At 42.1% G+C, this 270,333-nt stretch overlaps 12 protein-coding genes across 15 annotated transcripts in view; 5 read left to right on the forward strand and 7 right to left on the reverse strand.

The window, feature by feature from the left end:
• kiaa0586 (KIAA0586 ortholog) overlaps positions 1-11,071 on the reverse strand; it is a 129,402-nt gene extending 118,331 nt beyond the window's left edge. The window contains 8 exon segments of the mRNA XM_029687723.2: positions 4,408-4,590; positions 6,052-6,238; positions 6,546-6,755; positions 6,928-7,090; positions 7,243-7,312; positions 8,117-8,180; positions 9,906-9,964; positions 10,087-11,071. Of these exon segments, the coding sequence (XP_029543583.2) occupies positions 4,408-4,590; positions 6,052-6,238; positions 6,546-6,755; positions 6,928-7,090; positions 7,243-7,312; positions 8,117-8,180; positions 9,906-9,964; positions 10,087-10,417 (1,267 nt within the window). The 5' untranslated portion in view covers positions 10,418-11,071.
• Positions 11,072-11,262: 191 nt separating this feature from the next.
• On the forward strand, positions 11,263-17,514 carry timm9 (translocase of inner mitochondrial membrane 9 homolog). Its single transcript, XM_029687727.2, has 4 exons — positions 11,263-11,357; positions 11,784-11,845; positions 15,729-15,824; positions 17,025-17,514. The coding sequence occupies exons 2-4, from the start codon at positions 11,807-11,809 to the stop codon at positions 17,154-17,156; spliced, it is 267 nt and encodes an 88-aa protein (XP_029543587.1). The 5' UTR covers positions 11,263-11,357; positions 11,784-11,806; the 3' UTR covers positions 17,157-17,514.
• Positions 17,515-19,955: 2,441 nt separating this feature from the next.
• Positions 19,956-40,988, reverse strand: arid4a (AT-rich interactive domain 4A). 2 transcript variants are annotated; one of them, XM_029687729.2, is made up of 24 exons: positions 40,895-40,988; positions 39,882-39,929; positions 39,415-39,525; positions 38,138-38,203; positions 37,503-37,593; positions 37,203-37,282; positions 36,983-37,080; positions 36,525-36,675; positions 36,076-36,155; positions 35,801-35,877; positions 34,845-35,035; positions 31,883-31,955; positions 31,258-31,352; positions 30,767-30,864; positions 30,258-30,507; positions 29,727-29,974; positions 25,673-25,837; positions 24,492-24,760; positions 24,138-24,206; positions 22,477-23,817; positions 21,381-21,485; positions 21,053-21,244; positions 20,583-20,729; positions 19,956-20,326 (listed from the first exon to the last, which is right to left on the reverse strand). In XM_029687729.2, exons 2-24 carry the CDS (start codon positions 39,885-39,887, stop codon positions 20,223-20,225), a joined length of 4,107 nt encoding a protein of 1,368 aa, XP_029543589.2. In that variant the 5' UTR covers positions 39,888-39,929; positions 40,895-40,988; the 3' UTR covers positions 19,956-20,222. The 2 variants fall into 2 exon arrangements, with proteins under 2 accessions (XP_029543589.2, XP_029543590.2); XM_029687730.2 differs by having other exon boundaries at positions 36,525-36,657; positions 40,895-40,986.
• Positions 40,989-43,133: 2,145 nt separating this feature from the next.
• psma3 (proteasome 20S subunit alpha 3) lies at positions 43,134-60,878 on the reverse strand. Its single transcript, XM_029687731.2, has 10 exons — positions 60,771-60,878; positions 58,910-58,992; positions 58,683-58,806; positions 52,955-53,056; positions 52,373-52,519; positions 51,531-51,596; positions 51,394-51,440; positions 51,209-51,276; positions 49,739-49,803; positions 43,134-43,391 (listed from the first exon to the last, which is right to left on the reverse strand). Exons 1-10 carry the CDS (start codon positions 60,789-60,791, stop codon positions 43,347-43,349), a joined length of 768 nt encoding a protein of 255 aa, XP_029543591.1. The 5' UTR covers positions 60,792-60,878; the 3' UTR covers positions 43,134-43,346.
• Positions 60,879-61,324: 446 nt separating this feature from the next.
• On the forward strand, positions 61,325-134,608 carry mipol1 (mirror-image polydactyly 1). 3 transcript variants are annotated; one of them, XM_029687732.2, is made up of 14 exons: positions 61,325-61,545; positions 73,178-73,269; positions 84,412-84,499; positions 85,471-85,550; positions 93,741-94,041; positions 96,497-96,635; positions 97,610-97,715; positions 100,826-100,955; positions 107,054-107,087; positions 107,495-107,665; positions 112,503-112,610; positions 117,516-117,619; positions 126,493-126,747; positions 133,646-134,608. In XM_029687732.2, the coding sequence occupies exons 1-14, from the start codon at positions 61,334-61,336 to the stop codon at positions 133,710-133,712; spliced, it is 1,887 nt and encodes a 628-aa protein (XP_029543592.2). In that variant the 5' UTR covers positions 61,325-61,333; the 3' UTR covers positions 133,713-134,608. The 3 variants fall into 3 exon arrangements, with proteins under 3 accessions (XP_029543592.2, XP_029543593.2, XP_029543594.2); XM_029687733.2 differs by having other exon boundaries at positions 85,474-85,550; XM_029687734.2 differs by lacking the exons at positions 84,412-84,499; positions 85,471-85,550.
• Positions 134,609-141,168: 6,560 nt separating this feature from the next.
• LOC115146602 (forkhead box protein A1-A) lies at positions 141,169-144,206 on the reverse strand. The gene is made up of 2 exons (XM_029688675.1): positions 144,009-144,206; positions 141,169-143,081 (listed from the first exon to the last, which is right to left on the reverse strand). Exons 1-2 carry the CDS (start codon positions 144,078-144,080, stop codon positions 141,846-141,848), a joined length of 1,308 nt encoding a protein of 435 aa, XP_029544535.1. The 5' UTR covers positions 144,081-144,206; the 3' UTR covers positions 141,169-141,845.
• Positions 144,207-146,332: 2,126 nt separating this feature from the next.
• ttc6 (tetratricopeptide repeat domain 6) lies at positions 146,333-175,092 on the forward strand. The gene is made up of 29 exons (XM_065003349.1): positions 146,333-147,493; positions 149,831-149,835; positions 150,035-150,214; positions 150,499-150,658; positions 151,038-151,142; positions 151,548-151,649; positions 151,722-151,808; positions 151,918-152,327; positions 152,513-153,047; positions 153,301-153,430; positions 153,920-154,095; positions 154,335-154,471; positions 155,446-155,615; positions 155,934-156,054; positions 156,354-156,504; positions 156,599-156,681; positions 157,528-157,604; positions 157,820-157,977; positions 158,576-158,710; positions 159,102-159,251; positions 159,515-159,655; positions 160,887-161,000; positions 165,891-166,010; positions 166,543-166,616; positions 167,747-167,957; positions 169,727-169,879; positions 172,065-172,238; positions 172,460-172,685; positions 174,765-175,092. Exons 1-29 carry the CDS (start codon positions 146,537-146,539, stop codon positions 174,896-174,898), a joined length of 5,376 nt encoding a protein of 1,791 aa, XP_064859421.1. The 5' UTR covers positions 146,333-146,536; the 3' UTR covers positions 174,899-175,092.
• Positions 175,093-180,226: 5,134 nt separating this feature from the next.
• sstr1a (somatostatin receptor 1a) lies at positions 180,227-181,578 on the forward strand. Its single transcript, XM_029687736.2, has one exon. The coding sequence runs from the start codon at positions 180,337-180,339 to the stop codon at positions 181,441-181,443; it is 1,107 nt and encodes a 368-aa protein (XP_029543596.1). The 5' UTR covers positions 180,227-180,336; the 3' UTR covers positions 181,444-181,578.
• Positions 181,579-182,354: 776 nt separating this feature from the next.
• LOC115146000 (complement component C1q receptor-like) lies at positions 182,355-184,374 on the reverse strand. Its single transcript, XM_029687735.2, has one exon. It carries the CDS (start codon positions 184,093-184,095, stop codon positions 182,836-182,838), a length of 1,260 nt encoding a protein of 419 aa, XP_029543595.1. The 5' UTR covers positions 184,096-184,374; the 3' UTR covers positions 182,355-182,835.
• Positions 184,375-224,114: 39,740 nt separating this feature from the next.
• LOC115146003 (protein transport protein Sec23A-like) lies at positions 224,115-252,246 on the reverse strand. The gene is made up of 18 exons (XM_029687737.2): positions 252,137-252,246; positions 250,627-250,862; positions 250,187-250,331; positions 249,597-249,913; positions 249,335-249,479; positions 248,064-248,222; positions 247,715-247,830; positions 247,311-247,434; positions 242,429-242,509; positions 239,468-239,557; positions 235,188-235,294; positions 234,251-234,404; positions 234,026-234,103; positions 232,203-232,364; positions 226,459-226,545; positions 225,728-225,883; positions 225,574-225,639; positions 224,115-225,080 (listed from the first exon to the last, which is right to left on the reverse strand). The coding sequence occupies exons 2-18, from the start codon at positions 250,845-250,847 to the stop codon at positions 224,991-224,993; spliced, it is 2,298 nt and encodes a 765-aa protein (XP_029543597.1). The 5' UTR covers positions 250,848-250,862; positions 252,137-252,246; the 3' UTR covers positions 224,115-224,990.
• LOC135561889 (adenosine receptor A3-like) lies at positions 236,023-239,064 on the forward strand. Its single transcript, XM_065004155.1, has 3 exons — positions 236,023-236,879; positions 237,449-237,602; positions 238,219-239,064. Exons 1-3 carry the CDS (start codon positions 236,186-236,188, stop codon positions 238,496-238,498), a joined length of 1,128 nt encoding a protein of 375 aa, XP_064860227.1. The 5' UTR covers positions 236,023-236,185; the 3' UTR covers positions 238,499-239,064.
• A 1,054-nt stretch (positions 252,247-253,300) lies between the features above and the next one.
• Positions 253,301-264,394, reverse strand: srp54 (signal recognition particle 54). The gene is given in 18 exon segments (XM_029687738.2): positions 253,301-253,848; positions 254,114-254,209; positions 254,496-254,666; positions 259,124-259,232; positions 260,888-260,961; positions 261,119-261,205; positions 261,316-261,416; positions 261,543-261,691; positions 261,887-262,037; positions 262,167-262,224; positions 262,327-262,393; positions 262,506-262,576; positions 262,579-262,609; positions 263,237-263,321; positions 263,435-263,526; positions 263,658-263,755; positions 263,849-263,955; positions 264,331-264,394. Coding segments are annotated over 16 exon segments (1,512 nt in total). The 5' UTR covers positions 263,736-263,755; positions 263,849-263,955; positions 264,331-264,394; the 3' UTR covers positions 253,301-253,756.
• Positions 264,395-270,333: the final 5,939 nt, after the last annotated feature.

The following is a 270,333-nucleotide window of genomic DNA, read 5'->3' on the forward strand; positions in this document are numbered from 1 at the left end:
TGTGCATTTCAGGTAAAATAACAACCCAATGTTTATATACCAGCAACAGCAAGCTAGCTAGCTAAATAGCCATAAATGTTTAATGATTTTTGACCTGTCCCCAAATGAATAATTGGTTCAGAGGTTGTTTTGATATTTCAACCTGCGTGTCCTGATCCCTTCTGGTGCGAGTGAACAAAATCAACGTGCGCGCGTCCGGTTTGGTCACCATGGAAGTATGGTCATATGTATTATGCAGTTATAAGAAAGGTGAAATCTTATAGTAAGTCGTTTATAATTTAAATGTTACTATATTTCGAAAGAATTTCAGTAATTTCAGGCCCCATTGCCCAACTTTTGTTGAATAGGGGGGAAAAAATTGTATTGTACTATATACTTGAGTTTGTGTCTTCAAAAGTGAGTACACCTCAGCCATTTATAACTATTTTTACCAGAAAGGTGAGTTCCAGACCTTTCTGAAACTATGCAACGTGTTCATTTAGGTGGAAATCTAAATTTTGCCCTATCATTCAACTGGTTAAAAAGCCAACTATTTGTTCACAAAGTATTTCAAGAGTGATGGCTATCAATTGTCAGTTAAGACAGTTAAGAACAAATTCTTATTTACAATGACAGCCTACTCCGGCAAAACCCGGACGAAGCAGGGCCAATTGTGCGCCAACCTATGGGACTCCCAATCACGGCCAGATGTGATACAGCCTGGATTCGAACAAAGGACTGTAGTAATGCCTCTTGCACTGAGATGCAGTGCCTTAGACCGCTGCGCCACTCGGGAGCCCTAAAATTAAATCAATAAACTGAAGCACTGAAGGGCGCAGTCTGCCTTTCTGTCTGTTTGTCTATACTTACACAGCCGTGCACCAGCCATTGTTTTCACCTGAATGGTTTCACCCTTAAATGAGTTTTACACCAAGAGAGAGGAGCAGGACCTAATCTTCCCATGCAACTGAATGGATATTGGCAGCCAGTACAATATAACAGCAGTACAGAGTTAATATACTGTACAAAAATATAAATGCAACAATTTCAGAGATTCATATAAGGACATCAGTCAATAGAAATACATGAATTAGGCCCTAATCTATGGATTTCACATCAAAGGGCATACAGATATACATCTGTTGGTCACAGACACCTTCAAAAAAAACATTTGCCTCACAATGGACTTCAGGATCTCGTCACGGTATCTCTGTGTATTCAAATTGCCATTGATAAAATGCAATTGTGTTCGTTGTCCATAGCTTATGCCTGCCCATACCATAACCCCATCCCACCATAGGGCACTCTGTTCAGAACGTTGACATGAACAAACCGCTCGCCCAAACGACACCATAAACGTACGTGGGCTACCGTTGTGAGCCCAGTTGAACATACTGTCAAATTATCTTAAATGATGTTGGAGGTGGCTTATGGTAGAGAAATTAACATTCAAGTCTCTGGCAACAGCTCTGGTGGACATTCCCGTAGTCAGCATGCCAATTGGAAGCTCCAACAGACATCTATGGCGTTGTGAGTGGCCTGTTATTGTCCCCAGCACAAGGTGCACCTGTGGAATGATCATGCTGTATAATCAGCTTCTGGATATGTCACACCTGTCAGGTGGATGGACTATCTTGGCAAAGGAGAAATGTTCACTAACAGGGATGTAAACAAATTTGTGTAAAACATTAGAAAAATATGCTTTTTGTGCGTATGGAACATTTCTGGGATCTTTTGTTTCAGCTCATGAAACATGGGATCAACACTTTACATGAGTTTATATTTTTGTTCAGTATATATTTATGCGGTGCGACCCTTTCCCCTCAATAATACCACCATGTTCCGCCTACACTGTTAAAATGTGGCCTTAGTCAATGGTGCTTTGTATGGATGTAATTCACATCTCCAGTGATCAGGAGGAGGCTGCATGCCAAGACTTGTGGCTGGGGAGACCAAGCAGGGCCCAGCGGCCATTGTAATAATTCAAAGTAGTCTTGGTGCTCGGCCAACAGAGACAAACACAGGGAGATTAAGTACGATTATCACAAAACCAAGACGGAGACGCGACGGACCGCCAAAACATGAGCTGCATGTATGGTATGTATTTATCATTGTATCACACAACCTGTCCAAACAATATGTTCATAAGTCAGCCGTAGGTCTACTTGTAATGAATGCTTAACATTGACAGACAATAATTCCAAAACACACAGTGCAGTCTGGCTCGTTGTACAAAGCGCAGGTTTTCAATTCAGTGGGTAACATTTGAGATATATTCTGGAATGCAGATACTGACATTACAACAAGTGTTGACCTAACTGCAGTATTGTGTAGAAAATGACCAAATGGAAATGTGTTGAGTTGGCATCGACATAAAATTATTAATGACATTCTTGTAAATAACGAGACCTTGTCAAACAGAGGAGTACAGAAGGCATCTGGTTATTTGTTGAATGAACCGAGGTTGAAAGTAACAGTTGTTTTCCTATTCCATCTAGGCCTGTCCCAGAGGGAAAAAAATATTGCTCGACCAAGAGTCGTCTGTTCTTTCTACCAATCGATTGGTTTAAAACGTTCAAACATGTATTTTTTCCATATATAGACACATCCTATGTGTTTTAATCAAATCAACTACATGCACTGAGCTTGTCTGATGCTTTAAGCAAACTGTTTGATGACATTAAGACACACAAACGGACTAAAGCGTCCGACCAGCAATTGATTTGATTGTGCCGGTCCAGAGCCTGACCTATAGCCTATCATAATCACATCAATAAAGTGGTTATAACAAACGCTGAACACCATAGTGCGTGACAGCAAAATGGAAAGACAAAAAAAACAACAACACCGCATCGATTTGTGAATGCATTTTCAGAAGTATTTTTTGTTTACGCCTACTATTCAATGGCCGCATTGTTATTTTTAAACTAAAATGCTCGATTGCATTTGAAATCATGAATAACTCGTATGCTGTTTTTTTATTACAGCATTTTTGATACAGCAGCCTAGATAAGTATTAAAATATAGGCTTACGTAAACAGGATGTGCTCTTAGGCCTACAGCTCTATTGTGGATATACAAGGCTGCTTTACTAAGCCTATTCATGATAATGACATGACTTATTATTATAATGACGATCATAATAACAATAAGGAGACCAAGGAAAGAAATTGGGTTATCATCATTATTATAAACATAATTTTTCGGACAAGTTGGAACAGTGTAAACACTAAATAAATGATAAATAATGCCAGAGGCTGGTCTAACAAAAAACCTAAAGCCTTTATTACAGCATAGGAAAGATTAAAAACAGACAATTTTGTGAAATTATTTATCTGACACGTGGGTTTCTTGAGGCTTGCCGTTTACGGAATCAGTAGGCTATTAAACAAACACTCAAACAGGCAACAGAAGCAGGATCTGTTTTATTTCTGTATATATTTATATATATATATGGATGATTTATAAAGCCAGGCACATTTATCAGTTAGGCTGTTGATTATTAACTAAGTTTTGGTTTCCTCTCTACTCACTTTTCTTAGACAATAAGGCACGGGTTTTTTTCTAGTCTCCTCATTCTGCTGCTGCCTCCGCCGCATTGTTCTCAACACCAATATGCTGGTTAACTTTGCTATTATGCACATAGCAACATGGTCTAGGAAAAGGCGCCAATTCAACAGCGCACTGATGCGTTTCAGAACCGCGGACAGCGACCACTATCCAACGCGGGAGAAAGCGCATTTGTTATAAAATAATATTATTTTTATTAGTGTTGCAACAATGTTCTTATGTAATATAACCATATACAATTTCAGTAGCACATGTCTTAGGGTGATGGACTGTGCCATCCCCACATCTTCCACAATGGATCAGTCCACTCAGACAGGCGCCAATCAGACAGTTGTCTTGTACACCATGATTTTAAAAGTTATAAAATGTGCTGCTGCTCGACTAAAGAAACTTTGGTCGACCATCAGCCGAAATATCATACAAACAATCGGCAAATGGGGTGAGCCCTAATTCCATCTCATCAAGGGGTGACAAAGATAAATAGCCATCACAGAAATCAACAAAGACAGGAAAAAACACAGTGACATTAAAGCCTATGATCAAACCCTGTTTTCAGAGTTTTGGAATACACTGCCTTTTTCAAATCTCCTGCAGAAAGAAGCCTGTTCTTCCTAAAGAGCCAGAAGGTTGGAGTGACGCTACTGCCACCAAGAGGTGGAAATATAAAGGACTTGCATCTGACAAGAAATCCATAGAAACCCATGGGTACATCCAAAATGGCATCATATTCCCTATATAGCGCACTACTTTTGACCTGGACCCATAAGGCTCAGCTCAAAAGAAGTGCACTATATGGGGAATTGGATGCCATTCCAGACAGCCCATGACTTAACAGGTGCAGAGACACTGATGACTAACCTTGCTGTGCTGTGCGAGGTGTTTTCTGTGTCCTGTAGCTGTGCTGCTGTGTAGCGCTCTGTGTGTTCCGGACGTTGGTGGTGTTCCAGCGCGTAGGCTTTGGGATGACCCTGCGAGGAGCTGGGGTCTCCAGAGGGCTCTTACCCTCTCCTCCCCTCTGCTGGCTAGATGGGTCTGGAGATGCTTCAGAAGAAGAGGAGATACAAAGCAGATGACATACAGTACCAGTCAAAAGTTTGGACACACCTACCTCATTCAAGGGTTTTTCTTTATTTTTACTAGTTACTACATTGTAGAATAATAGTGAAGACATCAAAACTATGAAATAGCATATATGGAATCATGTACTAACCACAAAAAAAGTGTTAAACAGATCAAAATATATGTTAGATTCTTCAAAGTAGCCACCCTTTGCCTTGATGACAGTTTTGCACACTCATGGCATTCTCTCAACCAGCTTCATGAGGTAGTCACCTGGAATGCATTTCAATTAACAGGTTTGCCTTCTTAAAAGTACATTTGAGCCAATCGGTTCTGTTGTGATAAGGTAAGGAAGGTATACAGAAGATAGCCCTATTTGGTAAAAGACCAAGTCCATATTATAGCAAGCTCAAATAAGCAAAGAGAAACACAAGTCCATCATTACTTTAAGACACGAAGGCCAGTCAAAGCAAAAATTTCAAGAACTTTGAAAGTTTCTTCAAGTGCAGTCACAAAAACCATCAAGCGCGATGATGAAACTGTCTCTCATGAGGACCACCACAGGAAAGACCCAGAGTTACCTCTGCTGCAGAGGATAAGCTCATTAGAGTTACCAGCCTAGGAAGTTGCAGCCCAAATAAATGCTTGAGTAACACACATCTCAACATCAACTGTTCAGAGAAAACTGCGTGAATCAGGCCTTCGTGGTCAAATTGGTGCAAAGAAATCACTACTAAGGGACATCAAAAGAAAAAGAAACATGCTTGGGCCAAGAAACACAAGCAATGGACATTAGACCGGTGGAAATCTGTCCTTTGGACTGATGAGTACAAATTTGAGGTTTTTGTTTCCAACTGCCGGATCTTTGTGAGATGCAGAGTAGGTAAAAGCATGTGTGGTTCCCACCGTGAGGCATGGAGGAGGTGGTGTGATGGTGTGGGGATGCTTTGGTGATGACACTGTCAGTGATTTATTTTGATTTGCTTAACACTGTTTTGGTTATGACATGCTTCCATTTTTGCAAAAGAAAATTAAATTCACTGCTCAACTGAGAGACCAAACAGATAATTAGTCACACTATTATTGCACACAGAGTGAGTCCATGCAACGTATGAAGAAAATGTTTACTCCTAAATGTATTTAGGCTTGCCATAAAAAAGGGGTAGAACATTTATTGAACTCAAGACATTTAAAACTTTTAATTTGCCATTAATTTGTTACAATTTCAAAAAACATACATCCACTTTTATATAATGGGGTATTGTGTGTAGGGCAGTGACAAAAAAATAATCTACATTTAATACATTTTCAATTCAGGCTACAACACAACAAAATGTGGGGAAAAAAGTAAAGGGGTGTGAATACTTTCTGATGACAGATCTCAATGCCATTCTCATCATTTGTTTCAATGAGGCAACTGACTCAGGAAACGAAGCACCCTACCTGTGGCTGGAACAGCAGGGGAAGAGTCTGCAGCATCAAGGTGGGTAATATGAACGTGACCGGGAAGGTCCTGAAGAAGCCGAGGGTCTGGATGTACAGAGGCAGCCGGGTCAGTGTTCAGCATGGAGGGTGAGGGCACAGGGGCGTGGCCAGTCACTACACTCAGAGCAGAGCCCAGGAGACGGTTCTGAGAGGATGAGAGGGCATGGATGAAGTGGTCAGAACTATTATTGAATGACTAAAAGTAAAAAGAGTTGAGTATAGCGGTGATGAAACATGCAATAGAAAAAGAAGTACACCGAACACCACACTGCTTGAAACACTACAGACATACTCAGACTCTGGGACTGTATAAAGATGTGTACAACTTTAGGGGTCCACATAAATATACTCTTACGTAACTTCATGCAACGATTAGAATGACAGCAACTTATTACTACCTGGAGCACTCAAGTGAAGGCTCAGTGCTCAGTGCTCCTCCTTCCCTACAGTACCTGCAGCTCCATCTGTTGGCTCTGGATACACTCCAGGTGCTGTAGTCTCTGCTGGGTCACGGTATTGAGCTGCTCCTCCAGCTGGGTCACCCTCTCTGATGCTCTGTCCTCTCTGGCCTCCTGAGCCCTGCCCGGGTACCTGTCTGACTCCAGCAGCCTCTGTAGCCCCTCCCACACCTGGGAAACACATGCCTCCATGTCACTCTGAGCCTGGAAAAAGAGAGAAGGACAGAAACAAACCATTAGGCACCCACATTCAGTCCACTAAGCATTTTAGGTAGACTTTGGGGGGTTTGGACTTACAAAAGCTTTCTCAGATGGCATCATAATCTCAGAAGGACATAGAAAAAAATAACACATAACTGCTCTGCTACAACAATACCTTGATGAGTGGTGCTGTGGCAGCAGCTGTGACCACGGCTGCAGTGGAGGCAGCTCCCGTATCCCCTGAGATGCCAGAAACAGGCTGGGGCTCCTGGCTCGATGGTGGCCGCTGTTCCAGTAACTGCACCTTCACCTCTCGCCTCAAGGGGGCAGTCTGGGACCTGAGGAAAACAGTATCAAATGGAGTCCTCATGACTAACGCCTAAAGATTTGGGATGTACAACTGTGTTGCAATGTAGACAAACATTACAAACACAAATACATCTGGCATGTAAAAAGTGAAAATCATCCCACAGCTTTGTGCAATGCTTACCTCTGTCTTAGAGCTGCCAAGATTGCCCCTTTGCCACCAGCAGCATATCGGGATATTAGCAGATCATGGTCTAAGGGACAATCCAAGAGTGGGGTTAGGATACAAAATGGCATAGGGTGAACTCGCAAAGTATTGGGACAGTGACAATATTGTTCGTGTTTACCTCTGTAGTCCAGCACTTTGAATTTGAAATGATACAATTACTATGAGGTGCAGACTGTCAGCTTTAATTTGAGGGTATTTTCATCCCAGTCCCATTCAGTCCCATATTCCTAGCACACAATTATTACATCAAGCTTGTGAATCTACAAACTTGTTGGATGCATTTGCTTTTATTTTGTGCCCAATAGAAAATAATGGTATTTGGAGTTATTTTTTATTGTAAACAAGAATATAACATAATAGAATGTGGATGCTACCATGATTACAGATAATCCTGAATAATGATGAGTGTGAAAGTTAGAAGCACATATCATAGCCCCAAGACAAGCTAACCTCTCACTATTACAATAACAGGGGAGGTTAGCATTTATGATATTAATATCTCTAACTTTCGCACTCATCACTATTCATGATTCATTCCGGGTTATTGGTAATCATAGTAGCATCCACATTAATGTAGAATTGGTTAGAAACATATTCTATTCTTATTTTAAATAAAAGTATCTCCAAATACTCTCAAATTAAAGATCACAGTCTGCACTTTAACCACAGTCATTGTATCATTTCAAATCCAAAGTGCTGGAGTACAGAGCCAAAACAACAAAATCACTGACCCAATACTTTTGGAGCTCATTGTATATTAAGTAGCCAGTAGATAATCAATGACAGCATGCTGTCCAGTACATCACAGGTTTAGCCCAAGGACACTTACCTTTGTCCTCACTGCCCTTAGGTTGAACAGAGGTCGGTGTTTCTTTTCCATCTATACTAGGAACCTGAAATTGGAAATGACACCAGTTTAAAATGTATTATATTAGAATGGGTGACATACTTGTGAGGCACACACTTCTCAGAAAAGAACAAGCTAGAAGACATCTTCTCCTATAGGGCTTTCTCCTATAGAGCTCAATTTTTATGGAACGGTCTGCCTACCCATGTCAGAGACGCAAACTCGGTCTCAACCTTTAAGTCTTTACTGAAGACTCATCTCTTCAGTGGGTCATACGATTGAGTGTAGTCTGGCCCAGGAGTGGGAAGGTGAACGGAAAGGCTCTGGAGCAACGAACCGCCCTAGCTGTCTCTGCCTGGCCGGTTCCCCTCTTTCCACTGGGATTCTCTGTCTCTAACACTATTACAGGGGCTGAGTCACTGGCTTGCTGGGGCTCTCTCATGCCGTCCCTGGAAGGGGTGCGTCACCTGAGTGGGTTGATTCACTGATGTGGTCATCCTGTCTGGGTTGGCGCCCCCCCCTTGGGTTGTGCCATGGCGGAGATCTTTGTGTGCTATACTCAGCCTTGTCTCAGGATGGTAAGTTGGTGGTTGAAGATATCCCTCTAGTGGTGTGGGGCTGTGCTTTGGCAAAGTGGGTGGGGTTATATCCTTCCTGTTTGGCCCTGTCCGGGGGTGTCCTCGGATGGGGCCACAGTGTCTCCTGACCCCTCCTGTCTCAGCCTCCAGTATTTATGCTGCAGTAGTTTATGTGTCGGGGGGCTAGGGTTAGTTTGTTATATCTGGAGTACTTCTCCTGTCCTATTCAGTGTCCTGTGTGAATCTAAGTGTGCGTTCTCTAATTCTCTCCTTCTCTCTTTCTCTCTCTCGGAGGAGCTGAGCCCTAGGACCGTGCCCCAGGACTACCTGACATGATGACTCCTTGCTGTCCCCAGTCCACCTGGCTGTGCTGCTGCTCCAGTTTCAACTGTTCTGCCTTATTATTATTATTTGACCATGCTGGTCATTTATGAACATTTGAACATCTTGGCCATGTTCTGTTATAATCTCCACCCGGCACAGCCAGAAGAGGACTGGCCACCCCACATATGGTCTCTCTAATTCTCTCTTTCTTTCTCTCTCTCGGAGGACCTGAGCCCTAGGACCATGCCCCAGGACTACCTGACATGATGACTCCTTGCTGTCCCCAGTCCACCTGGCTGTGCTGCTGCTCCAGTTTCAACTGTTCTGCCTTATTATTATTATTTGACCATGCTGGTCATTTATGAACATTTGAACATCTTGGCCATGTTCTGTTATAATCTCCACCCGGCACAGCCAGAAGAGGACTGGCCACCCCACATATGGTCTCTCTAATTCTCTCTTTCTTTCTCTCTCTCGGAGGACCTGAGCCCTAGGACCATGCCCCAGGACTACCTGACATGATGACTCCTTGCTGTCCCCAGTCCACCTGACCGTGCTGCTGCTCCAGTTTCAACTGTTCTGCCTTATTATTATTCGACCATCCTGGTCATTTATGAACATTTGAACATCTTGGCCATGTTCTGTTATAATCTCCACCCGGCACAGCCAGAAGAGGACTGGCCACCCCACATAGCCTGGTTCCTCTCTAGGTTTCTTCCTAGGTTTTGGCCTTTCTAGGGAGTTTTTCCTAGCCACCGTGCTTCTACACCTGCATTGCTTGCTGTTTGGGGTTTTAGGTTGGGTTTCTGTACAGCACTTTGAGATATTAGCTGATGTACGAAGGGCTATATAAATAAATTTGATCTTACTTGGGACTCGTTTTGCGGGACTCTTTTTATCGGACTCTTTTTGCGTGCTTTCGTTCCCTCTGGAAAAGACAACATGGGAAGAGCAAAATGTTGGTCAGACTGAAATCAATGGCATATACAACTGCAATACAATATAACAGTTTCACTGGCCTTATAACAGGTGTGGGTTTACTAAGCCTACCAGAGGGTGAAACTGATGGCAGGTTTGCTTGCAGGGCAGGAGGCACATGCCTGTGCTCTTGTTTCCTTGCTTGTCTTTGCTTTTCGATCTTTGGTGGCTCGTCAAGAAGAGAGGACTTCTTCACTGTTATCTTTACATTGTCTGTTTTATTAGATACGGTGGACAACGACCCCAAATCCCTCTGCCCGTCATAGCTCCGCTCAGGAAAGTGAATCTTTGTTGCACGAATCAAGACGTCTCCAGCATCAGAACTTGAAGTGGATTCATCAAGGTTTATATTCCTTGCAAAGTTCAGAAGTTCATTTGATCGGCTCAGAAGAGTATGAGCCATATCTAATCGACTCTGACGCTCAGTTGATTATCTAGTAGCGAGCACTGCAGCAGAGTAGAGTATGATAGCTAGTATGCTCAACACCAGACCCGATCAGGCGTTACACATAACATAGGTGTTATTAACCGTGGGAGTTGATATAGATAAATAAACAACCACTGTCGTCATTTTCCTTAGGAAGTCGAACATTCAAATATCCCGCTTCACGCTTGTTTAATGACGACTTTATGCTAACAGTAGCTAGCTACTAACGTTAGCTGGCTAACACATCTAAACAGTTGAAAGCACAACGCGACAAAACTCAATAGGAAGTAGCTAGCTAGACCTATGTAATTTTGAACAAACTGAATTCGTTGCAACCCGAGGTCAGAATCGAACGATACATAATAGCTTCACCATTGCTAGCTAACGATGGAAAATATGAAAACACAGCAACTGTTGCTGACAACAATAACTTCCGGTCAACGACCAATCCTCTCTCCGCGAGAAATATCGCCATCATCTGCTGGGCATGATAGGGACTCCATGGATGAGGAAACATTAATCAAAAGAGAACATATATTAATCAAATATTAAATAATTAAAAGTATTTGGTTGACCATTAGTTATATTAGATAAAAGGTGGGCTAGCGAACAACAGGATAATGAGGTACAGAATATTTTAATTACCTCGTGTTACACCGGAGTGTTTATGTAGTGACACAAAATTCATCTTAATTTGACATTTCGGTTATTATTTTCGACAATTTACTTTTCGATTTTGAGTTCCATACATATCCCCACGAACGTATACAATATTTAATATTATCCTAGAATTATTTGTTTGTTTTAAAAACGGTTTTTAATTTCCAATATCTGGCCTTTCAAGCCTCTCAAAACTGTTGGTGCCGCAGCCACTGCAGTCCCCTTTTCACAACGTCACATGTCCTTCGGAATCTGGGTGGGTGAATTACTTTTTTTTGCTGTGTTAAAGAAAATGTGATTTATTATGCATTTTGTGCACACAACTTGATATCAAAATATATGTAATGTCTTCAAATGCTTCACTTGACCTTCAGAACTGCGCTATATAGTTAGCCTGTTAGGGACCTTTTAACGTTAGCTGTCCACTAAGCTAGCTAGCTAGCTAACTAACACAAGGCTTAAACTATGTAGTAGCTAGCTATGGAATGATCAGTTATGAATTCATGGTCAGGTGTCATATATAGCTAATCAACTAATACTCTGTAGCTATCTTGGTAATTCAGTACTCCCTTTTCCTAGCTAGTTATAACTAGTGAACGGACATCATAGCTACATAACAATGGATAGGGCTAGGGCTGTCATTCAATCGATTACATTCATGGGTGTAACTTTAATCCAACAGAAATATCGTCCATTTGAACCACAATGTCTATCCAGGTGACAGAAGCGGACCAGGTTAAACAGGTATGTAAATTGAGGATACTCGCACCCCAGTGGAGACTGGTGACTTGAAAAATTGAGGAGGATGGGAGACTCACGGTATTTTTCAAATTCATCAAAGACGAATTATTTTAACCTAAAGCATTTAATAAACACATTTATAGTACAGTATTATGGGGAAGGGGGATGAGAGGGCTACTTAAACAGTGTTGGAAAGGGATCACAGCAGTGATTGAATGAGGGTATGAGGCATGAGTTGAGGTGTTCAGAGGCTTGACCAGTGCAGGACACGATTTTACTGGGAAGACAAAAAACAATAACAAGACACTACACAGTTAGACAAGAGCTAAGAATGAGTTAGTCCAAGCAAGGAGTAAAATTGTTGATGTGTAATAATGTGATTGTGTAAGTGATTGACTACATACAGTAATGAGAGAAAAGTGATAGGGGTACTCGCAGTGCTTGGAAGGGAAACATTCAACGTGCCAGTGGATGAGAGGGCACATGAGACGCTGTGGCTTCTGTTCATGTCAGGAGAAAGTTGACAATGGTAGTGGAGTGGAGTAGTCATCACCTCTTAATCAGAGAACAGGAGGGGAGTTGGCTGTAAATACAAATAGCAGATACATTCCGTTACAGCTGCGCCATTGTAGGTTTGGATGACGAGTTTCTCTATGAAGTTAAACTCCGACATCTCAAAATTCACAAAGTCAAACACAGACTGTGCATACTGCCCACTTGACACATCAAAGTATCCCCAGAAATGTTCCTGAATAAAGCCCTGATCATCCACATACCTGACGATAACTGACAACTGCAAGCAGACTGGTGGCACCATAGGTTCCAGAGAGGTGGGGCAATTTTACCCCCTGGGGCCTGGAGTTTTTCCTTATATAGTAACCTAACTAGGAAAACTCTGGACCCTATAAGGTGTGATCCGTTGTTAAAAGGTTGTATATGGGCTATAAAGGGACCCGTTTTTCATATTCAAATCACATCGCTTTAACTCCTGAAAAAAAACTCCTGGCCCTTGGGGGGGATGAAAACCCTCTCAAACTGCAGCTACCTTGTATTTGTTCATATAAATTATATTTCGACTAGATTTGGAGGGGGATTTCCTCTACCCAGACACATAGACAATAGAACTCACAGGGCTGAGCTTTCTTTATGCATGTTTGCATCATGCAGGCCTATGCAACTGTAGGCCTTGTACATTTTTTTTAATGACTCACATCTGCTATCACTATTATGTTGATTGATTCATTCCAGGTAATAATTTTGGATTAAAAACGTATAGGCAGCCTAGCCAGCCAAATTTGGAATATAATCCAAATTTGATCACATTCACATTTTCTCCTGACACAAATGGACTATAAATACATAACGTTACCAATTAGTTTACCTTGACCAGATGGACAGGGCGCATAGGCTGTATGTAGCAGCTCTTATTAGGAGCCTACAGTTGATCAGATGGAAAAATAGTCTTGTTTTCATCCCATACAACATGTCAGATTGGGTGTAGCCTAGGCTGCTGCAACATTTGTCATTTGTTTTTTTTTAGATTGTGTTATCATCTTTGCTAAATAAATACCGGAGGAAAGTGCACAGCCTATTTGAGCGCGCATGAAAAAATGTGCTGCGTCAACCTCTCTAATCTAACTTTTAATGGATTATGTGATGGAAGCTATCAAATCATTCGGAATTGTTTTCGACATCCCAGAAAAGCATGTAAACCATCGTAACGTGCAATTACAGGCGGCTTGATGATAGGCTCCCTGTTAACCAGCTATACATTTGATACCAGTTGGTATTGAGTGCCCTCACCTTTTCATCAGTCATGAAACTGATCTCAGGCAGAGGTCGACCCTCGCTTTTAATTTGCACCTTATCCATGTACCCCAGATAATGAAACGGGTTCTTCAACAAAAAGTCCACAACGTTTTCGGCAGCATTGACCATTCTACCGTTCGGGCGGAGAAAACTGCACACTCGCGCTGGTAGCTAGCTAGCTACTGAAGTTAGTGCAATTTATTTACATTTACCTTGCTAACTGGACACACAAAATTAAGTTCTAAACCCAAGAAGAAAATTATAATATACCTCCTCCATCTCCTGTAATTTAAAAAAATTCGAATTGAATAATGTCCGAAAAATGCTCAACTGTCACTCTTCACTCTTAATCTCTATTCAACAATGTCACCAAACTTCTCAACACAGAACCCCTATAATGCTCTGTGGCACAATCCCAATTCAACACACAAGGTTCATTCTCTGACCATACATCTATTATTGGATGTACAACATGTCAGTTCATACTGCAAAAGCTTTGATTGGTTGGAGGACGTCCTCCGGAAGTGGTCAAAAGTAACAGTCAGTATCTGGTGTGGCCACCAGCTGCATTAAGTACTGCCGTGCATCTCCTCCTCATGGACTGCACCAGATTTGCCCGTTCTTGCTGTGAGATGTTACCCCACTCTTCCACCAAGTGTACCTATGATGCACCTGCAAGTTCCTGGACATTTCTGGGGGGAATGGGCCCTAGCCCTCACCCTCCGTTCCAACAGGTCCCAGACGTGCTCAATGGGATTGAGATCCGGGCTCTTCGCTGGCCATGGCAGAACACTGACATTCCTATCTTGCAGGAAACCACGCACAGAACGAGCAGTATGGCTGGTGGCATTGTCATGCTGGAGGGTCATGTCAGGATGAGCCTGCAGGAAGGGTACCACATGATGGAGGAGGATGTCTCCCCTTTAACGCACAGTGTTGAGATTGCCTGCAATGCTCAGCTCAGTCCGATGATGCTGTGACACACTGCCCCAGACCATGACGGACCCTCCACCTCCAAATCGATCCTGCTCCAGAGTACAGGTCTCGGTGTAACGCTCATTCCTTCGACGATAAACGCAAATCCGTGAAGTGAAGAGCAGTCCTGTCTGGTCTAGCGACAGTGGGTTTGTGACTATAGCGACGTTGTTTCCTGTGACGTCTGGTGAGGACCTGCCTTACAACAGGCCTACAAGCCCTCAGTCCAGCCTCTCTCAGCCTATTGCGGACAGTCTGAGCACTGATGGAGGGGTTGCGCGTTCCTGGTGTAACTCGGTCAGTTGTTGTTACCATCCTGTACCTGTCCCACAGGTGAGATGTTCGGATGTACCGATCCTGTGCAGGTGTTGTTACACGTGGTCTGCCACTGCAAGGACGATCAGCTGTCCGTCCTGTCTCCCTGTAGCGCTGTCTTAGGAGTTTCACAGTACGGACATCTCAATTTATTGCCCTGGCCACATCTGCAGTCTTAATGCCTCCTTGCAGCATGCCTAAGGCACGTTCACGTAGATGAGCAGATACCCTGGGTATTTTTCTTTTGGTGTTTTTCAGAGTCAGTAGAAAGGCCTCTTTTAGTGTCCTAAGTTTCATAACTGTGACCTTAATAAAGCTGTTAGTATCTTAACGGCCGTTCCACAGGTGCATGGTCATTAATTGTTTATGGCTCATTGAACAAGCTTGGGGAACCGTGTTTAAACCCTTTACAATGAAGATCTGTGAAATTATTTGGATTGTTACGAATTATCTTTGAAAGAGAGGGTCCTGAAAGGGGACGTTTATGTCTATGGAAGGGGGTGAGGCCGACCGGCCTCCTAGGTTTTGTAACAAGGACGGCACATAATAATGGCTGGAACAGAGCGGATGGCATTAAACACATGAAAACCATGTGTTTGATGTATTTGATACCATTCCACTAATTCCGCTCCAGTCATTAACACGAGCCCATTCTCCCCAATTAAGGTGCCACCAACCTCCTGTGGTGTGCGTGTATAATGATTGTTATCGTGTGTGTCTCTCTTTTCACAGTCCCCTCTGTTCCATAAGGTGTGTTTTTATCGGTTTAATATGTATGTGTTCACAGTTTAAAGAATTTCTTGGCACCTACAACAAACTCACCGAGAACTGCTTCATGGACTGTGTGAAGGATTTTACCACAAGAGAAGTCAAGTCAGAGGAGGTAGGTTGATTTCCTGCATGTCTTCAAGACTCAGGTGATGTTCCTCTCACACGTTGCTGATGCATGTCAGATCTTATAACGCCTGGATAGGTATTTTATGTATGAGCTAACCGCATTAGTCGCGTTCCCCTGCTCAGACGTTGCATGCATCAACCAATGGTTGCTGTCGGACACCATATTGCTATAACAATATGGTTTGGTTAGCTGATACGCCTGGATAGGTATTTTACATAAGGTCTAGCTCGCATGTTTCAGCAACATCCATATGTATAGGGCAATTCCACGGTAGCAGAATGTATGTCAAACAAAACCAATGATTGCAAAGTTAAACAAACCATAGAACTCTATGCACAATGACTACTTTTTAAAACAATTTCCAAAGAAAATTGTACAAAAACACATTTACTATAAAATAGAATGGTAACAGAATGATGTTTGTGCTGTTACCAAACTTTCTGGATCATGTCCCAAGCTGATTTTGAATGGCATTCAAAATTATATCCTAAATTATATCAGCTTTTCATGATTGTCTTCTTTTTGTAAACCATCATAGAAGGCATTGGGTAGAAGTAAATTAATCCACAAAAAAATTATGTTTTACATGTCTTAAATTATCACGATATCTTGAAGGCCATTCAAACATGATCCAGGAAGTAGGCAGGGCTTTCATACTGTATCTGGTGCCTCATTTGAATGTCCTGGATCTACATTTACTATGTTACTTCTAGTCTATGAGACCAGGCTGCAATGTCATTCAACTTTGTAGCAGATGTCTCTTTCCATTCATCAAATTGCACTGTATGTAGTATTGTGGAATTATTTTGGAGTGGACGAACATGTGCAGGTAGCAGACTGCACAGTCGATGACTTGGCACACAACAATTGGTTGATGCATGCAAGATCTGAGCAGGGGAACACGACCTCATACTTATTACTGAGTAGTAGGCCATATTTCCAAATACTGTCCCGTCATTCGAGGCTCTGTAGTAGGTAATCTCATCCATCAGAAGGTTCTCTCTAGCAATCGAGCTTGGGGACAATGTTAAGTAATGGGTCAAATAGGACATCATTGCTTATCAACAAAATGTTGTCACTGAATGTTGTTCACATTGTACCAGGTTAGCTTCATTAGAGTAGAAGCCTTTGCGGTGGTACAGCAATATTTGGAGAGGTGTGATTGTGTCATTGTTTCCACCTCAGTCCACCTGCTCGGAGAGCTGCCTTCAGAAGTACCTAAAGATGACCCAACGCATCTCCATGCGCTTCCAGGAGTACCACATCCAGCAGAACGAAGCCCTGGCTCAGAAAGCAGGCTTAATAGGACCACGGTAGACAAATTCTGCCCTTTACACGCCAGGAGTCGCCCATCCAGTCTGGTCCCAACTCAATGTGAATCAGTGGATGGCTAACACCAGCCACAAACTTGTCCACCTCCTCTACTTCTTAGGCTGGGGCTGATGACTGCTTGGACACTTTTATCCAGAAAAGCCTGATCATGATGTATGAGATCATGTTGAGTTGCGATCCAGAACATGAGATAAAAATAAAATAGCTACTTTTGTTTTTATTAAAGTCTGATTGTTGAATAAGGTAATGACAATCCTGGGTATTAGTTTGTCTCCTTTATCCTATGATAATGTTTCTGCACCATTCATTAAACTAAATTGTACATTGGCATACTGCTAAATTACCCATTGTATAATGTCCTGTTTGACCTTGAAATCACTGCTTTCTGTTGGTAATGGATTGTCACTGCAGCCAAGATGGTAATAATGACAACTGTCCTCACTTGAAGGTCATTGGCCTAGAGATGCATAACCAGAGGTTGAAGATTATAAACCCGGGTAGTTTGGGTTCTGGATGCTGATTGGTTTACACAGCATTTGTGTATCAGACAATATACCATAGGTTTGAATGACTCAACCTTACTGTTCGATTTGTGTTGGTAACCAGTTTAAAAGAATTAAGGCACCTCGGGTTTGTGGTATATGGCCAATATACCACAGTTGAGGGCTACTTCCAGGCACTCTGCTCTGATCATTTTCACTAATTGATATTTTGACCAATAGGATTAGATGTGATTGGTCAACAGTGACTGTAAATGCATCTCAGGTAAAACAAGATGAGTACTGCTCATCTATGTTTACCTACAGATATTTCTCCAGAAAATGTAAAAAAGTAAGAGTTTAGCAGAGGTGGCTGCAGGACAATCCCTGGAGACAGATTTGTCTCTCGTCAATGACCAGTATTGCACAAGGGAAATATTTAAAACTTTTATTAGAAATGGAGAGCTCTTATTTTACAAAGATACAATGGCTTTGCTCAGGGAATCGTAATACCTTCATCTAGGAATCCCTAGATCAACTTCGATTTTAAGAAGTACATTTTTTCACAATGAAATCAAGTCAAACAAACATTTTAAAATGTTCTGAATGCTTCCATTCTCTTCTACGGGGTTCAATATATATACACTGTGTGCTAACGTTTCTACCAACTTGACAGAAAAATAAAGGTTTTAATATACTGGTACAAAGATAAGGTTAAAAATAATAAATCATCCTTTACAGTTTGTAAAATGTATTTTTCAAATACATGGTTTTGGACAATATGTACAAAAGAAACAAATCATAGGAAACCCCCGGGCTTAACATACATGCTTCTTATGCAACTTTTAATTGGTCAGAACTCATGTTGAAAATAAGATGTTTTAAATAAAATACAAGTACCAAGAAACAAAGTGAAAAAGTGAAGGCCATCAAATGATGGTGTTCCCAAAAAAACATCTAGGGAAAGTAGTGGGCTCTATTGGAAATGGGGGGAAAACAAACTCGGTGTACAAAACATTAGGAACACCTGCTCTTTCCATGATAGACTGACCAGATGAACGCTATGATCCCTTATTGATATCACTTCAATTGAGAGGTTTTTAAATAAGGATTTTTAAGCCTTAAAAGAGACATGGATTGTGTATGTGTGCCATTGAGGGTGAATGGGCAAGACAAAAAGAGTTAAGTGCCTTTGAACGGGGTATGGTAGTGTGTGACAAGAACTGCAATGCTGCTGGGTTTTTCACACTCAACAGTTTCCCGGGCAAAAGGGGGTGCAACTCAACATTAGGAAGGTGTTCCTAATGTTTTGTACACAGTGTATCTACTGCATAGTAGCTCCCCAATTGAAACGCAAAGTCTGCTTTTAGATGAGCACATTACATTATTTCAATATACTTTCCCATTGTCCAAACTGTGGAAGGTTCATGTCTCTATATTGTAAAAAATACAAAAGTCTCCACTAACAGAATAAATATATTTAACAAAGCAAACCATGACTATTTTACACAATTTCAGTTCGAGAAATCTTTCATTAAATAACTTCACTGCTGTGATATATAGTTTTGAAATTTTCCATACTAAAATAAAAACTCTGCAATTACATATAAAACGGCAAAATACACTCGCAAAGGAAATTAGTCCACTGAAATCATTCTCTTGTTCCACTGTAAACCTTTCTTTTTTAAATTCCTTTTCTTAAAAAGAACTAAAAAATAGTTTGCATAATTCATCTGTGCTGACACTCCAATAGTGGAAGACAACAGCTGCAGTTTTCAGTAAACTACATTCCCTTTCACAATTGAATTTCACATTTTTCCAAAATAGGGCACTCTGCTGTAACACTAGTACTTTGGCAGTTCTGATGGTGCAAGCGAACATAATTTACCTTCTTGCAAACCATGTCCAGCTGGTTAAGTGACCATTATTAACATAGGTAGGAACCCTTTACATTGTAGGTTACATACATTGCATTTGTCTGGTTCTGTCTGGGACATCATTGATTCATTACTGCATCCGATTGGTCCCGTTTGGGGAACCAGAGGAGGTTATATGTTTCTGTGGTTCTGACAGAGCGGGAGAAGAAAAGTGCCATGGTCTGTTCAAGGATGGAGAGTCTGACGGGGTTTGGCTAGGAGTATCTTGGGTTTGTAGATTCCTTTACATTCAACTCACATGGAATCCATTTCCTGACGACTGCGATAGGTGGACTAAAATGACTACGAGGCAGGACGTGAGAGTGGTGGACGGGATACGGTAGAAAGGATAAAGGGGTGAAAGGAGACTGAGGGGGGCAGTCGAGTGCTTCCTCCTATGTGTCAGTACGTGAGCGCTTCCTCCTATGTGTCAGTACGTGAGTGCGTCCCAAATGCCACCCCTATGCCATATATAGTAGACTACTTTTGATCAGGGTCTCTGGTCATTTGACATGGGCTTCTGGCCAAAAGATATTCCCTATATAGGGAATAGGGTGCCATTTCAGATGTACCCTGTGTCTCCAGGGAGGCAGCGGGATGCTGGGCTGGCAGGCAGAGATGGGCAAGGTGGTCGTCATGGGGGAGGAGGCGTGTCATCACCTACACTCGACAGCCACAGTGTTCTGAGTGGGAGAGGCAGAGGAGGGGCTCATCCCAGTGTCTGACGAGCCGGACGACGTTGACGCTGTGGTGTGGGACACTGGGAGGGAGAAGAGACCAGGTTAGACAGCTGTATCCGTCTTTCATACTCTACAAAGTATTGTAAGCAAAGAGACCATGGAAACAAAGCAAAACATTACAATGAAAGCTATAGACAATAGTAGGAGAGGGAGACTACGTTCGACAGCTGTATGTGTGTCAAAAACAGACTAAGGAAATATTCCAAGTAAAGCATTACAATACAAAGCTATTCAAGCAGTTTGCTCTGGAACATGACGGAGGAAAAGCCATCCTACCTTCTCTTTCCTTCTTCTTTAACCTCTTCCGCCTCCTGTCTATGGAGGCTACTTCAGACTTGAGTGACATGTAATACTTCCTTATATCCTGTAGTTTGTCTTGTAAGAAGGATATCCTCTCAGCACTTGTCATGCTGTCCAGTTCATCTGCTCAGAGACGCACAAAAGTTCTTATTGTAAAAGGTCAGAACAAATAAAAACACACACTTTGACCATTCAGCTTTCAAAACCATTTAATTTAGAACACTGAATACAATATTACATTATGAATATTCACAAAATTAAGGCTAAAATCCAAACTCCTAGGGCCAGTTTCCCAGACACAGATTAAGCCTAGCCATAATTGTTTTTTTTAGTCCACCACTAGGCTTAGTCTGTCTGGGAAACCGGCCCCTGTTGTTAGTCCTCATCCTCAACACCTGAGATCAGTGTGATAAGCTGATTAGGGATAAGTGGTTAGTTCAACTTACTGAGCTGGAAGGTCCACTTGTACGTGCGAGGAGAGGGGAAGGAGGACTGCTTGTCTTTGTGCTTATATTTCTCTAGCTCCTTACTGTTGGGAGAGACCAGCTTCTGGGTTCCTTTAGACATGGAGTGTTTCACTGGAGTCAGCTTACTAGAGGTGTCCATGACAGCCAGGTCCTCACTGTCACTGCTGTGCCCTGTGGTCACACACATTTTAAATACTTTATTTGAATCCACAAATCATATTACTGCCAAGAAGGATTCAAACATTGACACGTTTTTTGGGGGTGAGTTGACAACCTGCCATTAATGGAATTGAACAATGAAACTTACCTGCTCCGTTCTTATCAATTTTGGATGTTGTGCTTGGCCGTTTCTGGTTTCGCTTCTGCTTCTTTGCAGAAGAACTCATATGGCAGTCCATCAACCTTTTCTGACCTGATCGTGAAAGGGAGAATATTGAGAATTTTTATTTCAGAGGACCAAATCACTGTCCATTTCTCACAAAATGACAATTAACAGGTCTATCTTAAATGTTTTTTTTATTTTACAAATACCTAAACACAACAATGTTGTAACGTTAGGAGATATGCATACATCAAATTATTTGCCACAGATATAAAGGACGCCGCAAGTCTTCGTCTCCATGTTGGAAAAATGGCAGAGAAATGCAAGCGAGTTGTGACAGCAGCGAAACAGCCTGCTCTGCCCCAAGTCAGTACCGTACCAAGGCTACTGCGGCCTGGCTGTGCTTTGGAAGCATGCTGAAGTATGGACTGACTGCTGGGAGCATGTCTACAACTTCATCAGCAAGCTGTCAAACTATCATAACTACACGCCGTTTGTCAGTGCAGTGCCCAACAGCCATAGTTATCTAGCTAAAATTCCATCCCAGTGTCAGTGAAGCTAGCAAGCAGAAGACAAGTTATAACCTAAAATCAGCTGATTAAATCACTGGCGACCGATATAAATTGCACATTTCGTGCAGGAATAGATGTAATTATTATTATTTTTTACAACTTTCTCACTGTCTATCAGTATATGCGTCTGTCTGCCCCAGTTTCACAGCAAGTGAGTCATGGACAAGACAGGTCGAAGGACAACGCTCGCAAATTGATTTTTTGATATTGGTAAGAGGCAGTTTGGACGTTGAGTGCGCATTGTCTCAATGCTCATTGCAGACTTGAGTGGTCGCTATCAAACAACTGTAAGTGGCCACTCGATAAAAGGGCTTAGGAGTCAAGTGTTGGGTTTGAGATTCAGCCTATGACTGAGGTAGATAGAACTTCATTGTGACCATACGCAAAAGGACAATATTCTGCAATTATGAAAAAGATAAAAAATTAAGGCAATTTCAATGTTAAGAAAAATGTGCCCTTTGTCACATCCCTAAGATAGCCTATTATATGCCATTCTTTGTGTGACCCACCTCTGTCCTTGGTGTCCCTCTCCTGTAGTGACATGCTGGAGTTGCTTGAGCTGGTGCTAGCTTCAAAACAGTTTGAGTTGGCCGACTCGTTATCACCAAGCCCCTCCTGAGACTCCCCGGCTACACTGTCCACCTCGATGGGGACGTCGCTCTCACTCTTGGTGCTGTGAGACTCATCAGGGCTGGGGGCAGAGGTGGGGGAGAAGACCCGTGGAGGAGCAGCGCCCCCCGAGGACAGAGGAGGGTTGTTGTGGGTCTGGTGGGAGGAGGCATTGGACGGAGGGGGAGCATGGACCTTCCCTTGACTCATCATCATTAGGAGGTCTTCTGCTAAGGTCTTGTCCTTCTCATCCAGGTCGTCCAGATCCACCTCGTGACAGACCAGGGCCTCAGGGCCGATCTGGGGCATCACCTCCTCCTCGACCCCCGAGGCTAGCTGCTCCGACCTGGGTCGACCTCCTGCTCCACCTCCCTCTCCTAGCCCTTGACACTGCACCTCCGGAGTGAGGGCAGGCATCTCTGTTTTACCCTTTGCTGGCGTCAGGCGCTCCTCGCCTCTCTGTCCCCCCGCCTCCAGCCTCCACTCTGGCGAGTCAGCGGGCCGCCTGGCTGGCGAGTCAGCGGGCCGCCTGGCTGGCGACGCCATCTTGGTCGTCTCTTCCCTCCTGTCCAGACGCACCTTCTTGTCCGGCGTCCTCTGCTCAGTGGCTTTACGCTTGGCCACACCTCGCTCCTCCCTGCAGATCTCCTCCTCCGTGGCTGAGTCTGTGTCAGAGTCCATGGTGGGAAGGTCAGGGATGCTGGGAATGTGCTCAGCTGGAAGACAATGAAGGACCACCATGGGCTCATCCTGCCTGTTCAGGGTGCGCGGGCAGGGAGACGACTCGGTCTCAGTGTTGTTGGGAGTGGTGATGGTGGTTTTGGTGGGCGTTTCAGAGCCAGTGTCGTTGTTGGGGTTCCTCTCTGGCTCGCGAACGTTACTTCTACGTGCTGCTTTAGACCTGGGGGATTTCGGGGTAGGGGGGTCCTCCTCCTTAGTTCTGTCGGGTTCAGGAGTCATGGGGGGCACCTGGGGCTGCTCCTCAGCCTTCTCCGGCTCCCTCCTCTCAGGGAGCGTGTCCTCCTGCTGCTCCTTCTCCTGAGGGCTGCTGGGGGGCTGGTCCTGGGCTGCGACCTGGGCTGCAGCGGCGGCTGCTGCCTCTGCTCTTCCTCTCTCCACCCTCCGGTCCTCCTCCTCCTCCTGCTTACGGGCCGTGGCGGGGTCCGTCCTCTCCGCCCACGCAGGCTTCTTCTCAGGAGAATCCTCTGACTCACTGTCCTCTGACGAGTTCCCCGATTCTTCTACCAGAAGTAGAGAGGGGAGTCATCAAGGGTTAGCTTGCATCCATCAAAAGTCCAGGCTTCAACCCTTAAAATAACAATTACTTCCCAAACACCAAGGGTGTTCTGCAGTTTCCCCAGACAGATTAATTGTAGTCCTGGACTCAAAATTAATCTCCACTGAAAAGGGCTTCATAGTCCAGGACTAAGTTTAATCGGGTGTCTGGTAAAACCAGCCTCACATGGCCAGAAACGCCCTCTAATCATTCTTAGATGTGGACTATCATAGTTATCCTAATTAAACTAGTGACTATACTGCATCTAGAGGCATGTTGACCTACCATTGGAGGTAGAATCCCTGTCCGAGTCATACATCCCAGAGGTTGTTCTTGTGCGTCGGCGAGGGGTACCTGCTTACACAGACCGACAGACAAATCAAATCAATAGAGCTGTCATGATTCACTATTCTACATGACAGACAACGATATCAGTTCTATATAATAATACATTTCGGTCTGAACATTGTATAAGATTGCAGCCTGCTGAACGAGCCCCACGGTCTTACCCTCTCCATAATACTGATGATCGGTGCAGATTAAAGTGAGGAGGAGAAAAGGAAGCCAAGGTTCAAGATGCACCCATGCATGGTGTCATGTTACATGCTGGTACCTAAGTACAGGTGTCGGGTCTCTTACCCTCTCCGTTGGGCAGGGCTGATACATCAGATTTACTCTTGCTGCTGGAGCGCCCCTCACTGCTGGGGGTCTTGGAGACGCTGCGGTTGGCGCTGGCGGAGGTGGTTCTAAGAAGAGGGCGACCTCGCTTCAAGCCACACAGCTTCCCCTGCTTGTCATCCTCCTTCTCGCCTTCCTCTTTATTCTTCACTTTCTTTTTCTGTTTCTTTTTTGTTCCGCCCTTGTCGACAGGCCAGATTATCCGGTCTGCTTTGACCCACTCATCATACCTATAGAGGGGAACTTAAGCCATTAACCCTATAGCTAGACCCACTCATCATACCTAGAGGGGAAATTAAGCCATTAACCCTATAGCTAGACCCACTCATCATACCTAGAGGGGAAATTAAGCCATTAACCCTATAGCTAGACCCACTCATCATACCTAGAGGGGAAATTAAGCCATTAACCCTATAGCTAGACCCACTCATCATACCTAGAGGGGAAATTAAGCCATTAACCCTATAGCTAGACCCACTCATCATACCTAGAGGGGAAATTAAGCCATTAACCCTATAGCTAGACCCACTCATCATACCTAGAGGGGAAATTAAGCCATTAACCCTATAGCTAGACCCACTCATCATACCTAGAGGGAAATTAAGCCATTAACCCTATAGCTAGACCCACTCATCATACCTAGAGGGGAAATTAAGCCATTAACCCTATAGCTAGACCCACTCATCATTCCTAGAGGGGAAATTAAGCCATTAACCCTATAGCTAGACCCACTCATCATTCCTAGAGGGGAAATTAAGCCATTAACCCTATAGCTCTCAGATTATACACATATTTTTTTATTTTACCTTTATTTTACTAGGCAAGTCAGTTAAGAACAAATTCTTATTTTCAATGACGGCCTAGGAACAGTGGGTTAACTGCCTGTTCAGGGGCAGAACGACAGATTTGTACCTTGTCAGCTCGGAGGTTTGAACTTGCAACCTTCCGGTTACTAGTCCAACGCTCTAACCACATACAATAAACATACTAGCAAAATATTACATTGAAAGTCAGTCACTTCAAAAACAGATGAAGGTGGAAAAGTAATACTGAAAATACTGCCGTGATCAAGACAGTGAATCATAAAATCCCTATCAACTCTTTCAGGTGGGTGAAAATGGAGGTACGTGTCCGTGGGTTACCTGACGTTCCAGCCGTAGTAGTGAACTAGGTAGAGGACATCTCCTCCATCATCGTTCTCTGCCTTCTTGATGTTGGCCTCGTAGATCTTTTGGGTCTTCCCTCGACCGTACTTTACCTTCACCTTAGTCCCTGTTACGGAGTCTTCAGAGTCTTCGTCCTCACCCCTGTCCCCCCCCACACACACACACACACACACGGTTAAAGGCTGTCCCTGAGAGCCTTCAAATCTTACGGTGCACAGTCAAAAATAAAGCGATCTAACATCCAAAAGCAGGTTATTAAAACACTGCCAATACTGTGGTGTATTAACTAGGAACCAAACTGGGAGGGATTAAACTGAACTTTTGAAACTTTGTTGCAAAAGGTTTTCAGCTGCATAACATTCTGCTACAGTGTTCTACAACGTGCACTAATGAATGCACACCTACTTCAAAGTTTGTTCAACATAAATGGAGCAGCTGAGCTGACCTCTGTTCACAAAGATGCAAAAGCCCAGGGTTCTGATGGAAAGGAGTAGAACACATTGCTTTACCCTGATAGTGCAACTAAGTAGCTTGGCGTATGCAGAAATTGCGCCGCCATTTCCTGGTTGCTAAAACTTTTAGTTCACCTAATTTCAGTTTGTGACAAAATAAGCTAGTATAGTGTAGAGCAGGTATTCCCAAACTGGGGTATGTACACGCAATGCCATCGGGGGTACGCAAAATAAATATGTGATTCACATTTTAATTAAAATAAAATAAAAAAAAATTCCCCTTCACCTTTTCAAACAGTCAATTTATATTTTCCAATGGGGCTATACATTTGGGTGAGTTTTTTTCTCTCCCCCCCTTGCCTGTGTAGCCTCATTTCAATGCCAAAATCAAATTAAACCATCTAGTGTTAAACTAAACAACACAATATTAAATAAAGGTAGCCTAGTGAAATAATTAACATCCAATCACATTAACCTTTACTCTCTCATGGAAATTCCACTAATGTTCCGTATGTAGCTGCTGCTCATGTTGGTATCTGTACATATGGCGCAAAAGCCATGACAGGGGAGTGGTAACGCACGTGCAAGCAGCTGCTCCCGATGCCACTTGGGTACACTGCAGCATCCACCGAGAGGCTCTTGCTGCCAAGGGAATGCCTGACAGCTTGAAAGACGTTTTGGACGCTACAGTGAAAATGGTTAACTTTGTTAAAGCAAGGCCCCTGAACTCTCGTGTATTTTCTACACTATGCAATGATATGGGAAGCGACCATGTAACGCTTTTACAACATACAGAAGAAGTGTGCTGGTTATCAAGGGGCAAAGTATTGACACGTTTTTTATTTTTAAATTGAGAAACGAGCTTAAAGTTCTTTACTGACCATGATCTTCACTTGTCTGACCGCTTGCATGATGACGAGTTTCTCACACGACTGGCGTATCTGAGTGATGTTTATTCCCCTCACCCTGAATGATCTGAATCTAGGATTACAGGGACTCTCCAACTATAGTCAATGTGCGGAACAAAATTGAGGCTATGCTTTAAGAAGTTGGAGCTCTTCTCTGTCTGCATTAACAAGGACAACACACAGGTCTTTCCATCATTGTATGATTTGTGTGCAAATTAACTCAAGCTTACAGACAATGTCAAATGTGATATAGCGATGCACCCGAGTGATTTGGGGGCGCAATTACACAGTTACTTTCCCGAAACGGATGACACAAACTGGATTCGTTATCTCTTTCATGCCCTGCCTCCAGCCCACTTACTGATATCTGAACAAGAGAGCCTCATCAAAATTGCAACAAGCGGTTCTGTGAAAATTGTATTTAATCTGAAGCTACTGCCAGATTTCTGGATTGGGCTGCGCTCAGAGTACCCTGCCTTGGCAAATCGCACTGTGAAGACACTGATACCCTTGAAAACACGTACCTATGTGAGAGTGGATTCTCGGCCCTCGCGAGCATGAAAACTAAATACAGGCAGACTGTGTGGGAAATTATTTAAAAGACCCTCTCCAATACAACCAAACATTGCAGAGTTTGGTGTGCTTGAAAGGATGCACATTTCTCATTAACCTGTGGTGAGTTATTCACAATTTGATGAACAAATAAGGTTTAATATGTAAGATGGTTAAATAAATAGCAAAATGATTGATTATTATTATTTGTGCCCTGGTCCTATAAGAGCTATATGTCACTTCCCACGAGCCGGTTTGTGACACAAATTCCCTCATTCTTATGTTTAAATAATGTATTGTATAGTGTGTGTGGCAGGCTTTCAATGATGGCAAAAAAACAACATTTGGACTATAAAAAGTTTTGGAAACCACTGGTGTAGCGAATCATTGTACCATCTAAAACTGCTGTGAAATATATTTTGCATAACAGAAAAAATATTTTTTTTAGCTGTGATGCTGGTGTACAATACTGAAGACTTAAGTTGGCGCCCCCCTTGGGTTCGTGCCTGGGGGAGATCTTCATGGGCTATACTCTGCCTTGTCTCAGGATAGTAGGTTGATGGTTGAAGATATCCCTCTAGTGGTGTGGGGGCTGTGTATTTGGCAAAGTGGGTGGTGTTATATCCTGCCTGTTTGGCCCTGTCTGGGGTATTGTCGGACAGGGCCACAGTGTCTCCCGACCCCTCCTGTCTCAGCCTCCAGTATTTATGTTGCAACAGTTTGTGTCTCGGGGGGCTAGGGTCAGTCTGTTATATCTGGAGTATTTCTCCTGTCTTATCCGGTGTCCTGTGTCAATTTAAGTATGCTCACTCTCTCTCTCCCTGAGCCCTAGGACTATGCCTCAGGACTACCTGGCCTGATGATTCCTTGCGGTCCCCAGTCCACCTGGTCATGCTGCTGCTCCAGTTTCAACTGTTCTGCCTGGGGTTATGGAACCCTGATCTTGTCCCAGACCTGCTGTTTTGGACTCTCTCTCTACTGTACCTGCTGTCTCCAACTCTGAATGATTGGCTATGAAAAGCCACCTGACATTTGGTGCTGACCAGTTGCACCCTCTACAACCACTGTGATTATTATTATTTGACCCTGCTGGTCATCTATGAACATTTGAACATCTTGGCCATGTTCTGATATAATCTCCACCCGGCAGTCAGAAGACGACTGGCCACCCCTCAGAGCCTGGATCCTCTCTAGGTTTCCTCCTTGGTTCTGGCCTTTCTAGGGAGTTTTTCCTAGCCACCATGCTTCTACATCTGCATTGCTTGCAGTTTGGGATTTTAGGCTGGGTTTCTGTACAGCACTTTGAGATATCAGCTGATGTAAGAAGGGCATTATAAAAAAAAAAGAAAGATTGATGAACATGAAGCATAGAAATAACACACATAGAACAGGTCTACCGCTTCTTAGACTTGCTTTCAAGTAGAATGATAGAAATGTGAGTTATAGATCTGTGAAATTGGTCAGGTCCCCCAGAAAGTTACACATTGCCACTTTAAGGGTTTTCTACAGACCCCCTTTCCGTGATCTAACAATAGTCCTAAAAAAATACCCTTGAGCTCACTGTTGAGCCACCCAAACAAGGCCCTCAAACTCAGTGAAGAAGCTCTTCAGTCAGTACTACAAGCACTACTCCAATTTCACGATAGAAATGGGTCATATTCATTAGTTCACACAGTAGCAAACCGTTTTACAACAAAGATGTGAGTTTCTTATTGGAAAAGTTCAGATAATCCCTCCACATTTCGGTCAGTTTGCTTCCTAGTAAATATGACCATTAGCTCTGCACGTTACAGCAACAACAAAAAATCTGCAGCACTGCCATCCAATAGGAAACCAACCCTGAAACATGACATCACAAGACTTCAGCAAGTATGTGAAACCACACTGATTGTAATCACATTCCTCCTGTTTGTGTGTTACACAATTCATGACATTCTAGGTCAGTTCAATGGCCACATCCTGACAAGTACAAAATAGAGGAACATGAGAAGATGAACATTTGGCATCTAATAGACTTGATGCCCTGAGGTGACGTTTAATTATTACATCATCTTAAACATTCCATGAATTCTATCACCATTTATTTTACACTGATAGTTCATTAACATTCAACTGTACCTTTCTCCGACTCTCCTCTCGCTGTCTTCCTCATCCTCCAACTCGTCCTCAGACTCCTCCAGGCGTCGGCTGCGTCTGTTCCCCGGGGTGTCCCCTCCATCTGACCTGCTGCCGTCTCTCGGACCTCCAGTCTCCTCTCCGCTGGTCTCCCCCACACCACTCTGCTCCTCCTTCTCTTTGATCTTCTCCAGCTTTGAGGGCTCCTTCACCTCAGCTTTGACCGGGGTCACAGTGCACCGTCTCCTCCCCTGAGATAAAGAAGAAAGTAAAGTGATTAGTGTCTGTAGAGGAGGAACCCTAGGCTGTATTTCCTCTATTCCTCGCATCCTCCCTCCGGGGCTCCTTCTCAAAACGCATTGAAAGAAGATCCGAGGGAAGGAACAGTAGAAAGCCATCTCAATGAAAGAGAACCTACCCTGGTCACACTGACTGACCATGAAACTGAACAGGATTTCAATCTAACAGAGTCCAAAATTGAATTGTCTTCAGTGTCATGTTTTTTTTGTCGTAATTTGTACAACTCTTACTAACCCTGGGAGAAGAGACATCTTTGTCACTCTCGCTCCCCGACTCTGCCTCCTCCTGGGCAGGCTTGTCCTCCATGGCCGCAGCAGACTCAGTTTTGACGGATGGTGTTGGACCCTGGCACTCCTTCACCTCAGGGATTTGGGCGGCCTTCTCTTCTGTCTGGGACTGGGAAGCTAGCGGATCCTCGCTGTGGTGGATGGTCCTGAAGACTATGCAGGCTGAGCGACAGTACTCCTCGAAGCCATACAGGTACCTACACACAATGTATTAGCACTCCCTCAAGCACAGTAGACATCACACACAACACTTAGAAACAATCTTGGTGCATAAAAACAGAAATCAATCAAATCTATTTATAAAGACTTTTTTACAGCAACATATTTCACAAGTGCTTTACAGTAATCTGGCCTAAAATACCGTTTGAAGCACAGAAAATGACTCAACAGCTTCAAAAGAAAGAACCATCTGGTAAAGAGAATTTGTAAGTCTGAGTGAAGTGATCAAACACCTACTTTCTATAGGCAGTCTTCACATTGTAGGAGGCAGCAGAGTTTAGGACGGGAATGCCAAGGTCTATGTAGATTTGTTTCCACACAGATCCACTTTCAATCTGCATAAAAACACCATCACAATAACCATTCATGTAGGCTACTCTATTTCAAAAATATATTCAACAAATGAAAGAGGTACTGAGACAAAACGCTACCAACATCACTTGATCGAGCGAGTCCAAATTGTTAAGTCGTTTTTGCAGGTCTGTTTTCTTTGCCCTCATAGCGGCCGACGTGCAAAACACCAGCCAGACAGACACCCCTTGACCTTGACAGTCAACTAAAGAGCTACACGCTGCAATTTTGCTTACAGAGGTGCAGGAGAGGCAAGGCAAAGCTGGAGAGAACAGGTTGTTCACATTAGACGACGAGACCAGGCAGTCTGCCTGCCGCTGCAGTGAAGAGGACTCAGAAGAGGGAGGGAGAGCAAGCTGTAGAGATGATGCACTCACTTTGTCACAGCCCCCCTGGTGGTAGACTAGCCTGAAGAGCTTGAAGAGGTTCAGATCCTTGTAGCCGAGCACAGGAGGCTTGTTAATTGGCGTCCCTGAGGAAAGGATGAGAAGAGCAGAGTGACGTTACACAGAAGAAAAGTAGCCCATTTTAGGGCATTGAAAAAATCACAGGAGGATCCTTTTTATTTCATGGGTTGTCGTTGAATGAGTGATTAGAATGTATTGGGTTACAAAGACCTACAGAGAAATCAAATGAAAGTTGGGGAATTCAGAGCCAGGCCAGGTAGTGTGTGCGTGCAGTAAATTTGTGTGTGCAGTAAGTCATATGAAAGTTTGCCAATTATTTCCCATTCTCCCTGACGTGTGCACTTATTCACTCTCTCAAGGATGTAAAAGCACTGGATTGGTGTGGAGAGTGTCCACCATATTTCTTACATCAATCTAATGGTTTCAAACTCTTGTGGGTTAGTGAGTGAGAATGCACAATTCAGGGTTGCATCCCAAAATGGTACCCTATTCCCTATATAGTCCCTGGTCAAAAGTAGGGCACTATATAGGGAATAGGATGCAATTTGGGACGTAGACAGGCTGGAAGATAAATGGGACAGGGCTGAAGGCTCACCTCGATCCTCCATGAACTTATACAGCTGCTGCAGGAAGTGATCCCTCTCCTCTGGGTCCGCCTCATCCTCAGGCTGCAGGAAACATACACCTTGGTTATATAGGCAAATTAGACATGAACTGACAATTACTTATAATAGCCATTATCCTTCATTGAGTGTGCTGCTAATTTGACATGGTCTCGACAAAAACACACTTGAGTCAAAATATCAACGAAACTAACCTGGTAAAAAGGTTAAAAATATATATTTTTATGATAAAGACAAAAACCATTGTCAGAATCTCTACTGACTAGTCTAGCAGAGTACACAAGGTGACATGCAAGCAGCCAGTCTTGACATAACTAATACATTCCCGTAGCAGTAGCAATGCTACTAGAGCAGAGGAAGATTTCATGTATGCCAAGGCCAGTAGTCAGTCAGGTGCTGAGATTATTTTGAGCTCATTCTTCGCCTCTGAAGTCGTTGCACATTCTGTTATTTGTCAAGCAAAGTCACTTGGGCAAAACAACTTAGTGTGGGTTAAATTCAAGGACAGATTTAATGGTTAAATATATTTAACACTCACTCACTTAAATGGGTAATCCGATAGCCAAGAGAAACATGTCATCATAACTTCCGATGAATCATATTGTACGGTGTGTTACCTATTCACAGCATCCAGGACCATAGATATGGCTCCCTATGTACAGTCCCTTCATAAAGTATTCAGACCCCTGGACTCTCTCCACATTTTGTTACGTTACAGACTTCATCTTAAATGAAAAAAATATATATTCAAAAGTCCTAAGAAATCTACACACAATACCCCATAATTACAAAGCGAAAACAGGTTTTCTAAATTTTTGCAAAATCCAAGCCATGAGATCGAAGGAATTGTCCGTAGAGCACCAAGACAGGATTGTGTCAAGGCTCAGATCTAGGGAAGGGTACCAAAATATTTCTGCAGCATTGAAGGTTCCCGAAAACAGTGGCTTCCATCATTCATAAATGGAAGACGTTTAGAACCACCAAGACTCTTCCTATAGCTGGCCGCCCCTCCAAACTGAGCAATTGTGGGAGAAGAGCCTTGGTCGGGTATGTGACCAAGAACCCGATGGTCAATGACAGAGCTCCAGAGTTCCTCTGTGGAGATGGGAGAACCTTCCAGAAGGACAACCATCTCTGCAGCACTCCACCAATCAGGCCTTTATGTTAGAGTGGCCAGACAGAATCCACTCCTCAGCATAAGGCACATGGACAGTCCACTTGGAGTTTGCCAAAAGGCACCTAAGGAATCTGACCATGAGAAACAAGATTCTCTGGTCTGATGAAACCAACATTGAACTCTTTGGCCTGAATGCCAAGCGTCACATCTGGAGGTAACCTGGCACCGGTGAAGCATGGGGGTGGCAGCATGCTGTGGGGATGGTTTTCAGCGGCAGGATCTAGGAGACTTGTCAGGATAGAGGCAAAGATGAACGGAGCAAAGTACAAAGAGATCCTTGATGAAGTCCTGAGCACTCTGGAGCAGGTTATCAGACTGGGCCAAATGTTCACCTTCCAACAGGACAACGACCCTAATCACACAGCCAAGACAACGCAGGAGTGGTTTCAGGACAAGTCTCTGAATGTCCTAGAGTGGCCCAGCCAGAGCCCGGACTTGAACCCGATCAAACATCTCTGGAGAGACCTGAAAATAGCTGTGCAGCGACGCTCCCCATCCAACCTGACAGAGCTTAAGAGGATCTGCAGAGAATAATAGGAGAAACTGCCCAAATGCTACAAGCTTGGCACATCTGTGTCATACCCAAGAAGACTCGAGGCTGTAATCGCTGCCAAAGGTGTTTCAACAGAGTACTGAGTAAAGGGTCTGAATACTTATGTAAATGTGATATTTTAGTTTTTTTCATTTCTAAAAAACAGTTTTTGCTTTGTCCTTATGGGGTATCGTGTGTAGATTGATGAGGGGAAAAAAGTATAATCCATACAAAATGTGGAAAAAGTCGAGGTCTGAATACTTTCCTGAATGCACTGTACATATATTACTAAACAGATAGTCACAGTACACTGAAGTCTAAAATGGAGGAACTAGAAAGGAAAATCAACATGCCATTGTAATCTATATAGGCTGTGATATGTAATGTGTGAATTATACCTTGACTGACAAAGTGCCCCAGACACAAGCAAATACACAGTGAAGTGAACCAATTTCACTCATGAGAAGCAAAGCCTTTATGACAAGCAGCAGAGGTAGAAAGAACTCGAGTCAGGAGCCTCCACTGGCCCTCAGCCAATCCCCACAGTCCCTCTCTAAAACGATAGGAAGTAGCTGCCAGTTGCTATGGGAACAGTGTCTGAAACCACACGAATGGCCATTTGTCCCGAACTCTGGGAGCAGAAAGAACCATTGTTGTTCCGGAGGAAGGGGCTTTCCCACACACTGGGATTAAGTCCCAAATGGCACCCTATTCCCTATGGGCCCTGGTCAAAAGTAGTACACTAAGAGGGAATAGGGTGCCATTTGGGACACACCCAGGGTCTATTGGGAGTCTGGCTCAATCAAGGTGGCTCAGTAGCCACAAGATGTCAGAAAGGGAATGCAATGAATGCATGGTGCCAAGCCAACTTCATTCTCAGAGCAGGTGAGGTCACTACAATACACAGCTGGGTTTACATTACTGAGAGCCGGCCCTCAGATAAAGCTTATCACAACAAAATAACAATGCAGCAAAGAGAGGGATAAATTCCTTTCCCTCTCCATAAATTTGTAGCTATTCAAGCAGGTTGTAGTGGTCATTGTTAGTAGAGTATAACACAGATCAGTAAACAGTCAACACTGGATAAGCTACTGCCTTGTCAAAACGGATAGAAAAACTTCATTTATGAATATATAAAGGCTCTGGCCTAATCTGCATCTAAAAGGAAAGTGACTTACGTGTAGTCTTAAAATATCCCTCCAGACTAAAACAGAGTTCTTCTTACCTCATCATTGGCATCTTCCTTGTCCTCCTCCTCCTTCTCCTCCTCCTCCTCCTCCTCATCGTCGTCGTCACTCTCCTTTCCTTCTGTGTCCTCCTCGTCACTGCCGGAGGATTCTAAAATCTCACTCATGTCCATCTTCCAACTGTCAGGAACTACCTTGGTCTTGAGGAAATGCACTGCCCCATCCAACCCTGAGAGTAGCCAGAAAAAGGGTACTTTCACACATAGTTCAAATCAGACTTAGATTATGTTACATTGTTGTTGTTGTCGTCTGTCTCCCCCCCATCTGGTCCAGTCGGTTTCACATTGCTAAATGTCCAAACAAAACCACGAGTTCATGCAAGTCATTTGTTTCTTGAAGAAAATCAAGTTCAATCCGTCTACGATTACCAAGAAGCATAACTTGTCGCAAACTTCATATTACTTTCGCTTTGGTCTTCCAACAACATTCGGGAGGGAACAGCCACAATAGCCACTCTAACTGGGATGTGAATAGCCTATATCCCCGGTATAGCCTGGATGCGATCACAAAATGCACTGCTACTCACAGAATGTTTCAGAGATAAAGTAATGGTACTACATGCATTTTATCAAATGCACGCAGTCAAACAACCAATAATACTCCTTGGTTATTTTCCTGTTTGGTTCGGACTGCGTTCTCACCTGCAGCTTAACCACACCACGGTAAGAATGGAATCGGACTGAGACCACCTTTTTTGAGCAAACCACTGTGAGTTGTTTAGTGCGCATAGTGTTCACACCAGTCCAAACTAACTGAACTACGGGTGGGAAATGCGCCAGAGTTTGGAAAAACCACTCCGAACCAATTTGGTGAAAGACCCCTAAGTAAAGAGTTAGGCCTACAGATCAATTACATCTCAATTCAGTTGAACATAATACCATTCATTTTTTGAACTTACTGGAAGTGTTGAGCTCCCTAGGTGAGCCAGCCTTACCTTTCCTCGGTGAGAACTCAGCTTTAGAGATGCTGTCCATGTTCACTTCATGGATCTCCTTTCTTGCCACAGTGTGACTGAAAAACAACAAACATCTAAATGTGCATTCAGATTTAATTTTTTAAGTACCAATTCTGAGAAGACTTCAACAGCAATTTACATTATACATGTGTATTTACATTGCATGGCAGGGCAAACATATACCAAGACATGTTTGTAAATTAACTGGGAATTCTTAAACTGTATGATGTAAAAGTAGGATGCACAACGCTTACAATTTGGAGTCTGCAAATGATCTGACTAAACATTGGTCCTTCTTGACTGTCAAGTCATCATTGCAGCTGGGTGATATCACCTAGACAGAAACGATAAAGAACAGCTAGGAACAATCATACAACAAGGGCCAAAGGTCTAGGAGGGTTTTTGACCATTTTGCTTTCAGTTTCACAAGGAGTTGTTTTTCAGGTTGTTGTATGAACAGAACTAACATCTCCATGACACTTCTCAATTAGCAGGTAGGACAAGTGTAGCTGAATGTGAAAGATTGAAACTTCCCTGATCTGCATAACTCTAACTTGTCAATGGCTGCTAAGGTCAAGGGCCATTTAATTATACCATACATATTGAGAGCAAGAGAGAAAGTGAAAGAGAGCAGGACAAAAAGTGAACGAGAGCAGAGAAAGAAACAGCATGTGTAACTGGGGCTGTGCAGGTTGTGACTCACCAGGGCCAGGTACCAGGATGTCCGCTCTGTCCCAGTCTGAACACTGGCCACTTTACCCATCAGGTCATCGTTTAGCCTCCTCCTGTCCTCATTGTCATCTTCACTGGAAGACGACTCCTTGTCATCGTCCGCACTGAGGAGTTGAACAGGACTCCCCATCAGAACAGAATCGTTACAGGTCAGAAGCTATAATCCGTCTCCGTCAAAAGCTTCTACAGAGCTCTATAGAAGCTCAACGCTGTATCAATCACAAAGGCCTATATATCGTACTATGTTGTTGTATATAAATGACCATGTCTGAATGTATGCAGGCAGAGCATTTAAAGCAGCATGCTTGCTATAGATTAAAATCATACTGGTGAATGTAAGAGTTAGTGCTTGTTAAGTCATAAAACTGTATCTAAAGCAAAGAACGGTGTGGTTCCCTATAGCCAAAAGTAAAAGAATGGTCAACTTACTGAGCCTGAGATGACCTCCTCCCTCCGCGGTTTCCCTTCTTCCCGATGACGGGGGTGCCAAAGTGCTCTGGGTTGGTTAGGGGCAGTTGGTCCAATGTCTAGATGTGAAAGAGAGGTGAAAGGAGGGGGCTTAATCAATGTGTTAATGTGTAACATAACAGAGAGGCCAGCAAATCAAATGGCTAAGAAAAGAGTCAGGTCAGAATACTAGTCCCTTTACCTCGCTCTCAGCAAAATGTCTTTCTCCCTTCAGACACAGTGACGTCCTGCGGAGTGTCTTCTCATCCCCATCGTCAAACACTGGAACACATGAAAAACAGCGCCCCTTGCAAAAGTTAAAACTGCACCCCTTGCAAAAGTCACACCAAAATATGAGACTTCATAAAGACAAATAGTTATTAACCATTAGGCAAGTTGAGAGAAAAAGGGGGAAATGCAACCAACAAAGACATACAGCCACCCATTAATTAACTGAAGAGCAGGCATTGTATATTAGTTTGGGTGTTGTTGCTGTACTTGCCCACTGTGTACCAACTGGCGTCTGTGAGTTTGTTGATGGTTGCCTCACTGCAGATCCCCTCTGCACTCTTCACCTCCACTGTGGAGCCCACCTGCAAAAGGAAACAAAGGGATGAGACTGAGACACCTCATACATTCTGCTCTTTTACTCCCATTTCAACAAGAACTCAAAACGGCAAAAGTTAAGAGACTTCCCCTAAATAAAGAACAACGTGCCTGAGCAGAGTGAAAGCCTATCACATATGTTCAAACAATGAAAAGGGAACCACAGGGCTTCGAAAACATCAGAAAATAAAAACTGAGGCCATTTTGAACCGTCGGGGAACCATTGATGCTTACAATTGTTGAAAAACGGGTGATCAGTGTGCTTGGCCAGAGCATTAGTCACATGACCATTACAATTAGGCAATATACATAAGCTTTACGTCAACAATACCCAATATGTACCCAACTGTCCCTGTTCTATATACTACCGTCACAAGCACAGCACCATTGTTGTATCCGACAGATCAGATCTTAGAATTATATGATTAACAGATTATGTATTCTGAGAACCAAAAGGACACTGAGGGCCTAACTAATATTTTCCTTATCTTCTTGTGACAAGTTTGGTGGTGCCAGTTAGTTCCAACTTACCCTTAATGGTCCTTTCACTTGATCATCTTGAACAACTTGCGAGGTGGTGTCTCCTTTGACCATCACCTAGGTAGAGACAAAGAAATAGAATGAATGAGATAAGAAGTTCAGTCAAGGTGAAATAATTCAGTTGTGTAACAGACAAAACTCTTCCCTTCCTGACCTGTCCCCAAAGGACTTTAGATTAACTCATGTATTCAGGGGCTACACATGGCAGTGCTGGAGGACTACGATACAGTAGTAGGTTTGTGCTTATAACCAGGGAATGGTGCATTCACTTGCAAACTCACTGTTTCCTCACTGTTCACATCAGTTATTTATTTAACTAAGCAAGTCAGTTAAGAACAAATTCTTATTTCAAATGACGGCCTACGTTTAATGTGGAGAAAGTTCAATGGGGCTACCTACCATGCCCCATGAAACAATCAGTCAAGGGAACTCTGACCTCGTGACAATCATAAAGGAAGTGACAAAGGCGAATAATGGAGAAGAGGAGGTCAGGTCACAATGTTGCTACCTGGTGATTGGTGGGGATCATCTGGTCTTGAAACAATAACCATCATCAACTAGAAGCAGGTTCACCAGTTCACTAACTCCACATTTTCACAATGTGTTTTGAATACAAAACTTAAATTCCTAGTCCTATCCATAGCTCAAAAACATACAAAACAAGAGTTGGCTAATCGAATGTCCAAGCATGATCAATCCCCATTTAATGTACATTCATGTGTATTACCAAACGTTAAAGCCAACAGATTAGGTTAGTAATTGAATACAAACTACCTGCTGATTAACAGCAGAATATCCAAACATTCCAGTATTGCCTGTGTTTATTGTTGTGTTATGATTATGTCATGACTAAATTCACTTTTGAGTGTGTACCTGGTACTATGTAGGCTGTTACAGACTGCCTAATGCTTTATAAAACAAACTGAGGAAAACTGTTCATAGAACAAGTCTCTACTTGAAAGATGCCACTGGCAGACACGAGAGAAGGGGGGGTTCTTTTGCAGCAAAACTGTCACCCGAAACTGGACAATCAGTTTGTCTATATAAACAACATATTGTTATAATATGTGGACATCAACATTTGCTGACATAATGGACCATTCCACATACTACCTTGTTTGATTACAGTGTCATTGTCCCAAATGACACACTACCTATATAATGCACTACTTTCGACCACAACCCTATGGGTCCTGGTCAGAAGTAGTGCACTACAAAAGGTAATAGGCTGCCATTGGGGTGGAGCCATTGTTGTGTGGTGCTCTTACCTTAACCTTCACCATCCGTTTAACAGTCTTGATTTTTGCCTCACAGAAGGCACCTCTGTATTTGGCACTGACCTCCGTCCCCACGGTCAGATAGGCAGGCTCGTTTGCTGCCTGTGAGAAAAACAGATGCGCCATAACATGCATCATTGTACTTACTTCGGAACAAAACAGTTCGGCCACTATTAAATTAAATGTCCATGAAGCATGAACTTGTAACACCCATCATATGCCACATAAACATGAAGTTGCATTTTTCATCTAAATATCTTGTTCAGGAAGAGGTGGTGGTGATGCCTAGATTAAAACGTGGGAACATTTAAATGAATTGTGAAACATTATATGCCTGACATATTCAAGTTGACATGTTGTTGCCAACCATATACAGTTGACCCTGTATCTTTGCAAGCTAAGTGAAAGAGGCGTCGGCTTCACTCCTGTTTTCAACTGAGGTTAGCAAAGTGACTTACCTTCATCGTAGACTATTTGAGGGAGTCCAGCTCGATTGGTTTTGATTGCTGTAAAACAATATAGTAATAGCAGATTATCAAAGACTTGTCAGAATAGCTATAAACTGGAACAAATTAATAAATATACTAGCTAACAAACTAGCTAGCTACTTAACGCATTCTTTTCATGCTCGATGCAGCCGCCCCCTCCCTCCAGATGTACAAAATGTGTAGCTAGCTAGTTTTCACTGTATGCTGATAGTTAAAGTAGACCTCAAATAATTAGTCGAAATCTTTTTTTAAAAAGAGGACGTTGCACATAGACAAGAAGAATAATGCGTGTTTCTTCCCGCTTGCCTCGCAATCTGACTGTGTGTCACGTCGCCATCATAGCTCGCCGTGCTGCACCATGTCAGGCTGGTGGTTCATTCCAAACTGCTTGAAATAACGTTACAAAAAACATCTGTCTCTAAAATGTGTGCCACACAGTCATCTTAAACAAGGTTGTTTCAGTAAAACAGAATATATAAAACATATCAGCAGTCTTTGTGAAAATAAGGAAAGACAGAATATTTCCCTCAACTCGAGAGCTAAATTTAGCTACCTAGCTAACTTCACCATACTAAGGTTAGCTAGCTAAGAACAGTTTATCGATATGGCGATTTAAACCGCCTTGCTAGTCATTGAGTTTGTCAGCTAGGTAGTTCCGGCATAACATTTCAAACGGTGGTTCTCTTTCGGATAAACGAGAAGCAGGTAGTTCGCGACGATAAAACAAAAAGTATCAGGACAACAATTATTTATTTATTATACAGTTTCACAAAAGGCGCATACATTTCTTCACTGCAAAAACAAGCCGACTGGTCACTGCCATTCAATTCCTTACGGTCTAATCTTGCAAGACAAAAATAAAGAGACATTGAGCTAAGTGTCGTCCGTATTTAACAAAACGGGTGTCACCTTGATCTAAATAGCTTGAACTGTTTGTAATTCATTTGAGAGGAATATTAGCTAATATTTTTTTTTATACTTACTGCAACGACCCGACTGCTCACCACTTGCTAGAGTTGCAAAGCAATTACACGAAGAATAAACTTGATCCGAAGATGTGTTTCTCGAAATCAGATTGGCTGCCATGACAGTCGTGGTCAAATCGCAGAAATGTGATTGGTCAACACATGCTTCAAATGCTATAGGACATAACTAATCTGTATTGATGGTTGGTAGAGAGGAAATCGGCTCTTTGAGGGAAAAGTTGCCATTGGTCCTCATATACTTGGCTTTTTAATCCTCCAGAACACCCCACGATGGAAATATGATTGGCTTTTACCTATCTCTACCCAAGCCTTTCACTGGTTAGACATATTTTACAATGGACCGCCTATTTTCGACACTGGCTGGAAGCTTCCTTGTCACTCCTAAGGATGGAAATGGACTGTATGTGAAAACACGTGCCATTTCTACACACTCGTTGGATGGTGCTGGCCGTGACTCGTATTTGAACTAAGGAGTTAATAGCTATGTAGTAGTATGCTGGGGATAGAATGCGATACGAGTTAAATACACAAGATCGATTTGTTTGTGGTCGAGGACAATGGCGCCGTGTACATGTTTGTAGGACGTCAGCGGGCAAGTTGGTTTACGTAACCGGAAACATGTGCAGGTAAAAGCGGTCCTCGTTATCCGGCTTTTTTGGGAAGTCCCTAACCCCATTGAAGTTGACATTTTAAATGGTTAAGCTTATGGTAGAGTTTCTAAACATACTGTATTGTCTTTCGTTATGGATAAGGTTAGGGTATGGACGTCCCAACGATCCCGGATAGCACTGACCAGAAAAGCTAGTGAAGTGATTGCTGTCAAATCACTTCACTAACTTGACTAAGGCCATAGCATGAATTTATCCGAGACAGCATGGCATGTGTTCTTCATCAAATGTACAGATGAGATGAGCTAAATCAGATTCAAGACACTGTATTATCGTCAGGTCTTCTGTATTTAGTCTCAAGTGTATCCAAGCAGGGACGAAACAACAAGGATGGAATGGAGGCATGGTAGCCAGAGGTGGCGGTCTATGGTAAGGTCAATGTGGAGACTACTGCCCTTCTGGAGTCATTGAACTCATGTCATAGTTGAAACATCACACTGCACTGAAATTGTCTTTGTTCTAACACAACTGGCACCGCCAGTAGAAGGATCAAGTAGTAGTAGTCTTGTAAATAATACATCAAGGACTAAATACATATTAGAGGTCGACCAATCAATCGGAATGGCCGATTAATTAGGGCCGATTTCAAGTTTATTTTCAATGAAGGCCTAGGAACGGTGGGTTAACTGCCTTGTTCAGAGGCAGAACGACAGATTTCCATCTTGTCAGCTCGGGGAAATCAATCTTGCAACCTTACAGTTAACTAGCCCAACGCAATAACGACCTGCCTCTCTCTCTTAATGCTAGCTAGCATTAAACTTATCTTATAAAAAACAATCATTATCACTAGTTAACTGCACATGGTTGATTATATTACTAGATATTATCTAGCGTGTCCTGCGTTGCATATAATCTGACTAAGCATACAAGTATCTAAGTTGACTGAGCGGTGGTAGGCAGAAGCATACGCCTAAACATTCATTCAAACAGCACTTTCGTGTGTTTTGCCAGCAGCTTTTCATTGTGCGTCAAGCATTTGCGCTAATAGAGTTTCAAACTTCACTCGCTCTGAGCCTTCTAGTAGTTCTTCCCCTTGCTCTGCAAGGGTAACGCTGCTTCGATGGTGGCTGTTGTTGTGTTGCTGGTTCGAGCCCAGGGAAGAGCGAGGAGAGGGACGGAAGCTATAGTGTTACACTGGCAATAAAGTGCCAATAAGAACATCCAATAGTCAAAGGTTAATGAAATATAAATGGTATAGAGGGAAATAGTCCTATAATTCCTATAGTAACTACAACCTAAAACGTCTTACCTGGGAATATTGAAGACTCCGGTTAAAAGGAACCACCAGCTTTCATATGTTCATGTTCTGAGCAAGGAACTGAAACGCTAGCTTTCTTACATAGCACATATTGCACTTTCTTCTCCAACACTGTTTTTGCATGATTTACGTGAGGCTAAATTGATGTATTATATTAAGTGTTCATTCAGTATTGTTGTAATTGATTATTACAAATCAATTTAAAAAAAATATTAAATCGTCCGATTAATCGGTATCTGCTTTTCTGGTCCTCCAATAGTCGGTCGACCTCTAATACATTGGCAAAAAATAACATGACTAAGGCAGACCCTTGACTTGACAGACCCTTTCTTTTAATGGTCAAAGATGCTTTTAGTATAAACAGTGCACATCCACTTATTTCAAAGCTGTGTAATCCATCAAACCAAATGGGAAAGAAATGACATTAATGGTCCAACACATACAAAATAATTTCCGTCCGTTTCTTGTAGAGCTGTCCTGTCAGTAGGTGTGTGTGACAAGTGAAGAAACCGCAGAATTAAGTTTACATGTTGTCTTCTTCAGAGTCATCCTCCTCCTCCAAAGAATCCTATGGTGGAAGCAAGAAGCATTGTGAATCAGACACCAGAAAGACAGACTAATGTTACCACGATAGCAGAAATGACTTCAATACCAGATTTAATATCACGATAGTCAAACCCAGACCCCTTTACTTTTTCCACATTTTGTTACGTTATGGTCTTATTCTAAAATTGATTAATTTATGTTCCCCCTCAATGCACACACAGTATGCCATAATGACAAAGTGAAAACAGGTTTAGCATTTTTGCACAAAAAAATTTTTTTTTACATATGTATTCAGACCCCATGACAGCCCGCTTGGAATTTGCCAATAAGCACCTAAAAGACTCCGACCATGAGAAACAAGATTGTCTGGTCTAATGACACCAAGATTGAACTCTTTGGCCTGAATGCCAAGCATCACATTTTTAGGAAACCTGGCACCAAACCTACAGTGACGCATGGTGCTGGCAGCATCATGCTGTGGGATGTTTTTTAGGGGAAGGGACTGGGAGACTAGTCAGGATTGAGGGAAAGATGAACATCGCAAAATACAGAGAGATCCTTGATAAAAACCTGCTCCAGAGCGCTCAAGCCAGCAGACTGGGGGGGGGTTCACCTTCCAGCAGGACAACGACCCTGGACACACAGCCAAGAGAAAGCAGGAGTGGCTTCGGGACAAGTCTCTTAATGTCCTTGAGGGGCACAGCCAGAGCCTGGCCTTGAACCCGATTGAACATCTCTGGAGAGACCTGAAAATAGCTGTGCAGCGACTCTCATCCAACCTGACAGAGCTTGAGAGGATCTGTAGAGAAGAATGGGAGAAACTCCCCAAATACAGATGTGCCAAGCTTGTAGCGTCATACCCAAGAAGACTCGAAGCTGTACTCGCTGTCAATGGTGCTTCAACAAATTACTGAGTAGGGTGTCTGAATACTTATGTAAATGTCAGTTTATTTTTATTAACATTTTTAAAAGAATGTCAAACTATTTTTGCTTTGTCATTATGGGGTATTGTGTGTCGATTGAGGGGGGAAAACAATGTAATCAATTTTAGAATAAGGCTGTAACGTAACAAAATGTGGAAAAAGTCCAGGGGTCTGAATATTTTCTGAATGCACTATAATTGAGAAGATTTTTGCGAAAGCCTTTCCATCTGCCTGAAGACTTATTACTATCATCATGCGAACGTAACATATGCGAACGTAACATTAAATGTAACTAGCTAGGTTTCCATCCAATTGGCGATCGATTTAGATGCAAATATTCTAAAATCCAAAGAAAAATGTGCACGTTTCCACCACATGGACATGTTGCGGATAAAATCAGTGTGTGGTTGAGGTAGTGCACACATTGTACTTCTTGTAAAAGATTATTTCACTAAATAAATATCGAAAAGTGAAATGCGTTTCCATCGCATTTTCAACTCTACCGATAGTTGTCACAAACTTGGGTTAAATTGCAAATCTGGTTTTAGGACGTGCGCTGTAGCCAACAGCTCGTAGATCCAGACGGGTAACGTTAGGCTAGTCTACAGTCGTGGCCAAAAGATTTCAGAATGACAAATTCATTTCCACAAAGCTTGCTGCTTCGGTGTCTTTAGATATTTGTCAGATGTTACTATGGAATAGAATAATTACAAGCATTTCATAAGTGTCAAAGATTTTATTGAAAATTACATGCAAAGAGTCAATATTTGCAGTGTTGACCCTTCTTTTTCAAGACCTCTGCAATCCGCCCTGGCATGCTGTCAATTAACTACTGGGCCACATCCTGACTGATGGCAGCCCATTCTTGCATATTCAATGCTTGGAGTTGTCAGAATTTGTGAGTTTCTGTTTGTCTAACCGCCTCTTGAGGATTGACCACAAGTTCTCAATGGGATTAAGGTCTGCGGAGTTTCCTGGCCATGGACCCAAAATGTCAATGTTTTGTTCCCCGAGCCACTTAGTTATCACCTTTGCCTTATGGCAAGGTGCTCCATCATGCTGGAAAAGGCATTGTTCGTCACCAAACTGTTCCTGGATGGTTGTGAGAAGTTGCTCTCGGAGGATATCTTGGTACCATTCTTTATTCATGGCTGTGTTAGGCAAAATTGTGAGTGAGCCCACTCCATTGGCTGAGAAGCAACCCCACAAATGAATGGTCTCAGGATGCTTTACTGTTGGCATGACACAGGGCAGATGGTAGCGCTCACCTTGTCTTCTCTGGGGGGGGAAAGCTTGTCCGGATGCCCCAAACAATCGGAAAGTGGATTCATCAGAGAAAATTACTTTACCCCAGTCCTCAACAGTCCAATCCCTGTACCTTTTGCAGAATATCAGTCTGTCCCTGATGTTTTTCCTGGAGAGAAATGGCCTCTTTGCTGCCCTTCTTGACACCAGGCCATCCTCCAAAAGTCTTCGCCTCACTGTGCGTGCAGATGCGCTCACACCTGCCTGCTGCCATTCCTGAGCATGCTCTGTACTGGTGGTGCCCCGATCCCGCAGCTGAATCAACTTTAGGAGACGGTCCTGGCGCTTGCTGGACTTTCTTTACTCTGAAGCCGTCTTCACAACAATTGAACCACTCTCCTTGAAGTTCTTGATGATCTGATAAATGGTTGATTTAGGTGCAATCTTACTGGCAGCAATATCCTTGCCTGTGAAGCCCTTTGTGCAAAGCAATGATGACGGTACGCGTTTCCTTGCAGGTAACTGTGGTTGACAGAGGAAGAACAATGATTCCAAGCACCACCCTCCTTTTGAAGCATCCAGTCTGTTATTCGAACTCAATCATCATGACAGAGTGATTTCCAGCCTTGTCCTCGTCAACACTCACACCTGTGTTAACGAGAAAATCACTGACATGTCAGCTGGTCCTTTTGTGGCAGGGCTGAAATGCTGTGGAAATGTTTTTTGGGGGATGCATGGCAAAGAGGGACTTTGCAATTAATTGCAATTCATCTGATCACTCTTCATAACATTCTGTAATATATGCAAATTGCCAACTGAGGCAGCAGACTTTGGGAAAATTTATATTTGTCATTCTCAAAACTTTTGGCCACGACTGTACACGAGATTAAGAGCGAGAATTAAAAGAGCGAGAATACTTGCATTTGTAAAACAGCAGTTAAGCGTCTGTCACCAGAATCAGACCCACGATGTTTATTGGAAAGGAGCATCCAGATCACTATGCACTTACCACCCTGTGATGTTCATAGTTTTTCATCTGTAGCCTAATAAATTGCATGGTTTCCCTAGTTGTAGTGGGAGGACCACACCCCATAACATCGCGTGACTCCATGCTTACTTCGATATGATGGTTATTCTATCAATATTTGCACATAAAGGAATTCCCACTGCCATCACAATTTTACCGACAAAAACATCCCACAATGTCGCATGAAAACATGGTTAATAATGACCAAAAAAAATAACCCGTTACCAGATTTTTTTTGTAATCAGATACTTTTGAAAAACTAGATTAAAGGATGTTTGTGAAAAAGTTGACACCTTTGTTTTCTCAATGACATTCAAATCAGCATTGAAAAAAAGGTGTACGTTTTCCCCCCACCTGAGCGAGCCTGACCACAAGTCAGAGACCACTATGATGACACACAAAATGTATTTGATGGCTCATGGGAAATGAGCAGGAATAGACTTTCGTAGGCTACAGTCCAAGCCATGTCTTCAAATGTTACGGCTACTGTCGGCATCAAAATATTATTCAACTTGAATAAACGCTATGAGGTATGGACAACAGCAGTGGTGTAGAATTCGGGCGATATGGATAACTTATTATTGGCATCTACATATTGCATTGATGTGAATCATACTGCTGCTCTCTCTTTAAGCTATTTGCGCCTTACGGATTGTGGATGGCTGTTCAACCCAATAATGGTTGAATTGAAGTTTAAATTGCCTATCAATCACTTTTTTGTGACCAGTGGATAACCAGGGGGAAATGCACTCTTGCAACAGCTGCAGATCCCAGCCTATGGAATGCAAGTGAGGGAGTTCACTTCTAAACTCCTCTGTGGTATTGTGCTCCATACCGTAAGAAAAAATGTTCAATTTTAAAAGACCCAGAGTGGGGCTTTTATTGAGCAATTGAATTCATGCTGATAAACTAATAATAATCCATAGGATGTGTTTGAATTTCGCCAGACACAACAGGAACCACGTCATATACAAGAAGTTGACTCAAGTTAGCCAAAAAGCACCTGGATGATCATTAAGACTCTTGGAAGAATGTTCTATGGACAGATGAGTCAAAAGTATAACTTTGACAACATGGGTCCCAGTATGCCTGGCGAAAACCAAACTACATTCCACAGTAAGAACCTTATACCAAAGGTCAAGCATGGTGGTGGTCTGTATCAGAATTTTACAGGAGAATGACAGGCCATCCGTCTGTGAGCTGAAGCGCAGCAGTGTCATGCAGCAAGACAATGATCCAACACACACAATCAAGTCTACATGAAAATGTCTAAAAAGCAACACATTTAAAGTTTTGGAATGGCCTAGTCAAAGTCCAAACCTAATCCCAATTGAGATGTGGCAGGACTTGAAAGGGGCAGTTCATGCTTGAAACCCCACAAATGTCACTAAGTTAAAGCAGTTCTGCATGGAAGAGTGGGCCAAAATACCTCTACTGCGATGTGAGACACTGATCAACAACTACTACAGGACGCATTTGGTTGGAGTCATTTCAGCTAAAGGTGACAACCAGTTAAGTGTAAGGGGGAAATCAATTTTCCACACGGGCATTGGATGTTGCTTAACTTTGTTTATGAAATAAGTATGTCATTGTTCTTACTTGTTCACTCAGGTTCCCTTTATCTAATATTAGGTTTTGGTTGAAGATCTGATAACATCCAGTATCAAAAATGTGGAGAAAATTAGAAAGGGGTCAAATACAGTGCTGTGAAAATGTAAACTAACATTTATTTATCCTGCAATATTGGTCATTCATTTTTGTCTTCGTCTAATGCCTCTTAAGGGGAAAGTAAGCAGATTACATTCTGCATTAAGTTATGTTACTGATTACAATTTTGTACAGGTAACTTGTAACTAACTGACTACATCTAGAAAGTAACGTACCCAACCCTTCTAACGGCTACACAAAGTGGTCAACATATGCACACCCAGACAGGCATTCCTGTGCCGATGCTTCTTCAGAAAGCTGCAGGGAATACAAACACTGATGCATTCTGTTATAGTCTTGTAATCGTTTGTCCAAATGTATCATATTTTCTAATTAGTTTAACACATTTAGCTCATTTTCAAACACGAGACATTTGATAGAATTTGTTCCTTTCACTTCTAATACCCAACCGTTTTTCTTATTATAGTTTCGGTACGCCGTGCAACACTAACAGATCCTGTATAATGGTGGTTTAGTGAACCACGCTCGTGTGATGAGTAACCTTGCCTGGGACCTGAAGACTAGTTAGCTCCCTGGGCTAAAACCTAGGATTTAGCTCAGAAGGCTAACAGTCTTGTGGCGCACAGGAAACCCGAGTACGATCCATAGACATACAGTGCCTTCAGAAAGTGATTCTTTCTGGATAAGTCTCTAAGAGCTTTACACACCTGGTTTGTACAATATTGGCAGATTATTCCTTTTTAAATTCAAACTCTTAAGTTAGTTGTTGATCACTGCTGGATTTTCCCCAAACATAACGCATTCTATTCAGGACATGAAGTTAATTTCTTTGCTCTGTTAATTAGCATAGTATTGTGGAGTAATTACAATGTTGTGTATCCATCCTCAGTTCTTCCATCACAGCCAATAAACTAACTGTTTTAAAGTCACCATTGGCCTCATGTTGAAATCCCTGAGCAGTTTCCTTCCTCTCCGGCTACTGAGTTAACGGAAGGACGCCAGTATCATTCTAGTGACTGGGTGTATTGATACACCATCCAAAGTATAATCAACTACTTCACCATGCTCAAAAGGGATATATTCAATGTCTGCTTTTTTTTTTACCCATCTACCCTTGTTTGCAAGGCATTGGAAAACCTCCCTGGTCTTTGTGGTTGAATCTGTTTGAAATTCAGTGCTCAACCTTACAGATAATTGTATGTGTACGGTATAGAGATGAGGAAGTCATTCAAAAAATATATGTTAAACACCATTATTGCACACAGAGTGCGTCCATGCAACTTATCATGTGAGTTAAACACATTTTTACTTAACTTATTTAGGCTCGTCATAAAAGGTGTTGAATACTTAGACTGATTATGGGGTATTGGGTGTAGGCCAATGACACACTCAATTTATTCCATTTTACATTGTAACCATAAAATGTGGAAAGAATACTTTGAAGGTACTGTTTTGAACCCAGGTCACAGAAATGCCATGCAACAAGCTGGTGGTCATGGTACATACCTTAGCATACTTCTCTGCCTCCACCCTGATGTCTTTAGGAACCAGCTCGTGCTTTCCATTTGTCACTGGTGAAGGGAAATGAAGGTCATAAGTTATGCACAACATTGACTTGACTGGATCGGGCGATGGCCCGTCACGTAGCTGGCCATGACTGCACATGCATGCAATACATCACTTTGTTATGAGCTGGGTTAACTTTCAGATTTGAGTGGAACACTGCTTACGCCAGGGTTTCCGTTAGAAAAATGAGGCGCCGGACATTTGACCGGCATAATTTTTAATTTAGCGGACATTTAAGAAATTTACCAGACCCTTTTGGATTGGGTGCATAACCTGATTAGGGCATCCACCCACGGTGCCCAGAATGACATTTCGATTATGGTCATTCATATTAACAGAACATGCAAGTCAAGATGCAACAATTCCATCTTACCAAATTCTGACGCGCACTTTGATGTTAGAATACCTGTCCACATGTACTTTTCCTCAGCCAACAAGACCAGTAACAAACAGCAAAATCACTAGCCTATCTCAATCTGCTATCCCCCATAGTAGAAAAGTTGACCTATTCTATTGGTCAGCTTTTTGAGAAAGAAATAGCCTATTCCAAAACAGACTCTGGGACAGTTGTGGGACGATAGGTCCCAAATTCACACAACCAATAGGCATAGGCTACATAAAAGAAAATAGAGGGGGAAAAGGAATGAGTGACTCAACAGATCAGAACGTTTAGCTTAATGTTGATGAACCATTATTTCTTCACACAAGTGCAGCAAATTTAGAAAGAGGGGTGGTTGAATATGCAACTACTAGCATGGGTTGCTAATATGACTAGAAGTGTGCCTTTGGTTACTGGACAACGAAAGGAAGTTTATATAAAATAATTGCTTTCACAGATATGGTCTGATTTTGGCTAGGCTACTTTGAAGCCAGGTAAGACATGCCTCATGTAGTAAAATGTTCAGGTTTCAAACAATTAAGTATATGTTTTGAAAATATACTTAATTGCCATCAGGACATGGACTCTACAGGGTCTCGAAACATTCCACAGGGATGCTGGCACATGTTGACTCCAATGCTTCACACAGTTGTGTCAAGTTGGCTGAATTGTCCTTTGTGTGGTGGACCATTCTTGTTACAAACGGGAACCTGTTGAGCGTTAAATCCAGCAGCGTTGCAGTTCTTGGCAGAAACTGGTGCACCTGGCACCTACCATAACCCGTTCAAAGGCACTTAAATCATCCGTCTTTCCCATTTACCATCTGAATGGCACACAATCCTGGTCTCAATTGTCTCAAGGCTTTAAAAAAAATCCTTCTTTAACCTGTCTCCTCCCCTTCATCTACACTGATTGAAGTGGATTTAACAAGTGACATCAATAAGGGATCATAGCTTTTACCTGGACAGTCTGTCATGGAAAGAGCAGGTGTCTGTTTTGTACACAGTGTATATAAGAGAAAGCTGCATTACCTTCTCCAACCCAGCTGAGTTCCAACTCGAACGCTTTGTCTTTCACTTCATCGTGTACAATGTAGATTCTACAAAACCAAAAATACAACAGTACATATGAGTAATACACAGTGCCTTGATTGAAGGCTATTTATGAGAATGAGCAACAGTAGGTGTATTCCTTTAATAAAATAAAAAACACTTACATTTTGGCCACCTCTTTTACCAACTCCCTGCAGGTCATGTCTTTCATCTGTTGATGTCAATGACATACAAAGATAAACAATGAAGATATTCCCATGTTTTTTTAAATTGGACAACTTGGCTAAATTAATATTCTTACCTGAAGCTTTTCAATTTCGGTCTTGGCGGCTTGCTTGGCTTTTCCAATAGCACATCCCCAGTAACCCTTAATAAAACAAACATTTCAGTGGCCATCTTGAACATTTTCACAACAATGTTACACATTTCACATCACTTTGAGGCTGCATGGCGACATATAGAGATGGTAAAACAAACATTCCCTTCTGAGAATACATTGCAAATTTCCAAACACCTTAAAAGGTCAATCTTTTTAATCTTACTATTTAAATAATTTCTGGGTAACAATGAAGTACTTTCAATTATAATGGTAAAAAATTAAATTTCTCAAGCAAGAATTTTGCTAGGCCTGTCTGGGGAGGGAAAAACGGAATACTAACTTATTGGTAGAAAGGTTTTGAACCCTTTCTTATTGGTCTATTCACTAATTTAATGCATGGTGAAGTCACCATGGTAGGCCAAAACTCAATAACACCAAAACGTGCTGAAAGCTCATGCAGTCTTTTCAATCAGCTCTTACACTAAAAGGGCATTATAATTTTCACAATATTATTCTAACCTGTGTGGAAATGTGATTTTCCGGTGTTTTATATATACACATTTTTGATTTTCCAGTGTTTTATATATACACATTTTTGACTGCACTGGGGCCTTTAAATGGCAATTTTCCCAGACCCAGATTAAACCTAGTCAAGGAGTAAACCACATGCTCATTGTAAAATCTCCATTGAGAATGCCCCTTACTCCTAGACTAGTCTTAATCGTGATTCGGGAAACCAGCCCTAAGAGTGTAGTGTGACAACAGTAAGTTAATGACATTAGACAACAGTTAGTTTAGTGATAAACACCCAAAACCTAACTCACAAATGAGATTCCAGAGGGATCAACCATGTACAGCTGAGGACCATCATCTTGATCGTAAGAGCCCAAGATGAAGCTGCATCCAAACGGCCGCACGGCACTGTATAGTGTGTAGGCATGAACGTACATGGCCACTCTCTCTGAGAGATACTGTAAAGAGAGATTATATGCAATTCAAAGAATATGACTGTCCATAGGATTTAGGGACAAAGCAATTCAGAATGTCACCAAAATAGGTTAGCATAGTCACAGTTAACCAGTTGAATCAGGCGTGGTAGTCCTGTAATGGAATATATGGGGCGGCAGGGTAGCCTAGTGGTTAGAGCGTTAGACTAGTAACCGGAAGGTTGAAAGTTCAAACCCCCGAGCTGACAAGGTACAAATCGGTTGTTCTGCCCCTGAACAGGTAGTTAACCCACAGTTCCTAGGCCGTCATTGAAAATAAGAATTTGTTCTTAACTGACTTGCCTAGTTAAATAAAGGTAAAATAAATATCAAATATGTGGAACTGACAGGGTAACCGAGGAAGAGTTTGAGGGAAACACTGATGAATAGCAACATAATTTTTATTTTTTATTTTTTTACCTTCAGTGGGATGTTGTGTCCATAGTTGGATCTGAAGTTGGAGGCCTCCTCTCTGGCCACCTCAGAAAGGGATCGAGCATCAGCCAGTAGTCCAGCCACTGCCTATGGGTAAGAAAGTTAAAGGGAGATTCAGCAATGCACAAAGTAAACAGCAGAATCGGGACGACTTCCACAACAGCTAAGAGTGTGGCAGCAGAATGAAACATTCTTGGCCATACCAGATAGAGTGCATTGCGCTTATCTGCAATATCTGTGGTGCTCGTGGCAACGTTGTATAATCAAGTCTCATTTTAATGAGTTAAAGGCAGGTTCAAATGTTATTCGCCCTTTCTATGAGATGAACTGCTTTAAAAACGGATGAACCCAAAAAAACTCTGGTTGAAAACTGTCTGTTGCATTGATATTCGATATTAGTCAAACATTGACACAACTGTAGAAATTGACTACAAAGTGTTAACAGCATAATTTGTCACAAAGTCAGTACCTTCCAAAACAAGAGATTTGCGAGATTTATGGAAGCTGTTCCATTCCTAGATCCATTTCGATCATCCTATGTAACCGGTGTGAAATTGCTAGCGGTGCACGCTCGGAGACTTTGAATTAGTCCTTTTCCTTGCTCTGCAACTCTATTCAATCGTACGGCAGAAACTAGACAGACCTGCCCACATTACACAGCGCCTCATACTTGTTTAGATAAGACAATGTTGTGTTGAAAGTAAGGTTGAGTGCTATTACAATAGCATCGCCTATTTACGATGATTGACAGCATTCGTAGATTGTGACGACGTTGTGATGTGACACACAATGGTTTAGCCTATTTGAACTTGACTGGCGCCCCACAGTAAAGAACAGTCTCGCAGCACACAAGTGACATTAAGAGTAATTAGTCTATTTCAATAAAAATGTTATACAGAACGCAAGAGAGGAATGTAGGCTAGACAAAGCGAGAAATTATACCAAAGCACCCCAAAATGTCCAGTCAGAAAATCTATCTCCCTCTGTTGGATGCATGGGCTATAGCCTAAACCTATTCGTGGTTTTATTTTATTTTTATAATGGATACTCCTTAACCATCTTGTGTTTCTATTCGATAGGCTCCAACAGACATGGCGCCAACAGATATGGTCACCCTGTTCCTAGGTAACTTCGCAGTATTTTGTGTGTGTTATTTCGTATTATTTGCTCAGAACATTTCTAGCATTATTACCTATAGCCGAAAATAACTTTTGGATATTAGATCAGCAGTCACTCACCAGCATTTTGACCACAAATGAGACATTCCTGAATTGGATCCTATGTTCGTACCACCGCCCCTAAAACCAAATACGAGGAAAATGTAACATCGCCTGCGCAACTCGCTCATCAAGAAATCTTGACCACTGCTACTCCCCTGCCCCCCCTATGGCAAATCCAATCACGCCTCCATTCTGCTACTTCCTTCGCTCCTGCGAGCTCTCGTTCTCCGCGGCCGACGTGAAGAGATTTAACCGTGTTAAGCCTCGCAAGGCTGCCGGCCCAAACGGCATCCATAGCCACATCCTTAGATTATGTGCAGACCAGCTGTCTGGAGTGTTCACGGACATATTCAATCTCTCCCTATCCCAGTCTGTAGTCCCCATTTTTGTCATCATGAAGTGCTTTGAGAGGCTAGTTAAGGATCAAACATCCACCTTACCCGACACCCTAGACCCACTACAATTTGCATACCACCCCAACAGATCCATTGGGAAGTGGTGTGGGCGGAGTGGTGCCAGGAAAAAATGAAGGAGATGATTGTGGACTTCAGGAGACAGCACACCCCCATCCACGTGGGTAGCAGTGGAGGGTGAAAAGCATCAAGTTTATCTGCATGCCCATCACTGACAAACTGAAATAACCCATCCACACAGACAGTGTAGTGAAGCGCAACAGCGCCTCTTCAACCTCAGAATGCTGAACAATTCAGCTTGGTAGGACCAAAGACCCTCGCAAACATCTACAGGTGCGCCATTGAGAGCATCCTGTTGGACTGCATCGCTGCCTGGTACGGCTACAGCACCGGACACAACCGCCTCTCCAGAGGGTGGTGCGTGTGGTCAGCCCAACGCATCACCGGGGGCACACTGCCTGCCCTCCAGGACATCTACAGCGTTATTTCCCAAATATTCTAGCCTACGTAGATTTTCTCCTAAAGTTGTTGCTTTCAAAAATAACAACAATGAAAGTCTCAATCACAGCTTTATTATATAAATAATATTGTTCTATTATTTTGCAGGGCAAATAAGCAATTATTACCAGTTCTAAAGACAGACTGATTCTATCCAGCCCATGTCACTACAGTACGATAGCCCGTTCCTCAGACAGTCACTGCTCCATCACAGAGCGCCACACAGACACACGCAAACCTCCAGACTCACACCTCGGTAATAGTGAGAAAGTTGTAAAAATGGCACCGAAGCACTTATGCCACTCGCCAGTGACTTGATAAGTGGATTTAGTTAACGTGGCCTGCCTGCTCAATGTGCTACTAGCTAGCTTCATTGACAAACAGATTAAAATAGTTTGCGATTTTGGGCAATGATAAACCGCGTGTAGCTAGTTTGACAGCTTTCTGAAGTTGTAGAAATGTTGTCAGAAATAAGGGAAGCAGCGGCCGCGTCGATAGTGTCAGGATTGCAGTACTAGGTAGTTTTCATGCACATTTAACTAGAGATACTGCACCAAATACTTTTAGCTAGATGTAAAATTGCACAACTAAGACCATTGACAAAAACTTCAATTTATTACAGATTTCTTGATTTCTTAGATTCATTCTGACTATTTTGAGTGAAATTTTTCTACCATGAGTCAAGAGGGCCAAACATATCACACCCAACCACATCCCCAATACCCAAATCCAGTTTTTCTTAATGATCAGCAGAATTCAGTCCCCCTCTTAAGATCTTTCGAGATTAATATATGGGGTTGACAACGTCAATGCAAATGCCCAGAGGTAAAGGTCTGTGTATTATTGTCACTCTGATCAGTCAGATAGCTAGCAACATTGACTAGAAGCTGGTGTGTGGTTAATTGTAGAAGGCTTGTTTCAGCTAGCTGTATTTTGTTCTTGATACCATCTCCTGTTTTGAAGTGTTTAGTCGCTTGTCGTTCAAAAAATGCAGAACTAAGAACAGATACAGCCCTTGGTTCACTCCAGACCTGACTGCCCTCGACCAGCACAAAAACATCCTGTGGCGGACTGCAATAGCATCGAACAGTCCCCGCGATATGCAACTGTTCAGGGAAGTCAGGAACCAATACACGTTTGCAGAAGTTTGCATCCTGTAGCTCCAACTCCAAAAAGTTCTGGGACACTGTGAAGTCCATGGAGAACAAGAGCACCTCCTCCCAGCTGCCCACTGCACTGAGGCTAGGGAACACGGTCACCACCGACAAATCCATGATTATCGAAAACTTCAACAAGCATTTCTCAACGGCTGGCCATGCCTTCCGCCTGGCTACTCCTACCTCGGCCAACAGCTCCGGCCCCCCCGCAGCTCCTCGCCCAAGCCTCTCCAGGTTCTCCTTTACCCAAATCCAGATAGCAGATGTTCTGAAAGAGCTGCAAAACCTGGACCCGTATAAATCAGCTGGGCTTGACAATCTGGACCCTCTATTTCTGAAACTATCAGCCGCCATTGTCGCAACCCCTATTACCAGCCTGTTCAACCTCTCTCTCATATCGTCTGAGATCCCCAAGGATTGGAATGCTGCCGCAGTCATCCCCCTCTTCAAAGGGGGAGACACCCTGGACCCAAACTGTTACAGACCTATATCCATTCTGCCCTGCCTATCTAAGGTCTTCGAAAGCCAAGTCAACAAACAGGTCATTGACCATCTCGAATCCCACCGTACCTTCTCCGCTATGCAATCTGGTTTCCGAGCCGGTCACGGGTGCACCTCAGCCACACTCAAGGTACTAAACGACATCATAACCGCCATCGATAAAAGACAGTACTGTGCAGCCGTCGTCATCGACCTCGCCAAGGCTTTCGACTCTGTCAATCACCATATTCTTATCGGCAGACTCAGTAGCCTCGGCTTTTCGGATGACTGCCTTGCCTGGTTCACCAATTACTTTGCAGACAGAGTTCAGTGTGTCAAATCGGAGGGCATGTTGTCCGGTCCTCTGGCAGTCTCTATGGGGGTGCCACAGGGTTCAATTCTCGGGCCGACTCTTTTCTCTGTGTATATCAATGATGTTGCTCTTGCTGCGGGCGATTCCCTGATCCACCTCTATGCAGACGACACCATTCTATACACTTTTGGCCCGTCACTGGACACTGTGCTATCTAACCTCCAATCGAGCTTCAATGCCATACAACACTCCTTCCGTGGCCTCCAACTGCTCTTAAATGCTAGTAAAACCAAATGCATGCTTTTCAACCGATCGCTGCCTGCACCCGCTTGCCCGACTAGCATCACCACACTGGATGGTTCCGACCTTGAATATGTGGACACCTATAAGTACCTAGGTGTCTGGCTAGACTGCAAACTCTCCTTCCAGACCCATATCAAACATCTCCAATCGAAAATCAAATCAAGAGTCGGCTTTCTATTCCGCAACAAAGCCTCCTTCACTCACGCTGCCAAGCTTACCCTAGTAAAACTGACTATCCTACCGATCCTCGACTTCGGCGATGTCATCTACAAAATGGCTTCCAACACTCTTCTCAGCAAACTGGATGCAGTTTATCACAGTGCCATCCGTTTTGTCACTAAAGCACCTTATACTACCCACCACTGCGACTTGTATGCTCTAGTCGGCTGGCCCTCGCTACATATTCGTCGCCAGACCCACTGGCTCCAGGTCATCTACAAGGCCATGCTAGGCAAAGCTCCGCCTTATCTCAGCTCACTGGTCACGATGGCAACACCCATCCGTAGCACGCGCTCCAGCAGGTGTATCTCATTGAGCATCCCCAAAGCCAACACCTCATTCGGCCGCCTTTCGTTCCAGTACTCTGCTGCCTGTGACTGGAACAATTGCAAAAATCGCTGAAGTTGGAGACTTATCTCCCTCACCAACTTCAAACATCAGCTATCTGAGCAGCTAACCGATCGCTGCAGCTGTACATAATCTATTGGTAAATAGCCCACCCATTTTCACCTACCTCATCCCCACAGTTTTTATTTATTTACTTTTCTGCTCTTTTGCACACAAATATCTCTACCTGTACATGATCATCTGATCATTTATCACTCCAGTGTTAATCTGCAATATTGTAATTATTCGCCTACCTCCTCATGCCTTTTGCACACATTGTATATAGACCCCCCCCCTTTTTTTTTTTTCTCTACTGTGTTATTGACTTGTTAATTGTTTACTCCATGTGTAACTCTGTGTTGTCTGTTCACTCTGCTATGCTTTATCTTGGCCAGGTCGCAGTTGCAAATGAGAACCTGTTCTCAACTAGCCTACCTGGTTAAATAAAGGTGAAATAAAAAAATATATAAAAAAAATATGCTAATGTAGCTAGGGTTAGCCAGCTAGCCAACCAATAACTGTAACAAAACAAGTGCATTAAGTAAATGTTTATATGTTTTCAATAAAGATTTGCAGACAAGCTCAGAAATATAGCTTACATGTTGTCAAATAATCCTTTGTTTATAAGACAACCCATCTGTTTTTTTGGTTATGTGCGCATCAGTTGTTGGTCAACATTCTACCTGTAATTACACTATGGATGTGGTCTGGATGAATACATACCATTCCTACGTGACGGTCAACATTGAAGATGCGCTTGTTTGAGCCTTGTTCATAAAGTTTGGAGAGAATCAATTTCTCAACACCGAACACAACCCCATCCTTGCATCGGATCCCAATTGCTGTGCTGTAAGGAGAAAGAACAAGAACCAACAAATTGAGACACTTGGGTTATTTTCCATCATGTGGGTACTGCATTGAAAACACTCAAACAGGGAAGGATAATATACCTGCTGTTTTCTACTGCCTTCATGGCATATTCCACCTGGAATACCCTTCCATCAGGTGAAAAGGTGGAGGCAGACAAGTCATACTAGAAAAGGAAAGAGTTTTAGATGTTATATTTTGAAGGCCACCGCTGTTGAGATAACATAGTGATTGACAGGAACTGCCAGGCTTCATACCTTTACATCAATCTAACCAAACTCAAGGGTGTCAATTTTCAAAATATTAGCTAGCAAAAACCATGGAAGTAGCTTCATGATAGGCCTGAATGTTAACCCACGACTGTGTGGCCACGCACGACTCCAACACCATCATCAAGTTTGCTGCCGACATGGTGGTAGGCCTGATCACCGGCGACGATGAGTCAGCCTACAGGGAGGAGGTCAGTGGGGTGCCGAAGCAACAACCTCTCCCTCAATGTCAGCAAGACCAAGGAGCTGATCATGGACTACAGGAAACAAGGGAGGGAGGGAGGGGGGCACGCCCCCATCGACAGTGCGGTAGTGGAGCAGGTAGTAAACTTCCAAGTACCTCTGTGTCCAAATCACTAAAGACTTAAAAATGGTCCAAACACAGTCATGAAGGCGGCGCGACAGTGCCACTTCCCCCTCAGGAGGTTGAATAAGTTTGGTATGGGCCCTCCTGGAAATGTTTTACAGCTGTACTAGGGAGATCATATTGACTGGCTGCATCCCTACTTGGTATGGCGCTAGAGGATTATGCGGACAGCCCAGTACATCACTGGTGCTGAGCTCCCTACCACCGGGGACCTCTATATCAGGGAGTGTGAAAAGAAGGCCTGGAAAATCCTCAAAGACCCCAACCACCCAAGCCATAGTCTATTTTCTTTGCTGCCTCACTGCAAGAGGTACCGGTGCATCAAATCTGACACCAACAGGCTCTTGAACAGCTTCTATCCACAAGCAAGACAACTGATAAAATAGCTACACTGACCGTGTTAACCTTGTATCTTGATTTACCTTTTATTTCAATATTTTGCACCGTCTATGCACACTCACAGGGCCCTACACACTCATTCACACACCTGCAATATGCTGCTACTCTCTTATATCCTGTTGCCTTGTCCCTATACATATATACCTCCATCACTCCAGTATCCCGGCACATGGTACTGGAACTGACTTAAATATTTCCTGTATATAGTATGCTTAATTACTTACTTCATTGCGTATCTCATATTTAATATTCCTCGTGTGCCTTTTTTCTAGTAATATATTGTTATTGAGTATTGCACTGTTGGGTTTTGAGTTTGTAATTAAGACATTTTACTGTACTTGTGACATTACAATTTGAGTAATCCCATTTTTACATTACAGGTGCCAGCGCGTCTTTCTAGCTTTTTAAAAGATTAAAGAACTTGTAAATATCATGTTGTGAAATTCCATTTACCCAGTGGTGAAATAAAACATTTGTTTAGTGATAGGAGAGCAACCAATACCCAACACCATTTGGTTGAATTTGTTTCAATTTCGATTTAGTTCAACCAGCATTGCTAATTTAGCTAGCAAGCTGCCGTACAAGTGAGTCAGCAGGCATGACAACTAGTTAGCTTGCTAGTTCTGTAGTGAAATAACTAACGTTACTTGGGTAGGTAGCAGTAACCAATGTAAAATGCGTTTCACTCTACATATGATTATAGATCTTAAACGAATGACGTAATTGAATGTGTTATTGGTTATCTACTACTGTAAAACCTAAAACTACCACAGAGCAGCCACAGTTAGCAAGTTGGCTAACTTTGTTGCTAACTTGTCCAAGAATGAGCCGGTGCTAAAAAGTTAACCAAACCTTTCGTTTGGTAGCATACAAATGTATAACGAGCAGTATCTTAGCTATCAAACTTACCCCAGTTCCTATTGAACTCATTGTGTTAAAAACTCCTTTATAACAACCCGTCTGATGTGTTTCAGCACATCCCAGTCATTCACCAACCAACAAGAAAATGCCTTTACGTACAACAGCAGCCGCACTGAACATGCAAAAATACTGCCACCTCCTGTGGTGGAGTGTAATCGCAGCGGGAGGAGTGGAAGTGCACAACTCATCATAAACATCTACATGAAGATTTTATACACTTAGTCATACTCATTTTAAAATACTATAGTCTTCAATGTTTAACCTGATTTCAAAATGAAGAGATTTAATCGGTAATACGTTGGTAAACAAACTATGTCGTTCCTAGGCTGGCCTAGAATTGGTTCTTAACTGATTTGCCTAGTTAAATAAAGGTTAAATATATATATATTTTTTTTAAAGTTCAGCAGTTAACTTGCCATCAATTCTGGCTACATTTCCACCTGCAAACGGCCCTAATCTATAACAGAAGGGTGTGTTTCCGTGTGTTTCTTTACATTCCTACATTCAATTCAGTTCCTTCTCTTTTCTCAACATTCGTGGGATGTGTATTGATGTTTATGAATGATTTAGTTGAGCTAATAATCGACTGCTCCCTGGTGGACAAAAGTTATACAATAACAAAATTCCACTTGGATTGTAAACTTCCTCAATCCACAGAAACCAATGTAAGCACTGTAGCGGTGTGCTATCAGTTGCGTAAATACTTAAATAGGTTTTTATTGGCACAGATAAACTGGTCTCTGGTCACATTGCTGATTTTGTGGTAAGTGATTCAACAATGTAACGCTGTACTGTCTTGTGAAAAGAAAAGTTACATGGATTACCTATTTTTCAATGAAGTTAGCTAGCTAGCTTTGCTTGTTAACTTTAGCTTGATAGCTACCTAGCTTAACCTAGGGGGTGGATCTTTGCTTGACACTCGCGGCTGAGAAAGCCGATAATTCATTTATGATATTTGTACACGTGGCGAATGTTTTTAGATTCGAAATGTGTGCAAAACTTTGATTACGAACAAGATAGCCACACTAACTCAAAGTTAGGGTTTGGCTATAGCTTCCATGTCAACTATTTGACATATTTCAGGCATGCCACAGCAAATATAGGTATAGGGGTATAATATGCTTGTTATAATACTGCATCGCATAACGTTATTTGGCTGTCAAGAAAGTGTACAATACAAATGGTATCTGATTTCTATAATGTAGCCTAGTCAACTTGAGTTTGGGCAGCAAAACAATGTTGTGCTATGCATTTAGGACTGTACAAAATAAGATATGTTATGGTGTGAATCCCTACTTCAGTAGGTGAACCCCTCAAACACAGACCAGACTGTTATTTTAGTGGAAAAAAAGTAGGGTGCATAATAGCGATGTACTAGGACATCATTGTTTACACAGCGAGATTGTTCAATATTGACTTCGAAATTGGACGTCTATGCATTAGGAGTTCAGCAAATGCCTTCAAAACCGGCCACTAAGGGAAACAGTTGGCCCTATTACCATCAAGTAGACTTGGGTTTTGCTAGGGTGTTGTGGGCAGGGATGGTGGATGGGTGTAATCCCATGACTCTGGATCATGCATGGTGGACACAGTTTTTTGTTATAGCCCTATCCAATAACTCTGGATCAGAAGGTTGTGTGTTTGATCCCAGTGGTGGACACTGTTTATTTTATTTTATGTTTTAACCCTATCCCAAACGTTCACCCATACCTTAGCTTCTCTAGGGTATGTGTCCCACCTGGCCAACATCCAGTGAGATTGCAGAGCACCAAATTCAAATACAGAAATACTCGTTATAATAATTCAGAAAAGATACAACTATTTTACATAGCTTTAAAGATTAACTTCTTGTGAATCCAACCACGGTGTCAGATTTAAAAAATGCTTTATGGCGAAAGCATACCTTACGATTATTTGAGAACATAGCCCAGCAGACAAATCATTACAAACAGTAACCAGCCAAGTATAAGAGTTACACAAGTCAGAAATAGAGATAAAATTAATCACTTACATTTGATGATCTTCATATGGTTGCACTCAGAAGACATTCATTTATTCAATAAATGTTCCTTTTGTTCGAAAACCTCAGTTTTGTTCGCGTGTCTTCTTCAGTAATCCACAGGCTCAAATGCAGTCACAACAGGCAGACACAAAATCCAAATAGTATCCGTAAAGTTCGAAGAAACATTTCAAACGATGTTCATAATCAATCTTCAGGTTGTTTTTAGCCTAAATAATCGATAATATTTCAATCGGACAATAACGTCGTCAATATAAAAGGTAAACAAGAAAGGCACTCTCTCGGTCGCGCGCATGACAAAGCTCTGTGACACAGCAGGGTCCACTCATTCAGACTGCTCTTACTCCCTCATTTTTCAGAATACAAGCCTGAAACAATTTCTAAAGACTGTTGACATCTAGTGGAAAGCATATGAACTGCAATTTGAGTCCTAAGTCAATGGATACTGTAATGGCATTGAATAGAAAACTACAACAACAAAGAAATCCTACTTCCTGAATGGATTTTTCTCAGGTTTTCACCTGCCAAATCAGTTATGTTATACTCACAGACACTATTTTAACAGTTTTGGAAACATTCAAGTGTTTTCTATCCAAATATACCAATTTTATGCATATCCTATCTTCTGGTCCTGAGTAGAAGACAGTTTAATTTGGGCACGCTTTTCATCCAAAATTCCAAATGCTGCCCCCTACCCTGGAGAAGTTAACCATTCGGAAGGAGTGCCTACACTTAACCCTTAAATAGGAAGTTTACCTAAAATCCAACATTTCCCAAGTGATTCCATACATTGAAACCAGTTAGGTGGAGTTTACCTTCTCCCTCTCCGTGCAGTCTAGAACTGGAAAAATGAGGAGAAAAAAACGGGTCATGTGACGTGTCATTGTGCACTGCTAGCTCTGTTCCGTTGTCAGTCGAAGAGCAATTGAGAAATCTACGAATTGTTGAACAATTATTTGTTTTATTGAAAGCCATATGCTTTCAATAAATCAAAACAATTCTTAGTTTTTTTGAAAGCCGTATGCTTTCAATCAAACAAAGAATTTGTCCACAATTCGTGGATTTCTCAATTGCTCTAGCGATTCCTTGTGGCAGTCTGGGTGCCTGAGAGCTGATGACTGTAGTCAGTTGAATGGTGTTTCCTCTGACACATTGGTGCGACTGATTTCCGGGTTAAGCAAGCAGTGTGTTAAGAAGTAGGCAGCTAGTCGTGTCATGTTTCGGAGGATGCGTGTCTCGACCTTCGCCTCTCCCGAGCCCATTGAGGAGTTGCAGCGATGAGACAAGGTCTAGAAATTAGTGAGACAATTGGGTAAAACCTAAATCAGCTTCTTGATATGCCATACCTGTCAGGCAAAGGATAAATGTTCACTAACAGGGATGTGCACAGAATTTGAGAGAAAGAAGCTTTTTGTGCGTATGGAACATTTCAGGGATCTTTTATTTCAGCCTATGAAACATGGGACCAACCTTTTACATGTGCGTTTACATTTTTGTTCAGTATAAATTGGCCTGTGTGTATTTTCATTAGTCATCATGTATCTTATTTATCCAACACAACTATCACACGCGCACAGGATACAGAGCCTATTTTGAGAGAGATTTCTCCTGAAGCTCCTCAGCTGGTTGCTGCTGGAGTAAAACAGGTGCTTTTATAAGCCCATTCATTGTGCAAAAATTCTAAATGCAATTGTGGGTTAAAAACAGTTTTGGTGCACAATTAAAAATATCTACTATTTTTATTTATCAACTTGTAATTGAAGCGCACCTCCCATCCCCCAATCAAGTGCAGGCAACAGGCTATCAGCACGTCACTCACCACTTTACAATGTGAGCTGGAGGCAGTATGCATTTTGAAAACATAATTGTTTGAAACCTGAATGTTTTATTTCATATTATTATCATATTATGAGGCATGTCTTACCTTGCTTCAAAGTAGCCAATAGGCAAAATCCCACCATGGAAACATGGAGGCAATTCTTTTTATAAAGACTTCATCGGCGGAGTGTGAGTTTCAAGTTTGGGGAAACGTACAATTTATCCTTCCGTTTCTCTAGTTTTGCGTGCCAGTTTAGAATTTTCATATGCACATTTTCACGGAACAGTTTAATTTCAATAATAACGTTTTTGATTATCAAAATCATTGTCATGTGTTTAATTATAAAAATAGAAATGAAAATGATAAAAAGGTAAAAGTCAACTAATGCGAGATCACCAGCCTCTGCCATATGGACACATTGATACAGCGTGATCCATTGGTGGCTAAAGAAATGAGCGCATGGAACTCATAGCCTACAGGCCAATGCAGCAGTAGGCCTATAACTTCCATTGCTCTTTCACACCAAGGATTGATGATTATCGAGGGGTGTATTGGGTGGAAAGATTTTTCAAATAGCTTACTGTGATGAACAATAGTTTTAATATATTATCATTCGTAATGGATGTTAAACACTTAAATACATTTCAGTGCAGCAGGCCAGGTACTTCTATGCTTGCTCAGGCGTGTGCATTCTCTCAATGTTATCAGGACAGAGAAACCAGACACGTGCTCATTGCTCACATGGAGCACTCCAAACAAAAGACAACGAAAAAATGTATGATGGTTAGGGATGCACGATATATCGGTGAACATATCGGAATCAGACTATATTAGCTAAAAATGACAACATCGCCACCAGTAGCAGTCAAAGTTGTACAAAAAAGTCTGCAAACAACCAAACACCGGCCACGAATGATGTGTTTACAATACCGAGTTGGTGGGAAAGGATTATTTTCGACCGCAACTTCTGGGGTAGCTAGCTTTAGCTTGGCACCTAGCTAGCACCAATACAACCAGCCTTAAAACAATGACCAGTAGAAACTGCAGTCATTTTCATTATTCTTAGCAATGATTTAGGAATCCTTGTGAATAAGTATTAGCTAGGTAGCCACTTGTTGTTTGCCTATTGAAATTGAACTTCAGTTCATGAAATTAAATAGATAGCCAGCTACTTAACCCTGTTGCCCAAAGCTAAAGTTATAAGCAGCCAGCTAGCTTCATCTGGCTAGTGAGGTCCTACCAGTCCGGGTTATGTGTTGTGAAGTTAGCCATAATAAGGATTAGGCACAATAGTGGAATTTGTGGTTTGCCTTCAAAATAAAAGTACCTATTTGAAAGTGATGCAGAAGGTTACAATTGGTGGAATCATGACATTTTTAGACTAGATAATGTTACACAAGGTTGGAATGTGAAGCAATGAAATGGGGTATCGGTCTACTTGGTGACACCCACAGAACACAACTGTGAAGAGTTTACACAAATATTAGCATTGTAGCTCTTATTGGCGGGACTGTGACTTTGTGAAATCACTATTGTGTGTATTGACATTGATATTGCACTGTACAGCTTTACCTAAGGATTGGGGATCAATGAAATGGGGTATCAGTCTACTCAATACCCAATATATTTTTTCCCAATGTCCTCCTCAGAGTTATCATACTCTAAAACATCCTGCAGTATTGTTTTTCTTCGGGAATAGTGTTCAATACACATAAGTTGACAATAAATGTGGCTCAATTCACAGTTGCTTCAGTTGCATAATAGCTACTATGCTAATGTACTCTGGGTGTCACTGAGTAGACTGATACCCCATGTCATTGAGCCACAATCCATAGGTAAGGCTGTACAGTGAAATAAGTATGTCCCCAATGCAATTCTAAAGTCTAATACATCCAGTGTGATTTGTCAAATTAACAAATTATTATCTTTTGTTGATTTTATATAACAACATTCCAACCTTGTTTAGCATGATCTATTCAATTCTGGCATAATTCTACTATTTGTTTTAATTTGCATCACTGTCAATGATATGCTTTTATTTTGAAGGCGAACCACAAAGTCCACTATTGTGGCTAATCCTTCTTGTGGCTAACTTCACATAGATGGGTCCGACCACCATTAATCAAATACGAACTGTCTTATAAATTAGGGTTATTTTAGATGATGACACCTATCTATATAGTAGGCTAGCTAACTATAGCTACTGAAACAGATGATGTCGTTTTGCTATGTTTTTGGGGAAGAACATTATTTGCATCCATGAGCGAGCTAGCTTTTTTTTATGACCAGCACTGTAGGTGCGCGATAAAACTTTACCAGCATCATAGCATACGTATCGATGAATCGTTGTGACATATGAAATACGAGTGATAGTGTAATCAATGTGTAATAACTACGTAAAAAATGAATGAACGCATTCAATTATTATTTGACGTGCAGTCATATTCAGGTCCTGATTGGTCAACAAGCTTATTTGACACGTCAAATAGTGTTATTTGACACGCAAAGACTCAAACAGCTTTCCATAGTATGAAAGATCCCGGTTGAGAATGAAACAACTGAAGAAATTAACAACGAAACAGCACATCAAGTATGTGAAAGAAATAGGTTTTGATTATGTTTTACTGGTAATGGGGACATACGTAAATGCCAACAAAATAACTTTTTGGTGTGTGTGTGTAACCTTTATTTAACGAGGCAAGTCAATTAAGAGCAAATTTGTATTTACAATAGCGGCCTACCGCGGCCAAACCCGAACGACGCTGGGCCAATTGTGCACCGCCCAATGGGACTCCCAATCACGGCCGGATGTGATACAGCCTGGATTCAAACCAGGGACTGTAGTGAAGCTTCTTGCACTGAGATGCAGTGCTTTAGACCGCTGCGTCCATGTGTGTGTTTAACTATTTAACTGTACTAGAATGATTAAAAGGCCTACAAAATGTTAAATATCGGTATCAGGTTTTTTGGCAAGGAAAATATTGGATATCGGTATCGGGAAAAAAATTCATATCGGTGCATCACTAATGATGATGGTTATGAAATAAACCAAAACTTGTTTCTCGAAAGTGTAGAAGGTTGTGAACTCTGCAAACAACGTTTCCACTCTGAGAATGAAAACTGTAAATGACTAATTAATCGATGCATTAACAGAAATGAATGTAACCAAATGATGGGGATTAATGTTACATTTACTACTGGAGACGTGATGGGGAACTGATCAAAATCAAAAGGCACAATTCACACAATGAAACAATGAATAAGAAGGAGACAGTTAAGCCATTCTGGAGAGAGACTCCCCCATATCTTCGCCACACACCCCTCCCCTTCTTCTTGTCTCAACATTTTAAATTATACTCTGACACATCATCTTCACACATATTTTAGATGCTGTTCACTGACAGCCACAACTCAATAATCAGCTAGGCCTATTGCCACGCGCGATGCCCAAATTACAGGCTTCACAAATAGGCATACGATCTTGTGATTTGAAATAATCAACAGCTATTTTTTTTCAATGAGCTAATGGTCCTTGATTCCTCTGTGGTTAAGTCATGCTTTCTGGTAAAGTATTTTCAATTATTTTAATTGTTTCTGTATATACGAGTAATGATTATTTTGGCAAATGTATTTCAATTTAGTTCCCTCTTGGACCCACAACTATGCCATTAGACTCTCCCTCTTTCTACGTTTTTCATCTCTGTCACATATGGAACTGCTATCAGGTGCGCAGTTTAGAATGGTGTTTTCCCGCGAATTGCATTTTGGCAAATGTTTGAAAATTAAATTTTATTGGCTGCTTTGTTACATGAGTTGCATGTTCTGTTAAAATGTATTACCATAATGTAATTTGTAATAATGTGATTTCTGAGCAGTAATGTGACACTGAGCAGTGTCATTCTAAGCTCCATGGATGAATGCCCTAATGGGTTATGCACCCAATGCATATGGTTCCGGTAAATATCTCAAATGGCTTGTAAATTTAAATCTTCCCGGTTACGTTGTCAGGCGTCACATTTTCCTAATGGAAACCCTGCCAGGGTGTCAAAAACACTTTGAAATTTGACGTTTGGAGCAGCTTAGAAATTTGGCATTTGGATAAGCGTGGATAAACGTCTAATACTGCAGTGAGACTGTGAGAGCTTGTTGTGTTTACAAACTAGTACCTCAGAGAGAGAGAGAGAGAGCCCAGAGAGCTGTAAGTGAGGTTGTAGTACACATACAGTTGAAGTCGGAAGTTTACATATGCCTTCGCCAAATACATTTAAACTCAGTTTTTCACAATTCCTGACATTTAATCCTAGTACAAATTCCCTGTCTTAGTTAGGTCAGTTAGGATCACCACATTATTTTAAGAATGTGAAGTGTCAGAATAATAGTAGAGAGAGAATGATTTATTTCAGCTTTTATTTATTTCATCACATTCCCAGTGGGTTAGAAGTTTACATACACTCAATTAGTATTTGTTAGCAATGCCTTTAAATGTATTAACTTGGGTCAAATGTTTCGGGTAGCCTTCCACAAGCTTCCCACAATAAGCTGGGTGAATTTTTGCCCATTCCTCCTGACAGAGCACACGCTTTTTCAGTTCTGCCCACAAGTTTTCTATGGGATTTCTATTTATTTTATTTTTAATTTTTTTTTACCTTTATTTAACTAAGCAAGTCAGTTAAGAACAAATTCTTATTTTCAATGACGGCCTAGGAACAGTGGAGGTCTACAATTGTTTTTCTGAGGTCTTGGCTAGTTTCTTTTTCTTTTACCCCCTTTTTTCTCCCCAATTTCGTAGTGTCCAATCGTTAGTGGTTACTGTCTTGTCTCATCGCTACAACTCCCGTACGAGCTCGAGAGAGAGACCAATGTCGAGAGTCAAGCGTCCTCCGAAACACAACCCAACCAAGCCGCACTGCTTCTTAACACAGAGCGCATCCAACCCGGAAGCCAGCCGCACCAATGTGTCGGAGGAAACACTGTGCACCTAGCGACCTGGTCAGCGTGCCCTGCGCCCTGCCCACCACAGGAGTCGCTAGTGCATGATGAGACAAGGATATCCCTACCTACCAAACCCTCCCTAACCCGGACGACGCTAGGCCAATTGCCCCATGGACCTCCCGGTCGCGGCCGGCTGCGACAGAGCCTGGGCTCGAATCCAGAGTCTCTGATGGCCTTAGACCACTGCGCCACCCGGGAGGCCCCGGCTGATTTCTTTTGATTTTCCCATGATGTCAAGCAAAGAGGCAGTGAGTTTGAAGGTAGGCCTTGAAATACATCCACAGGTACACCTCCAATTGACTCAAATGATGTCAATTAGCCTATCAGAAGCTTCTAAAGCTATGACATCATTTTTTGGAATTTTCCAAGCTGTTTAAAGGTACAGTCAACTTAGTGAATGTAAACTTCTGACCCACTGGAATTGTGATACAGTGAATTTTAAGTGAAATAATCTGTCTGTAAACAATTGTTGAAAAATGACTTGTCATGCACAAAGTATATGTCCTAACCGACTTGCCAAAACTATAGTTTGTTAACAAGAAATGTGTGGAGTGGTTGAAAAACGAGTTTCAATGACTCCAACCTAAGTGTATGGAAACTTCTGACTTCAACTGAACAGGGTGCATGCGTCTTTCTCATTGGCTGTTCATGACAGTTGAGTTGAGTTGATAAAACATTTTGACCAGGATGTTCTTTTAAGATGCTGTGAGACGTGTAGTCGTGGATATGTATCAAATTGCAACTGAGGTGCCCAGAACAGTAGCTATTCAGTGTCACTACAGCACCCAGGTGGAATTCCAGTTGGCTGATGGCTACAAAAACAAGAGCTTACGATGTTAGAAATGCATTGCAAAGAGCTAAGCACCAGATATCAAGCTTAAAAAAGGAGCTCTCGGTGAAGTAAGTACCACAGCTCACATGTTGCAATAGCCTACTTTTGTTACAGCTAGGCAGCCTACTTGTCTTCTGAGTTGATATCATGCATGCCGTTGGTTCAGCAAATGTAGAAATGATAGCCTAAAATTGACTGTCAGATTGATTAAAGGTTGTTTTAATGTTTGATTGTAGTTTTGAATACTTTGTGAAGTGCCATCAAGGATTTAAGTAGTTGCAGTTAACTTCAAATCCATAAAGATACTTATTCTTGTCATACAAGTAGGCTTATCCAAAGTGTTGGGAAATTGGCAATGATCTATAATTCCTAACTGTTAGCCTATATTGAATGATAAGAGTTTTAGGATTAACTTGAAGTATAAAGGCTAATGATAATTTGTTATGTTTGAAATGTGATACCTCGGTTTCTTGAAATGTGACACCTCTATTCTCAGATAACACAGGCCAGACAATGCTCAAAGAAAGAGGGAAGCTAATAATACAAGATAAACTTGTGGTTGTTGATAAAGCCTGATCGATATACAGTACTTTCAGAATGTGTTCAGACCTCTTTACTTTTTCATCAATCTAAACACAATACCCCATCATTTCAAAGCGAAAAGAGTTTTTCAGAAATGTTTTCTAATAAATCATTTTAAAAATGATCACATTTACATAAGTATTCAGACCCTTTACTCAGTACTTTGTTGAAGCACGTTTGGCAGCGATTACAGCCTCGAGTCTTCTTGGGTATGATGCTTACAAGCTTGGCACATCTGTATTTGGGGAGTTTCTCCTATTCTTCTCTGCAGATCTTCTTAAGGTCTGTCAGGTTGGATGGGGAGCGTCGCTGCACAGCTATTTTCAGGGCTCTCCAGAGATGTTCGATTGGGTTCAAGTCCGGGCTCTGGCTGGGCCACTCAAGGACGTTCAGAGACTTGTCCCGAAGCCACTCATGCTTTGTCTTGGCTGTGTGCTTAGGGTCGTTAACCTGTTGGAAGGTGAACCTTTCCCAGTCTGAGGTCCTGAGCAGGTTTTCATCAAGGATCTCTCTGTACTTTGCTCCTTTCATCTTTGCCTCGATCCTGACTAGTCTCCCAGTCCCTGCTGCTGAAAAACATCCTCCACCAACATGCTTCACCGTAGGGATGGTGCCAGGTTTCCTCCAGATGTGACGCTTGGCATTCAGGCCAAAGAGTTCCATCTTGGTTTAATCTGACCAGAGAATCTTGTTTCTCATGGTCTGAGAGTCTTTTGGTGCCTTTTGGCAAACTTCAAGCAGGCTGTCATGTGCCTTTTACTGAGGAGAGAGACGAAAGGCCTAATTGGTGGAGTGCTGCAGAGATGGTTGTCCTTCTGGATTCTAGAGCTCTGTCAGAGTGACCATCGTGTTTTTGGTCACCTCCCTGACCAAGGCCATTCTCCCCCGATTGCTCAGTTTGGCCGTGCAGGCCAGCTCTACTATCAGTCTTGGTGGTTCCAAACTTCTTTTTTTTTATGTAACCTTTACAGTGAGGGAATAAAGTATTTGATCCCCTGCTGATTTTGTACGTTTGCCTACTGACAAAGAAATTATCCGTCTATAATTTTAATGGTAGGTTTATTTGAACAGTGAGAGACAGAATAACAACAAAAAAATCCAGAAAAATGCATGTCAAAAATGTTATAAATTGATTTGCATTTTAATGAGGGAAATAAGTATTTGACCCCACAGAGGTCAGACGATCACAGAGGTCAGACGTTTCTTGTAGTTGGCCACCAGGTTTGCACACATCTCAGGAGGGATTTTGTCCCACTCCTCTTTGCAGATCTTCTCCTAGTCATTAAGGTTCTCCTTTGTTGCATTGGCCGTGTGTTTTGGGTCATTGGCATGCTGGAATACCCATCCATGACCCATTTTCAATGCCTAAGCCTCATGGCTTGGTTTTTGCTCTGATGCACTGTCAACTGTGAGACCCTATATAGACAGGTTTGTGCCTTTCCCAATCATGTCCAATCAATTGAATTTACCACAGGTGGACTCCAATCAAGTTGTAGAAACATCTCAAGGATGATCAATGGAAACAGGATGCACCTGAGCTCAATTTCGAGTCTCATAGCAAAGGGTCTGAATACTAATGTAAATAAGGTGTTTTTATTGTTTTATTTTTTTGTGTGTAGATTGAGAAGGAATTGTTTTTATTTAATCCATTTTAGAATAAGGCTGTAACGTAACAAAATGCGGGAAAAGTCAGGGGGTCTGAATACTTTCCGAATGCACTGTATATCGGTATCAGTAAGTTTTGTCCCCCATAAAATCGGTATCGGACCCCAAAAAAACATATCGGTCCGGCTGTTGACATGAGAATTCGTCATAATGGTTATGTATGTCTTATTAATGTGTTATCAAGTCCTTCAAATAAAGTGCTGCTAGTATTTCCTTATGTCATCTGAAATTATAAGAGCAGCATGGTTGTAAATCTGAGGCCCCCCACCTCAGTCAGGGCACATTGTGAGGGAGATTAGTCAGATGCCGTAATCTGAAAAGCATATGACCTGCTTGATTTGCCACATAAAATCCCCTGAGAGGAAGTTAGTGAAGTCTCAAAACAGTTGAACTGAACTAGTCTGGGATTCTTCTCTTCGAACAGAATGCATGAAACCCAGAGGAGATTCTAACATTCAAACAAGTTAACTCTCATTCATTCCCAGGGAGAGCTGCTTCTCTGAGAGTGAAGAGGAACGCAGTCTGTCATGGACACACAGCTTGGAACTCAAAGACTCCCTCGTTGATATGTACAAAGGTAAATACAAATGTTCAACTATGTATTCTAGTTATTAAGCCAATGTTACACATGTCAGATACTGATTTCCCTGTTGTTATTGTCGACTTTTTGTGAGAGTAGATGTGTAGCAGAATGTTCAAGTGGGATAAACCAGTCTGGAAACGTTGCAGTATGTTGTTCTATAAAGATTGAATTGTTCTGTTAAGATAAGGTGTAAGACAACCAGAGTGTTTATAGTGAGTCCACTTCATAAGGGAGTCAAGAACACATTCTGAAGTGTAGCCTAATAACAGCAGTTCTAAGTCCTCAACTCAACCACTGTGCATTTTTCTATTTTACCACTGAGTTTCTAAGGCTTCTGAGAAACCGTCCTTTCCTTTTGACAGTAGAGACCAACGTGTGTAAGAATTGAATCTTGTGTGGGTGAATTTGGCATTAAATGTAATGTATTCAGAAGAGAGTGTGATGGTTTGGAAGGAATTACCAAAAAGCGCTCTTGGAGAAATGTTCGACCCAAGTCTCTCCTCAAGAGGGCACACTTGCCATTTCAAATCGTTGTTTGAGAACTTTGGCAGGAAGGAAAACTGAGCTGGAGTTGGACCATCCTTTCTAAAATGTAATAAGTGAAGTTAGACCTAGTGCTCTAAACTGTGGGTGTGACTGACATATGTGTTTTCTGAACTAACCTATTGAAGTGCTCTAAACTGTGGGTGTGACTGACATATGTGTTTTCTGAACTAACCTATTGAAGTGCTCTAAACTGTGGGTGTGACTGACATATATGTTTTCTGAACTAGCCTATTCCATTTATTGACAAATATATCAAGTCTCTCTTCAAATGCAAAAAGTTGCATTGTCCTTGGTTAGCTGCTAATCTTCAAAATAAATAGAATGGAAACAGGGAGCCATAGGCATAGACAGTCTGAACACCATAAGAAATACGTTTGCCAAAAACCTTTTATTACAATTGATTTGACTTAAATGAATATTTTCATCCATATTTTCCAAAACCTTTAGGCCTGTTACTCATTATTGTAGATCCTATTAATCCACAGATGTTGTGCTGGTAGTCCTCATTTAACAGTGTTCATCTTCATGACAGTGTGAAGTGTTTAAAAAAAGTAGTTTGAATGATAAATGTTGTCCATTCAAAGAGAAACCACCAGTGGTTATCAAGCATAGGGGATTGCTGCAGGACTGGTGGGGGACAAAAACAGGTAGTAGCTACTGCAGCAATCAAGAACTGCACCAAGACTGGTAGCCTATGCTTTTTCCTGTTACAGTAGAGGCTAGTACAGCGGAATAGGATAATTCCCAACGGTAAGCGCTCTTATGTTAATTGAAGCTGTTTTGACCTAGCGGCAGGTTCGTTGCGTTACTGATATGCAGATGTATCCTGCTCCAGCTCTGCTTGTCCTACAACATCCTAGTGCAGGAGGGTAGAGCCCAACGACTGGAGCAAGATGTAGCCCAACACAAATCCTGATATGAATATATAAAGAGCCTTAGAGGAAGGCGTGTCAGCTTGTCTGTGACCGGTACCTTGTCAAAAACTACACCTGGAGGCATTGTGGCTCACATTAATGTCAGCCCTAAGCCCCTGCAGGTACCCCATCAGACACTGGTGGACATACACAGATAAAGAAAGCATACAAGGATGACAGGCAGATTCGCTCCTAGGTCCCAGCCTCTTGTGTTTCAACCTCTGTGAGACATGAAACCGTCACAGTGTCTCAATCAAGTCTAATCTGTCTTTAGGGGTTCATTTAATCTCTAGTTATTAACCTTTTCCTACAGAGCCTGTGTCTGCGAGCAGCGCTGAGCTCTCAGTTCTCAGATCCTACTCGCAGCCGTTCGTCATCACGAAGCAAATCCCTGATTCTCTTTAAAACAAGAAGCACTTTGCTGCGTGGGTCTGTCTGACTCACTTTAATGAGACTGACTCAGGCAGGTGGAACCATGGGTGTCAAATATCCTAACTTGTCTGAATCTTGGACATGAATATGCTCTGAGGATTATCACGCGGTTCTTTCAGATGATTATGTGTCCATCCATAGTTAAGCAACAGTCAGAAATAATCAGAGTTGTTCCTACTTCAAAAAAAAGGTTAACTTAACATGTTCTGCAGATGGAGAGAATTTGCTGTCTAATAAATATGGGTTATCAGAAATCAAAATAATTGTGCCTTTTTTCTAAGGGTAGTTAGGAAATGCTGCTTAGGCCTGCCCTATTTATTATGTATTATTATTAGTGTAAATTGAATAATTATGTGTTTTCCTTGACCACCGATAAGTGGATGTTCAATATGAAATCATAGCTCTGTATGAATTTGAAAGTCTTAACATTTCCCAGCGACGTAGCTAGCTCTGTTCCAAGTCAAGTGGCCGGGCTACCATTACACTGGACTGAAACACATAGCAGAAGACAGCTTTTTGAACTCACGTCTGGTATGTCTAATTCCTGTGTATCCATCTGTCTGCTGACTGCTTTTTCTCCCACCGGAGGATTCAAAGTGCAGCCTGCCTTCAAGCCCGGGCCAAATAACAAACCATGTGAAGTTTCCTAGGGAGTTGAATTGGCTCTCTGAACAGGGAGAGAAGAGCTACAGTCCCAGAGACCTTTGTTCTTAGCAGGTGGATCGACCTCTGCCCTAACCCTTACTCCCTCCTACTTCCCCCGCTCTTAGCATCAGTCTCCCAGGCAGGAAATGTAGTGTTTAAACCCATTGGGTCAGTGATACTAACAGCAGCTGGTAGCGGTGTGGAAGAAACCGTTTGGTCTCTAGTCTTCCCCCATCATTCACGACCCTCTGCGATGTTCCTCCAACACCCACCCACCCAGCCTCTCACTGACTCCCCCCTCCACCGGGGCAAGAGGCGCGCTATCGGCACGTTTGGGCTACCATGTGGGTCTGATTGAAGTCCTGAAATCCTTGGAATTGAGTGTGGTGTGGCCTAACAGGCCGCCCCGCTTCCTAAGTGGGTGGTCTCACTCTGAGGGGTAGGCAGGCACAGGGATTCTCAGCCTCTGTCCCTCTTTGTCTCCCTGTGTTGGTTTAGGGAATAGACACAGGGTGGGCACTGTTAAAACGGTGCCTGGGGTGATTATTCTGATCTGGGAGAGACCACAGCACATACATAGACTCACACACACATTGTTGTTGTACAGGTTTTGGATATTTTTGTGGTTCACTAAACGAAACATCTTAATTATTGAGTTATGTGTAATATAGCCTTAACCTTCCTTGTTGAAGGTAGCTTCTAAAATGAAGCATCTCTGGTGATGATGGATACTCTGTTGTAACTTTAGCCAGCTACCAGGAAAGGAATGGTGTCCAGTCCAATGCCTTGTTAAGGAATTTAAAATAATTCACCAGGAAATCAGCCTATTGTTTAGTCTCTGCTCGGTCTCAATAACATTGCAGCAATGTTGTGCAAATGCTGCATTGCAAGTCCCCCTCAATTGTGATCACACACCTGATGACCGCCTATGAACCATAGAGCAAAACAAACAGGGCTGGCTTTGCACAAACGGTCACTGCTGTGACCCGTGCTCAAACATCAAGTGCTAATGAGGACCTCTTGGTTGTGCTGCTGCTGTCAGACCTGGGTTCAAATAGTATTGTTTGTCTATCACATGTTTTAAGCTGTAGTTGATTGAGCTTGCCTATAATACCAGGGGTGTTTGGACTCTTTGGGACTATCCCATTGGTTCCATTGTGCCAGGCTAGCTCAGTCAAGCAATTTGAAATGAAACCAATACTATTTGAACCCAGGTGTGATTGGTTGGTTGTGCTGATGTGATACAGCCACATTCACCCCCCAGAGGAGCTCTGCAACGCACAATGGTGCTGTACGGCAGTTTTGACAGCTAGGAAAACATGTATTTAAATCCAACTTTGAATATTTTTGTAACCTAAACCCCACCTCCCGTCTTCCCCTTATCATTATTATTAGCTACTACAACTTATAGCAAGGCATCTTAGACACTGAAACCTTTTCCCTTTTCCTTTGGAAAGAATCCTGGAATGTTTGAGGCTGTTTCCCAAATGGCATCCTATTCCCTACACAGGGAATAGGGTGCCATTTTGGCTATGGTAGGGCTCTGGTCAAAAGTAGTGCACTATGTAGAGTGTAGGGTGGCGTTTAGGACGCGGACTGAGTGTTGATTCTAGAGCTGGGCCACTTGTCTCCTGCTGGTTGTTCTGAAGGACAGGTCGAAGCCAGAGCATCACTCATCCTTTACAAAAGCGCTTCATTTGGATTCCGTCCTAGCGCATAGCAAAGGTTCCTGTTTATAAGCATGTTAGTAGAGGGATTGTCTTAACAAAAGAAAACACCTCAGTATAAAGTCCTCCTTAACACTAAAATAATCATTGTGTGTGTACTTGTGTGTATTGTGAATCCTCACATTGAAATGTAGTGACTAATGGATTGTGGGGCTAAAAGCAGATGAAATAATAGTTGGACAAATTATGTTCATTGAGGGTACTACTAACTTAGTCCTGTAGTAGTGAGTAATTTAGTGCCGCCTAACAGTTGCATAAAGAACTCAATTTACCCTAACCTGTGGATGTCACAATATTGCACCATGCAGGTATAGAGGGAAAGGTGAAAAGAAGGTAAGGATGTGAAACTGCCTGTCAATGCCCGGCCACGTCATGTGACCCTGAGTTGACTCCTGAATGCAGGCGGACCCACCCACCTATCCCTCCTCAGTAGTTTCTGTAGAGTGACTAATAACATGTTTGTTCTTGTGACACACCACTCTTTACAAGTTTCACAAGCCTGTCGGTTACAATGAGGCTTTGTTTGATGTTGTTACTATGACACAACATAACACTTTTGCACTTACAACCATATAATTACATATTAGAAGTATTTTGAGTCTCCTGGCCCATCCTGAGTTTATTCCCATTGTTTGGCATCATTTATTCATTATCTTCATGAAAATATCAGGATTTTGATGGCCAATTTATCAATTATGTGAAACAAGCGTTCCAATAGAGAATGTGAAGGAAAAATGACGTTTTCATTTCCCAACAAGAACTAATGTAGCCAAATATGCCGGAACGTATTATCGACTTATGGATAAGCCGAGGTTGTCTGACACAGATTTAGTCTGTTCTGAAGTGCTAGTGTTAAGGTAAGGTAAGCAAGGAAAGACCAGGGATGAGTCCTAAATGCCACACTATCCCCTCTAAAGTCCACTACTTTTGACTTGAGCCTAATACTCCCTAGTCACAAGTGAATATGGTGCCATATGTAAAGCTAGTTTGTTGTTTTCTGGAATACAAACGGTTTAGAAATCCTGGCTAACTAGATCTAGACATTTTAAGTAGGGATCCAATGGAGTATGTCTGTCTTGCTGAGTGCTGATGAGTAGTTAGCCCTCTGGTTGATGCTTGATAGATCGTCATTATTCAGGCTTTACATTCCCAATAGAGCCTCTGCTAAACCCAAAGCATTGAATATATAATCACATGTGATCGCTGTAATTCAAATAAGCACATTGGATGATGTGAGTGACAATAATTAGAAATCTGATTATCTGCACTGTATTTGCACTCTTGTTAGCTTAGCTGATAAGATTTGTCTTCCTCATTCGTCCAACAGTATTAAGAATTTAAACAAGTCCTTTATAGTGACTAAGGCCATACACACTATGATGGGTTTGTGTTATCATGTACTTTTAGCCAAGCTCGATTCACTGTGTAAATGGTGTGTTTGGATAAATGCTATCAGACAGCGTTCACATTGATTCAAATGCAACCGCTTTTGAATTTTACCTCAGACATTAATCTTGGCTTTTTCGTCACTGGTTGTCAGTGCTCCCGAGTGGCGCAGCGGTCTAACGCACTGCATCTCAGTGCTAGAGGCGTCACTACAGACCCTGGTTCGATTCCAGGCTGTATCACAACCGGCCTGTGATTGGGAGTCCCATAGGGTGGCGCACAATTGGCCCAACGTCGTCCAGGTTAGGGTTTTGCCGGGGTAGGCCGTCACTGTAAATATGAATTTGTTCTCAGCTTGCCTAGTTAAATAAAGGTTAAATAAAAACAAATCTTCTGAAGAGCTTACAGTAGATTTGTAGAGTACTGGTAAGCAATGACTTTTCACTTCCACAAATAGACTTGATATGAAATTGTAACTATACGTATAGCTAGTCATAGTTTACTTTTCAAGTTACCATCACAAAAAAATCCCGTATCCTTTTCCTAGGCCTACATACTGAGGCTATGCATCATTTTTCATAAAGCCCTTGTGAAAACAGGTTCACTATTTCTCATAGTCACTTTATGTGCAGAGGCTTCAGGATCACCTTCACGTTTTCAACCAGGGATACAATGCAGTAAGTACAATCAGACAGAGCGATGCCTTTTTCTCTCCTGAGTGTGAGATAAGATATTCAGGGGCTGATCTAGCAGTCTGCAGCAGGGTTTCGTGCTCTAAGCTATTCACTCTACACAGCTGTCACACCTACAAGGGATTGGGAAGGGTGGGCTTGCTTCCTTGGCTCCCCCCAAGCCTCCCGGCTCCCGGATTATTCTCGCCAAAAATTAGCTGGATCTTTGTGAAAATGAGGCACTCATCCTGGCTGATTCTGCAGGTCATTCCCCCCCTAATGCTGGAGGATCAGCGCTTCCTGTCCTGTTTACAGACTGCCACCCAGACTGGATCCATCCTGCGGAGGATCTGCAGTGGTGCGGCTTTCACCATACATTCCCCAGGGCTCAATTCAATTATCACTATCACTGAGGCTGAGCCTCCGATAGATAGAGATCTCGTGGTCCAATATCCTTCCTCTCAGGGCTCCCAGTCTACCATCAGAGAGGCACTAAGCCCAGGTATAGTCCTAATCAGGGTGTAGGCACACATTCACACACCTTGATTAGTGAGGTGGTTTAATAGGGCAGCTCTACTGGGTGGATGCAAACTATTTGACCAAAAGTTTTACTTTCCAATAGTCTTTCACTTTGACGTAGCAGTATAAGTTTGAGGGGGGAAAAGTTCTGTAAGAGTGATGAGACGCAGGTTCATCATCAATACTTATTTGAGGTGACCTCTCTCTGCCTGCACCGTGGTAGTGGTGTTGTCTGAGGTTGACCTTTGTCCACTTAGCACATTGTTTTGGCAACAAATATGCATTGTCTCCTGAAAGGTGGCGTCACTTGTACACAGCAATAGTACCTCAAACAAAGTTATGCTGTCTGACGTAAGACAATGACGAAAATGTCATTCGCTCGGCAATCACGAGTTCTCTTAGAAGTTGTAGCCACACATCTATCTAGCTTTAGAACGTAGTTATGTTATGATGTATATCACTTGAAAGTGAACAAATGTAACTAGCTATGTCACCGTTTCAGGCAGGCCACTGGCGGCTGTGAAACGACCTCAACAGAAAGCTCTGCATCACTCGTCGTGGTCGGCCATTGTGTGTTCCCTCTTTGTTCGCCTCTCACACACCTCCTGCTCTCTCTTTGCCCTCCATTTATCTTGTGGGAATGGTTAATATTACACACAGATCAATATTTGTCCCTTCAGAGGTCCTCAAGTTGAGTGTTTTTTTTTTTTTACCAGTCTATTCAGCATTTTGTCAGTTTTGACGGTGGATGAACTATGAAATGGAAAGGTGCTAAGGTCAGTTACTGCATAAAGGCTGAAATGTGCCCTGGCTGGCACGGTGCTTCATTGTCCATACCTATTAATGTCATGGAATTCCACCCTGTACTCACCTCTCTTTAAAAGACCCTTTACAAATGACCTGTTCGCTTTCTTTTAAGAATAGCCCCATGTCCAAATATGTATCACTGGCATGTAGACCTATGTAAGAACCCTTTGTGGAAGTTTTGAGTGAAATGTTGTTGAACGTTTGAGAAAAGATCATTTGGATTAATGACTTAAACCCCCCAATAATTGTCTAACTTTGTTGTTCTAAAAAGGTTCTTATTTTATCGGCACATTAGGCTTATGTCTCCTGATAGTTTCAGAAAGAATCGGTTAGCTTTCACTTATTTCTTTATGGTAAACATAAAACTTGTACAGTATTTGAAAAACTAGTGATTCCATACCAGTTGATTCAAATGAGAAATTGGTTGCATTTCTTGTATTTTTTAGCATGAATAATACATGTAAACTATATAACCACACTGTTATTGCAATAGTCAAATCAATAAACTACATAAATTAAAGTGTAATACATTTAATAAAACAATTCCACGTGCCATAGATGGGCCTTTTGTGGAGCAAAATAGGAAGAATGTATCCAAATCTTTTCATCCCAGGGAAGTCAAGTCCATCACCTGCCTTGGAACAGGCAGCCCATGACAATCAACTGTCTCAGCAGGTGCCTTCTCTGGGTGTTAGTGTTCCATGCCATATAAGATGTATGTTTACCTAACCACCTACTACATTCTCCATCCATCTGCATTTTACTGGACCAAAAACCATAAGCACGCCGCTGCACAATTAAACCTGCTTTAAGTTCCTCTCCAGATTAATGTCTGTATCAAAATTCATAAAGAATAGTGGGAAGATTTGAAGCCTGAGCTAGAGGATTCACAGGGATTTTGTATGAAGCCCATTTAATCAGGATAACACTGTTATTAATATTCATCAAGTCAGCTGGAATACAAATGACTGTGGAATCTGGAAACTTTTGCCGCGGAAAATGTATTAAATGCAGCTTAAAAAATTAATGGAATTTTGTTTATATTAGGGGGTGAGTGGGGGGAATGCAAAACCCAGTATTGGTTGACTGAGATTGGGCTTAGATATTTCTTTTTGAAGAATTCCATCTTTGACAGACTTCAAAGGCTTTTTCAATGAATGCGATGCATGAATGGTCATTTAAAAGGATTTAAAGACATTACGCTGCAATAATTGTACATGAATAATAAGTAGCCCACAGAGGCAATTAGCTCAAAGTCTACAAGGCAAGAATATGAAGATCACAGAAAGACAGGAAAGGACAAAGAAAATGAGAAAAGTTTGAAATGCCGGATAAAGCTGGTTTCATCATTTAAAGGCTATTGTCATGGATTTTAAACCAGCACTCTTTCACCATTGTTTCAATTGCAGGCATCTGTTTGTCTCTTAAACGTCACTGAATTGAAACACTAGTATATGAATTCTAATCCAATTCATGAATCGGGATAGCTTACAATTTGAGTTAGGGTTCTCTTTAAGCACCCAATTATGTTCTGTTGACCATACCAGGCACTTGTAACATGATTGATCAACATGCATACTATTTCTGAAATACATTTTTAAAAAGTGCCCAACCTTGCTTGTGGGAAATAATGACCTTGACAAAGAATGACCATAATATAACTGCGAATCATGATTGGATTGATTGGTTCACATTTATTCATTGATAGGCAGGTCTTTGTATCTCCCACATAACCTCCTCCAAGTGCAACATTAAGCTTTAAAAGAGCAACTCCCAGACTCTCATCTCGTGGTGCAAAACTTCTATGAAAGGATAGAAATAAAGTCTCTTTTTCGGGGCGGAATGGATTATTGGATCATATTTCATTAAGGCTTTGTTTGGTGATTCACTGTGTGGAAACACACGTCAATCAATGATTCAAGTTCGTATTTTGTCGAGCTGCGCCCTTTGCCGTTCCAATCCCATCTCGGTTCCTTCATCCCCCCCATCCAAAATGATGAGAACATCAAAAGGTCAGGTTTGTATGCTCTGTTTTTCTGCTTCTCCTTTATCAAAGCTACTTTCTCATGTTCATGTTAAAGGATTACCAATCTCCTGAGCCATACCTACCACTGCTACCAGCCGTACCGGCTCAAAAGTCCCTCTCCTTCTACCAAATCCTCCCCCAAAAGACTAGCTTTTGCCCAGAGTCTATCACTGGGATTAATGGAGCCCTGTTGTTTCTCCCACAAAAAGCCAGTTGTCCGTTCACGCCTCACCGTGTCAGAGCTGAATAGCGTGTGAGCAGTGTGTGAGCAGTGTGTGCTGGCTTACAACACAGGGATAACGTTCCACTGGCATCTGCCCTAGAGGTCACCCACCCGCCATGCACCCAACCTCCCAAGAGCTTTCTCTTTTTCCCACTTCTTTTTTGTTCACTCAATCACTCTTTCTCCCTCCTCTCCTGGATCTGTCTCTAGGTCTCCTTCTTCACCTAAACGCTCAGTGGTTGTGGACCCACAAACTCATATGCCTTGTTATATCTGTCTTTCCTTAGCTCTCTTCTAGAAACAATGTTTGGGCCATCCGTATACCCTAAAGAGCAGGATAGAGACACTTTCTGGAGATTCTAAAGTGATTTGTATATCTATCAATATCTATATGGTTCATACAATAGAAACCACTTTGTGCCTCTGAGGTTGCCCCAGCTTCAGAATGCTAGCCCAGCTCCCATGCTGCATCTGGAAGGATTCTGTTGAAGTCTCTTACTGCAGTGGGTGTATTCTAATTGTCTTTTGTCTTAGCCCTGTCACCACTAGATGGTAGCCCTCTCCTACAGTACACACACACACACACACACACACACACACACACACACTGTCTAAGAGCAACAGGCTCCCTTCCTGCTCCCTCCCCCAAACAGTGAATGTCAATGGTTCCCTTAATTGCTTCCAGTCAGTGTATTTGTTGCTTGCTTATGAATTAACTTGCAGTTATCGGAACCAATTTAACAGCCATCCTTTAATTACACCTGAGTAGAGGCTGAACTTTAATTGGTGGGGCTTCCTAACGAGCAAGGAGGATCTGATACGGGGCTTGAGCAGTATTAAATGACTGTTTACTTTCCTGATAACTAAAAGCATTAAATGATATCTGCGTGACAGGATTATGATTTGTTAATTGCCGGCATACATTAGTGCCTTGATAAACTGTTATTTAGAGCAATGGTACGCAGTGGAGAGACAGGGGCTAGATGATGAGATAACTTAAATAAAGCACCATTTCACTCTGCAAATGAAAGATGTCGGTCTTGTTTTGCTATACTCAGGGAGGTTATTAAAGATCCTCTCTCTGCAGCAGAGGTACCCCTGAGATCATATTGACAGGCTATAATTAATACTAACCTTTCCTCTAGGCTAATGTACTGTAAAGTGTATGCTTCGGTGCCTCCAACGAAATGCATTTTTCCTGATTTTAAATGAATCATATCCATTTCTATATTATTTTCAGCTAATCCTAAAGTCAATGAGGAGCTGAAACAAAGACTGCCCTCCCCAGTAAGGCACCAACGCTCAGAGACCACGCTGCCACAACTTGGGTAAAGATGCCCTCGTATTATTCTCCTCCGCTCGTATGTACTGACATTGTTTGGGTATGGCTTTTCACCCACGTGACAAAAAAACGTTTGTTATAATATTACGGGATGTTTATCAGTGTTACTGTGACGACTCGCTGCAATAATGACTTCTTCTTTGTCGACTTGTGTGTTCTAAATCCTGAGCGAATGTTGGCTACAAAGGCTAAAAATACAAGCTCGTAGTCTTCTAGTTTGTTCATCCTCAGTTGAATGCGAAAACTAAATTGGATACGAATACAATTAGCTACTGTACGGGGAGTGTGTACACTGTACACTATGTCAATGTGTTAGGTACCTTTGTTCCCGCATTGTCGATTGTGTTAACATTGATTTTCATTGCACCCTTGTCTTCAAAGAGCATTTTATTTCTCTCAACAACACCCTCTTTCAGACTCAATGCTGTTTGTAAATGTCCACAAAAAGATTAGAAATAGCTACCACATCCTGTAAAAAGGATGCTATGAGACTTTTTCCAGTTTAAAGATGGTTAAGACTTGCTTGCCGTAGCTTACAGGCTTAGCACTGGGAAGGTCATGCTGCTGTGACAGTGTTGACAGTGATGAGCTCTCTTTTCCCTGACCCCACGACTCACCTGTCAAGTCCCTGCTTGCGTCTCAAAGGGCACCCTATTCCCTATATAGTGCACTACTTTTGACCGGAGCCCTATGTAGGTAGGGCGCCGTTTGGGACGCGCCCCTGTTAGCTACAGCAGTGGCCCACTTGAACATCTGAGCTCAGGCCATGCTCAGCTATAAATTCTACCATGCCCATCCATGCACTGCAATATTAATGGATATTAGCAGTAGATTTGAAATAATTTTGAATTCATTTGAGTACATTTTGAATTGTTTCATTTGAATTCTTCATCTAAGTTTCTTCAGAATTTCACCTTTCGTTCCATCAATTTAAGTTTTTATTTTGCTTTATTTCAGAAGTACTGACTTGGGAGCCATTTTGGGCACAACATCAAATCAACTTGTACTAGAGGTACCTGACAAAGACTGGCCACAAGGTATCTGACCTTTTTTAAAATTCTTCTTCCTATCGTTCAAGACACAAAATATAGCATTTTGTAAATGGATGTCTTTCTTCAGTGCTTGAGCGCTACGCTGGCTGTATGTACAGTGGGGCAAAAAAGTATTTAGTCAGCCACCAATTGTGCAAGTTCTCCCACTTAAAAAGATGAGAGAGGCCTGTAATTTTCATCATAGGTACACTTCAACTATGACAGACAAAATGAGGGGGAAAAATCCAGAAAATCACATTGTAGGATTTTTAATGAATTTATTTGCAAATTATGGTGGAAAATAAGTATTTGGTCAATAACAAAAGTTTATCTCAATACTTTGTTATATACCCTTTGTTGGCAATGACAGAGGTCAAACGTTTTCTGTAAGTCTTCACAAGGCTTTCACACACTGTTGCTGGTATTTTGGCACATTCCTCCATGCAGATCTCCTCTAGAGCAGTCATGTTTTGGGGCTGGTGCTGGGCAACACAGACTTTCAACTCCCTCCAAAGACTTTCTATGGGGTTGAGATCTGGAGACTGGCTAGGCCACTCCAGGACCTTGAAATGCTTCTTACGAAGCCACTCCTTCGTTGCCCGGGCGGTGTGTTTGGGATCATTGTCATGCTGAAAGACCCAGCCACGTTTCATCTTCAATGCCCTTGCTGATGGAAGGAGGTTTTCACTCAAAATCTCACGATACATGGCCCCATTCTTTCCTTTACACGGATCAGTTGTCCTGGTCCCTTTGCAGAAAAACAGCCCCAAAGCATGATGTTTCCACCCCCATGCTTCACAGTAGGTATGGTGTTCTTTGGATGCAACTCAGCATTCTTTGTCCTCCAAACACGACGAGTTGAGAGTTTTTACCAAAAAGTTATATTTTGGTTTCATCTGACCATATGACATTCTCCCAATCTTCTTCTGGATCATCCAAATGCTCTCTAGCAAACTTCAGACGGGCCTGGACATGTACTGGCTTAAGCAGGGGGACACGTCTGGCACTGCAGGATTTTAGTCCCTGGCGGCGTAGTGTTACTGATCGAGGGAGATTATCAGTGGTCTTGTATGTCTTCCATTTCCTAATAATTGCTCCCACAGTTGATTTCTTCAAACCAAGCTGCTTACCTATTGCAGATTCAGTCTTCCCAGCCGGGTGCAGGTCTACAATTTTGTTTCTGGTGTCCTTTGACAGCTCTTTGGTCTTGGCCATAGTGGAGTTTGGAGTGTGACTGTTTGAGGTTGTGGACAGGTGTCTTTTATACGGATAACAAGTTCAAACAGGTGCCATTAATACAGGTAACGAGTGGAGGACAGAGGAGCCTCTTAAAGAAGAAGTTACAGGTCTGTGAGAGCCAGAAATCTTGCTTGTTTGTAGGTGACCAAATACTTATTTTCCACCATAATTTGCAAATAAATTCATTAAAAATCCTACAATGTGATTTTCTGGATTTTTTTTCTCTTTTCTCATTTTGTCTATCATAGTTGAAGTGTACCTATGATGAAAATTACAGGCCTCTCTCATCTTTTTAAGTGGGAGAACTTGCACAATTGGTGGCTGACTAAATATATTTTTGCCCCACTGTATCTGTGTTTGTAATTGCACATTATATGAATATTTTGTTCACTTCAGTATTTGGAAACCTGTGTAAATGACTGCAGATTTCAGAGCCTGGGTGTTCCTGCCTGTTTACCCACTTGCTTTAGTTTCAATGCTGTTCCATGCGATACATAAACATTTATTTACAAGTGTAAATCACTTCCAGCTAGGGTGTCACTTTGCCATCTAATAACCATTACCTAGACCGTCAGAAGTCATATGGCACTGCCACTATTTAGATAAACTGGTTGGAATGACAATGAGCGATAAACAGAGTATTTACCCATTGATTTATATGTACACTAGATGACTGACAAGGGGGTGCTGTTTTGAAGCCACCGCGCCTCCATCTTGGCACTCCCCCACCGTTGTAAATAAAATATTTTGGAAGCTGTAGAAATGCATTTACTAATGTCTACATTTGTTATGCCACATGTATTTTATTACATACACCTTAATGCATACTTTAAATTATATTATGTAAGCTAAAGATAAAATTCCTTAAAGTTAAACATTTGTAAGTGCTAATGTAAACAATGGTTAAATAAATGTAAATTTGTCCTTGAAACATTTCATTGAAAGACTGTAGAATTCCATTCATTCCTATGGAGGGCTGATACTTCTGGGGAGTGCCAATATGGCCGACCGATGGCTTCAAAGCCTCTCATTGGCCAATACATAGCATCAGCATTCCAGGGTTTATATACGTCATTGGTATTTACCCACCCTTCACCAAACACTCCTGATATGTAAATGTATTCAGCTCCTCTGCTCAAATATACATTTGGGCTGTAGCTAAAACACTTAGTCTTGCTAGCCAAACAGCTATTAATGACATGGCCTGTACGATTATTAAAAGATGGCATGCAGAGTGGTGTTTCCTGTTGTATCAGGAGCGAGCCGGAAAGGAACTCCAAAAGGAGACGTTTTTGCAAGCAAAGGCTGTTGGCCCTACTCATCATGGGTACATATACTTCTTCCTAAATGTCCTCCCATACTTGTTGGTGTGCTATCGGCCTCCTAAGCATAATCATTTATATGATTTACTTGAGTCGAATTGCTGTGATCACAATGTATTTGCTGATAGGGGATGTATTCTGCTTGGTGATTTTAATACCAATGTGCACTTATCACCCAAGAAAAGTTTAATGACCTGTACAACTTTGATCAGTTATTTGGACTAAAACAACTGATTGTTGAGCCAAACCCAGGTGTGAATTGACAGTAAATCAACTTTGCATTTGATTATTGTATCAGATCAAGAGAAAGTCTGTCAGTCAGGTATCTTAAATATTGGTTTTAGTGATCATATGGTAAACTACTGTACCCGTAAGAAATCAAAAATCCTACTTGAGCCAGGTAATAACTACATGAAGGTACGGTCTATGAAAGGAACGTTTTGTAGAAGTACTTGGAATTTTGGATTGGTCTCATGTACTAAACTGTGATGATGTTGATCAAACTTGGTATCTTTTTAAAGATCTTTTTCTGTCTGCACTCGACTCTCTGGCTCCGGTGAAACAAATTCCAATCAAACAGCGGTCAGGGAAATGGATCACTTCTGAGATCTTAGACCTCATAAGGGAACGGGATCGCTACCTGGCCAAATTCAGAAGGACAAATCTACAACACAATTATTATGGTTATATTAACTGTAGAAACCAGCAAAATGGATAAGGACAAATCCCAACAATACAAATCAAATTATATTGGTCATATACACATGGTTAACAGATGTTATTGCGAGTGTAGCAAAGTGCTTGTGCTTCTAGTTCTGACAGTGCAGCAATATCTAAGTAATACCTAACAATTCCACAACAAATACCTAATACACACAAATCTAAGTAAAGGAATGGAATAAGAATATATAAATATATGGATGAGCCATGTCAGAGCGGCATAGGCTAAGATGCAATAGATAGTATAGAATACAGTATAAACATATCAGATGAGTAATGCAAGATATGTACACATTATTAAAGTGGCATTATTAAAGTACATAGACACTGTTAATGAGAACTTACACCAGCCTCGTAAACTGTGGAACATGTTAAAGGACATTGGCTCATAAACTCCATAAGGTAAAATCTTGTAGCATTGGCCTGGATATTGATGATGTTTTCCATGACCAGGAAAAGGTTGCAAATCATTTTAACACATTGTTTACCACTATAGCCTCATTAAGAAGTTGATTAAGAAGTTGTTCTGGACACTATGGCCAGTCTTTCATTTAACAACTTTTACCATAGCAAAGGTATCACAAATGATTTGTTGGAGCTGTGCATGGTAACAGAGGACTACTATGCTTATTGAGCGTAAACAAAGCAACTGGGCTGGATAACCTTTCTGCAAGATTCATAAAGGAGAGCCTTCCTGCAAGATTCATAAAGGATGGTGCTTGTGTCACTGCTAAAATGATAACGCATATTGTGACCCTATATTGGAAACTACAGGCCTGTGTCGATGCTCAGCACCTTATCCAAAGTTGTTGAGAGATGAGTTTTTAATCAACTTGAAGGATACCTTCTCGAGCACAAACTTCTTTATGAACTCCAATCTGGCTTTAGAACCGCTCATTCCACGGATACTTGCCTTATCCACCTTTTTGACCACATCAAGCAGGAAAGTGAGATGTGGAAATATACAGGTTGCAGAAAGCTTTTGACACTGTGGACCATGATATTCCCCTGATGAAACTGAAATGCATGGGTCTAAATGATGTAACAGTGAATTGGTTTGGGTCTTATCTGACCAACAGAACACAAGTATGCAATGTTAGTGATGTTCTGTCAGAGGCCAAAGAAATATCCTCTGGAGTTCCACAGGGATCAATTTTAGAGCCTCTCTTGTTTCTTATATACGTTAATGATATGCCAGATACAGTAAAGCGCAAACTCCTGCTTTATGCTGATGATACAGTTTACATAGAGGAGACCCTGAGTAAGGAATTGCATTTTGTTAGAGATTGGTTAACTGACAACAAATTGTCGCTACATTTGGGAGAAAAACTGAAATGTAGATTGCTTTAGGGCTGACAAGATAAAGGAAAACTGTGCAGGCAAAGAGATTGAATCTAAAACAAGTGTAACTTATCTTTGTGTGTCCCTAGATCAATCCCTTTCTGGAAACCTGATTGCTGCTAAAATTCTTTCTAAAATGGCGAACAAATAGAGATGTTTATATCTATATCTACACTAGATATTTTAAGTTGTGTAAAGTACTTAAGTAAAAATACTTGAAAGTACTACTTAATTAGTTTGTACTTTAATATTTGTATTTTTGACATCTTTTACTTTTCACTCGATACATTTTCCTTGACACCCAAAAGTAGTCGTTACATTTTAAATGCTTAGCAAGACAGGGAAATGGTCTAATTCACACACTTATCAACATCCCTGGTCATCCCTATTGCCTCTGATCTGGCGGACTAACTAAACACAAATGCTTCGTTTGTAAATTATGTCTGAGTGTTGGAGTTTGCCCCTGGCTATCCATTAAAAAGAAAATGGTACCATATGATTTGCTTAATATAAGGAATTTGAAATTATTTATACCTTTACTTTTGATATTTAAGTATTGTTTAGCAATTACATTTACTTTTAATACATAAGAATATTTAAAACCAAACACTTTTGGACTTTTACTCAAGTAAATTGTACTGGGCGACTTTTACTTGAGTCATTTTCTATTAAGGTATCTTTACTTTTACTCAAGTATGACAATTGGGTACTTTTTCCACCACTGTATTTTAACATCAAAGTTAAGAAACTGCTTGTCTCAACCTTGATTCAGTGTCATTTTGATTATGCCTGCTCTGCTTGGTATAGCGGGCTATCAGAAAAGCTGATGCAGGTCATGCAAAATAATGTTATCAGGTATATGCTGAATGTCTCCCCTAGGACCCACATAGGGGTACAGGAGTTCCGGGAGGTGGGCGTGTTGCCTTTGGAGTCCAGAGTGGACCAACTTAAACTTAATCATATGTTTGACATCTTAAATGATTGTGCCCCAGGTTATATGTAAAACCACATTGTTATGTTCTATAACCAACACAGTTACAATACCAGAGCTAGTGTTAGGTCTTGTAAAATCCCAAGAGTAAACAGTACTGCGAGGAACACGTTTTTCTATACAGGGATTTGTCTATGGAGTAGCTTCCCCCTGGAGATCAAGCAAAGAAAAAGTAGAAATGGTTTTAATTTGGACACGGTTGTCTAAGTAAGAGAAACCGTTCCACTGCCCCTTGTGCCCCCTACTGCCAGTCAGGTGTATTCATTTGAAGGATCAGTATGATGTGAAATGAATAGATTGTTTTAATGTGAAATGAATATGGTTGATTTTTAAGGTTAGGGAGAAGTGCTGTGAATAGGGCCACTTTTTAAGATGTCAATGTAATTCAATGTATTTATGGTTGTTTGTCATTTTCTCTTGTCTTTTAATCATTTATATGTGCTATTGTTTTTACCATCGAGGACCAATTTGGAAACGAGCGTTTTCATGAATATCCTCTGGGTCCACATTGTACATTTTGTTACACAAAATAAATGCAATTCAATGTGTCTTCTTGACTTTTACACTATTTCCCACATAAAACGTCACATCTATCCTTGCAGCCCCAGTCTTTGAGTAGATTTTTCTCATCCTTGAAAGGAGAATCTCCCTCAGTTTTTCCCCATAGGAAACAGCCAACAGCCCATCCACTGTCAGATTAAAAAACATCAGCTCTCACCATTGGGAAATGCCATACTTTGTGGAGGCAGTTGTCTTTGTGGGGACCCGTCACGACCAGAATGTTTGTTTTTTTAAAGTGGTAACCCAGGTTTAGGAACAATGTGTCCCATATTTTCAGTGTGACAAAGGGGGCTATATAAGGGCGTTTGGTGTTATTCATGTTTGAATGTACTGTTTGCATTGGTGAGTCTTAAAGAGAATACTAATAATTGTCTGCAACAATCCAGAGAGGAAGACCCTGGCAACAACGATACGAGGAGGCGGCAGACCTCCCTGATCTCCACTTCAAAACCTGACCTTTTGGAAAATAATTGTCACCGCTAAGCTGGAGCTTCTTTTGGACATAGTGGGGCAATGCTGCTCATGGGCTTCTCCATCACAACGCATTTATTAACACAACAGACTGCTGCTTTAAAAAAGCAAAACGCTTGATGCAATGTTTGATGCTCTTTAAACCAGCTCATGTTTGAATTCTACCATATTTCAATTACATTGATGTTTTATTCCTTAAAATATATTTCGTAATCATAAAGAGGAGTCATTTTTCATGTGAGGCTTGAACGAGGAGGTCAAGTTGGAACTTGGAAGGCAATCATACTTTAAAGTACTGCTGGGAAGTTCGGCTCTTACTATCTCGGATCTTTTCTACTCTTTCAGTCAAAAGAACACGACTCTTTCGACTTATTTCGTTCATTTGATTCAGTCATGCCCATTACTCGGGACCCCCTACCGGTGAACGATGAACTCAGAACTCGAAAGAGTCATGATTCTACAAAGTCTCTGACAAGTTGTTCACCATAGGTGGCTTATTTGAGCTGTCCTTTGTGACTGAGACTTGTAAACGTGTGCTTTAAACAAGGTACCTTTGTTGATTTCTAAGCATACCAATAAGATTATGTCTCGATACATTTGAAACCAGGCCTAGCTGAGGCCGCAACCGGATTAGATTGTGAACGACTCTTGGCGGAATGCATTGCTTGACTGCAGTGAGGGGTGATAAGCAGCGCAATGTCATTTGCGAACTGCAGGCCCCCAACGATTCAATCTCAAGTTGGAGTTTGTTGAGCAGAGGCTGTGTATGTAATGGTTCTACAAAGCTGTGTCCATCATCACATTCAATAATCAATGAATTGCATTCGCTCTTCCACCATGCCAGATTAATTATCAGTTCTAAACATGTATTTTTCTTTTCTATGTTCATAACAATCATAACTTGACCTTTTTGAATACGACTTTCTCGAAAGCATTTTGGCTTATCTTCTATCAGGATTGAGCATTAGAATTTGACTAATTAAGGTTAAGTTCCTTGCTCAAGGGCACCTCGGCAGATTTGTCACATAGTCGGCTCGGGGATAGGGAATGCTCTAACTGCTAGGCTAGCTGCCGCCCTTTCTCTCGCTCTCGTCTCTTCTCTTCTCTCTTTCTCTCTGGCTCAGCTCTCAACAGAAACATTTACAGAGCACCATGTAGTTCCCTGCCAGCACCAGTCACCAAGCCTCTTTGTATTCCCTTGTTTCCTCAAGAAGCCCTTCCATCCCTCCCCAAAATGACTGGAAATAGCCCATTCCACCAGCTCATAATTCACTGGGTCTTTAAGTGGAACAATATTGTCATGGTCGGTGTTGAAGATGCTCTTAGATGTTTTATTTCTATTCACACGCCACTAATGTCCGTTTATTTTCTTACCACATGTTCATTTAAGCATTTTACTGTATTTTGCACAGTGATTGATGTGTAACCATTTTCCCACAACTTCCGAAGGATATGGAACAAAACATTTACCAGATGTTGCCTGTTTTTTTGTTTTTTTTAGCATTTGTACCCTATTAACCTTAATTCATTCTGTCATCTCGGTAACTTTAGTCCCCCAGTATTTTAGACCCATAGAGGAAGAGAGTCGGACATCCAGATCTCCATCACCTCAGGCCCACCACAGGAGATCTCCCTCACCCCAGGCCCACCGCAGGAGATCTCCATCACCTCAGGCCCACCACAGGGCTCCAGACACAGGCAGGAGGATGGAGGAGGAGAGGACCTCCAGCCGGAGCCCATTCACCCAGGACGGCTACAGGTCAGAGGGTCACAGCCAGGGGTCGAACGGCAGTCCTCCAGTCTACAGAAGACACCTCGTCCCTCCAGACTCCAGCCAAGCTCTCCAATCAAGGTGAGCTCTCTTAGAGCCCAATCGTAACTAACGCTGTAGTCAGAAATACGTAAATCGTATTTTGGTCAATAGGTGATTTTCGCAAAAAACAAGTTACGTGCACGGCTCCCAGAAACACTTTCATGAGAAACACATACTGTGCATTCGGAAAGTATTCAGACCCCTTGACTTTTTCCATATTTTGTTACGTTACAGCCTTATTCTAAAATTGATTCAATAATTTTTTTCACTCATCAATCTACCCATAATGACAAAGCAAAAACAGTTTTTTTATACATTTTTTCTAATTTATAAAAAATAAACACCACATTTACATAAGTATTCAGATTCTTTACTCAGTACTTTGTTGAAGCACCATTGACAGCGATTACAGGCTCCAGACTTCTTGGGTATGAGCCTACAAGTTTGGCACACCCGTATTTTGGGGAGTTTCTCCCATTCTTCTCGTCTTCTTCGTCTTAAGTACTTATGTAAATAAGCTATTTCTGTTTGTTTGTTTTTTTAATACAAACCTGTTTTCGCTTTGTCATTATGAGGTATTGTGTGTAGATTGCTGAGGAAAATGTTTTATTTAATAAATGTTTGAATAAGGCTGTAATGTAGCAAAATTTGGGAAAAGTCAAAAGGGTCTGAATATTTTCCCAAGGCACTGTACCTGTGAAGGAGTATCTGTACCCACTATAACACTTGGCAATATTGGCGCATGAAGATGATGTAATAAAGCGTCACTCCAGTCATTTTTTTTAATTTTTTTTATTTTTTATTTTACTAGGCAGGTCAGTTAAGAACAAATTCTTATTTTCAATGACGGCCTAGGAACAGTGGGTTAACTGCCTGTTCAGGGGCAGAACGACAGATTTGTACCTCAGCTCGGGGATTTGAACTTGCAACCTTTCGGTTACTAGTCCAACGCTCTAACCACTAGGCTACCCTGCCGTGGTCTGTCTGGTAACAAGAGCTGTTTCTACAACATAAAGATGTGCTGCTGTGTTTTTGTCCTCTTGTAAAGATATTCAATCAAATGGTCACATGATTTGGCATCTGATATGAAGGTCTAGATAGATAGATAGATACAGTGGGGAGAACAAGTATTTGATACACTGCCGATTTTGCAGGTTTTCCTACTTACAAAGCATGTAGAGGTCTGTAATTTTTATCATAGGTACACTTCAACTGTGAGAGACGGAATCTAAAACAAAAATCCAGAAAATCACATTATATGATTTTTAAGTAATTAATTTGCATTTTATTGCATGACATAAGTATTTGATCACCTACCAACCAGTAAGAATTCCGGCTCTCACAGACCTGTTAGTTTTTCTTTAAGAAGCTCTCCTGTTCTCCACTCATTACCTGTATTTACTGCACCTGTTTGAACTCGTATTTGTAAGTCGCTCTGGATAAGAGCGTCTGCTAAATGACTTAAATGTAAATGTAAATGTTACCTGTATAAAAACACCTGTCCACACACTCAATCAAACAGACTCCAACCTCTCCATAATGGCCAAGACCAGAGAGGGTGTAAGGACATCAGGGATAAAATTGTAGACCTGCACAAGGCTGGGATGGGCTACAGGACAATAGGCAAGCAGCTTGGTGAGAAGGCAACAACTGTTGGCGCAATTATTAGAAAATGGAAGAAGTTCAAGATGACGGTCAATCGCCCTCGGTCTAGGGCTCCATGCAAGATCTCACCTCGTGGGGCATCAATGATCACGAGGAAGGTGAGGGATCAGCCCAGAACTACACGGCAGGACCTGGTCAATGACCTGAAGAGAGCTGGGACCACAGTCTCAAAGAAAACCATTAGTAATACACTACGCCGTCGTGGATTAAAATCCTGAAACAAAGGTTTCTGTACCAAATATTAAGTTCTGCTTTTCTGATGTATCAAATACTTATGTTATGCAATAAAATGCTAATTAATTACTTAAAAATCATACAATGTGATTTTCTGGATTTTTGTTTTAGATTCCGTCTCTCACAGTTGAAGTGTACCTATGATAAAAATTACAGACCTCTACATGCTTTGTAAGTAGGAAAACCTGCAAAATTGGCAGTGTATCAAATACTCATTCTCCCCACTGTAGGTAGGTAGGTAGGTAGGTAGATGGATAGATAGATAGATAGATAGATAGATAGACAATAATATGAGGCATTGCTGCGTGGAATCATATTCCTGGCTACAAGAGGGAAGTAATCTACATGGCAATACACTGCCGTAATACCTTAATATTACCTTAAAGGTCAACTGTATGATTTGCCTAATATAACAGAGTAAATAAAGACACTGTAATATGCCTGAAATAGTGCAGAGTGCATCCCTTGCGTATTTGATAATTGCGTGTCTGTTTCGTTGGAGACAAGGCTATAACTAATTTGTGTTGCCGTTCGCTCTCAAGTTTTAATATTGTTGCTCTCTCTCTAATCAAATTATTTTTCTCCCATGATGCAGTATAAAAGAAGACCAAGGAAACATTAAAGTTAGCAGTAGTTCCTTTGACTCCAAAAAGCAAAGCCTCGTCCTTGACAAAGAGAAGAATATTGCCTTCCTGCTGAAGGAGCTGGATTCACTCAGAGAGCTCAATAAGAAGGTAGGTTGAAATGTTAAATGTAATTTAAATGTATCTTGCCCTGCTAGATACAGGTCCTAGCTAAAATACATGGCATTTGTGGTTCCAGCTTTTTTTTCACTCGTAACTTGTCCTCTTCCTCTTTAAATAGATGATTGTGTTGTGTCTGTCACAGCTGCCAACTATTGAGTGTCCACCTCTCTTGTCCACCTCTCTCTTATCCGCCATGTCCAAAGCATATGACTAGCTGGTTATCCTGTCCTGTCCTGTGTTTGGTCTGGAGCATGCCCAGTGTCCCTCTGTGCACAGGCTGCCTTCTTGCAACTGAGCGCCTGTTAGAGAGGGTGTAGCCACAGAGAGGCCCTCTGAAATGGCTATAATTGATGCCTCTGGTTTGCAAGTAGCTGTGACTCCTGACAGAAAGTCAGGAACAGTTCCCAAGAGTCTGTTTTTGCTGGCAGGGCCGTGAGAGCCGACTCTGAGGACTCAACTGAGGCATGTTTTCAAAGTGCGGGGGGGGGGGACACCAACTCGGAGCAAAATATTTAAGACAGGAGGTTAAATCTATCACTAGGTCTTGTAAAATATCACTCCCCGACAAGATTTATAGGAGTTCAATAGCAGTGCTTATTTTTTATTGGCGTCTGAAATAATGTGATGTAGAGGCTCGATTGTATAACTTGTTATAGAATGCCTGAGTGATGGTATCTATATAATATTCTATTTGTTAAATGGATGGTTGTCACCACCCGGGAAACTACAACAGTTAATTAGTATGTCGTCAAACTGCAGGATGGAGTCAGGTGTCTATCTGGTGTTTTGCATGAGGTTTTTGCTACTGTCTGTGAGTGAAGCAAGTTAGCGACTATGTCTGGACAATTACCGACAGGCTCTGCAGCTCAGCATTGGTTGGGGTTAATTCCATTTTCAATTAATTTCTCAATTCAATGAATGTCACAATTTTGAAGTCTGTCTGGTTTTGTGATCTCCGGCAGCTCCAGGACAAGTTGGCCGTGAGGGAGAAGGAGTTAGAGAGCAGGCTGGTGGACGCTGAGCTGATGCAGACTCAACTGGATGCCCGGGCCTGTGAGAAGGCTGGAGGTACGTTATGGAGGGGGGAGAGGCTAGGGGAGAGAGGACAGACCCTGGGCCTGTGGGAAAGCTGGAGGTATGTTATGGAGGAGGGAGAGGCTAGGGGAGAGAGGACAGACCCTGGGCCTGTGGGAAAGCTGGAGGTATGTTATGGAGGAGGGAGAGGCTAGGGGAGAGAGGACAGACCCTGGGCCTGTGGGAAAGCTGGAGGTATGTTATGGAGGGGGGACAAACCCTGGGCCTTTGAGAAAGCTGGAGGTATGTTATAAAGGGGGAGAGTCTAGGGGAGAGAGGACAGACCCTGGGCCTGTGGGAAAGCTGGAGGTATGTTATGGAGGAGGGAGAGGCTAGGGGAGAGAGGACAGACCCTGGGCCTGTGGGAAAGCTGGAGGTATGTTATGGAGGGGGGACAAACCCTGGGCCTGTGGGAAAGCTGGAGGTACGGTATGGAGGGGGGACAAACCCTGGGCCTTTGAGAAAGCTGGAGGTATGTTATAGAGGGGGAGAGTCTAGGGGAGAGAGGACAAACCCTGGCCCTGTGGGAAAGCTGGAGGTACGTTATAGAGGGGGGAGAGGCTAGGGGAGAGAGGACAAACCCTGGGCCTGTGGGAAAGCTGGAGGTACGTTATAGAGGGGGAGAGGCTAGAGGAGAGAGGACAAGCCCTGGGCCTGTGGGAAAGCTGGAGGTACGGTATGGAGGGGGGACAAACCCTGGGCCTTTGGGAAAGCTGGAGGTATGTTATAGAGGGGGAGAGTCTAGGGGAGAGAGCACAAACCCTGGCCCTGTGGGAAAGCTGGAGGTACGGTATAGAGGGGGGAGAGGCTAGGGGAGAGAGGACAAACCCTGGGCCTGTGGGAAAGCTGGAGGTATGTTATAGAGGGGGAGAGGCTAGAGGAGAGAGGACAAACCCTGGGCCTGTGGGAAAGCTGGAGGTACGTTATAGAGGGGGAGAGGCTAGAGGAGAGAGGACAAACCCTGGGCCTGTGGGAAAGCTGGAGGTATGTTATGGAGGGGGGACAAACCCTGGGCCTGTGGGAAAGCTGGAGGTACGGTATGGAGGGGGGACAAACCCTGGGCCTGTGGGAAAGCTGGAGGTACGGTATGGAGGGGGTACAAACCCTGGGCCTGTGGGAAAGCTGGAGGTACGGTATGGAGGGGGGACAAACCCTGGGCCTGTGAGAAAGCTGGAGGTACGGTATGGAGGGGGGACCAACCCTGGGCCTGTGAGAAAGCTGGAGGTACGGTATGGAGGGGGGACAAACCCTGGGCCTGTGAGAAAGCTGGAGGTACAGTATGGAGGGGGGACAAACCCTGGGCCTGTGAGAAAGCTGGAGGTACGGTATGGAGGGGGGACAAACCCTGGGCCTGTGGGAAAGCTGGAGGTACGGTATGGAGGGGGGACAAACCCTGGGCCTTTGAGAAAGCTGGAGGTATGTTATAGAGGGAGAGGACAAACCCTGGGCCTTTGAGAAAGCTGGAGGTATGTTATAGAGGGAGAGGACAAACCCTGGGCCTATGGGAAGGCTGGCCGTAGGAAGGGTCATACAGTACAGTACAGACAGTACAATAGAGTACATTGAGGATAATAACATCTCAAATAAAGCCTATTATCTGACCAGTTATAATTTTTTCTGCGCTGTAATGTAAAGTGAAGGTCCATAGGATTTTCAAGATGGGCTAAAGGCAAGCAATGTCTACAAGATGAAGTTACGACTTCGTTCTCCTCAGACATTTTATCCCTAATGAACTTTTGTAGAAGTAAAACGGAGATGTCAAGTGTGGAAAATAATTATACATTTGTTTTACATGCAACTTGAGTATCAAAACGAATTGTAACTTACTAATCGTATTTGTTAATGTAATTTAACCGCTCCCAACCTTCACTGAACAAATATTAGAATTTAGCTGAGCAAATAACTTCTTTTCTTTACTATTGCTTTTCTTCTTAGGTGAGAGCCCTCGCAACCCACCTAATAATTAAACAAAATACGGTACATCGAGCTGCACAATTAGCAGCTCCAATTGTGCCTTTAATAAATTTAAAGTGTGTGTCGTGTAGCCTATTTGCCGTCCTCATATTAATATGATTTGCATGGCTCAGGGAGGCGATGTTTAATGAGCAAATTCCAGCTAAAATGCTATATTGATTTTCTTACTGAACTTTGTAATGGCTTTACAGCGAGGCTCACTGTTTATCATTAAGCCATCTCTGAGACGGTAGAAGAATTAGCTATTGATGGATCTCAGGGGCTCTTTCGTAGTGGGATTAACAAAGGGATCTGAAGACAGTGGTAATCCCAAAATCTGCTGGTTTTAAGGCAGCCGGCATACAGCGCAGTAATTTCGGGACCCGGGTCAGGTGTAAGCTGAAGGGAAATCTCTCCCTGCCAGGCTACAGAGTCTGTATCAATAAGAAAAGTTTTCCCTCCATGAGTGGGACAGACAGTATTACATAAAATAACTCATGGATGGACTATTTTTCTTTTTGTCTAACTCAGTATGTGCTCTTCATAACTCAAACTCAATTTGGCAACACATTAGACAAGTCATTTCACAGCTCACTCTCACTAAAACCGGCCTAGTTTTCAGACATTAGAAGAACACAATGTTTTTGGCTTGAAAATGTTTGTTCAACCTTGTTTATCAAATCAAACGTCTTGAGTTAGGGTTAAGGACTGGCCAATCTCTTAACCATTGTGAGATGATGAGTGCTTGCTGATGTTGTGACAATGTCGACCAACTGCCTGACTCTGAGGCGCAGACACTGTGCCTTTATTGCTTGGGGCAACTATATGTCCAGCCTCTGTGGAGATCACCTCAGCAGTTCACTTCCCCACAAAATGAGTTTGACTGGAGTTAATACCTGTGCCACAGTGTTTCAGTGGCAATAACTTTCTTCCACAGGGAGCTTATCGTTGTTATTGAGCAGTAACTGATGGTCAGAAACTAAGAACAATGCTTCCTCTCTCTTTATATCTATCTCTCTTTCTCTTTCCCTCTCTCTCTTTTACTATTTCTCTTTTTTCTATTTCCATTACTACTCTTTCTCTCTCACTTGCTTTCTCTCTGTCTCCCCTCTCTCTCTTTCACTGTCTCTCTCTTTGTCTCTCTCCTTCAGCCCTAGTGGAGGAGATATACCAGGCTCAGAGGGATAGGGACCAGGCAGTGATGGCCCGGTTGCGTCTGGCAAATGAAGAGAGGGATGAGGCCCTGCTCAGGGCCAAGCGACTGCAGCAGGCAGTGGCTGAGTATGTACTAAAGCACCATAACATAGTAAACCACAACACAGTAAACCACAACACACCACAACATGGTAAACCACAACACAGCAAACCACACCACAACATAGTAAACCACAACATAGTAAACCACAACATAGTGAACCACAACACACCACAACATAGTAAACCACAACACACCACAACATAGTAAACCACAACACACCACAACATAGTAAATCACAACATAGTAAACCACAACACACCACAACATAGTAAATCACAACATAGTAAACCACAACACACCACAACATAGTAAATCACAACATAGTAAACCACAACACATCACAACATAGTAAACCACAACACACCACAACATAGTAAACCACAACACATCACAACATAGTAAACCACAACACATCACAACATAGTAAACCACAACACATCACAACATAGTAAACCACAACACACCACAACATAGTAAACCACAACACACCACAACATAGTAAACCACAACACACCACAACATAGTAAACCACAACTCACCACAACATAGTAAACCACAACACACCACAACATAGTAAATCACAACACATCACAACATAGTAAACCACAACACACCACAACATAGTAAACCACAACATAGTAAACCACAACACATCACAACATAGTAAACCACAACATAGTAAACCACAACACACCACAACATAGTAAACCACAACACATCACAACATAGTAAACCACAACATAGTGAACCACAACACACCACAACATAGTAAACCACAACATAGTAAACCACAACACACCACAACATAGTAAACCACAACATAGTAAACCACAACATAGTAAACCACAACACACCACAACATAGTAAATCACAACATAGTAAACCACAACACATCACAACATAGTAAACCACAACACACCACAACATAGTAAACCACAACACATCACAACATAGTAAACCACAACACATCACAACATAGTAAACCACAACACATCACAACATAGTAAACCACAACACACCACAACATAGTAAACCACAACACACCACAACATAGTAAACCACAACACACCACAACATAGTAAACCACAACTCACCACAACATAGTAAACCACAACACACCACAACATAGTAAATCACAACACATCACAACATAGTAAACCACAACACACCACAACATAGTAAACCACAACATAGTAAACCACAACACATCACAACATAGTAAACCACAACATAGTAAACCACAACACACCACAACATAGTAAACCACAACACATCACAACATAGTAAACCACAACATAGTGAACCACAACACACCACAACATAGTAAACCACAACATAGTAAACCACAACACACCACAACATAGTAAACCACAACATAGTAAACCACAACATAGTAAACCACAACACATCACAACATAGTAAACCACAACACATCACAACATAGTAAACCACAACACATCACAACATAGTAAACCACAACACACCACAACATAGTAAACCACAACACATCACAGCATAGTAAATCACAACACACCACAACATAGTAAACCACAACACATCACAACATAGTAAACCACAACACACCACAACATAGTAAACCACAACACACCACAACATAGTAAACCACAACACATCACAACATAGTAAACCACAACACATCACAACATAGTAAACCACAATACATCACAACATAGTAAACCACAACACACCACAACATAGTAAACCACAACACACCACAACATAGTAAACCACAACACACCACAACATAGTAAACCACAACTCACCACAACATAGTAAACCACAACACACCACAACATAGTAAATCACAACACATCACAACATAGTAAACCACAACACACCACAACATAGTAAACCACAACATAGTAAACCACAACACATCACAACATAGTAAACCACAACATAGTAAACCACAACACACCACAACATAGTAAACCACAACACATCACAACATAGTAAACCACAACATAGTGAACCACAACACACCACAACATAGTAAACCACAACATAGTAAACCACAACACACCACAACATAGTAAACCACAACATAGTAAACCACAACATAGTAAACCACAACACATCACAACATAGTAAACCACAACACATCACAACATAGTAAACCACAACACATCACAACATAGTAAACCACAACACACCACAACATAGTAAACCACAACACATCACAGCATAGTAAATCACAACACACCACAACATAGTAAACCACAACACATCACAACATAGTAAACCACAACACACCACAACATAGTAAACCACAACACACCACAACATAGTAAACCACAACACATCACAACGTAGTAAACCACAACTCACCACAACATAGTAAACCACAACACATCACAACATAGTAAACCACAACACATCACAACATAGTAAACCACAACACATCACAATGTAGTAAACCACAACACACCACAACATAGTAAACCACAACATAGTAAACCACAACACATCACAACATAGTAAACCACAACACACCACAACATAGTAAACCACAACATAGTAAACCACAACACATCACAACATAGTAAACCACAACACATCACAACATAGTAAACCACAACATAGTAAACCACACCACAACATAGTAAACCACAACACATCACAACATAGTAAACCACAACACATCACAACATAGTAAACCACAACATAGTAAACCACACCACAACATAGTAAACCACAACACATCACAACATAGTAAACCACAACACAACATAGTAAACCATAACACACCACAACATAGTAAACCACACCACACCACAACATAGTAAACCACAACACACCACAACATAGTAAACCACAACACACCACAACATAGTAAACCACAACACACCACAACATAGTAAACCACAACACATCACAACATAGTAAACCACAACACAGCACAACATAGTAAACCACAACATAGTAAACTACAACACATCACAACATAGTAAACCACAACACACCACAACATAGTAAACCACAACACATCACAACATAGTAAACCACAACATATCACAACATAGTAAACCACAACACACCACAACACACCACAACATAGTAAACCACAACATAGTAAACCACAACACATCACAACATAGTAAACCACAACATAGTAAACCACAACACATCACAACATAGTAAACCACAACACATCACAACATAGTAAACCACAACATATCACAACATAGTAAACCACAACACATCACAACATAGTAAACCGCAACACACCACAACATAGTAAACCACAACACATCACAACATAGTAAACCACAACACACCACAACATAGTAAACCACAACATAGTAAACCACAACACATCACAACATAGTAAACCACAACATAGTAAACCACAACACATCACAACATAGTAAACCACAACATAGTAAACCACAACACATCACAACATAGTAAACCACAACACATCACAACATAGTAAACCACAACACATCACAACATAGTAAACCACAACACATCACAACATAGTAAACCACAACACACCACAACATAGTAAACCGCAACACATCACAACATAGTAAACCATAACACACCACAACATAGTAAACCATAACACACCACAACATAGTAAACCACAACACACCACAACATAGTAAACTACAACACATCACGGAGCAATTCAGGATTCAATTCCGTGACAATTCAGGAAATAAACAGAAATTCAAATTTCCTAATTTTCTCATCCCTGGCATATTGACCCATTCTGCTTAACTAACTCACCTCTCCCGCCTCTTCTCTGTCACAATCCATTTGAATTCAGTCAATTCAGAGTGTAACTTACATTTCAAGGAACATTTGAATTTCAATTGATTTTCTGAAATGAATAAATGAAAGTGGTGTTGTTGACCCCCAGCCCTACCACACAGGATCACTCTGATCAATTACAGTAAGACACCTATCTCCCTCCCTCTGCTCTCACTGTCCTTCACAACACCAGCAGTACAGAGACAAGTTGGGAAATAAATAGGAGAAAGCAGTCTATGAGATAATAGTGAAAAGCATTACATTTGTTCTCTCTCTCTGCTAAACTCTTTGTTATTTCCTCACTTCCCCATTTTCCTCTTCTATAGAAGTGGGGACGGAGGGTTTACTGACAGCTATAATGGGTCAGTCTGTTTACTTGCCATTGCTTAGGCGAACTCCGCTTTGTTCTTCAGGCTAGTCGACAAGGTGAATGGAATGGTGGTGCAAAACAAGTGGGGGGGTGGAGAAAAATGCAATATCGACTGGTTTGGGAATATATCGGAGGGGTGTGACATTTCATAAGAGTCCCCTCGCCCTCCGTGCGAGGTTGTCAGTCAAGAGTTGCACTGTATAGGAAATCAATCAAGTCCTTCAGACCAGCAGATCTTTACCAGCCTGTCTGAGAGGGCTAATTAATGTGATCTTTTTGTTTTGTTTAGGTGGTTGTTCGACTGGGGTGGGGTATGTTCTTAAGGTCCAGGACCTTTCAAATTAAAGCTGCATTGTCCACTAGGAACGAATGGAGGCGGGCAGGCAATATTAGCTGGTGCAGTTTAGAAGTAATTACATTTCTACTTAAGGGAATATATAACTTTCTGTCGGAAGCAAATCTATATTTAAATAAGCCTGGGTTGGTGTGCTGGTTGGTGTGAGATCCACTTGCATAAATCTCATTGTTGTTGTTTTTTTATATATCCAATGCATTGTTTACTCTCAAAACATTTGTCAAACACATTTTTTTATCGCAAATCACATTTATTTGATATGGCCTTTTATTGGAAAGATTCAAATGATTTAAATTGGCTGGACTTATTGGTTGGCATGAAGCACTTTCAGCCTAGTATTATGCCAAATAGCCTGGCAATCTAATGAGAAGAACAGCGCATTTCATCTCTTCAACGGCATCTCCCAGCCTTCCTCTTAGAAAGAAAAGGTAATTGATAGCCAAGCACAATCCCATTATCTTAGCTGGAATATGGAAAAGCATGTTCTAAACCTTTATTCTCCCAGGCAGGTCAGTGGCAGGCCCAGTATGATTGAGTATGTACCTTTATAATGGGAGATGATCCGTGTAATGCCTTTGTAAATGAGCTGAAGAATTTTTGTTTTTTTTCCCATGAGAGGAGAGGATCGACTGACTGGCCTCCTGGTGGAAATCACATTGGCACTTTTTAAAGGTGCAATCAGCATTCTGGTCCCAGCATGCGTCCTCCCCGCCACTGTTTCAGTGAAAAGCTGAGGCCCTTTTCAATTGCAGTGTACTATAAAGGGAATAGGGTGCCTGGGATGCATACAGGGAGAGGTGCCTCGACAGGTAAACGTTTAAACTGGGCTGTAAAGAGCCATGTCCCGTCCTGATTGAAGCCAGAGGAAAGCTGGTGTTATTGATATGCTATATGAGTGTTGTTTTGATTAATACAATTTTGTTGTAAAATCGCTTCAGTCTCAATTTATAAAAATTTTTAAAAACATTTTAACAAGCAATATCATTTTATCGTTGTGTCCCCTTGGTAAACTGGTTTATGTCTGGTTGTTATCTAGAAAAACACTCTGATGAAGGTAGATTGAGACCAAAAAATGTGGTTAAATAAGATCCCTTAAACTTGTTAGAAGCATGAAGAATACCACGACCAGTGTGCTGGAGTTGTTCTTCTTTTTGATTGTTAGCAAGAACAATGTACTGAGTGCTTTGAGGTGGTCCATAAATCTCCTGGCACACCTCTGTAATTACAGTAGTCGTTTCTCTGTGGTCCTTCCTCTGCTCAATACTGCACACCTACAAATGATTCAACACCTCATCTCAGCACATATGAACAATTGATCCCAGTAGTCATTATTAGCAGTAAACATGAATATACAGGGCATTACTGGATGAATAATGGCTGGGGTCTGCTGGCACTTTTCATATGTTGGGGGGTGTCTTTTGTTCTGATCATCGACTCTGAAAACCTCCGGAACAGAACGCAATTATTGGATGTGAGGAAGATTTGGGAAGTGATCTCATTTCGCCGCACTAAGGAAAGACAACTCTCTCTCTCTTCTCTCTCTCTCCCCCCTCTCATTCTGTCCTCTCTCCCCCTTTCTCTCTCTCTCTGTCTCTCTCTCTTCCCCCTATGCTCAGCCTGGAGAATATTAACCCTGAGGAAAGCGACGCGGTAAGCCCTCCCCTTAGGAGCTCATGTGGGCTCACTTTTTTTCTCTCACCAGAATGTCCTCAATAAAAAGGTATTGGGGAAACTAAGGACAGCTAAGCACATTTCAACACTATGATATTGTTATTATATTTTGTTAACATCTCCTTAAATAAAACATATGACTATAAATATATTGTTATTATTGGCTTATGAAGGCTTGACATTTTTAACATGAATTCAGATATACCCTACATGTGCACACACCTATACACCACGTCTGAGAACTGATATTTGTGCACCTGTAGCATCTGCATATTTATTAAATTTTTGTTGTTTTGTATGTTTTTTTATTTTGGTCAGTTGCTGCTGTTGAATTAGGAATTGTGTGTGTGTGTGTGTGTGTTGCACCTGCTCGTCGTGTGTGTTAGGACCTTGAGGAACTGCTGAACAGGGTGAACAGTGCAGATTCAGCGCTGGGGATTGAGCGGAGCGGGGGGGTGATCGTGGACCGGCTGCAGAAGGTCCGGGAGAGAAGGAGGAAGATTACAGCAGAGGAGATGAATGCTGTTATAGAGGAGAGAGAGACGGCACTGGCCAGGGTGGGTCTGAACGACACCACACACACACACACACAGTCGTTATAGAGGAGAGAGAGACAGCACTGGCCAGGGTGGGTCTGAACGACACTACGCACACACACACACACACACACAGTCATTATAGAGGAGAGAGAGACAGCACTGGCCAGGGTGGGTCTGAACGACACTACGCACACACACACAGTCGTTATAGAGGAGAGAGAGACAGCACTGGCCAGGGTGGGTCTGAACGACACTACGCACACACACACACACACACACACACACACAGTCGTTATAGAGGAGAGAGAGACAGCACTGGCCAGGGTGGGTCTGAACGACACTACGCAAACACACAGTCGTTATAGAAGAGAGAGAGACAGCACTGGCCAGGGTGGGTCTGAACGACACTACGAACACACACAGTCATTATAGAGGAGAGAGACATGTTTCAAAAATTAACCACAGTGTCTCTCCTCTGAATAATGAAATAAATTGCTATCTCCAGCACTATTGGCATCTCCCCCATTTTCTCAATTTTAAAATGCCCTTTGATTGGAAGTCTATTTTGCCGATACACACTGACACACATAGGCAAACACGGCTCACCTAACTAGTTCACATGTACACAAGGCAAGAAATCTCTTCTCCCCCCCCTTAGACAGACGCAGGGGTTGTGTCTGACATTGTCTGTTTTGATTCAGTAAAACCAACTACTTGATTCACATTGGAGGTTATGGTCGTGTAAACTCAAATGTTTGATACATCCATCTTACCTGGATATTTTCAAGGATTTAAAAACAAACAAGCAGCCTGACAAATATTGACATCCAGATATTATACTTCAACATTCAAATTGCCGGTATTTGCTTGGATATCTGGGATGTTGATATATAGACTAGACCTCTCATGTAGTGATTCAGTGTCCTGTTTTACAACTGGGTTTGTTTGAGGAGAGTTATGCAGACAAGCCACCGTTTTGTGCCAATGTGGAAAAACAAGTCCATATATTAAAGCTTCCAATTGGCTCATTCATCCCCCCTCCTCTCCCCTGTAACTATTCCCCAGGTCATTGCTGTAAATGAGAATGTGTTCTCAGTCAACTTGCCTGGTAAATAAGGGTTAATAAAATAGGAACCTGTCACAGCCCCACAGTATTACTGTTGACCAAAATATCAATTGGGAAATCCCCAAATTATCATTTCGAGCAGGGGTTCCAAACTTTTTCAATCAGGCCCCCATTGGGGAACTGTCTATTTCTATAGGCACAAACACTGTTCATGACACACACTGTTCACACCCCTCTTCTTGGCTGAGAGAAAATGTTGTATGTAGACAGTTTACTTATGTTCTGCAATTCGACACATTTTGCCATGTCTTATGTGTGTTCATGTGATATCTGAGTGACTCAAACGTTACAACAAAAAAATTGGCAAAAGAAACTGCAACCAAATTCAAATTTGACGACATAGGCTAGTTGATCTGGACATTTCTGACAAGTTATAAATAGCTCTCTAAGGTATGCAATGACTAACATGACAAGAGGAACTGATGATGCACTGCCCAATTTCGAAATTGCACCTTGTGCGTTCTACTATTCCAACTTCCAAGAGTAAGCTGAAAGCCGGACTTCCTTAAAAAATGTGTCCGTCCATACATCCATCTATCTAGCAAAAATCACCATGTCAGACACTCGCTCCTCTTTAGGAAGGTGTGGTAAGAATGTCAATCATAGCTCAGAGTTTTCAGCAGGACACTACTGTGCAGGGAGTCATACGGTCATGCATTCATCTGGGTGGGTGGTCGCAGACAGAGCTGCGAACTGTTTCTAGCTGGAGTTTGGCATTTTTCTCTGTAGCCTGGATTTACCAGGCATATTATGATTGGGATGCTTCCTTTCTGCTTCCCTCCCTGTGGGTGAGCTTCATGGATCTCTGTCCCGTTCAGCCCGACGCCGGGGCATTAAAAGGCAGGCATCAGACGTATGGAGAAGAAAGGCCTCCGCAACTCCACTATGCCTGCGTTCTAAATGGCGCCCTATTTTCCTATATACTGTAGTGCAGTACTTTTGACTAGGGCCCATAGGGCTCTGGTCAAAAGTAGTCTTTGATATAGGGAATCGGGGACCATTTGGGACTCGCCTATATGTAGACTGAACAGATTCAGCTTCATGGAGGTCACGCTGTTCCGGAGCAACACTTCCGACTGGTCTAAAGCTAGTCTAGTTTCATGTGCCTGTAGACTCTCTCTCTGTGAAGAAGGCATATTGGCTTATAGGGCTGTATGATATGCTGATTCAGTTTAGACAGGATCTCTAATGGGTCCATTTTAGTCAATGGGATGTGTAATAAACAGGTATTTCTAGTAACTTTTCTAATAATGCCAGGTTAGCTGTATTGGTCCAACTTAGCTACTGTTATACGTTTCAGTCATAAAATTAGAATATGGTTTCAGTATTGTTTCACTGTGTTCTGAGACTCAGTAACAGAAGAACCACAGAACTAGAATGAATAGAACAGGTGTCCCTATTCAAGTCAATGATGGCATAATTGGTGAACTGGCAGCCTCATTCTATTTCTATGAAAAGAACACTCCTGTCCTCTCCTGCTCAATTTCTCATCGTTGGTTCAGTCTCTTCTCTCATCCACCTCTGTTAATTATGTTGTCCCAGGTGTTCAAGCCATTTGATGAGGCTTTTTTTTACAATGCCTAAATTAAAGACTGTATGTGGACTTTGGGGGGACTTCCCTTTGTTCAAAATACAAGCTGGTGCGATCAAGTTTTTCGCTCCAGAGAAGTTCTTCAAAATATGAGAGCCTAAATCTGATTTTCGAAATGTGTTGATTCTCCAGATTTGTACACATTTACAGCAGTGCTCACACATTTTAAAATCTAGTAATCAGCTGACCAATGCAATGACTCAAGTTCATAGAAGTCGGTCAATGAATTTGAGGTTGACTCAAGTTTTGAGGTTGTCAATGAGGGAGATGTCGCCAGTCTTCTTAATGCCTCTGACTTTAACACAAGGCTGAGTGGGAGCAACCAGCCGAGCTCAACCCTAGACTACAACCATATCTCCACAAAACCCCGGGCTAACATCACATTCACATCTCCTGGAAAGAATATTGCCCCTGCTTTTTGCGGAGGGCAAAAAAAATAATCTTTGGAGCAATTTTAAAAGTAGGTTACAAATGCCTGTTCCTAATCCCTGTGAGGCGGGGATGGTCTCCACACTCTATCCTGAAGGATTTCTGTGTCCCCTGCTGCTCTTCCTATCCCTCTCTTCATCTCGAAGGGATTAGCCCACTGCGACTACCAGAGGGCCGCTACACCCACCAGCCTGCTGGAATATGAAAAGCTGGATAAGTGAAGGGAGGGAGGAGGAACAGGAACACATCTATTCTGTCCTATACCCCCCCCCCCCCATTCCCTCTTCTTATTTTCTCTCTATAAAGTGAATGCTGCAAAACAAAGGTTATTGATTTGTTAGGTACCTGGCAGTATGGTTACTTTATGCATTAGTGAATATTGTTCCTTGGTGGACTAGTGTACATGTTAAAAACTGAGAGCTGACCTTTTGCTATGTTCTGATTTGTCGCCTTTCATTGCCAGATCCACATATTTTCCCAGCATCGATGATGTGTAATTGAGTGACGAGCCTCTGATTTGATTGACCGTGTGATGCACGTGTGTTTTCAGGCATTATGCGCCGAACATATGTAACGCTAGGTAATCCGTGTCTGCTCCGTCCTCCATGTGTTCCGAAGGAGTGATGTGTTTGGGTACCGTACTGTAGCCCCAGGAGTGGCCTTCCTAGCCTGCCTGGGAAGAATAGAGAGGTGCGCTCCTTCTCTCTGTGTTCAGATTGAAATACTTTTAGTCCAAAACATCTGTTGCCTGTAAGCCATAACTCACCCTGACACTAAAGAGAAGCTTTGTGTTTTGTCTGGACCAGGGAACTATTATTCCAGACGGCAGAGGAAGAGGATGAGGGACGAGAGCAGCGAGCGGGGCTCCTAGGCTGCGCCCGCCTGCTCTTGTTTGCGGGAGCACTTTGGGGTTTTTTAGGCAGCTGGATGTCGAAACATTGCGACTTGTCAGGGTGAGAGGGATGGTTTACATTCCTGGTAAGTGTCCTTTAGTCTTAGAATGTGCACATGGAGAAGAACACATATAGGCTGGTATGAAACAACTCTGGCTTACAATAACACTGAGACGTCCTGACTGAGCCGTGGTCTGTGCCACGGTTTGGGTGTTTATACTGTCTGTCTGTCAGTCTGTCTCTGTCTGTCTCAGTCTGTCTCAGTCTGTCAGTCAGTCAGTCTGTCAGTGTAGTCTGCCGTGCCTGTGGGGGAAAAGCAGGGGAACTGCTGACATCAGAGTAGATAACAATCACATAGTATGTAGTAATTCACGTTGCGTCTGTTTATGGTATTTATTTTATTATTTTTAAATACTTTTATGAAAGCTTCATTGTCATCAAAGTATATTGCATGTTATTAAGTCATTAAATAATGTATTTATAAATGCTGAAGAATACAGTTCGACACATACATTTGCGGTATGAAGTTTTTTTTTTTTTTTTGAAATAGACCAGTGAAAACAAGATGTCTCTGATCTTTTCAAACGGTTGTAACTGGTCGGTTTGGCCTATAAATTCTCAATTTCTCTTTGTCCTTCATGACTCATAAGAAGCTACTCTGCCAAGGAGTAGAAACCGAGAGCTACTGGTGGGAAAGACTGGCTGAAGCATGTATACATTTAGCTCTGCCTGCCTGGCATGCCGAGGCTTTCACTGCACTGCGATGGGCGAATTCCCTACTAATGTATTTCTCTTCCTCTGGCTCTTCTTCCACAGTGCAAGCGGCTGGAGCAGGATCTCCTACAGGCGAGAGAGCAGAGCCAGACTTCAGCAAACAACTTGAGACACCTGACTGCCGAAAACAATCAAGAGCGTTCTCGGAAGGTAAATCAACCCCCCCCTTCTTTTTGCCCCTCTCACAGGAGAATCCTTGCAAATTAAGGCTTTGAGCAGCACAGGTTCTCCTTCTGTAGGGTCACGTTCCAAATGGCACCCTTTTCCCTATATAGTGCACTACTTTTGATCAGAGAGCCCTATGGGCCCTGGTCAAAAGTATTGCACTATAAAGGGAATAGGGTGCCATTTGGGCCTAGAACCCTGTGTATAAATACATGGGGTTGTGTACATTACTGTGCCGAGCTCACTGCTGCTGTTTGCCAACAGGTCTTATATGTCCTCCCCCACTCCTACTACAGTATGCTGGGGTCTTACTTAGATACCAACCCCTAAAACCAGCCCTGCCCCCACACTCACACACCACATTTCTATTTAAATTTTCTTCACAGGTAAAATGGTATTGTTTATTCAACCACTCACTGTTTGCTTGTTTTTTGCCCTTATTTGGCTTGGTGATCTAAAGCGATAGAGCTGTTGGTTGGGTGATCCAACCAACAATTTGATGGGATTTAGAATGACATCATCAACAAGGGGCTAGGGCCTTAATGTCACACACACACACCAACACACAAACGTGTCCCCTCCAGTGAGGTACAGGGTAAACACAAGACTATTTGATTTATTCCATTTATCTGATGAAGCAGAACCCCCTATGCTTAATGCGGAGAGAGTGAGCTGTAAACATGCTCATTAGATAGGGCTAGCTAGGTGAACGGTATCACCCCACCGATGAGCCTGAAGTAGCAAGATTGCCTGAGAGGTCAGCTGATGGTCCCATTACAAAAAGGATTCTCTGAGGATACAGTAGATTACACTGCTATATGTTTGCAGCCAGGCCTATTCTGACTAGTGCTTGCCTTGCTTGCAGGCTATTGCTCTGTCTGTAGTCATTCACTGCTCTCTCCTCCTTGTCCTTTGGCTGACTAAGCTCTTGAGTCACCACCATTTGGAATTGATAGAAAAAGCAATAAGGCACAGAATTACCACATAGCTAGCTCCCTTATTGTTGCCTCTGACCTATTCCAACAGCTACATTTTATACATTATATTATACATTATTTTATACATTATTTTATACTTTATATCCTCATAATTAACATTTGCTTTGATGACTACTCTCTCTGGGTGTGATTGCCACATTTTTTAATCCTTTCAAATTCTATTTCACTAATAGAATTCATGATCATGAAAATCACGGCAACATTTGTTGGCCAGTATGGTGAAACGGACACACCCGCCGTTTGTTGATGAAAACAATGAACACGTTTGTGACTAGGGAGTATTGTGGTCGTTTTATTTATTTCAGATGACTATGATGAGTTCTTCTGCTTTAACTCAACTATGAGAACCTCCTTCCAGTCTTCTCCTGCTCTTTCTAAAGGCTGCTTGCTGCCAGTATCTGTACTCTTCTTTATTTCTCACACGGTTTCTCCACTGATGGCTTATTAAGAAATATATTACATTTTGTTATTAATGTAGCACTTGGTTTTTCTATAAATCCCCTTAATTATAGATTGGCTCCTGGGATTACAGAGCAGGGTTTTAATTTCAAATGAAACGGGAACAGCTGTCATAAAATTAGTCAACAGGGGCGGGAACAGATCCACAAAACAATTTAAAAACTCGCAGATCTTTGATTCGTCAATTGACATTTTACTTTAAAGGAACCAGCTGAGAGAAAATTACTTTTAAATTGATTTCAAAATAGAAAGGTCAGTGTCAGAAAGGCTTCTGCTGAAATTCATCTTGACATGCAGAAAATGTACTCATTTTAGGTCTATTTTTTTCTATAAATGCATGAATGGACTCTCTGTATACTCATAGCCTAAATGGTTTATTTTTTTAAAGAATTAGAGAAACAGGGACAGGGAACATGGCCAACCCAACATTCCCAATTTGTTTACATTTTAAGATCCCCAGACTTGCATTTGATCATGATACCAAATTCTTCCCTAGCATGACTAAGTAATGTCAAGTAGAAGTGTCGTGGAGGAGCAGGCTGAATCTGAGCTGCTAGGGTTAGCTAGACGGAGGAAGCAGTCGTAATGATTAACTGGATTGGCAAGGCGGGGAGAGGAGAGGAGCATTGCAGTGTGATCATTCTGGGCTGTCAGTGCTTGAAAGAAAAGCTGGTGTGCAAACACAGGTGGTTCAGGGCTAGGGCAGCCACTACAACAGACCACTTGAAATGACCTGAGCATTGAGAGCAATGAGAACCCCTCAACCCCGGCCCTCTCCTCTCCACCCCTGCCATTTCAGAGGGCCCTAAAGTCACAGACATCTACTCCGCTCAAGACAAGCCCACACACACACTCTCTCACACACACACACACACAGGGCTTTAGGACCCACTTACAGAGCGTCCTTGAGAAGACTGAAGAACTGGTTCTCTCACAGGCACTCATAGATGAAAACATGATCTGTGTTTTATATACATTTCTATTCACACTGAGGTGGGAATAATACTGTGAAATTGTGAAAATTATGATAATGGCTTTTAGTGTAAGTTTGAAATGTTTGGGATGGGGTTTTGGCCTGCCTGGTGACATCACTGTGCGGTAAATTAGTTCATAGACCAATAAGAAGAGACCAAACCTCTCTACCAATAACAGCTCATTTTTAGTGTTCCCCTCCCCACTCAGACCACTTTGAAACTGTACTAGCCAAATTCTTGCTTGAGAAATTGCTCTTTTTGCTTCTTTTTTTTTTTAAACAATCACAGTAAGCGACGTAATTGCTACCCAGAAATGATTTGATATTGAGCTAGAAACAGCAGCATTGGACCTTTAAAAAATTAAAATAGGATCTGAAACCTACAGCTTGATACTATTATTTGTTGAAGACATTATCATGAAAGCACAGTCATCATACACTTGCTCATTAACTAGCCCTCGGTTTAATGTGAATGCAGGTACGTTACTTGTTGCTGCAGTCTAGTATGTCAAGGGCTTAGTTGCCAGGCGTCGTCTCTGGCTGTCGTTATCTCTTTGATTGATGTCCATTAACATTAGCAGGTGATTCAGACTGGAGGACAGGAGGAGGAAAGGCAGTGCAATTTGACACTAGTTTAAATTCTATTATTCTAATTGGCCACTACAGATGAATAAGGTTACGGAGAATGTTGAGAACATAGTCCAGAATCAAATATATATTAGATCTTCTATTTATATCCATCAACAAAGTCCACATCAGTCAATAGTTTGTCGTGTGTCATAACAGATGCAGCCTTCCATAGATTGATCTTCCCAGTTCCCACCGAGTCAGAAATGCCAGCCAGTCCCTGCTGCCAATCTGTTGCACTTTGGCCCCATCCGCCCCACCAGCGGCTGTATGCCCTGCAACCTCCTGTACTGTACCCTCTAAAAGGTCACGCTAGTTATTCTTCTTCACAGGACTGCCTGCCTTCATCATCACAACAGGTTAACCCGCTACTCTGTCAACCTCATTTGGATATTATTCTAATGAATGCTGATATAATACATATGATTAAAAGAAACTGGCTTTGAAGTCGAGCTCTCCTCCCTGTTGGTGAAAAGTACATATTGACTTTAGAGGTTGGCCTCTTTTTGATGTTCTCTTTGACTTGGGAGACCTTGCTGCCAGTAATTAGAAGGATGGTTCTGGAGACCCGAGGGGGAAGCTGCATGTACTTAGTTAGGCCAAAGGTGTTTATAGCAGCAGACCCCAGCCCAGCCCAGTGCTCATATGGTTTCAGCCTCTACAATCTTTGTCCAAGTCATAAAAGGCTTAAAAAATGAGTTGTATTTTTCCACCCGACATTTTTTTTTTTTTTTTTTACTTTTTAACAGTTAGGTACTTTATAAATATGTCCAATAAGAACACAGATTTCCCTTTTTGCAGTGCCCTACTGAACATAACCCTGTTGTCCAATTCTCTTCTCCTCACAGATTTAGACAAAGCCCCTCCTAGCTCTCTCCCTCCTCCTCTATCACACAGAAGCTATAGATATTGCGGTCATTTACAGTATGGCCCTGTCTGCCTTGTTTATTTAAACCTCCTCCATTGTTCCCTCCTCTCCCAGCTGTTGAGACCATCAATACATCTGTTTCAACGGCTGCTAATTAGCAGGGTCTTTATTGTGGGCCAGGTTTAACCACAGGGTTGCCCAGGACACATTCACTCACACACACACTGTTTACCCAGTGTCCCCTGCTCCCACCCACCGCCGCGACCAGTCCCGCCGGCCTCCCTTCCCGGTAGGCCCTCTGAGTAGGTGCTGCGTGGAGAGACAATAGCATGAATGGGATCCCCTCAGAGCATCCTCATTGTGTAGGATGCTCCCCGTGTGCTGCTGGGACTGCTGGCGCTCTACATGCGCTGAATTAAAACGCAGTTAAAAGACATACGCTGCTACGCTGCAGACATGGATAGTTCTCTGTGTGAGAGGAATCAGTGGTCTTACATTTGCAGCTTCGGCATCAGTACGAAAACTACTGCGAGAACCCGTAAAGAAGTGATAATTCAGCTGCATTTTAACATGATTTGGTTTTGGGTAAACTACTTTTTCCAGTGTTCAAAAACGGAATGCATAAGATGTTTTCATGAAAAGTGTGTTAACTTTGTCAAATCAAAATGGTCAAAATGCAGGAGCATTTGTGAATGTCTTCTTTCAGAAAGAGAGAGCCATTGATGAAAAACATTGATTCAACCACCCGGGCACAATGTCACTTGACTGCTACAAGCTATGTTTGTCAGACTGTGATGGGAAGTGTGTGTGTCTGTTCCTTGTGTTTTTACCAGAAGGTGCTGGAGATAGTCATATGTGTTCTACACAAAAGATCAGTGATGTTACAATTAGTAATCATGTTCGATCTATTCATTGCATTTCTATCTGCGTCATTCTGAACAGTCTGTCCGTCCGTTGTGTTGTAGTGTTACCAGGAGGACGTAGAGGCGGTCCAGAGAGAGAGAGACAGGGCCCTGGAGCACATTCAACGGCTGGAGGAGGAAATGCAAACACTGCGAACGTACCACAGGTGACACACACACACACACACTTCCCCTTTCAAAAATGCTACACCTTCACTATCATCTGCATAGACGATTCAAATATAGGAATCCCTATCTGCATAAGTGAACATTCACAGTTAATAGGAATATATGGTTTGTTGTTGCTCGGTACATTGATATGATTTCTGCTGTGGATATTGGATATTTAAAGGCACAACAGTGAAATATGATCAGCGATATATTAGTCTGCTTCGATGTGACTTAGCAGGATCTTAGTGGGAAGTCATTTGTGTCGTCATATCTATTATAATAGAATGTAATGCTCAATCGTGCATTTTTCCAATAGTACATTTTATGTCAACAAAAAGTATCCCATCTTTGATGTAACAATTGTAAAATACTGACCCTAGTAATAAAGTATTATATTCCAGTGTAATTTTGAATCCAATTCTGCACCAATAATACTAGCAGCAGGGAGAGTGTTACACATTCATGGGACCATAGATCCTTTCAATTGTATTTGGCTGAAAGAGTTGGGGGTGTCACACCTCATTTTAACTTCTTAATCAAATACAATTCTGCACAGCAAGACAGATCATCGCTCTCCCACTTATTAAAAATGAGAAGCATGTTCTGATCCAGCTCTCCCTCCAACGTACTCAAGAAAATCCATATTAAGAGTTAAAACTGGACCTCATATGCAGTGTTTGCTCTGGATTGAGATAGCTAAAATATGTAATTACACTCTAGTTAGACTTATAATATTAATCCGTGGGAACTTCTTTATCAGACGTTTTGGAAAACACAGAAAAATAAGGAAAGGTTGCTTTTTATTTGTCTCAGATTTAATCCTCCAATGACAGTTTTTGTCATTTGTCACTCAATGGAAGAAATGAACGCGTTAAAAGAAGAAACAAAAAACATGGGACACTTGAACTTCCAGCCGTGTAGATGTCCTTCATTGTGTATTTTCCGTTGGCTCAGAAAGTAGCCGTTCTGGTTTGGTAAACCTGACTCCTGTTCTTAATGTTTCCCATATTCTGATAGTACGTTTTGTGTTTTTTAATTTTTTTAATCTGCATCTCATCTGTCACGTGGTTGAGTGTTTGTCTGGCGTTGGTTAACACATTGTGACAGATCTATGGTCCTATTCCCACTACGAGATACGAAGAAGAGTCTGAGGAGCAGGGCGACAAAAGAGAATTCTACTTTCTAATTCTACCACGTTACATCGTTGCCTTAACTTTCGTTGTGGATGGCAACCGAACATTTTGGTTCGAGGCTCAAATTGACTGTAAATATCACTGTAGCCCCTGGCCATTAAGCACAAACTATTCAACAATGACAGAAACCTTTCTTCTCAAACATATGACACTATTGAATAATGTAACCAAACCATATTACACTCTTGAATAATGCAACAATTTACATGCATGTATGTGCAGACAATTAAAGGATTTATTTTCTCGTCTGTATGCTACAAGACAAAATCACAGAGTTACTATAAGGGCGTGTCTTCATCGAGTAATGTTAGCCTATCACAAATTATATCTTTTCATCAATATCATGCAAATCATTACATATGGTAAAAGCAAATTGCGATTGAAAATGCGGGTATGAGTGAATTCACCATAATAAGCTGTTTTATATGGAAGCCCATACCAGCCACAAAAAAAGAAAATGTTAATGATTTGTAAATGTGCACAATTAGTCTGTGCTTCAGTCTGATCAACTGTAGACTACTAAAACAACCACAGCTCCAGGTAGCTTAGAAACACCTATGCGCTCTGATCACATGGGAGCCAGGGGAAATGTAGCATCATGTTTTTATAGCCCAAGCTACAGTATGTATTTATAGCCTAAAATAGGCCCATTTATTTGTATTCTGAGAATATGTGAATGTGATCAAATTTGGTTTATATTCACACTTCAGGTGGCTAGGCTACCTCGGCCTTTTTAATCAATATTATTGACTTGAATTAATCAATTAACACAATAGTGGTGACATACTGTATGAGTATATTTTTAATTACAGATGCAAAGGCCTATACGATGCAACCCTGCATAGGCCCATATAAAGCCGTTTTTTTACAGCTGATCTATTACTGTTGTACGCTGCAACTTGAGTCCGAAGTTGGCAATCAGGAAAAACTCTGGGCCCCTGGAAAACGATTCCCTCCCCCAATTCTGAAATCACCACACAATGTTAAAAATTAAGGGGGGGGGGGGGGGACTACATTTGACATGTTTTTGGGGATGGGCTTCCATTGTTTTATTTGGCTCAGTGCAGCCGGCAGCTAATGTGACATTTTCAGAATGTCACAGGCTGTTACTACAATTTCAGGCAGGAACTTAATAAAGTTTCAAATATTAGGAAAATGTCTATAGATTTCAGCTGTTTAAAAAACATTTCTCTGCTATTACCATTTATACTGTAAGAATGTTGGCTCACCGTGACAATTTTGTTCACACTGCCCTGCTCTAAGGGGACAACTGTCTGGGGTAGTAGGCAAGACGTAGCAAGCACGCAAGTTTACATTTGAGTAATATGTGTAGCCGACGGTATTTTTACCAGAAGTGTAGTAAATGGGAAGAGGCTCTATGAGAACACTAGTAGGGTTTTCTGAAGCCCCCCCACCTCACCCTGGCTTTACTCCTAGGACACTGAGGACGACATTGTTTTCTCCTCTTCTCAGACAATTTGTTTCGTGTGAAAACTAGAGAAAGAAAGCGTGAGATAGAAGAGTGGGTCTTGTACTGGTCCTGTGGTGCTAGACCTTTATGTGGGGAACCGGCCTTCGAGGCCCAACAAAGCCCAGAAGAGAAGATGGCCCGGCTATGTGTGTCTGTTTGCTCTGAGGATTCACTGGCCCTCTCCATTGTGTCCCCAGGATAACAACACACCCAATCATATGAAAGGGAGGCAGCAGACGTCAAATAAAAATAAAGAAGAAGAGAAGGGGCCAAAACGCTAGCGACCGGCCAGCCTACCCCGTCAAAACACAGACTCACATTATGGGGTTCCATGTTCAGAGAAACCCCTGTTGATAAAAAGCAAAAATAGGGAGAAATGTACTAGCCGATGGGGGCCAGTTGTTTTAAAGGGTTGACGTTGGAGGTGCTGGGGGCGGTGGGCTGAGGGAGAGGGGAGACGGCCGGTGCTTTGTTTGAGACCCAGCCAGACCAGGGCTGTGTTCCAAATGTGTCCTAAATGCCACCCTATTACCTACATAGTGCACTACTTTTAACCGAAGACCTATGAGCCCTGGTCAAAATTAGTGCACTACATAGGGGAATAGGGTGCCATTTGGGACTGAACCCAAGGCTGCTGGAGGGAGTCAGTCAGCCCAAGCAGGACACGTATTAACACTCCGGACGGACAGACAGACGGCTCCCTGGGGAAGGCTGATTATAACGGAGGCTGAGTGGGTCGCACTTTAACACCTAAAAACTCAATAGTCATTTGCTTGGCTAGCAGACGGAAACAAGACAGGCTGCCTGGAGTTTCCTACTGGGGATTCACTATATACGTTCATATCTGCACAAAACCCAGATGAAGGCTCCACATTGGCTTTAACAGTAAAGAAGTATTTTGATCAACTTCCACTGTCCCTCGGGAGTTGCTGAATTTCCTCTTCACTTTCACGGGGCAATTTAGGTTCATTTTAAAGTGATACATAACGTACGTCACCATCAATCCTGACTGAGTAACAGCAAGGAAAAGTGAGCCATTGCCTCAGACTCAGGGTTAGCCCTTCCTTTTCAGTCTGTGCTGCCCAATACATTTGGCGGATTGTCTGGGAGCCCTCCGAGCAAGCTAAACTCCATCGAGATAGAAACGGAGGAAGTAATTCAAAACGCACAGCAGCACCCTGGCAAACTCTCGAACCTCAAACCGAAATTGGTTTGTGTTCCTATATCGTAGGCAGATGATAGAAACGCGTTATTTAGGGACAAGCCAGTATAAACAGCATGGACACTCCTCCCAGTGCTGAGAGTGTCCCACTGTGATTTATTTCTATGGTAGTAGGAGCCAAGATATCCTGGTCCCAGATCTGTTTGTGCTGTCTTTGCCAACTGCTATGGTCTTTAACATATTGTCATGCCAAACATGACAACGACCATAGTAGTTGGCTATACAGCATAAACAGATCTGGGACCAGTCTAGAGCCAAGGTACTGAAGGTGGCTATACTCCCAGTTAATGTGGTTTGGCTTGGGATACTGTACATGTGTCATAAAAGGTGAGGTGACCTGGCTGCCTCTCAGAGGTAGGTGACACAAACGTTATCCTGTCCAGTACCTGGTGTACCTGTCTGGTAACAGGAGAGGTCTGTGACCAGGCCTTCTCTGCTGACCTTGTGGTTTATTTGTTTTAGAGCCCAGAGAGATAAGTCTCTATTAAATGGCATTTTACATACCCAGCCCTTAACAATCCCCCTCCACACTAACCATTAACCATACATACATCCTAAAATGGCACCCTACACCCTTATATAGTGCACTGCTTTTGACCAGGGCTCATAGGGCTCTAGTCAAAGTAGCACACCATAGAGGGAATAGGGTGCCATTTGTGACATACCCCAACTCTAGAATTGGAGGGCAGGTTTGTTGAGCTCTAGCGTCTGTGCTGTGTTATCTGATTGGGGGACTTTAATGGCTAACTGTTCTGCGTTGCAGACTGTTCTGTGGGTCACTGGCAGAAACTGGAGCAGAAAGCCACCATGTTCAGAAACACAGAGTGAATAGTCATGAGCATCCTATAGATAGACACAGACGCACAAGAGCAGGTGGGGAGATAAGAATGAGGAATCTGGAGCGGAACTTGTTGTAAATACTGTACTTCATGACAAGAAAGTCATGGGGTGCTTACTAGACCTATTTCTCACTCCAGCTTAGGTATTTGGATGAAACACAGATGGATGAAATGTGATCAGATCAGTTACAACAGGAACTTTCTAGCTAGATTAAACGGACACTCGTCCTCATGAATGGAACGTGATCAGCTCTAACAGTACAGTACATGCATGGCCTTGTGCTTTTGTTGTTGTTCCAAGGAGTACTTCCCATGGAAGATGTCAGCACTATTAAATATTGGTGCTAAAATCCCCTCATTTTACTTTAATGTGATCCCAGTAGCAGATTTCAGTTAGAAACACAACTTCAAATGACCTCTCATCTGGTTTGTGGTCTCGTTTAACCACTCTCTCTCTCTCTCAATAGGTAGCTCTCTGTGTCTCCCTGGGAGAATCTCAATTGTCCTCCGTCCTCTCCTTGCCTCTTTTTGAGAAAGGTCATCGAGGAGTGGAGGCGAGGAGAGGAAAGGTTTCATTGCATGAAATGAGACTCCTCCACTCACGTGTCACCAGGCAACTGACGTTTACAGGGATGAAATCCCATAATAACGTTGTGAATTGAGAAAAAACAAATGTCGCTAGTTGTGCAATACATTTTACAGATAGAATGATAAGTAGCGTATTGTTTTTAAATGTGTGTGAACAACAACTTATTCAAAGGTGGGCTGGCGGATTTGAAAACACTTCTGAAGCGCGAGGATGCTCTCGTGCATCCTCTGCCGAAGTAGGTAATTAAGGAGGGGAGCAGACTCCTATGTTTGCCTACTAACGAATTGACACTCTCTTCGACCACTTATCGGTTTCCGGGTCACAGAGGAGTCGAGGAGAAGACAGATATTTTGCCCAATTCAGAATCTCCCCCTCCATTCTCTCTCCCTGCTTCGTTCGCTCTTTCGCTCTACCAGGAAATGAAAGTGAACAGTTTGAGGACAATGTTTCTCTTTCCTGTTGATTGGTTTCCATGTGTGTTGTAAAGGGAGGGGTATAGTGTAGCTGGGGGGGTTGAGGCGCGGTTGCCAGGGTCAGATAAGATAATCCATATTTAAGCAACACTCCTCCTCCCTCCTCTGTCCTTGTTTGTCACTGTCATCGGACCTTCAGACCCAATATGTTTACATTTAATTAAACAAAGCACACAAACTTTACATCACTTCCAATAGCTATCAATAGCACAGCTGAATTGATTACCCTCAGCTCTGAAAAACAAGAGGAAGCATTAAACAGGAGCTTCATCTTCCCCCTCTGAAACTCATTACAGGCCAGAATGACTGATATGATTTTAAAGCTATGTCCACACGCCTACCTGGAATGGCAGCAGAGACCTCTGGTCATTAATCTAGATTAGATTGTCAGCCGTCAGTGGACAACTGACTATAATGTCGCTCACAGAGCTAATGGAGGATAGAAAGGGTATTGTTATCTGACAAAAAGCGTATTACCTAGCTCAGGGCTCTCCAACCCTGTTCCTGGAGAACTACCGTCCTGTAGGTTTTCACTCCAACACTAATCTAGCGCACCTGATTGTAATAATTAGCTGGTTGAGAAGCTGAATCAGGTTAGTTACGACTGGGGTTGGAGTGAAAACCTACAGGACGGTAGCCTTGACCTAGCTAGTTACCTGCCCCTTCAATGAATGGGGTTGTTTTAATGTTTAGCTTTGAATTGATATTTAACTCTGCTGAGGTACAGTGATTTTTTTAATCAAGCAAGTTGTGGAAAATATATCATATAAATCTTTCAGTTATAGAAGTTGAATGCCCTGGGGTTATTGCATACTATGTTATATTGCAAGTCAAGGATTGCGTCATCCAATGGCCTTCACCAGATTGTTCAATGATGTTGATGATTATTATTTCTATTTTATCTCTGTGCGTCAATAACAGTGACTTGAAACTCTTGCTGAATTAAGGATCACATATTGGTCTTTGGAGAGGAGAGAGAGCGAGAGCCTCATTATCCAATCTCATTTTTAATCATATTGCCAGTGAGACATATTTTTCAAATATATTTTTTCAATTGATTGGACACATTCTTGTGGGATTGTCCAAAAATATGCATTGGAATTGGTTTGGGTTAATAACTGAACTGGTGACGGGCAAGGGTATTGTTCCTGTACTGTAATCGAGTGAAGAATGGAGTAATACATCTGTAATAGGATTTGTCCCAAATAGCTCACTGATCATAGTTGGGCTCCTGAGTGGCGCAGCGGTCTAAGGCACTGCATCTCAGTACTAGAGGCGTCACTACAGACACCTTGGTTCGAATCCAGGCTTTATCACAACCGGCCGTGATTGGGAGTCCCATAGGGCGGCGCGCAATTGACCCAACGTCGTCTGAGTTTGGCCGATATAGGCCGTCATTGTAAATAAGAATTAGTTCTTAACTGACTTGCCTTGTTAAAATAAAGTTAAAATAAAAAATGTAAAATCCCTATATAGTACTTTTGACCCATTGACCCCAACTCTGACTATGTATGCATCCCAGGTAAGGGACCATTTGGAATGTATACATAGTCAGAGTTGGGGTCAATGGGAAATGTTTGGTTTCCTCTCCTTCCCAATAGATCATGGGTTTTGTCAGCCCTTTACTAAGGTGAAGAGTACCCTACCACCCTACCAAGCTCTATTGATAATATAACCACACCGATGTAGTGTTTACCTCAATCGTTCTCTATTTGAGAGCTGCTTTCTCTCTCTTTATTTGAGAGATTCTCTCATCTCATTGGAAACACCTGTCTGCTTTCACCTTGCGCTCCTATGTCTCAACCAGTTTGATGCTCTCAGTCGCACACACACACACACACACACACACACACACTCGGTCACACTCGTTTGATGCTTTCAGTCAGTCAGTCCCGTCAGTAATGTACGGTAATATATTCCACTGACATTCTGCTGCATTATTGCCTCCAGATATTGTCTCATGTAGTGACATAGCGTTTGAATATTAAACGTGTCTCTTTGCCACGGGGTGTTAATACAGAATAACGTTCCCTACTGTCAGTTAAACTGCAGGCATGCTTTCATTGGTTAAGGTCAAGTTTCTGTCTGTTTGTGTTAGGAATGTGTCCAGCTGCACTCTGACTGCAAAGTCAGAAGTGTAGAGGAAAGGAGACTTGTTGGTTGGAAGCCTGTTCAGTGCATCATCCCTGTACTGCACTTTCAAGCTACAAGAGCTACTATTGTATCATTGCAGCGACTTCTCATCCTTCCTTTTTCTACAACCTATGCTGTACTTGTTGTAGCTGAGGTTGTTTCCAGTAGTTGTGCCTCTTTGGTGTTCAGGCGACCCAGCATGTACAAATATTTTCCTCCCACCGAATTCAAAGCCAAAGGATCATATCAATGTGTCAATCAAATATAATGAGAACTGCTTTTTTCAGAGTGCCTTGTTAACAGTCCTAACGCTATTGTTGTTAGCTGACACCCTGTAGCTTCCTGAAGTACCAGTATGTTGCTGGTGATGTGCTGGCGTTCATAGTTACATTTATAGATACATTTTAGTATCTGTGTGATGATGGATTATTGTGATGCCAGGGAGAATTCAATTAAGCAGTGGTGTGAAAAGTATCCAATTGTCATACTTTAGTAAAATTAAAGATGCCTTCATAGAAAATGACTTAAGTGAAAGTCACGCAGAAAAATACCACTTGAGTAAAAGTCTAAAAGTATTTGGTTTTAAATATATTTAAGTATCAAAACTAAAAGTATAAATAATTCAAATAGCTTATAATAAGAAAATCAGACGAAGCATTTGTGTTTAGTGAGTCCTCCAGATCAGAGGCAGTAGGGATGACCAGGGATGTTCTGTTGATAAGTGAGTGAATTGGACCACTTTCCTGTCCTGCTAAGAATTGAAAATGTAGTGGAGTAAAAAGTACATTATTTTCTTTAGGAATGTTGTGAAGTAAGTAGTCAAAATTATAAATTGTAAAGTACAGATAAAAAACAACTTAAGTAGTACTTTAAAGTATTTTTACGTAAGTACTTTACACCACTGCAATTAAGTATCATCTCATTTAATTCATCTTATCTCTCCCTACAGCTTGCACCAAGCCCAGTGTGAGTTAGGGGCCACCAGTCAGAAAGAGCAAGGGGCCTCATATCTCAGCTCTCCATCCCAGACCCTCCAGACCAAGCCCCTCCAGCCCAGGGAAGCCCCCTCTGGTCTGGTCAGTCCCCCCCACCAGCAGCCCCTCCTGGCTCAGCTCCAGAGAATGGCCTCAGAGCACCAGAACACCCAGGCCCAGCTACAACACTCCCAAGAGACAGCGAGGGAGGCCAACGAGAAAGTACAGAAGTGAGTAGCTAACTAGAGTACAACTAATGACTAGCCCATGAAAAACTGCTACTAAATCAAATGTACTTTCTCGACATCTGAAAATGAAGGTCAAATCCACCACCGCCAGTTTAGTTTCACTTAATATAGACATGTTTTTTTAACCCCCGCCATGTTGCCCCATGACAAGAATTTGGTAAATGCATGCTCCTCCCTAGCCCCTGCAACAGATTCCCCACCCTTCCCATCCCCAAATCCTTCTCGCCCCCCCATGACTCCTGCTGCACCCTACCCCCATCCTCTTGACTTGTGCTAGGGGTGTCCATGCTGAAGGATAGTTGGTTGCTAGTTGTCTGGGAGGCCTTCTCTTCTCAGTCCCAGCCTGATCTCTGCTGCTCCTGCATCCTCCCACAGTCACACTGGGGCCACCCGCTCCCCGCTAAACAAACAGCAGTCGCCCTGCTCATCTATTTGCCTGGTGAATTAACAGGGGGGATGGTGATGGGGGGGGTGACAGTTCTCAGCACTGGGAAAGCTGAAAGGCTTCCCCCCCACACCCCTCAGATTGGGAGGGAGAAAAGAGGGGATTCTGGTTGGTATTGTATTTAAACGATCCTCACTGGAGGGCCTCCATTATGCTTGGAAGATCACACAGTGTCTTCTACAACCTTCACTCTAAATGTAAAAACTAACGCACACTTCCCGTATGAAGGCAACATTTTCAGTCCACTGGCTCAACTGCTCTTGCAGTGTGCAGACTGGGAATTGTTTGGAAAACTGCAGCTAGCAATTACTTTGCGTGCACTGAACTGGTACTGTTACTGATGTTCTGCACTTTTATGGATTTTCTTTTGACTACTGGTTCCTAGTGTAGGCCAACAAGGTAGTGTTAACAATTCAGAGCATGGTCTGGGACTGGGACATCTTTCAGTCAGATCCTTTCCCAGAAAGAGGCCTGTCAGGGGGGTTAGATGTGTCAAGGTGTGGAGGATGGGTAGAGACTGCGGCCCAGGCCAAGGATGAGCAGCAGCAGCATCAGAAGACAGTCACACTCGACCGTTAACTGACCCCCAGATGGATGGCCCTGGTCCTGCTGGGATGCATCCCAGATGGCACCCTATTCTCTATAGTGCACTAGGGCTCAAGTCAAAAGAAGCTCATTATATAGGGAAATAGGGCACCATTTGGGTTGTGGTGGTGTGGGAGTCAGTGGGAAGCAGCGCTGACGAGGGCCCCGTCGCACGGCTGTGAGAAGAATGCACGAGGAGCCGAGTTACCTCGCTCTCTCCCCCCTCACCCCTCATCACCCCCTAGAGGACACGGCTTGCCAGAGGAAACGGAGAGGCGGCCCAGAATGTGGCACCTGAGTGCCGGGGGCTGACTGTCCTGCAGCTCCATTGATGGAGGGGCTGAGCAGAATGTCTAATGACCTATCCGAAGCTGCCTGCTGAATCAAAATTGGCCATGGAGGAGACGAAAGGACACAAAGACCCTTTTCATCAGGAGGTGGTGGTCGTCGCCCGCTAGTTACGGGCACGCTACTTACCGCTGTCTTTCTCTCCCCTCTCATCATCATCATCATATCTCAGAGCCGTTGCTGCTCTACAGTGCATTTTTTTTAAAGTTACAGCCTTATTCTAAAAAAATATTTATTTTTTTAAATGTCCTCATCAATCTACACACAAAGCGAAAACAGGTTTTTAGATGTTTTTGCAAGTTTATAAAAATAGCATCAAATTGATCAGAAATACAGTGTAGACATTGTTAATGTAGTAAATGACTATTGTAGCTGGAAACGGCAGATTTTTTTATGGAATATCTACATAAGCGTACAGAGGCCCATTATCAGCAACCCTCACTCCTGTGTTCTAATGTCACGTTGTGTTAGCTAATCCAAGTTTATGATTTTAAAAGGCTAATTTATCATTAGAAATCCATTTGCAATTATGTTAGCACAGCTGAAAACAGTTAGCAATAAAACTGGCCTTCTTTAGACTAGTTGAGTATCTGGAGCATCAGCATTTGTGGGTTCGATTACAGACTCAAAATGGCCAGAAACAAAGCCCTTTCTTCTGAAACTCATCAGTCTATTCTTGTCTAGGACTTGCGAGGCGTCTGTTTCTCAAACTAGACACTCTAATATACTTGTCCTCTTGCTCAGTTGTGCACCGGGGCCTCCCACTCCTCATTCTATTCTGGTTAGAGCCAGTTTGTGCTGTTCTGTGAAGGGAGTAGTACACAGCGTTGTACGAGATCTTTTGTTTCTTGGCAATTTCTCGATTGGAATAGCCTTCATTTCTCAGAACAAGAATAGACTGATGAGTTTCAGAAGAAAGGGCTTTGTTTCTGGCCATTTTGAGCCTGTAATCGAACCCACAAATGCTAATGCTCCAGATACTCAACTCATCTATGTGACCCCAAACTTCAGTTGGTGTTATGTAACTTTCTTATGAGTCATCGTTGTAACTGTTGAACATTGCATTTTCGATGTCATGTGTAACTGTATTAATTATTGATTATATACTGTATATGTATTGTTTAAACACTTTCTGAGCTTTAAAACCTTGATAAATACGAACAAGTGCACCATCCATCCAGTACAATGCACACTCTACTGAAACACTGGTAGCTTATATTTTACTGCTCTATTGCAAGAAGAGTCTGATTCGGCGTTGTTTAGAATGAATGCGAAGAGCTGCGTGTTTACTCCATCTTATTCCAGCTATAATTGTTGGTTTTGCGACACTGAATTCTTAATCAGGATTTATGTTTTCTCTGGCTGCTCCCCGGCGTGTGTGTTTGGGTTTACTGGCCACCCTTGGTAAACAGTGTTGTTCCAAATCCCCACCAGTACACCTTGGACAGAGACACACACTAGCTGGAACTGTCTAAACGTGACAGAGAGGCTAATGCATATATTTAAAAATGCAACGAGGGGCTGCACCATTTACACACAAGGGGGACAAGGTGTGTGTGTGTTTGTGTGTGTTTGAGGGGGGAGGGGGGGGATTTCTTGCCTCGTGTTCATGTTAACTAGTTAGGTGGGCCGTGTTTGCCTGTGTGTATCAGTGAGTGTTGGCCTGTGTGCGTGGCCTGTACATTCAGTGGCTGGAGTGTTTGCATGGCCTTTGTGACTTGGACCTTTCTTAAACATTAGCAATCCTCTTGGCCTTATTTTCTCTCCCCATTGCTAATATGTTGATCTCTCCTCCACAGCAAGCTGATGTTACACACAGCGCTAGTCGTCGTGTTATCCTCACCACGCATAAATAAACACAGGTTTGCGGTGGCGATGACTCGCCATGTTGAGGAAAACAGATGGAGAATAACTTCCGGACAGACAATACCTGGGTCAGATCACTCCCAGATGCTGCCTGATTACCAGCCAGTCGGTAGAAACCCTTGGCAAAGCAGATTGGCAGGTCACAGCTTAGACAGTCTCGCAGGCAGCGCAATTCTCTGGTTGCGTCCCAATAATCTCTCCATCCTGCTGAAGTGTGGCCTCGTTCACTACCGCCCCACAAATTGAGTGTTTGTATGAGCTAGAGGGAGTTTCCATATACCAGTCATTTCTTTTCAAATCCATGAAGGGAAGTGAACCAGTGCACACTTTGGGGGAAAGGAGAGATCATTTTGACGCACCCTCAGGCTCTTATCAGATCATTACAACTGAGCTGCTGAGGGAAAACAACTAGTGCACCGTGCTTCAAAGATGAGAAGACCGCACTCCCTCCAAAATATCAGCGATGGGTCTTTCTTCCTCGTCCCTCCTTGTGTAAAGGGCTTTGTTATTTCAGGGTGTGTGCGTGCGTGGCACATGCACAGTATCAGGAATTTAAGAATACTTCATCAACATCCACTCCCCCACCTTACAAGTCAAGGTTACATTTACAAGGTAACTTTGATATAATAGACTGCACATGATTAGTTAGTTGTTTTAATAACTACAATGACTAAAGATTTAACTTGTGATTTTTGTTACGGTATATATGAAAAATCTAAGTGAAAATGTTTTTTTTTTGCAACTATTACAATACAGGAGCAGTGTAGCCTTTCCACTTGTGTCAAGTTTATTATTTCCGTATCAGTGATGTCACGGGGAGGACGGGGATAAGATTTTCATGGAAAGCGCTTCAAATCCTCACTCTATAACAAAAAGCCTGCTCTATGCTGGGGTTCAGTCCCGGCTTTCTATTCTAATTTCATTCACAGTTGGAGATTTTCCCTGTCTAAGTGCTCCCAAAGTTTTGAATTCTATGGAAGAAGAATGTTTGCACTTGGAAGAAAACTTCCATTGCTTCATCAATTATTAAAAGAACATTTCTTTTCACATTTTGTTCACTCGTCACGATGTGCTTGTGTCCTTCATGATTGAAGGGCAATTTTTGCTACATGCAATCTAGTTAATTTCCTCCTATTTAGCACCATGCTCTTCACCTGTCCATGGTGCTCCTGAAGATACCATTTCATTTAGCTTCATCTGATTCCCTTTAGTGATATTATAACCATGGAAAAAAAGCCAAAAAAGAAACGTCCCTTTTTCAGGACCCTGTCTTTCGAAGATAATTCGTGAAAATCCAAGTAACTTCATAGATCTTCATTGTAGAGGGTTTAAACACTGTTTCCCAGGCTTGTTCAATGAACCATAAACAATTAATGAACATGCACCTGTGGAACGGTCATTAAGACACTTAACAGCTTACAGACGGTAGGCAATTAAGGTCACAGTTATGAAAACTTAGTAGAGAGGCCTCTTTAGTGTCCTGACTCTAAAAAACACCAAAAGAAAGATGCCCAGGGTCCCTGCTCATCTGTGTGAATGTGCCTTAGGCATGCTGCAAGGAGGCATGAGGACTGCAGATGTGGCCAGGGCAATAAATTGCAATGTCCTTACTGTGAGACACCTAAGACAGCGTTACAGTGAGACAGGACGGACAGCTGATCGTCCTCGCAGTGACTGTTCTGCCACTGCAACGTGTAACAACACCTGCACAGGATCGGTACATCTGAACATCACACCTGTGGGACAGGTACAGGATGGCAACAACAACTGCCCGAGTTACACCAGGAACGCACAATCCCTCCATCAGTGCTCAGACGGTCCGCAATAGGCTGAGAGAGGCTGGACTGAGGGCTTCTAGGCCTGTTGTAAGGCAGGTCCTCACCAGACATCACCTGCAACAACGTGGGCACACAAGCCCTCAGTCCAGCACAATCCCACCGTCGCTGGACCAGACAGGACTGGCAAAAAGTGCTCTTCACTGACGAGTCGCGGTTTTGTCTCACCAGGGGTGATGGTCGGATTCGCCTTTATCGTCGAAGGAATGAGCATTACACCGAGGCCTGTACTCTGAAGCGGGATCGATTTGGAGGTGGAGGGTCCGTCATGGTCTGGGGCAGTCATCGGACTGAGCTTGTTGTCATTGCAGGCAATCTCAACTCTGTGCGTTACAGGGAAGACATCCTCCTCCCTCATGTGGTACTCTTCCTGCAGGCTCATCCTGACATGACCCTCCAGCATGACAATGGAACCAGCCATACTGCTCGTTCTGTGCATGATTTCCTGCAAGACAGGAATGCCATGGCCAGCGAAGAGCCCGGATCTCAATCCCATTGAGCACGTCTGGGACCTGTTGGATCGGCGGGTGAGGGCTAGGGCCATTCCCCCCAGAAATGTCTGGGAACTTGCAGGTGCCTTGGTGGAAGAGTGGGGTAACATCTCACAGCAAGAACTAGCACATCTGGTACAGTCCATGAGGAGGAGATGCAAGCAGTACTTAACGCAGCTGGTGGCCACACCAGATACTGACTGTTACTTTTGATTTTGACCCCCCCTTTGTTCAGGGACACATTATTCAATTTCTGTTAGTCACATGTCTGTGGAACTTGTTCAATTTATGTCTCAGTTGTTGAATCTTGTTATGTTCATACAAATATTTACACATGTTAAATTTGCTGAAAATCAACGCAGTTGATTTCTTTTTTTGCTGAGTTTATATTATCATTGAACGAGATAAAAACCTCTCAAGTCCTGTGAAATGTTCCTATTTGAAAATACACAGAATATTCTTTAGTCAAAGCCAATTTCCTACATCTTTGCCCATAACATAATTCCAGTTGGATGCTTTTTAACTAAATAGCTAGGAATATTAATATTGACTCCTGTAAAAAGAAAAGAAAAGTACAACCCGCCAATAAACATGTGTAAAATCACATCCGTATTTCAGTAGCAGACCCATAATAATCTGGATAGGTTCAAATTAGAATGTGTGATGACTGCATGTTTTGGCCAGCTTCACATGTCTTGTTTCCAGAGAGCCAAAAAAGCAATGTGCTGTTTCCTCCCTCTCTCACCCAGCCTCTCGCTCCAAAAGCATTCCTCTCCTGTCTCTCACCCGCCCATCAATTCACTGTGATTTTCATCCTGTCAGGGAATCATTTGCTTTTCTTTTCAGCCATAAGGACACCATTATTGTCCTGCCTCTCTGCCAGGAAAAACACTACATCAGAGAGAGAGAGAAAAAAGAGAATCAGTGTATTTCAATGATTTGTACAGTCGGTTTGGTCTGACTACCACTTAAAGAAGCATCTATATCCTACCCCCGGTCTGCCTTGTAACAAGTGTATCCTTGTGTTAGTTAGGGTGTGCTGGGCACCACTGCACCAGGAGAGGTGCATTCATTCCCCACACCCTCTCTTCATCTTTCTCTTCCCCTCTTCCTTACCCCATCTCCCTCTTTTCCTCACCCTATCTCCCCATTATTACTCCCCCTCCTCCATTCCCCTCTCCCCCTCTTCCTCCCCTGTCTCCCTCTCTTCCTCCCCATCCCTATATTTGGGGTTCCTCTACAGGTCATTAAAGAGCACTATATTAAACCCATGTATTATAATGAATGTTATTCTCTTTGTCACCGTGCAGGTTGGAGCGGCTGGTGGAGGTGCTGAGGAAGAAGGTGGGGACAGGCAGCGTCCGGACAGTCATCTGACTGAGACTACGTCGGGGGAAGCAACAGTGAGTCCACTCAGTTCCTGGCTCTGTCCTGAATGGCACCCTATACCCTATAAAGTGCACTACTTTTGACCAGTGCCCTACATCCCTATAGGCCAAAAAATAGTGAAGGCAATAGGGTGCCATTTGTGATGCAGCCCCTGTCTGCTCTGCCCGAACTGGAGCAGCCTGAGCGACTGTCCAGTCGAACGGCCACATCTGGTGTCCAGGCTGCCTCCCTGCCTGCCCAGACCCGGGCTGTTGTGTTTAACGCTGTGTAAACACACCCAAGCCTTAACTGGGCAAACAGTTGTAAGAAGTGCAGCACTCCAAAGCCTCATTCCAGGCTGGGCTCAAACTGAATCGTAAACTGTTTAACCACTTGGGTTGTTGGTTTGTTGCTGCCCACTCTCTTTTTCCCTCTTTCTTTCTTTAAATTCTACATTTTACCTTACTAAAAATCACGTTACATTTGTTTTGTCATCAACTAAATTGTGTGTTGCTGTTTGTGTTGCTGCCTATCTCTGTTACAAGGGAGATGCCTATGTGCCTTACTTTTATTGATAAAATATGTATTCTCTTTGATATCCCAGATCAATACAGTGTCCTGACATATACAGTATTTCATTGAAAAGGTTAGTGCTGTATTGTAAAGGTTGCTGGTGCTGCCTGGATTCGGCGTCGATGCTGCCAAATAACGTGATTTATATAGTCAACTCCATGATGCTCTCAAATCAAATCAGTCATGGCATTTATGATTTGAAGAACATCACCTGTCAACTTCCTGTATTCTTGCATCTGTTGTATTATAAAGTTAGTATTGCTGTGATAGTTTATGGACATTTTATGGTGTGAGTATTGTATGAAATAAAACATATAAACAACTGATAAAAATATGCTTCATCCTTTAATCTGGTAACTCAACACTATTTACTCTACTCAAAGACAAACGGTGTGACATTATTAGTCGGCCACTAAAAAATTTTGTTTTATTCTCTGGACTTTTTTTCTTCATTTTTATAAAGTACTTTCTCAACTCAGTCACGACCATTATATCCCTATGGATTGATATAAACTTCTATTTGAAGATAAACCTGTCTTTTTTAACACTTCTGTGTATCTAAGGTTCAGCTCTCAAAGTGTGCTAATTTAGAACAGGTCTTAAAGAGTAAAAAAAAATAAACCCTCTACCTCTGATATTCATTTTGTAAGATCCATATGACAAAACTCTCTAAATTACACAACTGTCGTATTTGTTCTCTCGCTGACTAAAGGTTTCATGAAGCAATATTAAGTTTTTAGAAGTATTCAAAGTAGGTCAAAGTATATAGAGGGGTATATTTTTGTAACTCCAGTAGTCCATGCATATCCATTTCATGGAACTTGAACTTCTTTCTAGGCTTTATAGAATTACATTTTAAGCAGAGCTTTAAATCTCTTTATTTTAATACATTTGTATTTTGTCCGTAGCACTATTATTTTGGCTATTGTCATATCCTAATTGGCCAGATTTTGACAAAGGCATTGCACACTAAAAACAAATGGTTCTATATAGAACCACATAAGGGTTGTTTTGCTTTTAACCATAGTGGATCCCTTTTTGGGGCTATATTGAACCATTTTTTGAAGGTCTATAAAGAACCATGATCATATGGTTCTAAAAGGAACCTGTATGGTGCTATAAAGAACACTTTCCTAAGGTTCTATAAAGAACCATTCAAAAAAGGTCATATATCGCACCAAAAAAAGGGTTCTGCTATGGTTATAACCCTTTTTGGGGCTATATTGCGCCCTTTTGTATGGTTCTTTATAGAACCTTTATGGAGAATGGTTCTATACAAAACATTTCTCAATCTCAAAGGTTATTTGTGGATCCTTTTGAAGAACCATACAGGGTTTGTTATTCTGGTCAGCCATATTATATTGTTAACATTCTGTAGGTGTTATTATTGTGTTAATTGACAAGTTGAATTAGGTGTGGTAGCTCTGGAACAGCTGGGGCTCCCTGAGTAGAGAATTGATTTAGTCAACTGTTCTTAATGCATAGAGATCCTGTATTGGAGGGGCTATGTCATAAACCCTCAAAGTTCCAGAACGGTGTGAAAATGGCAGCCAAATTGGTCAGGGAGAAATCCAAACTAGTCTAATTGGAATTGTTGTTTTCCTGGAAAGCTGTGAGTGCTATTATATGATACAATATCAGTAATTGTTTCATTTACAACTTGTCTAAGTCCTATCATCAACTGATTTCTGGCAGTGTATGGCTGTGGATTGACTGCATTGTTTGAATGGAATTTTGGCAGTTAATTAGAAAATGTATTGAATCATTCCTCTTAAACTGGCTGTCTAGCTAGCTAACAAACATGCAGTGTAGATACATACTTCAAATTCATTATTTAACACTATCTTATCCCAGCACTGGCAAACATGGCATGGTTGACCAACTCCCTGGCCAACATGGCTAACCAACTCCCTGACCAACATGGCTAACCTTTATCCCATCATAACAAGGTTCATGTCCATTCTAGGGTGAACAAGGTTCATGTCCATGGGCAAGGGTGAGTCTTTCACAAGGCCAATCACTGGCCATAGTGATATATGACATGTGATGGCAAAACACAACAGATGAGAAACTGGAAAGACACTCACTCACACTTGCACAAAAAGAGCTGTGAGCAAACCATGCCCCCAAATATCCAAATGAGCTGCTGCCCCAACATTTTAATTATCACTACATTTTAATTAGCACTAAAAGAGCAAATAACCCTTTTGTGAACTGCAAAAGGACCTTTGAAGGCCTCAAATGGTTCTTTGCATCATTATGGTTCCACATAGAACCATCCTTCCCAAAGAACCCTTGAGGAACCATTTTTTCTTTGTGTGTACTGACTTTGAGAAAAAAGATGTTGTGGTCTAGAGATGTATGCAAAGAGAGAGGCACTATCCGTGGATATATTGCTAATTTATCAGTCTCTCATTTTCCTGCACCAAAAACCTCTCTCTCTCTCTCTCTATGTCCTACCTCTCTGTGGTCCCTATTTGCATACTAATAGTTTATAAACATGGGGGCTGAAGAGATCAAGCGACCTTTACTACAGATTATACACCAAACAGTTAAATTCGCATCGTGTATGTTCCATTTTTCTTAAATTGATGCGTTGACCCTAACGAGCCCTACATTCCTCCCGCTGTCCTTCGATTTAAAAAAAAAAAAAGCTATGCCCGTGGTGAGATTTGTGTGCGCATAACAAGATCGATTATGTAATCAGAACTTGTGTTGGATGGTTGGATTCACGGTTGCCATCAAGTTGCAGTCCAAAGACATGAGGGGTAGGGTAGAGAGTACCCTCCTCTCAGATAATGCTCGAGCGACAAGCTTGTCGATTTCATCTGTGCTGGTAACCGTGGAGATCGCACAACGTGGGTGTCCCCACTCTTAATCCCACAAGGTCCTCTACAATGTATGTTACTCCGTCAAATAATCCGCCTTGTTCTAAATAGGGAGGCAAAATCTTTCACTTTGTTGAAATCTGAAAACTTTTGATATCCCTGGTTATCCCCAAATCGGCCACGCCTCCAATTGTGCGTTACGCGTTGTTATGATGATCGCACACACTAGTACAAATAAAATGCCTAATGTGTAGGCTAGCCTATATATAGGTCTCAATTTGTATTATGGTTCAGTTCAATATATCTTGACTAGGCCTATAGAAGCCAATTTGATATTTATTTTGAAATGTTATTTTGGAGTCTGATCCTTGATTTATCCTGTGTAGTTTACTATCTTGGTCTCGGTGTAAAGGATTGTACACGGGTGCACCATAAAGAAGGGGAATCCCGATTAACCCATTTTGAGAACCAATCGCATGATGAAATGACTACAAAACAACTTTTTTTATACGCTTTAATTAAAAACGTGTTCAGGCCAGTTGTGAATGAAATGCAAAAGCGTTACTGATCCTGTTGCTATAACGACAACAAATATGTCCTGTCTTTCCTTCCACTTTAACGCACTCCATCCATCCATGTATTCTTTGTGGACCTTCTTTTCTAGTAACAATGTATGGAACTGGAGGCTAATTGGCAATAAAATGACAATGTTCATGAAGCACATATGTTGTAAAGCCTTGGCCTATGTGAAAAGCCTGCCGTTTGGAGAGAAATTTGCCTATTGCACAATGATAAAAAGTGGGCCATAGTTCATTCTCCTGGCTATCTCGTTGTTTACAGTGTTGCATAATATGGTTAGTTGTTCTTTTGATATAGGTAGACTATGCATGGTTTACATTTTTAACTATAGGTTATTTGGGCGTTCCGTATTAGACTGTCAAATTGTTTCATATTTAGTTTATATAGCAAATACTGTTTGTTCATAGTGCCACATCTTATTTTATTTAACAGACTGGTAGCCTAGTATTTAATATTTGGATAGCTGGTATACATTTTTAATACCTTCCATTTGTCTTCGTCCTCTGCAAAACCTGATGCATAGCACTATTCTGTATCCTCCTTTGTTTGTTCGAACTTTTCCCGTTACCCTGCAAAGAGAGCAACCAAAAAAAAACAACCAATTGGGTTGTCCCCTTAGTGTGGCCTCGAATGGATTAATGAAGACACAAAACACCATGGTCTCGTAGCAGGCAGGCAGGCCGAGGGACCACCAACCTGACAGTCGATGTATATTAGGAGGACACAAAGCCCTAATAAACTTCTTCCGTATAATTTTTAATGGAAAACCAGCTGCTTCTAAAGCTGATTTCGGATAGAGATCTCTCCCTCTTCTCCCTCGGCCTTTGAAAGCTCCTTTCTTTCGTCTTTGAATCTGAAGGGGTATTGCTTTGCTCTTTTCGTTGGCCAAGCACAATTGTGTTATTGGAGATAATTAATTCAATCCCCATCAAAAGGTATTAGAAGCGCCTTGGCCCTGTAGTGGCTTTCTAAACTCAGAATGAAAAGACGGAGAAGAAAGGTCTACGGGTAGGCTCGCTGATGGTCGCTTTTGAAGTAAAGGGGTCTGCGCATTGTTGTCGAAATTTTTGTCCATAAGGGTGAAGAAAGCGCCAGGGCTTTTGATGGGGAAACGTGAAATGCCACATAAGTTGGAAAACAAGGCGCTGCTGAAATCTCCATGCTGGACACTGCCTGCTGATAACATATGTCACACATTACTAAAGGTTGGACGACTTGAATAATGTAGTTCAAATTTAATGTGTAGAAAAACACGTATAACCTGTACGCCAAGGCAATTGAAAACTAGGCATATAAATAATAATAATAGCCTAATCATAATAATAATAACATGTTTATTATTGTAATTATCGACGTCTATATAATAAACCCTTTCAGGGTAAGAATATGTCTATATAATTACTACTAAATGTACCTTCATAAGTTATTAATTCATATGATCTTATATGAGGGCATAAAGGCGTTGATATGTTGGTTTAGACTTTTAAATACTAAAGTGAACAGCTATTATGGGTTTCAATGTGATATGCTCTTACACTAAATTATACACGGTGTAGCCTAGACAAAAACACCTCGTTGCCTTTTTCAGGTGAAATGTCGAACATAATGCATGATATTCTATATAAATGAATATTTATCTCTTGTTTGAACGTTGAGGTATGCCCTAATAGCAAAGATTTCAATCAGAGTCAAGCACAAAAGTCACTGACAGGTTTGCTCTGTTTTGATTTGCTGTTTCACGTTCGACACAAGGTGGTTTCCATACTGGATCACACGCTGCAAAGTCTTTTTTCAACAGCTGGGCAAACTAATGAACAAGATCTGTCCAAAGTTCAAACATTTCTCATGGAAACGCGGAGTCCTTTTCTCCACAAATTGAGGATGATGTTATTGGAATCTGCTAAGAACACTTTGCAAGAGAGTTTTAATATAGGAGAATAAATACATGAATCACTCGGTGCATTTTGGATGATCTGCTGGGGTTGATCTGACCATTTTAAAGGTTTATTGCCAGGCATATACTGGTCAATACCATATTATTTGCCTCCAACATTGTACACCTTCAGATACAGTAGGTCTATGAAGTAGGTTATAATGGGCCCATCAAATAATGTCGGTGGGGACCTTGATCCAAACGACTTCACAAATAATCTAGATCATATTTGGAGTAAGCGTGTTTCTCCGTTAAATGTGTCAATTTGTGGTCCATGCCCTCTTTGATAGTCATGTCGTTCTTTAATGAACACTGTCATTATGGCAAAATGACTGTAATAGTATATATCGCAATCATTTTATTGTCAAAATCATGTATCATCTTGAGGTGAAAATAACAAAAATGCAATATTAACGTTGGCCTAAATTCTTCCGGGAAAGATATCCAATCGTTGCAGGACAATAGGCCAAATGTTATCCATATTTAAAGTGACCAACAAGAAACATTTTATTAGTGACCATTTAGGATATTATAGTCCAAAATTTATTTGAAAAAGATACAATTGAAAGCATACAAAATTAGGTTTTTAGATATTGTTCATATTAATGTCAGTTCATCTGGAGTATCTCGAGCATATTGAAACTCAAGCTTCTCAGTTGTTCCAAACACAGTTAATATATTATCTAAATGAAAATAGCTTCTTAAAATGTTATTTTATTTATTTAAAACAAGTAAGTTTGAATGTGTCTGTGGAAATATAAACTGAAAAACAAAACACAGACCACAGGCCTATGGCATACGCCTATAAAGCCGCAATTCTCCGCGATATTTTCACCACACTCAATTCAATTCTCCATGTTATTTGCGCATCGGGGGGCAATTACATGATAATTAAACACATTTCACGGTTACTCAGCCAAAATGTGTGTCTACAAAATACCATGATCAAAGTCAAATCTGTTCAGGTTCACGAGCCGCATCATGTAGGGTTACGGTTCACAAAAAGATGCTTTGGTCGTTCCATGATATTGTTAAAAATCCATTTACAACACGTCGGAATCCTTTATGAGGTAAAGCTCTGCGGCTGTATTTCTGTTAGATTTGGCTTTAGCCTTGCTCATGGATCAAAAACTTGCGGTGAGTCAACCCAAGCGAGCATCAATACAGTTAGCATTTATGAACTTTACAGAGATATTACAATTATATTGAATACACTTTAGATGTGTCTATCAATGGTTCATAACCTAATTTCATATGGAGTTACATTCATGATACAATATTTTACGCAATAGCTTACAAGACTGAACAACAAAGCTGGCTATATGTCACTCTGACAGAAGCTTTAGACCATATAATTAATACAATCTCTTTACAATGGTAATGAAAATGTTTTGTAAGGCTTCATTTTTAAACTCAAAACGTTACAATTCATATTGTTCCGGAATTATTTGGATATGCGTTAAAAGTTGGAACAGTTGCGTAATTGAATAGTACTTTTTACGCCTCATGCACAGAATAGCCTCTTCAAAATTAACATCAGAAATACCAACAATCAGTGAATAAATCGTATTTGTTTTATTTGAAAATGAACAAGAAATAAGTTAAGCACATGCAGAGACATCAAAACAAACAGAGAAAGATAAAACGCTGACATTAGGCTGCACATAAAAATCACACATTTTCTGGTTTGAAAAATACCACAAAAGACATACAGTTGTCATGTATAAAGAAATACACATTTTTATTTATAATGCATTTCCGCGTGGAATTTAAGATTGTTATACAAGATTGGTTTGTAAATATGTTTGTCAGATATTTAGCAAATGAACCAAAGCAATGCGTAAAATGACCACATCCATTTAAAAAGTAAGCTATCTGGAACAGACGGGTGTTTGTCGCTTCGCCTGTCTCACGCGTTCCACGAGACCTTATTGACCTTCATTCATGCACATAGTAACACACATGGACATATTCATCGTGGGTACTACAAGTTCGGGGAATACAACATTATTTCACAAGCTCAAAATTGTTTTAAATACACTAGCAATGATTTACGACTGGATATACAATCATTCAATGGTAACACTTTACAGTATAGGCCTATTGTATTTTACTCATACACATTCTTATACATTAAAGTAACAGTCCTTATGCACCAGGTGCATGCAAAAAAATATGATCAATGTTTTCTGTCATCCTTTTATCGAGCACTATAAAAATGAGAAGATACTAAGAAGTGTTGAGGACTGGTCTGGAATACACACCTTGATAGTATGACGCCTCTATTGCGGATGGGTCCATGGCTCTGCCTACCATGGACGCGCTGCCGAGGGGTAGACTGGAAGACATACTTGAGCCGTAGGAAGAGTATTGCAAAGCTTGCTCGTAGGCTTTCAAATCCAGTTTGTGCTGTTGCTCTGAGGATGACATTAAATTATTTATTGAAAACGGGTGGTTGAATGAGTAATGGGGATCCCCTTTTAGGTGCAGATGGGACTCGTGCGCCATCGAGTGCGGAGGTAAAGGGAGAGAGGACAGGGACGTGGCCGAGCTGGCCACGGGGTGGAGAGGTGGCCCGCTGCTCTTTAGTTCAGAGGCGCTGCCACTGCTCCTGTGGTCCATGCTGTGAGGGCTAGAGGACTGGTTGGAGAGGGAGTTGGAGTCCACATTCCCAGTCTTGCTGTTGGTGTTCTCGCTCGAAGGCGACCCAGAACCGGACTGGTCTTTCCTTCCGTCCCCTTTACTTGAAGATATCTTTCTATTTTCGCATTTAAAGCGCTTTTGTCTGCGTAGGTAACAACCGTTCTCGAACATATTTCCTGAATCTGGGTGCAGGGCCCAGTACGAACCTTTGCCTGGCTTATCCGGTGACCTAGACACTTTGATGAAGCAATCATTAAAAGACAATGAATGGCGAATAGAGTTCTGCCACCTCTGTTGGTTCTGTCTGTAGTATGGAAATAGGTCCATTATCCACTGATAGATTTCGCTAAGCGTGAGCATCTTGCTTGGTGCTTGCTGAATGGCCATGGTTATGAGGGATATGTATGAATACGGAGGCTTTGCGTGTGGGTAGCTTCTCCTGAACGACTTGTTGTCCCTTGCTCGGTTCAGGTTGGGCTGAGTATAGGACATTGGGCTCATAGTAGGGCTCATGCTCGCGTATGGATTCATAGCGTTCATGGAAGCCTGCTGAGCCGACATCGCGCCCATGTTCGAGGGGCTAAGGGCAGTGCCCATTAACGGTACCCCTCCACCCATTCCGTTCATCGCACTGGACGCGCTCGGGGGCATCCCTGTCATTGTCCCGGGGCTTAGTCCGGCTCCCAGGCCGGGGTTGGCGTAAGACATATTGAAAGAACCTGAGGTCATATTTCCATTAGTAGACATACTCATGTAACTGTTCATATTGTTCATGGAACTCAGTCCTGCATTCATGCCGTTGTTCACCATGGGCGAATATACCTGGAATAACAGGAGAGAAATGTGATCACAACAATGCATTGGTCTTCCACACACTCAAAGTGCTTACGTTTTTTATTATTTGTTTTTATTCTGCTGAAATCGACTGTGTAATAATGTTAAGCCAATAATAATGAATACTTATTTAATATTAGGCTGTCAATAAACACAAAATATTTCAAAACTTAACGAATTTAATTAATTCGATTTGACTAAAAAACATGAGATTAATTTTGAGAGCTTTTAAACAACAGCATCAAAACAGTGCAGCCTGGTCCATTTATATTATATGATATATCTCAAACTCAAACAACATCGTTTCATTGTGTTAGGGTATAAAATGCCATTTTGTGTTGCTTTTCAAACAATGCAATCATTTAGATGAACATTTTATGTAGGCCTATTATGCACAAACAGAAGGTCAAGCAAAGTGTATTAATCTTAATATTGGTATGGAACAAACTCTTTAAGATTGATTGGAAACATTCCACTGACTGCAACTTTCTTTTCGAATAGCAAGCATTAATAAACATATGATCTCGTTGCATGATGGCTGGTAAACATTCAGTGCCTAATCCCATTTTTACGCACATGTATAATGGTATTTTATTTCTTGTTAAAGTGCCAGTATCTCAAGTCAGCATTCGGCCTGCTGTGACTGCAATGTGCACTGCTGCCACCCGGCGTGCTTGGCCGTCTCTCGTTCTTTAGGATACATCATCAGGTTGCATATAGTGAAGTCTATGCCCAAAAGAGCCCAATATTCTATAAACAACAACAGCAACACCGTGCCATTTGAATTTTTTTAAGGACACTCAGTGCAGTTTGCTAGAAAACATGCATCGCAAAAACGAAGACGTGGAAATCAGTTAGCACCTAATTGTTATTCTAATACACAAATCGAATAAAACTGAAATACACATAGCCTACCTCTTGTGCGTCATTGTAATAGCTGCTCCAATCTGGCGTTTCGTGACCTTCCATTTTCACTGTACCCAACATTATGGTTGATATCCACAAATCGTAAACATGCAGTTACTCAGACTGGAGTTTGTGAGAAATGTATCCTAGGAAAAGGTGCGTTGTAACTGGTGGGATGTTGCAGGAGGGTTAGAGTAAAGAAGTGAGGAGATAGATGTTGAATGCAGTGTGACCTGTGAGTTTAGATCTTCCCCTAATACGTAGGCGGTACAACCCACCCACTTTTTCAGTGTTCATTTGCCTGGCTCTTTTTCCCTCGCTGAAGTCACCCCTCCGGTGCCCACAGTTATTCTGCGTCTTTATAGAGAAAAACAGCTCAGTCAAAAATAATGCTTTCCCTTCCCTAATAAGGTGTGTAAACATTCCATCAGTCAGAAAGCAGGGTTTGAAAAACAGCCGAGCATGGCATTTGTTGTTGTACAATTACGCACTTGGAATTATATCCATAAATTAAGGTATTTCATATGCCATGGAGAAAGCCAGGCATAAACCAAATACACAGAAAACTAGCATTACAACCTAGAATTGTAGGTCTTTAAGATTAATCATGACGGGAATTTTAATGAAATAAAATGTAACATAACAGTCTGTTTATGCCTATAATTTCAAATGATCAATTACCTACACAAGGGCGCGCGCGCCCTACAATGTCATGATAATATTTGCTCTGGCTCACAGAAAGTTGTCGATAGGTATCAAAATGTTAAATTCTGCGAGAATTGAGAAGGCGTTAGCACTGAGGATATTGGATATTCTTATAAAAAAGATTCACTTATAAGCAATGAAGGTTTATTTCTTGATAATAATTTAATTTATGTGCAGACTATGCCCATATATAGGATTTAATTGTAGCCTACGTAGGCCTGTGTTTCAGGCTTAATGTTTAATGTTATGGCCTCTGGACAATGGAGAAGACAAGTGTCAACATCTTAATATGCGTGAAAAAAGCTTCCCAATATTCCTCTGCTCTGTTAACTAGACAGTAGCCCTACAAGCAGTTGCAGCCAGGTCCTTCGATTCTAAACCCGTTAATGAGGGAATAACAGCGATAATTATCCCTTTACATGGGATTATCTCAGGGTGATGTCTAACGCCATTAGGGAGAGAAAATCGATTTGTTAAGGCCGGATTAAAACCTCCCACAAAGCATGGGAAATTAGGTTTACTGCTGGATTTGAAATCTGACACGGTAGATATAGCCAACCTCACAAAGCCCTACAGATGAACATGGTTGTTTTACAGATATTTACGATAATATATTGCTTTTATTCTATGACACGAGTCTTTATGATCACATGTTTATTATGGCACAGAAAAAAAGGGGAAAAAATGAAAATAGAATCAGAAGATGAATTGTCCCAAAGAAATTAGAAGGGATGAATTACATTCCACATTTGAAAAGCGTACTAGACAATATTGGATTTCATGACAATAATATTTCCCGAAGGCCTACACATCCATAATGAAAACTACAGAGCCAATAGAAAAAGGCATAGGCCTATGCCGAATTGAAGCTATACTTCTTCTGTCGATTAGAAAAGCCTTTGAGCGTTGAACACGTTCGCAATTTGTAACCTTTTACTTAGTTCAGTTTCCAGTGCTCGTCCGGGTCTTCGGCAGTCTTAGTTCTGCACCCACGTGGTGTCTGTTTTGTCCAGCCTAGTTGTCTGGTTTGGTTGCTAGGAGATCCTCCCAGCCACCACGAAGAAATGGTGGATGTCAAAGCGTCACAAAAGTTTGTAAACATTTGACCTGCCAACGTGTTTATGAGATGATATTCAGACATTTAAAGTAACGTCAATTTCAGCAAACAGCGGTGTCTTGTCACTTCAATAGTTTTGGAAAAGGTAAGCGTTGGAATTGGCTAACGTTAGCTAATCTAACGTTATTCTAGTAGCATTGGAGTGGTTCACTGCTGGCAACATTGTAGCTCGTTGACATCTTTCAAACTTCACTAGCAACAAAATACACACTGTGAAGCTGTTATACTGACAGTGCTGCTACTTTTTGCCACACAGTAACAAAAATCTTAGCATCAACAGTTTGATCATCATCAGTTATTGAGTAGGCCGCGTAGTCCTACGTAGAATAAGCATCAATCATGTCATATATCACGTTGTAGGCTACCATTTGTTTTTATTGCTGTGTGTTTTAATCATTTTAATTGATGTTTCATAATCACCCATTGAAAAAGAATACCTCTTACTACTCACCTACTTCCATCCTTAGTCCTTTACTTTTTTTGCATGTTTCACTTTCCAACATTTGGTCACGTTGATAGACATGGAGCAACTTGCTGAGAAATAAGGTTCTGAGGCACATCGAGAAGCTAAAGCTGAAGAAGGAGTTAGGGGTGCCAAGCAATGAGTCCCAGTGTGAATTCCTATATATGAAGCAGCTGTTTTTCAACTCCCACACAACCACCAGCACACAGGATCAACCACCAGACTCTCCACACACTGGAGTCATCAGGACTGATGGAAGAGGCTACAGAGAGACCCTGTGGCACATCGGACACGCCCCAAAATAGGACCTCACAGATGTCTGCAGGGTCAGTCAGCCTGTTGGAGTTCCATGCAGATCTGCTACAATCACCACCTGCCTCCTTACCACAAAGTGCTCTCCTACTACACATCCCTAAAACAAAGTCTGAGGTGAGCAGGAGTCAAGGAACCACACGTATCAAAGGAATCAGTGAAGGGAGAAATTCAGTTCATTTGGTCCTGTCTTCTCCAGGCCAGAAACCTTCCCAGAAGCCGGCCATAGCTCAGCTAGCAGGGACTACCAAAGTGGTGTCCATGTCCATGAGGCCACAGCCTCCCTCTAAGCCCAGGTCAGAGAGGCCAGCAACAGGGACTAGGATGTTTATATACAAGAGCAAGAAGGAGTCAGAGCAGGTGTCGGAGAAGGAAGCGGCAGAGAGGCGCATCCGGAGATCCAACTTCTTCAGCAGATGTCTGGCTCTGAGCTCGGACAACACCGATGACAGCAGGAACAGTGAGGACTCGGGCTCCGAGCCATCCCACGGGAAAGCCCCACAGAAGGTCAAGAAAAAGAAAAGGAGGAATCAGAAAGATAGGTCTACGCATGCACCAAGGACGCCCGCTGACGACAGAAGCTCAAAGAGCCAGAGGAGTACCATGGCCCCTAACAGTATCCACAGTGTCAAGTCCACCACAGAGCTGCTGGAGGAGGCACGGGGCATTGTAGGGGCCGAGGTTGCAGAGAGCCAGGAGGACACGGACCCCCAGCAGAGACACCCAGAGGAGTCAGTGGCCACGACTATGGGGCTTGTCAGAGGCAGAGGGAGGACGGTGGATGAGATCATTGCCTCCTTACAGAGAGGGGACAGTGATATGCCATCTGCCTCGGACCAGATGATCAAGGAGCTGATGGAAAGAGTGCTGGGGGACAGCTACAATGCTGACAACGAGGTGACAACATGATAACAATAGGACAACAACATATAATATCCTGAATGGTCACAAACATTTTGACCTTTGTACTTTTGGTAGAGATTTTAATTAAGCCCGGTGATAGTTATTTTATATTAGTTATTTAAACAGGTATTCAATGCTCATAGCAATTTACACTTGTATTGATTAATGACAATCTTTGTTTTTGTTATAACATTTAATCATTTTTAAAGGAAGAAAAAACAGTGGAATCAGAGGAGAGAGAAGAGAATATTAGCCATGTACCAACAGAGGTAATGCAGAGACTAGAGTGTATTTAGATTTGATCACATTTCATTGAAAAATAGGTTTTCAGAGCATTTGAGAACATTTTCAAGTGTAGAGGTTTCTGTTATTAAGGTTGTATAAAGTTTAAACTAAATTCAACCTTAATAAGGAATTCTGTTAGTAAGATAGTTAACATTAACAAACGTCTTATGCACATTTTTCCAGGATACTCCTCAGAGGTCCCCGGTTCCACAGAGGATGTTGTGGGTTAAGAGGGATTCTCCTACCCCTCCAAGACCCGCCGAGTCCCCTAAAGTCACATCAGGGGTCTACAAGATCGCTCACTCACTGTCTGAACGAGAGACAGACGGCGATGACTCTATGGTCTCTGCTCTTCCACAGAAGGTAATACTTGGATTCATGTGGCTGTCATTGTGTGAAGTTCAGTAGTTGTAACTGTACTATCAGTTTATCTTGTTCACGCCTAATTTATTTAAGTATTTTCTTATTTTAGCTCCCACAATTAGAAGACAAACGTTTTGTCTTTGTGTTTGTCCCCCTCCCTCCATCAAAGGTGACTTATGCAGATGTAATGACAGCTCGGGGAGATACCATAGCTCCTTCTCAGAGACCAGCGAGGGTGTCTTTCCAAAACAAAACCATTCAAGGCCTCTCCCCTCTAGCAACATGGGCCCCCAAAGCACAGTAAGCGTCTTGCATTCCCTGTCAGTCTGGTTGATCACGAGAGATGTGAGTTGTTGTATCGAACTGATTTTGAGTTGTGATCATTATTGAAGGTTAAACTACTACTTCTATTACAAACGTGGGTATTAAATGTATACCACATACAACACTGCACTGTCAAATAAATAGGGGTTTTCTCCTAAAACACGAAGACATGTTGCTTAAACCCTGTATAATCACGGTCGTCACTGTGTTATCCCTGCTTGTTTTGAACAAAGTTGTTTTCCAACAACCTCTTCAACTCACTATCATTAGTAACCATCTCCGACCTTGACTTTAATGGATTGGGCGGGGGTGGCATTGGACGGAGATGAGCTCAGTTCCAGGGAGTCTCTCTGCAAATAAAGTGACTTTTAAGCTATCATCAAAACTCCCCACCTGATTCTCGGAGACCCATTGACACAGAGAGTAATTATGCTCCTAGCCTAACACACTCTTTAGACTGCTCTCTCTCTGTCTGGAGCCTGGTGCAACCACACACTTCCTTATAACTGACTCACCTAAAGAGACCAGATTTACTGCCTCCTCCCGCTGCAAGTGCTGAGTTGGAGTTGTGCCACACCCTCCCACTCCTTCCACTCCCCTCCAACCCCATTGACGAAAAAAATGGAACCAAAACAAGTGCCATTTAATTAGGGTTGTTTTTCAGAGCTTTGGTTCACTGAAAGGTTTCTGTTGGTTATGGATAAGAGGCTTTATAAGGGGGCCAGGCTGCCAGCCTGTCTGCTGATGGTACATGGATTAGATAAGGAGCAAGGTTGAAGGCAGTGCTCAGGTCAGCTCCACTCCACAGTTATGGAATGCTCATTTCATTGAAAACCAGGCGAATGACTCCAGGGTGACCTTACAGGTTTGCCGCTCCGCTAGCTGAGCTGAGGCATGCCTACCTAACCCAGAGTGCCAGAGAGATGATCAATCTCAGGAGTGGCAGGCCGTGGTGAACATGTTAGGCTCCAATAAATTGTCCAGTGTCTGTCAGGACAGGAGGTGGGTGGTGGGTGACGAAGGGAGGCCGGGCCTTTCCCTCCTAGCACAGAGATGCCACACACAGAGTCTCCAGTTCAAAGAGTGGTGAGAAGTTATGGCAGGGATGATCTGAGCAAATAAACCACCACCTCATCTGCTTACGCCACAGAGAATGGTTCATCTGTTAGGACAAGCCTCAAGACCACTGTATTGCTTGTAGACGTTTCAAATATGTGGATTCTTGTTGAATCGTTGACATTCTTCAATATAACAAACCAGTGGGGTTTTGGTTCAAACCAAAATGTCAGCTGACTTCTCTCTTTACCATACATGATAATACTGTATGTTGGGTTTTATATATACCCTGTGTTATTGCAGACTAGGTAAATAAGTCAGAAATTGTGTTACATTTAGATACAATTGAAAGTAAGTATTACCCTGGTTATCTGTTTGTGTTCTCACCAACTCTACTGCTATCATTGTCAAGCCAGTGAGAAGGAGTTGGCATGATGGCACAAACGGACTGGCGAAGTAAGAGTATCACAACATTGTCGTCATTACTGTTCTAATTCTCTCCCACAGTGCAGATGGGTACAAGACCATTCACCACCTCTGTACAACCCCAGTCAGCCAGGCCCTGCCTCTGGAGCTGCAGCTGGCTTCCCGGGTCTGTCACACCTCCAGCCAACTCAGTGCACCACCACAGTTTCACCAACAGAGGGCAGCACTACAACACATCGCTGCCCAGCCTGACAGACACAGGTAAAACGCTTTTATTAAAAAAAAATATTTAACTTTTATTTATCTATCTCTCCCAGGCTCTGCTTCATAAGTTGTTTTCTGACCAAAACCTAGACTTTATAGCAACATTTGGAATTGAAGTGTTGTGATACAGGGTTGCATTAAATAATTTAGTAAATATGATTTGGTCATCGTCTCCACTTTCTCTCTCACTACCTTCTGCACTCCACGTGGGAAAACTTTGCATGTCAGGAGTATCATTACAACAACCTCATATCATGTAAAACTATTGAATCTCTTTGCAGGATATTAAATGAAGGCGTGCCCCGCGTGGAGGTGACTGAGTCTGATGGAAAGGACTGTGTGAGTCACCTGCCTTCCCAGACTTCAGACAGCCTGGCTGACTGGCAGAGGATCGCTGAGTTTTACGTGGAGAAGCCCAGGATGATGCTTCATGGACAGGCGGTGAGGAGGATCAGCACTATGTTTATACAACTCCCCCCCCCCCCCCAAACATTTTGTCTAGAAAGTGTTTCACCATCCAACAAGATGATCCACTAGGTGGCACCAAACATATTTGTAACTCATTAGAAACAGGAGTTTTTTTTAAAGGGACTGCTTATAACATGATACTAACACTGTAGCTATCTGGGATTGTTTAAGAATGCCAAATGTTTCAGTTCCAATGTTTCAGTTCCAGTTCCGCATTATCTTTTTAATGTCACGTGTGACTTTGTTTTATTCAAGGGGCCTTTTCATTAGTCTAGATGAGTCACCTGTCTTGAAGTGTCTATCCTCCCAGTTCTCTGTGTGTCTCATACAGTATCTCTCTCCTTCCTCCCAGACCTCTCTGTGTTCCAACGAGCTGAAGATGTTCTGGCACCCAGCGCCTCCTAAGTTCAGCTGCTCTCCTGCATTCGTCAAACACAAACTCTTTCCCAAGTACCAGGTAGTACTGAGCCTCTGATGTTTACAGACGGACTTGTAGGCTACTTCCCTCCCAGACAGTCAGTCCACATGGACTGTTAACGGAGGACTTAACTCTACTCTATTTGTTCCTGGCTGTGTTTTAGTTGAGACGTGATGGGGGAACATTGGAGATGCTCTTTGATCATTACATTACAAGATGCCTTACTACTCTGAAAGATAGATAACATCAACAAGGCCACATTGATCATGCCTTTTTAACCAAAGATGTCCTGGTGAAATATAATATCTTTGAATATCAAATATCTTTGATATATCTGAATAATAGCTTTGATATATCAGAATATCAAATTGCAAGTGAACCAGTTAACCAAACCTCGCCAATGTGATCTCACCCTGCTGTGTTTCTATGGTGTTTGTTACTAAGGCAACGTGGAACGATCTCTCCAGAGAGGAGCTCTATGGTGATCTACAGGACCTGGTGGAATCAGCCTGTGACCTGACAGAGATGGAGCCAACCACCTCAGTGGTCAGTGTGTGCTTTAGTTACCCCCCCCTCCCTTCTAGCATGCCCTTACGAACATGTTGGATCTTCCTACAGGAAAATGTGCTGTCCAGAAAGTTCAAGTCTATGATAGACCTTAGAGTAACTGAGCAGTCACCTCAACCCTCCATTGACAAAGAACAGGTGAGTGTATATGAAAAATGTCATGTCATTCAATAACACGATAAACCACTATCTCACCACCTAAGCAGAGGTTCTGACCATGGTCTCACTATTCACCATCTTGACCCAGTTGAAGAGGCCCTTCTCTGCCCCACACCTCAACCCTGAGCCAGAGGCCTTCCTCAAGGTATCATGTGACTTTGCCACCGTCACCAGAGAGCTGGAGGTGGTTCGGCAGCAGCTGTCCTCCACTGTGCTGGCTGAGGAGACCCATCCCCAGGTTACTCCCACTGTCCAGCAGGAGGCCGACCACCAAGCCCCCGCAGCAGGCCCCAACACAGAGGAGCTTACCCCAGCCCTCAGCCAGAGTCAACTCCAGTACAGGAGGGACCGAGGCAGGGTGATGATGGCGGAACCCGTCAGGGGAGGCAGCATATCCCACTCGAAGAGGAAGGTCGCCAAGGGTGGGAAGAAGCTGTGCCCTGCCAAGCTGGCCTACATCCACGAAAAACTGCAGGAGTCACCACGTACTCTCATCAGGTAGGCAGGCTTACAGTACTGAGATTCATTTGGCTTACAAAGCAGTTATAGAACTTCCAGACGAATGTGCTTTCATTTGGATATACAGTAGACCCATGTTATTGCTGTATTTACAGAATGTGTACATTTCCTCTTCACATCTAATCACCCTGTCTATCTGTGTTGCCTGCCTCCTGTGTTCCCAGGAGTGAGTCTGTGTGCCAGCTACTACCCATCAAACCCACCACGTGCCTTTCAGAGGAGCCTCCCCTCCCTCTCCCCTTGCCTCGCTACCCGAGCCTACCCCTGGTGCTGGACTTTGAGAGCTTTGCCGCTGACCAGGGTGGCATCCCCGACGTACTCCCTCCCCGGGAGTGGGTGAGGGATATCTGGGATGCCTGGTTTGACCAGCTCTTCCCCCCACTGGAGGAGAGCAGCAGCACCTCCAAGAAAGAGTCAGACTCCTCTAAGAGGGCCCCCAGCAGCAGCCTCCAGAGCGGGGCCCTGAAGAAGCCTGGGGAGAAGGTCCTGATGCTGGATGAGATACAGCCTCTGGACTGGGTGGACCTGTCTCTGACCCTGGATCAGGGACTGACCACAGGCGACCTGGAGGGAGAGGTGGCCAAGCTGACCCAGGCTATTGCCCAGCAGGACAGACCCAGCGCCTTTGACCTGTGTCGCAGGGGGGCGCTGCAGAAGAAACTGGGCCGGCTTAACCAGGCTCTGGAGGATCTCAATGCCGTAAGTTTAGTTCACATTTTCAGTAGGCTAGCAGAGGTTTGGTTCTGAAATAGGACAGCCATGGAGGAGTGTGTTAGGTCAGAATACTGTAATTGCAGTTGGAGGCTAGTCAAAGTAACTTGATTTCGACATTTATTTGTAAGTATATAAGCTAGCTAATAGGTTTGACCTGATTTCCCCACTAGCTTCATTTTCCTCCTCTAGGCCTAGCTTCTGATGACAAATGGTTCATGTGTTGTTGTTTCCACACTAGACCATTTCCCTAGAGCCCTACCTGCTGGATGCTTACTGGCACAGGCACAGCATTTATCTGCTCAGAAACAACCAGAATAGTGCTTTGGATGACCTGAACTTTATCATCAAGCACACCAAGAAACATGCAGGTAAGCCCACCACAGCCCAAAGCCCTGTGTGTTTTATTAGTTGCTGTAGATAAAAGTGATTCGCGGTACATACAGCGTGATGATGCACTGACTGACTCTGCCAAGGTGAAAGTGATTGCACTTCTGCTGAATCGCTCACTTGAATGAATTTAAATTCCTCATTTTATGAGCCTTTTAGTTGTTGTTTTTTTTTGCTCTGGCACGTTCCATCTGTATTTTGAAGTTAGTGAGTGCTCCATTGATTTAAATGTTAGTTCCTTTTTGCAAATAGGAACACATTTGTGTTGACTATAGTTATTGTACATTCTGTGGCATTATACTGCTGGTCAATTTATTAAAGCAATTCTGGTGATGTACCCACGGTTAAGGATGCAACTGGACTTACATGTGATTTGATTATGGTTCACGGCTGTACAGCTATAGCTCTTCCTCTTTTCTAGACTACTGTACAGTACAATACATTACCAACCTTTTATATGTGTTTACCAGATGCCTTCAAGTCCAAAGCAGAAATCTACAGAGTGAGAGGAGAGACCACCCTGGCTATTATAAACTACACTCAGGCCATCAAATGCAGACCTGAAGACGATGACAACTATTTCAAGAGGGCGGAGATGTACGAGAAGAGGAATGAGATTCTACTGGCCATGGAGGACTATGCCAAAGTGAGTCACGTTGCCACTGACATCACTGGGTCTCAAAGCACTCTTAGGATGTAGTCTGGGTTTAATACAGCCATCGAAGGTAGAAAACCAACAGCGTGATATTGTGTATTGATTGAGAAGAGATTCCACTTCACTCCAGCGCTAACCTCTGGGTTATTTTGCCAGCATAAGCCACAGAACAAGGGCTTAACAGGAGACTGCTGTGACTGGTGTGTATGTCTGTAATCTTTGTCTTCCAGACGTTCACCATCAACCCAGGGAGAACGGATGCTCTGTTGACCCACGGCCTGCAGTACTTCCACAGCTGTAACTGGATGGTGGCTCTGTCTGACTTTACTCTGCTGCTCCAGCGTGATCCCAGCCATGCCATCGCCAGGTAATCAATGGGTGTGTCCCAAATGACACCCTATTCCCTAAATAGTGCACAACTATTGACCAGGGCCCATAGGTAGTAGTGCACTATATAGGACAGGAATGAGCAACTTTGATGGGGGTGTGGCCCACCAAAAAACGGAACTCAACATGAGGGGCTGTAGTAGCTAGTGGGTCTGCGTACTCACATCCATACCCCCCCTCATTTCCTGCAATTCTGCACATTTTGCCATGGGACATAGAGAAATTGTTGTTTTAAAGCAAGTTTGCTGCAATTCTACACATTTTGCCATGGGGCAGAGAGAAGATTTAGCAACTTTAGAACTAACTTCATGTAATTCTCCTCATCTTGCCATGGAGCGAAGAGAAGTTTTACAGCTAATTTCCTGAAATTCTACACATTTTGCCATAGGAGGCAAACATTTGCCGTTTTTAATATGATATCTGATGATCAATGGGCCCTATCCTGGTTGGTAGTTTGACCATGATTACTACAAGTTTAGATAGCTGGCCGCTAGACTAACTAAACCAATCTAAAAATGTTTTGCTGACATGGGCTAATTGAGTGACTGCTGATGCACAACCAAATTTCAAAATTGCAGCTTGTGTATTCTATTATTCAAATGATTGTATTTTTCTGGTGTGAAATTAGTCTGCGGGCCTACGAAAGGGGGGGCTGCAAGTTGACCATCCCTGATATAGGGAATAGAGTGTCACTCTGGACACATTACATTACATTTAAGTCATTTAGCAGACGCTCTTATCCAGAGCGACTTACAAATTGGTGCGTTCACCTTCACAGATAATGCCAGCTTTAGGATTGAGTTCAGCTCACAATCACGCACAGGTTCTGTCTCTCTCCCTCTCTCTCAAAACACACACACACACGCGCACTGAAATGTCGATTGACAGTCAGTTGTGTTACCCTCCATAATGTCAGTGGTGTTACCCTCTCGTTATAATCTGGACGTACCACAGGACGTACAGGGGCAGGATCTATGCTAAGGTGGGTCAGTACCAGGAAGCCATCGAGGACTTCTCCCTAGCAGTTCACCTGGACCCCAATGACTGGCAGGCCTTCTACCACCGGGGCTGTCTGCTCAGGAAGAGGATGCCTGATATTTCCCTCCAAGACCTCAGCACCTCAGGTATTGCACAATAGATAAATATATACTTTATTGTATGGATGTCCTCAGAGAGGAAAATCATTTCCACAGTCCATTAGTTACAAACAACATCATCAACAAAACCTCACCTAACCCCCATTTCATGCTATTAATATCTTCAATCCAATGTGTTGTGAGTCGAAGAGTGGTAGCTTTCAGTTGACATTAACCCCCAATCAGAGTGTTTTTAGGCTATTAATATCTTTCATTGTGTGCTGGATTGAGGAGGTGTTGTGTTATACAGTCCTGTGAGTACCACAGAGATACAACTTATTGTTATATTTGTTTCTGTGCCACCAGTACTCATTAATGATAGCCAAGAGAACCTGAGTGCCTTCCTGCACAGGGGCCTGCTCTATACGGAGCGACGGCAGTGGCAACAAGCCGTGTTCGACTTTGAAGCTGTGATCAAACTTGACAGGTAATACGACTGGGCCTCTCGCTTTGGCAGAGTGGATCCTTTCTTCTGAAAACAGGGCTTTGAGTGAGAAAGAGGAGCGGGAGATGTAGAGAGGAAGAGAAGGAGAGAGGGGGAGAGAAGAAAAGAGGGAGGGCATTTCGAAGTTAAATATTCCACAAGACTGTTGAGATGTATGAACATTTTGAATGATAAGAACTAGAATCTTTCTTCAAGTCTAATACTTGTTGTGAGATTAGAGAGAAGTTGTATTTGCTTTAATGTTTTTCCCCACTTTGTGATGATTTTCTTGTTTCTGTTAGGTCTGTAGCGCTGGCCCATGTGAACCTGGGCTTGATCTTCATGTTGAATATGGGCCAGAACTATGAAGCCATCCGAATGTTCAGCAACGCTTTGAGGGTGGACCCCACCTACATCAGAGGATACATCTGCCGTGCCCAAGCCTATCGCAATGTAAGCCTTTAAAATGTCATGATGCAAGTCACCAAGATTTTCAGGTTGTCACTTTATGATGTATAAATCATGAATTTTATTCTTCACCACAAAGGTCAATGATCTGAAGAGAGCGCTGAAAGATCTGACACGAGCCACGCATATGAAACCAGACGCTCAACAATTGTATATCATGAGGTAAAGGTTCTTACAGAGCTTTTCCGTCACAAACAAGCTATTGTCTTAGATTTAGAGTGGGCCTTTCCCTGTATAAATGTTCTATATCAGAGGAAGGATATCAGGCTTGAGTTTTAAGTCCGTAAAAGGGGACCTAAACTATTCTTTAAGAATACAAAAGTAGTACAGGGTTCTCCCCAAAGAATATAAGAGGGGTGCTGTGCCACCTTGTGGACTGGCTGCACCACTATGTAGCTAGAATTTTTAAAAATCCTTTATTTGTTGTCAATAAAGGCTCTAGATTGCAGGAAATGGTAGTTACAGGTGTTCAAAAACACAAACATCTCTTGATCCCCCTCCGGAACTCCCCCCGCCTTACTCATCAGTACCATGAACTCTACAAGATGTCGAAAGCATTCCACAGGGATGCTGGCCCATGTTGACTCCGGTGCTTCCCACGGTTGTGTCCAATTGGCTGGATGTCCTTTGGGTGGTGGACCATTCTTGATACACACAGGAAACTGTTGAGCGTGTAAAACCCAGCAGCGTTGCAGTTTTTGACACAAACCGGTGTGCCCTGTCATCTACTACCATATCCAATTCAAAGGCACTTCAATCTTTTGTCTTGCCCATTCACCCTCTGAATGGCACACATACACAATCCATGTCTCAATTGTCTCAAGGCTTAAAAATCTTTATTTAACCTGTCCCCTCCCCTTCATCTACACTGACTGAAGTGGAATTAGCAAGTGGCATCAATAAGGGCTTATAGCTTTCACCTGGTTTCACCTTGTCAGTCTATGTCATGGAACATTTTGTATACTCAGTGTATATTGACATATCCACAATGCTCTCTCTGTGTTTCAGGGGCCAGTATTTGTGTGACATGGAACAGTTTGACCTGGCCACGTTCTGTATCCAGTATGCTGCAGAGATGAACAAAGGTACAGCGATTCTAATCAGGATCCAGGAAGCATAATATGAGTTCCCTGACCCTGACTGACAAGCCCTTGTTATCTCACAGACTGACACTATATGGCAGGAACTTACTGATTACGGAGTAAGAATCATGGCTTCACAATGAGTAATGCTGTTGGCAAGAGCACAAACAAATCTGGGACCAGGCTAATACTGACCAGTGACCCTTACCCACCACCAGCACTAGGGTCATCTCCCATCCAGCAGGCTGCTGTCCAGTCTTTCCTGGGGAATGATGCCAAAGCCATTGCCTGTCTGGAGGCAGCCTCCAACAACCGACCTTCACCTCCCATCCTCATTCTCCTGGGCAAGACACAGATGAAGGCACGCAAGTTCATGGTGGGTTGTTACGTTCTGGGTTACTATGCCTTGTCATGTATATGTTAAAGCTGAATGATCAATGTTGCCCTGTTTCCTCCAGTGATTTGCTTGTTTGTCTTCCTCATTCCAATGATTAGGCCTGTAGCTTGATGTACTACAGTACCCATAATGCTCTGTGTAACATCCGGGTTGTGTCCTAGTAAAGATGTTCTGAAGTGAACATAATGGCGTCGGGCAGCTTACCAATACAACTGGCCTACTTTTCTCAGCATGACATTTTTATAGCAATAATCATGGCCTAACATGCCCTGTCATCAGGGGAGAGTGAGTGTCTTGGGGGAGTTGGTGACGTGTGTGTATCACAGGCGTCCAGTGACACCTTATTTGGGGAGGACATGCTCATAGTAATGGCTGGAACGGAATTAATGGAATGGGATCGAACACATCAAATACTTGGTATCCATGTGTTTGATACCATTCCATTTACTCCATTCCAGCCATTATTTTGAGCCATTCTCCCCTCAGCAGCCTTCTGTGGTGTGTGTGTGTGTGTGTGTGTGTGTGTGTGTGTGTGTGTGTGTGTGTGTGTGTGTGTGTGTGTGTGACTGTGCTGTAGGAGGCAGTAGAGAGCTTCAGGAAATCCCTGATTCTGCTGAGCCCCAACGAAACCAACCTGTACAACGTCTCTGAAGCTGCAGAGGTCTTCTATCTGACTGGACTCTGCTACATGGCACTGGCTCTCCTGTTGCAGGTACAGTAACTAGGCGTTGTCTGTTCAGATATCCATGTTATTTGTCTGCATGGCCCCCCAACACTAGCCTGGTCCCAGATCTATTTGTGCTCTTGCCAACAGTGCTTGGCATGACAGCACAAACAGACTGGCTACTCCAACACACCGTTTTTGAATCCACTATGTCTTCTAACCGTCAAATCTCAAGCTGTTTCTCTTTTGCAAGGCTTTTTTCTCTCTCTCTTTTTCATGCAGTGAAACACCTGTTGTTCAGTTCATGTTACATAACACATTAACTAGGTACATGCTGTTATTGTGAAATAGTCTATGGTACAGTACATACTGGCATGGCAACGGCCTCCTTCACCAAACTAACACCCCCATTTGAAGATACTGTCATGTTTTCTGACAGGCTTTTGATGCGTTCAGCAACGCAGTGAAGATTAACCCTGACTATGCAGATGCGTACCACCAGCGTGGGCTCTGTCGTATGCGCCTGCAGCAGTCCAAGAGTGTTCAGGACTTCAACAGAGCCCTCTTCATCAACCCCAACCTGTTCCAGGTAGAGGCTCCGTAACCACTGGTTCTCTGGAACTCACTGTCCACCCATGTACAGTATAAGGCTGAATCCTAAATTGCACCTTATTACCTACATAGTGCGCTACTTTTGACCAGGGCCCATAGGGAATAGGGTGCCATTTGGGATGCAGGCTAAATGTACTGTAGAGCCTAAATGTATCTGAAACCACATTATACAGAAGCAGTGCAATGGAACACATTGTGCGGAATTGTTGTGAATGGAGTACATTGTGTCTAAATTTCAAGGTGTATCTGAGCCGTGCAGCCTTCTATGGTGCTAAAGGGCGCTATTCAAAGGCCATCCTGAACTGCAACGAAGCCATTAAGATCCAGCCCAAGAGTGTCAGAGTCTACCTGTATAGAGGAGCACTCAAATTCTACCTGAAGGTGAGATACATGGGATGCCTTCCTTTGTAGTCTATTGTTGCATCTTAGATGCTGGGTTCTTAACCGATGACTCCGAGAACAACGGAATATGTTTATTATCAGGTATGAAGGTAAGACCCAGATGCAGACCACATCGAATATAAACAATAGTTTAATTGACAAACAAGACGAACTGGCAACAGACCAACAGAGAACACAGGTATAAATACACAGGGGATAAAGGGGAAGATGGGTGACACATGGAGGGGGGTGGAGACAATCACAAAGACAGGTGAAACAGATCAGGGTGTGACGTTTATTTCACATTCACACAGGCAACACAGCTAGCCATCACTCTTTGCTTCTTCCGCCTTGCCTCTCATTAGCCAATCACATTCTTTAGAGGGCAGTAACCCAATTACTATTTGTTCATTCAAGTGATCACCCCTCTTTGGAATGAATTTGATTGGTTATTCTGAATAATAACGTTTCCAATACACCACCTCTATGAATGTTCTGTTGTCTATGATTGCAATGCAGAGTAGGATGATTCACCTCACCACTTGAAAGTGGCTGAGAGATTGTATCTCTTCTATGGTTCTTTACTCACCATTTACTGTTGTGAAAGAGTGGTCATAGAGTCCAATGAGGGCAGATAGGGTCCTGTAATGAAAGCTCTTATTGTTCATGGCTAGATTAAGAATAGTGAGTTATCAATATTGCCATTGCCAGTCATTCTATTATTTTCATTTTGTGAGGTATAAATAAACAGTTTTATCAGATTTTTTACATTAATTTCTAGGGTGGTTATTAACTTTGAGAGGAGCGTTGTCTTCTTTCATCCGGTTATTGAAACAGGATATAAAGAGTTGTGTGGGGAGAGAAGGTTGATAATATAATAATATCATTTTGGGATTTAGCAGACACTTTTATCCGAAGCGACTTACAGTCAAGCGTGCATACATTTACGTATGGGAGGTCCTGGCATTGTGTCATATTGGCCTCAGTCAGAAACCTCAACCAACTGTATTGTCCCAAGGCTCTGTGATAAACATTTTCTTTTCTTATTATGTGTTTGGGCTTTCAGTCTTCCCACCACACTTTTTTGTTGTTGAACTCTTGTCAGTTCAGTTGACACCTACTTCTCTCTATGCCTCTGGCGCTCAGCCATAGAGAGTGAGCAGAGCTGCGTGACTGTGTGCAACGTTCAGTAGTGTTCTTTGTGTTTCAATTTAGAATGCTTTTGTTTCAGGTGTACAAAGGGGCCGTGGAGGACCTGACCATGGCCCTGAGGATAGACAAAACCTGCTCATTTGCACACTACAACCGTGGAGTGTGTTATCAGCAACTCGAGGAATATGAATTGGTCAGGTTTGGGTTTTCTCTTTTATATTTTCACGTTATCTAAAGCGCCCTTATGGGAAAACCACATGATTTCACATGTGACATTTCCACATGTTTTGTACACGTGAAATCATGTGATACCATGTGTTTTTGGAACAATTCACATGTGATGATGTGGATTTTCACATGTGAAATCATGTGAAACCGTGTTTATGGAGCACTTCACATGTGACATAGTGTTTTGCTATATATTTTCTGTCAATCGTGATGCACTTTGTTAGGCTACTTTTTGGCCTGCAAATAAAGTTAGCATGCCTCAGTTGCAATTGCATTTAAAGTTATAGGATACTTTAGATGCGCGTATTATACTGAACAAAAACATAAATGCAACATGCAACAATTTCTAAGATTTTACTGAGATACAGAATAAATTCATTAGGCCTGAATCTATGGATTTCATGACAGGAAATACAGATATGCATCTGTTGATTACAGATAACTTTAAAAAAATATTTAAAAAATTAAAAAGTAGGGCCTGTGGATCAGAAAACCAGTAAGTATCTGAAGCAACAACCATTTGCCTCATGCAGCGCAACACATCTGCTTTGCATAGAATTGATCAGGCTGTTTATTGTGGCCTATGGAATGGTGTCCCCACTCATCTTCAATATCTGTGTGAAAATGCTGGATATTGGCGGAAACTGGAACACGCAGTCGTACATGTCGATCCAGAGCATCCCAAACATGCTCAATGGGTGACATGTCTGGTGAGTATGCAGGCCATGGAAGAACTGGGACATTTTCAGCTTCCAGGAATTGTATATAGATCCTTGCAACAGGGGCTGTGCATTATCATGCTGATACGTGAGGTGATGGCGTCGGATGAATGGCACAACAGTGGGCCTCAGGATCTGGTCAAGATATCTCTGCGCATTCAAATTTCCATTAATAAATGCAATTGTGTTCGTTGTCCGTAGCTTATGCCTGCACCATACCATAACCCCACCATCACCATGGGGTTTTCTGTTCACAACCTTGACATCAGGAAATCGCTCGGCCACACGAGGCCAGTTGGACGTACTGCCAAATTCTCTAAAACAAGGATGGAGGAGGATTATGGTAGATAAATTAACATTCTGGCAACAGCTCTGGTGGATATTCCTGCAGTTGGCATGCCAATTGTATGCTCCCTCAAAACTTGAGACATTTGTGGCATTGTGTGCCAAGCTTGTAGTGTCATACCCAAGAATAGTCAAGGCTGTAATCGCTGCCAAAGGTGCTTCAACAAAGTACTGAGTACAGGGTCTAAATACTTATGTAAATGTGATATTTCAAGTTAATTTTTTTATACATTTGCAAACATTTCTAAAAACCTGTTTTTGATTTGTCATTATGGGGTATTGTGTGTGTATATTAAGGAGGGGAAATGTTTTTTAATCTATTTTAGGAAAAGGCTTTAACGTAACAAAATGTGGGAAAAGTCATGGGGTCTGAATTCTTTCCGAATGCACTGTACAGTCGTGGCCAAAGGTTTTGAGGATGACGCAAATATTAATTTCCATAAAGTTTGCTGCTTCAGTTTCTTTAGATATTTTTGTCAGATGTTACTATGGAATACTGAAGTATAATTACGAGCATTTCATATGTGTCAAAGGCCTTTATTGACAATTACAGGAAGTTGATGCAAAGAGTCAATATTTGCAGTGTTGACCCTTCTTTTTCAAGACCTCTGCAATCTGCTCTGGCATGCTATCAATTAACTTCTGGGCCACATCCTGACTGATGGCAGCCCATTCTTGCATAATCAATGCTTGGAGTTTGTCAGAATTTGTGGGGTTTTGTTCATCCACCCGCCTCTTGAGGATTGACTACAAGTTCTCAATTGGATTAAGGTCTGGGGAGTTTCCTGGCCATGGACCCAAAATATCTATGTTTTGTTCCCCGAGTCACTTAGTTATCACTTTTGCCTTATGGCAAGGTGCTCCATCATGCTGGAATAGGCATTGTTCGTCACCAAACTGTTCCTGGATGGTTGGGAGAAGGAGGATGTGTTGGTACCATTCTGTGTTCTTAGGCAAAATTGTGAGTGAGCCCACTCCCTTTGCTCAGAAGCAACCCCACAAATGAATGGTCTCAGGATGCTTTACTGTTTTTTTTGTGTTTTTTTACCCCCTTTTTCTACCCAATTGTTAGTAGTTACTGTCTTGTCTCATCACTGCAACTCCCGTATGGACTCGGGAGAGGCGAAGGTCGAGAGCCATGCGTCCTCCGAAACACAACCCAACCAAGCCGCACTGCTTCTTGACACAACACACATCCATGTCTTAGACCACTGCACCACCCGGGAGGCCAGGAAGCTTTACTGTTGGCATGACGCAGGACTGATGGTAGTGCTCACCTTGTCTTCTCCGGACAAGCTTTTTTCCGGATACCCCAAACAATTGGAAAGGGGATTCATCAGAGAAAATGACTTTACCTCAGTCCTCAGCAGTCCAATCCGTTTACCCTTTGCAGAATATCAGTCTGTCCCTGATGTTTTTCCTGGAGAGAAGTGGCTTCTTTGCTGCCCTTCTTCACACCAGGCCATCCTCCAAAAGTCTTTGCCTCACTGTACATGCAGATGCACTCACACCTACCTGCCTGCTGCCATTCATGAGCAAACTCTGTACTGGTGGTGCCCCAATCCCGCAGCTGAATCAACTTTAGGAGATGGTCCTGGCGCTTGTTGGACTTTCTTGTGCGCTCTGAAGCCTTCTTCACAACAATTGAACCGCTCTCCTTGAAGTTCTTGATGATCTGATAAATGGTTGATTTAGGTGCCATCTTACTGGCAGCAATATCCTTGCCTGTGAAGCCCTTTTTGTGCAAAGCAATGATGACGGCACCCTCCTTTTGAAGCATCCAGTCTGTTATTCGAACTCAATCAGCATGACAGAGTGATCTCCAGCAGTGCAGTGGAAATGTTTTTGGGGGATTCAGTTCATTTGCGTGGCATAGAGGGATTTTGCAATTAATCTGATCACTTTTCATAACATTCTGGAGTATATTCAAATTGCCATCATACAAACTGAAGCAGCAGACTTTGTGAAAATTAATAGTTGTGTCATTCTCGAAACCTTTGGCCACGACTGTACATTTCAAAGTGCAATAAAGCCGCATTCACATGCTAGTCGGAACCGATATTTCCAACTTGCTAATTCGCAATCTATTAATAAAGCAATCTATTAATATGTTGTTTTAACTATAATTTGTTCACAAGTATGATAACTGTACTTTTAGTTTATGGTTTACGCAACTTGTTGTTCATTAGCCAATCAGCGTTAGTCAATGACTTCAAAGCATGTGAATGCATCCAATTGGTATTTATGACTTCACAACTGCTAAATTTCCACCTCCCACATGGTTACGAAAGCAGCATTAAATTGAATATATTGGGTAGAGAAATGTACCATTTTACTAGATTATCCGCACATGTACCCTAAAAGGTACTGGCCAGTACCATAAGTTCCTATGTGTACATCTGAAGGTGCCTTGTGTATACTTTTGACTTTTCTGTACAACAGGGAGCAACACTGCAGTTACATCTCCGACACTGCCAAAACACCATCTAACCTACAAAATATTGGGTAGAAAAATGTCCCATTATACCTACAAGGTACTGAACTGTACCACATATGTACCTATGAAGTGTACATTTGACCTTTTTGTACCCCAGGGAACAACACTGTAGTGTACATTAACCATACAATTATTTATTTTGTGTGGTAATACTCTTTCCATGACAGACTGACCAGGTGAATCCAGGTAAAAGCTATGATCCCTTAATGATGTCACTAGTTAAATCCATTTCAAACCGTGTAGATAAAGGAGAGGAGACAGGTTAAAGAAGGATTTTTATGTCTTGAGACAATTGAGACGTGGATTGTGTATGTGTGCCATTCAGAAGGTTAATGGGCAAGACAAAATATTTAAGTGCCTTTGAACGGGGTATGGTAGTAGGTACTAGGCGCACCGGTTTGAGTGTGTCAAGAACTGCAACGCTGTTGGGTTTTTCACGCTCAACAGTTTCCCGTCGGTATCAAGAATGGTCCACTACCCAATTGACATCCAGCCAACTTGACACAACTGTGTGAGGGATTGGAGTCAAAATGGGCCAGCATGCCTGCGGAACGCTTTCGACACCTTGTAGCGTCCGTGCCCCGACGAATTGAGGCTGTTCTGAGAGCAAAAGGCCATGGTGCAACTCAATATTATGAAGGTGTTCCTAATGTTTGGTTTACTCAGTGTATGTTCAAAACTATAAGTATGAAGCTGGTGGCACTGCAGAAACATCGCTGCACTTCCACCAAGAGGTTGCAAGTTCAAATCCCCAAAATAATTAATGTACACTATACTATGTCAAGTGTCCTTGAGCACTGATAGTTTTACGTTGGTGGTGATAATTGGACAATTATTTACGTTATTCTTGACAGCTTTTAAGAAAGGGCAGAAATGCATTCTTGTCAATAAGTCTGTGGGCTGTATCTTTTCCACACTCACAGATCTGATGGTATAGTTGCACAGCGACTGAGAGGTTGTGAGTTCAAATCCCATTTAAGGCTCAGTCCCAATTGTGGTCACAGTACAAGCTTTTACAGTAATCAGAATACAGCAGCATACTGTCACTTTATAGAAATAACACCTTTTAAGATTTTGTGTGTGTTTTTTCTGTAAGGGAGGGGTTTGTGTTAGGAAAGAAGTGCTCCAACCATCTATAGTTAATGTGTTTTAATTCGTAATCTGTGTGTCAGCCAACATCTTGTTTATGCTGTCCATGCTCCTGTATGTATGTTACATACATGTGTTTATGTCCCTTGCTGCTAGTACATCGGTTGTTTATTGTCATAGCTGTTGCTTCCTATTGATCTTTCAGGCTCTTAGAGACTATGGGATTGTCCTCCTCCTTCCCAGCAAGAAGGAGATTGACCTGAAGGTCTTGATCAATCGTGCCCTTCTCTACGTGGAGCTGAGTGACCATCACAATGCCTTACAGGTAGTGTCCTGTAGCTAGCATCGTCAACAGGCATTGTTCACTGTGCAAACACTCAAACTCACTGATCCCAGGCCGGACAGATATATTAGACAGAGAGACTTTGGGTCATGGTACAGGTGTCTGATCTCAATTTGATCACCCTGATGCAGGACAACTTTCCTGCAATTCACTTTCCACACTTAGAAATGTCAGACTTTATTTCCGCTTACGAAAAATGTATCAACCCCTACAAAAATGTCCATTAATGATAATCCACATAATATTTCACATTTCCTGTTGCTGCAGGATTATTTTCCTGGTGGGGCGAATTGTCTCAAATTAAGATCCTGCATCTGTAGAATGGTTGTATGAATTAGACAAAGAGACTATGGGACACAGGTTGTAAGTATTACTATTGGACATGGTAGGTAGGTTGTATATGCTAGGACGTAATGTGTTAGGTAGCACCACAATCATCATCTACCTGTTCATCTGTTCATCCATGGTGTCTTCAGTTAACTTGTTGTTGTGTTGTACTGTCTTTCTCCTGCAGGATTTCAAAGCTGCCTCCTTGAGAAGTCCAGAGGACGCCACCATCTACCATGCCCTAGGAGTCTACCATCACAGGTCTCTCCCCTCACACACTCAGTATAGACACCCTAACACCTTAGCCCCACCCAAGGGCATGTTATTCTTCCCAAGCATCTCTACTTTCAGGGTTAGATAGTATAGTCCATGCAGTATCTCAAATTGTTATCCAAACCATGCTATTCATTTCCTTTTTGTCTTGTTTTTCATCATTTCCAGTTAGGCCTCCAGTCGGAAAATCCAACTTATGCTGCCGTTAATAGTGAATTAATATTTGTGTGTTGCCTGAAGGCAAGACCATAAACACTGCATGACCTTTTATGAAGAATAATTTATGATTTCAATGAATAACTTTAAGGGTTATTGTTCTAAAGTGGTCACGATGTGTGAAGAAGATGGGGGAAATCAATGTTGTGTTGCAACATTGACCCACAGGGCAAATCCTTGAAACACACTGAATGTGTAAGACAGTCTCTCACCTTACTGTTGGAAACGTTGTCATCAGGCTACCAGTGTTGGGAACAGCAGAAATCATCCAGAATGTCTCTCTACTCTCCCTGTGTACAGAACATAGAATAAGAAAACAGATGATCTATTTAGAGAGGTTCTCACAGAGAAATCCCATTGGGCCTTTTAACATCTTTCATATTGCTGAGGGAATGTTCAAACCCGTTTTGAAAGCAGGTTGTTCACGCTGAGCTAAAACATGGCTCTCAGAGAGTTGGGGGAGAGAAAAAGAAACCGAGAGCGTTTCTGAGAAAAAGGGACGCGTAGAGGAGCAGCACTCAGCGAGGTCATTCAGACATGCTCTATTGAAAGGTGTGATCTTCCTGACAGTGTCATTCCCCCTTATGAGACATGTTTTAGAATGGGGGTATTATAGGTAATGGTATTGACCCAGAACACATATACTGGGGTGCACCAACTCCTTTGGGAACTGTGGTCATTTGGAGAGTGTTAATGGACGTGGAGTAGAGTCGTGGTTATTGCTCATCCGCTAGCCTGAACAATTACTGTTCATCACAGGATCTTTCATGTGCCCAGTTAGATGGGTGGTGAAGTTTATTTTCTACGGGAATGAATTTTAAGAGCATACTGCTTTAACAACATCTTATAATGAACTCTATGACCTGTGTGTGCGTGTGTGCGTGCTTGGGTGTGTCCTCTAGGCTGGGTCAGCTCCAGGAGTCAGTAGAAGCCTACAGCCAGGCCATGCAGATCAGCCCGTTCTTCCTAGATGCCTACGTGGGGCGGGGCAATGCCTGCATGGACTACGGCCACACCCAGGCTACCAAACAAGCTCAGAGGGACTTCCTTTCGGCCCTGCACCTCAACCCCCTCTGCTCCAACGCACGCATCTGCCTGGCCTACAACTTCCAGGTAACCCTAACCTCCTAACCCCAAACCCTAACCCTAGCTTCATGTCCATCATCCACATCCTGGTTCAACCCTAACCCTAACCATAGCCTCAACCCTAACTCTAACCTAACTCTAACCATAGCTTCATGTCCACATCCTGGTTCAACCCTAGCCCTAACCTTAGCTTCTACCCTAACTCTAACCTTAGCTTCATGTCCACATCCTGGTTCAACCCTAACCCTAACTCTAACCTAACTCTAACCCTAGCTTCATGTCCACATTCTGGTTCAACCCCAATCCTAACCTCAACCCTAACTCTAACCATAGCTTCATGTCCACATCCTGGTTCAACCCTAACCCTAACCTCAACCCTAACTCTAACCTTAGCTTCAACCCTAACTCTAACCCTAGCTTCATGTCCACATCCTGGTTCAACGCTAACCTTAACCTCAACTCTAACCTAACTCTAACCCTAGCTTCATGTCCACATCCTGGTTCAACCCCAACCCCAACCCTAACCTTAACCTCAACCCTAAATCTAACCTAACTCTAACCATAGCTTCATGTCCACATCCTGGTTCAACCCTAACCCTAACCTCAACCCTAACTCTAACCTTAGCTTTAACCCTAACTCTAACCCTAGCTTCATGTCCACATCCTGGTTCAACGCTAACCCTAACCTTAACCTCAACTTTAACCTAACTCTAACCCTAGCTTCATGTCCACATCCTGGTTCAACCCTAACCTCAACCCTAACCTAACTCTAACCCTAGCTTCATGTCCACATCCTGGTTCAACCCCAACCCTAACCTTAGCCTCAACCCTAACTCTAACCCTAGCTTCATGTCCACATCCTGGTTCAACCCTAACCCTAACCCTAACTCTAACCTAACTCTAACCCTAGCTTCATGTCCACATCCTGGTTCAACCCTAACCCTAACCTTAACCTCAACCCTAACTCTAACCCTAGCTTCATGCCCACATCCTGGTTCAACCCCAACCCTAACCTCAACCCTAACTCTAACCTAACTCTAACCCTAGCTCCATGTCCACATCCTGGTTCAAACCTAACCTCAACCCTAACTCTAACCCTAGCTTCATGTCCACATCCTGGTTCAATCCTAACCTTAGCCTCAAACACAACCCTAAACCTGAACCTGAACTTGTCACATGGGTATACACAGCTCTGCAGATGTATTATTCAAAGTAGAATCTACTTGGAGAGCAGTAGGTAGTTGACATTATTTTGGTCAATGTGAATAGTCCTTAAAAGCCAAGTGTATTGTGTAATGCGTGTACCCTCACGCATTATACATTTACTGTACATTGTCAATTCATTCATGTTAATTGCCATATTGCTGAGTGTTGAGGAGCAGACTACTTCTGGCTCTTGTTGCGCTATTTATGATAGGATGAAGGGGGGGTGGATTTACATCAATTGGTCAGACATACTGACCATACCTGGTCACACATACTTATGTACATAAAATAGCCTTCTTGTGTCTCCATTTTGTGACCAATATCTATCCTTGTACTCACTCCAATCGTGTTGCTAAGATTTGCATTTGCCACATTTAGGCAAAAAGAAAACAGGCAACTTTCTATAATTTTTTAAATAAGAAGACAGCTGTCAACATGTCATTTTGTTTAACTGCCATTGTTTAAAAATAGCAAACCAAACCCAGCATTTTGTTAAATGTAAATTGATTTTCACTGTTTAAATTTATGCTTTAGCAGTTGGCAATTTCAAACTTGGTACATAACTCCAATCTGTCCATCTGCTTTTCCAGGTTTTCGGTTTCTTCCAAAGAGCCTGGAACCAGTTCACAGTGGCAGCAGAGATTGACTCCAAATGCTGGAAGGCATTTGAGGGGAGAGCTGTCATCAACCTGCAGATGGGAAACACCTATGCTGCTTTCCAAGACATTAACATGGCTCTGAAGGTACCACATTGGCTACATACAGCATCAAACCCATTGATGTTAGTTCTAAGCAGGCTGGTTAGTAAGGAGATAAAAGTCACATTTTTTCTGTGATTGTTTGGACCTGGTATGTAATGTGGATCCCATGGGGAATTGCAGTTTCCTGTTTCAGTAATGGATGGCCACTGTGAAGAGAGATAATTGGCTGAATGTCCTCCACTCAGTCAGGACAGCGTGTTTAGTCCATGTTTATAAAATGCAAGCTGTTGAGTACACTGAGGGAAGACATACTGCCGGTGTGTACTGCCATATTCAGCGTTTCAGCAAATTACTTGGACATGATGTATTATAGCTATGTGGTTGGTGTTTTGTTTCCGGTCAATCGGGAGATAGAATGCAGGTTGTTGGAGTAAGACTGCTAGTGTTGCTGTATTCAGTGTTTCATCCCTTATAGCAGGATTTCCCAAACTCAGGCCTGGGGCCCTTACTGGACGCATGTTTTGTTTTTTGCCATAGCACTACGCAGCTGATTATAATAATCCAAGCTTGATGATGCCTTGGTTATGCCTTATAATAATAACTTGGAGATGTTGTATCGTAGCTATATACAGTTGAAGTTTACATACACCTTAGCCAACTACATTTAAACTCAGTTTTTCACAATTCCTGACATTTAATCCTAGTAAAAATTCCCTGTCTTAGGTCAGTTAGCATCACCACTTTATTTTAAGAATGTGAAATGTGAGAATAATAGTAGAGAGAATGATTTATTTCAGCTTTTATTTCTTTCATCACATTCCCAGTGGGTCAGCAGTTTACATACACTCAATTAGTGTTTGGTAGCATTGCCTTTAAATTGTTGAACTTGGGTCAAACATTTCTGGTAGCGTTCCACAAGCTTCCCACAATAAGTTGGGTGAATTTTGGCCCATTCCTCCTGACAGAGCTGGTGTAACTGAGTCAGGTTTGTAGGCCTCCTTGCTAGCATACGCTTTTTCAGTTCCTTAAGCCATTTTGCCACAACTTTGGAAGTATGCTTGGGGTCGTTGTCCATTTGGGAGACCCATTTGCGACCAAGCTTTAACTTCCTGACTGATGTCTTGAGATGTTGCTTCAATATATCCACATAATTTTCCTGGCTCAAGATGCCGTCTATTTTGTGAAGTACACCAGTCCCTCCTGCAGCAAAACATCCCCACAACATGATGCTGCCAACCCTGTGCTTCACGGTTGGTATGGTGTTCTTCGGCTTGCAAGCCTCCCCCTTTTTCCTCAAACATAACGATGGTCATTATGGCCAAACAGTTCTATTTTTGTTTCATCAGACCAGAGGACATTTCTCCAAAAAGTACGATCTTTGTCCCCATGTGCAGTTGTAAACCGTAGTCTGGCTTTTTTTATGGCGGTTTTGGAGCAGTGGCTTCTTCCTTGCTGAGCGGCCTTTCCGGTTATGTCGATATAGGACTCGTTTTACTGTGGATATAGATACTTTTGAACCTGTTTCCTCCAGCATCTTCACAAGGTCCTTTGCTGTTGTTCTGGGATTGATTTGCACTTTTCGCACCAAAGTACATTCATCTCTAGGAGACAGAACGTGTCTCCTTCCTGAGCGGTATGATGGCTGCGTGGTCCCATGGTGTTTATACTTGTGTACTATTGTTTGTATAGATGAACGTGGTACCATCAGGCGTTTGGAAATTGCTCCCAAGGATGAACCAGACTTGTGGAGGTCTACAATTGTTTTTCTGCGGTCTTGGCTGATTTATTTTGATTTTCCCATGATGTCAAGCAAAGAGGCACTGAGTTTGCAGGTGGGCCTTGAAATACATCCACAGGTAAACCTCCAATTGACTCAAATGATGTCAATTAGCCTATCAGAAGCCATGACATCATGTTCTGGAATTTTCCAAGCTGTTTAAAGGCATAGTCACCTTAGTGTATGTAAACTTCTGACCCACTGGAATTGTGATACAGTGAATTTATAAGTGAAATAATCTGTCTGTAAACAATTGTTGGAAAAATTACTTGTGTCATGCACAAAGTAGATGTCCTAACCGACTTGCCAAAACTATAGTTTGTTAACAAAAAATTTGTGGAGTGGTTGAAAAACTAGTTTTAATGACTCCAACCTAAGTGTATGTAAACTTCCGACTTTAATTGTATTCACTGTGTTATTAACTGTGACCCTGGACTGGCCTTCCTGTAGCACCATCCTGTGTCAGATCAGCTGCTGACTAACCGAGGGGTGATCAACCAGTTCATGGGGGACAAAGCCAATGCCATGAAAGACTACCAGAGAGCCATCTCACTCAACCCCAAGTATGCCCTGGCCTTCTTCAATGCTGCTAACCTCTACTTCTACAACAGGCAGTTTGAACAGGTAAAATATTTCACTCTAATGGATTTTATTCTGATGTACTGTCATTTTCAAGTGTAAAACCTAGTTCACATCCACGGAGCGGTGAACTGTTTTACATTTAAGGGTCATTCACATCCTATAGGATGGGTCTCACTGTATGCATACACTCTCGTCGCTCTTCTCCTTCCTGTGTGCTCCTGCGTGACGGTGGTTCTGTGTGCTCCTGGCTGGTGATCCTCCAGGCCTGTGAGCACTACAGCCAAGCATTTGAGCTGGACCCAGAGGATGAATCTGCGGTGCTGAACCGGGCCATCACCAGGGCTCTGCTGAGGAAGGTTCCAGAGGCCCTCCAGGACTTCTCTGAGGCCCTGAGACTCAACCCTTATTCTTCACACGTGTTCTTCAACCGAGCCAATCTCTACAGCTCCCTGCGCCAGTACAGGAATGCAGAGAAGGACCTCAGTCACGGTGAGCAGTGAGCAGCAATCGACAGCCTTTTACCACTCGTTCTTTTGTTCCCGGAGGGCTGCCCTTGTGTGTGTCTCAATGTGTTTCCTGCTGGATAGAGTTTCTCAGTCCAATGTGTGCTAGGTATTGTACAGAGACTTGTAACACGTTCCGAGGTCAGATGGTTGAATCTTACTGTAGTGTCATTTTGTTGTTGTATTAAGCACTTAATTAATGTCTTGAAATCAGTCTGTCTCGAGGATATTTGATTGAGTGCATTGTGTTGTTGTATTGCGTTGTGTTGTAGGCTATGTGGTAATGAATCAAACCTACAACCATTGCAGGCTCCAGACAACTGAGCCAATACGTTTTTTTTTTCTGAATTGAGTTGATTCCCAGATAAGATTCAGTAACTGTGGACAATGATAGGGTTTTCATTTACCCTGGGTGATGAACGTGTGACCCGGCAGGGGGCTAGGACAGCATCTCTGTTGTTCTGTCGGGCGGTAGTGCGGAGCCATTAACCGAAATGTCGGGTTCTTTTTTTTTTTATACAGCTAATTGACCGATGTCATTTCAGTTATTTGAATTCCATTTAGTTCGCTTTTTTTTCTGTGAGCATGATGTGCAGTTTCTGTAGAGATAAATCAGATCCAGCCTAAACTGTGTGATGTTGTAGTTTCCAACAGGCCAATATTATACATAGTTTAGCACAGAAAACGTAGTAATTAACTACAATTACCATAATACATTGCGCGGCCACTTCAACATGTCTGGTCTGTGCGGAGAAGACACCGAGACTGAGAGAACAGAGAACTTGTGATCGAGAGGGTAGAGAAAGCAGTTACTTTGCGAGTCTGAAAATACATGATCTAAGTGATTGATAGTTGGTATTCGGCAGTCATAAAAGTATGCCTTATTTACTTTGAAGAAGTACTAAAATTGTGTCTCTGTTAGACAACAGCTTATATGAGATGATGACTTGGAGTTTAATAAAGTCCTCAAATAAAACAATTATTTTATTAATGTAATGTGAATAAATGTAGTAGTGGGCAGTCACTACCATCATGGGACTTTTATTCATTGTATTCTGTGGTGTTACATCATTCAACCCACATAATGCATAGTGCATTTGTCTAAATGTCTAAAAAAATGTTATGTCTACTTTTTTCAATTTTATAAATCGAACCGAAAACCGAACCGACCTCAAAAAGCACGAAACACTCAGCACTAGTCAGCAGGGCTGTTATGTTTTACACACTGCTGATGGGACTCTTTCTGGTACCATTATTACACACTTGTATTGTATATAGGACAACATTGTCATGTCTGGTGTTACAAACTGTAAAGTCAATTTTAGGCACAGGCTAGCCTACCATCTTACCTCTGTACAGACAAGGCATATTCTCTCTAGATCACTCACTCACTCACTCACTCTCTCACAATATGCACCACCGTCTCTGAAGACTAGTCTACAGATTTACGTCCCTCTGCTGCCGTTACTCCGAGAGACAGGCAAAGACATGGTCTGAAAACCTTCTCTCTTTTTGTTTTGGGTGTCAAAATAACTGGCCAATAGTTGGAAATGAAAACACCCAATTAAACAAAGCAAAGGACAGCGGCACAGTGCAGTGACACCCCTCATTGGCAGACAGACAACACCAAGACCAAGAAGAAGGCCACTTATTTTTCATGAGACAAGAGGCAGCTTGAGTTTCCATGGTGATGATACAAACCTATAATAATAGATTTTCAGCAGGACAGAATGAGCATGAGGATTCATCCAACAAATGGAATCACTGTGGGTGTTGATGGAACCAACTCTGTCGTGCTTATGATTTATATGATTTAGAGAAAATCAGTTCAGTTAGTACAGTTCCACTGATTCAATGAATGAATGTTTTTTTTTTTAGGTGTTGTAGCCGACTTGAATGTATTGTTAAAAGAGTAATTGCATGGAACTGAATCAAATCTTAGACCGTCCGATTCATAAAGTGTACGTGGAGAAGGAATGTGTCATGACTATAAATACTATCGCTAGCTATAAATAGACACCCTCAAACTTTCTGGTCTTGGTCTTAAAGTGTATGTATTCCCTAGCTCTTCTCCTCCAGCCCAACGATGCCCTGGTCTACAAGCTCCGTGCTGATGTCAGAGGCCACCTGGGCTTGACTGACCAAGCGATGCAGGACTATAGAACAGCAGTGGAACTCCAAGAGGCACTGGAGGGCTGAGATGAGCCAACCCCATATTAGCGATACTATACCATCTGTTTCCTTATGATGCTACTCAACATGACATATTATGGTTGACTGAGGAAATATATGCTGTTCATCAAAGTGTGTACTTTGTGATATATTGGGCATCAGAATCTTCAATATTTGTTATATTTGTTGTTATATGTTTAATAAAACTTCCATGACATTCACATGAGTATTTTATGAGTAGTCTTTAATGTGCAATCCTGTCTTAAAGGGCCAATGCAGACATTTTTATCTCAATATCAAATTGTTTCTAGATAACAATTAAATAGATTGAACGGGATCTTTGGCACATTGACATTTGTAACATATTGTATGAATTGGAATTTGACTTATTTAAAAAAATAAAATAAAATCAGGACGTAACATATCATATGCAATTGATGACGTTCTACACAATTGTGCACAATTTTCAGAGACCCGTTTTGGCTCGTGAGCACTACTACTGACTGAAATGATATAAATCCTTTAAAAAGCATCTTTAAGTACCTTACTGGGATTGTTGTCCCCCACAATGAAATGGGGGAGGGGGGGTTGGACCACTATGGATCTGTCTCCATCTGTTTGTATGTCTGTTAGTACCTTAGTCACACACAATCCGGGTTACGGCACCAGTGAAACTGACCACCAGTGAAACCGACATCAGTTTGCAGCTCACTGTATATCTTGCTCCACTGTTCCTGTCCCCATACCGTGCTCCAACCAGTGATCCTCTTCTCGCAAACACACGTGAACGTCCTCTTTGACAACGTACCAACTGTTTGAGCTATACAGAAGGTACCAATTGGATTGCTCCATCAGCAACATTTCAAGCAGGCTGTGAAGTGAGCTTATGGGCACGTTCTTAACTGTTACATATGTAACCTGAAAACTAGCTGTTATTGGCAGAGAGGTTTGAAACTCTCCTTGTTAATGGTCTATTAACTTATACTGGTGATGTCGCCAGGCAGGCCAAAACCCATGCAAAACACCCTGAAAAGGCGGTCTTTTCAAACAGCTTTTACACTAAAAGGGTATTATCAAAATGTTCACAATTTCACAGTGTGGAAATACAGTATATATAAAACACAGGAAAATCACGTTTTTTGAGGTTGTTTGAATTGCTTTGTGCCAAGTTCAGTATCTCCCTTCATGAATTCCCCTGGGAGGTTATTAACTGCTTGCAGTGCCAGTGATTGAATCAGAGAGAGACTATTTTGTCTCAGCATACACAGTATCCCAACAAACAAACACAGAGGTAGTATTTCCTTGGCTTTGGAGCTCTTTCCCAGTTAAGGACCTGGGTTATTTCTTGCCCATCCAAATCAGCTGAGTCAGTCTCCATAAAACAGGAGCTATATAGAGAGAGGAAAGAGGAGGCCTGTGGAGTATAAAAAACACCTGCCAAATGAACTGGCGTGCCTCCAGGGGAGGGAGGGATGGAGGGGTTGGGAGGAGAGGGAGAGAGAGAGAAAAGTAATGAAGGAGAGAGGAATAATGAAGGAGAGTGGAGTAATAAAGGAGAGATTAGTAATGAAGGAAAGGAGTAATTAAGGAGAGAGGAGTAATGAAGGAGAGATGAGTAATGAAGGAGAGGAGTAATTAAGGAGAGAGGAGTAATGAAGGAGAGATGAGTAATGAAGGAGAGAGGAGTAATAAAGGAGAGAGGAGTAATAAAGGAGAGAGGAGTAATTAAGGAGAGAGGAGTAATAAAGGAGAGAGGAGTAATTAAGGAGAGAGGAGTAATGAAGGAGAGAGGAGTAATGAAGGAGAGAGGAGTAATTAAGGAGAGAGGAGTAATGAAGGAGAGAGGAGTAATGAAGGAGAGAGGAGTAATGAAGGAGAGATGAGTAATGAAGGAGAGATGAGTAATGAAGGAGAGATGAGTAATAAAGGAGAGAGGAGTAATAAAGGAGAGAGGAGTAATAAAGGAGAGGAGTAATTAAGGAGAGAGGAGTAATGAAGGAGAGATTAGTAATAAAGGAGAGAGGAGTAATAAAGGAGAGGAGTAATAAAGGAGAGAGGAGTAATAAAGGAGAGGAGTAATTAAGGAGAGAGGAGTAATGAAGGAGAGAGGAGTAATAAAGGAGAGGAGTAATTAAGGAGAGAGGAGTAATAAAGGAGAGGAGTAATAAAGGAGAGAGGAGTAATAAAGGAGAGGAGTAATTAAGGAGAGAGGAGTAATGAAGGAGAGGAGTAATTAAGGAGAGAGGAGTAATAAAGGAGAGGAGTAATTAAGGAGAGAGGAGTAATAAAGGAGAGGAGTAATTAAGGAGAGAGGAGTAATGAAGGAGAGAGGAGTATGAACACAACCATCTGTTCCACTTACACACTGAGACGGTGTACTGAGACGGGTGTGTAATGGCCTGTTAGATTTCAAGGGCAATCATGCAGTCATTCTCTGAAAACAATGCATGCAAAAATGATATGGCTGACCCAACTGAATGGATTGTGTTTCTGAAAGAGGAGAATCTTTTGTTTTCCAATCCAACATTGTTTGTTGCATTCTAATGGAACATGTTTATTTTACTTCCATCTTGAGCTCTTACAATTTCACAATTAATTCAAATACTGTCTTGAGCTGAGGAAATCTAAACCTTGTTAGTTATTGCTCATAAAAACGCTGCATGTTTTGTACAAGTTACTCTGTTTACTGCCCACTGGGCACTGACGGCAGTTCAACGTCTAGTTTTGATTTACACAGAACAAAAATATACATGCAACATGTGAAGTGTTGGTTTTGACACACAACACAATTCCCACAGGTGTCTAAAGTTTTGAGGGAGCGTGCACTTGGCATGCTGACTCCAGGAATGTCCACCAGAGCTGTTGCCAGATAATTAAATGTTACTTTCTTTGCCATTCTCTTCCAACGTTGTTTTATAGAATTTAGCAGTACTTCCAACCGGCCTCACAACTGCAGACCACGTGTATGGCGTTGTGTGTAGGTGAGCGGTTTGCTGCTGTCAACGTTGTGAACAGAGTGCCCCATGGTGACGGTGGGGTTATGGTATGGGCAGGCATAAGCTACGGAAAAGAGAACACTATCGCATTTTATCGATGGCAATTTGAATGCACAGAGATACCGTGACAAGACCCTGAGGCCCATTGTTGTGCCGTTCATCCGCTGCCATCACCTCATATGTCAGCATGATAATGGCCTATTTATTGCCTTAACTTACCTCATTTGCACTCACTGTATATAGCCTTTTTCTTTTCTTTTGTTCTGCTGTATTATTGACTGTATGTTTGTTTATTCCATGTGTAACTCTGTGTTGTTGTTTGTGTCGAACTGTTTTGCTTTATCTTGGCCAGTTCGCAGTTGTAAATGAGAACTTGTTCTCAACTTGCTACCTGGTTAAATAAAGGTTAAATAAAAAAAATACATACTAAAATGCACGGCCCCATTTTACAATGATCTGTACACAATTCCTGGAAGCTGAAAACGTCTCAGTTCTTCCATGGCCTGCATACTCACCAGACATGCCATCCATTGAGAATTTTTGGGATGTGTACGGACACTGCGTTCCAGTTCCCGCCAATATCCAGCAACTTCACACAGCCATTGAAGAGGAGTGGGACAACATTCCACAGGCCACAGTCAACAGCCTGATCAACTCTATGTGAAGGATGTATCACGCTGCATGAGACTTGTGGTCACACCAGATACTGACTGGTTTTCTGATCCACGCCCCTACCTTAAAATGCTGTTACCAACAGACGCATATCTGTATTCCCAGTCATGTGAAATCCATAGATTAGGCCTAATGCATTTATTTCAAATGATTGATTTCCTTATGTGAACTGTAACTCAGTAAAATCATTGAAATTGTTTCATGTTGCGTTTATATTTTTGTTCAATATACATTTGGCTGCGTTATCAACTAACATGAATTCAACAACCATTAGAACCATGTCATTGGATTTAAATTAAAAGTTGGGTGAAAAATGCCACCAGTGGGTGGCATCTAATGTCTCTTGGACATTTGGTCAGTTGTGCAAGATTAAACATCAAGCTGTCACATTAGAGCCAGAAACTGCTCCATTATCCAACTTTGTCAGCATGGATATTGCATTTGGATTTCCTAACGAAACTCTATTTACTTACTTAGATTTTCAGTGATTCTCTAATCTGTTTGTGTACCAGAGGGCCACATTCTGTGATCTGAGTATGACGCACTTTGATTGATTTTCTTCATTCATCATAAATGAATGATATGACCTTCACCTGTGATGTGGATATTCTTTGTGATTTGGTCATCTGTAATAATTCAGTTACAGTTGGGATGACAGCCCACCCATTTCAAAAGGAAGACTTTATCTTTATCGTCTGTAGACTACACTTGCCAGGTCTTCTTTTTGATTCAAATTTTTAGATGAAAATCCCAAAGAAGATGACACATCGCTTTTGTTAAATATCACAATATACAGTGCCTTCAGAAAGTATTCATACCCCTTGACTTATTCCACATTTTGTTGTGTTAAAGCCTGAGCTAAAAAATTTATTAAAGCGATTTTTTTTCTCACCCATCTACACACAATACTCCATAAGGACACATTGAAAAGACCTTTGGCAGCGATGACAGCTGTGAGTCTTTCTCGGTAAGTCTCTAAGAGCTTTGCACACCTGGATTGTGCAACATTTTCCCATTATTCTTTTCAAAATTCTTCAAGCTCTAGCCTTATTTACGCTTGACATAACAAAGGGGTTGAATACTTATTGACTCTAGACATTTCAGCTTTTCATTTTTTATTAATTTCTAAAAACATACATGCAATTCCACTTTGACGTTATTGGGTGTTGTGTGTAGGTCAGTGACCCCCCAAAAAAAAAACCCAACAACATTTAATCCATTTTAAATTCAGGTTGTAACACAATGTGGAAAAAAAGTCAAGGGGTGTGAATACTTTCTGAAGGCACTGTATGTCAGTCCACAATTTATGCAATTGTATTAGTCTCATAAATGTTCAGTTGTGCTGAGTGTGTGTTTGATTCAATTGTGAAATTGCTGATACGACGAAAGACGGTCGTATGGGGAAACAACCTGGGGAACATTTAACTATTGTGCATCGTCATCAAAAGACACAAGACTGCAGCAATTTACCAATCAATCAGTTGAAATAGAATGTGGGTGTTATGACGCTAGATAACAGATTCCTATTCTAGGTTATAGTGGTTTATATCGATTAGGACCTAGGCTATGACCCCAACACAACGTCATTTTACAACGTCTGACGTTGCGTCTCTGAAATGACTAGATCATCGGTAGCTATCCATGGTCCTGAAACAACGCACCGTCTGCGCGCCACAGCACAGAGCAACTCCCGTGAGGAGATGGGTTCCCTGGACAGTCGCACTGATTGAAATGTATTATTTACGGGAAGACATAGGCCTAATTTTTTGAGGATTCTTCTGGAAAAACACAGTCAAAATGCTCCCCAACAGCTCTTTCAGGAATCTAACCCTGGAGGACGGTTTTTTCCTAATGAACAACTCGTCTGGGAACGAAACGTACAGCGAGTCTCAAGGCAGCGCAATCCTCATCTCCTTCATTTACTCGGTTGTCTGTTTGGTCGGACTGTGCGGGAACTCTATGGTTATCTATGTCATTTTCAGATATGCCAAAATGAAAACTGCAACAAATATCTACATTCTGAATCTGGCCATAGCGGACGAGTTACTTATGCTGAGTGTCCCTTTCTTGGTGACATCTTCACTCCTTCACCACTGGCCTTTCGGCTCCCTTCTCTGCCGCCTTGTTCTAAGTGTTGATGCTATTAATATGTTTACCAGTATTTACTGCTTAACTGTACTTAGCATAGACCGATATATCGCGGTTGTGCACCCCATCAAAGCCTCCCGGTACAGGAGACCCACAATAGCTAAAATAGTCAACTTTGGGGTTTGGATGTTTTCTATCCTGGTCATTTTGCCCATTATTATATTTTCCACGACCGTTCCAAACTTGGACGGTTCGGTCGCTTGCAACATTCAGATGCCAAAGCCAGTGAACCAGTGGATGGCTGTGTTTGTGATCTATGCCTTTCTCATGGGCTTTCTGTTCCCAGTCATTGCTATCTGTATGTGTTACATCCTCATCATCGCCAAGATGAGAGTGGTGGCACTGAAGGCAGGTTGGCAGCAGCGTAAGAAGTCGGAGAGAAAGATCACTCTGATGGTGATGATGGTGGTGACCGTGTTTGTCGTCTGTTGGATGCCCTTTCACATTGTACAGCTCGTCAATGTTTTTGTGGAGCACCATAACGCAACACTCATGCAACTCGCAGTGATTCTGGGATACGCAAATAGCTGCGCCAACCCTATACTGTACGGATTTTTATCAGACAATTTCAAACGTTCGTTCCAAAGAATTTTGTGCCTGCGCTGGATGGACAATGCAACGGAAGAACCAATAGATTACTATGCCACGGCTCTGAAAAGTCGTGGTTACAGTGTGGATGAATTTCAACCGGACAATATGGAATGTGATAGCACGTATAGAAATGGAACCTGTACTTCTAGGACAACGACACTGTAGCAGCATATGGACATGATGAAATTAACAAAAATCATAAACGTGACCACTGAGTGTTTCGCTCATTACTAGGCGGTTACTTCGATATGTATTAATGTTGTTTACTTGCAACTATTTGAACGCAATTAAAATGTTAAATAATCCAAATGTCTTATTATTGTTCGTATTATTACAAGGTGGCACTGTGCGTAATAGTCCTCCAATTAGGACAAGTCGCCCACAGAGCTGAAACCGACTGGCACTACTAGAGGCTTCCGGAGTGATATTATTTCCACTGTGTGAGCACATACGAAAAAGTGTTAGACAGTGCTGCTTATGATTAATCTATTGCAGATATCTTGGAGAGTAAACCAATATGTGCAGTTTAAGTTCAGATTCATACTCAGTCTCTATGATGAATTATTAATTGCGCAAATTCAAGTTAAAACAGCATCAGTGATCTTCGTTTTTAAATCTCTCAGGCAGAGAGCAACATGAACACTTGTTCACCTTTAGCAAAACAACCACATCCTGGTCCGGAAAGAGCAGCCCAGCTATCTCTTATCCGCTGTCCTCTTATCTTTGGTGCAGATTTACTCAGCTATTTGTAGAAAATAGCCACTGGGCACGGACGTCAGTTCAACGTCTAGTTTTCAATTGGTTGTTGAATGAAACGTGCAATCAACCAAAAATGTCCTCATGTCATTAGATTTGTAATAATACGACACTAAATTCCCTGACATTGATTACTTTTGATCAAATCCAATCAGTTTTCCACATTGATTCAACGTCATCACTTTGATTTAAACCCCCCAAAATGTTTTTTATGGAAACAACGTTGATTCAACCCGTTTTTGCCCAGTGGGTTAACCTGCCCACAGTGTCTGTTTGCTCAGAATCGATTCATCCTTTATTTTCAATGATAATACAATCTATTGCTTTTATAAACAGTTGATTTATTGACAAGATAGTGTCTTTCTTTTGAAATGAGACTGACCTAGGTTAATGGGCTGAACATTTTACACCATGGGCAGAGGTTATCATCCTTTATATCAGGACTGGAGACTTCCAAAATACTGAAGCATCAAATTCATCTTCATATGTTACACAATGACATATATACAAACCACATATATACAATACAGCAATAAAATAAGTAAATGCAACATAAAGGCCTAGCAAATATTATGAAGAAATGTGAGCCCTCAGCCCATATACAAATCCTCACAATAAAACAATAATATCCAAAGCCTGTACAGTGACCTACTGCAGATTTTTTTTTTTATCCTTTCAATAAAAACATTTTATTCCAGTGCTTATTGATGTAAGGAAGTTATGAGAGATCTTATACATTGTCAGTTAACACCTTCAGGTTGTCTGAGTCTTATCTGTGGCCTCCGTTCACACTCCTGCTGCTTAAGTTGCCTCCTTCTCATTTGCGTTTTCCAGGGAGTATTTTTCCTTGGAGGACTCCGCCCTCTTCATTGCCATTTTCTCTGCATTTTTCATGGCCAGTTTCTGTGATCGCCTCCTGAGGCAGCACTTAACAATAGATAACACCACGACTAACAGAACGACCAAGGCCATCACTGCTATCAGCACAGGTATGAAAATGTGGGCTTGGTCTCCACTCTGGTCCGCTATCTCAATGTCGTCTGTAGGGGAAGTTGTAGTGTGTTGGTCCGGCAGAGAGGCGAGAAAAGGCTTCTCCTGAATTGCTGGCTTAGAAGTTGGGGTATAGTCTTGGACCAAATGGTTGTCACTACCTTCAGGAGCAATGGTAGCTGCTGGTAGTTCGTTGCATGCCATTGAGCCCTCATCTTGAAGATTTCCATTTTCATTTGTATCAGAGCATTTACAGAGGAAAGAACCCTCAGTGTTGACACACTGGTCTTTACAGGGCCGATCTCTGCATTCGTCAATGTCCACACAGATTCCAGACCCATCTGTCATATAACCTGCTTTGCATGAAGCACAAATGCCACGTATATCCGATCCATCATCACGTTCCCATGTTAGAGTCGTTGCAGAGCAAGTCAGTTCAAACATTTTCCCAAACCCACAATCCAGATGCAGTTTATTATGATCCTTTGGGTCTGGCCTGAGTAATCGGGCATCTGGTATGTGTGGGGTAAGACACTGCTTCATGATAGGTACCTCTCCATTACGTTGTTTACAAATGAATGGATACTCTGTCTTACAGGTACTGGAAACAAATCCCCAGTTCACAATCTCAGTTCCATTAAACTCACCAGAGAGAAATACACAGTAAATACCCGTGCAGGTTGGTTTGGGCAAATACTTCCACTGATCCAGTTCTGTGTCGCTGCTGTTATCCACCGTCCACTTGAAACCATTCAGAGGTGCGTCATGTTTCACGCATGACCCCTTTCCTTTCATCAAGCCAACCCAGAACTGAAATGTACGTTCTTTGGATAGTGTTTCCGAGATTTCTTTCAAAATCTTCGAGGCTTCCTCCATACTGGCCACTTTAGTTAGGAAACTGCCAGGCTGACAGGCTTCTGAAGCTTTGTCAAAGTTGAGAGGATGATGATGAAGGTAATAGGGTTTAGCAACAGGAACGCACAAACCTACCCCCAAGACACTCCACAGGCATATCCAATAGTACTCCATTCTCCCTGCTCGCACCATCGATCTGACGGTAGTGTTTCTCATTCAGACTGACAATGGTCCTCCTGCTAGCCGCTCCTGTAATGGACTGGCTGACAATGCTCATTTTGCTGCTGCTTTCTTAGCTGCCCCTAATGGGTCCTCCCAAGACAACAAGCACAGGAAGTGTGCTTAGACTTGATACAGCCATCCACTTCCTCTGCAGAGAAGGTGGTGGCACAGCCAAACAACAGCCATTTAGAATCGAATTACCCATGCATTAAAGTACACAGTAGCCTAAGGTCCAACGCCTGAATGAGTTGTGAGAAAAATACACTAATGTAGTCCAGGTGCTATCAGCCTAACTCCAGTAACTGACATCCTTTGATTCTTTGATCATATTTCCCTGTGAGATCACCAGGCCAGCTTCACTTTTGTTTTTGTCGGAGCTGCAGGAAGTTTTACTTCACAGAAAAGAGAACCAGAGAGGTGCACACATCCAACTGGATAAACAGAACTTGTGAGAGGATATGCCAGCCTGCTGATGAACGGTCCTGGTATCAGGATGTGATGATACAAAGTGGACTTTGTATGATTCATTCCCTCGGGGAATAGACCCCTCGTGTGGTTTGGTCAACCCTGAAACAGGAAACTCAGAATGGTGTCATTAAATAACAACTACACTTTGTGAGGCATTCAGGGGGTACCCCACTTGGGATACACAGATTATTCCATGTTCCCTGAGTAAAGGACTATTATTTAGATTATGCTGCAGAGCTTCATTGTCAGAAATAAGCAGATGCTTCCTGAAGGAAGTGCTAGAGAATGGCAGGAAGAGAGGCTGACTTTAAGGGATTGAGCACAACCCAAATATGAGGGGGCTGTGTCCACAGTACTACTCAGACAGGAGCAGTCAGAGGGACACAAATACGGGAGGGGCTGGGGAACCAGAGGAAATTGCATTATTAGTGACAGGAAAAGAAGTTACCCCGAAAGCCATCAGAGAGCGAGAACAATCAAGTGAAGTCACTCTTCCATTTGCCTACTTACTGTAAGAATGTATGGGAACACCACTTAGGTTTTAATCTAATTGTTGTTACCACAAAACTGTTTAATACCTTCAATTTAAGACCAAAAAAAGAAACAACCCGGTCTTGTTCCATAGACTTTATGGTTTCAGTGTGAATTGCAAAGTATTGTGGGTAGAGGATCTGTATCATCATTTGCATCGTATATACTTAACACCCCTTGGAGCACTGAGAGCAGAGCAATGTGCATCTTATTCTTCTAATAAAGTACTTCAGGGCCTGTATGTATCAAGTACCTTAGAGTAATGTAAGATTACTGATCTATTACCCCTGTCTCTGTAATCTTATTCATTGTGATCTAAAGGGCAAAACTGATCCTAGATCAGCACTCCTACTCTGAGACGCTTGATACATAGAGCCCCCGGACCTCCAGATTGTTAGCTCCCTCTGGGTTAACGAATTAGTCAATGATTAACAGCACATAGCCATTCTACTCACTGTGGGAATCAGGATTCCAAATGTCGAAAATTGTATTATACTACAATATTTCTGAATACTCAGTTATTGCCATTTTTAGTGCACACCAATTCATGTAGCAATACAATGAGTGGTTAAATCATTCAGTATCAATTAGTATAGTCAAGAAAACATACAACATGAGCAGATTACTTCAAGGATGCTCCTCACGGTCATCCCACTTTTTGATGACACCCCCCTCTAAGTGATTTAGACTGCTTAGTTTGTTCATAAACTTAACCTCCCCTTTCAGTTTGCTGTTGTACCTCATCAATGTAAACACAACAGTTCTGACAGCACTAACTCTGTTATATCCTCTTCCCTGTCATCCATTTTCCATTGCTCTGATTCCCAATGACATATTACGATATTATAACACAGTGTTTTACACGGTTCCTTTTTCTATTTGAATTACTCATCTGCATGTTCTGGATCCTAAATGAAGTGTTTAGCCCTCATTATGTAACAATAAGTGAAACATTGCTGTGGTGTGCTGGGTGGGTGGTGTGTATTACAGTACCGACACATTTCATTTACACGGTGGCTGTATGCAACACTCCCACAAACAGTACGGACTGATACAGACGATAGCTTGTGATCTGATGAAATGATCTCTAGTGGTTCTAAGCTACCTGTTGGAAAACTGATATATTGATGCCATTCTTTTGACCGACCATGAGCTTTTAATGTCCATGTCCATCAAAAGCAGCTTTCTTTTCAGAATGAATATGAAGCATTACGCCATCTGCCTACCATATAGCAATGTTTGAATATCATGGCCAACTGAGCCTCTCATTTAAGGTTTTATGGCAAATAGAGTATATTCTTTTCTCCAACACTTGAGTTTATAATAGGACAGTCTAACAGTATGCTGGGTAATTGCAGGGTCTCTCTCTCTCTCTCTCTCTCTCTCTCTGAATGGAGCTGCAGTGATACATGAAGATTGATATACTGTGTGGGAGGGTGGGAGGCAGCCCAGTCATGACACATAGAGATGAATCCACACTGAGCCCATAAATACCATGTGGTCCCAAGAACCCTGGAATTTACTCTCAATAAGTCCCTGCAAATATGAAAAATGTTATACCAATAGAGAGAAATAATGTACTCGTTGGTAACATGACATGGTTGGCTGTGTGTGTGTAAGTTGACAAAGCTGTCTATTAGTACATTTACCAGGTTAAAGACAGTCCAGTATCTCCTAGATCCAATTCAAAGTGTAACCTGCTAATTGAACAGAACACTGTCGGTTATGCAGCCTCTCAACACATGAATAAAATATGATGACATTTAATGAATCAGTACACAATGATACCTGTGGGTAAACAGATGTGCTAATATTGACGTAGCCCTTTTCCTGCAGTCAATTACCAAAAGCGCCCTCTTTGGCCTCATGGGTGGAATGTTATTCATATTTTTCATAAATTCATCATTAATAAAGATGATAAATTAAAAGATCTGGTGTTTCTATGTCAAACAGTGTAATATTGGGATGCAGACTCAAAATGTAATACATTTCATCTCTATATCTGACATGGTACAGGTGTCTTCTCTTTTTAAGCCCAGAACCATGTGTGTGAGGTGCATACTTGGGTTTCAAAGTAGATTTGTTTAAGACTACCAAGAATCAATCTGTGTTACCCTGATTTAGCCCACTGCAGTAAAATGTTAATGAGGAATGATATTCAGTAGTGAGAGCAAGTCACGCAAATGCTTTCTGACAACACACTTATCTATAGAAGTGTTGTTCATGCTTTACTGTAGCTAATTGTTACGTACACCTCTTGGCGGAGGGAATGCAACACCCTGCTACAACTAAACTCCCCGTGGAGTGAAAAAGGTATGTGATCGTAGGTGGAGGACGACAGAGGCGGAGAAAATTACAGTTTAATTTATTATTCTTAACACGGTATTGTGGGGGAAATGGTCTGGACGGAACCAAAGCAAAGAAAGTAAAAGTGTCCCCACTCCTACCTTACCTGCCTACCCACTACTTAATCTTTTAGTACCTCCTAGTGCCCTAACCAAAATACAGGGGGTGATCTGCCCAGGTCTTACCTAGTGTGCATAGACAGAGTAAATACTACGGGTTATGTATGTCCGCAGGCCTCTTGCCTAAACACTTCCACGGTGTGTTCCCCTTCCCCCCGGGAACAAATAAAACAGAATAATTACTAACTTAAAGTGAACTATTTTAATAATCAAAAACACGAATCCTATTGGCACACACATACCTCAGGAGTAGCAGCTACAAAATACTTTCAACAAAAACTTTCATGGCCTAACAACCAACACAGGACGTCACAGACACTCTCCCCTCCTGATAAAGGAACACTGGCTTTATTCCAGCTGTAGAAGGAGTTCAGAGCTCCAATCATCGATGGGGCCGACCAATCGGCTGCTTGAGGAATCCAGGATTCCGTTTCCTGAAATACACACACACATACAAACCCACACCAACACAGAAACTGGGGAACGTAACAATTATTATGTTAGTTGACACAGCTCTACATGACCTGCAATAATAGGTGTTTTTGTTTCAGAAGGCTGTAGAAAGTTTTCCTTGTACTTTACCCTTCATTTTATTCCCATGTATCTAGTACTCAAATCAAATCCAATTTTATTGGTCACATACACATTTATCAGATGTTATTGTGGGTGTAGCGAAATGCTTGTGTTCCTAGCTCCAACAGTGCAGTAGTATCTAACAATACACAAATCTAAAAGTAAAAGAATGGAATTAAGAAATATATAAATATTAGATTGAGAAATGTCGGAGTGGCATTGACTAGAATACAGGAGAATAGAATACAGTATATACATATGAGGTGAGTAAAGCAGTATGTAAACATTATTAAAGTGACTAGTGTTCCATTATTAAAGTGGCCAGTCTGATGGCCTTGAGATAGAAGCTGTTTTTCAGTCTCTCGGTCCCAGCCTTGATGCACCTGCACTGATACAGCCCGACAGGATGCGCTCAATTGTGCACCTGTAAAAGTTTGTGAGGGTTTTAGGTGCCAAGCCAAATTTTTCCAGCCTCCTGACGTTGAAGAGGCACTGTTGCGCCTTCTTCACCACACTGTCTGTGTGGGTGGACCATTTCAGATCATCAGTGATGTGTATGCCGAGGAACTTGAAGCTTTCCACCTTCTCCACTGCGGTTCCGTCGATGTGGATAGGGGTGTGTTTCCTCTGCTGTTTCCTGAAGACCACGATCAGCTCCTTTGTTTTGTTGACGTTGAGTGAGAAGTTATTTTCATGGCACCACTCTCCCAGGGCCCTCACCTCCTACCTGTAGGCTGTCTCGTCATTGTTGGTAATCAGGCCTACTACTGTTGTGTCGTCTGCAAACTTGATGATTTAGTTGGATGCGTGCGTGGCCACGCAGTCATGGGTAAACAGGGAGTACAGGAGGTGGCTGAACACGCACCCTTGTGGGACACCTGTGTTGAGGATCAGCGAAGTGGAGGTGTTGTTTCCTACCTTCACCACCTAGGGGCAGCTCGTCAGGAAGTCCAGGACCCAGTTGCACAGGGTGGGGTTCAGCCCCGAGCGTAATGATGAGCTTGAAGGGTACTATGGTGTTGAATGCTGAGCTATAGTCAATAAACAGCTTTCTTACATAGGTATTCGTCTTGTCCAGATGGGATAGGGCAGTGTGCAGTGCGATGGCAATGGCGTCGTCTGTGAATCTATTGGGGCGGTAAGCAAATTTATTTGGGTCTAGGGTGTCAGGTAAGGTAGAGGTGATATGATCCTTGACTAGTCTCTCAAAGCACTTCATGATGACAAGTGAGTGCAATGAGGTGATAGCCATTTAGTTCAGTTACCTTTGCTTTCTTGGGTACAGGAACAATGGTGGACATCTTGAAGCAAGTGGGGACAGCAGACTGGGAGAGGGAGAGATTGAATATGCCCGTAAACACTCCAGCAAGCTAGTCTGCACATGCTCTGAGGACGCAGCTAGGGATGCCGTCTGTACTGGCAGCCTTGCGAGGGTTAACACCCTTAAATGTCTTACTCACGTCGGCCATGGAGAAGGAGAGCCCACAGTCCTTGGTAGCGGGCCACGTCTGTGGCACTGTGTTATCCTCAAAGCGGGTGAAGAAGGTGTTTAACTTGTCCGGAAGCAAGACGTTGGTGTCCGTGATGTGGCTGGTTTTCCCTTTGTTATCCGTGATTGTCTGTAGACCCTGCCACATACATCTCACATCTGAGCCGTTGAATTGCGACTCCACTTTGTCTCTGTACTGACGTTTTGCCTGTTTGATTGCCGTACGGAGGGAATAATTACACTGTTTGTATTCGGCCATATTCCCAGTCACCTTGCCGTGGTTCAATAAGGTGGTTTGTGCGTTCAGTTTAGCGCGAATGCTTCCATCTATCCACAGTTTCTGGTTGGGTAGGGTTTAATAGTCACAGTGGGTACAACATCTCCTATACACTTCCTGATGGACTCAGTCACCATATCCGTGTATTCGTCTATGTTATTCTCAGAGGCTACCCGGAACACATCCCAGTCCACGTGATCAACACAATCTTAAAGCATGGATTCCGATTGTGCAGTATTCAGTCCATCAGAAAGCTTGTTTGCTTTTTCCACTGTATTGTTCATCGTATGACCTGAGGATGACCTCAGATAGCTACAAGAAAATGGACATCATATTTTTTAGAACCTCTGAGACATTTCAACCTAACTGGTAATGGCAACTGACCTTCTTTCTGACATTACTGCTGAATCACAATTGAGCAGTACAAATAGTATTCCGTTTGTTAGAACACAGTGCTTTGCTTTTGCCACTGTATTGTTCACAGTATGACCTGGGATTAACTGAAATCTCTGTCCAACCACATGTATCCAATACAGGTAAGTGCTGTGGGAAATGCTTTCATTTTGAAGCAGATATTGATCCTTTGTCCTCGACATAGAACTTGAAAGGATTGGATACTTGGTGAGTATCCAGGAAATGAATTGACACGGTAATAGTTAGACCAGACAGCCGTTTGACACTCCTTTCTCTCACCTCTAAACTGCTCTTCTTTTAAATCAGGTCTGTAATTGTAAAGGAAGTGATAAAGGGACTCGTCTCTCAGCTCCTCTCTCAATAAAGCCACATCCTTTCATTTTTGTAAGGAGAGGAAATGTTTCATCTTTCCCCAGGAGGCTCCATTATTGCAGTAGTGTTATCACCACAGACCACAGGCAGCCAAATCCCGGCCAACCCCCATTCTTTCCTATTGTGAAACAGCCCAGGGAGCGAGACAGCAAAAGTTACCATCATTTCTAGGCAAAGGGATGACTATAAGGACTATTTATAGGTGTGGCACATCAATCTCATGCGGATTAGCCCTGGATATTTAATTATAGTTTACCGCCTCTCCCTGTTGTCCTCTGACTCACTACCTGCTTTGTGAGTTGTTGGGTAGAGGGGAGAGAGAGAGAGAGAGAAGGAGATGGAGAGAGAAAGAGATGGAAAGGTAAGGAGAGCAACAGAGAGACGGAGAGAAAGAGAGAAAGAAAGAAAAGAAAGAAAGTGGGAGGGAAAGAGCGAGAGGAGCTGTAACTATAAACCATTATCATTGGCACAGAGGATCCTGATATTTACTTTGATTAACATTCCCCCTTCCAAATCCCAAGAGGGATAATTACCTGCGTATGAAAGTAAGGTATTTATATAAGTTTAAAACCTGTTGAAGACCTGTTTATTGTTAGCTCTGTTATCCCAATGCAAGTGGGATGGTCATTTAACCACTATATGCCTTGTACTGAATATAGGAAAATAACCTAAGAGCACTTGCTCTTCCATCCTGGTCCTGGGGACCCTTTCTTCCAGCTTCGTACTAACATACCTGATTCAACTAGCCAGCAATCATGCATTAGTGCTATGCAACAAAATCCTGCACCTCCTGTGGGCTTCTAGAACCACTGACCCAAAGAGGGTTATTCTGCCTTAGTGGTTTTGCTGGAGCATTGCCAAAGAGAAGATCACGATCAGATGGGGAATTCTTCATTGATTCCATATCAATGCAGAGATTGTAGGTGGGTGAAAAGCCGGAGATAAACAACGGAGCTCTGAAAGGGTACATGGAAAACACAAAGATGCAGATCGGCAAGAAAAGGAGCTGAAGTAGCAGTTCGAGGAGAGGATGCATAGCCATGCAGCATGACAGGGCTTCAATTGTGATATGTCAAATGTACTCTATCCATAGAGAAGTGACACGCACCTTTTAGTCCCAGGTGTAACAGTTTCTCTGACAGACAGTCAGGCAGCCTTCACACCGGTGTAAATCAAAGCTACAGATGTCGCTGCAGTGTGATTTGACAGCAGAGCGGATTTGGGGAAGTAAATGGTCAATAAAAGCTACAAATGGATGAAGGTAATTTCATAGACTAGTAATGCCAGCCAGGTTAAAGCAGACCCTTGATTTGCAGAAGGATCTTGGTATACAGTGTGATGGAGTTAGGTGTTTCCTGGTTCTTTTCTCCCATTGTCTTGAAAAGGGAAGTCGAATTGAAATCCCAGATCTGATCCACCATTTCTAAGTAGGTCAACAAAGTCAATATCAACACAGGGAAATCCCCATCAGCAGCAGAGAAGATGTTGGTGCTTTGTTCCTTATACAGGGCCGTGCACAGACAGAGGTAGATGCTCAAAGACTTGCGGTCCATGGGTTCTGAACAACATCGACACAAAAAAACATAATAGACAAAATGTGAAATGTGTCATTTATAACACCGGCCTAAAGGGGCAAAGGGGCATGTGCTCGGGCTCTGGTAGACCTTCTCCGTGCACGTGCCTGCCTAGTTTTGTCGCACCTGGACTACTGTTCAGTCGTGTGGTCAGGCGCCACGAAGAGGGACTTAGGAAAATTACAATTGTCTCAGAATAGGGAAGCACTGCTGGGCCTTAAATGTACACCGAGAGCTAACATTAATAATATGCATGTCAATCTCTCCTGGCTTTTGTAAGAAGTGTTGACATGCTGAATGCACCGAGGTTTCTGTTTAAACTACTAGCACATAGCTCAGACACCCATACATAAATCACAAGACATGGCACCAGAGGACTCTTCACAATCCCCAAGTCCAGAACAGACTACGGGAGGTGCACAGTGTTTACATAGAGCCATGTCTACATGGAACTCTATTCCACATCAGGTAACTGATGCAAGGTTTTAAAAAACAGATAAAAGCACACCTTATGAAAGAGCGGGGACTGTGAAGAGACACACACGGACGCTAGCACACTCACTCTACACACACGTACATTGTAATATTGTTGTATGGTGGTATTATACATTTTGTGTTGTAGATATGTAGGGGTGTGACAATGTTATATTATGTACTGTTTTATCTTTTGGAATGTAGGTGCCTTAATGTGTTTGGACGCCAGAAAGAGTAATGGGGATCCTTAATAAATACAAAATACAAGTACCATTACTAACATAATGGTTTAAAACAGTATAGAACAACACAATACATCTATCTACACGTACTACACGATATAACTCATCTGTCAACTTGTGTCAAAGACATTTCATCACTTGATTTGTTCTAATAATACAAATACAACAATGGTATGTGTGTGGCATTACAACCACAAGGTGGATCCTGTTGTGTATTTGAATGAGCCACAATGAGCAATAGTTTCATTAGTAGATAGCTTGATTAAGGCAGCGAAGGGGTTTTCATTGAGAGTGAAAAATTCATTTAATCATTGACTGCAAGTGTTTTTAACTAATTCTTTTTTCCTGGATATTTTTTTGGGGGGTAAATAACAGGAAAAACGCCCTACAGGAGAAATTGTTACACTGTTATACACTGTTATATTGTTACATTTCAACAGCCATCAACAGCTTTTTTTTCTACATTGTTCCTTGAACCTGACAACTGTTGGAAAATGGTGCACACTAATCTCAGCGATTGAAAATAATGTTGTACTGTCAACAGTCAATCTAACTATCTGTCCCATAATATCAATCTAACTATCTGTCCCCATAATATCAAATCTGACTATCTGTCCCATAATATCAATCTGACTATCTGTCCCATAATATCAATCTGACTATCTGTCCCATAATATAAATCTGACTATCTGTCCCATAATATCAATCTAACTATCTGTCCCGTAATATCAATCTGACCATCTGTCCCGTAATATCAATCTGACCATCTGTCCCATATTATCAACCTAACTAATCTGTCCCATAATATCAATATAACTATCTGTCCCATCATATCAATCTGACTATCTGTCCCATAATATCAATCTAACTATCTGTCCCATAATATCAATCTAACTATCTGTGCCAGAATATCAATCTGACTATCTGTCCCATAATATCACTCTAACTATCTGTCCCGTAATATCAATCTGACTATATGTCCCGTAATATCAATCTAACTATCTGTCCCATAATATCAACCTAACTATCTGTCCCATCATATCAATCTGACTATCTGTCCCATAATATCAATCTAACTATCTGTCCCATAATATCAATCTAACTATCTGTCCCATAATATCAATCTAACTATCTGTCCCATAATATCAATCTAACTATCTGTCCCATAATATCAATCTGACTATATGTCCCATAATATCAATCTGACTATCTGTCCCATAATATCAACCTTACTATCTGTCCCGTAATATCAATCTGACAATCTGTCCCATAATATCAACCTAACTATCTGTCCCATAATATCAATCTGACTATCTGTCCCATAATATCAACCTAACTATCTGTGCCATAATATCAATCTAACTATCTGTCCCATAATATCAATCTAACTATCTGTCCCATAATATCAACCTAACTATCTGTCCCATAATATCAATCTAACTATCTGTCCCATAATATCAACCTAACTATCTGTCTCGTAATATCAATCTGACTATCTGTCCCATAATATCAACCTAACTATCTGTCCCATAATAGTTCACTATGGTCTGGTAAAAGCTTCCTTTCACTGAAATACCAAAGTAGTTACAGTTGTTGATCTACCCCTATTGTCTTTGATGGCCCCTCCATAGTGTTTCCAGTCTTTTTCTTGCCACTCTATTTCATTGTAAACAACTCAAAAAGCATTGAATCCAATAGTACCCTATTCATCATAATCATCTTTCTTGGCATCTTCTTTGTCGAGCCAAAGATAGCAGAACCGTATGTTGAGGAAAGCTAAGTGCAGCAGTCTTTTTGAGCAGTAGTAGAACAATTAAAGCTAGCTAGCTATGAAAGAACCGGATGAATGTTCCTCATTAAAAAGGAACACATCAATACAGGGTTACAACAGAAAGGTCCAATATTTATGGTAACTATTGATGCTGTGTTGATTTATCAATACGGCTGTATGAGGTCTGGTTCAAGGACATTATCTTTAAATAATAGATTCTGCACATAAAGTACATGGGAAATCAAGATCTATGAAAGCGGGTCTGTTTTGACTTCAGTTCTGCTAGTGTTCTCCCACTTTGCTAGAGCTGGTGTGCTGCTGCTGTTAGTGACTGCATGCGGAATGTTGCACATTTCCTTGTAGCCTCGAGAGACCAATTGTACATACACATGAACACAAAGAATGGTGTAAACTGCATCCTTGGAGCATCTCAATTCACACAATGCTTTTAGGAGTTAAAGCTTTCCAGTGAGCAGTTCTAGCAGGAATGCAAAATATAACAGCTGTTCTGTCTGCTGAAGAGAGTCCTTAGACCGCCCTCTGACGCTCTCCTGAGACTTCAACATTAAACTATTCTGAATCAACATTAGCACATAGTAGCAATGTGAGTGTCTCTTTTGAGAAGCACAAAATGGCTATGGGTTTGCATTAGTCTTGCGGGAGCAGAAAAGACTCCAACATTTCAACCTGACTTGTCTCTTGGATCAACCCCTTGGCCTCACCTTCCACACCACCTCTCCAAACCGCACCTGACACCCATGCTGTTTTAGTTGTTTTTTTGGTGGCAGGACGTTATATCAAAGATGACATTCCATGAATATTAATGCTTTCTAGGAATGTGGCCTTGTAGGTTCCAAGAGAATGGGAACAAGCTTTGTAAATATTATGTTAAACAGAGAGGATTTGTAGAGGGCCTTGCCGGTGACGTCTCTTCTCAGAGCCTCTTCTCAGAGCCTGCTGAAAGACTCACGTTGTATATCCCAAATGTCACCCTATTCTCTTTATAGTGCACTATTTTGGCCAGAAGCCAATGGGCCCTTGTCAATAGTTGTGATACTATTTGGGATATAGCCACTATTCTACTGCCATTCATTCATCTGCTTATATTTAAAACTCTTGGCCCTGTTGTGGCAGTAATCCATGACAGAATGCCATACAGTCCATTATTGAAAGGAATGTCAATGGAAAGAAATGTGGATGTCGGCAATTCTGATTTAAATTAGGCCTGACTGTCTAAAAGAGGAAGGTATATTGTGTCATTAGATAATGCAGTCAGCAGAATCTGAATCATAGCTTTTTGGGAGACTCCCACCTCCAATTTATTAAATTGCGTGGGTCTTGCCAGAAGAGTTTTGTGTTGATACAGTAGGTATCTGTACAATGCATATTGGATTTTTTTCTCTCTCTGGAGGTGTCTTGGGTTATTGTCCTGTTAAAAAAACAAATGGTAGTCCTACTAAGCGCAAACCAGATGGATGGTATGGCGTCTTGCTGCAGAATGCTGTGGTAGCCAGGCTGTTTAAGCGTGCCTTGAACTCTTAATAAATCATAGACAGTGTCACCAGCAAAACACCATCACACCTCCTCCTCCATGCTTCATGGTGGGAACGACACATGCAGAAATCATCCCAAAGACACAGCGGTTGGAACCAAAAATCTCACATTTGGACCCATCAGACCAAAGGACAGATTTCCACCGGTTTAATGTCCATTGCTCGTGTTTCTTGGCCCAATCAAGTCTCTTCTTCTTATTGGTGTCCTTTAGTAGTGGTTTCTTTGCAGCAATTCGACCATGAAGGCCTGATTCACGCAGTCTTCTCTGAACAGTTGATGTTGAGATGTGTCTGTTACTTGAACTCTGTGAAGCATTTATTTGCGCTGCAATTTCTGAGGCTGGTAACTCTAATTAACTTATCCTCTGCAGCAGAGGTAACTCTGGGTCTTCTTTTCCTATGGCGGTCCTCATGAGAGCCAGTTTCTTCATAGCGCTTGATGGTTTTTGCAAATGCTTATTTGAGCTGTTCTTGACATAAAATGGACTTAGGGCTATCTTCTGTATACCAACCCTGCCTTGTCAAAATACAACTGATGCATTAAGAAGGAAAGAAATTCCACAAATTAACTTTAAGGCTTTTGAGAGAAATTCTCCTCAGTTTCCATCAGCAGTCCAGGTGGATGGTCTCAGACGATTCCACAGGTGAAGAAGCCAGATGTGGAGGTCCTGGGCTGGCATGGTTACACATGGTCTGCGGTTGTGAGGCCAATAATCTAAAACGACGTTGGAGGTGATTTATGGTAGAGAAATGAAAATTCAATTCTCTGTCAACAGCTCTGGTGGACATTTCATTTTTGCAAACAAATTTGTGCACAACATTTAAGATAAATAAGCTTTTCGCGCATCTGGAATGATTCTGGGATCTTTTATTTCAGCTTATGAAACATGGGACCAACACTTCAGATGTGGCGTTTATATTTTTGTTCAGAATAATTCTGTGGAAAGATGAAGCTGTCTAAAAGGTGGTGTCACGCTCTGACCTTAGATATCTCTGTTTTCTTTATATTTTGGTTAGGTCGTGGTGTGACGAGGGTGGGTATGCTAGTTTTGTATTGTCTAGGGTTGTTGTATGTCTAGGGGTTTTGTAGGTCTAGGTATTTGTATGTCTATGGTGACCTGATATGGTTCCCAATCAGAGGCAGCTGTTTATCGTCGTCTCTGATTGGGGATCATATTTAGGTAGCCATTTTCCCTTTTGTGTTCGTGGGTTCTTGCTCTATGTTTAGTTGCCTGTCTGCTCTATTCATATTAGCTTCACGTTTAGTTTGTTTTGTTATTTTGTTAGTTTGGTCAGTGTTCTTTCTTTAATAAAGAAGAATGTACGCATACCACGCTGCGCCTTGGTCCGATTCATATAATGAACGTGACAGGTGGTGTAACTTAGGCTGTCTGTGTACCACTTCACCGCTTAGTGTCAAAGGCACCACTGCAGTGGTAGAATTTCTGCGGAAAATGTCAATTAAATTACTACACACTAGATGTGATTGACAACAGACTATTGTCTCTTACTAATTCCATGAAGGGCACCACACAACTGTAGTTACTGTGATGGTTTGTTTTGTTTGTGTGGAACTCTGCTATTATATTGCAGTCAATTAAATTAAATGTGTGTCCCAAATAGCACCCAATTCACTACAGAGTGCACTACTTTTAACCAGAACTCTATGGGCCCTGGTTAAGAGTAGTGCACTATATAGGTTATAAGGTGCCATTTGGGATACAGACGAAGTCTCCATAAATTGGTAGTTCTGTCGTTAGTCCATTAACCTGCTGCTATATTTGGGGTGTGATGGTTCAGCACTAACTGACAGTTATAGCATAGTTTTCCTTTGCCAATTGGGTTTGCATCAAAGCCCAATCGCATATCTTTCTTCTTGAGCAATGTGTTCAAAGGGAGTCAAAACAAAATCAACAAACTATCTGAGTTTGATTTTCTTTCATCGTTTTAAAAATCTAACCATGTCCGTGGTGTGATTTCTGTGGGTTATCTTAATGACACTCCTGATCTACATCATTTGGAGCAATGTGAAGTGATTTCTTTCAGTATGAGGAGTAGAACAAGATTACATTTAATGAATCATCTCCTATGATTCACTCTCTTTCTGAGAGGGAATGATTCAGACCTCATCTGCTCCTCATACTTCAACTGAAATAAATTATTTCAAATTGCTGCAGAAAATGGTATAAAGCATATGAATAAAGTCACCGAATGCCTCCTTCCTGTAATGCTCATCCAAGTGGGTTACAGGATACAGTAGAATTAATGATGCTCTCCTTGACTCAGGCCTAATCAAACCTCAAAATCTCAATGTAATAGAGCTGCTTTATAAATATACTTCCTTGTTTTCAAACAGGAAATTCACTATTACGTGGATTAATATCACACTTACTGGCATAATCACATTTGATTGAAATCAGTGTAGGCATGTGTGAAATTTCAGTTGCCTGGTCAACCTCCTACTTATTCACACTCTAAATAATGAGTCACACTAAGCACATGAACACTTACCAACAGCCAATGGCAAACACTATAAAACGGTTATAACGTCACAAGAGAAAGGCATTTACAAAATTCTGCTATCAACCAGTCGAGACAACTCATTTCAATTTTTGGATTTCGTAAAACATTTCTTCAAATAGCAAAAACAAGAATGGCCCATTGTTCATATTATTCCACAGAGAAAGGAAGAAGGAACCATGTCTCTCTGCTGCTGCTGGTGGCAATGTAAATTCCCCTTCCCTCTGGAGACCATCAAGGTCATTTCAGTTGAAATCATTGCTATTCATAATCATACTTACAAAGACAAATACCCTTCTGTTGTAACCCTTTTCTCCAGAAGTACAGTAAAGTCTGTTGTAAAGCCTAAGTCTATTCCCCTCACACTGTGGCTTCGTCCCAAATGGCACTAATTTTGGCCAGGGCCCCATTAAATGTAGTGCGCTATATAAGGAATAGGGTGCCACATTGCGGACACAGCATCTACCTTCCCCAGTGCTTCCCCTTCCCTCAGTCAGTCCTAGCCCTCCCTGTGTCCTGTGCGCCCAAGGTCAGCCTTAATGATGACGGACTCAGCAGGCTGCTGCCATCCCAGCCTGGCTCTCTGTGCCCTGTTATACCCCCTTTACATCACAGCCCAGAGTCACTCAGGGATGCGTCCCAAATGGCACCCTATTCACTATAAAGGGAACAGTGTGCCATTTGGGAAGCAGCATCAGTGACTACACACAACACTGGCAGCAGCCAACCTTTTTTAAATTGATTTATTTATTTCACCTTTATTTAACCAGGTAGGCTAGTTGAGAACAAGTTCTCATTTGCAACTGCGACCTGGCCAAGATAAAGCTAAACAGTTCGACACATACAACAACACAGAGTTACACAAGGAATAAACAAACATACAGTCAATAATACAGTAGAAAAAAAAGTATATATACAGTGTGTGCAAATGAGGTAAGACAAGATAAAAGATTTAGATGCACTATTGTAAAGTGGCTGTTCCACTGGATGTCTTAAGGTGAACGCACCAATTTGTAAGTCGCTCTGGATAAGAGCGTCTGCTAAATGACTTAAATGTAAATGTACAAGGGAGGTAAAGGCAATAAAATAGGCCATAGTGGCGAGGTAATTACTGTATAGCAATTAAACACTGGAGTGATAGATGTGCAGAAGATACATGTGCAAGTAGAGATACTGAGGTGCAAAGGAGCAAAATAAATAAATACAGTATGAGGATGAGGTAGTTGGATGGGCTATTTACAGATGGGCTATGTACAGGTGCAATGATCTGTGAGCTGCTCTGATAGCTGGTGCTTGAAGTTAGTGAGGGAGATAAGAGTCTCCAGCTTCAGCGATTTTTGCAGTTCGTTCCAGTCATTGGCAGCAGAGAACTGGAAGGAAAGGCGGCCAAAGTAGGAATTGGCTTTGGGGGTGACCAGTGATATATACCTGCTGAAGCGCGTGCTGCGGGTGGGTGCTGCTGCTATGGTGACCAGTGAACTGAGATAAGGGGGGCTTTACCTAGCAAAGACTTGTAGATGACCTGGAGCCAGTGGGTTTGGTGATGAGTATGAAGCGAGGGCCAGCCAACAAGAGCGTACAGGTTGCAGTGGTGGGTAGTATATGGGGCTTTGGTGACAAAACGGATGGCACTGTGATAGACTGCATCCAATTTGTTGAGTAGAGTGTTGGAGGCTATTTTGTAAATGACATCGCCAAAGTCGAGGATCGGTAGGATAGTCAATTGTACGAGGATATGTTTGGCAGCATGAGTGAAGAATGCTTTGTTGCGAAATAGATTTAATTTAGGATTGGAGATGCTTAATGTGGGTCTGGAAGGAGAGTTTACAGTCTAACCAGACACCCAGGTATTTGTAGTTGTCCACATATTCCAGGTCAGAACCGTCCAGAGTAGTGATGCTGGATAGATGAGCAGGTGCGTGCAGCGATCAGTTGAAGAGCATGCAATTAGTTTTACTTGCATTTAAGAGCAGTTGGAGGCCACGGAAGGAGAGTTGTATGGCATTGAAGCTCGTCTGGAGGTTAGTTAGCACAGTGTCCAAAGAAGGGCCAGAAGTATACAGAATGGTGTCGTCTGAGTAGAGGTGGATCAGAAAAAAACAGCAGCAAGAGCGACATCATTGATGTATACAGAGAAGAGAGTCTGCCCAAGAATTGAAACCTGTGGCACCCCCATAGAGAATGCCAGAGGTCCGGACAACAGGCCCTCCGATTTGACACACCGAACTCTATCAGGGAAGTAGTTGGTGAACCAGGCGAGGCTGTCATTTGAGGAACCAAGGCTGTGGAGTCTGCCGATAAGAATGTGGTGATTGACAGAGTCGAAAGCCTTGGCCAGGTCGATGAATACAGCTGCACATTATTGTTTCTTATCGATGGCAGGTATGATATCTTTTAGGAACTTGAGCGTGGCTGAGGTGCACCCATGACCAGCTCTGAAACCAGATTGCATAGCGGAGAAGGTACGGTGGGATTCAAAATAGTAGGTGATCTGTTTGTTAACTTGAGTTTCGAAGACCTTAGAAAGGCAGGGTAGGATAGATATAGGTCCACCTATACCAATTCATTTCTAGAGACAGACAGAATGCAAACTCAGAAGCTTAAGTGCTGGACAGGAAACAGTGAGAGCGAGACTCATCATTACGAATCGCATCATCATATAGGGCCTCATTGTCTATATATGACCCATTCACTCTGGTACAGTTTCACCATTGCCTGCGTTTCCAATTTGGAGTATCTCATACTATTTATCATAACTGTCCTTCAGGGGACAATGATTTCGATGGCTCATAGCTAGGCTGGCTGGCATGAAAAGATAATTGCAGATTAAAGACAACATGAAAGTCAAAGCCTCAGGGTATCTGGTGTGGAGTACACAAAACATTAAGGACACCTGGTCTTTTCATGACAGACTGACCAGGTGAATCCAGGTGAAAGCTATGATCTCGTATTGATGTCACTTGTTAAATCCACTTCAATCAGTGTTGATGAAGGGGAGGAGATAGGTTAAAGAAGGATTTTTAAACCTTGAAACATGGATTGTGTATGTGTGCCATTCAGAGGGTTTACCGGCAAGACAAAAGATTTAAGTGCCTTTGAAAGCGGTATGGTAGTAGGTCCCAGGCACACAGGTTTGTGTTTTTTTTTTACGCTCAACAGTTTCCCGTATGTATCAAGAAGGGTCCCCCACCCAAAGGACATCCAGCCAACTTTACAAAACTGTGGGAAGCATTGGAGTCAACTGGGCCAGTATCCCTGTAGAATGCTTATAACGCCTTGTAGATTCCATGCACTGACGAATTGAGGCTGTTTTGAGGGCAAAAGGGGGAAGTGCAACTCAATATTGGGAAGTTGTTCATAATGTTAGGTATACTCGGTGTATATTCACCCATAGTGTACCTGTTACTAATGTTGAATGCAACAGCATTGTGCTTACTGTTTTATATGTTGCTCAGGTTAGGGTGGGGGTGTCTAAGCAAGTGAGCCATCCAGGCAAACCTAATGCACATTAACCATGGCAATGAGCGGTTTACACAGCAGTTGGCTTCATCATCAACCACAACAAGGCAGGAACACATCAAAACACATCAATCATACAGCATAATATACAATCAGGTTTTTAATGTCTGTTTTGGCTAGTAGTGCTGAGGATAAATGCAATATGTCTGTATTGGTTATTACTGAGTATAAATGAGGAGACTTTATAGACGTCAAACTATCATGATTCATCAGTGTGTTTTCAGGTGAGCACTGTAATGACTACCTTGGTGGTTGAGTAAATGCTTGTAAACATTTACATTATGAATAACACCATGAATTTGAATATTCATATTCATACATGAATGCAAAACACTGCTATGCCGGTAACGTGAATATATTGGCTTACTAATGATTGATTCTTATAGGACAAGTATGCAGAACTAGCTCTCTACAAGGCCTCCTCACTTCATCTCATTATGACACCTACACTACTGTTCAAAAGTTTGGGGCCACTTAGAAATGTCCTTGTTTTTGAAATAAAATCACATTTTTTGTCCATTAAAATAACATCAAATTGATCAGAAATACATTGTAGACATTGTTAATGTTGTAAATGACTAGTGTAGCTGGAAACGGCTGATTTTTAATGGAATATCTACATAGGCATACAGAGGCCCAAGTTTATCATTTTAAAAGGCTAATTGATCACTAGAAAAACCTTTTGCAATTATTTTCGCAAAGCTGAAAACTTTTGTTCTGATTAAAGAAGCATTAAAACTGGCCTTCTTTTGGACTAGTTGAGTATCTGGAGCATCAGCATTTGTGGGTTCGATTACAGGCTCAAAATGTTCCGAAACAAATACTTTCTTCTGAAACTCGTCAGTCTATTCTTGTTCTGTAAAATGAAGGCTATTCCATGAGAGAAATTGCAAAGAAACTGAAGATCTCGTACAACGCTGTGTACTACTCCCTTCACAGAACAGCACAAACTGGCTCTAACCAGAATAGAATGAGGAGTGGGAGGCCCCAGTGCACAAATGAGCAAGAGGACAAGTACATTAGAGTGTCTAGTTAGAGAAACAGACACCTCACAAGTCCTCAACTGGCAGCTTCATTAAATAGTACACGCAAAACACCAGTCTCAATGTCAACAGTGAAAAGGCGATTCCAAGATGCTGGCCTTCCAGGCACAGTTCCTCTGTCCAGTGTCTATGTTCTTTTGCCCATCTTAATCTTTTCTTTTTATTGGCCAGTCTGAGATATGGCTTTTTCATTGCAACTCTGCCAAAAAGGCCAGCATCCCGGAGTCGCCTCTTCACTGTTGACGTTGAGACTGGTGTTTTGCAGTAGTGGTTCGATTCCAGGCTTTATCACAACCGGCCAGGATTGGGAGTGCCACAGGGTGGCGAACAATTGGCCCACATGTATGTCCATATCCCAACCAGAAGCCATGGAGTACAGGCAACATCTACACTGAGCTAAAAGCTAGAGATGCCGCTTTCAAGGAGCGGGACACTAATCCGGACGCTTATAAGAAATCCTGCTATTCCCTCTGACAACACACCAAACAGGCAAAGCCTCAACATGGGGGCCCCTCAGGGGTGCGTGCTTAGTCCACTACTGTACTCCCTGTTCACCCATGACAGCGGGGCCACGCATGACTACAACACCATAGTGCTCAGCGTTCAACACCATAGTGCCCTCAAAGCTCATCACTAAGCTAGGGACCCTGGGACTAAACATCTCCTTCTGCAACTGGATCTTGGACTTCCTGATGGGCCGCCCTCAGTTGGTAAGGGTAGGGAACAGCACATCCCCCACGCTGATCCTCAACACGGCGGCCCCTCAGGGGGGCGGGCTCAGTCCCCTCCTGTACTCCCTGTTCACTCATGACTGTATGACCAGGCACGACTCCAACACCATCATAAAGTTTGCCGATGACACAACAGTGGTAGGCCTGATCACCGACAACGATGAGACAGCCTATAGGGAGGAGGTCAGAGACCTGGTCATGTGGTGCCAGGACAACAACCTCTCCTTCAACAGGAAAAGCCCCCATTATCATCAATGGGGCTGCCGTGGAACAGGTTGAGAGCTTCAAGTTCCTTGGCGTCCACATCACCAACAAACTATCATGGTCCAAACACACTAAGACAGTCGTGAAGAGGGCACGACAAAGCATATTCCCCCTCAGGAGACTGAAAAGATTTGGCATGGGTCCTCAGATCCTCAAAAGGTTGCGTATGGCCCAGTGTGTATGGCCAAGTACATCACTGGGGTCGAGCTTCCTGCCATCCAGGACCTCTATACCAGGCGGTTTCAGAGGAAGGTACAAATAATTGTCAAAGACTCCAGCCACCCAGATCATAGACTGTTCTCTCTGCTACTGCACGGCAAGCGGTATGCCAACTCTGGGACCAAAAGGTTCCTTAACAGCTTCTACCCCCAAGTCATAAGAATGCTGAAAAGTTCATCAAAGACACCCTCATTTTCTTATTATGTTTTGCACTTCATTCTCTTTCACAGGCTCTATGTACACTCACTGGACTCTAACCACACATACACACACACACACACACGCTGCTGCTACTCTCTGTTTATTATCTATGCATAGTCACTTTACCCCTACCTATATGTAGATATTACCTCAATTACCTCGACTAACCCATACCCCATGCACATTGACTTGTTACCGGTACCCTTTGTGTATAGCCTCATAACTGTTATTTTATTGCTACTAGTTTTCCTTTGGTTTATTTAGTACACTTTTCTTCCTTACCAACAATGCAGGGTTTTTAAAAAGTAAGTAAGCATTTCAAATATTTTTAGCTGTGCTTGATTGAGCCATACCTGGCACAATGGAACTAAAAGAATAGTCTCAAAAGTGCAAACCCCATCCATCTGGCACTCCAAGCAAGCTCAAGCAAATGCTCAAAGCATTTGTAAGATTGACAATGTTATTTGAACCTAGGTCTGGTGACAGGTGACAGCCAGGCTTTGCTAAGCTGAGTAGGCCTAACAGTAAAATACACAGAAGAGTCCATGTTAACTCGGTGTAAATGAGATGCAGCACAACTCAAAAGACATGTGACAGTGGTACATAATTTTCCTCTGAAGTGCTTTGAGACGTTCTGTTTTCAGGTGTCTGTCTGTTTAATCAGTTGTAGACTAGTGTTCATGCATAGATGTGCGCCCACGCATACGGCCAGGCTCAAGAACGCTATTTGTGTTGGGGTGCCAAAGACCAGACAACATACACTTTGGCGAACCATGGGGGTGGCGTACACATGCATCGTAATCACACCTGGTCTCAGAGAATTTCCTATTATTCTTTACATAAATCTGTGACACTCCATTTAGTATGATATGTTGCTTTTCGTATAGTATGTATTCATTTGTGGATGTCCATCATCTATTTTGTATGATATGTTACAAACTTGCAAAACAAATGATAAGTTATGAATTACAATATGTTGTGGCTAACAATAAATGAGCTAGCTGGCTAACGTTAGAAAGGCTAGGGGTTAGGGTTAAGGTTAGGTTAAAGGGTTAAGGTCAGGGTTAGGCGAAGGGTTAGCTAAAAGGGTTAAGGTTAGCTAACATGCTAAGTGGTTGCAAAGTAGCTAAAAAGTAGTTGAAAATTTGCTAATTAGCTCAAATGCTAATGCTAAATGATGAGATTCGAACACGCAACCTTTGGGTTGCTAAATGTTTGCGTTAGAAGACCAACCACCCTCCTTTTGTTTTTGCTGTAAGTAGCATTCTGCATATGTAACCATACCAAACGTAACATATCATACTAATTTGAATGTCTCGTATTTACGTTTACTATGTTACGTCTAGTCTATTAGACTCTGCTGCATAATCAATGGAGCCCCAGAATATAAAAGTGTCAGTATGTAAACTGGAGAATGACTGCATTTGTTGTTTGTTTAGGCATTTTGTCAAGGGGTGATATGGGCACTAGCTTTTGCGGGTATAATCACCAGCAGGCTTTCAGCGATGTGAACATTAAACACAGCCTTTGTTTTGTGCAGTTACTGCTCATTACTCAAGGTATCAAAGGTTTCTCAAAACACATGGCCATTGCCATAGAGACAGCGAGGCCCTGCGATAAAACTGGAGAATGTTTTGTTTTTCTCTGCGTTTTGGATGATGGAGGATCAGTTTCACTATGGCAACAGACACTGATGGAGGTGGAGGTGGCATATTAGTACATGAGAGAAATAACTCATGCATAATATTCCCTTTCTGTCTCAACGGACACACTCTCACTCACTCTCTCACGGTATACTCTCACAGTGTATGAATTAACTTATTTTCTTTTAACATAACTTTCATTTGTAACCCCACAATTACATCTTTATACTGTGGGCCTATATACGCCACTGTTCAGAAATGGTAGCCATTTAGAGGTACTTTCCTCTTGAAAAATAAAGGTTGTCCTTCAGGTAAAACAATCTTTAAGAAGATGGTTGGCTGAAGCTACTGTATCTGTGGAGATGCTTTTTATCATTGAAAATACTGTGCCTTCAGAAAGTATTCAGACCCCTTTAGACATTACAGCTTTATTCTAAAAGGATTACAATTTAAAAAAATATCCTGGATGAAATCCTGCTCCAGAGCACTCAGAACCTCAGACTGGGTGGAAGATTCCCTTTCCAACAGGACAACGACCCTAAGCACAAAGCCAAGACCAAGCAGGAGTGTCCTTGAGCGGCTCGGCCAGAGCCTGGTCTCTGGAGAGACCTGAAAATAGCTGTGCAGCAACGCTACCCATCCAACCTGACAAAGCTTGAGAGGATCTGCAGAGAAGAATGGGAGAAACTCCCCAAATACAGATGTGCCAAGCCTGTAGCGTCATACCCAAGAAGACTCAAGGCTGTAGTCGCTGCCAACGGTGCTTCAACAAAGTACTGTGTAAAGGGTCTGAATACTTATGTAAATGTTATATTTCAGTTTTTTATTTTTTATAAATGAGCAAAAGTTTTTGCTTTGTCATCATGAGGTATTGTGTGTAGATTGATGGGAAAGGGAAAAAACAATTTAATCCATTTTAGAATAAGGATGTATCGTAACAAAGTGGAAAAAGTCAAGGGGTCTGAGTATTTTCCCGAAGAATATCTTCCGACAACATCCATTTGTACCATGTTTAAATCCAGGGAACAGCAGAAGTGATCCATTTGGGACGTTCAAGTGGTCGTGAATGTCAACCTCATTATTTCAGTTGAATGTCATGTCACCCATGGTCAATGTCATTCCCTTTAGGAGTAGCTGCCTATCTTACGCATTGCAGTGAACCGTATTTTAATGCTCACAATGTGACCCCAACAATTAATGACTTATACAGGAATAGAAAACTGAATCCAAAGCAGGTCGTAATAGATTAAATTAAAGTCATAAATTCATGGAGATCATCCTGTTTTATAATTATTACTATATACAGTATAACATTTAATTATTGTGGTTAGGCTACTTGAAGAGTGTGGAAATAAAAAGTCAATGTGAAAATCACGAATATTCACATAAACAGTGGAAGTCTCAACCATGCACACCCGCACATCGAAAGCACTTATCTGTTGTAAGAAACCTGTTAAGTCGTGCAGTGAATCTGCTGTGATTCTGACACCCACTGCATGAGATGCTATACAAATCTGAGACAAGGTTGTTGAGTTAACCTCTACAATATGAATGCCCAAAACACAGAATGCGCAAATAGTTTGGCACTTGAGGAAAATAAAGATCTGCAGTGGCACCTCTTCCAGAACTCCTCAAACCCAGACAAAAAAAGAGTGAGAAAATATCCTGTAACTCATTGCCTGCGTCTCAAATGGAACCCTAATCCCTATTTAGTGCACTACTTTTGAGAAGAGCCTCTGGTCAAAAGGAGTACACTATATAGGGCCCTCAAATTCAAACATGGACCTTGAAGCCATACTTCCACTACTTTAAAAAAATTATTCCCCTCTAATCAAGGACTGATTTATAGACCTGAGACACCAGTTGGGTGCAATCAATTATCAGTTAGGACAGAAATCCAGCAGTACCCTGGACCTCGTAGGGTAATATTTGAATAATCCTGATATAGGGAATAGGATATCATTTGGGATGCAACCATGACCATGTGGTAAAACTTATTTTGAAAGGATGCATCAAACCGCTAGAAGTATAGAAGTGGACCAGAGAAGGGTTGCACAGCTACCGGTAATTTACCAAAGTTACCAGAATTTTCAGTAATTTTGGTAATTAATAGAAAATGTATGGCAATCTTTGGTCATTTATACTTGAATATTTTTTCCAAATGTACTCATATATAGTATAATTTTTGTCCATGAGTTTCTAATAGATCAGACTGGTATCCTAGACTAGAAGTAACATAGTAAACTTTAATCGTGGACACTCATTAATATGATACAATATGTAAGACAGATGTCTAACAAACCAAAGGTTGTGTGTTCAAATCTTATCACGGACAATTTTAGCAAATTTGCAACTACTTACTAGTTGGGCGTATAGTTCAAACGTCTAGCAACCCATAGGTTGTGTATTCGAATCTCAAAACGGACAACTTTAGCATACTTTTTAGTATGTTAGCTAGCCCTCCCCTTTAAGCTAACTCCCTAACTCCTAACCCGTTACCCAGCTAGCTAACGTTGGCGTTAGCCACCCTTAGCTAGAGTTAGCCACCCTTAGCTAGCGTTAGCCGCAACAAATTAGAATTTGTAACATACTGTACATTTTCAAATTCGTAACATATTGTATGAATTGCAATTGATAACATATTGTACAAATTGCTATTCGTAATATATCATACTAACTGTAATTCATAACACATCATAGGAAATGAATGATGGACATCACAAATTAATACATAACATACGAAACGTAACATATCATACTAAATGGAATGTCGGATTTACATACAGAATCATATCAAATGCTCTGAGACCACATTGAATAGATAGACCATATGGTTCAAGAGATAATAGCCTAATTAATTATATATTTTTATTTAAACTTTATTTAACCAGGTAGGCTAGTTGAGAACAAGTTCTCATTTACAACTGCGACCTGGCCAAGATAAAGCAGAGCAGTTCGACACATACAACAACACAGAGTTACACATGGAATAAACAAACATACAGCCAATAATACAGTAGAAAAAAAAGTATATATACATTGTGTGCAAATGAGGTAAGATAAGGGAGGTAAGGCAATAAATAAGCCATGGTGGTGGCCATTGTGTCAGAAATGGCACCCTATTCCCTACATAGCCCCATAGGGATGGATGCTATGTAGGATACACACATGGATTGTGGCTAGAGTCCCTACCATCTCATTAGAACCTTGTGTCCAGACCTCCACTTGGCCCTAGCCCACCGCAGGAACTAATCTCAGGATTACCCGTCATGATTATAGTAGAGCAGTCAATTAAATTAGCATTTTCTCCCCATGTGTATCTGCTGTGTATCTAAAGGTGAAAGTATAGGCTACAACACATGTTCAATGTGCAATATGCATAATATGCAAATAAATGGGTAAAGAAAGGAAAGCAAGGAGAGCACTTCCTCCCTCAACAAAACCCATTCTTTGATGTGAGGAATAAGGAAAACAATGTGTCTGTTTTGATATGCCTTTGACCTTTCTAACCATCAGGGACATTCCATGAATTTCAAAGTCATTCTGTCAGGAAACCTGCCTTTTGATGAATCCCCTCCTCTCGGAATAGTGACAGCTAGCAGCTCAGTGAGGGGACTTTCTGACCGTGTCTAGGGCAGAATGACAGGCATGCAGCAAGACTTGACAGGAGAGAGGAAGGGAGATGAGGGCTTCTTTCCAGGAAGATAGAGGACACATACAGATGCCACTATAAATTACTGACAAGGATGCGAGTTGACAAAAGTGTAAACACAACACACTTACACAATGTTCTCTTCTATTCTGAAATGTGGCTTCCTGGCCATCTATTATAGCAGTATTGTTTATGCAGTCAAATGACTTGGGCAACTGTCCTCTGCTGTCATTGCAATCAAAGGCTTGGAATATGGAGTAACGGACAAACAGAGGATAAGCCTTCCTGCTCCGGTCCAAAGCAACACCACGGCTAATCCACTGTTAATTAGCTCACGGGAAATGGTTCCAGCCATGAAAATTGCCATTACATGAGGAGGTGAAGCCAAGTTAGTGATTGCTTAATACAGCTGGCACTCACATTAGATTTTTTTTTTTTTTTTACATGAAAGTTTTTCTTGAAGTCATATATTTGTTACGCTTTCTCAGGAGGAAATGTCAAGAACACACAGGAGAGTATCATGCATGTCAGCCCAAACATCTGCTGAAACGGCTGAATTAATAACAGAAGAGATGCATGAGGGACACTGAAACACATGGTCCTATGATCCTATGGGATTGGAGGTGTAGTAGTAGTAGCTTGCTCAGAGCGTCTGCTCTTTTCTGTCCATGGGGAATTGAGGGTTATCATTATGTTGCCATATTGAAGAGATAGAATCTTTTGGAAGTAGATCTACATCAACCACTTCATTTGTGCAAAGTGAGGCACATTCATTTTGATAGTTGTTCTCAGTTTCAGTGTGATCGATTTCTCATATTGGATTGATTGAACTCCAGATAAATCATTTGACAGCTTGGGCAATTGAGTTAAATCATGAACACTACAGATTGGCACTACAGAACATCAAGATAAGATATGAGTATGAATATCAAATACAGTATATATTATTTCTCTCCAGACCTATGTTAGTTGTGTTGAATGTTTGTGAATGGCTCATTCATTATGTATGGTCAGATGATGAAGTATGTACAGCATGGCCTCATAACTCTTCTCAAACCCTTGGTATTATTATTATCAATAAAGAAGTGTGCTATCTACATAGAATAGCAATCATATGCATGTTGAGTGCATGCATGGATATCATCGTGTGATGATGTATACTGAACGAAAATATAAATATAAAGATCCCAGAAATGTCCCATAGCAACACAAACATCTTATTTCTCTCAAATGATGTGCACAAATGTGTTTACATCCTTGTTAGTGAGCATTTCTCCTTTGCCAAGATAATCCATCCACCTGAAAGGTGTGGCATTTCAAGAAGCTGATTAAACAACAAGGTAAAAAGATGTTGTTCTGCCCCTGAACAAGGCAGTTAACCCACTGTTCCTAGGCCGTCATTGAAAATAAGAATTTGTTCTAAAAGGACTTGCCTAGTTAAATAAAGGTAAAATAAATATATATTTTTTTAAACAGCATGATCATTACACAGGTGCACCTTGTGCTGGGGACAATAAAAGACCACACAATTGAATGCCAGACACAGTGCCTTGCAAAAGTATTCATCCCCCCTTGGCATTTTTCCTATTTTGTTGCATTACAACCTGAAATTTAAATGGATTTTTATTTGGATTTCATGTAATGGACATACACAAAATAGTCAAAATTGGTGAAGTGAAAAGAAAAAAATAACTTGTTTCAATTTCTTTTTTTTTTTTACAGAAAAGTGGTGTGTGCATATGTATTCACCCCCTTTGCTATGAAGCCCCTAAATAATATCTGGTGCAACCAATTACCTTCAGAAGTCACATAATTAGTTAAGTAAAGTCCACCCGTGTGCAATCTAAGTATCACATGATCTGTCACATGATCTCAGTATATATACACCTGTTTTGAAAGGCCCCAGAGTCTGCAACACCACTAAGCAACTGGCACCACCAAGCAAGCGGCACCATGAAGACCAAGGAGCTCTCCAAACAGATCAGGGACAAAATTGTGGAGAAGTACAGATTAGGGTTGGGTTATAAAAAAATATCAGGAACTTTGAACATCCCACGGAGCATCATTAAATCCATTAATAAAAAATGGAAAGAATATGGCACCACAACAAACCTGCCAAGAGAGGGCCGCCCACCCTAACTCACAGACCAGGCAAGGAGGGCATTAATTAGAGATGCAACAAAGAGACCAAAGATAACCATGAAGGAGCTGCAAAGCACCACATCGGAGATTGGAGCATCTGTCCATAGGACCACTTTAAGCCTTACACTCCATAGTGCTGGGCTTTACGGAAGAGAGGACAGAAAAAAGTCATTGCTTAAAGAAAAAAAAGAAAAAAAGGCATGTGGGAGACTCCCCAAACATATGGAAGAATGTAGTCTGGTCAGATGAGACTAAAAATGAGCATTTTGGCCATCTAGGAAAATGTCTGGCACAAACCCAACACCTCTCATCACCCCGAGAATATCATCCCACAGTGAAGCATGGTGGTGGCAGCATCATGCTGTGAAGATGTTTTCATTGGCAGGGACTGGGAAACTGGTCAGAACTGATGGATGGCGCTGAATACAGGGAAATTCTTGAAGGAAACCTGTTTCAGTCTCCCAGAGATTTGAGACTGCGACGGAGGTTCACCTTCCAGCAGGACAATGACCCTAAGCATACTGCTAAAGAAATACTCGAGTGGTTTAAGGGGAAACATTTAAATGTTCTGGAGTGGCTTAGTCAAAGCCTAGACCTCAATTCCAGGTTGTAAGGCAGAAAAATAGGAAAAATGCCAAGGGGGGTGAATACTTTCGCAAACCACTGTAATTGAATGTTCATTTCTATACCATAAGACACCTCCAACGTCGCTTTAGCGAATTTTGCAATACGTACAACCGGCCTCACAACAGCAGACCACGTGTATGGTGTTGTGTGGGCAAGCGGTTTCCTGTTCTTAAAGTTTTGAACAGAGTGCTCCAAGCTGGAGGTGGGGTTATGGTATGGGCAGGCATACTGACAACGAACACGACGGCATTTTATCCATGGCAATTTGAATGCACTGCGATACCGTGACGAGATCCCGAGGCCCATTGTCTTGCCATTCATGCGCCTCTATCACCTCATGTTTCAGCATGATAAGGCACTGCCCCATATCGCAAGGATCTGTACACAATTCCTGGAAGCTGAAAATGTCCCAGTTCCTCCATGGCCTGCATACTCACCAGACATGTCACCCATTGAACATGTTTGGGATGCTCTGGATTGACAGCGTGTTCCAGTTCCCGCCAATATCCAGCAACTTTGCACAGCCATCGAAGAGGAGTGGGATAACTACTTTATATGTTTGTGTGCATGTCTGTCACTATTACATGTATGTGTGTGTTCTTGTATGTGTTTATTTGAATGAGAGTGTGTGTATATGCATGTGTACAAACACCTGCACGGTCATGCATTTATTATTACTCACCTATCCCATTGGCTTCACAGAATTGATCCAACAGGAGCATTTTATCTGGGACTTTTATATATCCCCTGCTATGCCAGAGTCTGTCTCATTTTATCAATATATTTCTAGGATATAACTGCAATGATTCAAATCTTATCAATAATATGACTACATGAAATATAGATCAAAACAGGTTGTGTGTGGAATCATTCATTGACATAATGTTTTGTATTGCAAGTTTGCTTGTCATTTCAATTGAGAGCATACTTTATGAAAGCCTTATAATTTAAACACTGTAGTTGTAACCTCGGCGTGTCAACGGATTACTACGGGTCTAGACAAGACATCATTCAACCATACCTGAATAGCGGTATTATCTTCTGAGTCTTTAATGTACTGCAGCCGGGCATGTTCAAACTGTCCAGTTTTACTCCACGTTCCTCTCCAACATTACCAATGTCTTCAAATACATGTTATATCAGATCACCATCAGAAAGTATTGAGCACCTACGTACACGTACTTCTTAGATGCATGTAATGGAATTATGCATGATTAATGTACTTGGTAGCATCCTAAATGGCACCCTATTTCCATTATAGTGCACTACATTTGACCATCCTTACTTAGGATGTCTGCTCACGTGTTGTCTCCATGGCCAGCATACATACACAATACATAGGAAAGGTTTATCTACTTCAGTGCCTTTTTCATCTACAGACTACCCATTATATCTGCTGCTTTTAGTCTATTCTGTTGTTAGAATCTTTTCTTGCATGCTCTTGTCAATTTAAGATTACTTGCTTAACCCCGGTTCTCTGATATTATGAGTGAGACATCTCACTGTTGGGATTCGAAGGACCAATCATACACTTCTGTCGGGAGACAAACAGGCTGAGTGGCGAATGAGAGAGCCCCTCCCCTCATACTAAAGAGCCACTTACCTGCCCTCTGATCATTCGCAATCCGAACTTCCTCACGCTTTGGCGAGTAGGGGAATGTGGTGAGATGTCTCACTCATAATATCAGAGAACCGGGGTTACGCAAGTAACCTTAAGTTCTCTTTCAATTATTTGCTTCACCGTCTCACTGTGGGATATGACCAACTCCAGTTTCACACATGCTTTCTGAAGCCAGGCAGTCTCAATATCAACCCTCAGAGGCTCCGACACTGAAGACAGTATGCACCAATGAAGGTGCAGTGACGTCTCGTCGGTAGAACTTTAAAAGTATGAAGGGATGCCCAACAAGCTGTATTGCAAATTGCTATACCTCTGGTGAAGTGAGCCCTTAGGCCTTCCGGAAGATGTAACCCCTTGCTATTATAGGCAAATATAATAGTTTCCACAATCCAATATAAGACAATCATTGACGAGAGAGGGGCCTCCCCTTGCAGGGAGGTGCCAAGGACCTAAAAGGTTGGTTGCGCTTGGGAAAAGCTTTCGTCCTATCCAAGTATACGAGCAATGTGTGTACTGGACACAAATGATGTAGCCGCTCATCTTCCATAGAAGGGAAAGATGGGCAGGTGGAAAGCCACAAGCTCCATGGCGAGACAATTGTAATTGCTGCTAACCTTGGGTATAAAGATGGGTTGGGCAAGAAGGTGACCTTGGAAAAGCCCCGGGCAAACTGTGAATGTACTGTAGCTCACTCACTCACTTTGCGGACATAAGGGCGACTAGTAAAGCAGTCTTAAAGGAGAGATACACTACATGATCAAAAGTAGATGTCGACCGATTAATCGGAATGGCCGATTAATTAGGGCCGATTTTAAGTTTTCATAACAATTGGTAATCGCCATTTTTGGACACCGATCTTGGCCGATTACATTGCACTCCACGAGGAGACTGCGTGGCAGGTTGACTACCTGTTATGAGAGTGCAGCAAGGAGCCAAGGTAAGGTGCTAGCTAGCATTAAACGTATATTATAAAAAAACAATCAATCTTAACATAATCACTAGTTAACAACACATGGTTGATGATATTACCAGTTTATCTATGTCACGACTTCTGCCGAAGTTGTTGCCTCTCCTTGTGCTCGGCGGTCGACATCACCGGTCTTCTAGCCATCATTAATCCATTTTTCATTTTCCATTGGTTTTGTCTTGTCTTCCCACATACCTGTTTTCAATTCCATTCATTACCTGTTGTGTATTTAATCCTCTGTTTCCCCTCATGTCTTTGTCAGAGATTGTTCATTGTCAGTGTTGCGTTTGTTGTATAGGTGCGCGACGGGTCCTCGTACCCATGTTTGTTTATATTCTGTTCTTATTAGTGTTATGGAGCATGTTACGTGGACATTCATCAAAGACTCCATTTCACACTCCGTTTGATTCTCCTGCGCCTGACTTCCCTGCCACCTATACACACCACTCTTGACAATCTAGTTTATCCTGCGTTGCATATAATTGATGCAGTGCCTGTTAATTTATCATTGAATCATAGCCTACCTCGCCAAATGGGTGATTTAACAAGTGCATTCGCGAAAAAAGCACTGTCGTTGCACCAATGTGTACCTAACCATAAACATCAAAGCCTTTCTTAAAATCAATACACAAGTATATATTTTTAAGCCTAGATATTTAGTTAATATTGCCTGCTAATATGAATTTCTTTTAACTAGGGAAATTGTGTCACTTCTCTTGCGTTCTGTGCTACAGAGTCAGGGTATATGCAGCAGTTTGGGCTGCCTGGCTCGTTGCCAACTGTGTGAAGACTATTTCTTCCTAACAAAGATAGGCAACTTCGCCAAACGGGGGAGGATTTAACAAAAGCGCATTTGCGAAAAAAGCTCAATCATTGCACGAATGTACCTAACCATAAATATCAATGCCTTTCTTAAAATCAATACAAAGAAGTACATTTTTTAAACCTGCATATTTAGTTAAAAGAAATCCATGTTACCAGGCGATATTGAACTAGGGAAATTGTGTCACTTCTCTTGCGTTCATTGCACGCAGAGTCAGGGTAACGTTATATGCAACAGTTTGGGCCGCCTGGCTTATTGCGTACTTATTTGCCAGAATTTTATGTAATTATGACATAAAATTAAAGGTTGTGCAATGTAACAGGAATATTTAGACTTATGGATGCCACCCGTTAGATAAAATACGGAACGGTTCCGTATTTCACAAAGAATAAACTTTTGTTTTCGAAATGATAGTTTCCGGATTTTACCATATTAATGACCTAAGGCTCGTATTTCTGTGTGATGTTATAATTAAGTCTATGATTTGATAGAGCAGTCTGACTGAGCGGTGGTAGGCAGCAGCAGGCTCGTAAGCATTCATTCAAACAGCACTTTGTGCATTTGCCAGCAGCTCTTCGCTGTGCTTCAAGCATTGAGCTGTTTATGACTTCAAGCCTATCAGCTCCCGAGATTAGGCTGGTGTAACCGATGTGAAATGGCTAGCTAGCGGGGTGCACGCTAATAGCGTTTCAAACGTCACTCGCTCTGAGACTTGGAGTAGTTGTTCCTCTTGCCCTGCAAGGGCCGTGATTTTTGTGGAGCGATGGGTAACGATGATCGAGGGTGGCTGTTGTCGATGTGTTCCTGGTTCGAGCCCAGGTAGGAGGCGAGGAGAGAGACGGAAGCTATACTGTTCCACAGGCAATACTAAAGTGCCTATAAGAACATCCAATAGTCAAAGGTATATGAAATACAAATGGTATAGAGAGAAATAGTCCTTTAATTCCTATAATAACTACAACCTAAAACTTCTTACTTGGGAATATTGAAGACTCATGTTAAAAGGAACCACCAGCTTTCATATGTTCTCATGTTCTGAGCAAGGAACTTAAACGTTAAACGCTTTTTTACATGGCACATATTGCACTTTTACTTTCTTCAACACTTTGTTTTTGCATTATTTAAACCAAATTAAACATGTTTCATTATTTATTTGAGGCTAAATTGATTTTATTGATGTATTATATTAAGTTAAAATAAAAGTGTTCATTCAGTATTGTTGTAATTGTCATTATTACAAATAAATAAATATCAATGTTTCATAAATGTTTTTAAATCGGTCGATTAATCGGTATCGGTCTTTTTGTGGCCCTCCGATAATCGGTATCGGCGTTAAATCATAATCGGTCGACCTCTAATCAAAAGTATGTGGACACATGCTCATCGAACATCTCATTCCAAAATCATGGGTATTAAAAGGGAGTTAGCCCCCATTTTGCTGCTAAAAACATAAATTTGCAGCTATAACAGCCTCCACTCTTCTGGTAAGGCTTTCCACTAGATATTGGAACATTGCTGCGGGGACTTGCTTCCATTCAGCCACGAGCATTAGTGAGGTTGGGCACTGATGTTGGCCGATTAGGCCTCACTTGCAGTTGGCGTTCATCCCAAAGGTGTTCGATAGAGTTGAGGTCAGGGCTCTGTGCAGGACAGTCAAGTTCTTCCACAACAGTCTCGACAAACCATTTCTGTATGTACCTCACTTTGTGCACAGGGGCATTGTCATGCTGAAACAGGAAAGGGCCTTCCCCAAACTGTTGCCACAAAACTGAAAGCACAGAATCATCTAGAATGTCATTGTATGTATTAGAGTTAAGATTTCCCTTCGCTGGAACTAATGGGCCTAGCCCAAACCATGAACAGCCCCAGACCATTATTCCTCATCCACCAAACTTTACAGTTGGCACTATGCATTTGGGCAGGTAGATGTTCTCCTGGCATCTGCCAAATCCAGATTCGTCCATCTGGTTAAGCTTCATTCATCACTCCAGAGAATGCATTTCAACGCTCCAGAGTCCAATGGCGGCAGGCTTTACACCACTCTAGCCGATGCATGGCATTGCGTAAGGTGACCTTAGGCTTGGGTGCGGGTGCTCGCCATGGAAATCCATTTCATGAAGCTCCCAATGAACAGTTATTGCGCTAAAGTTGCTTCCAGAAGCAGTTTGGAACTCGGTAGTGAGTGTTGCAACTGAGGACAGACGATTTATACGCGCTACACGCTTAAGCACTCGCCGGCCCCGTTCTGTGGCCTACCACTTTGCGACTAAGCTGTTGTTGCTCCTAGATGTTTCCACGTCACAATAACAGCACATACAGTTGACCAGGGCAGCTCAAGGAGGGCAGAAATGTAATAAACTGACTTGTTGGAAAGGTGGCATCCTATGACGGTGCCACGTTGAAATTCACTGAGCTCTTCAGTAAGGCCCTTCTACTGTCAATGTTTGTCTATGGAGATTGCATGGCCGTATGCTCGATTTTATACACCTGTCAGCAACGGAAATAGCCGAATCCACTAATTTGAAGGGTTGTCCACAAACATTTGTGTATATATAGTGTATATAAAGTCATTGAACGATGGTCATACTGTTGTTTAGTCACTGTGAGTATATATACAGTGCATTCGGAAAGTATTCAGACCTTTTTCCACATTTTGGACGGTGTTTCCTCCAACACATAGGGGTGGCTTGCTTCCGGGTTAAGTGAGCAGTGCGGCTTGGCAGGATCGTGTTTCGGAGTACGCATGGCTCTTGACCTTCGCCTCTCCTGAGTCTGTAGGGGAGTTGCAGCGATGGACAAGACTGTAACTACCAATTGGGGAGAAAAATAAATAATTTAAAAATAATAATAATGTCAACGTAGTGTTTGTCACATTGGAAAGTTAGCACAAAGTTAGCCAAAGCAAGCTAGCACTATGTTGGTCTTGCATTGAACAAAAGTCTGTCTCTCAACTGATAAGCAGCAGTGCTAGGACTGTCGGTCTAGTAATAGTCGGTAGGATAGCTAGTCTTGCAGCGATCTAGCCATGTTAGCCAAGTCTTCGCAGCTAGCCGTGTGACGCTAGCTACAACAGGAGACAAAGGAAGAAAAGCAGTTTATTTGTTTTATTTAACTAGGCATGTCTTATTCTTATTTTACAATGACAGCCTAGGAACAGTGGGTTAAATGCCTTGTTCAGGGCAGAACCTTGTCAATTCAGGGATTCGATCTAGCAACCTTTCGGTTGCTGGTCTAATGCTCTAACCACTAGGCTACCTGCCGTATATTCCAAGCAGTGAAGCAAATCCTTACCCAAAGCGAAAACTTTCCTTTCGGTAAAATTATCCAATACAAAAGACGAGAACTGAGGTTACGCCACCGAGCGCAGGATTAATGGCACACCTGTGAAGAGTTAAACAGGAAAACAAATCAAGTCTGTGAGGAAAAGCAGTGATAACGATCAGAGGGCAGGCGACTGGTTATTTAGTATTTGGGGAAGGGCTCCCTCATTTGCCACTCGACCTGTCTGTCTGATGATTGGTCCGTCAATTGTTTTTGTGGCATTTACTTACTTTGAACAAATAGTACACAAAGAGCTTATTTGGGAATTATGAGTCATTTTCCCTATATAACCTGCGTTATTTAAACTCACGGATGCTTAATAAAGCTCAAACCAAGTTTTCACCCATTGGGTCGATACAGCTGCATGAGACAAAAACATATTTCCATCAGTGGTAATATACATACACCCAAATCTGGGTGGTCTCCTCCTTCTCTCTAAACATTACATCTGTATTGCTCGGCAGGAAGTTAAGTGACACGGGCAATAAACTGTTCCTTCTCCAAGTTCAACATCCCAATTACTGGCAAGAGGAAGAGATGCAGGTAAAGAGGACACAGAGCAGGGTGCCTCGTAGGGATTTACAGAAGGCGAGTGGGAAAGCTGCCGTTACCGTCAATATTACTCGCCAACGTGCAGTCATTGGACAATAAATTAGACGAGGTACGATCACGAATATTCTACAAACGGGACATCAAAAAACTGTAATATGTTATGTTTCACGGAATCGAGGCTGAATGATGACATGGATATTCAGCTAGTGGGATATACGCTGCACCTGCAGGGGGTGCATATTTGTAAACAACAGTTGGTGCACGAAATCTAAGGTAGTCTCTAGATTTAGCTTGTATTCAGACCACACTATTTGCCTAGAGTTTTCAGCTATACTTTTCGTGGCTGTTTATTTACCACCACAGACGGATGCTGGCACTAAGACCGCACTCAGTCAGCTGTATAAGGAAATAAGCAAACAGGAAACCACTCACCCAGAGGCGGCGCTCTTAGTGGCCGGAGACTTTAATGCAGGGAAACTTAAATCAGTTCTACCAAATCTCTATCAACATGTTAAATGTGCAACCAAAGGGGGAAAAAAATCTAGAACACCTGTACTCCACAAACAGAGACGCATACGAAGCTCTCCCTCACCCTCCATTTGGTAAATCTGACCACAATTCTATCCTCCTGATTCCCGCTTACAAGTAGAAATTAAAGCAGGAAGCACCAGTGACTCGGTCTATAAAAAAGTGGTCAGGTGAAGCAGATGCTAAACTACAGGACTGTTTTGCTATCACAGACTGGAACATGTTCCGGGATTCTTCCGATGGCATTGAGGAGTACACCACATCAGTCACTGGCGTTATCAATAAGTGCACCGAGGACGTCGTCCCCACAGTAACTGTACATACATACCCCTACCAGAAGCCATGGATTACAGGCAACATTCGCACTGAGCTAAAGGGTAGAGCTGCCGCTTTTGATTTTTGATTTGATTTTGATTTGAGCTGCCGCTTTCAACGTGCGGGACTCTAACCCGGAAGCTTATAAGAAATCCTGCTATGCCCTCCGACGAACCATCAAACAGGCAAAGCGTCAATACATAGCTAAGATTGAGTCATACTACACTGGCTCCGATGCTCGTCTTATGTGGCAGGTCTTGCAAACTATTACAGACTACAAAGGGAAGCACAGCCACGAACTTCCCAGTGACATGAGCCTACCAGACGAGCTAAATCACTTCTATGCTCGCTTCGAGGCAAGCAACACTGTGTGATCACGCTCTCCGTAGCCGATGTGAGTAAGACCATTTAAAAAGGTCAATATTCCCAAGGCTGCGGGGCCAGACGGATTACCAGGACGTGTGCTCCGGTTATGTGCTGGCTATCTGGCAGGTGTCTTCACTGACATTTTCAACATGTCCCTGATTTGAGTCTGTAATACCAACATGTTTCAAGCAGACCACCATAGTACCTGTGCCCAAGAACACGAAGGCAACCTGCCTAAATGACTACAGACCCGTAGCACTTACGTCCGTAGTCATGAAGTGCTTTGAAAGGCTGGTCATGGCTCACATTAACACCATCATCACAGAAACTCTAGACTCACTCTAATTTGCATACCGCTCAAACAGATCCACAGATGATGCAATCTCTATTGCACCCCACACTGCCCTTTCCCACCTGGACAAAAGGAAGACCTACGTGAGAATGCTATTCATTGACTACAGCTCAGCGTTCAACACCATAGTACCCTCAAAGCTCATCACTAAGCTAAGGATCTTGGGACTAAACACCTCCCTCTGCAACTGGATCTTGGACTTCCTGACGGGCTGCCCCCAGGTGGTGAGGGTAGGTAGCAACACATCTGCCAGGCTGATCCTCAACACTGGAGCCCCTCAGGGGTGCGTGCTCAGTCCCCACCTGTACTCCCTGTTCACCCACGACTGCATGGCCAGGCACAACTCCAACACCATCATTAAGTTTGCAGACGACACAACAGTGGTAGTCACTTTAACTATACATTCATGTAGAATACTACCTCAATTAGCCCGACCAACCAGTGCCCCCGAACATTGGCTAACCGGGCTGTCTGCACTGTCCCACCACCCACCAACCCCTCTTTTACACTACTGCTACTCTCTGTTTATCATATGCATAGTCACTTTAACCATATCTACATGTACATACTACCTCAATCAGACCGACTAACCGGTGACAGTATATAGCCTCGCTACTGTTATAGCCTTGCTACTGTATATAGCCTCGCTACTGTTATTTTTCACTGTCTTTTTTACTGTTGTTTTTATTTATTTACTTACCCATTGTTCACCTAATACCTTTATTGCACTGTTGGTTACAGCCTGTAAGTAAGCATTTCACTGTAAGGTGCATTCGGCGCACGTGATAAATAAACTTTGATCTGATGCTTGGGGTCATTGTCCATTTGGAAGACCCATTTGCGACCAAGCTTTAACCAAGCTTTAACTCATGACTGATGTCATGAGATGTTGCTTCAATATATATATTTCCTTCCTCATGATGACATCTATTTTGTGAAGTGCACCAGTCCCTCCTGCAGCAAAGCACCCCCACAACATGATGCTGCCACCCCCATGCTTCACGTTTGGGATGTTGTTCTTCGGCTTGCAAGCCTCCCCCTTTTTCCTCCAAACATAATGATGGTCATTATGGCCAAACAATTCTATTTTTGAGGACATTTCTCCAAAAAGTATGATCTTTGTCCCCATGTGCAGTTGCAAACCGTAGTCTGGATTTTTTATGGCGGTTTTAGAGCAGTGGCTTTTTCCTTGCTGAGTGGCCTTTCAGGTTATGTCGATATAGGACTCGTTTTACTGTGGATATAGATACTTTTGTACCCGTTTCCTCCAGCATCCTCACAAGGTCCTTTGCTGCTGTTCTGGGATTGATTTGCACTTCTCGCACCAAAGTACGTTCATCTCTAGGAGACAGAACGTGTCTCCTTCCTGAGCGGTATGACGGCTGTGTGGTCCCATGGTGTTTATACTTGCGTACTATTGTATGTACAGATGAACGTGGTACCTTCAGGTATTTGGAAATTGCTCTCAAGGATGAACCAGAATTTTTTTCTGAGGTCTGGGCTGATTTCTTTTGATTTTCCCATGATGTCAAGAAAAGAGGCACTGACCCACTGGAATTGTGATAGTGAATTTTAAGTGAAATAATCTGTTTGTAAACAATTGTTGGAAAAATTACTTGTGTCATGCACAAAGTAATGTCCTAACTGACTTGAAATTTGTGGAATGGTTGAAAAACGAGTTTTAATGACTCCTACCTAAGTGTATGTAAACTTCCGACTTCAACTGTACCTTCTTCCTACAGATTACCATGAATTTATTGTGTAGACCCTAGACTATGGCACCCCATATGTCTCTAGCATAACTAATGATTCATAATATTTCAAGTTCAGAAATCCAAACCCATCACCTGTAGCATGTGACCAACAATGCTTTATGTAGGTTTACAAGAAAATATGCCGCTTAATACAATAGCCGACTCATCCTTTCAAATGTAATTTCAGGTTGTGTAATTTTGAGTTCGTAAACCAGACTCTATTGAGTAACAATAGATACATTTTGGTCTGCTCCAGTGAAAAGCTGAAGCAAAATGGCTGTGGTGTTATTGTACAACTGAAAGGCCACACAGTGAATGCTCTCCCTCTGTAAATAGATAACCTCAGAGTTCAGTGAGGTATGCTGTGCTCTGTTGGTCATCTCAGAGACTAGCTTTGTATAGCAGTGCTATGGATATTCTAGCCTGCTTTCTTTGAATCAATGTTCTCGAATGACTTAATCTCAAATCGATTTAACTTTTCACAAAACAACATTTTGCCATGTTCTTTGGTGGTTCTCTTCAGTTCAGTTTGTGATTGTTACTTACAATTTCAAGGACAGCGGCATGTACAAACATACAAGTTAATAAAAACAGATATATACTAGTTAAACAACACTCACAGTAAATCAGATAACAAATGTTAAAATATATTTGTGTTTGAACAAGGTATTTTATTAGAAATGTCAGAAACAACACTTTCAGAAATTATATCAAATGCAGAGAAAAGGGAAGGCAGCTTTCATACCCTGCTATACTCTGTAGGGTGGAGCATGTTAGTACCACAGTCTGTATAGTATACTATCATGTTTCTTAGGTTTGGTTTTAACCACAATGACTGTTTGATATGAATGACTAACATGAATTAGACAGCACACACTAAAAGGTCTGAAATAACCCATTATTCTGTGGCGTACGCAGGGTGAAGAACAAAAAACACTTAGCTCTAATTAGATACCATTGTATTGGATTCTCCAATCTGTACCATCCGACGACACGACACCCACTCTTTCTGTAGCCTACCACTCACGTCTGACGGACTGGATGATATTATATATTTCTCTGATACAAGATATATATATATATATACATATATATATACATATATATATTTCTTTTTAAATAGAAACAGACAGAAAATGTTATATAAAGTAACTCCATTGGGCATCACAATAAAATAACTGACTGGATGCTGGGTTATTTAGTGTTCTGGGGGAAAAGTACATGAATACCAGACTCATCTTACATACTGATCTGGGACCAAACATTTAGCTGGTAGGCAACAACTGATGTTTTGTTTTGTTTTGAGTTTTTACAATAATTGACCAACTAGTGTCATAAAAAGGCTATACTGCAGATCATTCTCTGTACAAAGCTCTTCGTTTTCAATATAAAAAGGAGAAAGAGGTATTCTCTTTTGGTTGTTCACTCCCATGTATAGCATCAGTTGACTACTGTTGAGCAACACTGGGTTCATATAGTATTTAGGTTGATGATGCTCAGTGGTTACCATGGCGTTGGTCTGAGTCTCAGGCTGCGCTGGACACAGCCAGCTTCTTCAGGTGGTCCATGAACACCTGGAGACTGACGTCATCCGTCAGGATCGGAGCACCTGACTCCTACACACAGAGAGGAGGAGAGTGGGATTCAGTTATGGGCAATTCCACAGCAATCATTGGTTTGGAATTTCACTTATATAATCTTGGAAACTAGTGACACCTTTCTCCACACACACACAAAAAAAGTGGGAGGACTACACTCATTTGTTCAGACTTTAAACTGACAACAAGTAGGAGTTGTAGAAAAATTATGAGTCAAGAACAAGAGAAGAAGTGTGTCTCAAGAGTGCATGTTACTGTGTCCATGTAACAATCCAGAAGGTTCCACATGTCCACTACTTTCTGTGTCTCCTCTAATAAGCAGTAGTAGCAGCTGTAAGCCTTGAAAACCAAGTGCAAGGTCTCTTTCCTCTCATTAGTGCTAACACACACATCATTACACACATACAATACACGCCATTCAAAATAGGCAACATGCTCTGCCTTAACATAAAACCATACAAATAACACCATCCTTAGAAATGTGTACTTTTAGTAGAAAATGAAGTCTTACCTGGCCCCATGCATACATATTGTTGTGGGTTTGTGATGGGTTTACTTTAGATAGCAGGAAACGAGCCTAGAACACAACAAGAACATCAATACAGGAGGTTCAATAGACTTCACGGTTGACATTCTAAGAAATGTTTGTGTGTGTTCACACACACCTGTGATCCGCCGTGCTCTGTGTCTATGTAGCGGGGCATAGGAAAGCGGCTGTGGAGGATCTCCTGGGCGTCGTCCACAGGAGCCTGCAGCAGGTGGCGGAAGTTCTCGTACTCTGGCAACTCCTGGTAGCCTGCCTTACGCCACTGAGACACAGTCTGATGGATAGACAGAGAGAGAGGTACAGAGAGAGAGAGAAGAGATGGAGAGAAAGAACGAGAGAGGGAACGGGAACAGTCAGTGTGGTCCTGAAGACATGAAGAGTTACATTTAGACCTTTACAGCGCTGAGAAAATTTGAGACAAGTCTAAAAGAGCAGATTGGTTTTGCTCGACTTCAATAGCAATACCTGACATAGGATTTGATTTCAATAGGAAACAGTCACCCTCTTCATAACAGTGCGTCTCACTGGACTCTTGGCCATTGAACCCCACTCTGACAATACATTGAAGATCTGTCTGTATTGATCGCTCACCAGCTGCTCACCCATCTATTCACAAATGTCAAATAAGTACAAAAGTATCTGGCTGCAACCAGAAAGGAAATCAGTCTAGTGTTACGATAGAATCACTTGATAGAGAGCCACCTCTCTCCGCGTGTATAGATCGTAGCTGTGTGAGTGGTGAGACCATGAGGAGGACATGGAGGGTCGTGTCCTGTCACTGATGAGGACAGTTTTGAAGTAGTCTGTGAATGGGCATGTTGATTTTGATTGGATGACTGATGACTGTACCTCTCCATGGTAGATGAGGATCTGGAAGAAGGTGTCCATGAGAAGGATGCGATCAGGAAGGATACTGCTGCTGTCCAGCAACACAGGCTAGGAGAAAAGAAAAAACTTTAAATTTTACACCACCTTGAAATTATACAATAAGAAGGATGCTGAACACAGGCTAAAATGCAAGAAAGGAGATACTGTTTTAAACCACTGCCCTCCAAACTATAAATCAAATCAAATCTTATTTGTCACATACACATGGTTAGCAGATGTTAATGCGAGTGTAGCGAAATGCTTGTGCTTCTAGTTCCAATGCAGTGATAACCAACAAGTAATCTAACTAACAATTCCAAAACTACTGTCTTATACACAGTGTAAGGGGATAAAGAATATGTACATAAGGATATATGAATGAGTGATGGTACAGAGCAGCATACAGTAGATGGTATCGAGTACAGTATATACATATGAGATGAGTATGTAGACAAAGTAAGCAAAGTGGCATAGTTAAAGTGGCTAGTGATACATGTATTACATAAGGATGCAGTCGATGATGTAGAGTACAGTATATACGTATGCATATGAGATGAATAATGTAGGGTAAGTAACATTATATAAGGTAGCATTGTTTAAAGTGGCTAGTGATATATTTACATCATTTCCCATCAATTCCCATTATTAAAGTGGCTGGAGTTGGGTCAGTGTCAATGACAGTGTGTTGGCAGCAGCCACTCAATGTTAGTGGTGGCTGTTTAACAGTCTGATGGCCTTGAGATAGAAGCTGTTTTTCAGTCTCTCGGTCCCAGCTTTGATGCACCTGTACTGACCTCGCCTTCTGGATGATAGCGGGGTGAACAGGCAGTGGTTCGGGTGGTTGATGTCCTTGATGATCTTTATGGCCTTCCTGTAACATCGGGTGGTGTAGGTGTCCTGGAGGGCAGGTAGTTTGACCCGGTGATGCGTTGTGCAGACCTCACTACCCTCTGGAGAGCCTTACGGTTGAGGGCGGAGCAGTTGCCGTACCAGGCGGTGATACAGCCCGCCAGGATGCTCTCGATTGTGCATCTGTAGAAGTTTGTGAGTGCTTTTGGTGACAAGCCAAATTTCTTCAGCCTCCTGAGGTTGAAGAGGCGCTGCTGCGCCTTCTTCACGACGCTGTCAGTGTGAGTGGACCAATTCAGTTTGTCTGTGATGTGTATGCCGAGGAACTTAAAACTTGCTACACTCTCCACTACTGATCCATCGATGTGGATAGGGGGGTGTTCCCTCTGCTGTTTCCTGAAGTCCACAATCATCTCCTTAGTTTTGTTGACGTTGAGTGTGAGGTTATTTTCCTGACACCACACTCCGAGGGCCCTCACCTCCTACCTGTAGGCCGTCTCGTCGTTGTTGGTAATCAAGCCTACCACTGTTGTGTCGTCCGCAAACTTGATGATTGAGTTGGAGGCGTGCGTGGCCACGCAGTCGTGGGTGAACAGGGAGTACAGGAGAGGGCTCAGAACGCACCCTTGTGGGGCCCCCGTGTTGAGGATCAGCGAGGAGGAGATGTTGTTGCCTACCCTCACCACCTGGGGGCGGCCCGTCAGGAAGTCCAGTACCCAGTTGCACAGGGCGGGGTCGAGACCCAGGGTCTCGAGCTTGATGACGAGCTTGGAGGGTACTATGGTGTTGAATGCCGAGCTGTAGTCGATGAACAGCATTCTCACATAGGTATTCCTCTTGTCCAGGTGGGTTAGGGCAGTGTGCAGTGTGGTTGAGATTGCATCGTCTGTGGACCTATTTGGGCGGTAAGCAAATTGGAGTGGGTCTAGGGTGTCAGGTAGGGTGGAGGTGATATGGTCCTTGACTAGTCTCTCAAAGCACTTCATGATGACGGAAGTGAGTGCTACGGGGCGGTAGTCGTTTAGCTCAGTTACCTTAGCTTTCTTGGGAACAGGAACAATGGTGGCCCTCTTGAAGCATGTGGGAACAGCAGACTGGTATAGGGATTGATTGAATATGTCCGTAAACACACCGGCCAGCTGGTCTGCGCATGCTCTGAGGCGCGGCTGGGGATGCCGTCTGGGCCTGCAGCCTTGCGAGGGTTAACACGTTTAAATGTCTTACTCACCTCGGCTGCAGTGAAGGAGAGACCGCATGTTTTCGTTGCAGGCCGTGTCAGTGGCACTGTATTGTCCTCAAAGCGGGCAAAAAAGTTATTTAGTCTGCCTGGGAGCAAGACATCCTGGTCCGTGACTGGGCTGGGTTTCTTCTTGTAGTCCGTGATTGACTGTAGACCCTGCCACATGCCTCTTGTGTCTGAGCCATTGAATTGAGATTCCACTTTGTCTCTGTACTGACGCTTAGCTTGTTTAATAGCCTTGCGGAGGGAATAGCTGCATTGTTTATATTCTGTCATGTTTCCGGTCACCTTGCCCTGATTAAAAGCAGTGGTTCGCGCTTTCAGTTTCACGCGAATGCTGCCATCAATCCACGGTTTCTGGTTAGGGAATGTTTTTATCGTTGCTATGGGAACGACATCTTCGACGCACGTTCTAATGAACTCGCACACCGAATATGGTATCCTTCTAATTCAGCTCCAATCAATAATGCTGTTTCAAGATTAAACCAAGTTTGTTGAGGATTAGAGGGGTGGGGGTTTAGTCCCAGACACTGATAGGAACGTCACAATATTGGCATTTTTCCTTCCAAAACAAGCTCTCAAGGTCACAACACACCAACCACAAACTCAGGTACAAAAAATACGAAGATGGATGATCTTGACAGACAGGTAGCAGTATATCTTCTATCTTTTATATTGTGGTGGCCATTTTAAAGGACACAGAAACAGTGCAGAAAGAAACATTTGCTCTGTTTATACTAAACCCATCTGCTTGCAAGAATATTACTCTTTCAATGTTTAACAGGCAGGAGCGGACAGAGTCAAGACTGAAAACATTAGAATTGCATCCCAAATGGCACCCTATTCCCTATATGGTAAGCCCTGGTCAAAAGTAGTGCACTGTATAGGGACTAGGAGCCATTTGAGAGGCACTTATGTCTCTGTTAATCTAAAAAAAATAAACAGCTGAAGCGCTGTGTCTCTTGGTTACACGCATTACATCTGATACAGAGCCAGATGACAAGGCTAAGTCCCAAATGGGACCCTATTTCCAATGTAGTGCACCATCTTTGACTAGAGGACCATTGGCCCTGGTCAAAAGTACTGGACTACAGATATTAGGTTGCCATTTGGGACTTAACCCCCTAGAGTAGATTTCGCTCCCATGGCGAAATCTAATTAGCATAATGAAAAAAATCTGTCAGTTTAAGCTAGAGATATCTTTTTTTTGTTGCACAGGCTGGGTTTGTCTGACCATGATAGATCCCAAAAATCGGTATTCTCATGTACCGTCGGAACTATTATGACCCCTCTATGGAAAGATGAGACTCTCACGAAGGTGTTCTCCGTTTTGCACTGCAACCTCAAAAAGCAGTACCAGTCAAAAGTTTGGACACACCTACTCATTCAAGGGTTTTGCCTTTATTTTTTACAATGTTTTACATTGTAGAATAATAGTGAAGACATCAACACTATTAAATAACACACATGGAATCATGTAACCCAAAAAGTTTCAAACAAATCTAAATATACTTTATATTTGATATTCTTCAAAGTAGCCACCCTTTATCTTGATGACAGCTTTGCACACTATTGGCATTCTCTCAACCAGCTGCATGAGGTAGTCACCTGGAATGTATTTCAATTACCAGGTGTACCTTGTTCAAAATTCAAAAGGCACTCGCAAATCTGAGCAAACTTCTTGCAGGTGCATGGCAACAGTTGAACAAGATGAATGAAAAAGGAAACCAAACACTGCTCGATAGTATCACTGATCTTTAATAAGCTTACGTATTGGCCTCACAACCTTCGTCAGAGCCCTGATATGTAAGCTTATTAAAGATCAGTGACACTATCAAGAGCAGTGTGCAGTTTCCTTTTTCATTCAGGTGTACCTTGTTAAAAGTTCATTTGTGGAATTTCTTTCCTTCTTAATGCATTTGAGCCAATCAGTTGTTTTGTGAGAAGGTATGGGTTGTATATAGAATATAGGCCTATTTGGTAAAAGACCAAGTCCATATTTGAACGCAAAAACAGCTCAAATAAGCAAAGAGAAATGACAGTCCATCATTACTTTAGGACACGAAGGCCAGTCAAAGCGAAAAAAACCCCATCAAGCACGATGATGAAACTGGCACTCATGAGGACCGCCACAGGAAAGGAAGACCCAGTGTTACCTCTGCTGCAGAGGATAAGTTCATTAGAGTTACCAGCCTCAGAAATTGCAGCTCAAATAAATGTTTCAAAGTTCAAGTAACAGACACATCTCAACATCAACTGTTCAGAGGAGACTGCGTGAATCAGGCCTTCATGGTCAAATTGCTGCAAAAAAAACTACTAGGAAAAAGGAAAGGGGGATACCTAGTCAGTTGTACAACTGAAAAGGGTCTTCTGCATTTAACCCAACCCAGTGGGTTAACTGCCTTGCTCAGGGGCAGAACGACAAATTCAAGGACACCAATAAGAAGAAAAGACTTACTTGCTTGGGCCAAGAAACACAAGCAATGGACATTAGACCGGTGGAAATCTGTCCTTTTGGTCTGATGAGTCCAAATGTGAGATTTTTGGTTCCAACTGCCATGTCTTTGTGAGACGCAGAGTAGGTGAACGGATGATCTCTGCATGTGTGGTTCCCACTGTGAAGCATGGAGGTGTGATGGTGTTTTGCTGGTGACACCGTCTGTGATTTATTAATCATTCAAGGCACACTTAACCAGCATAGCTACCACAGCATTCTGCAGCGATGATTCCATAGGTGTTATTTCATAGTTTTGATGTCTTCACTATTATTCTACAATGTAGAATATAGTAAAACTAAAGAAAGACGCTTGGATGAGTAGGTGTTCTAAAATGTTTGATTGGTAGTGTTTATATATTTTTTTATATACCTTAAGGGGTCCTAACATTCTAAATCAAATAGCTAAATTATCCTTGATAATAGCTAAATGATCTCTGCCCCGGCTTAAACTCTTAAGGATTAACTACTGTTAAATAACTTACCCTTTTCAGAGACGTGTGTACTACGCTGTCACTCTGTAAGGTGTTAAAATCCACACTGTTGATAATTGCACTGAAAGGAGCGCTGGTCCGGAACACACTACTGTACTCACACACTACACTCACATCATTAACAACATAACCTCAAGCTTATCTGTAAGAAAAGGACCAAGGTATTAGTGCTCTCTCTCTCTGTTGACCTAGGCAACACAGCTAAGCCTGCAGAATATGAGTGGGAGGGGGATGAGAAAGTCAGAGATCGCAATCTTAATGTACGAGATAGTATTCTTATGACATTTAATACATAAGACTAGCTACAGTAAGCCAAAGCATCCATGATTTATGTTTATAAAGAGGAAGGAAAGCAAATTTAATGTTTCAATAGAACTAAAAATATGTGTGTCCAACTGTGTGTCTCCCCCGTCCCCGTGTCTCCCCCTGTCCCCCCCTGTCCCAGTGTCTCCCCCTGTCCCAGTGTCTCCCCCTGTCCCCTCCCCGTGTGTGTCTTGTGTATGTCTGTCCGTGTCCCTGTGACTTCCCCTGTCCCCGTGTCTCCAGTCTGTCCCCCGTCCGTCCGCCTGTCTGTGCGTCCCGTCCCCCTGTCCGTCCGCGCGTCCGTCCGTGCATCCCCCCGTCCGTCCGTGCGTGTGTCAGGTCTTACCTCTGGGGGCCCGTTGAAGGAGTAGGCGTAGAGAATGGGTTGTATCATGATGAGAGACTGGGTCAGGTCCTGACGCATGAACTGGTGTCTGTAGTATGAGCTCTCATCTGGGCTGTTGTTGAACACTTGCAGGAAAGGAGATCTTCTTAGGTGGAACATAAACTGAGGGACAAAGGAAAAGCTATAATGTGCTTTTTTTAAATACTCTTTATATTAAGCCTGAAACATTACTTTAAAATAAAGATGTTAGCTCAAAGATATGTATCATACATCTGTGTACAGTCCTGGCCTAAAGTTGAGAATGACACAAATATTAATTTTCACAAAGTTTGCTGCCTCAGTGTCTTTAGATATTTTTGTCAGATGTTACTATGGAATACTGAAGAATAATTACAAGCATTTCATAAGTGTCAAAGATTTTATTGAAAAGTACATGAAGTTGATGCAAGAGTCAATATTTGCAGTGTTGGCCCTTCTTTTTCAAGACCTCTGCAATCCGCCCTGGCATGCTGTCAATTAACTTCTGGGCCACATCCTGACTGATGGCAGCCCATTCTTGCATAAACAATGCTTGGGATTTGTGAGTTTTTGTTTGTCCACCCACCTCTTGAGGATTGTCCACAAGTTCTCAATGGGATTAAGGTCTGGGGAGTTTCCTTAGTTATCACTTTTGCCTTATGGCGAGGTGCTCCTTCATGCTGGAAAAGGTATTGTTTGTCACCAAACTGTTCCTGGATGGGTGGAAGAAGCTGCTGGAGGATGTGTTGGTACCATTCTTTATTCATGGCTGTGTTCTTAGGCAAAATTGTGAGTGAGCCCACTCCCTTGGCTGAGAAGCAACCCCACACATGAATGGTCTCAGGAAGCTTTACTGTTGGCATGACACAGGACTGATGGTAGCGCACAACTTGTCTCCCAGCACAAGCTTTTTTCCGGATGCCCCAAACAATCGGGAAGGGGATTCATCAGAGAAAATGACTTTACCCCAGTCATCAGCAGTTCAATCCCTGTACCTTTTGCATAATATCAGTCTGTCCCTGATGTTTTTCCTGGAGAGAAGTGGCTTCTTTGCTGCCCTTCTTGACACCAGACCATCCTCCAAAAGTCTTCACCTCACTGTGTGTGCAGATGCCTGCTGCCATTCCTGAGCAAGCTCTGTACTGGTGGTGCCCCGATCCCGCAGCTGAATCAACTTTAGGAGATGGTCCTGGCGCTTGCTGGACTTTCTTGGGCGCCCTGAAGCCTTCTTCACAACAATTGAACTGCTCTCCTTGAAGTTCTTGATGATCCAATAAATGGTTGATTTAGGGGAAATATTACTGGCAGCAATATCCTTGCCTGTGAAGCCCTTTTTGTGCAAAGCAATGATGACAGCATGTGTTTCCTTGCAGGTAACCATGATTGACAGAGGAAGAACAATGATTCCAAGCACCACCCTCCTTTTGAAGCATCCAGTCTGTTATTCGAACTCAATCAGCATGACAGAGTGATTTCCAGCCTTGTCCTCGTCAACACTCACACCTGTGTTAACGAGAGAATCACTGACATGATGTCAGCTGGTCCTTTTGTGGCAGGGCTGAAATGCAGTGGAAATACTTTTTGGGGATTCAGTTAATTTGCATTGCAAATAGAGACTTTGCAATTCATCTGATCACTCTTCATAACATTCTGGAGTATATGCAAATTGCCATCATTCAAACTGAGGCAGCAGACTGTGAAAATTTATATTTGTGTCATTCTCAAAACTTTTGGCCACGACTGTACTAGCTACAAGTGTCGTTCCACTAAAGAGCCAACCAGCCTCTCAGCCCATGATCACTTACCTGGGGATAGAGAGAAAAGGTTTCTGAGAAGCGGAAAGAGTTGGGATCATCCTTATGATAATCTCCAAACTTCTGACACTAGAACGGAGAGGAAAAAAGGCAATTCAAACCTATTATAAACCCTGCCTGCAACTGAGTCCACACTTCAAAATGTCACACTTAATCCCACAATTTCCCTGTGCCTGCTAGCCTGGAAATTGCTACTTTGCCCTGTCTCAGTCCTACCAGCCGGATGAGCTGCCTGTCCAGCCAGCGAAGCACATCAGGGCCCTCCTCGGTCTCAGCGCGGTACACAGCCAGTCTAGCCATCAGGATGGCTGAAGCCTCCTGGTCAAATGATGCTGCAATAGTCTGGATCTGGGTCCCTGCATCTGCCCAGCTGGGGGGGGGAGGAGAGAGTGAGGAGAGAGCTCAAGAGAGAAACAACCTACATAAGCATTGTTGATCATTTGACACACTTATGTTTTTGTTTGTTTGTAAGGTTCTCCTCCACAATGAAAAAAAAAAAAAATACCAACACAATCTCTACCATAGATTTTATGGAGAAATTAGTTAAGGGACATTACGTCAGATGTTACGGTTCTGGTTACCTTGGCATTGAAAAGCCCTTTGCCATAATAAAGCCGGTAAATGAAATCCCATACTGTAATTTAAGTCTAGATAAATTGAACTGATCTTTTAAAACAGCCTGGGAATTACTTTTTATCTACACACATTTCCTCTCGCAACTGCCCTGTCACATGTTAAGCATTGTAGCTAAATAAAGGTTAAATAAATAAAACACGTCTCATGCTAACAAACATGAACTGCAACATTGATCATAACCCATTGAGAGTCTTTACAGTAGCCACATGACTGAGAAGAGTCAGTCAGTGTCTTCTAAATACACGTGTGACACTAACAACCAAGACCATTTCCTCCTCTGACCAGGGGAGAAGACAACACAACAACCACTTTACCCCTACCGTGTTGCTATGGAAACAAGGTGAGCTTGCAGACGCAGCTCCATAGTGGAATGAAAAGTGGCAGATAAACCTTAAAGTCCAGCAGTTACTTTGAAAAGAAGACGTGCTCTTAATGATGAATCAAATCCATATGTTTGTGTAAGTTCTTATCTGAAGTGAGACAAATCTGTAGTGTGTGTGTGTATACATATATTTACTTTCTGGCGGTGGTGGTGACTCGAATGCGTTTCTGTCCACTGGAGTGTTGGTACTGTGTGACATACTGGACCGCTCCTCGGCCCCCCTGGGGAATAGGTGCATTATGCTACAGAGACAAAAACAGTTAGGAAAGAATCATTAGAAAGGCATCCCATTAGAAGTGCACATTCTATAAAAATGCTGTGATGATCATAAAATGTAAATTACCCATCTATATAAGCAAACATACGTGGTTCTTGCCGGTGAGCTTTATTCAAATAATTTGCCGTGTACAAACACACACAACTGCTACGGCCTTATGGACAGCCAGAGAAGAATAACAACTTCCAGAAGAATTGAAATAATTAGGCTATATGAGGGGGCTTAAAGCAGAAAGGCAATAATGAATGATTGGGCACTTAGATTGAATTAGAGGCACACTTCTTGCCAATTAACCCAACAACACTCCAGAGTCAAATGGCTCATTAACTGTGCGGCAGCCATTACAGTGGAGAGGATATTGGATCTCAAGCTTCTGTGTACACAGGCAGCACAACTCCTCTACATCCGCTCTCCCTCTCACACAAGGCTGCGTATCCACACACCAGCTCCTTGACTGTTTGCCTCCATACTTACACCATTAGGGCTGAATATTTCGGTTCTCATAGTTCTGCTGCTTGAGAGGGGGGGTGTGCCGGGCTGTTTCACCCTCCCTGCCTCAATCTGAGGTAGAGAAGGTGTACAGCAAGGCAGAGAGGAGCTAGCTCAGCCCTTCAAAGGACAGCTAGAGGACTTGGAGAGGAGCCTCCCCTCCCAGAGCACAGCGGGAGACTGACACAACAACACCCCCCGAGGACCAGCCCACGACACACACAGGATAACGTGACTTCACACTTCAGCCTCAGTCAGTCAGCCAGCCAGTCGGGTCAGTGGGAGCTCATGGCCTGAACCAGGCGGGAGGAGAACGTGCAGCCAGGCAGCCCAGGGAGGACTTCTCTTCCACCAGGAGGTCGGGAGGATGCAGCCGGTGGCCCTGGTATATGCAGCTCTGATGGTGGTCTCCAGTCTGTTCTCTGTGTGTGGTAACGTGGTTCTACTTCTGGTGGTTCTTCTCAACAAGGAGCTCCATACCGAAACCTGGGCCCTGACCTTGAGCTTCTGCCTGAGTGACCTCGCCCTGGGTCTCTCAACCATCCCCTTCGGAGCCCACAACAGCCTGCTCAGGCCGCAGGGCTACCCCAGCGACGGGTACCTCTGCCAGGGCAGCGCCTTCCTCTACCTGCTCCTTCAGCTGGGCTCTATCCACTCCCTGACCTGGGCCACCGTCGACAAGTTCACAGAGATCTGCTTCGCCCTGAGCTACAGCACCATCTGCACGGCCAGGAGGACCAGGGTGGTGCTGGTCCTGGTGTGGCTCTACGGCCTGATCAACGCAGCCTTGCCACTGCTGGGCTTTGGCCGCTACACCTACAGCAGCACCAGGTTCCTGTGTGCCCCCAGCTTCCAGCCAGACTACAGGGGCTTCAGTCTGCTCTTCATAGTGGTCGGGATCATAGCACCCATACTCATCATGTGCTCCATGTATGCATACATTGTGTATATTGCGAGGAAACAGGTGCGCCGAGGGACGTTTGTTTGCAACGACCAGCACTGTTTTTATGTCCCTGCTAAAAACTACTTCAGGAGCTCCATAGTGATGGTGGCAACTGTGGGTGAGTCTCATTGGTGGTTACATACCAGTTCTAACCTTGTGAATAGTATAGTGAAACTCTCGGTTTGGTGCTGTATTCAGACAAAGCAAGGCATTTGAGATATATGGTCATTCTGAGCAGATACACAGATTAAAAGCCTTTTAGCAGATAACATTTCAAGGTTGCTGTTATTATTGACATTTTTCTGTAGGCTACATTTCTGGTCAAATTCAGTCTTTTTGAAATGGTCAATGTGCTATTATTAAACAATTAAGGCCCGAGGGGGTGTGGTATATGGCCAATATACCACGGCTAAGTGCTGTTCTTTCGTCACGTCGCAACGCGGAGTGCCTGGAAACAGCCCTTAACCGTGGTATATTAGCCATATATCACAACCCCCCTCGCTATTATAAACTGGTTACCAACCGAAAAAAAATATACATCACGCACACACTAAATAGACTTCTTCATACCGAAATTAATCTAATAACGCATTTCAATAAGATTACTCTTGACTCGCTCTTCCAATATATATATTTTTAAACGTAATTACTCTAATAATCTCCCGTCTTAATTCTCTCCATTGTCAGTGTTCCTGCTGGTGTGCTGGCTGCCTTACATCGCCACCTGTTTCTATGAGACGTATAGTGGCCATGAACCGCCAGCAGCAACCTCAGCCGTAGCCACCTGGCTCGTCCTCTTCACCTCCTCACTCAACCCTTGGATCAACTCCATGACGCAGAAGTAAGTAATAGCGCAATAGCCCCAAACAAACAGTCACAGAAATATAAAGAGTCATTTCAATGCCAAGAAGAACAAGGCTCAATCTTATGAAGCTGTTACACCTCAATATCCCTGTGGCCCATCAATGGCCACATGAAACCAAAATCAGACGGAATTGATTAATGATCCAACTCCATGAGCAAGATATAAGGAATAGCCAATGGCCCAAACAGTCATTCAATAATATACTGTCATTCTCCCTTATTCAAAAAATATGAAGACTAGTCCAATTTCCCCCCATATCTCAAGAGTAAGGCTCAATCTTGTGCAGATGATATAACGTAATAATATGAAGGCCCCTCAATAGCCACTTGAAACCAAAGTCAGAGCGAATTGAGAAGCTAGCTCCAATACATTTCTAAATGAGGGCTGCTGAGAGGTGAAATAGCTGAGAGCGTGAGATGATGAAATGAGCTTCTCAGTGTGGGAGCAGAGCCGTTTCTGGCTGCACTACAGATGTTATATGGTTAATGGTGGCTTATTTTCTCTCTCTCTGATTCAATCTCCGTCTCCCTCTATTTCTTTCTCTCCCCCCTCTCTACATCTTGCTCTCTCCATTTCTCTCTATCCCTCTCAGGCGGTACAGAGTGGCTCTGCGGAAAAGTTTGAATAAAATACGACAGCTGCTTCAGCACCGGCTGATGAACGCCCACCCACAGAGCAGCGCCATCCAACTGGAGATAGTGAGCCATAATCACCACCACATCGCCAAGCCATCACTCTGGTCAGATGATTCCAAGCCAGGTTCACCAGAGACTAGATCCATGTCGGAGGTGACCATGGAGGATAGTAAAGACACTGGGTACAGTAAGGGCATTACACTGGACCAGGTCTGTCCCTGTGGAACCATCTGTTAACATTACTAGACTAACTACATACTTGATTTTATGGATCCCAGGAATCTCTGGAAGACAGTGGCAATTGTTACTATCCTGGCTAAATAAATACAAATCAATGAATTAAATGAAAGGTTGGGACTAATCAACAAGGGAGGACTATACCAAGGAACACTGTGGCGACAAGAGGCGACAGTCTCCTGTTTGACGAATGTGAGATCATTGTGGTCTTTAGTGGCCATACACCAAGACTGACATAGCTATCCTATCTGTTCAGTTTCGGATGAAAAAAGTTTGCTTACAATTTACATTGTTTGTTTGAACTACAATGTTTAAACTACAATATTTGAATTACACTGCCGACTGTGCTAAACTATTTATAGACAAACACTGTCAGAGATGAAGTCAATCCGTTTACAGTCAATAAATATTCATCAAAACAAATAATACGGATTCATAAAATGACAATTGTGTTCTTCGTTAATTAATATACCATGGGCAACACCGAGTCTAAAATCATTGACATCTAGCTACCAGATTAAATCTACCAGATTAGCATAACTGAAAATACTGAGTTAGAGTGAATGTGATCATCTCAATGACATTTCAGAACCATCTTGTGCAAGCTACTGTTGGTACGCTTTATAAAGAGGCCAGTGGTTTCATATACGAGCACACCATCTGGTGGCATAGTGATGCAACTAGTCAGTACAGCAGTAGAATATCATAGTACTAGAATAGCTAGTATGCCCTCTGGTGGTGCAATTCAATTATCTAAATCTTTGGCACAAGTGTAACATTTGCATTTTAGTCATTTAGCAGATGCTCTTGGCAAACATGGCTCCGTGGGCCGCCTAATCTCAGATTTGTGTGATATAAAACGACTACTCAGGATCCTTCCTTCTCACTCCTGATCACAACAGAAAGCAAAACATGGCATTCGACAAGTAACTTAGTGATCACAATTCAGAGTGTAATATGAACGCATACCTGATTGACCACCTCAAAGTACACTGCCAGAGTGGTGTTATGATCAAGACCACAGATCTTCCATTGAGAGGTGCCCCCTGTTCCAATTTCCTGTTAGGAAACAGACAGACGTTTTCATAATCAGAATGACATTGTTCTAGAAGGGATCAGAAAGGGATCTCATTCAGTAGAAATTCAGGACACAACATTCTGGACAACTTCATTTACAAAAAAGGTTCAACTGGATAAAAGTATCATTCAAAACATGATTACTGTACTGTTCTGCATATCTGCTCATGGATGTAGGTCATTTCCATTGAAAAGGACCCATGAGCACCAACATGGGAAGTTCATAGCAGCATGTCAAATGTAAGATAAGAGTATATTTGAGAAGTTAAGGAATATATGTTTTCACCATTTCCATCTTAACATTTTTTTTTTAATAAGCAAAGGCTTTGATTTCTTGTCAATAGATGGAAAAGGGATCTTAGAAAACATTAACATTATCATAAAAAGTCTTAAAAGGATATTACGAATACGTCAAAACACAATGTGTTAACACAACGAATATTAACATTTATATTTAGGATAATTTTTCCTGCTTTCTGTAAGTTTAAGAAACATTGCCTTGTAATATTACGAGATAAGAAGCTGTTAACTGACACTAAATGCATTTTTCTCAGATGGCAGAACAGCGCTTTATGTGGCTATTTGTGCCTTGAATGTTTCGAGAGCTGTGTTAGCTAGTAAACTTTGTGCTGTCTTTAGTTTGGCTTGCAGACAAAATCAATGACGGCCCTTTTAGGCTAAATACAGCTACCAAAACATCTTATAATATTATCTTATAAAAACACTATACATGGTTAAAACATTTAAGGGTACATCTGGATCAGTAAAGGACTGGCAACATATGTTGCTTATGCAAAGGACGAACACTGAACACGCAAATAGTTCTGTGTTTTGTGCGCCAGTTATACAAATGTAACCAAGGTGAAACATGGTAACGTCAGAACGTTGCTTGGGAAATTACCCAAAGACATGCTATGATTTCGATTCTAAAAATCTGAACTTCTAGGAGAAATAAATGAACATGCAACTTTTACAAGTTTTGAACCAGTGTTCATATTCATAACATGATCTAAACATGATGTTGAAACGTTCCAGTTTGGTTTCCTGGGTCACGGAACAACAGATTTTTGGTGGGTGGCCCTTGGACTATTTAGGACACATTACCATGAAGAGAATGACATTCTAATCCATAATTAAGCATTTCTGTGTAGTAAAGATTAGGGACCCATGATGAAATTCCATTACCAGGGGTTTAAATCCACTTCACTTAATGTATAATGAACAAAAATATAAAATACTAACATGCAACAATTTCAAATATTTTACTGAGTTACAGTATATAAAAGGAAATTAGTCAATTGAAATAAATTCATTAGGCCCTAATCTATGGATTTCACATGACTGGGAGTACAGACACGCATCTGTTGGTCACAGAAACCTTAAACAAAAAAAAACTGTCAGTATCTGGTGTGACCACAATTTGCCTCATGCAGCGCGACATCTCCTTCGCATAGAGTTGATCAGGCTGTTGATTGTGTCCTGTGGAATGTTGTCCCACTCCTCTTCAACAGTTGCGCATTAGTTGCTAGATATTGGTGGGAACTAGAACACGCTGTTGTACATGCCAATCCAGAGCATCCCAAACATGTTCAATGGATGACATGTCTGGTGAGTGTGCAGCCCATGGAAGAACTGGGACATTTTCAGCTTCCAAGAACTGTGTACAGATCCTTGCGACATTATCATGCTGAAACATGAGGTGATGGCGGCGGATGAATAGCACGACAATAGGCCTCAGGATCTCGTCATAGTATCTCTGTGCATTCAACTTGTCATTGATAAAATACAATTGTGCTTGTTGTCCGTAGCTTATGCACGCCCATACATCAGCAAACCGCTGGCCAACACTACGCCATACACTTGGTCTGAGGTTGTGAGGTCGGTTGAACGTACTGCCAAATTCTCTAAAACAACATTGGAGGAGACTTATGGTAGAGAATTTAAACATTCAAATCTCTGGCAACAGTTCTGGTGGACATTCCTGCAGTCAGCATGTCAATTACACGCTTCCTCAAAACTTGAGACATCAATGAAATTGTGCTGTGAGACAACTGCAAATTTTAGAGTGGCCTTTTATTGTCCCCAGCACAAGTTGGATCTGTGTCATGATCATGCTGCTTAATCAGCTTGTTGATATGCCACACTTGTCAGGTGGATGGATTATCTTGGCAAAGGACAAATGCTCGCAATTTTTTTTATTTTACCTTTATTTAACCAGGCAAGTCAGTTAAGAACAAATTCCTATTTTCAATGACGGCCTAGGAACAGTGGGTTAACTGCCTGTTCAGGGGCAGAACTACAGATTTGTACCTTGTCAGCTCGGGGGTTTGAACTCACAACCTTCCGGTTACTAGTCCAACGCTCTAACCACTAGGCTACCCCACTAGGGCCATAGGGATGTAAACAAATTTGTGCACAACATTTGATTTAAATTAGCTTTTTGGGCGTATGGAACATTTCTGTTATCTTTAATTTCAGCTCATGAAACCAACACTTTACATTACACAACAACCAAAATAGATGGATTTCAAAGTCAAGGTGTCAGCTGACACCCCCTTCTTTCTGCAGACATCTTAATTCAAAGCAGATATTTAACCGAGTTTTGGGGAAACGTGGTCACAAACTAAGGGAGAGTTTACAGGAATTCTGTTAAACTTTGCATCTGTACAGTTCTTCCAGTAAATGTTTTTGGACCATTTTCAGTATAAATTGACAAAAGTAGTCCTTCTACATAGATTTGTTTTACATTTGAAAACCAATGATTTTTGTTTGGCATACATTTTGAGTACAGTTACCGTGAAATTGCTCTGTAGAGTATTAGGGCACTGGTCTATGTATTTGAAGTGGACTCACATTTTCAGATACACATGGTCCTTTGGCATTTAATGACACACATGGCCCGATGGCTCCTGAAATCTTGATCTCTCGAGATGTCTGAAATTAAGAAGGACCGATGATATTACAACATGCAGTTGAAGTCGGAAGTTTACATACACTTAGGTTGGAGTCAGTAAAGCTAGTTTTTCAACCCTTCCACAAATTTCTTGTTAACAAACAATAGCTTTGGCAAGTGGGATAGGACATCTACTTGGTGAATGATGCAAGTAATTTTTCCAACAAATGTTTACAGACAGATTATTTCACTGTATCACAATTCCAGTGGGTCAGAAATGTACATACACTAAGTTGACTGTGCCTTTAAACAGCTTGGAAAATTCCAGAAAATGATGTCATGGCTTTAGAAGCTTCTGATAGGCTAATTGACATCATTTGAGTCAATTGGAGATGTACCTTTTATTTGATTTATTTGACCTTTATTTAACTAGGCAAGTCAGTTAAGAACAAATTCTTATTTTCAATGAAGGCCTAGGAACCGTGGGTTAACTGCCTTGTTCAGGGACAGCACGACAGATTTTTACCTTGTCGGCTCGGGGAATCGATCTTGCAACCTTCCGGTTACTAGTCCAAAGCTCGAACCACCTGCTTCCCCGCCCTGCTGTACCTGTGGATGTATTTCAAGGCCTACCTTCAAACTCAGTGCCTCTTTGCTTGACATCATGGGAAAATCAAAAGCAATCAGCCAAGACCTCAGAAAAAAAAGTTTGGTTCATCCTTGAGAGCAATTTCCAAATGCCTGAAGGTACCACGTTCATCTGTACAAACAATAGTACGCAAGTATAAACACCATGGGACCACGCAGCCGTCATACCGCTCAGGAAGGAGACGCGTTCGGTCTCCTAGAGATGAACGTACTTTGGTGCGAGAAGTGCAAATCAATCCCAGAATAGCAGCAAAGGACCATGTGAAGATGCTGGAGGAAACGGGTACAAAAGTATCTATATCCACAGTCAAATGAGTCCTATATCGACATAACCTGAAAGGCCACTCTGCAAGGAAGAAGCCACTGCTCTAAAACCACCATAAAAAAAGCCAGACTACAGTTTGCAACTGCACATGGGGACAACGATCGTACTTTTTGGAGAAATGTCCTCTGGTCAAAAATAGAACTGTTTGGCCATAATGACCATCATTATGTTTGGAGGAAAAAGTGGGAGGCTTGCAAGCCGAAGAACACCATCCCAACCGTGAAGCACGGGGGTGGCAGCATCATTGTTGTGGGGGTGCTTTGCTGCAGGAGGTGCATTTCACAAAATAGATGGCATCATGAGGAAGGAAAATTATGTAGATATATTGAAGCAACATCTCATAATATCAGTCAGGAAGTTAAAGCTTGGTCGCAAATGGGTCTTCCAAATGGACAATGACCCTAAGCATACTTCCAAAGTTGTGGAAAAATGGCTTAAGGACAACAACGTCAAGGTATTGGAATGGCCATCACAAAGCCCTGACCTCAATCCCATAGAAAATTTGTGGGCAGAACTAGGTCCCAAGAAACAAAGAGATATTCTGTTGAATCTGACAATTAATCTTGATGGTTGTACAGTCGTCTCAAATAAAACTGAAGGACCTTGGCGTTACTCTGGACCCTGATCTCTCTTTTGACGAACATGTCAAGACTGTTGCAAAGACAGCTTTTTTTTCATCTATGTAACATCTGAAACTTTTGGTCCAAAAATTATGCAAAAATATTAATCCATGCTTGTGTTACTTCTAGGTTAGACTACTGCAATGCTCTACTTTCCAGCTCCCCAGATAAAGCACTAAATAAACTTCAGTTAGTGCTAAATACGGCTGCTAGAATCCTGAATAGAACCCAAAGGAATTGATCATATTACTCCAGTGCTAGCCTCCCTACACTGGCTTCCTGTTAAGGCAATGGCTGATTTCAAGGTTTTACTGCTAACCTACGAAACATCACATGGGCTTGCTCCTACCCATCTTTCCGATTTGGTCTTGCCGTACATACCTACACGTACGCTACGGTCACAAGATGCAGGCCTCCTAATTATCCCTAGAATTTCTAAGCAAACAGCTGGAGGCAGGGCTGGTAAGTTGGTGGTTGAAGATATCCCTCTAGTGGTGTGGGGGCTGTGCTTTGGCAAAGTGGGTGGGGTTATATCCTGCCTGTTTGGCCCTGTCCGGGGGTATCATCGGATGGGGCCACAGTGTCTCCTGACCCCTCCTGTCTCAGCCTCCAGTATTTATGCTGCAGTAGTTTGTGTCGGGGGCTAGGGTCAGTCTGTTATCTCTGGAGTTCTTCTACTGTCTTATCCGGTGTCCTGTGTGAATTTAAGTATGCTCTCTCTAATTCTCTCTCTCGGAGGACCTGAGCCCTAGGACTGTGCCTCAGGACTACCTGGCATGATGACTCCTTGCTGTCCCCAGTCCACCTGGCAGTGCTACTACCCCAGTTTCAACTGTTCTGCCTGCGGCTATGGAACCCTGACCTGTTCACCGTACGTGCTACCTGTCCCAGACCTGCTGTTTTCAACTCTCTAGAGACAGCAGGAGCGGTAGAGATACTCTTAATGATCGGCTATGAAAAGCCAACTGACATTTACTCCTGAGGTGCTGACTTGTTGCACCCCCGACAACTACTGGGATTATTATTATTTGACCATGCTGGTCATTTATGAACATTTGAACATCTTGGCCACGTTCTGTTATAATCTCCACCCGGCACAGCCAGAAGAGGACTGGCCGCCCCTCATAGCCTGGTTCCTCTCTAGGTTTCTTCCTAGGGAGTTTTTCCTAGCCACCGTGCTTCTACACCTGCATTGCTTGCTGTTTGGGGTTTTAGGCTGGGTTTCTGTACAGCACTTTGAGAAATCAACTGATGTAAGAAGGGCTATATAAATACATTTGATTTGAACTGAAAAAGCGTATGCGAGCATGGAGGCCCACAAACCTGACTCAGTTACACCAGCTCTGTCAGGAGGAAAGGGCCAAAATTCACCCAACTTATTGTGGGAAGCTTGTGGAAGGCTAACAAAAACATTTGACCCAACTTAAACAATTTAAAGGCAATGCTACCAAGTACTATTTGAGTGTATGTAAACTGCTGACCCACTGGGAATGTGATGAAAGAAATGAAAGCTGAAATAAATCATTCTCTCTACTATTATTCTGACATTTCACATTCTTAAAATAAAGTGGTGATCCTAATTGACCTAAGACAGAGATTTACTAGGATTAAATGTCAGGAATTGTGAAAAACTGAGATTAAATGTATTTGGCTAAGGTGTATGTAAACTTCCGACTTCCAACTGTATTTGCATTTTGCATACAATTCTATTTGGTGAAAACGTTAAGAAATATGACATTTTACATAATATTTAATGGATCAAATCACCTATCAATGTGGCTCTGTTCCAATATCCAGACTTACACACTATGTAAAACAAATATATTGTAGCGGTATGTTAGCGTGGATAATGGAACACAGTGGCGGCTTCTGAAATGGCACCCGACTCTCTATACAGTGCCTTCAGAAAGTATCAAAATTAAATCAAATTATATTGGCCACATACACGTTTTTAGCAGATATTATTGCGGGTGTAGCGAAATCCTTGTATTCATACCCCTTGACTTATTCCACATTATTTTGTTACAACCTGAATTCAAAATGGATTAAATATGTTTCTCACCAATCTACACACAATATCACATAATGACAAAGTGAAAACAGGTTTTTAGAAATGTTTGCAAATGCATTGAGAATGAAATACAGAAATATCTCATTGACATAAGTATTCACAGCCCTTTGCTTTAAGAAGCTCCAAATTGAGCTCAGGTGCATCCAATTTCCTTTCATCATCCTTGAGATGTCAATATAACTTGATTGGGGTCCATCTGTGGCCAATTCAATTGTTTGGACAGGATTTAGAAAGAAACACCTGTCTATATAAGATCCCACAGTTGACAGTGCATGTCAGAGCAGAAACTATACCACGAAGTCCAAGGACCTGTCCATAGATCTCAGAAATAGAATTGTCATGAGACATATCTGTGGAAGAGTATAAAACACTTTCTAGAGTGTTGAAAGCTTCCAAGAGCACAGTGATCTTCATCATTGGGAAATGGAACAAATATTAAACTACCCAGACTGCCTAGAGCTGGCCGTCTGACCAAACTGAGCAACCGGACAGTGGTCAGGGAGATGACCAAGAACCCAACGACCACTGACAGAACTACAGAGTTCCTTGGCTGAGATGGGAGAACCTGTCAGAAGAACAATCTCTGGTGAAGTGCTGTAATATTGGCTTTATGGGAGTGGCCAGCCCAAAGCCACTCCTGAGAAAAAGGCACGTGAAAGACAAAAGCATAAGGCAAAATATTCTGCAGTCTTCTACAGAAAAGACTCTTTGGCCTGAAAACCAGGGATAGCTAATCACAGCCTGAATTCAAAATCTATGAAATATATATTTTCTCTCTCCCATCTACACACAATACCCTATAATGACAAAGCGAAAGCATGTTTAGACATTTTGTATTTTTGCAAATGCTGATAGACATGCCCAAGACAACTCAAAGCTGTAATAGCCATGTCTACAAAGTATTGACTCAGGGTTGTGAATACTTATGTATTTATTTTCAATACATTTGTAAAAACATCTAAACATGTTTTCAGTTTGTCATTACAGTGTATTGTGTGTAGCTGGGTGAGAACTATTTATATATTTTTTAAATATATTTTGAATTCAGGCTGTAACAAAATGTGTAACAAGTCAAGGGGTATGAAAACTTTGAAGGATTTGTATAGTGCACTACTAACTAGTACACTCTATAAGCAGGGTACCATTTCAGATAGAACCATTGTACTGACTGGCTCTACCTTTATCTCCAGAGTGCCTGCGAAGGCCATCTTGAAGGCTCCAGACACATCTTTGGTAAAAACCCTCTGGAAGGTTTGTTTGAATAGTGAGGTGGTGAAAGAGTCCGCCATCACCATGTAGCCTCTGCAAAAACATATATACGCGAACGAGTTCAACGATACATAGTGTGAATCTCAGAAGCTTTTGGTTGATTCCTTCCTCCTCAAAGCATCAGAGGAGAGCACTGGAGAAGATCTGAGGTCAAACTCTCCCCTCACTATGGGAGAAGACAGTGATTGACGTGTGTTTTCTGCGTACCAAATGGCATTCTATTCCCTATATAGTGGGCTACTTTTGTAGTGCACTATATAGGGAATAGGGTGCCATTTCAGACAGAAGTTCATCAAACAGAAAGAGTCCTCACCCAGTGTGATTTGAACAACACTTCATTTCCAGCAGTCCAGTCTGGTCCAGAGCGCATGCATAGATGTCTATGATGTGGCCATTGGTGGAAGCACGGCTCGCCAACGCCTCATAATGCTGAAAATGAAGGAAAGGGTTTTTATACATATCCAAACTTTTTACAGGGGCAGGACAAAAAGAGGATCCAATATAGAGAATTAAGAAGTGCCTGTTTGTAATTTATGCCAAAAAAAAACTACTTGAGCATTTAATCATCATTTACAGACAGTGGCAACAGACCTGAAAAAAGTTCAGATCATGGTAAACCCATCTAAATAACAGGCAAAGCCAAAAGGTTGAGACAAACTTACTTTGGTCCCCTTCTTCATGAACTTGGCATTGTCCTTCTCAATGTCATGCCAGGAGCGAATAGGGGCCTTCAGCTCATCTCCTACCACCATGCCTGGGCCCTGAGTGGCTGGCCCACCGATGAAGGTCATGATACGTGCCCCAGTGTTAGGGAAGGTACACTGGAGGGTGAATGGATGGTGGAAAAAAGGGACACTATTACAAAACATTTCTATGAAGCCAAGTAAACAATAAACCAAACAATGACTAAAGCCTGTAATCGTGACCCCATTACCACAGCGTAATAGTTTTAAATCTTACAAATCCCACTTAATACAGCGGAACACAGGGAAACATGAATTTGAAGTAGTATGGGGGGGGCTGATTTGACAAAACAGTAATATTGAAAATGGTGTCATTGAAATATGGACCTTTGTATTTCAATCACAAATCATATAGTTTTCTAAACCTTTAAAACACTTTGAAAGCGCTTGCTTAAGTCTGCCTGGGATGCCAGTTGGACAGAGTTCGCACTTATGCAACTTTTTCCATTGGTGCAGTTTATATATATATATATTTTTTTTTTCTCCCCAATTTCGTGGTATCCAATTGGTAGCTACAGTCTTGTCTCATCGCTGCAACTCCCAAGGCGAAGGTCGAGAGCCGTGCATCCTCCGAAACGCAACCAAGCCGCACTGCTTCTTGAAACAATGCCCACTTAACCCAGAAGCCAGCCGCACCAATGTGTCGGAGGAAACACCAAACACCTGGCTACTGTCAGCAAGCACTGTGCCCGGCCCGCCACAGGAGTCGCTAGAGCGCGATGGGACAAGGACATACCTGCCGGTCAAACCCTCCCCGAATGACGCTGCGACAATTTCTATTTTATTTAACCTTTATTTAACTAGGCAAGTCAGTTAAGAACAAATTCTTATTTACAATGACGGCCTAGGAACAGTGGGTGAACTGCCTTGTACAGGAGCAGAACGACAGATTTTTACGTCGTCAGCTCGGGGATTCGATATAACAACCTTTCGGTTACTGGCCCAACACTCTTACCACTAGGCTACCTGCTGCCCCATGGGTCTCCCAGTCGCAGCCGGCTGTGACAGAGCCTGGACTCGAACCCAGAATCTCTAGCGGCACTGCCTTAGACCACTGTGCCACTCGGGAGGCTACCATTGGTGCAATTGTGCCAGGCAAAATCAATCAAGCCAAAGTGCTTGAAATATTTAAAATACTATTTGAACCCAGGTCTGCAGTGAGGTAAGTTATATTTCTGTCCAGGTCTTACCTCCAGCAAGCCAACAGCGATGGACATGGCTGATCCTAACGAGCGGAGGGGCCGTTTTCCCTGAGTGACAGGCCAGGGATCTCTCTGCAGCTCTCCAAGCAGGTCTGTCAGGTTCATGTCAATCTTCTGGACTGGCTGGAGGAATCTAAGCAACAACAAAATGGAAATAAGTTCTAAATTAAGACTTTTTTGTGTCACCAAATTATTTTAGTATATGTACTGCCAAGTCAAAACAATGCTGTAGCTATGTAGAGTGGTTTGCCTGTTGGAGAGGGGGGCCTGTGGAGCTTGTGATCCCCGTCCTGCCTGTGCAGCAGTGGGCTTGGTCAACCCCAGCATCTCCTGCAATTGTTTGGCATTGAGGTCTTTGGTTCCCCTGAAGACATAGCTCTTGGAAATGCCCTCGCAGCCCAGCTCGTGGACTTGGATCATGCGTCCAAAGGTGATGAGGCCCACCAGGGCCGTAGGAGGAAGCAGGGAGAGGGACATCTGTAAGGACTCTTTCAGAGCCTGCAGGTCCTCATCCTCCATGCAGGTGTCCACCACATACAGGAAGACAAGCGGCATCAGGGGACCTCTCTGTGGGGGCCAGGGAAGGCAAACTCAGAGCCATGGCATTGCATGCTTGATTTTATGTTCTAAATGAGAACTAATGAATCTCTGTAGGAGAGATAACGAAGGTAGGTATGCAATTATCTGGTATGCTGTTGTATCTTCACTAAAAACGTATCAAAATTAAGGCCTATATCTAATTTAGATTCAATCAAAATACTGTATTTGTAAAATATATATACATATATATATAATAAAATGCTGGTTATCTAGATAGCTGTGATCAAACGGAAATCCTACCTGGACCACATATTCAATGGTGGAGAACTGTGGCAGCAGCTCGGCTGGCTGGTTGACATCTGATATCCCAGCATAGGTAGGAGGAAACTGATTTCTCTGATAGCAGAAGTTACAAGCCCACAGTTTGGCTCTGTAATCCACTTGGCTAGGTTGAGAGACCAATTAATAGAGTTCAAAGAGAGAAGGACCAAACAGTTTAGGCTACAATTATTTTATCAGTGGATTACATGTGAACCTTTTGAAGATTGACCAAGGATATGTTCAGTACAAATCACCTCACGATGACAGTTATAAATTCATAAGTATAAGGGAATTAGGAAAATAGAGAACAGCAAATAATTTGCTTTAACTTTCCCCCAATTCCCTGGTTTTCCAGGAAGTTACCCAGATTTTGCAACCCAATGTATAAGTAAGTGAATGAGGATTGTTGCCTCACTTACCAGAGGGGGTTGAGGACAGCGCGGCAGGTCACCCTGCTACACAGCACAGGCTCATACTGGATGGGGGGCAGATCTGGCCGCTCTTTCAGGGGGGTGAACAGAGAGGCAACGGGGACCACCATGCGGGTGGCCTCCAGACGACTAGAGGGCCAGACATTCCAGCTGAAGCGCACCCCATCACGCTCCTCATTCTGTGCAATAAACTCCGGGAAGGTCGCCATAGCACCCTCCGAGAACTGCAGACAGAGGGAGGGAAAGGTGTGTCTGCGTGTTATTGCAATAGACTATACATTTTACAGTCATGATTGCATTGGACATTTCAACATAGCATGAATTATATAATAGTCCACGGCACTGCAATGAGTCTTATGATATGATCCATTTAAAAAAACAAAAAAATCCCCCCCTTCCTTTTTGTTATTTATTATTATTTATGTACTTTGAGATTTTTCTGTAGAATGAAAATCACTTTACAAATGTAATAAATTATTATAATTGCCTGGCTTGGATGTTTTTATTAGCCTAGTTATCTGTTCTGAGTCCTGAGATATCCTTTAGGACTTTGAGCATAACGTTACACTCCAGCACACTTACTACCAATTTGAATGTGTCATATCAAGGAGCAGAGAAAATGCAGCCAAATATGAACCTATGGGAAAGTCTGTCTTACTTCTAACTGGGGCTAAACCATGGCTATAACAAAAGTCCAGAATATGATCCTGACTGTGACCCACTTTTTCACCCACTGATCAAATCTGTTTAAAATTACTTACTTTGAAAACACACTCTGAATCTGAATAAATAGAAGGGTATACATAACGTCAGTTTAGTTGGTACTGAACCATCACTTACCTTTGCTTTCTCCAGACAAAATATTTGACCAAATGAGATTATCAGAGATGGAAATGATCACAAATCCTTAGCCTAACTCTAACAAAAAGGTATTTCAAAATTCTAACACTGACTGTATTTGGCTTTTATCTAACTAGCAAGCTGAGCTGAATCAAATGAAATCAATGGTGAATCAATCAACAGGCTTTACAAATTGATGCTGGATTACAAGCAAAGCTGTTTTGATTGAATATACACAGCAAGTCACTCCACCAACAACAACATTACTGCAGCTAGCTAAGTACTGTTGAAGTTAGCTAGCGTGGTATGTAGCTGGCTGGATAGCGAACTACATAACACGGGAACGCTAAAACCAAATGTTTAATGTTTCAGGGTGGATATCCTAGTTATAACAACAACAAAATGTGCCAAAGTCAAACGTGCTTTCACCATGGCATGTTAGCAAGCAGTACGTTAACTAGTTACGCCGCTAACTAAACCACCGGCACCCGCAAATGCAATGTGTCAAACATGTTTTCACCCTGCTTCAACTAACAGCCAAACTACACTTTGTCAGCTAATTAGAATTATATTCAATATACGAATAAATTGTGAAAACACATACAGTAAAGATATTGCTAAGTCAACAGTTAAAGCAAATAGCAGAATATTTAGCTACCTAATATCCTCAGACGAGTTCCACACTGCTACTGGTGACAGTGAGTGAACAGCGCCCCGCACACAACGTAGGATGTGACAACGTAGCTAACAAAACATGGCTGCGGGAAGCAATGCCACGTCAATAGGGTTTTGGCTAGAAGGGATACAGTTTGTCAGAATTTACTTTTTGTAGCAGGTTAGAACTTACGCAGCAGGTATGGATAAGTAACGTAGCAGGTTATGAGAATTAGATCAATGTTAGGAAAAGGGTTAGGGGTAGCTAAAAAGCTAAACAAATAATTGTTCACGCCAATTTGACATAAACTGTATCCCTTCTAGCCAAGACCCGTCAAGAAGCGTGTCCAATCATAGGCCCTTACCCCAAATAGTAGATTAATTATCAGGTGACATGTTCATGTTTTCCCAACAGTGATTTTTTTGGACGTGTCTGGCTTCTTTCCAGAGAATTATCTATATGAAACAGTTGTCCTGCTTGTTGGACCGATAAGAGTGAGCCTTGGTTCCATGTTTCTTTTTGAATAAATTCAATATGTTAAGTGCTCGACTTGGACTGAGAAAGGGTTAGGAATAATATGTAGATGCAACAACTCTGCAAAACCTTTGAGCTAATATCAGTGGTGGAAAAAGTACCCACCTGTCATACTTGAGTAAAAGGAAAGATCCCTTGATAGGAAATAACTCAAGTAAAAGTTACCCAGTAAAATGACCAGTGATGTTCTCTTGATAAGTGTGAGAATTGGACCATTTTGGTCCTGCTAAGCATTCAAAATGTAAGTACTCTTGGGTGTCAGGGAAAATGTAGAGTAAAAAGTACACACTTTTCTTTAGGAATGTAGTGAAGTAAAAGTAGTAAAAAATATAAATAGTAAAGACCCCCCCCCCAAAAAAATATAGTAAGTAAGTAGCACTTTAAAAGTATTTTACTTTAAAAGGTGCCTGGTACTTAGTTCCAGTGAGCTCCTGCCCAAGTAAAGCACTTGCTGGGATAAACATATCAATCAGTAATGTTGAATGTAAAATTTAGCCTTTCTGCTCAATATCCTTGAAATGCAGTGACCCAACAAGTACACATTTTTCAATAGTCATGCAAAGAGTTTAATTGATAGGGCAATAATTGACAGTCATTGAGCAAATATGAGAGAAAAGGAGACTGGCTTTTAAAAACATTGCAAGACAAATTTTATTATAACATTTTCAAAAATAATTTTCACAAACTAATATCAGCATACCCATTCACCAGCTCTCCAAATAAGGGTTGTGTTTATGGCACAAAACATAAAAAAATATTGCAACAAAATAAATGCGTATCTTATTGGACAAGTCCAGGTGGTGCCTCCCGGTTTCATGCCAATTTCTTCCATTTGGTTCCTAATGGATATGACCCCACAATTTCTGTATCTTGTGGGCCTCATTTACAATTACTGTAAAAATCAGAGAACTTGTTTTAGTTATCCTGACCTGTAAATATGCTTTCTGCATCATTTTATACAAACGTGTTCATGAATTATATTACTGAGGCAAAAATAACACTGCTCTCCTTCTTGCTAAAGCGTCGCCACACCTTCTTGCTGAATCCAAATGACAACCTTTTTATTTTGCTGTGTTAAGGCTCAGTGGTTCACATGTTGTTGAATCCCATCATCCCTTTCATGTTGCCAGCTGCACCCTGTTGGAACTGTCTCATCATGGACTGGAGACCAGCCATCCCACCTGAAGATGAGAGAAAAGAAATCAGTTAAACTCGACAGCAAGGTGGCAAGGATGAGAATAGCTAATCTTAATCAAATTATTATTTGGGGTGCAAGGTGATTTGTAGATCAGGGATACCATGCAGTCTATGCATTATATAACATCCATGTCATTACATTTGGACTGACCATATTCAAATCATTGAACTAATTTAAGTACAAAGTAACAAAGGAATAGTTTGGGAAAAGTGACATGACATAAAAATGGAAGTGAAAGTCATGCCTACCCATATGGTGGAGAACCCTTGGGTCCATCATCTTTGCCATCTGTTGGTTTAACTTAGCCATCTGAGAGGGGTTGACATTCTTTGACATGTCACCACCTGTAAACATGTTTTAAAAAATTGAGACATCGCCTACTACTTGAAGAAAGCAAAATTGTGTTAGTGGACCAGTGCTTCAGTTTCAGGGCTGTGTCTGAAAACATGACTAGCCATGAAATCCTTGCTTCGTCTGTTCTCGTTTCCTCTTCTCACAAAGTGCAGTTGAGAAGAGCCAAGGCCCTTCCCTCAGACCTCTTCCAATGTGCTTTGAGAGGGGCAGGGGGAAAATGGAGGAAGCAAGGATTTGACAACTAGTAATGTTAATATGCATCCAAGAAGTGCATACCTTTGAACAAGCCCTTGATGCCACCCATCTTCTTCACCATCTGGGCGAACTTTGTGTACTGGGTGAGCAGCTCCTGGACGTCCCTGGTGGCAACCCCAGAACCCCGCGCAACTCGGGCAATTCGGTTCGGCTGCTTGGTGAAAAGCTTTGCACCGTCTTTGTTGTCAAGTTCTGCAAGGAAAGAATCCATGGTTAGGAAAACAATTACACATCTTGTGTAACCTTTGTTTGTAATTTACTGTTTATTGACGAGAGGGTTAAATACACTACTGAGTTGCACCCTCATTTGTCCTCAGAACAGCCTGAATTCATCGGGGTATGGACTCAAGGTGTCAAAAGCGTTCCACAGGGATGCTGGCCCATGTTGATTCCAATCATTCCCACAGTTGCATCAAGTTGGCAGGATGTCTTTTGGGTGTGGACCATTCTTGATACACATGAGAAACGGTTTAGCGTGAAAAACCCAGCGGCGTTGCAGTTCTTGACAAACCCGTGTGCCTGGCACTTACAGCCATGGCCCGTTCGAAAGGAAATTCAAATGGAACTAACGCCATTTCAGCAACATTAGATCTTATTCAAATTTGTTCATATATAAGAAGAATGACCATTTTTTGTAGCATTTCCTGACATTTCCTGCATAGCCATTTTCAGGTCTCTCCAGAGATGTTCGATTGGGTTCAAGTCCGGGCTCCGGCTGGGCCATTCAAGGACTTGTCCCGAAGAAACTCCTGTGTTTTGTCTGTGTGCTGAGGGTCAACGTCCTGTTAGAAGTTGAACCACCGCCCCCAGTTTGAGGTCCTGAGCTGGTTTTTGTCAAGGATCACTCTGTACTTCACCCCATTAAATCTTTCCCTCAATCCTGACAAGTCTCCCAGTCCCTGCTGCTGAAAGAAAATAAATAAAAAATCCACAGCATGATGCTGCCACCATGCTCACCGTAGGGATGGTACAGTGTTCCCTCCAAACGTGACGCTTGGTTTAAATCAGACCAGAGAATCTTGGCGTCGGAAGAAATGGCAGCAGTTTTACAGGCGTCTAGCCAATTGTGCAAGTGTGTTTTTCGCGTTATTTGTAATTTATTTTGTACATAACGTTTCTGCCACCATATCTTACGGCAAAAAAAGAGAAAAAGAGCTTCTGGATATCAGGACAGCGATCACTCACCTCGGATTAGACTAAGATATTTTCTTCAACAAGCAGGACGCACAGGATATACTGCAAACACCCGACAAGGCCAACATCCCCGTTATTGGCAAGAGAAAGCAACGCAGGAACAGAGGACACAGAGCAGAGGGCCTCATAAGCATCCGCAGAAGGCGAGTGGGAAAGGTGCTGTTACTATCAACAATACTCCAACATACAATCATTGGTAGGATATACGTGATCGTATCTCGTCCAAAGGGACATCAAAAACTAACATCTTATGTTTCATGGAATCGTGGCTGAGTGATAACATGGATATTCAGCTAGCGGGATAAAAAACACTGCACTGGCTAGATAGAACAGCACACTCTGGTAAGGTGGGGGGGGGGGCGTCTGTGCATATTTGTCAACGGCTAGTACATGAAATCTAAGGAAGTCTCAGGATTTCGCTCACATGAATGAGAATATCTAAAACTGTAGACCACACTATTGCCTAGAGAGTTCACAGCTATACTTTGTGGCTGTTTATTTACCACCACAGACAGATGCTGGCACAAAGGAAATAAACAGGAACCTGTTCACCCAGAGGCGGTGCTCCTAGTGGCCAGAGACTTTAATGCAGGGAAACTTGAATCCGTTTGACCTAATCTGTTAAAATGTGCAACCAGAGGAGAAAAAAAAAAAAAAACTAGAACACCTGTCCTCCACACAGAGAAGCGTACAAAGCGCTAACTCGCCCTCCGTTTGGTAAAGCCGACCACAATTCTATCCTCCCGATTTCTGTTTAAAAGCGAAAACTAAAGCAGGAAGCACCAGTGACGCAGTCAATAAGAAATCAAATAAAAAGTTGTCAGATGACGCAGATGCTAAGCTACAGGACTGTTTTGCTATCACAGACCGGAATATGTTCCGGGATTCCTCCGATGGCATTGAGGAGTACACCACATCAGCCATTGGCATCATCAACAAGTGCATCGAGGATGTCGTCCCCACAGTGACTGTACATACATACCAACCAGAAGCCATGGATTATAGAGCTGCCGCTTTCAAGGTGCAGGACTCTAAACCGGAAGCTTATAAGAAACCCTGCTATGCCCTCCGATGAAACATCAAACAGGCAAAGTGCCAATACATGGCTAAGATTGAATTACACTACACCGGCTCCGATGCTCGTCTTATGTGGCAGGGCTTGCAAACTATTACAGACTACAAAGGGAAGCACAGCCGCGAGCTGCCCAGTGACAAGCATACCAGACAAGCTGAATCACTCTATGCTCGCTTCAAGGCAAGCAACACTGAGGCATGCATGACAGCGTCAGCTGTTCCGGACGACTGTGATCACGCTCTCCGTAGCCGACGTGAGTAAGACCTTTAAACAGGTCAACACTCACAAGGCTGCGGGGCTAGACGGAGTACCGGGACGTGTGCTCACCAACTGGCAGGTGTCGCTGCCTGATGAGTCTGTAACACCAACATGTTTCAAGCAGACCACCAGTGTTCTTGGGCACGGTTCTTGGGTACCGGAACGCCAAGTCCAGGACCAAAAGGCTTCAGGCTTCCCAAGCCATAAGACACCTGAACAGGTAATCAAATGCTACCCGGACTATTTGCATTGTGTGTCCCCCAACCCCTCTTTTACGCTGCTGCTACTCTGTTTATCACATATGCATAGTCACTATAACTATACATTCATGTACATGCTACTTCAATAAGCCCGACTAACCGGTGCCTGTATATAGCCTCGCCACTCATTTCACCATTGGTTTATTACCTTATGCATTTTTCCCCTAATACCCATTTTTCATTTAAACATTTGCAGTTGTTAGGGCCTGTAAGTAAGCATTTCACTGTAAGTAGTATTCAGCACACGCGCCAAATAAACTTTGATTTGAGAGTCCTTTAGGTGCCTTTTGGCAAACTCCAAGCGGGCTGTCATGTGCCTTTTACTGAGGAGTGGCTTCCGTCTGGCGACTACCATAAAAGGCCTTATTGGTGGAGTGCTGCAGAGATGGTTGTCCTTCTGGAAGGTTCTCCCATCTCTACAAAAGGAACTCCGGAGCCGTCAGTGACCATCAGGTTCTTGGACACCTTCCTGACCAAGGCCCTTCTCCCCTGATTGCCATCTGTAGGAAGAGTCTTGATGGTGCCAAACTTCCATTTAAGGATGACGGAGGCCACTGTGCTCTTGTAGACATTTTTTTTTGGTAGCCTTCCTTAGAGCTGCGCCTGAAGACAATCTGGCCTCGGATCTCTGACAATTCTGTCGACCTCATGGCTTGCTTTTTGTAATGACATGCACTGTCAACTGTGGGACCTTTTATAGACAGGTGTGCCTTTCCAAATCATGTCCAATCAATTTACCACAGGTGGACTCCAATCAAGTTGTAGAAACATCTCAAGGATGATCAATGGAAACATGATGCACCCGAGCTCAATTTAGAGTATCATAGCAAAGGGTCTGAATACTTGTGTAAATAAAGTATGTTTATTTGTAAAACATTTACAAACATTTCTAAAAACCTGTTTTTACTTTGTCATTATGGGGTATAGTGTGTGGATTGATAAGGGAAATAAGTTACCCATTTTAGAAGAAGGCTGTAACATAAATGAAAAATGGGCCTGAATGCTTTCAGAATGCAGCCAAAGAAATTGTTGCTGTAATAGGTATTTTTCGCATTGTGTGTTTCGGTTATTCATTGTCAAGCTTCAAAAACCAAAGCCAGACCACAATATTTTAGCAGCCTAGCTAAGACTGTGGCATGCGCCTTTACACTTTCCCACCGCTGCAAATGGGACACAAGAAAGCAGGGCAATTGAAGTGGAATTCACCAAAGTGACCGCATCAGGCTGTAACTTAACTAAATGACTCAACTAATTTAGAGTCACTTGTGTGTGCTAGCCTATTAGCCACGTTACGACTTGTGATCATTAACCTTTCTAATTTGATTGTATTGACATTCCCAGCCTTAGTCATCAGTTCTTGTTCAAAATATTTTGTCATTGAAACTGAAATGGTGCATCCCAAATGGGTGGCAGTAGCAAACAATGTACCAGGTCAACTGTGATTTACAACCTGATGCAATACCAAGAAATGTATTGGTGAATTATATGAATCATGCATTCATCTGTCAACAATACCTTGTAAGTAATGTAGTCCAATATAACCTATTCTTAAAACCTATGAAGTTAATTTTGAAGTATAAACTGGTAAATTTACATTTGACAGATATGAGGATTGTTTCAGATCTGCAAAGTAGTTAAAAACAATGTCAGTGCCACTTTAAATATTTTGTCCTGCCTATTCACCCTCTGAATGGCACACACACAATCCAATCCAATCTGTTCTTAATAAGAAAGCCTCCCCTTCATCTAAACTGATTGAAGTGGATTTACTATAAGGGATCATAACTTTCACCTGGATACACCAGGTCAGCCTGTCATGGAAAGAGCAGGTTCCCAATGTTTTGTACACTTAGTGTATTTACCTTGGTCATTCATGCTGTCCATAATTGTCATGAGTTTCTTCAACCTGGCCATGGACTCCTGCTCGTTACCTTTGCTCATGAAGTCCGTTCCGAAACCTGGGATCATACCCTTGTGACAATAACAGAAGTAAGATTAGCATCTTATGTGATTAGAATAATATACAGTGCCTTCAGAAAGTATTCACACACACTTAGTTTTTCCACATTGTTGTTACAGCCTGATCTTTAAATTGAGATTATTCACTGGCCTACGCACACTACCCCATAATGTCAAGTGGAATTCTTTTTGATACAAATTAATACAAGAAAAAAATCAAATGTATTGAGTCAATAAGTATTCAACCCCTTCGTTATGGCAAGCCAAAATCATTTCACGAGTAAAGATTTGCTTAAGTCACATAATAAGTTGCATGGGTTCAGTGTGAGCAATAGTGTTTAACATGACTACTGAATATCTGTACCCTACACATACAATTATCTGGGAGGTCCCTCAGTCGAGCAGTGCATTTCAAACAGATTCAAGCAAAGACCAGGGAGGTTTTCCAATGGCTCACAAAGGGCACCTATTGGTAGATGAAAAAAAAAAAAAAAAAAAGCAGACATTGAACATCTCTTTGAGCATGGTGAAGTTATTACACTTTGGATGGTGCATCAATACACCCAGTCACTACAAAGATTCAGGCGTCCTTCTAACTCAATTGCCAGAGAGGAAGGAAACCGCTCAGGGATTTCACCATGAGGCCAATGGTGACTTTTAAACAGTTACGGAGTTTATTGGCTGTGATAGGAGAAAACTGAGGACGGATCAACATTGTAGTTACTCAACACCAACCTAATTGACAGAATGAAAAGCAGCATGTACAGAACAAAAATATTCCAAAACATGCATCCTGTTTGCAACAAGGCACAAAAGTAAAACTGCAAAAAATGTGACTAAGCAATTGCATTCCTGACAAAAAGGTAAAGTGTTATGTTTGAGGCAAATCCAATACAGCAGAGTACCGCTCTCCATATTTTCAAGCAGTGGTGGCTGCATAATGTAATGGTTATGCTACGACTGGGAATATTTTCAGGATAAAAAAATAAAAACGGGATGAGCTAAGCACATGCAAAATCCTAGAGAATAACCTGGTTCAGGCTGCTTTCCACCAGACACTGGGAGATTAATTCACCATAAAGCAGAACAATAACCTAAAACACAAAGGCCAAATCTATACTGAAGGTGCCTACCAAGAAAACCGTGAATGTTCCTCAGTGGCCAAGTTACAGTTTTGACTTAAATCTACTTGAAAAGCTATGGCAAGACCTGAAAATGGTTGTCTACCATTGAGGAACAACCAATTTGACAGAGCTTGAAGAATAGAGAAAATGTTACACAATCCAGGTGTGGAAAGGTCTTAGACTTTTCAATACATTTCAGCGCAAAGAAAAAAAACAAAGTTCACTGTCATTATGGGGTATCGTTTGTAGATGGTTAAATAAAATCTGTTGAATCCATTTTGAAATCAGGCTATAATGCAAAATGTGGAATAAGTCAAGGGTGTATCAATACTTTCTGAAGGCACCAAAACATTTAAGTAGCTATTATTTACCATAATCAGGGCAAATGAAAAACAAGGGATACAGTTGACCGTTTCGAAAGGCCTTCGCGCTGAAACATTGACAGTCTGGTTTTATCTATTGCATGAAGACCTATAAGAAATAAGCTTTACAGTTTAGCGCGGATCATTATTTAAATAGGGATTCAGGTTGCCGTTTATTTACCATGATCTGGCCAAACGGTCCCATCTTCATGATGTTCTGAAACTGCTCGTACATGTCTCTAAGAGTGAACTGACCTGTGGCACAAATTGTGATTAGAAGATGCTTATAAACAATGTGACCCAACAACTATACCACATGACAATGTATAACTGTTATGGACTGCAGAGCAAAAGCATACCCTATGTCGGTTATTATATGGGGCCTGTATTACAGTGATGATCTCATTCTCACCATGTTTCAACTTGTCAATCAACTCCTCGTTGTCATCCAGCTTGAGTTCGTTGACTTTGTCGATCAAACCTTCAATGTCTCCCATGCCTGAGGACAAAAATACACAACTCAAGAGGTTGTACAAAACAGGTTAAGAAAAACGACATGCCATGTGACCTCTTATGATTACACTTTATTCAAAAGGGTTCACAGCTTACCCAGTAGCTTGCTGATGAAGGGTTGGGTCTTAAATGGCTCCAAGTCATCAATGTGTTCACCAGTACCAATGAAAATGATGGGACTCTTAGTAGCAGCCACTCTAAAAGGAAACATGAGCACGAAATGTCCGGCTTAGCATTGAGTTTATGCATTCTGCAGTAGTAAAGGAAACTCAGTTCACCATAACGTGGATAAATTGTTTGAGCCAAGATCACTATTTACGTACGCACTGAGAGCACCACCTCCTTTGGCGTGGCCATCTAGCTTTGTCACTATAACTGAGGAAACTTCTACTTTGTCTTTGAAGGCTTTAGCCTGTGCTTCACAAGCTTGACCAATGGAGGCATCCATCACGTACACAATGTTGTCGGGTTGCTGGAGGAGAGAGATGCATGCTTGGAGTGAAACCATGCATTAGTACATTTTCTTTGGAGCATTACATTTTATAATGACAATACAAAAGCTTAGGGTGGCAGAGAAATCTAAATGTCCCTAGAGATTAAGTTTAGCATTAGTTTACTGTATTGATGATATTGAAGAGGTCTGGATAGTTATCCGATTGTTACCTACCACTGCATTGGAAACCTGTAACATCTCCTCAAAAAGGGAATCTTCTTGCTTGTGTCGACCACTGGTATCAACAATAATTATTTCAAAGCTCTCATTCTTAAACTTTTCCACACCTTCCGCAGCTATGACGACAGGGTCCATCTCTGTGTAACTGGATATAACAAAGTTAGTGTACTGTATATGCAAGCATTAGCATGAAAATCTAATATCACAACAACAAAAAAATGACTTGAGATGGATCACCTTGCTGAGAAGCAACCAAATGCAAAGCATGTCATACCTTCCATAGAATGGAATCCTGGCTTTTGTTGCATTTTGCTTCAACTGATCAAAAGCACCTGCGCACACACAAAAAAGGCTGTAGACTTAGTTGCCATTGCTCATTTCTTTCCAGATGGACTATCAAACAGATAGAGTAGAGTAAGATAATGAAACTTCACCAGCTCTAAAAGTGTCAGCGCATATCAAACAGGTTTTCCACCCTTTTCTTTGGTAGTAGTACGCCAGCTGTGGAAACAGTATTCAATACATTAGTGAAATGAGCAAAGGTATTATACATTTTGGACAAATGGCCAACTGAATTACCTTATCTTTAGGCTGATATCCAGGAATGGCTCACCTTGGAACATGTTGTGGTTTTCCCACTGCCCTGAAGACCCACAAACATGAGGACATTGTTCTTTCCTTTGTGGGTGTCCAAGCCTTGACACCTGGATCCACCAGCTGAGACAACAAGAGCAAAATCTTAGACAAATAAACAAACACTCCCATCCAATCAAATGTGACTAACACATAAGCATTGCATCTTTGTCAAAGATGTGGAGTGAGAATGTAGGGGTGCGTCTCACCCAACCACATAAGCTTCTTAAAAATAAAAGTGTAAACAAGCCATCTGATCTGTGACCCATATGAAACATAAATTGATAGCATCTATAGCCAAGAGTAGGCCTTCCCTAACTAAGGATGTATAGCTAAGTGATCAAAATGTTAAAATACAGCCATTTGGGTCCTTTGATGAATTAAGCTGAGGGGGGGGGGGGGGGGGGGGATGACAGGTTTGACTGTACAGTAAATAAACAAAACCGATTACTTATGTTATAGTTGACTCATTCAAAACACCTCAGAATAGCAATAGACCACATGACTTGAAAATAACCACTATGGAAATATCCATGAAGTCCCACCAACAGCCAGTAGTCAGACATCTACCCAAGTTTTCTATCAAACCTTAACTTATTCAGTTACTTCACACTGGACCATCATTGAACCAATAATGTACAGAGTTATTCTAAGTTTCACACAACACTAAATGACAAACATTGAATTAATAATTGTCAGAATGAGACAGACCTTGACCAGCTCCTTGAACACAGAATGCTGGATCATTCGCCTCTTGTTCAGCCCAGAGGCCATCTCCTCCAGGTCAATGGCTGACCTGTGGTCAGAAAAAGTACATTAGCTGGAAACATTTTGAATCTACGTTTTTAAAAACACAGAATTCAGCTTTATCTACTACATAACAGTGTGTGCCTGAATATTGCTACTCACTTGACATTTTCTCTGAGCTGCTTCACCAATTTGATGTTGACATCAGCTTCTAGGAGGGCAGCACATACCTCTTTCAGCATTGCATTTAATACCTAGAGAAAAATAACACAATCTATGGGAAATACATAGTCTGGCGTGGGTGAAACCTGTCTTTAAAAAAAGTACGTTTTTTTTTGTTGTTGCCAAAAGTTGAACCAAAAACAATATTTCTGATATGATATACCTCCTCATTGATGATGGTGGCGTTGCTCAGTGATCGCAATGCCGAGGTTATTTTTCTTCCCAAGTCGGCTAACACCATATTGACAGTTCTTGTGGAACCTGGAATAAGTATTTGGAATAACAAGCTTGTTCTGTCATACTGCCAACTACTACAACCACTGGATAATAATGTTTTCGGGGAAAGGGCCTTACAAATTCAGTTGAGAAATACGGCCTCAATACTGAGGGGGAACCCCCTTGTCGCCACACCTTTCTTTCGCTGCCTCTTGTGATCAAACGTCCGTGGTTGACTTCCTAAACTGAGCAGAGAACATAAACAATGTGACAAGCCAACTCCGTTACCTAGCTAACATTAGTAAACAGATGGCTAAGACAGTGTGGCAGGATCTTAAGTCACACAATTAACTACCAAAATACAACACTTGCAACTAGACATTTATTGAGCGATAGCATTGACACCGCTTGTAAAGCTAGCTAAATTGCGAGTTAACAAGCTAACGGTCGCATCAACAACTGCGGTGATGAGGCAGGGATTCGCCAAGCATGTGGATCCCGACAGCATTAGAATTTAATTCGATATATAGCATTTAAACAGTTGTTGACTACTACATTAGAATTAGTATAAACATAAAGATCGTTACATCAGGTTTACTAACTGGCTTGAGATAACTAACCCGAAAAAACACTAATAAAAATGAGCGTCATCTACAATCTAAAATACCCCCGTTCCTATCTACTTCCGGGTTCATGTTTACCTCTTTGTGACCCCTGGATTTGAAAGTAGTGCAAATGTTTTAAAAAATCCCCACGTGGCGTAAACTATCGTTTTATTCAACACGCGTTCATTTCCTTTGTAAAAAAAAACTATTTTCTACAATAAGTTATATGAACTAAATAACATATACGAAACACACAATGTTCACCAATAATAATAGTTAGCAAATTCTCGTACCTCTTCAAATATGTATCTGGAATTTGACACATGCGTTACGAAAATGTAAGCTTGAGCAACTATTTACCTCAGTCATGAGCAATTGTATGTAGAAAAATATTTGTTGAATAACTTTTTAGACGCAAAAAAATAAAATCCTACAATTACTCTCCACAGTTAATTCCAAGGACCTGCCGAAGTTGTTTGACTGGATGCAAAAAAATTGTATTTAAGGCTGGTTGGAGGCGATATTGAAGGACGAATGGAATTGCATTCAGCATTTATCAAAGTCGATACTCGGGACCCCAAGCGGTGCGTGTTTAGTTTTTCCCCTAACAATATACAGCTGATAAAAATGATCTAAGCCTGATGATTAGTTTATTATTTGAGTCAGCTGTGTAGTGCTAGGGCAAAAACCAAAAAGTGCATCCCTTGGGGTCTTGAGGACAGGTTTGCAAAATCATGGTAAATGGAACGAAGTCAAACATTATTTCCATATGCTTGGAACGTTCCATTGATTTCATTCCAGCCGTTACAATGAGCCTGTCCTCCTATAGCCCCAACATGAGATAAATGATTGAGTCTAGCTCTCGAGAACCCAAGGGGGCATTTAGTCATCCCTTGGGTTCTCAATCACTGGTGCACAAAACGGTTGTCCCCCTCCCCAGATAGCATATGAACAGGTCATAAGCCATGGCAACAAAAAAAACTGAATTACAGGGAATTTGCTGTAAAACTGCTAAATGTTCTCTCAGCCTCATGGCAAATGTGAAGAATAGCAGGAAATTTGCTATAAAAAGGCAAAATTATCTCAGCCTAGAATAGCATGAGATTAGCTATACAACAGCACATTTCTTTCAAATAAATAAAAAACAGAATTAGCTTATTTACATAAGTCTTCAGACCCTTTGCTTATGTGACTCGCAATTGAGCTCAGGTTTTTTTTTATTTTTTATTTTTTTGCATCCTGTTTCCATTGATCATCCTTGAGATGTTGCTACAGCTTGATTGGAGTCCACCTGTGATAAATAAAAGCACATGCCTGTCTATATAAGGTCCCACAGTTGACAGTGCATGTCAGAGCAAAAACCAAGCCATGAGGTTGAAGGAATTGTCTGTAGAGCGCTGAGACAGAGCTCTGGGGGAAAGGTACCAAAACATTTCGGCAGCGGTGAACGTCTCCAAGAACACAGTGGCCTTAATTTTCCTTAAATAGCAGTTTGGAACCACCAAGAGTCTTACTAGAACTGGCTGCCCAGCCAAATTGAGAAATCGGGGGAGAAGGGCCTTGGTCAGTGAGGTGACCAAGAACCATATTGTCACTCTGACAGAGCTCTAGAGTTCCTCTGTGGAGCTGGGAGAACCTTGCAGAAGGACAACCATCTCTGCAGCACTCCACCAATCAGGCCTTTATTGTAGAGTGGCCAGACGAAAGCCACTCCTCAGTAAAAGGCATAAGACAACCTACTCTCAGACCATGAGAAAAAAAATGATCTGGTCTGATTGCAACCAAGTTTGAATTTGGCCTGAATGCAAAGCGTCCCTTCTGGAAGAAACCTGGCAGCAGCATGCTTTGGGCATGTTTTTCAGCAGCAGGGACTAGGAAACTAGTCCGGATTGAGGGAAAGAAAGTGAGCAAAGTACAGAGATCCTTGATGAAAACCTGTTCCAGCGCGCTCAGGACCTCAGATTGGGGTAACGGTTCACCTTCCAACAGGACAACGACCCTAAGCACACAGCCCCGGCAAAGCAGTCTCAGAATGTCTATGAGTGGCCCAGCCAGAACCCGGACTTGAAACCAATCGCACATCTCTGGAGAGACATGAAAATAGCTGTGCAGCAACGCTCCCCATCCAACCTGACAGAGCTTGATCCTCTGCAGAGAAGAATGGGAGAAACCCCTCTTATACAGGTGTGCCAAGCTTGTAGCTTCATACCCAAGAAGACTTGACGCTATAATTGCTGCCAAAAGTGCTTCAACAAAGTACTGAGTAAAGGGTCTGAATACTTACTGTATGTAAATGTGATATTTCAGTTATTTTAAACACATTTTACATTTCTAAACCTGTTTTTGCATTGTCATTGTGTAGACACTTTAAAAATATATACATTTTAGAATAAGGCTAACAAGATGTGGGAGAAGTCTAGTGGTTTGGATACTTTCTGAATGCAGTTTGTGTACAGTTGCTGGAAATTGGCTTCAACAGCAATGTTTTCTCAGCCTCGTGGTAAAAGTAGCATGACATTAGCTTTACATTCTTCTTTTTGCATCTTGCTCAGACCATGCTGGTCGGTTGAAAGTGAACTACAATCTTGATGTTATGGTTTAGAAAGGTTTAATAATCCTTGTCCAAAGAGTTTTATTTTACCAGGTTAGTCAGCTATCCTTTGCAAATACAAAAGATACACTAACTGGACACATCAGCAAAGTTGCAACCTGTGTTCTCAGTAACGCAGCCTCCAGCCAAGGTATTACACATTTAAAAAAACATTTTATGTAACCTTTATTTAACCAGGAAGGGCTCATTGAGATTCAAATATCTTTTTCAAGAGCGCCCTGGCCAAGAACCATTGCATTCACAAGAGTATAACAAAATAAAAAACATCAAATTAAAAACATTGACAGGTCAGGGAATCAGCTTCAATCCTTCTTCAGTGATTTAAAAACACCAATCGGGACAAGTTCTTCCAGTTAAAGTATTTGGTAAGGTGTTCCAAGACGATGGCGCAGAGTACTTAAAAGCCCTTTTACCAAATTCAGTTCGGACATTTGGAACAGTTAACAGGATAAAGTCCAACGAACGAAGAGAGTATCCACCACATTTCTGAACAATAAAAATGCCAAAATAAAAAGGTAGTAAACCCCAAATGGCTTTGTAAATAAAAGTATACCGGTGACTGAGCCTAGGATTGACTAGAGAAGGCCAACCAACCCTGGTATACAATGTGCAGTGGTGCGTAAGGGTTTTGCAGTTTAAAATAAATCTCAATGCACCATGGTAAAGAGTGTCAATTGATCTCAAATACTGAGCGGAAGCATTCGTATATAAAATATCCCCATAGTCTAGTAAAGGCATAAATGTTGCTGATACTAGCCTCCTGGCTTCAAAAGAAAAACGGGCCTTATTCCTAAAATAAAATCCCAATTTCAGCTTAAATTGTTTTGTAAATAGTTGAATATGCAATTTAAAAGAGAGGCCGTCATCAATTAAAATGACAAGATATTTATATGAGGTTACAATCTCAACATCCTTGCCCTGACAGGTAGTAATAGGTGAAAGTTTCAGAGGTCTATTTCTTGCATTAGAAAACACTATTAGTTTAGTTTTGTCAGTATTGAGGATAAGCTTCAATTGACACAAGGTATGTTGAACAGTATAAAAAGCAGTTTGCATGTTCTGGAAAGCTTTTGTAAGAGATGAGGCACAACAGTAAATAACAGTATCATCAGCATAAAAATGAAGTTGTGCATTTTGGATATTTTTGTCAATCATTTATATAAATAGTGAATAAGAGAGGACCAAGTACAGAGCCTTGGGGCACACCATTCAAGACAGACAATTTAACAGACATAAGCCCATCAAATTGAGTGCACTGAGTTCTATCAGGCAGTTAGTTAGCAAACCATGCAACTGCATGCTCCGAAAGACCTACACTCGGCAATCTCTGCCTTAGTATAGCATAGTCAACTGTATCAAAAGCCTTAGAGAGATCAATAAAAAGTGAGAGACTGCTGTTTTTTGTCAATGGCTTCAGTGATATCATTTAAAACCTTCATGGCTGCTGTAATTGTGCTATGCTTCTTCCTGAAGCCCGATTGGTACATTGATAAAATAGAGTTAGTAAATAAAAACACTTTTAGCTGTTCACTTACAAGGGTTTCAAGCATTTTCAACAGGTGTGACAGCTTTGAGATTGGCCTATAATTATTTAAAAGAGTTGGATCTCCCCCTTTTAAAAGTGGTAGGACATATGCTGATTTCCAGATCTTTGGAATTTCATTACATTCTAGGGTTAGATTGAACAGATATGTAAGTGGTTCAGCTATGAAATAAACTGCCAGATTTAAAAAGCAGGGATCCAAAAGATCAGGACCTACAGGCTTTCTCTGATCTAAGGATTTCAGGGCTTTATGTACCACCCGCACTGAGAATGGCAAAAAGCTAAAAGTTTGACCAGCTCTCACTGGTTCATCCACACAGAGGACATTGAGACAGAGGACATTGAATCAAACAGCCTACCAGATGATACAAAGTGCTCATTGAAACAATTCAGCATTTCAGTTTTGTCATATATAGCAACAGAGTCCTTCAAAACACAACGGTAATTCATTAACATGACTGTTACCAGACATAGACTTAATTAATAGCCTTCCAAAACTTTCTAGGGTCATTCAGGTTATCAGTGGTAACAGACATAAAATATTCTGATTTGGCCTTCCTGAGAAGAAAATAACACTTGTTTCTTAACTGCCTAAAAATAAGCCAATCGGCATCAGAACATGATTTCCTTGCTTTAGCCCAGGCTAGATTACGGTCGTGAATAACACAAGACAGCTCAGAAGAAAACCATGGATTATCCCGCCCTTTAACCTTGAACCTGCAGAATGGGGCATGTTTGTTTACTATTTGGGAAAAACCACCATGAAAGAATTTCCAGGCAGTTTCCACATCAGGGATAAACTCAGTCTTGCTCCAGTCAAAATAAAACAAATCATGAAAGAAAACCTGCTCATTAAAACACTTCAAATTTCTCTTACAAATAAAACGCGGGTTTGTCTTTGGAACCTTAGCATTTCTAACAGCAACAACAGCACAATGGTCACTTAAATCATTACAAAAAACACCAACCACAGAATATTTATGTGGAACATTTGTCAATATCAAATCAATCAGGGTAGATTTATCTGGACATTTAAGATTTGGGCGAGTGGGTGAGTTAATCAACTGAGTAAGATTCATAGAATTACAAAACATTTTTAAATCATCAGAAACCGGCTTTAACCAACACCATTTGAGATCACCAATCAAGATTATTTCACTGTAAAGAAGTTTAGACATGAGGTGCGTCAAAGAAGAAAATGCATCACCGAGAGCAGAGGGGGTCTATAACAGCCAATCACAGTTATAGAGAGCAGAGGGGGGTCTATAACAGCCAATCACAGTTATAGAGAGGCCCTTTGAAACCTCAATATTCAAAGCAAGAAATTCCAACTGTTCACAAATAGTTTCAGACTTTGCCACACTTACATACTTTTACCTTGCACTCCCATTTCTAATGAGCCATTCGACATTTCCATATGGGAACATGTGGTATTCAAAACATTTGCGCGCAACTTTGCTGAACTGCGTACAGTAGGTGGCTTTTTTGTATTTGAACAATGTTTTCTCTCAGATTTGAAAGTTCAACTCCAAATGTTTACAAAACCGTATCCTAATCGAGGTGTATTAACATTTAGACAGTGTGTTTGTGTGATGTCGGGGCATTCCCCTTACACAGCAGATGTATAAGTGAATTGACACTAAAGCACTGGCGTTACCGTCTATGAATATTGAGCCTAAATCAACCAAAAGCAATTTTAGCATGTAAATCTTAATGGGGCAAACTATTTTTTTTCTTTTTCTGACGCATCATGCATGCCAGCGAAGCCACAATACATAAATTGCGCTATAATGGTGACAAACTGCCCACAGATTTGTCACTCATTCCACGGGAGGCAGTGTCTGCTGTTTTTTCTTCATATTTG

Source organism: Oncorhynchus nerka, linkage group LG18 (assembly GCF_034236695.1).
Source record: "Oncorhynchus nerka isolate Pitt River linkage group LG18, Oner_Uvic_2.0, whole genome shotgun sequence".
NCBI lineage: Eukaryota > Metazoa > Chordata > Actinopteri > Salmoniformes > Salmonidae > Oncorhynchus > Oncorhynchus nerka.

Coding starts and splice junctions, on each gene's coding strand:
- timm9 (XM_029687727.2), top strand. CDS start 11,807: ATGTCTATCCAGGTGACAGAAGCGGACCAGGTTAAACAG. Junction 11,846..15,728: donor AAGCGGACCAGGTTAAACAG/GTATGTAAATTG, acceptor ATGTGTTCACAG/TTTAAAGAATTTCTTGGCAC. Junction 15,825..17,024: donor GAGAAGTCAAGTCAGAGGAG/GTAGGTTGATTT, acceptor TTTCCACCTCAG/TCCACCTGCTCGGAGAGCTG.
- arid4a (XM_029687729.2), bottom strand. Junction 31,353..31,882: donor TAAGTTCATGGAGGATCGAG/GTGAGCCTTCAG, acceptor TCCTTTCCTCAG/GGACGCCAATTAACAAGCCT. Junction 30,865..31,257: donor ACCAGGGGGGCTGTGACAAA/GTGAGTGCATCA, acceptor GTTTTTATGCAG/ATTGAAAGTGGATCTGTGTG.
- psma3 (XM_029687731.2), bottom strand. CDS start 60,791: ATGAGTTCAATAGGAACTGGG. Junction 51,597..52,372: donor ATCCCTCTGGAATCTCATTT/GTGAGTTAGGTT, acceptor TGTTTTATTAAG/GGTTACTGGGGATGTGCTAT. Junction 51,277..51,393: donor GTAAAAGAGGTGGCCAAAAT/GTAAGTGTTTTT, acceptor TTGGTTTTGTAG/AATCTACATTGTACACGATG.
- mipol1 (XM_029687732.2), top strand. CDS start 61,334: ATGTTTATGAATGATTTAGTTGAGCTAATAATCGACTGCTCCCTGGTG. Junction 84,500..85,470: donor ACCACGCTGCCACAACTTGG/GTAAAGATGCCC, acceptor GCTTTATTTCAG/AAGTACTGACTTGGGAGCCA. Junction 126,748..133,645: donor GCCAACGAGAAAGTACAGAA/GTGAGTAGCTAA, acceptor GTCACCGTGCAG/GTTGGAGCGGCTGGTGGAGG.
- LOC115146602 (XM_029688675.1), bottom strand. CDS start 144,080: ATGTTGGGTACAGTGAAAATGGAAGGTCACGAAACGCCAGATTGGAGC. Junction 143,082..144,008: donor ATTACAATGACGCACAAGAG/GTAGGCTATGTG, acceptor CTGTTATTCCAG/GTATATTCGCCCATGGTGAA.
- ttc6 (XM_065003349.1), top strand. CDS start 146,537: ATGGAAGAGGCTACAGAGAGACCCTGTGGCACATCGGACACGCCCCAA. Junction 151,143..151,547: donor AACTCTTTCCCAAGTACCAG/GTAGTACTGAGC, acceptor TTTGTTACTAAG/GCAACGTGGAACGATCTCTC. Junction 166,011..166,542: donor ACCATCACAATGCCTTACAG/GTAGTGTCCTGT, acceptor TTTCTCCTGCAG/GATTTCAAAGCTGCCTCCTT.
- sstr1a (XM_029687736.2), top strand. CDS start 180,337: ATGCTCCCCAACAGCTCTTTCAGGAATCTAACCCTGGAGGACGGTTTT.
- LOC115146000 (XM_029687735.2), bottom strand. CDS start 184,095: ATGAGAAACACTACCGTCAGATCGATGGTGCGAGCAGGGAGAATGGAG.
- LOC135561889 (XM_065004155.1), top strand. CDS start 236,186: ATGCAGCCGGTGGCCCTGGTATATGCAGCTCTGATGGTGGTCTCCAGT. Junction 236,880..237,448: donor AGTGATGGTGGCAACTGTGG/GTGAGTCTCATT, acceptor CTCCATTGTCAG/TGTTCCTGCTGGTGTGCTGG. Junction 237,603..238,218: donor ATCAACTCCATGACGCAGAA/GTAAGTAATAGC, acceptor TATCCCTCTCAG/GCGGTACAGAGTGGCTCTGC.
- LOC115146003 (XM_029687737.2), bottom strand. CDS start 250,847: ATGGCGACCTTCCCGGAGTTTATTGCACAGAATGAGGAGCGTGATGGG. Junction 250,332..250,626: donor GCTGTCCTCAACCCCCTCTG/GTAAGTGAGGCA, acceptor CTCTCAACCTAG/CCAAGTGGATTACAGAGCCA. Junction 247,831..248,063: donor TCATGAAGAAGGGGACCAAA/GTAAGTTTGTCT, acceptor CTTCATTTTCAG/CATTATGAGGCGTTGGCGAG.